We start from the raw sequence: 253,607 nt of genomic DNA, 5'->3' as shown, positions 1-253,607 counted from the left end.
AGAGTCTCTGATGCCCATTTCAGAACATGATAAGAAACAATATGACCTAGGAGAGAGAGAACTAGACTTGTCATTAGGAAAGGCTTGAGTTTGAACACTTGCCTGGGCAACTGCTGGGTAACAGTAATAGGTACATTTAAAACAGCATTTCAAGACTTGCAAAACAATTTATAAATATCTCATTTGATTCTCATAAAAATTCTACCTCACTAAGTAGGTGTAATTATTAACCCCATTTTACAGATGGGATTAAGTGACTTGCCCAATGTCATGAGGCCAGATTTGAATTTGGATCATCCTCATTCTAGACCCACTCTTTCTACTCTGCCATCTCTTATGACACCTTCCTCTCTGAATCATCTCTTCATCTGGGAAATGGAGTTTCTGATCAATATCCTCCTTAACAGGTTTTTTTAATGCTTTTATAAGCCTTAAAATACAACAGAAATGTGAAATATTGTCTTTTTTTTTTTTTTTTTTTTGGCGATTAGGCCATATGCTACTTTTGTCCTAGGTTCTATCCTTCTTTGAGTAAACCTAATAGTAGGTGAAAGTTCAGAAGGAAAAAAATATAAGAAAGATACTTTAATAGTAAAAAAAAAAAAAAAAAAAAAAAAAAAAAAAAAAAAAAGTAACAAGACCCCTGTAGTCCCTTAGAGCATTAGTTTGTAAAATATAGTCTGAGTCCAGGTGCTGTAGCTCAAATTTACATTTTGCACACCAGCTAGCCAGGAAGGCAGGGATAACCTGAAGCTGCAACTTGAGACTTTTGCCAATCCCTGTCTCTTTTTCTCAAGACTTCCCCTGGGTTCATTTTTGGGTTGCCTCATTGAGACATTTACAAATAGCATCTTTGAGAAGAACTGTTCACTGGTTATTTCACATCTCACCTCCACAGAATATGGCCCTATCAAGACAAGTGGGCTCAATCTCTCTATTCTGCTTGTTCTTCTTTGCTCTGTGAGCAGCTCTCTTCTCTAACTGCCTCTTTCCAAGTTTCCACCACAACTGTCCCTGAAGCCAGCTGGTACAGGATGCTCAAATGCCTAGGAGGAAGATTTCAGCTTCTTTTTCAGATTTCGCAAAAAAAAAAAAAAAAAAAAATTACCAAAGGCAAGGAAACACAAGCATCCTGAAAATTCTGATACTAGGAAGTTTTTGAGAGATGACATCAATGGAGCAGAACGTTATTATTAACCAGGGAGCAGCTTCCTGTGAAAACAAGGACAGGAAGCATCATGGCCAATACCAAGAGCAGAGACTGGGAGTAGTTAACAGGTTGGTCTAAGAGTTTTCTTTTCTCAGATGTCACAACAATCAGGACCTTTTCGAGAATGGTAAGAGAGCTAGCTGTATAGCACCTAGCTTCCATCAAGAGTGTCAAGGTACCATAGATAGCATAATAATAGCCAGCTTATATAGTACTTTAAGCTTTGCTAACTGCTTTACAATTTTATCTTATTTTATCTCATAATCCTGGGAAGAAAATACTCCTATTTTCATTTTACAGATAAGGAAACTGAGGCAGACAGCTATGTTAAGTGAATTGCCCATGTTCTCATAACTAACTGTCTGGAAGCTCTATTGGATGGGTCCCTATTTTCCTTGTCACATGTATGGAAAGAAATCTAACATTAACCCTTTTCTCAGATGTCCAAGATACAGGCTCTAAAAACACTGAAAGTTGGGGGAAAGAGAAAAAAGAAAGGAGATTTGGAAGATAAAGATATTGATTTCCTCAATTATCTCTCCAGGAATCAAGACACCTAGACTCAATCTCCTACACCATTACCAGTCTCATTAGCCATCCTTGCAATAAATGAACAGCATAATTATTCCAACACTCTCTACTATATCTCTAGTCTATCCATCCAACTAACCACTAGTTTTCTCTAAAAGTAAGGTCACGGGACTTTTTGCCAGATTCCTAAACAGTAGGATACTATCTTCTTTTCCTTTTCACTTTGAAGTCTTAAAAATTGAGTGATACCTCATTTAATCTTGTAAATAATTTCACACTAACTAACTCTGGTGTTCAAGCTAATATTTGCCTAATGTACTTACAGTACCACATAATCCTTTGTTTAAAGAGGACTATTGGGAAGTCATGGCAGTCCGGGGGGAGGGAGTACATTTTTCTCCTGTCTCACAATAGCCCTACACCTTAAACTCAGAAGTATTCACTTCCCCATTGGCCCTAGGCCAACATGGTTCTTTTTGAAGTGGATCCTCGAATCATCCCTGCTACATTTACTTTTATCCTACATTTCTGAAAACTGATTTGCAGAGAGGGTCAATGATTTTTATGTGCTCCCAAAGACTTTGGAGGCAGATTAAAGAGAAGTCATCAGACTTCTGGTTACTATAATGACTTTGGACTTTGCTCCATTTCCATTGGAAGTAGAATAAAGTAATTGAAATCCTAAGATATGGGATGAAGTTGGTTCATTTAATGTTATGGACACTGAATTCTAATACTTTATGTTTACAGAAAAAAAGAGAGAGAGAGAGAGAGAGAGAGACTTATTCTTCAGCTTTAGGAAGACAAAGGAATAACTGTAGAGTCCACTAATTCTTGCCAAAATCAAAAGTAAAAGTGCTTATTATACAAGAAAAAGTCTGGGTTTGGTGTCTATCGCTGAAATATGTTTAATCACCTGTGTTTATGATTTCAATAAATGAATACTCCTATTCTGCATAGAATTCATTATGAGCCCTAAGGAAAATCATAAATAAGTGTTTTTATCATTGGTTCCCTCCTATCTCCTTTCTTTCTCATTGTGGTATATATCTATCTTATATGTCTATCTCCCTTTCCCCCCCCTTCTCCACCTCCCTCACTGCCCTTCTCTCTCTTTCCCTCCCCTTCTCTCTCTTTCCCCCTCCTTCCTTCCCCCCCTCTGTCTTTCCCTCCCTTCCCCTTCTCACTTTTCGTCCCTCCCTTCCCCCTTCTCTCTCTACCTCCACCCCTCCCCCCTTCTCTCTCTACCGTCACTTCTTCCCTCCCCCCTTCTCAATACCCACTCTTTTTCTCATTCTTGTTCTATCTGATGAGAACAAGATCTCTTCTGACAAAGTGGTATTCTCCAAAAGCATGTGCAATTTAATAAGGGATTTTGAAAGCAAATCTGGCAATTATAACACATATTTATATGTCAAAATTACTATAGATATATCATCTCATTCAAAAATAACACAAATACAAATATCAAAAACAAACACAAAATAACATGTTCAGGAACCACTAAAACGACCCAAGTCAAATAGAAGCTTAACAATAAAATTCTATATATTGAGGATCAAAGACCAAATCATAGAAACAACAAATAATTATGAGTAAAAATGAGAAAACAACAAAATTTCTAAGATGCCGATAAATCAGTCCTCGGGAGTGGGGGTGGGGAAACATATCCCTACCAACATATATTAACAAAATAGAGAGAGTGAATGAATGAATTGAATATTCGTTTTTATTTTTAAGCCAAAAAATAAACTTAAAGTAACAACAAGATAGAAGATATTAAAACTAAGAGGAGAAATAGATCAACTAGAAACCAAAAAAAAAAAAAAAAAAACCCATAGAAATGACAACTAAAACTAAAAATGGTTCTCTGAAAGGATTAATAAAATTGTTAAACCTTTAGTCAAACTGTTTAAAAAAGAAAAGATTAGAAAATCAGAGCAATAAAAAAGCAAATAAGCAAGGTAAATCACAATAAAATTAAAAGTAACAAAGAATAATCAATATGTATTATGCACAGGTAAAGAAGTGGATGAATACTTTGAAAAATACAAAATACCTAGACTGTTCAAATACCAGAATGAGATTTTAAATAACCTAATCTCAGAAAAGGAAATGCAGCTAATTGTAAAGGAACTACCAAAGAGGGATAGGGGAGAAGACTCCTGATCCAGATGAAATCTTAGGAAAATTCTATAAAACTTTAAAAGAACATTTAATACTGGTATTTCACAAATTATTCTCAAAACTGAGAAAGAAAGCAACCTATAATAATCAGTTTATGAGACAAATGTAGTCCAAAATGCCTAAACCAAGAAGAATAAAACATAAGAAAAAACTACAAATTAATATCATAAGTAAAATATTGATTCATAACCCATTCATGATATGAAAAAAATGCTTGACATCATATATGACTATAGGAATTGAGCGTGGACCACAACATAACATTCTCATTCTTTTTGTTGTTGTTCATTTGCATTTTGTTTTCTTACTCATTTACATTCTTTTTTTGATCTGATTTTTCTTGTGCAGCAAATTATATATTATTATATATCACATATATTATTATATCACACATATATATTATATAAATATGTTTATATATATTGGATTTAACATATTTTTGAATATGTTTAACATAGATTACTTGCCATCTAGGGGAGGGGTTAGGAGGGAAGGAGGAGAAAATCTGAAATACAACACTATGCAAGGGTCAATGTTGCCAAATTACCTGTGCATATTTTTTGAAAATAAAAAGCTTTATAAAAAATAAAAAAAATTACTTTTGAAAAAATAGTTTTCTGCTTTTAAGTTCCATTGTTTCTGATTTTAACTTGTATAGTCCTTTCATTGACCTTTCATTTTTAATTTTTAATCAATCAAATCAAAATGAGATGATTTTGATGACTTCTGTTATATGATATAGTTTGAGGTCTAGAAGTGCTTTCCCCTCTTTATTCACACTTCATTGTATTGATATTATATATCTTCTGTTTTTCCAAATGAATTTTGTTATAATTTTATCAAATTCTCTAAAGTATCTTTGGTAATTTTATATTATAGTAAAAGTATAAATTGCCTTTGGTAGTACTGTCATTTTTTCATATTGGCACGATGACATTATTATATTCTTATGATTATATTGGTTGGACCGACCCATGAGAAAGCACTATTACTCCAGCCATTTAAATTGTTTTTTATTTCTTTAAAGAACACTTTGTAATTGAATCTATAATATGTGCTTTGGTAGATTGATCTCCACATACATAATAAATTTTATTATTTGGATTGGAATTCCCTTTTTATTATTGCCTGTTGAATTTTGTTATTGTAACATAGAAATGCAGTTAATTTTTTGAGGAGTTATTTTGTAACCGTGCAACTTTGCTGAAGTTATTTATTATCTTGATTATCATCCTTACTGATTAAATAGGATACACCATTATAACAATGGCAAATGGAAATAGCTTTATCTCCTACCTTTATGCCTTTAATTGATTATTCTTGTTTTACTGCTGTTGCAAATATTTCTAGAAGTATATAAGTAAAATTGGAGAGAGTATCACTGCTTTACTTCCATATTTTTTGGAAAAAGTTCTACTGTATTCCCATTTTATATGATGCTTGCTCTCAATTTTAGACAGGTGCTTCTAATGAGATTAATAAAGATAATGCTATTTCTATACTTTGTAGATGTTTTTACTTTTAATATACACAAATGTTATATTTAGTATAGATGAATGTTGTATTTTATCAAAAGCTTTTCTGCATCTCTTGAGATAATCTTGTGATTTTGCATGTTTGGGTTGTTTAAATTGATTTTTTTCCTAATGTTGAACCATGCTTGTATTCTTGGCATAGATTCAACTTGGTCATAATCAGTGATTTCTTGGCTAAATATTTGTAGTGGATTTTTTTCTTATTTTATCAGTGGGTAAGGAAGGAGAGTAAGAGAAAATTTGGAATTAAAAAAAATTATAATACTTGGAGAAATGTATTTGGAAAAGTACATTTTGATGTATATTCCAAAAGTGTATCTCGATTTTTTTGCGTGTGTTTATTCTTTCCATTTACACTATTTAAAAATTATAAAGAATGACTCAAAGAAGAGATAAGAGGATATTCCCAACAAATCTTGCAGATTACGTTTGTTTTGCATGTTTTCAGACTTTATTTACTGAGCTGATGTGCTCATTTTCTCTTTTTTTTTTTTTTTTTGTCTTTTAAAAAATGCTATTTGTTATATAGGATGACTCTCGGAGAGAGAGGAAGAAGTATGCTGGGGAAAACTATGATGATTTAATTTTAAAAATCAATAAAATATATTTTTAAAAATCAAAGAACGGGGGAAAGAACAGACATGTAGAAAATTGGGTTTACAACTTGAACTAGAGGATTCCATTGAGTATATCTAAATGAAATTGGTTGGGAATTAAAAATGATTCCCCAGTCTCCAATAACTAGCTCTTGTCACTCTCCTGAACTATAGTCCTGTACCACCAATTGCTTTTGGGAGCATCTAGAACTAAATGATTCATAACCATCTCAAACCCAATGTACCCACACAGATCTCATTACATTTTCTCTGGAATATAGAGTTCACCTATATGAAGTTTTTTTTTTTTTCTTTTTCAATTCTAAAACTGATTTTATACCCTTAAAGTCTTCTTGGTATTTAAATTGAAAATGATTCAAAAGGCAATACACAGACATGCTTCTCTCTAATGAACTCTCAAACTCTCCACAACTATTTCGATCTTTTCTTTCTGTTATTAAACCACCACTTCTACTTCTCACCATTCCCAACTCCAGCTTTCAGCAAATGTCCTTGCCTATTTTTCAGCAATATCAAGGCTGTTCATCATGCAGTTTCTCAGCTTTTTTCATCCATAGGCCACATGATTCTTTCTTCAGGCCAAAACAAACTTCGCCAATTTCACCTGATTGTCATTTTCTTTAGGAACTGACCCCTTTGATGATTCCATTTTTTTCAGTCCTTAATTTCTCTTTATCGACTACCTCCATCTGTCTTTCTCTTTAACCCAGATTTTATGTGAATAGGGTTTTCTCTAAAAATCCTTTCCTTACCCTCTTCTCCCCTCTCTATGACCTTATCCTCCTTTCTTTTCCTTCTGGATTTAAAAGAGAAACAGATAGAGAGAGAGGGCAACAGACGACGGCAGGGAGAGGAAGAGACAGAGAGGGGAGGAGGGAGGGAGGAGAGAGAGGGAGAGAGGGAGAAAGGGAGAGAGGCAGAGAGGGAGAGAGGGATAGAGGGAAAGAGGGAGAAAGGGTGAAAGGGAGAGGGACAGGGAGAAGGAGACGGAGAGGGAGAGGGGGAGAGGGAAACGGAAAGGGAGAGGGGGAGAAGGAGAGGGAGAGGGGGACAGAGAGAGGGGGAGAAGGAGAGGGGGAGGGAGAGAGAATGAGAATCTCAGACACACACACACGCACACAAACACACACAGAAACACGGACTCAGAGACACGGAGAGACACAGAGATATACACCCTGATCTCCTGATGAGAATAGGATTCTAGAACTACCAGTCCTCTTCCCCATCTAAATCCTCTATATCAGTTCTTCCTTTTGTACCTCATTTATATGAGATAATTACTCTTTTTACTTTTTACTATGTGGGTTTTGTTTTCTTAGAATCACATCATACTGAGCTCTGCCCAATCTTTCTTTTGAACTACCTCATTACTAATGGCAATCTTACTATGTGGTTTATATTTCCATGTATAAAAAGTAAACAATTTGTACTTGTAGTATATAAGTATATTATTTATTATAATTAGCCTTTGAGGTTTACCTTAAATTTGTCTTGGTTCTTGTATGTCAAATTTTCTATTAAGTTGCGGTGTTTTTGCAACAAAATCCTGAAAATCTGGCAATTCACTGAAATGTCCTTTATTTTTCTTTTGGTGCAGGATTGTGCTCAATTTTACTGGGTATAATATTTTTGGCCACAAAACCCAGTTCTTTTGTTTTTTGATATATGATGTTCCAAGCAAGATCTGTGGTCTTTTAGTAGTGGCTACTGCTAAGTCTTATTTAATTCTAATTGTGACTCAACAATATTTGAATTATTTTCTTTTTCCTTGTTGGACATAATATTTTCTCCTAGAACTGGGGTTTTCAGAATTTGGCTATGATATCCCTGTAGGATTTTCTTCTGGGATCTTTTTCAAATGCTGATCAGTGGATTTTTTCTATTTCTACTTTCCTCTCTCTCGTTCTAACATTTCACGACAATTTTCTTTACTTATTTCCTCCATTACTGTGTCAAAATTCTTTTTCTGATCATAGCTTTCAGATAGTTCATCTTGTTTTCTATTCCCGATCTCTTTTCCAGATCAATTATTTTTCTTGTGAAATGTTTTACATTCTTTATTTTTTCATTCTTTCTATTTGTCTTGTTATGTCTTAGTCTTATAATTTTGCAGGCTTGTCCTTGCCCAGGTCTAATTTTCAAGCAGTCATTTTCTTCATTAAGATTCTTAATTTCCTATTCTATTTAGTTGACTTTCTTTTCATAATCTTCTAGCTTTTGTTCTTATTCTTAAAAATTTTCTTTTCTTCAGTCTATTATTTGATTTTCAAAGTTTTTTTGTGAGTTCTTATATGAATTCTTTTCAGGCACATGACCATTGGATGATACTCTGAAGCAGAGAAGGCTTTTTTTTCCCCATCAGTATCCTCTTTGAAAATAAATGCATAATTTGATTTTTCTTGTTCAGCATGATATTTGTAGAAATATGCATAGGGGAATTGCACATGTTTAACATTTATTGAATCACTTGCCAACTGAGGAAAGGAGAGAGAATGGAGGGGAAAAATTTAGAACATGGGGTTTTTTAGGTGTGAAAATCAAAAATTATCCATATATATCTTGAAAATAAAAAGCTATAATTAAAAAAATTAAAAGAAGGGTTGTATAGGTGGGCAATATACAAAAATGATTGCGATATAAAAACAAAGAAAATAAACCCATAGTAACATCCTATTATTGACTTCTTTCCTCAAAAGGTTTTCCTCCCCCCAGCCTCTTTTTTTTTTAATATTTATAGACTTTTGTTATTATAATCACTTCTAGTCCTGGGATTCGGGAGATGGAGTTTCTGGCCTTCGGTCCTTCATATTGTTTTTAAAGTTTTTTTTTTTCCTGGGCCCAATCTCTGCATATCTTTCCCCTTCTAAGCCACAGATAGCCGGCACCCCGACCTATTCAGTACACTATGCTGGAAATGCTCTTGCTCCCTGAAAACTCTTCAGTAGCTATAACCTTCAGTTCTCCCCTCTGCCTGGAACTGAAACCAAGAACTTGGCTCTCTTGTAAGTGTTTGCAGCCAATAGCATCCCTGTTCCACTGCTTTTGCACTCACTGGGAGAGTGCTGATTATGTCTAAGTACCACAGGTGGGCCTGGCATCCCTTGTCAGCAGAGGTTTCCTCATTTTTCCCCTGCTCAGATGCTGAACTCCTCACACTGTCCAAGAAGTGAATATTCCTGCTATTGAGGCTTGAGACTCCCCACCCACCCACCCAACTATGCTCCAGGGATTGGTACTTACTGTCCCCAGGGGAGCTCACCTGGAGATATTTACACTTCACAATTTCTCCTATCATCCCAGGAAGACTACAATTCTGCTCCAAATTTTGTTTATTTTTTGACATTCTATGTTCATCCTGAAGTAATATTTTGTCTTGTCTGTAGAGAAAATCTGGAGAACTTGGAATTTTCTGACTCAGCTATCTTCCCAGAATCCTCTCCCACAAAGTGATCTTATCTGTTTATCTCCACATAAATCACTAAAAATATTTATATACTTGTTCCTTTCTCTAACTTCAATTCTAGTTTTCCAATTCTAATTGAAAAATCTCTGCCTATTAGAAACCACTTGGATTTCCTAATAATACCTGAAACTCAGATTTTCTATTTAATCCTTCTCCTCCTATACCTTTAGTTTGGGTATTCTCCAAGATGTTGTCCTAGAAGTTTTTCTTCTTTTTATTTCATGCAGTAATCTTATCTGCTCAGATCTATGAAAATCACTAAAAAAAAATCTATATACTTGTTCCATACCTATACCTTGCCACTGGGCTCTAGAGGAGAAAGTGACTTGGCACAATTCCCTGTCACTTAAATCCAATTCACTTATATGCCATAGAGACATCTGCCAGATAGCTTGGTTTTCTTTGGAAACAAAGGACAAAGAACATTTCTCTCTTCAAATTTAATTCTGCAATTCTAACTTTCTGTAAGACATTACCTGGATTTTCTAATAACATTTGAAACTCTGATTACTTAAAATTGAACTCATTCTCTTGTCTTCCTCAACCCTCCCCCCAAAAAACCTACTTCTATTCCCAAATTGACTATTCTTATTGATGACACCAGTGCCTTCTCCCTTAGCTAAGCTTGGAACCCCCAAGACATATATAACTCTTCCCTCTCATTTCTATGTTTCAGAAAATCCTTCTTTTCCTTTTAAGCTTACTTGAAGTGTCACTTCCATTGTGAAACTTTTCCCATTTTTCCTACTGAAGATTTTCCTTCTCAGATATTTTTAGAGCATTTTGTATCAATCTCTCCTTTGTCCCTGAACTATACTTATTAGTATGTACTTCTTATCCTTGGTAGAAATATAAGCTCCTTGAGAGCAAGGCCCACCATTTGCATTTTATGTTTATATTCCCCAGGCTTGACACAGTACACAATATGTGCTTAAATAATGTTTAGAAGAACTGAACGTGTTTAAATTATATTGGATTGCTTTTTGTATTGGGGAGCAGGCAGGGTGAAGAAAGGCAGAAAAATTTGGAACACAAACTTTTGTAAAGGTGAATGTAGTTGGAAAAATGCTATTAAAATCTAAAAAAGAGAAAAATAACAATGAGAGAGAGAGAGCCATGGAGGGAGAGAGACATGGAGGGAGAGAGACATGGAGGGAGAGATGGAGAGAGAAAAAGAAAAAAAGCAAGAAAGAAAAGAAATGTTTAATTAAAAGGTACATGTGAGTCAACCACAATAGACTGTCAAGAATGATGTGTGTGAAAGTTTTGGCATTCACAATAACTTTTAACCAGAAAGGAAAAGTGAACCTTTTATGTTTTGTGAACAAGGAGTAACACTGAAAGATATGATATCTCTACCAGTACTTTGCAAAATAGTAAAAAAGCTGGAGAAAACTCTACATCAAAATGGGTAAATATTCTATGGAAAACTTATGAAAGGCTAGGAGAAATTGGTATTTGTGCCAACATCAGATTATCCACATTGATAAAACATTAGTTCCATTAGTCTTGTCTTGAAAGATATTTCTCAGGTTTTAGTTTAACATTGAGCATGAGAGGAAGTTATGATAATGATGGGAATTCTAAATCCAGCTCTAATGCAACTTATTTTTCTGGAATTGCTAAAACGAGCCCATCCTGTTCCTATTATTAATCATACTCAGGTCAGTTCTCCCAGATTGTCCAGTTAGCATAGAATGATGTGAAACTGGAGCTCATCTGGCTTTCCACAGTTAGTACTTCAGTCTCTGAAACTATCTTGATTAGCATATTTTTAGATAAACTAACTCCTTCCTGGTTCCTCCCTTTACTTCCTAGGTCTTGCCCCCCAGATTTTAAAAGTCATTTCTCCCCCCAAAGCAAGTTGCTTAATCACCTGACTTTCCCTTGCTTAGTAATGGTTAAGTCTGAACTATTTCTTATAAAAAATGGCAAACCTTTGTAACGTGTGATGGATGTCTATGTCATGGTTGTTCCATGTTGCTAACCACTATGCTCTCCCAAATCTATTTCATATTATTGATGAGTTCTTGAGTAGCTGGATGTGGTTGACAGAGAAAGACTGTTCCCTGAGACAGGCAGGGAAGGGCACTGATGGAAATCAATTTAGGTTCATAGTCTCACCCTCTGTGGAAGTCATGGGTAGCCCTATCTTGCTATGTCTGTACAGAAATCCAAATGATGTCAAACCCCGGGGTTAAATTTCCACTCTGCCATGTGGTGCCTTTCCCCTGACCTCTCTCCCATGCCCTGTGAGATCTCTCCTCTCATCCCCCACCATGCCTCCATTCTCTCTCCTTATAATTAACTCTTTTAGGGTGCTAAATCTCTTTTGCTATTTAGTCTGCCAGTTAAGAGCATAGTCTAACCTCATGGAATATCCCCTTTCTCCTGGTTAATTGTGAGTTCCACTTAGGAACTTGTCTTTTTCATCATTAATTGTTAAAACCCCTTTCCTTGCTAACTATATGCTCTCCTATTTCATATTTGCCACTCCTGATGTCTATTGTATCCCATCATTTTGTCTATAACCTCTTCTTCTAAACAAACCTACCTTTTGCCAAAGAGAATGGCCATTGTGAATTCTTCACGTGACTGAACCCCAACTTTTGATACCTATATCAATCACATTATCACATGGTGCCTTAATTTTCACTTCATAATAATGAATAGAAAACTGCTCTCAGAGTTAGGAAGACCTGGAGTCAGATCCTGTTTTTGACTTAGAGGGTCATGCAGCCCGTGTGAGTCAGCTAATGAGCATTTATTCATCACTTGTTACCTAGGACTGTGTTAAGGGATCAGAATATAAAGAAATATGAAAATACAGTCCCTGCTCTCAAAGAACTCATAGTCTAATGGGAGAAACACTTGCAAAATACATATCTTATGTTTTACCAGATAAGTAGAAGGGTAATGTCCGAGAGGAAATACTAGGAGTTGGGGATAGAGGTGGGGAAGAGATTTAGGAAAGTACTCTCAGGCAGCTTTAACACTATATGGAATGAAGCAAAGAATAGAGAGAAATGGATGGTGTTGGGGGAAAGGAGCTTAACAAAAAGATGCAGTGACCAACTCCAACAAATGACAATAAGATGAGCCAAGGGTTGGGCAGTTCCTAAGATGCTATCATGTGGTGTCTGTGGAAGGAATCACTGGATTCCCAGCCCCTCAATTCTCTCAATTAAATTACCAAGATAAGTAAAAGGATTTCATTAGCATGAGATCTCATATCTATCAGGTGCATTGAACCTGTAACAAGCTCTTCCAGACAGTAAGTTAGCAAGGCCCCAGGTGTACTCACTAGCAATAATAAAAAGGTGAAAACGAGTGCACTTGTTTATTTTGCTGCAATCTTTCCAGTAATCTTTTGTGCAGTCGTGATAACAACAAACTACCAAAGAAACCCTTGTACAATTCCATTTTCTCAATGTTTTTGTACCAATAGAATAGACAATCCCATCTGCTGCTAAAGAGCACAGGAAAAGAAAATGAACTAGAAAACAGCAATTTGTTTGCATGCCCAAGGGTAAACTGGAGGTGAACATGTAAAGAACCTGTTTGTTTACGTAGCATTAGACTTCAAAGAAGTCTAGCTTTTCCAGCTAATTGGTTTGGATTGGGCAGTACCCAACCTAACTAGTATTATTGAATTGACATTGCAGTCATCAAGACCTTGAGATTACAGATTATTAAAGTAAAAAGGGACCTTGGAGATCATCTACCCTATCTCCTCCTTTCACTATTAAGGAAACTAAATTCTAAAGGATGAGGGACCCGGCCAAGGTCACACAGCTAGTTAGCAATTAAAGGCAAAATAATAAGATAGTTGAATATTGTTACAGGAACTTCCTGCAATTTGGGGTCATTGTATTATCTGTATGTCTGCCCAGTCCTCTTTAGTTACTTGCCAAGAAAGCATAGAAAGTAATTAGCTCTTGGACCTTTCCTGGCACTGCCCCACTGGCAAGTGATTTCAAAGGTTGTTTGGAAAAGGCATTGGGAAGGACTGCCAGATCCTGGTGCTAGGGACTCCACAGAACAAAGTGTGATCATTTACAGAAAATGAAAAGCTGAATAGTCTGAGTGTTCAAGCCTACTCAGCAAGAGACTTAGAGTTCCATATTATTCCATCTTTCCCTGTGATTCACCCTTCCAAACCTTACCTTCCTCAATACCTCCAATTTCCCCTCTTTTCCATGTTGTCTCAGGCCATTAGCCTCCTCTAATTTACTTTGCTCATTTTCCAGTTTCAGTCCTAAAGTGAATTAGTTCAACAAAGCAGTATCATCTCCTCTCAAAAACTTTGCCTTCCTCTTTTATCTCTGTTCAGACTTTCCTAACCTTAATTCTGGATTACTCCCACCAGCTGTCACCTCCACTGCTATTCACATGCTACTGAATGGAGCATGAAGTCTTGGAATGAAGCTCAGTGGGTCTGCCACAAATTTAATCTCAACCAGGTACTCTTCAGTGAAGCCCTAATTCTCCTCTTCTCTAATTGGTTTTCTAGAGCACTCCCCACTGAAGCTGTTCCAAATTTGCATTTCTCACCTCAAACCACCCCCATCATCTTCTATACTGAAAACATTTATGTCATGATTTCAGGAGAAATAGAGGCTATTGACTGAATTCCCTTTTCTCCTGTAGGCAGAATTCTAAACCTATTCACTTTTCTCCATTCTTTTTTTTCTTTTATTACAGTTTCAGAAAATGAGATAGTCTACCTTCTGACCAAGGATAACCTCCTTACATATGCCCTTGACCTCATTCACACTGATCTTCTTCAGCAAAGAGCCCCTCAATTATTTCTCTTGATTGTCAATCTCTCCTTGAATAATGGTTATTATAATAACAATAATATAGTATAATAATTATATTATAATAATTATATAATATATTATAATATAATAATGAATAATTCCCTGCTGCCTAAAAATACTCCAAGTCCCTCTGTCCTTAAAAAAATTCGTTAAGTCCTACTATCCCCTACCATTCTCTTCTCTCTTCTCCTCTTCTTAGCCAAATTCCTAAAGTTAAAAAAAAAAAAAACAAAAAAAAAAACACCCTACATTCATTGTCTCTACTTCCTTTTCATCCACTCACTTCTCAGTCCTTGCCCTGTGGTGCTGATCTCATCACTCAGTTGTTGCCACTTTCCCTAGAGTTACTAATGATCTCTTTTTTCTCAGTTCTCATTCTTCTTAGCCTCTACAACATTTGACATTATTGACTACCCTCCTCTCTTGTCATTCTTTTATCTGACTTCTCCTAAGGTCATCACCCATTTCATGTTGTCTAATTGTGGGTGTACCCCAAACCTCTGCCCTGAACACTGTTCCCTTCTTTCTCTACATTTTCATATTAACTCTCAAGTATTTAATTACCATTTCTACGCAAATGAATCTTAGACTCAACATGTCCAAATTCTCTTTTAAATTTCTCTATGTCCAAGGTGCACCAACCAGCTGGTTTCCACTCATTCATTCTACATATTCAGTCAGTAAGTCAACAAACATTAAGTGCCCCTTTTATGATAGACATTTTGCTAAACACTAGAAATCCATCATTAAATCTTTTTTTTCAACTTTAATGACTTTTTTAAAAAAAAATTATTAAAGCTTTTTATTTACAAAACATGCATGGGTAATTTTTCAACACTGACCCTTGCAAAGCTTGTTCCAAATTATCTCCTCCTTCCCTCCACCCTCTCCCCTACATGCCACGTAGTCCAATACATGTTAAATATGTTAAAATATATGTTAAATCCAATATATGTATACATATTTATACAGTTATCTTGCTGCACGAGAAAAATCGGATCAAGAAGGAAAGAAAAACTGGGAAAGAAAACAAAATGCAAGCAAACAACAACAGAAAGAGTGAGAATGCTATGTTGTAGTCCACACTCAGCTCCCAGAGGATCCTCTTTGGGTGTAGATGGTACTCTTCATCACTGAATAATTGGAATTGGTTTAGAGCCATTTTCATCAGAATTGATCATCATATGGTATTGTTGTAGTGTATAATGATCTCCTGGTTCTGGCCACTTTACTTAGCTTCATGTAAGTCTCTCCAGCCCTCTCTGAAATCATCCTGCTGGTCATTTCTTACAGAACGATAATTTAATGACTTTTTAAAATCTTCCCCCTTTTCACCTCTTTTTTTGGACCTCATTCAGGCCCTCGTGGCTCCTGGCTATCCTGCTATACTTTTTAATTGATCTTCCTCATTCAAATCTCTCCATTCCAATCTGTCTGCCATATAGCTATCAAAATTATTTTCCTTAAGGACTAACCATATCACTCCCCAAATCAATAAATTTCAGTGTCTTTGAGATAAAATATGAACTCTTTCTTCTATTTGGCTTTGAAAGCACTTCAAACTTGTTAGCAACCTATCTTTCTACCTTCATTACACATATTTGTTCCTTTTCCCAACAGTGTATGGTTCCTTCTTGCTGTTCCTCATGTGGGACATTGCCATAGTATATAAACTCTTTGAAGTCTAGGACTTTATCATTTTGATGAAATTTCCAGAACTGAATACAATGACTAGCAAACAATCAATATTTAATAAATGCCTGCTGATTGATGGGTTAAAGATTGCCACATTGGTAAAATGGAAAGAACCCTATAACTGGAATTCCAACTCTGCTACTTTACACCTATGTAATTTGGGGTAAATGAAATGACAACATCTCTGAGCCTATTTCCTCACTGTAAAATGAGAGGATTGAATTAAGTGGCCTGGAAATTCCCTTCAAACTGCAATTCTGTGATGCTATAGTCTGATTAGGTGAAGTGAATTTGAAGAAGACACTCTTTTTCTCTCTTCATGTAGGGTAAAATTTAAAGACAGTAAGAAACTACCAAAATTTTAAAGAAGTTTTCAAATGCAATTTGGAAGAGATCTTAGAATTTTCCTCCCAGACCCAAGAGGAACAACCCTGGAAAAATTCCATTAATACTCCCTAGGAGGCTCAAGTTCAAAGATATGAACCATTAACATCTACATTTTCTATTTGACATTGTTACTTGTTCACATCTTTTTTTTTTTTTTTTTTTTTTTTTTTTAGTGGCGACAGCCCAGCTTGCCTGGGAGGGGAAATACATCTTCCTAATCCTAAAGGTAAATATTATCACCAAAAAGGGATTGTTAAACTAAGTCCACTTGTCTTTTATTGACCTTGACTGGTTTTTTTGTTTTTGTTTTTTTATAGAAGGTAATCTCTATTCTGAAGGCTGGGTGAATCTGAAATAGCATCTTAAAAGCAAAAGCAGGTTTACAAGAGTATTTACTGATCAGAAGGAAGAGTCTACTTATGGATCTCTGCTCTTAAAGATATTATTACAATTCTACTTGGGAGTGACATAGTATACTATTAGAGAAAAGGAAGATCACTTAACCCAAAGGACATTAAATTTTCCTGTAAATCAGATTGATAAGTGATAAGTAGATAAGTAAACACCTAATAAATGCTTATTAATTAACTGACTAAAGGAATGAGAGTAGCCAGATGAAATAAATCAAACAAAATTTTAAGGAGAGAATATACTGAACAGAGTTATGAAGGAAAGTGTAATGCCAGAGAAACTGAGGCAAAAAGAGGTTAGAGAGTTTTAATATTTTATTTGAGAGGGAGAGATTGTGCTAGGGGCAAAACAGTTTCTATGTTGCCCCCAGGGCTGAATAAGTTTCAAAGTATCCAGCAATAAATGAAGAATTCCAGGGATAGTTATAGGGCTCCAGCAATCAGGAGAGACAAAGGTGGGAGTGGGGGAAGGAGGGGAGATAGAGCATTGGTGAGCAGGAACTTTTCAGCAATGGACCATAAATTGTTTCTGACAGGTTGGGGTCATGAGGACCATAAATTCTGATAAGTTGGGAGTGAAGAAGGTAGTCAAGCTAGAGACAGGAAGTCTGGAAGAAGAGAGATAGAAGGTGCCAGCTAGGTATCTGAGATGAGCCATCTGCTCTATGAAATGCTAATGGTCAGGGCTCTCTGCCCTAATTTATATCAGTTCTAATGGTTAGGAAATGGGGTTGCCATTGAGGCAGAACAATTCAAGGAAACTGAAGTAGAACAATTTAGGGAAACTGAGACAGCACAATTAAAGAAAACTGTGGCATAACAAAAGAAAAGAAAGTAGTTTAGTTTATCAATGATTTAGAAATAATTATGATATTCCCTGGAATAGGCTAGGCACATCATCCTGGTAACTTTGGGGTCCAAAGAAGGCCACCCTGAAGCCCTTCATTAGAATATAAATTTGTAATTCACTTTTGTATTTATATGCTCAGCTGCTTAGTACAAAGTGAAGCTTAATGAATGCCTTTTTTTATTAAAACTTTTTATTTTTCAAAACATATGCATGGACAACCTTCCAATTTTCCCTCCTTTGCCCCATGCCCTCCTCTATATGGCAAGTAATCCAATATTTGTTAAACATGGTAGAAATATATATTAAATCCAATATATGCAAATATATTTATGTAATTATTGTGCTGCACAAGAAAAATCAAATCATACCAATTAAAAAAGAAGAAGAAGAAGAAGAAGAAAATACAAGCAAGCAACAAAAAAGAGTGAGAATGCTATGTTGTGAACCACATTCAGTTTCCACGGGTCCCTCTCTGGGTATATTTGGCTCTCTTCATCACTGAACAATTGGAACTGGTTTGAATCATCTTAATTGTTGAAAAGAGCCATGTCCATCAGAAATGATCATCATATAATCTTGTTGTAGTCATGTACAATGATCTCCTAGTTCTGCTTATTTCACTCAGCATCAGTGCATGTAAATCTCTCCAGTCCTATCCTGCCATCTAGGGGAGGGGGTGGGGGGGTAAGAGGTGAAAAATTGGAACAAGAGGTTTGGCAATTGTTAATGCTGTAAAGTTACCCATGCATATATCCTGTAAATAAAAGGCTATTAAATAAAAAATAAAAATAATTAAAAATAATAAAAAAATCATTCTGCTGGTTGTTTGAATGCTTTCCCCCACCATTCATTCATTTTTTAAAAAAGGACCTATATGTTCAAATGTCTTTATAGTGGATCTCTTTGCGGAGTCAAAGAACTAGAAACCAAGAGGATGCCAATCAATTATGGAATAGCTGAACAAATTATGGCATATGGGTATAACAAAATACTGTCATGCCATAAAAATGCTAAAAGGGATAGTTTCAGAGAAGTTTGGAAAAACTTGTATGAACTGATATAGAGTGAATAAGCAGACCCAGGAGAAAACCACCACTATTGTTAGTATAACAAACTGAACAACTTAAGAACCCCTGACCCATGAAGAAATATAGGAACTACCTTCTAACAAAGATGGCAAACAGATTCAGTGCTGAATAAGTCTCTTTTTTGGCTGTGGACAATATGGGAATTTATTTTTGCTATGTTTATTTGTTTATTTTTTTAATGGGGCTGGGGGTGGGAGAAAGAAAATAGATACTTGTTTATAGAAAAAAAATTGTTATAACTAACTAAAAAAATTCCAATTGATTCTCATTGCCCCAGTTCCCATGGGGTATAAGATGTCTTTAGATATTGTCACCCCAATCTCTGAATGAAGTACCCCTGAGTTCCACTCAAGTCTAACTGTTAAACCATTGTTCTCTTGAAGATCATTTGCCTTATCATTTTGTTCTAAGCTCCTTACAATCTATCCAGCTTCTTCTCCTGCCTAAGCATTACTTGATTTTTCTCCCTACCATCAGCTGAAGATTAACAAAACCTTTATGTGACCCATTCTCCCTCCCCAAATTAGAATGTGAGCTCCTTGAAAGTAAGAACTGTCCCCTTTTTCTATTTGTATCCCTGGAGCTGAGCAGAGTGTTTGAAAGCCACACAGTTAAGTGTCTACTAAATGATTTTCAATTCTATTCCAATCATATTAACTTCTGGGCCTAGGAGCTGGGTATGGGTTTCTCAGCCTTAAAGATTTAAGAAAACTACCTTCTTTTTGTACCATTCTGAAGTCTTGGAAAATTCATTTTAAAATTGCTTGTGAATCACATAATGAAGCTACCAATTGCTGTGGAATTCTCCATCCCAAAAGCAGCCACAGAACTCCAATGGCAGGTTATTTTTACAGTAGAATCTAGGCTGCCCTAAATAAACACAATAAATCTTCCATCCCAGAAAGCAGCTTGCCTGCTTGATTCCTACAGTGCAGAGGGAGCAAAATTACAATAACTGAAATTATATTCTTTGTTTGCTTATCCAGCTTCTCCAGCATTTTTAAATCTAGGCACCCAAAGGACATAATGATGCTTCCTTTTACCTCACCAACCACTAGAAACAACTTCCCCAACCATGAACAATAAAGGTCAACTCCCCAAATGTTCTGGGATTGCTTGGGTCATTATTTATGTCAATACCGTAAACACTGACTGACTCAAGTAGACAACTATTTTTTTAAGGTTTACATTCTCTCCATTTTGGATTTGCTTTCTTCTTTTTTGAAAATGACCTAAAAAGATTCCTATCTGGTTAGATTCTGTTATTCAGAACTGAGAGATATTTTTATTCAATAAAATTCAATGGTATTCATCAAATATTTCCTGCACACCTACTGTTCACAAAACACTCTGCTAAATGCTGAGGGGGTTACAAGATGAATAGAGATAGTACAGTACAATAAATTGAATATTAGAATATTAGACATGCTATGAGGAAGAGCCAGGTGAGAATCTCATTATACACAATTGTAACACTGGGTAAGGCATGTAACTTTTCTGGGACTCTGTCCTTAACTGTAAAATGAAAGGCTTGGACTCAGTTATCTAGCTCTAAATATAAGGTGTAAAAAGCTTATAGTCTACTAAGTGATGTGGGTAGATAGGAATCTCTCCCTTTGGAGAAAAGCAAGGCTACAAATAAATATATTGCCCAATAGAATATAAAAGCACTATATATGTATGTATTCAGAACACAGAGATATTTTTGTATCACTCTCTATATGTAGTGCTTTAGGAGTTCAAAAGAATTAGGGACCGGCTAAGAGAATCAGGAAGAGGCTACATATAGAAGGAGAAAGTTGTATTTGATCAAGGGTTCTAGAATATTAAGTAGCAGAGATGGAAGAAAGACATTTTAGGTTTCGAACACAGTATATACAAAGAAGGCAAAAGAAATGACAATGTACAGAAAACATTCCTGAAAACTCAAGGAATATACTTTACATGAAATACAAGGTAGGGTATACAAATGGAATTAATGAGATAAAGACTAGACAAATAAATAGGTTAGATCTAGATTTGATGCAGGTTAGAAAAGGTCTTGGCCATCAAGGTAAGTATTATAGGATTTAGAAGTAGAAATAAACTAAATAATTATCTAATTCAATGCCTTAATTTTCCAATAAGGAAACTAAAATCCAGAGAAGTAAAGTATTTTACTTAGTCATATAGCCAATAAATAGATGAATGAGAAGTCAAACTCAGGTTCTTTCACTCCATATCCAGAACACTTTTCATGATATCATGAAATGTTATTTGAACTCCTTTTAATAGACAAATCAGAATCCCTGAAGGTTTTGCATAGGGGGATATATGATCTGAGTTGTGCTTTTGAAAACTTAATCTGGTAGTGATGTAGAGAATGAATTGGATGATGGAGAAGTAGAAGCAAGAGAAATTGGCTATGAAGGTCTGAATCAGAATGGTTCAAAGAAAAGGTCTTGAGTGGTAGAGATATTGCTGTCATACAAATTTTATGAATAAAAGATAGAGAGAATTAGGGAAAATGACTCAGATTTCTGGCCTGGATGACTACTATAATAGGAATACTCCTGAACCAGCAGAAAGAGGGAAAGCAAGAAAAGAAACAGGTTTTAGAGAAAATGTGAAGTTTATTTTTATACTTGTTGAGTTTGAGGTATGAATGCAGGTTAGAAAAGCTGGATCGGTCAGGTCCATAGAACACTGGACCTGAAGTCAGAAGGACCTGGATTCAAAGCCAGCCTCAGACAGTTAATATTTACTAGCTATGTGACCCTGGGTAAGTCATTTAATCCCAATTGCCTTGGGGAAAAAAAACAACCAAACCCAACACACACACTACAGTGTGTAAATCATGTTCTTTCAATCTTTTAAGATGAAAATCTATACATGACTTCTAGGTCCCCTTTTGTAACCTTATTTCCTATTATTGTTATTTTATACTGGCTACTTATAAATTTACCTACTGTATCGACTAAAGGGGGGATGAGATGAAGAACCAGGAAGAGCGGAACAAGATACAATTTGGACACAAGATACCAGTGTAGCAGATGGGGATGTCCAAGAGATAGCTGTAAATGTGAGTTTGAAGTTCAAGAGAAAGGTTGGGTTGGAAAATAAATTTAGATATTATCCACATAGAGATGATAATTGTTGCTATGAGAACAAATGAATGATTTCAAGGAATGATAGAAGATTCAAAAAAGAGGACCAATGGACAAAGACTTAGAAGGTTACGGATTATATTAGACGAGCTAGTCATTGAGAATCAAAAAACAAAAAAGCTATCAAAGAGAAGTAGTTGAATGTAGTGTCATCTCAAGGAAGCTAGAAGAAAGATTATAAGGGAGGTTGGAGGTTGGGGAAATGATCCAAGTTTTTGCCCTCTAATTTGGTCTATCATGAAACAGATATACTTAAAAGTATATATATATATATATATATATATATATATATATATATATATACTCACTTGAACCATATTCCATTTTGTTTTAAACTAACAATTAGGAAAGAATATTTTAAGAATGTTTAAGAGAACTCACAATATATTTAGGGGAAAAAGGCAGTTGATCCTTAGAAAAGAGCATAGAGTAGGAACAGTAAGAAAAAATTCCTCCATTGAACAAAATATTAGGAATCTCAAGAAAAATAATCAAGTAAAACAGGAATAAAAGTGATCTACTACTAAGAGACAATGTGATAGTAGGTAAAAATGTGCCCTCAATTCTAGGAAAACTGGGATTCAAATCCCTCATCTAACACTTAACCTCTCAGCTATATAGGAAATTCTCTAAGAAAATAAGTTGCATTAGTAAATTAGAAAGTACCTGCATTAGTAAAGGAAATGTCTTCAGTTATAAGTTCCTTATGAAATAAAATCACAAGTTCAGTCCCTATCCCTTAATATTAGCAAATTTCAATCTATTTTGGAGCAGTCATCCTCAAAACTATTTGCTACTAGTTAATAAAGGGAAAAGTGGATCAATGAAATGAAGTAGATAAAATGACCTATAAGGAAGTAAATATGGCAATTAAATGTTTCATTAATCCAAGGACATAAATTAATAGGGGCAATAATTCTATAAGAATTGCTAGGAAAACTGGAAGACAACTTTGCAGAAAGTAGATTTAGACCAGAATCTTTCACAATAAGATACAATCAAAATAAAAAAAAAGTTACATTATTTAAAAAAGGAGAAAATATAAGTTAGAATCTTTCACAGTTTTGTGGGAGAGAATTTTTAAGAAAGGGATTGAGGTACTCATAAAAGATAAAATATTTATTTTCAATTATATAAAATTAAAAAGTCTTTATACACATAATATAAATGAGCTAGAATAAAAAGAACCTATTAAGTGGCAAAAATCTTTTTCTGTTAATTTTTTTGGTAAAAGTCCAATATCCAAGATACATAATGAATAGTCACAAATATGTAATACTGGAAACCCTTCTCTAATAACTTTTTTGAACAGCTTTTCATAAAAGAAATTCAAATGATAAATAAGCCATATGAAAGATGTGACAAATCATTAATAATAAAAGAATGCAAATTTAAATAACCCTGAGATTTTGCTTCAGACTCATCAAATTGGCAAAGCTGATTTCAAAAATGAAAAGTCAGTGTTGGAGGAGTTATGGAAAGATAAGCCAGTTCCTAGGAGAACTGTGAATTGTGAATTTATTAAAAAAAAACTCTCTTGCTCTTTGATCCATCACTCCTGCTCTTGGCACTGTATCCCCAACAAGGTCAATAACAGAAAGATTCTACATAGAATAATAAAATATTCTGAGCGGTATTTAAGTGGAAGTCAAAAAGGGTATTCAGTGATGGCTGAACAAGTTGTGATATAATGAAATGTTAATTGCCATGAAAAATAATGGATTTTAGAAATTCGGAAGAACATAGAAAACATAAGTAATATAGAATATAGAAGAATCAAAAGAACAACATCCACAGTGTCTACAAGAATCTAAATGAAAAATACTAAAAAATAATCATATTTTCATGATTTATAATAATTTGGAAAACTGAGAAGGAAACAGATTCACCTTCCTTCTCTCAGTAGAGAAGTGGGAACTATGGATGTAGAATGTAATATACACTGCCAGATATGATTACTGTGTTAGTTGGCTTTACTTTAATGTTTTTCTTTATTACAAAGAAAGGTTGAGGGGAAGATTAAGGATTAAGGGGAAATGAGTATAATGTTAAAACAACTCTACTGTTAAAACAAAAGTCAACAATAAAACTTTTTTTTTTTTAGAGTCTCTTCATCTTATGTGCAAGTAGATACTTTCAGGAAAATGGTAGTTAATAGGCAATTCAAGTCTTGTCTCACCTGGAACAGTTGACCTGATCATTAATCAGAAAAATTCTTGTGATAGATGATATATGATTAGAACAGTGAATTCTTAGAGTAAGAAGAGGAGAAGGATATGACTACAATTTGGCTTTATTTTAACATGCCACATAAGAAAACCAAGACAAAAAAAGTAGATAAGCTAAAACTGTGTAATAAACCAAAAGACAGCTCAAGGAAAAGAGAAGATTATATAAGAAATCAAAAATATCTATAAATACAGTATAATAACAGTTTTAGTTTATTAAAAAGTTGTTTATATTGTACTTAGGTGCTATTTATATTTTGATCTATTTTGTGGATTTTTTAAAAATTGGAATGGATTAACATATGTTTAATATGGTTTTCTAAATTAAGTAAATAATAAAATATTAAGTAAAATAAATAAAATATTTTAATAGAACCCCATCTCACCCCATAATATATTTTATCTCCTGCCTAATTGATATAAGCCTAATCATTGGCCTATATCAGCCAGCCAATCAATAAACATTTATTAAGCACCTATTATGTGCCTAGATTAGAGTTAGAGTTTAAGGTTAAGGTTTAGGGTTAGGGTTAGGATTATGTTTAAGCTCTGAGTATACAAAAAAAAAAAAAAGTAAAAGAGTACTCTTGCTCTTGAAGAACTTACAAGATGGTGAAGATAACATAAGAACAATTATATACAAATAGAATATAGAAGAAGAAGAGAAGGATTTGGACAGAGCCTATAGAATCAATCTCTATTTCAGTACCTTAGATGTACAGCAATTGAAGCTCATGGTTTTAGACAAATTTATCAGATAGATCCCTTTTCAGAAAAAAATCTGTGAAAGTTCTCCCCAGCCTATGTGGTAAATTTCCATTTCTAGGAATGATTAACCCCATGTATTAGATCAGGGAAACTCAGAACAAGTCTTAATTAACCCCAGCCTTACTTACATTGGTTTTGGTACCTCCTCATATGGTAGCTATTATAGCATCTTTCCAGGGCTTGTCTCAGACCTTGGTCATAGGCTCATATGATCATATAGCTGGAAGAGACTTTCCCAGCTCATCTAGTACAATCCCCTCATTATATAGCTGAGAAAAACTGAGTGCCAGAGAGTTAATATGACTCGATAGTAAGGGGTAATGCTGGGATTTAACCAAGTTCTTTTCACTTCAATTGATAAACATTTCTTAAGCATCTGTTATGTCCAGGCATCATGCTAAGTTTTACAACAATTGGATGAGGGTTTAGAGTTGTGAGACAGGTTGGAAAAATGCAGAGAGATGGAGCTTGAATCAGAGAGATGAGGCTGAAACCTAGGAAGTGAAAGCTAGGAGTTAGGTTGACATGGAACATGTCATAAATTAGAATAAGAAACACATTTGGAGATGTAGTCAGGAGTGGGGACTGAGACTTACCTGGGGGAATTAGGCACTCAGGATAGGCTGTAACCTCTGTAGTACTCAGCCAATGAGGAAGCAGGGGAGGGACTAAACAATGTCCAAATGCTGATGGAAGATGTAAATAGGTTAAGGATTCTCACTCAAATGGAGGAATTAGGCACTCCACAAAGGCTGTATCCTCTGTAGTAGAGGTTAGTTAGCCCATAGGAAGCCAATGAGTTTTGGAGACAGAATATAAAAAGGCAAGTTTTAGTAATATTAAGTGTGCCAGTTTCCGGACATCTCATCATGAACAAAAAATTTTTCTGATTTTATCAAAAGCTCCATAGAGTTCTTGGTAAGATGCTTGTCTTTTATAGCCTGTTGTTCACTCAGAAGATTCTTCATAATCACATTTGGGATTTTCTTGGTGAATATACTAGAACAGTTTGTCATTTCCTTCTCTAGCTTATTTTACAGATGGTAAAACTGAGGCAGGGTTAAGTGACTTGTACAGGGTCATAAAACTAGTGAGTATCTAAGGTTATATATAAACTCAGATTTTCCTGACTCAAGGCCCAGGGCTCTATCCACTGTGTCACTTAAGTGCCAAACTACCCACTAAGTGCTAAAATACAAAAAAGAAACAAAAAGTTCTCAGGATTGTAAGCATTCAAGGAGTTTACAATTCAGGGGGTCAACAAGCAAACAAATATGTAAAATAAGCTATATACAGGAGAAGTAGGAGGAAAATCACTGGAATTAAAAGAAATTGGGAAAGGCTTTGTATAGAAAAGATGGATTTTATTTGGGTCTTGAAATTGTGCCCTGAAGACAAGCACAGGGACAGCTGAAAGCTAGGGAAAATGCCAAGAGTAGACAGATGGAGTACCTTGCTCATGGAACAGTAAAGAAGCCAGGGTTACTGGGTCATATCCAAGGATTTTTTTTTAATTATGCTGTTGGCTTGATAAAGATAGTAAAATCACTGAATCTTAGCTTTAGAATGGCCCTGACAAGTCACTCACAGAGAGTCCAATTTCCCTTTCAATAAAGGACATTTTATGAAGTCCTTGAAAAGTAGTCTTCCAGTAAAGTGTAAGTCCTTGAAGGAAGAACTTCTTTCCTGTTTATTTTTGCCCATTTGTTGAACTGAATTCTTTAGTCAAATCCAATTTTTTATCCTTGTAATCTCAAAAAAGTTTCCCATTCCTAGAAACATTTTATTTACCCTTCCCATATTCTACCCCATTCCTTGCTCTCCCCCACACAGTGTGACTTCTTAGAAGGTTAGAGCCAGTGTTTCTATAAAGATAAATTTCTTCAACTCTTTAGGATGCTAAAATGTTTCTTTTTTTATGTTTTTTTACTTTTGTTTTCAAAATACCTCCTTTTAAAAATGCCATTAAATAGCCTCATTACACAGCCAGTCCCTGCCCTCAAAATGGTTGCAGTCCAAAGGATTCTTTTTTCAAATCTTAAGACCACCACTTGATTACAAAAGCTAGTTCCTGACCCTAAGGAGCTTACATTCTTATATTCTTTGGAGAAAAATAACTTGAGGAAGGGAAGGCAAATGATTCTTTTTCAAATCTAAAACCCCACCCCTGATTCCATTCTTTGTTGTCTTGTGGGTCCCAGCTTCCTGTTTCTTAGGTTTCAATTTTCTAATCTAAGTTTCATTTCTCCAATTCAATTTTCATAACTCTTTGGGAACTAAATACCCATTCAATTCTCACACAACCCATCATCCCTATCAAGGGGTCACCTAGCCTTTTGTTAAAACAATGTGAAGTCAGTAGGACCTAAGGAAAGGATTTATAAGCTCCTTAAAACAGACTGCTTCATTAAGATGCAGCATGGATAGATCTTCAAAGTCTCAGAAGACTAGAGGATTGAAGGAAGCTCCTAGTATTTGGCAAGGCAATTAAAAGGAAGGACAGTCATCCTGTAGGATAGCATTGACCTAAAATAGTATTTTAGTAATCTGGAAACCAAAGGAACAACAAGACAAGGTCAGAACTGAGCCATAAAAGTTCTTGAGAACAAAGGTGTGGCAGCAGCAGGTTTGGGCTGTTTCTTTAAATGTTTACTGAATAGGGGAAATTATCTTATAAGACAATCTCTTAGGGGAAGATGTGACTAATTTATCATGTGATCTTTCTTGCCCTATCTTATTTTGACTCTAAAAATAGAGGTTAAAATTTAGTCATTGATTTCTATATATCTTGCTTTCAATCACTTAAGCAATTCACAAGTTTCTATTAGGAAATAATAAATTTGTTGTTCAGTCATTTTTTCCCCCAGTCATGTCTGATTCTCCATGATCTCATTTGGGGTTTTCTTGGCAGAGATACTAGAATGGTTTGACACTTCTTTCTCCAGCCCATTTTACAAATGAAGAAAACTGAGACAAATGGGATTAAGTGACTTTTCCAGGGTCACACAGCTAAGTATCTGAACTCAAGTCTTCCTGACTCCAGGCCTGGTGCTCTATTGACTGCATCACATAGCTGCCCTCTGAAAATGTAGGTACATTAAGGTTTGACTCTCCTTCAATCCTTTAGGCATTCTTATGATATTAACACATAGCTAGTAAGTGAAAGAGCCAGTATTGAACCCAGGTCCTACTGACTTCACATTGCTTTAACAAAAGATTAGGGATGATAGGATGTATGAGAATTGGATGGGGATTTAGTTTCCACAGGGTTATGAAAATTGGAGAATTAGAGAAATGAAACTTAAACTAGAAAACCGAAACTTGAGAAATGGGAAGCTGAGACTCATAAGAAAATCAAAGAATGTAATAAGGGGCAGAAGTTTTAGATTTGAATAGGAGTCCTCTGGATTTTGCCTCCTTCCCGTCCTCTGGTTAGCTTCCCCCAAAGAACATACTCCTTGATAACAGGGACTGGCTTTTTTAATCAGAGGTGATGGTCTTAGATTTGAAAAAGAATCCTTTGGAATTTTTTCTCTTCCCCCATAAGAAAGTAAACTTCTTGGGGGCAAGGACTGACTATATAATGATGGGTGGAAATTCACATTCTGTAACTTCTGCTACATTCAATGAATGGAAATCAGGGAAGGAACTTGTGCTTCAGAATAAGAAAAATGCTTTTGGGATTTCAAAAGTGCTCCTACTAGTGTAGGTACCCATCTGTACAAAACTATAAAATAAAATCTTTCCTGCATTCATCAGTGAGTCAGTGAAGTTCTTGGTAAGATATTTTACTTCTTAAAACTGTTTGTGCTCTTTGGGGTAGGAGAAGAAATTATTTGACACATTAGATTTGACGAGATGATCTCTATGATCCCTTCCAATGGGAAATTCCATGATTCTATGATCAGCCTGGGTATTCCATCACCAAGCCAGATCCATCAGTTTGCCCATATTTTATGATCATAATTTCATGATTCCATTTGGGGTTTTCCTAACAAAGATCCTGGAATATGCCATTTCTTTCTTCAACTCATATCACAGATGGGGAAACTTAGACAAAATTAAGTGACTTGCCCAGAGTCACACAGTTCATAAGCATTTAAGGTCAGATTTGAACTCAGGAAGAGGAGTCTTCTTAACTCAAGGCCCAGCACCCTATCCCCACCTCTATATCAACCTCCTTACTATGATATGCCTGCATAATAGCATTCATAGTAAAAATACCACTATATGGCCTCCACCATTGACTGCCTAAAGCACATGTGAAGGCCCCCATCGTGGGCTCTATAGTTTTAGCCGCCATTCTACTAAAGCTAGATGGTTATGGTATTATACGCATCACAGCCTTCACAGAACCAACCACATCAACTTTATGTTACCCATTTATAATCTTATCTCTCTGAGGCACGATTATAACAAGTTCTATTTGCCTACGACAAACAGATCTTAAATCACTCATCACATACTCCTCTGTCAGCCACATAGGATTAGTAATCATTGCAGCCCTTATACAATCTCCTATAGGCTTCATAGGTGCCACTGTGTTAATAATTGCCCATGGTCTCACCTCCTCAATACTTTTCTGTCTAGTCAACACAAACTACAAACGCATCCACAGCTGAACCCTTATCCTAACTCGAGGTCTCCAAATAATTATCCCACTAATATGAGCCTGATGACTATTAGCAAGTCTAACTAACCTAGCCCAACCTCCTTCCATCAACCTTCTAGAACTCAGGGTAATTATAACTTCATTCTGCTGATCTAATTTTTCACTCGTCCTATTAGGTATTAATACAGTCATAACAGCCCTTTACTCATTACATATACTAATTACCTCCCAATGAGGCAAATTTACACATCACATATACCCTATCAAACCAACTTTCACCCGAGAACACATATTAATAGCCCTGCACCTTCTCCCCCTACTTATCATTTCCATCTGTCCCAAATTCATTCTCGGTATTACATATTGCAAATATAGTTTAATAAAAACATTAGATTGTGAATCTAAAATTAGGAGTTTAAACCTCCTTATATGCCCGAGAAAGTTACAAGAACTCCTAACTCTTGATCCCATGATTAAACCCCATGCCTTTCTCACTTTTAAAGGATAATAGTCATCCATTGGTCTTAGGAACCAAAAATTTTGGTGCAATTCCAAATAAAAGTAATTAACTATTTATTAAATTCTTCCCTACTCCTGGCCATCATTATACTTACTTTCCCCCTAACCTATAACATGCTTCTACCACACAAAACCAGCAACTTCCCACTTTTATGTAAAAACACAGTTAAACTAGCCTTTTTTACTAGCCTCATCCCCTTAGCCCTCTTTATCCATTTTGGACAAGAAGCCACTATTACAAATTGACAGTGATTCTCAATAAATACATTCAACCTAACAATAAGCTTTAAGTTAGACTACTTCTCCATCATCTTTATCCCCATTGCATTATACGTCACATGATCCATTCTAGAATTCTCAATTTGATATATGCACACCGACCCAAACATTCACCACTTTTTCAAATACTTAATTATCTTCTTATTTACCATAATTATCCTTGTATTCACAAACAACCTATTTCAACTGTTCATTGGATGGGAAGGTGTGGGTATCATATCATTTATGCTCATCGGATGATGATTCGGGCGGACCGATGCAAACACCGCCGCCCTCCAAGCCATCCTATACAACCGAATTGGAGACATTGGATTCATGCTAACCATAGCATGCCTAATAATTAATAACAATTCCTGGGACATCCAACACATCTTCATAACAAACATCAATACACTGGCCCTTCTTGGACTAATCCTTTTTTACTTTTGCTGTTTACTTTTACTGTTATGCAGGCATATCATAGTAAGGAGGTTGATATAGAGGTGGGGATAGGGTGCTGGGCCTTGAGTTAAGAAGACTCCTCTTCCCGAGTTCAAATCTGACCTTAAATGCTTATGAGCTGTGTGACTCTGGGCAAGTCACTTAACTTTGTCTAAGTTTCCCCATCTGTGATATGAGTTGAAGAAAGGAATGGCATATTCCAGGATCTTTGTTAGGAAAACCCCAAATAGAATCATGAAATTATGATCATAAAATATGGACAAACTGATGGATCTGGCTTGGTGATGGAATACCCAGGCTGATCACAGAATCATGGAATTTCCCATTGGAAGGGATCATAGAGATCATCTCATCAAATCTAATGTGTCAAATAATTTCTTCTCCTACCCCAAAGAGCACAAACAGTTTTAAGAAGTAAAAAGTATTTTTTTACTTTGACAACAGATTTAGGTTTGACTTTATGCTATAACCTGCACTACAAAAAGGTACCACTCAATTGCCCAGTGATTTACTGTGACTAATCACCACCACCATCACCACCACCATCACCACCGTCATCATTATCCTTTAGAAATGAACCTCTTTTTAAAACTTAGCTAGATTGGTCTGGAAATAATAGACTCCATCTATCACTAAACCAATGCCTAAAGCTTTTTCTGATTTTGAGAAACCTGTCTGAGCTCATGTTGCACCACCAGAGCCTTTAAGAACCCTGGATTACCTTCATTCCATAAGGAGGCACTCACTGGAAAAGGATTTAAGTTGAGGAATGTATGTAAACACAGTAACTTTACTCAAGACTGAAGGAGGTAGCATGACATATGGGACAGAGAACCAGTCTCAAAGCTAGGAATATTTGGGTTTACTTATTGTCTCTGATAAATGCTGGTAGTGTTATCCTGAGCAAGTCAGTTCACCTCTTAGGACTTTAGGCAATTTTCTGAGACTTTAAGTTGCAGACAATTGCAAACGATTTCCTAAACCAATGAAATCCCAGATCTAGGGCCTATCCCTTTCCCTTATTCAACATTCATGTACAAAAACAACTAATATGGAAATGTTTCACATGATTGTACATGTAAAACCTCTACCAGATTGTTTACCATCTCAAAGAATGGATAGAGGAAGCAAGGAGAGAGAGATTTTGAAATTCAAAGCTCAAAAGATCCAACAACAATGAATGTTAAAAATTGCTTTTACATACAATTGGGGAAAAAATAAAAGATTATTTTAAAAAGACTCATACACAGCACTTAGACATGTCATTGCTTACCCTCATAGGATAGAAAGATAATGACAAACCTAATAAAATTTTCAAAATTGTCTGGAAGGAAAATGTAAGATTCATTTTCTACCGCTATGTCCCAACATGCCCTTGGATGCCTTTTCTTTCCTAGGTGATAAAAATTGTGCTTTCGAGTTCATATATGAAAAAAGCACTTTCCATAAATGATTTTACAGATGAGAAAGTTGAGGCACAGACAAAGGAATTGATTCAGCCAAAATGAAACAGTAGTGAAGAACAGTGTCAGACTTTGACAACAGATTTAGGTTTGACTTTATGCACTAACCTGCACTAAAAAAAGATCTTTGATTCCTGTTAGGTTAAAGTGGAAGAGAATATTTACTTTACCCTGATGCTGTTGTTAAAGGCTACAGAGAAAATGCATAAAATTAGAGAGGCAATATGATATATTTGATAAAATACCAGCTTCAAAACCAGAAAGATTCTGACACATAATGGCTTAATCCAATTAACTTTTCAGGATTGGAAGAGAGCCCATCATCCTCCATCAAATGATCAGCTAGTCTTTTGTTGAAGCAATGTGAAATTCAGTAGGACCTGGGTTCAGTATGGGCTTTGTCACTTACTACTTGTGTCTTTATGCACAGGACTGTTTAAAGGATTGAAGGAGATTCAAATCTTAAATGTACCTACATTTTTAGAGGGCAGCTATGTGAATAGAGCATTGGGTCTGGAGTCAGGAAGACCTGAGTTCAAATCTTGCCTCTGATATTTACTAGTGTGTGATCCTAGGCAACTCACTTAACCCTGTTTGCCTCTATTTTCTCATCTATAAAAATGATGTAAAATTTATAGTGATAAATAGTAGAGAAAGTGTCAATCTGCAAAGTAGAAAGGAGTTCTTTGTATCCATGGTGTAACAGGTCTAAATGCCATCTCTAAATTAGGCTTATGAGATTATTAGACTGTGAGTTCCTTGAGAGCAATGATCTTTTCCTTTTCTTCATAATCCCAACATTTAACATGGGGCCTAACACATAATAGGTGCTTAATAAATTTTTATCATCTTACTACATATCAGTCTATAAGTTTCTTGCACTTGTATTAATTATACTAAAATGTTTCTTATACAATAATCTGGGGAAAGTGGGGAACTCATTGATGAAATTAATATTGATTTCATAGACTTTGGCTGACTTTCTTGGCCATTGACCCAGTTAATTACAGTAAAATTCTCATGAGGGATTCAAGTTCAAATTCGATAAACATCTTTTATGTGCTTACTATATACAGTAGATTCTAGGGAAAATACAAATGCAGTCTCTACTTCTTTAGAATTTATAGTCTAATAGATGGATATAGCACTTGTAAGTTTAATACAAAATGTATAAGTCATCAACCCCAATTAAAGGCAGGTAAGGAAGGTTCAGGAGAAGATACCATTTCAGATTAGAAAAGAATGGGTTAGGGTTCAGGCTAGCAGTTCATTATCAGGGAAAACATTCCAAGTATAGAATGGGATATTACATGAAATGGCACAGAATTGGGAATGTGTGGAGGAATATCAGACCACAAAGAAGACTAGAAAGGGAGAGTAACCTAAGGGAGGGTAGTGTTGTATACACAGGCTTCAGTAAACATCCCTGTGGTATAGTGGGGAAAACACTGGATTTGGAGTCAAAGGAATTGACTCCAACTCTGCTCCTTACTAGTTTTGTGACTTGGGGGAGGAAGGGGGAAATCACCTAGTTTATCTAAGTCTTGGTTTCTTTATCTGTAAAATTAAGATTGATCATTACCCTAGTCAATCTCTTTGCTCTAGACATTGAATTGGATTAGATCATGTTTGTCAAGTGGGATAGTGAGCCATGATCTCAGAGAAAAACTGGATTAGCCACAACAAACATTAAGCCAGATCTTCCCTAGAGTAGAGAAACTGACCCATTGAAGTCACCTGCAATTTTTGGAATTTGTGAGTATTCAATTTTTTTCTGAATTATAATTTAAAAATTCAGAAAAGCCTTTGCTACAAAAAAATGGGAAATTTTTTCTAAGAGTCTTATGTTCCAAAAAGTGGAACTGGTGGAATAATCAAAGCTCATTCAACCTTAGACTTTAAGGAGCAAAGCATAACAAGGGAAATTCAGTGTTGTCTCATATATTTTTCAGGTTGTCATGCAGAATCACTTTAAGCAATAGAGAAAGAAACCAGAAAGTAATCAACCATATGTTAAATCCAGTGAAATGTATTATATCAGGCAAAGAATGACATGAGATATAAGGATTCCTAAAAAATTAACAGAGAATGTTAAATGACTATAGATATAATTGTAATTAGGAAGTAAGCTAAATTGTCTTAAGGATCAATGAAAGAGTAAGGAACTGAAGCCCACTCCTGAACGTTGGTCTCTCATGAGGGAAGGCTGTGCTTTATTGATGGAACCAGAGATCTTCCCCACTGGAATGTAATCTTGCAAGTAAGGACGGTCTCATTCTTTTTATTTGTATCCCTAATGCCTAGCACAATGCCTAGCAACTTGTAGGTGATTAATAAGTATTAGTTAATTGACTGATGTATTTTGGATAACTGAGCCCATAAATGAACAATCTGCCAATGAGGAAAGAAAATGACAACACAACAAGTTGCCCAACTTGCCCAAGGAAAGCAAGGGTGGAGAATCTTTGGTCCCAATTTAGATTTGGACAGACTCCTGGAATTTTCCATTTGTCTTTCACTACATAGTATTAGGCATTCAGGTTAATTAGTCAAGGTGAGGAAATAGTAAAAATTCCATAAGCCACATGAAACTGGAAAAAAAGGAGTAGCTACAAAGTACTGCCATCTGAAATACCACTGAGGGCAGGCCCAAAGAATACCAAGCATCATCCAGACAGACTTTTTCAAGTACATATATAGTGAAAGCCTCCTGTTCAAAGATGCAATGACCAACTTCAGCATAGTCAGTGGGGAGTCAAGATTCACATCACAAAAATAAATCTTTAAAATAACATTATGTATTTTTGTTGTTGTTTTTGCTGAGGTAATTGGGGTTAAGTGACTTGCCCAGAGTCACACAGCTAGGAATCTTAAGTATCTGAGGCTAGATTTGAACTGAGGTCCTCTTGACTTCAGGGTTGGTGCTTTATCTACTGTGCCATCTTGCTGCCCCGATTATGGATGTTTTCAAGGCAAAAATGGATAAATATCTCCCTGGAAGATTTACCTAAAAGCAGGAATCCTAGAATAAGATACCTTCTCACAATCCTTGTTCATTTTAGGAGCCTGTGAATTTGTGGAAAATTTTCATAAAGTGATAGATTCCCTTATCAATTGATGAATGGCTGAACAAGTTATAATATATGATTATGATGGAATATTACTGTGCTATGAGAAATAATGATCTCAACGATTTTAGAAAAACATGGAAATATTTGTGTAATGTCTCTCTAGCTCTCTGGAGGACCTCAGGATCAGTCCGGGTCCTTGGTCTTAGTGAAAGAGTGAAGGAGGCAGGAGAGCCAGGTAGCTGGTCAAAGATGAAGTCTGGAATCTGGCATTTTTTCTTGTGTCTGTGGCTGAGAGCTGTGACTAAGAAAGCATTCCCAGTTGTCTCAGCCCTTAAATACTTCAGTAAGATTACCTCACTACAGCACACTGAGCAAAACATTACATCACCATACTAAGTACTAAGTATATGCTTAACTATAAGTATCTTGCTAACCTAGATTTAAAAATACCTTTTCAGAGTTTCAGCCCTCTACATATCCCGCTTTCTTTTGTTTTAGAACACAGGTGGTCATGCCCTCCCTGACTTCTCAGGAAGGGAGATAGAAACACCAAAGGGAAATGGAGAGTCAAATCAGATATTGTTAGCAGGTTTCCTCTGGGCTGAAATTGAAACAGGCATACATAAATCCATCAGCATGGGAGGTATTACACAAGCACATGGTAATATAACTCAGTCTAGTAGTGATGTAACAAACTGTTATGGGGCAGAACTCTGAAACAAGGACTCTTACAAGATGTTAAGTCGGGCGGGGCGGAGCCAAGATGATGGAGAAGACACACTCACTTTCTAAGCTCTTTCTTCCCCTCTTTATCAATATTATATCACCTCAAAAAATAGTCTTGATCACACAAGAAAGATAAGAAGTGGAAAATAAATTTCCGGCTGAAGAAAATCTGCAGTCTCGGCCAAAAAAATGTTGGGTTCCGGGGCCAGGGGGGGGAGATCGGGGCGCAGGACGGGGAGAGGAAAAGGTTCCGAGGAGAGTCTCAAACCGAAAGGAAAGCACAGATCTCAGCATAAGAGCCCCCAACCCCAACCCGGACGGGGCTTTTCCCTTGGGGCAGTTGCTATCCTGCATGGCAGGGAGGACACAGCCCGGGGTTAGCCTCCAACCCTACAAGTGCGGGCTCCGGCTTTGGGGCCATAGGGTTTTCCAGGGCCGGGATTTGGCATCAGGCAGAACACTGGGGAAGAGTTCGGGCAGTCTGGGTCCGCTGTCAGCTGCTAAACTCACAGTCCCACAAGAGGCTCCCCTGGGCCTGGGGCAGTGACACTTTCAATTTTCCCCAGCCGAGGGCAAATACTAACCCACACAGCCCAACTAACTTTCCCGATACCAGCCAGGGCTGAATCCCCTTCCTGTTGGGGGAAGGGAAAACCCCCACCAGAGCACCCCATTCCTCGGAGCCAGAAATCGGGTTTTACATCTCCCCTGCCTGCAGAGGAAGCTGGTAACCCCCTTTGCCTAGGAGACATACCCCAAAGGCTTTAAAAACATTGAAATAAAAAAAGATGAAAAGAACGACAGCTTCTATAAAGAAAAGAGCAGGTCACAAACCTTGAAGAGACCTCAAACAGCAAACATGCATCAGACTGTCCTCCCTTTTACATGATGCTCCAAGAAGAGACCATTAAAAAGTCTCAAAAGAGAGTTAGAAGATAAATGGGAAAGGAAAGAGAAGCCTTACAAGAGAGCAAAACCCTGAAATACGAATTGGAAAAGAAAAAAAAAATTTTGGAAATGCAGGGAAACAAAAATTTGAGAATTGGAAAAAAATAAAAAACTTCAGGAAAGTAAGAATTGTGAATTGAAAAAAAAAAAGAATTTACTAGGAAAGTAGGATTTGTGGAATTGAAAAAGACAAAGAACTTTCAAGAAATAGGATCTGTGAATTGGAAAAAGACAAAGAACACTCCAAGAAAGTAGGATCTTGGAATTGAAAAAAGAAAAAATAAAAAAAAAAATTAGTGAAATGGAAAAAAATTCCACAGACCAAAAACAATACATTTAAAAACCCAATTGACATATAAAAAAGAAGTAAAAAAAGCTAATGAAGAAAAAAATTTTTAAAAATTGAACTGGAAAAATTAAAACTAATGATTCATTGAGACAGCAAGAATCAGTCAAAACAAAAAAAAATGACAAACTGGAAAAAAACCATGAATTATCTACTTGCAAAAAACACAGACTTGGAAAATAGATCTAAGGAGAGATAATCTGAGGATTATTGGACTCTTTCCGAAAACTATGATGAAAAAAGAGCCTAGGATACTTATTTTACAAGAAAATCATCAAAGAGAACCGCCCAGATGTAATAGAATCAGAAGGTAAAATAGGCATTAAAAGAATTTTACCGAACACCTTCTTTGAAAGAAAACCCCTAAAAATAAAACCCCAAGGAATACTGTGACAAAATTTCAGAACTATCAGATTGGGGAAAAATTTTAAGGGGCAGCCAAAAAAACCATTTAAAAATACCGAGGTGCCACAATAAGGATCACCCAAGATCCGGCTGCCTCTAAAAAAGGAAAGAAGGGCCTGGAAATGATATTCAAAAGGCACAAGAACGTGGATGCAGCCAAGAATAAACCACCCAGCCAAGCTGAGCATTTTCTTCCAAGGGAAGAAGATGGAATTTAATGAAACAAATTCCATTTGTTTCTTGGAAGAAAAAACCAGAACCAAACAAAAAAATTTCATCTCCAACCATAGAACTCAAGAGATGCAGAAAAGGTAAAAAATAACCTTTGAGAATTGTAATTTCGTTGTGGAAACAAAAAGAATACTTTATAATTTGATTTAAAATTGATATAACATAAAAAAAGGGAATAGATAAAAAAGGGATGATGGGAATTAAGGTGGGAAGGAGGGATAAAAAAGAAGGAAACCACATCCCACAAAGAGGCAAAGGAAACATCATATCTGAGGGAAATTTAGAGAGGGGGAGGAACATTGTGGAATCTTACTCCATCAGAGTTGGCTCAAAGAAAAATAATTTACATTTGTTTTGGGAAAAACCTCTTGCCCCATTAAAAAACGGGGGAGAGGAAAAGGGAAAAAGAAAAGAGAATAAGGGAAGGAAGGGGAAAAGACCTCAAAGGGGAGGGAGGGATTATAAAGAGGGTAAGCATCGTTTATACAAGAGGGGGCCACAAGTTTAAAAAGGGGAAGGGGTTGGGGAGGCAAGAATAAGAAAACATAATCTGGGGGGTTTTAGGGATGGCAAGGAAATACAGATTTAGTAATTCCAACCGTAAATGTGAATGGGATGAACTCCCAAAAGAGGAGGCAGATAGCAGACTGGATCAAAAGTCAGAAACCCCTACAATATGTTGTTTACAAGAAAACACATTTGCCAGGGAAACATATAGAGTAAAGGTAAAAAAGGCTGGGAAAAATCTTTATGCTTCAGGGTGAAAGTCAAAAAGAGGGTAGCCATCCCTTATCTCCAGATCAAGCAAAAAGAAAAATTGGATCTAATTAAAAGGAGATAAGGAAGGAAACCACATCCTGCTAAAGGGAGCATTAAAACAAATTCTAGAAAAATATTAAAATATATTAAAACCAAGTGGTATGGAAATCCAACTTCCTAAAGGAGAAGTTAAGAGGTTGCAAGAAGAAATAGGAAAAAAAACTTGTAATAGTAGGAGATCTCAACCTTGCACCTCCCAGAATTAGACAAACCAAAACCACAAAAACAAATAAGAAAGAAAAATTAAAGAAGTAAATAAAAATTATTAGAAAAAATTAGGTTATATTGGACTTTGGAGAAAAATTGAATGGAGATAGAAAGGAAAATTTCCTTTCTTCTCAGCAGTTCATGGAACCTATTCAAAATTAACCTATTAGGACATTAAAGACCTTAAAATTAAAATGCAAGAAAGCAGAAATAGTAAATGTTTTTTTTTCAGATCATGATGGCAATAAAAACCACATTCAACAAAAAGTTAGGGGAAATAGACCAAAAAAGTAATTGGAAACAAACAATCTCATCCTAAAGAAATGATTGGGTGGGAAGGCAAATTATAGATACAATTAATAATTTCACTCAAGATAATGACAATGATGAGCATCCAATAACCAAAATTTGTGGGATGCAAGCCAAAGTGGTAATAAGAGGGAATTTTTTATATCCTTTTAGAGGCTTACTTGAATAAAACAGAGAAAGAAAAGATTAAATGAATTGGGCCTTGCAACCAAAAAAACTAAAAAAGACCAAAATTAAAACCCCCAATCAAATACTAAATTGGAAATTTAAAATTAAAAGGAGAAATTAAAAAAATATTGAAAGTAAAAAAAACTATTGAACTAATTTTAAAATTAAGAGTTGGTTCTATGAAAAAGCCAATAAAATAGATTGGCCTTTTGGTAAATCTGATTAGAAAAAAGGGAGGGAGGAAAATGAAAAGGTAGTCTTAAAATGAAAAGGGAGAACTTTCCAACCCAATGAAGAGGAAATTAGAGAAAAATAAGGAGTTATTTTGCCCAACTTTTGGCCAATAAATTTGATAAACCCCAAGTGGAAAATGGATGACTACCTCCAAAAATATAGACTTCCCAGACTAAAGGAGGAGGAAGTAAATTGCTTGAATAGTCCCATTTCAGAAAAGAAATAGAACAGGCAATTAAACAATTTCCCAAGAAAAATCCCCAGGACCAGATATTTATTGTGAATTTTACCAAACATTTAAAGAAAATTGGCCCCTAACTATATAAAATTATTTGATAAAAATAGGGAATGAAGGAGTCCTACCAAATTCCTTCTAATTGACACAGACATGGATTTGATACCTAAACCAGGTAGGCTGGAAAACAGAGAAAGAAAATTATAGACCAATCTCCCTAATAATTTTATTGATGCTAAAAAATCTTAAATAAGATATTAGCAAAAGACTACAGAAAATCAATTTTCAAGATAATACACTATGATCAAGTAGGATTTTATACCAGGAAATGCAGGGTTGGTTCAATATTAGGAAAACTATCAAAATAATTGGCCATGGGAATAACCAAATTAACAAAACCATTGATCATCTCAATAGATGGAGAAAAAGCATTTGATAAAATCCAACATCCATTCCTTAATTAAAAAACACTTTGAGAGTATAGGAATAAATGGACTTTTCCTTATAATAATCAGCAGCATCTATTTAAAACCATCAGTAACATCATATGTTAATGGAGACAAAACCGCAACCATTCCCAAAAGATCTGGAGGAAACAAGGTTGCCCACTATCAATTACTTATTTAATATTGTATTAGAAACGCTAGCTTTGAAATAAGAGCTGAGAAAAGAGATTAAAGGAATAAGAATAGGCAAGGAGGAAAACCAAAAATTATCACCTTTGCCGATGACATGATGGTATACTTAGAGAAACCCCAGGAGGATTCCTAAAAAAGTTGTTAGAAAATAATCCAAAACTTTAGAAAGTTTTGGTTATAAAATAAAAACCCACATAAGTCATCAAAGATTCTTATATATCACTAAAAAATCCAAAACAGTCAGAGTTAAAAAAGAGAAATTCCCCATTTAAAGTAACTAATGATAATATAAAATATTTAGGAATCTATCTTCCGCCAAGGGAAAATCCAGAAACTTTATGAGCAAAAATTACAGACCACTTTTCACACAAATTAAGTCTGATTCAACCAATTGGAAAAATATTAAATGCTCCTTGATAGGGCGAGAAAATATAATAAAAGACAATATTTACCTTAAAACTAACCCATTTATTTAGCCATACCAATCAGAGTCCCAAAAAACTATTTTTAATGACCTAGAAAAAATAAAAAACAAAAGTTCATGGAAAAAAAAGGTCAAGAATTTCCAAGGGAATTAATGAAAAAAAAATCAAATGAAGGTGGGCCCTAGCTGTACCAGATCTAAAATTTATTATTATAGAGCAGCAGTTACCAAAACTATTTGGTATTGGCTAAGGAAAGATTATTGATCAGTGGAATAGATTAGGTTCAAGGGATAAAAAACAGTCAACAAAATAGCAACCTAGTTCCTTTGGTTAAAACCCAAAAGATCCCAGCTTTTTGGGATAAGAACTTACCGTTTGATAAAAATTGCTGGGAAAATTGGAAAACCAATATGGCAGAAAGTAGGCATTTTGATCCATACTTAACCCGACACCAAGATAAGGTCAAAATGGGTTCCATGACCAGGATAAAGAATGAAATTATTAAAATTAGAGGAACAACAGGATAGTTTTACCCTCCGGACCTGTGGAAGGGGAAGGTCTTATGACCAAAAGAACTAGAGATCATTACTTTCCACAAAATAGAAAAATTTTGATTATACCAAACTGAAAAGTTTTTGGTAAAAACAAAACTAATGCAGACAAGATTAGAAGGGGAAGCAAAATAAAGCTGGGAAAATATTTTTACAGTCAAAGGTTCTGATGGGGCCCTCATTTCCAAAATATATGAGAATTAACTCTTAATTTATAAAATCAAGCCATTCCCCAATTGAAAATGGTCAAAGGATAAGGAACAGACAATTTGATGAAGAAAATTGAAAGATTTCTAGTCATAAGGAAAAGATGCTCCAAGTCATTATTAATCAGAGAAATGCAAATTAAGACAATCCTAAGATACCTCCACACACACCTGTCAGATTGGCTAAGTGAAGGAAAAATAATTGATGATTGTTAAAAGGGATGCGGGAAAAATGGGAACATTGATGCATTGTTGGTGGAGTTGTGAACCAATCCCACCATTTTGGGAGAAGTTTGGAACTATGCTCAAAAAAGTTATCAAACCGCATACCCTTTTGATCCAGCAGTGTTACTACTGGGATTATATCCCAAAGAGATTATAAAGAAGGGAAAGGGACCTATATGTGCAAGAATGTTTGTGGCAGCCCCTTTTGTAGTGGCTAAAAACTGGAAACTGAATTGGATGTCCATTCAGTTGGAGAATGGGCTGAATAAATTGTGGTATAAAGGAATATTATGGAATATTACTTTTGTAAGAAATGACCAACAGTATGATTTCAGAAAGGCCGGGAGACTTAAGAACTGGATGCTGAGTGAAATGAGCAGGACCAGGGAGATCATTATATACTTCCAACAATACTATAAGGATGACCAGTTCCATGGACCCGGGGCCATCCCTCAGCAACGAGATCAACCAAATCATTTCTAATGGAGCAGTAATGAACTGAACCAGCTTTGCCCAGAAAAGAACCTGGGAGATGACTAAAAGCCATTACATTGAATTCCCAATCCCTATATTTATAACACATGCATTTTTGATTTCCTTCACAAGCTAATTGGTCAAAATATTTCAGAGTCTGATTTCTTTTTGTACAGCAAAATAACGTTTTTGGTTCATGTATACTTATTGTGTATCTTAATTTATATTTTAATATATTTAAATCTATTTCATCTCCTTGCCATCTAGGGAGGGGGGTGGGGGTAAGAGGGAAAAAATTGGAAAAGAGGTTTGGCAATTGTTAATGCTGTAAAGTTACCCATGCATATATCCTGTAAATAAAAGGCTATTAAATTTAAAAAAAAAAAAAAAAAAGATGTTAAGTCAGTAGAATTGATGATACAATGGTTACCTAGTTTAGCATGGTGCTTAATAGTTCTCTAAATTCAGCATGATTGATTTAATCTTACAAAACAATAATGGTTTCCTAATGATATAATGATTGGTTTACACTCAGTGTGGAGCATATAAACTGGGAGCCTTAGCCAGATTCAGTGAGAGCTAGAGAAGACAAAGTACTGGAGGTGGGAGCTCAACCTCTCAGAGCTTCTTCCATCTTCGGTCAGGCTTCTGGTGGCTCTCTTGGGGGACTGAGAGACAGATTCATTCATCTCATCTCACAACCTGTGGTGGCTGGCCTGTCCTCCTGCATTTTTTCCACTGAAACTAAGTCCCCTCTTAAGGCCATGAGAAAGCTAGCCAAGCCCCAAGTGAAGGAGACTTTGAAGGAGATAATAAAGACTTTTGGACTTTAACACCAGGCTATTCTTGTGGTGATTACTGAACTGCAATGAAAGCCGCTCCAAGACCTCCAGGAATACCAACCTGAGAACATTACAACAAACAATATGAATTAACATGATATTATAAAGGATTTCCGTGAGTCCTAGAAGGAAGGTATATAAATAACAATCACATGTACACCACCTTCAGCAATCAAAAGATAGTCCAAAGCCAATCTATTGTCCATTACTTCATGTCTCAATGTCTCAGAGAATCCAATGATTCCTGAGGGTTTTGAAGTCCTGCAACAGTATTTATGAACAATTTTGATGTTCAAGAGTTAATTGCCGTAACTGCCATGCTCTTTCAGTGGTGGGCACAATCAGCGATCCATCCAATGTTTCTTGAGTTTCTTCCTTCATTTCAAGAGTCTGCTCCATCTCTCTCCGATAGACAAGGCAAATACGGCTCATTGTCACCCATCTGATTCCTTCCCCATCCCCAAACCTCTTCCCCAAGTAGTTAACCTATCTGGTCCCTTCCATTCATTGCTTTCTGGGTCTCTCCACATCACCAGGCGATTATCTAAAGATAGTGGAGCTGCTCGCACTGAACACTGCCCTTCTGGCAAGTTATAAAATCTGTCTGCTGGAGCCAGTGCCTCTTTGTCAAAAATCAAAAAATTAATGGTATAAAGAGCTAAATTTAAAAGTTCTCTAAGTTTAGCTGTGGTTCCCTCTCTTTTTTGTTTTTGGAGAAGTGTCTTGATGTCTCTTTTTCTCCTCTCTACTATTGCCTGTCCTTTAGGATTGAAGGGTATGCCAGTGGTATGTAAAATCTGATACTGTGCACAAAAGTGTGCAAAATGTTTAGAAGTATATATAGGTCCATTTTCTGTTTTTATTGTTTATGGCACACCTATGATTGCAAATGCTTGTGTAAGGAATTCAGTGACCACTCAGGCTGTCTCTTGCTGTTGGTATTCCAAAAGTGAATTCTGAAAAGGTATACTACTACAACATGGATAAAAGAAAAGATGGCCAAAAGATCTATAATGGGTCACATCCACTTGCCAAATTTCATTGGGTCTCAAACCACAAGGATTTTTCCCTGGAGGGAGCATAGGAGTGTGGAAAGGAAGGCAAACTATACAGGCTTTTACTATGCTCCTAGCTTCCTCTTTTATTATCCCAATCTGCAAGCATAAAGCTTTCTGGCTGATCCAGACCATGGACAACATGGTCCTCCAGAGAGCTAGTCCAGACATTACATACTTGCATGAAATATGAAGAACAAAAGGAACAGAACTAAAAGAACATAGTATACATTAACAGCAATGTTGTTTTAAGAACTACTTTGAGTAAATAAGTTATTTGGACTATTATACCCAAATTAACTACAAAGAACATATGAAGAAAGTTACTATCTTCGTGCAGAGAAAGAATTGATAAATGGAAGTATATAGCAAATAATTTTACACACACACACACCGTAATTGTGTGTGTGTGTGTGTGTGTGTGTGTGTGTGTGAGTATACCTATTTAGTTCTAATGGTAGCCAACTCTAAGATGGAGTGAGGGAGGGTAAGAAATAAAGGAGAAAAAATAAATATATAAGACAATTTTGTTGTATATTTGAAAGGAATAGCAAATTGTGCATAGCAGATAGCAGTTTCATGTATATTCATCTCTTTTATTCTACTCTGTCATGGAAATGCTTGTTTTATTCCATAAATATGTATTAATTTTTTAAAACTCAAAGTGATAGAGAATGGCTTTTCTCATCTGGGTTTCTCAGCTCTCTCTTTCCTTAAAAACAGCATGATTCCCTCAAAGGGAGCTGGAATAACTGAACATTGAATCCAAATGACCAGGGGAACACTAAGGAAAGCATAAGGATAGCTAAAGATAACCTAGATTTTAATGAAGCATTTGAAAGGTCCCTCTTGACATTTGTATGGACAAGATACAACTCCTCTAATTCAACCATTCATTTTGCAGATGAGGGTCAGAAATGTAATGTGTTGGGCAACATCATGAAAAACTAAAATCAAAATCTCCTGACTCTTGCTCTATTTATTCTTTCTAGCCTTCCACCACTAACTTTTCTGAAGGTTCTCTGCTCAGGATTATGCGAGCAGTCAGCAGAAGATTAGTTCAAAATAATTAGAAATATAAGAAACTCCATCTTTTATAGTGGTCACAGGATACTAGAGTTAAAATCAGAAGAGACCTTAGAATCATCTTATCCAACTCCATCACTTTGCTAATGAGCAAACCAAGCATCAAAGTTGTTCTGACATATCCAAGTTCGCATTGGCACCAAACTAGAGAGAGGATTTGAATGAATCTTTGGATCCCAAACTCTGCTCTTTCCACTGTCCTAAAGCACCTCTGGATAATCTTGGATTGAGAAAATGCAAATTCTGCTCTGGTGGTTCTACCAAATTAGATGCTGAGGGGCTTGACTTGGAATGAGAAAGTATAGATTTCCAATTTATCTCTGGTACTTACTGTTTACTTAATTATATTTGCTCTCTATATGATCTTGGAAAGATCACTCTTCTCTCATTGGAGACCAAAAATGAAAAGACTGGACTGGATGTATGCTCACTAAAGCCCCTTCCAAATCTCAACAGCAGAAGCCCATAGGTATCACGGTATTCAAGGATCATTATTAGAGACACATCTCTAAATTAACCACAAGTAATGAATATTTTTAACCACAGTTACTCTAGAAGATTGTTTTCCACATCAAAGAAGGATCCAAATAAGCTTTAGTATACAAACACTACACTATTGAAGTAAGAATAGGGACATTCCATGCTACTTCTAAGCATATAGTAGTTCACTTGCCATTCATTCATTTATTCATTCAGGTTTATCTCAAGAAGGACATCTCAAAATTAATTTGAGCATGTATCTAAAAAGTTCTCATTTTGGTCTATGTTTGAGTATATATTTTCCCAGAAATCTACTTCCATTGTGTTAGAACTCAACCATCCTGATTCAGGAGTGATTCATTAGAAGGAATTTTGCATTTGTAATCAGGTAAGCTCTTTGGTCATGAATTATTTTGGCATCATCATAGTTTCATGACCAGAGATCTTTGAGACTTAAAGTGAAATTAGAAATCATGGGACCCCAGATTTAGGCTAGTGACACTCTTTTCCAATGAGAATAGAAGATGAGAAAATGGAGGGCTAAGAAGATAGAATAACTGTCTGCAAAGGCAGAATTTGAACATGGACAAGTCTTCTGTGTCCTCTTTGTTCTATATCACAATGAGCATCTGATACAACTCTCTAAACTAACAGATGAGGAAATTGAACCCGGAATTGTTAAGTGATTTTCTCAAGAAACATTGGTAGTAAGTGGTAGGATTGGGATGTAAATTGGGCACTCTGCTTCTATAACAAGCTTCTTTCTAATACACCACAAACCCTTTAATTAGGATTATATTAACTTTTTTTTTAATAAAAACTGTTCATTTATTTCCATGATTATTTACAGAAATGACTTTCTCTGTCTCTTTCCTAAGTCTTTTTCTTTTCTTTTCTTTTCTTTTTTTTATTTAATAGCCTTTTATTTACAGGTTATATGCATGGGTAACTTTACAGCATTAACAATTGCCAAACCTCTTGTTCCAATTTTTCCCCTCTTCCCCCCACCCCCTCCCCCAGATGGCAGGATGACCAGTAGATGTTAAATATATTAAAATATAAATTAGATACACAATAAGTATACATGACCAAACCGTTATTTTGCTGTACAAAAAGAATCAAACTCTGAAATATTATACAATTAGGTTGTGAAGGAAATCAAAAATGCAGGTGGGCATAAATATAGGGATTGGGAATTCAATGTAATGGCTTTTAGTCATCTCCCAGAGTTCTTTCTCTGGGCGTAGCTGGTTCAGTACTGCTCCATTGGAAATGATTTGGTTCATCTCATTGCTGAGGATGGCCAGGTCCATCAGAACTGGTCATCATATAGTATTGTTGTTGAAGTATATAATGATCTCCTGGTCCTGCTCATTTCACTCAGCATCAGTTCGTGTAAGTCTCTCCAGGCCTTTCTGAAATCATCCTGTTGGTCATTTCTTACAGAGCAATAATATTCCATAATATTCATATACCACAATTTATTTAGCCATTCTCCAACTGATGGGCATCCATTCAATTTCCAGTTTCTAGCCACTACAAAAAGGGCTGCCACAAACATTCATGCACATACAGGTCCCTTTCCCTTCTTTAGTATCTCTTTGGGATATAATCCCAGTAGTAACACTGCTGGATCAAAGGGTATGCACAGTTTGATAACTTTTTGAGCATAGTTCCAAACAACTCTCCAAAATGGTTGGATTCGTTCACAACTTCACCAACAATGCATTAATGTCCCAGTTTTCCCATATCCCCTCCAACAATCATCATTACTTTTTCCTGTCATCTTAGCCAATCTGACAGGTGTGTAGTGGTATCTTAGAGTTGTCTTAATTTGCATTTCTCTGATTAATAATGACTTGGAGCATCTTTTCATATGACTAGAAGTAGTTTCAATTTCTTCATCTGTGAATTGTCTATTCATATCCTTTGACCATTTTTCAATTGGAGAATGGCTTGATTTTTTATAAATTAGAGTTAATTCTCTATATATTTTGGAAATGAGGCCTTTATCAGAACCTTTAACTGTAAAAATATTTTCCCAGTTTATTGCTTCCCTTCTAATCTTGTCTGCATTAGTTTTGTTTGTACAAAAACTTTTCAGTTTGGTATAATCGAAATTTTCTATTTTGTGATCAGTAATGATCTCTAGTTCTTCTTTGGTCATAAAGTCCTTCCCCTTCCACAGGTCTGAGAGGTAAACTATCCTGTGTTCCTCTAATTTATTAATAATTTCATTCTTTATGCCTAGGTCATGAACCCATTGTGACCTTATCTTGGTGTACGGTGTTAAGTGTGGATCAATGCCTAGTTTCTAGGATTATATTAACTTTTGGCTTAAGTAGCCTCCATGGCTTTCTCAAAATTATTTCATTTGTACTTATATGAATGTAGGAGAGGAAAATATAAGTCCAAGAATAAACATTTTAGAAATAATAATGGTATTACTAGCTAGCACTTATGTAACCCTTTAGAGTTTACAAAGTGTTTTATACCTATTATCTAATTTAAATTTTTTTTCAATGATCACTTTGGGTTTGTTGTTTAATTGTTCTGTCATGTCTAACTCTTTTAACTCCCTTTTGAGGTTTTCTTGGCAAAGATACTGGCATGGTTTGCCATTTTCTTCTCCAACTCATTTTGTGGATGAGAAAACTGAGGTAAACCAGCTTAAATGACTTTCCAAGGATCACAGGGTTAGTGTCTGAGGCTAAATTTGAACTCAGGTCCTTTTGATTTCAGGCTTGACACTCCATCCACTGTGCAACCTATCTGCCCTATACAACTCTAGGAGGTGGGTACTGTTATTATCCCAATTCTACAGACAAGGAAACTGAAGTAGACAACCTTATCCAAGGTCACACAATCAATAAATATTTGAGATTGGATCTGACATTTCCCTGACTCCAAATCTAGCGCTTTACCCCTCATATACCTCTAGAAAAACTGAGCTATTGGGAACAAAGTCTAGCTCAGTCCAAGATGACTTTCCCTTAGGTCTGTTACTCCAAATAGAACTCAATAAACTCTGTGTTAAAGGAAGTGAAAAGAATTGTAATGCTGTGTATACAGAATGCTAGCCCTTGAGGGATCTTAAAGATCACCCAATCCAGGGTTTCCTAAGGTTCCAGAGTCATGATCTTTGTAGGAGAAAACAAATATGTCTTTTTTTTTACTAACCACTAACTCAAATTCAAAATTTTATCTAGTGATTTAAAAGAAATTATTCTAAAGAATTCATCGGTTTCAACAAACTGAAAAAGTTAATAATCCCTCTCTTAGATCTTCATGTCATAGATGAAAAAAGTGAAGATCACAGAGAGTGGCAGAATCAGTGCATTTACCACATCACTACTCCTGTCCATCATTCTGTAAAATGTTTTGAGATTCCTGGAGATCAACACTTTTAGTAACATATGAAAAAACAGTCCAGACTCCAGTGAGTGAGTTTTGCTTTGATTCTAAATTGGATCCATAAATAACTTTCCTTTCAAACATCTCAGTGACAAAGGCATGTCCTTGTACTGGTCAAGACCAAAGGTGTAAACTCAAAGTGGGGGTTTGGGGGAAGGGTCCTCTTCACTCTACCATACATAAGGATCCTTGCAGACCACATAGGGACTTAGAAAAACCACAAACTAGCATTTTTGGTTGCTGTTCAGTCATTTTCAGTTATTCTTGACTCTTTATTGACCCCATTTAGGGTTTTCTTAACAAAGATATTGGAGTGGTCTGCCATTTCCTTCTCTAGCTCATTTTACAGATAAGAAATCAGAGGTAAACAGGATCAAGTGCTTTGCCCAGAGTCACACAGCTGTTTGAACTCAAGAAGATGAGCCTTTCTGACTATAGGCCTGGTACTCTATCCACTAGTTAACCCAACTGACCCAGATAAATTAACATTACCTGTGTTTTATTATATTTTAATTTGTTTTATTAAATATTTCCCAATTACAATTTTATTAGGTTTGAGATTCACTCAGAAGTATTCTGAGCTAAACTAGTAGTATATTTGACACCTCAAGTTTAGAATCTAGGCATTGCTGTTTCTGCTCCTTGGGCTCTTCTAGCTTAAGGTTGTGTAGGAAAATAGGCTTGAGAAGGAGGAGATGATTCACAGATATGGGGAAGGGGACATTAGTGGGACAATGGACCAGGTCCTCTTCCAGATAACTGCATCTGAGGTCTGACTGTTCTTTGTCCCATTGCCATCCCAAACCATCCATTTTACAAGGCTGCAATTCCATCTCTAAACACTTTTGCTGACAGATTTAAATAAAAATCCTGTTATGGAACTGCTCTAGGTTCACTTATACTATTTTTACTGAATTGAAATTATGGAAAAGTTCAAATTATTGCATCAATACATTTAAAATAAACATGAAAATAAAAAATAGTTAAATTAAATGCTAATATAAGTAGTATAAATAAGAGCAACTGCAGGAGGCAAAGTGCATTTTAATTAGATAATTAAGATACTATCCTGGTTCTTTACTAAAAGGCTAATGATTATAGAGCAGAAATCAATAAAGACAACAGCAATAATAAATGATATGCAGTATTTTGTGATTTACAAAATGATTTATGTAAATCAGGCACTTATTGGACCAAATCCTAAGGAGTTTAGTTACTAGAGTAGCCAAAAAGGATTTCTTTACCAGGTTCTAATATAAGGCCCCCCGAAACAGTAAGGATTATGGTTTTTGCTACATGAAATGATGAGAATACTGTAATCCATTTATTTGAAACAGTCTTGGAATGACCTCCCTTCTGTGATAGATGATTAATTAGATCACTATTTATTATTTTATTTCCATTCATATTAATCAGTTTCATATGATTTCATAGATGCGGTGATAAATTTTATAATATAAATTCACTTGCTTAATCATAGGAAGCTAACTAAAGGACATGAAACTTTGTTTTTCTTTGTTATGGTAACCAAATCTCACAAGGTGGAGATTATATGGAAACTCCTCCAGCTATTTTGTTGTCCCTCCAATTCTTGTCATCCCTCTATTGAACAACAGGGATATACGACCAATAAGTGGCTCTGTTTCTCAGCCTGTGGCCTACCTGTCTACTGGCCCATTAACCCAGGTAGATGTTTTGACATCTGTTTATCAGCTCAGTCCATGGGTCTCCTCGCTGCTCACTTTCTTAGTAGGACCTCCTGAAAGGTCAAGATAGGTCTTTCAAAGTCTGCTCCTTAGGTGTTTTCTCAACCAATGGGATTGTATAAATGCTCCTAGATAGTTGGAGGTCAATGGCGAGGTTTATCAATGAGATTCTGTATTTTTAGTTTGCTTCACCTATATTGTATGGATGGTAAAACTAAGACCCTAAAGAAAAGGGGCACTTCAGATCATGATGAAGTTTAGTCCACTTCATTAGAGAGGACTATGGACCTTTAATAAAGTGCATTAACTCAGAGCCCTGTTTCATATTCTTTCATTATAGGTTGGACAGTTTTAGGATTCCCCCTTCTATTATCTCGCCATGCTAGGTCCATCAGATCTATCAAAATGTATATTTTCAACACACAACTTGATCCCTCTAATCTCAGCAATAGATTCTTTGATTGTGATTGATCCCAGATTATTGACATATGAATGTGGAATAGAGACTAGATCTATGATTGTATTGATATAGAGAACTTCTGGTTGAGGAAACTCCCTCATTGCCCATGTAGGTAGTCTCAGCAAATTACTGTTTTAAAGAGTTACTTTGAGAGATGAGCGATTAAGTGACTATACTAGAGTCTTGCAGCCAGCATGTGTCAAAAAATGGAACTTGAATGCAGGTCTTTCTGAATGAAGGCCAGCTCTCTAGCCTTTACGCTGAATTTCATTGGTATAAAAAGAAAAGTTAGCATTCCTCTTGATTAAGATGGAAGAGGAAGATATAGTTCAGGATAATCTGATTTAATTCGTTACCTTTTTGCTCAAGCTTCTTCAGTGTCATATTAATATGTTCTGATTTCAGTGTACACTAATTTTATATTTCCAATCTGTTGAATCTAATCTTGTGTTTATTTTCATGGGGAAGGTGGGCAACATTAGAAATTGAATGTTTGTGTCAGGACAGTGATTATGTTGGTATCAGAAATTTCAGGTCAAATTGAATGAATGCCCTTAGTTGGAGAATGGCTGAATGAGTTATGGTATATGAATGGAATGGAATATTATTGTTCTATAAGAAATGTTCAGCATGATGATTTCAAAAGGCCTGGAGAGACTTACATGAACTGATGTTAAGTGAGCAGAACCAAGAGAACATTATATATAGTAACAACAAAATTATGTGATGAACAACTATGATGAACTTGGCTCTTTTCAACAATGGGGTAATTCAAGGCAATTCCAATAGACTTGTGATGGAAACTGCCATCCACATTCAGGGAGAGAACTAAGAAGACTGAATGTGGATCAAAGCATAGTATTTTCACCTGTTTTGTTGTTGTTGCTGTTTTTTCTTAAGTTTTTTTTTCTCCTTTTGATCTGATTTTTTTTTTGTATAGCACGATGAGTATGGGAATATGTTTAGAAGAATTACACAAATTTATCCTATATTGGATTGTTTGCTGTCTTGGGGAAGGAGGAGGAATGCTGAAAACTATCTTTGAACATATTTGGGAAAAAATAAAATAGAATTGAAAGGGGAAAAAAGGAAATTCCAGATCCATAGCAATGCAGATGGATAACTTCACACCAATGAAAAAGGGCTAGTCATTTTCCACGGAAGAGTCTTTTAAGAGTTCAAAGGTGGAAAAACTTGTTCACGCTCATCCAGATGATATATGTTAGAACTTGGGCTTCCAAGCCAGTTTAGTTCCTATGCACTACTATCCATCACAACTTGTTGCTTCTATTTTTCAAAATATGTAACAGATAAATTGGGAAAATTGTCCTCTCAAGAGGGGAAGGCCATTAGGAAGAAGCTTGAATGCCACTTGGAAACTGGACTGATTATATTTTTTAAAATCTATTGATTTGGAGTTCTCATGCCTTAATATATTTGTCTTGCCTTTATAGGTTTTTACCTTTATCTTTTAATAGGGAAGTAGGATAGCCTATACCTGTTTTTACAGGTTAAACAGGTTTAGATATTGAGCTCTTTAAACAGAACTCTAAATTGTGTTTTAAATAGTATTTGAGATTCTTACTTTGGCCTACTCCTACAGTATTTACTTTGGGGGTTTTATTAGCTTTTTTCTGATGAATTGCCATTTCCCAACCCTGGGAGGTAGCAAATTACTGGCAGCTATTGTTTTGTTTTGTGTTTTCTCTCATCCTAATAAGAAAAAAAAAGTTAAAGGACTAGGGAAGAGGAAGTGAAGAAAAATTAAGTCAATTAAGGATGTGAACAACTAGGATGGGAGGAGAATGATTAATAAAAAAGTCAGACCACAAAGGCAAGAAAGGCAGAACAGAAAATTGGTTAGGGAAAATTTGAAAAGTGATGACAGAAATGTAAATCCCAAGAGGCAGGTATATATAAAGGAAGAACCAAGTCTATAGGTGGCATTAGATCTCTAAGGTTTCTCCAATTCTAAGAAATGAGTCAATGTGAGAAAAGAAAAGCAGAAAAAAGATGATAAGTTCAAGACAGAGACAAAGATAAATCTTGAACTTTAAAAAATTATCTCAGGTTTTACTGTTATAAAAATGTTCTTCCACAGCCTTTAAAATGCACAAAGAAAATTATCATACTCCCCATCAATCCAGGTTTGATATTACTTCTCTTAGTCTCTTGACAAATCTTTTCATAGCATCATTTTACAGCTCCTCACCTTCAATTCAGCTTCCTACGGATATTGTCCAACTAAATAATTTGATGATCCATAATTAAATATGGGGTTCCAGGTGTAATCTGATAAAAAACAGCGGAGAATGACTGTTGCCTCTTGTATAATGAATAATTATATAAAAAGGTGGGGGGGGAAGGAATGGTTTTGCAGAGTTTGAATTTTCATTGTCCCATTCACTCTGTTCTTGGTACATGTAACCTTTATAAAAAAAATTCACCTCCATTTTTTTTAAATGGAAGGAAACAGAGATAATATAGTCCTAGGTAGCTCTTCGAGGAACATGTGTAAGGATACTTACATATAAAATAGTCAACAAAACCATTTATTTCCCATGAAGTTATGGCAAGGACAGGACTATAGATTAATCAGTTGTTATATATTCACATGGAGCTGGTCCTTGAAAGAACTATGCATTTATTCTAAAAGAGAAACTGCTTTTTCTGTCAAAAATTGTAACAAACTCCATAAAATCAATAAAGACACATATTGTCAGTCAACAAATGTCTGGTAAACAGCTACTATGTGCCAATCTCTATGTAAGTGCTGGGGAAACAAGGAAAAGCACAAGGAAATCTCTTTTCTCTAGGAGCTTACAATCAAATGGAGGAGATAAATGCAAACAATTATGTACAAATAAGCTGTATACAGAATAAATAGGGAATAGTTAGAAGAAAAGCATCAGAAGTAAGAGGGATGAGGAAAGGCTTTCTGTATAAGGTGGGATTTTAGATGGACTTGAAAGAGAGCAGGGAAACCAGGAAGCAGAAATGTGCCTGGGTTTAATAATTTGGGTTTAATATAGCTGCTTCCAAGAAGACTAATAATATAATTTGAAAGAGCTTTTAAAGTTAAATTCCACAAACCTGTTCCACAAATATTGACAAAACATAGAAATAGCTTGTAAAGTGACCATGGTCCACATAGGAGTTCCATAGAGAATTTGTTGAACAGGAGGATTCAATTCATTCTTCATTCACACAAATGTGCTAGATAAGGAAGGGATCGAAGGCATATAAAGGCTCAAAGAGGATTTAATTAGTGATTCATTCTCAGGGTTGAGGTCCCATTCATCTGTAAGAAACCCAGCACTCAAGAACAGTGAAAAATAAACAAATACATCTGAAAGGCAGTTGATTTATACCCAAATATATGAATTTTATTGACACACATGATATATTCTTTCTTGACAATAAATAAAATGCAATCTTCAAGGCCTTCTTGAATTTCAGAAAGTAGTGTAGAAGTATTCAAACTTTTTAATAGTCTTCTGTGGGACTATATGAAAGGTAGTTGGTTGAGGTGATCCTTTCAAATAAAACAGAAATGTGCAACATCTACATAATCATGATCCTTTTTTATACATCTAAAAAAGGTAGTTAATGCCCCTTTGTTATACCTCCCCTATGGTCTGGCAAATTTTTTCCAGTTTTAATAAAGTGTAGAATAAAAATAACCAGTGTCACAAAGTATATATTTCTGATATAAAATTTTTTATACAAATATATTTCTATTTGTGCAGAATAATCATTCTCAAAATACATAATTTTCTTTATATGAAGTTGACATAGTAGTAAAATAAATAATATTTTCTAGAGAAAAATTCATTTACATCCTAAAATTACAAGCAGAAAAATATAAAAACTGATTCATTAATAACTCTACCTCTATGTGTCTTCTGTCCTATCTCTCACTTTATGTATACACTGTGAAGTGTTAGACATTGCCACATGACACCTCCAGATTTCATGTTTTCTTACAGTGTCTCTTCTTCCATTCATCAGGCTTTCATCCAAATCATTGGTTTATCTATACTGCAGTACCAGGCAAGTTTAAACAAGGGCAGTTCTCCACACCTTCCAACTGGGTGGAGAGCTTAGCACCTTTACAGTACCAGCATATTGAAAAAGTCTTGGTGTATCAATTTACACAGTATATTTCTCCAACACACAGGACTTCTCCAACCCTTATCTCCATAATAAAGAGAAGGGTCCAGACTATATAGATAAGTGAACATGGATTTTCGTATATTTGAAAAATTCTTGACCCTGACATCTGAACAATCAGATCTCACTTCCTTCATTAATTCCTATGTGCTGTGATTTATGCATTATGGTGAGGGGCCTTCTTTGGGCAACTCTATCATAGTGAATTCTTGAAAAGTCAGAATGATCAGTAAGTACTCTGTTTCTTATAAAACTAGAGGAGAAGGGAAATGGAGGTTCACAACCTCCCTACAGTGACCCCTACAGTGAGATTTAACAGCTTTCATTCTTCCCACCAAATTTTAAAAGGCAAGTAAACTGCTCTTGGAAAACTCCAGTTCAAGGTCACCACACATATAATCAGGAAATCAGGGCAATTTAAGTTGCTAAAAAAAAAATTGGTAACTCTTCAAGAGTCTTCAGGCCTTTTACATTGCTTCACTTTGCTAAGAAGGCACATCCCCAAGAGGGTTCACACCCATGCTCACACACACACATACACACACATACAGTGTTTCATGAAGAGCATTCTTCCATCTTTCTCAATTTAGAACATTATTAATGTCAGTTTTCCCAAGCAGAAGGAAAAAGGCTCTCTTTCCTCACAAAATTCAAATGAGCCTGGCAAGAATTTGCAGCCATGAATATCTAAAGTCTGGTTTCCTGCACTTCTTCTTCTGTTTCTTCCTTCAGAGCAGTAATTTGGGGTCGGGACTTGTGCCTACTTGAGTTCCTGTGGGGGAAGAGCTTCATCCTGTCTGAATGACTGATGGCTTGCCTGTAGAGACTCTTCTCAGTTAACAGCTTCTGGATGGATTCATATTGTCGCACTTTGTTCTCTTCAATGACCTAGTGAGACATGGAACCATTAGCTCCTCACAGAGAAATATAAGTTAAGGGACCCTACAAGCAGACAAAGTGGCAGATAGAGGGAGGACTTCCCATGAGTTCTTAGGAGGAGATAAAGCTCCCAAAGCTCCATTCCAAGAGATCATCATTATTGTTAGCTCATTTACTCAGTCAGAAAGCTTAACCTTGGAGGAAATCCTAAAGTAGCCTGTGGTATACAAAAATCTTTACATATCAGCCTGACCATTTTTCAATATCAGCCCAGCAGAGGATTACCACAACTAAATTAAACAAATAATTAGTCCTAACATGATACATCAATAAGAAGCAAGTATTAACCATAACAGGTAAAATACTGACTCCCTAACACTCTTCTTCTAGCCCCTTCTAAAAAAAAAAGAAAAAAAAAGCCAAAATCCTTTACCAGCTTCCATGACAGAAATTAAGTTCATCTATGTCCAAAGGGCTATCAAATTGTGCATACCCTTTGATCCAGTAATGTCACTCCTGGGTCTATATCCCAAAGAGATCACACAAAAAGGAAAAGGTCCCACATGTGCAAAAATGTTTGTAAGTCTTTTTTGTAGTGGCAAGGAACTGGAAACTGAGTGGATGTCCATCAGTTGGGGAATGGCTGGATAAGTTATGGTTTATGAATGCTATAGAATAGCATTGTTCTAAAAGAAATGATCAAAAGGATGATTTCAAAAAGGCCTGGACAGACAATATCAACTAATACATGAATGTAATGGAATATATTGTTCTAAAAGAAATGATCAGTAGGATGATTTCAGAAAGATCTAGGGAGACTTGCATGAACTGATACTGAGCAGAACCAAGAGAACATTGTACACATCAACAACAAAATTATGTGATGATCAATTCTGATGGATATGGTTCTTTTCAACAATGAGGTGATTCAAGGGAATTACAATAATGGAGAGAGCCATCTGCATCAAGAGGGAGGACTATAGGAACTGAATGTGGATCACAGCATAATATTTTCACTCTTTTATTATTGTTTGTTTTTGTTTTTTTTCTTTCTCAATTTTTCCCTTTTGATCCGATTTTTCTTTTCTTTCCTTTCTTTTTTTCCAGAAACAATTGGGATTAAGTGACTTGCCTAGGATATTAAATGTCTGAGGCCAAATTTGAACTCAGGTCCTCCTGATTTCAGAGCCAGTGCTCTATCCGCTGTGCCATCTCCTGACCTGATTTTTCTTGTACAGCATGATAAAAGTGGATATATATTTGGAAGAATTTCACATGTTTAACCTATATTGTATTACTTGCTGTCCAGGGGACAGGAGGAGGGGGAGGGAGAAAAATATGGAACACAAGGTTTTGCAAGAATGAATGTTGAGAACTATCTTCACATGTATTTTGAAAAATAAAAGATATTATTATTAAAAAATAAAATAAAATATAAGATAAAAATTTTGAATTCATTTCATAGTGCCCTAGAAAGATTGCTGGATTTGAAATCAAAGAAATTGGGTTCAAATTCTGCGTTTGTCCTTTATAGCCTTTGTGACTTTGGGCAAGTTACTTAATGTAATTTCTCAATTTCCACATTTAATCTTTTTGAAGAGATTAGATGAAATGAACTCCAAGATTCCTTCCAGCTTTAAATCAACAGTCTCAAAATCTGTCACCTTAGAATTCAGTGTGTGTTTAGTATATGGCAAAATCATCAGCCTAGTCAGTACTGTATATGAAGTTGACATGACATTCTTACTGTCTGGAGGGCATATTTTAAAGAAAAAAAATTATTTCATTATTAAATAACCACAAATAACTATTAATCAGTTTTATGTATCTGTTGGATATCATGCAACTTCCTTTTAAACTTTCTATTTATTTATAGCATTCACTTTTAAAAATTTTGAGTTCCAAATTTTATCCCTCCTTCAGTCCTCCCTCACCCAAGAATGGCATATTACACATGAACAAACTGTTGTTGTTTCTTCTTCATTTTCAAAGAGGACCAGAGGCATCACAGAGTCATGTTTTGATTCATGAATAAATTGGATTTAAGTGAGTCAAAGTTGCATAAAAGTTATCAGCATCACTCTTTCTCCCAGAGTCATCAAGGTCCAATGGCAAGACCAAAAAAAAAAAAAAGTCTTCAGCAACTTTCAAGGCCATTGAAAAAAATTATTCTTGTAGATACCCTCCTAACTCACTGATGAGTTTGAGATCCATTGGTTTCCCTCAACTTGGCTTAGCCTGTCTACCAAAACAGTTTACCAGGGTATGGTCACTATGAATGCCATAGCTTCTTAGAGCTACAGGTGTGAATTTAGTATCAAGTAGACATCAAAGGTGGAAAGCAGCACTAAAAAGAGCTCAGCAAGCCCTCATACTGGAACTGCCTGACTTCCTTGAACACCCTATATATACCAATGGCGAACTAGGGCCCAATACCATTCATACACTTAATCCAGCAGAAAGACCAGAAGCCCATCTCCAGATTCATCACTCATTGAATAATTTTTAAAAAGAAGGAGAAGCTCCTTAAATAGGGAAATGTTTATCCTTGCTCATGGATGTTCAAAGGCTTGACAGAAATAATATGATACATACTTGGAATTTCCCTGTGACTAAGTCTAGGGAAGCTTCCAATCATTTTTTAAAAATCACTGGAGACTTTGCCACTAAAAGAAAGGTGGGGAGCACCAAATGGAGCTTTCCAAAAAGAATAGAAGCTGTTGAACTTTTTCAACAGGATCAAAGATAACAACGAAATGAATCAGATGTGAAAAGAGACTACCTGATACTAATGAGTGTTCTATATTCAAGTGTATAAACAAGAAAACTAGAGGCTGACTAAAATATGATCAAATACAATACAGAATTTAAACCAACCTAATTCTGCTTTGGATGTCATCCAAGAGGATTTAATTAGAATAAATACCAGAAGGACCTCTTTATAGAATAGTTTCACCTGAAACATGGTCCCACAGCAGGGACCTCAAGCAGAGTCTCATAAATACTTCAACATTAATAAGCAATCTGCTCTCATTTCAGATTCACTTAATTCCAATATGATCTCACTGCTTGGATTAAACCCAGAAAGCTGAGCAGCTATCTTGAGTAATATAGTGAATGGCCTCACATGACACAATTGTATGTGAAAAAACTTCTACACTAGGAATACTTACAAAGACTTTCTAAATATAGCCTCCTTGAAACACCTGAGAACCTTAACTTAAAATTCTTCAATCAAAAATTAAATAAGGAAATCAGATTATAAGCAAATGACAAAATACTTACCAAAAATCGCTGACACTCCATCATTGCCTCTATCCTGTGTTCAGAGAGGATTACAGTGCAGTTGGCAAATGCATTCTTTAGCACTCTTCGAATGATTTGATATGTTCTTTTTTTAAAAAAAAGAAAGAAAAACAAGCCCATGTAACCATAGAACTTTAATCATCTAGTTCCAAGAAGAATTTTACTAAATTAATATTCACCTATGCCTTTTAAGACTCTTAGATGATTTACTACTCTTTATCAAAAAATATTTTAAAAAGACAAAAATTTAGATACAGAATTAATTATAATCAGTTTTTGTTTTGTTTTGTTTTTTTGTCAAGAGGTCAGATTCCTAGCACATGGAAACCCATGAAGTTAGCATGGTATTCTTGCTGGCTGAATGGCACATATCAAAAAATATTTTTATTTCATTCTTATACAACCACGAATAGTTTTTAAACAGTTTTATGTGTCTATGGAGCATCATACAGCTTCTTTTTTATTTATTCATAACATTCAATTTTTAAAATGTTAAACCTTTTAAGGTATCAAAGCAAACAAAATATCCTATATAAAAATTCCTAACAATTCCATCCCATGGGCATATGAACATTTGTATTCTTATTGCAAACTACTGATATCACTTCTGAATTTGTGTTTGAAGTGGAAAATAGGAAATTAGGCCGCTAGGTTTGCTTATGTAAGTATACAGCTCCATTCTCTGTTACACTACAAATTTATATAATATTTTGTAGCCATCTCCAAGAGCAAGAAGTATAACTCACATTCAGATAAATAAACATACACCACTGGACACTTAGTATCATGGTCTTTGCAGTATCAAATCTTAATATATCTATGTAAGAGATGATGGGTTACAAATGAGATGGCATCATGAAAATGTGGGTTAAATATTAATGATTCAGTTGTCTGTTCTGTCAAAAAATAGAAACACTACAACTTACATAGGATCCAAATGAGCACTCGGTTCATCCAACAGCAAGATTTTTGCCTTACTTAGAACAGACCGAGCCAAACATATCAACTGTTTGTGGCCATGGCTTAGAACACAACCAGCATCAACAAGGACAAAATCCAGCTTCCCAGGAAACTGCTCGATCACAGACTTCAATCCCACCTACAGAAAAAGAAATAGAGGAAAAACATTTTGCTTACATACCATTCACATATGTGGTCAAAATGTGATATGAGTAAACATGCATGAATTTTAACAAATAAAATGGAAAATTTGAGGTTCTAAGAAGTATCCAGTTTAACTACAATTTTACAAACTCTGTCTGAATTGGCTAAGAATTTAAGTTTCATACTTTGAGGTAAGAGAATATCTTAATATACAAAAGAGTGATAAGGTCCTATAAGAATAGTATTAGGAACACTAAGATCCAAACAATGTGAGTCATGTGACAAAGGATGCGTATCTGTTTAAGGTCTGATGAGAAATAAAGAAAGCATGAGGCTACTATTTGGAGTTAAAGGACATTAATAATTGTGGTTGGCATATGAAAAAATGTTCTAAATCCCTATTGATCAAAGAAATGCAAATTAAAACATCCCTAAGATACCTCCTCATACCTATCAGAATGATTGATATGAAAAAGGAGGAAATGTTGGATTTTGGAGAGGATGTGGGAAAACTGAATTAGTGTACTGTTGGTAGGATTGTAAACTAATCCAACCATGTGGAGAGTGATTTAGAACTATGCCCAAGGAACTATAAAACTGTGCACAGCCTTTTATTCAGCAGTATACTTGTTGGGTGTATGTCCCAAAGACATCAAAAAAAAAGCAGGGGGGAAAGCCATATTTGCACACAAATATTTATAGATCTTTTTGTGGTGGCTAAGATTTGAAAATCAAGGGGGGGTGGCCATCAATTAGAGAATGCCTAAACAAGTCGTGTTATATAATTTAATGAAATTTCTATAAGAAATGACAAGCAGGATGATTTCAGAAAAAAATGGAAAGACTTAACATGAATTGACACATAGTAAAGTGAACAGAACCAGGAAAATGTTGTACATAGTAACAACAACACTGATGATTTGTGAATGACAGCTATCTTCAGCAATACAATGATCCAAGACAATCCCAAAAGACTAATGATGAAGCACACTACTGTCTCCAGAGAGGGAACTGTTAATGACTGAATACAGACAGAAGCAGGCTATTTTTCACTTTCATTCTTGCATTTATGTTTCCTTGTAAAAAGTGACTAATATGGAAATGTTTTGTATAATTGCAATGTATAACCTATATCTGATTGCTTACCCACTCAGGGAAAGGGGAAGAGAAAAAGGAGGAATTAGGTACTCAAAGCTTTAGATTAAAATTTTTAAAATTTTGGCAAAAAATAGTGGATGATTGAGAAAAAATAATCTTTTTCCTATTTTGCTTCTGTATTCTCTACCAAATAGAATAATCTTCAGAGTAAATAAAATTAAGTAAAAACATTTTTTGGAAATATAAGTAAAGAGATAAGTGAGTTTCAGACCACCTTTAATAACTTTGAATCAACAGATCTCCAGTGGAAATAAATCACAAAGGTAATAAAAGACTCTCCAGATAATTTTAAAATTGATTTTCATGATTCCGACAGCCTTTCCTTTTACCAGATGAGGAAATGGAGTCAAATAGAGATTAAGTGACTTGCCACACAGTGTCTGAAGCTGCACTGGGTCTTTCTGACTCCAGAGCCAGCAGTCTATCCACTGTGCCATGAAGTTACCTAGTTAATTAGCCCAACCATACCTAAAAGATGACTTGCATACATAGCATACTTTACAAGTGTTCATCCAGATTATACAGGTCCTAAAACTGGAAAGGACATTGGAATCTTGAATATCAAGGGCAGCCTAATTGGTGAGTCACTTCATACATAAGGTCTCAGGGACCAGAATATATGTTGATGATCTGACACAAATTCATTGCCCTAAGACTTATCAGTAATTAAGTCAGCAGCAGCATCTGATATATGAAGAATAGCATATTATGATATAGGAAAAGTAAGCACTTTTATAAAGCACTTTAAGGTTTTTACTATGCATTGTTTCATTTGATTCTTACAACCCTATTGTATATTAGTTACTATTATTAATCCCATTTCATAAATGAAGAAATTATTTACTATGAGTCATATAACTAATTAGAATCATAGATGGACTTGAACCACTGACTCCAAGTTCAGGCTCTATATGCCAATAAAAATAATCATGAGCTTCACATATAGTGTACTATGTCTATACTTATCATAATATCTGTCATCATATTTATCTATATCATATCTATTTTCAATAATTTATCTCTACTATACTTAAAAGTAGTGTTGTAAATTGAAATGTGAGGTGAGGGTGGGATAGAATTTTTCTAGGCTTTTTGGCATTTTAAAAGTATGTGAGAGACTCACTAACATTTCTTTTGGTTTACCTTGAAATATTCTTATGGTTCTGATTCCATCCTCTCCTGCATAAACTGGCAAGGTATGAAATTGTCATGAGGTTCAGAGATTTTTTCCTATTCTAATTTTATCCCTCCCCAACATTGTAAATCTCAAAATTACATTCTTAAACCTAATCTCCTTTAAACTGAAGATCAAAGATCTCTAAGTGTATTATTTGCAAATTTAGTTAATGTTTTCTCTACAATTTCCATGAAAAGAATTTTTGTTGGGTAATAAGGAAACTTGAGTAATGAAAATGGATAATCTGAGTAGAATTTTATGGTCTATGTTAAGGTTGGGCACTCAACAAACAAGTGTTTAACACTCACTTAAAGTATAAAGCTCTTAATAGAGTCTAATGTGAATAAGAGAGGTAAGGGGAAAAAAGAATGATTTCAGATATAACAGTATTTGAAGAAGAATTAGTATATGTCCCCCCAAAAAAAGGATAAAAAAAAGTTTGGTTTTTAAAGAAGATAATTAAATTTAATAAACATTTTAAAATCTCATGATTTTGGATTTATAATGCCAGCAAAGTATTACAATAAATCTCACATTTACTCTGAATGTTTGGTGAATTACAATGAATTGCATTATCTTTTTCTGGTACGATGCCTGAAGCGATAGCACAAGTTAAGTACTATGCATAAGCCAAATAAGTAACCTATGTAGTGACATTTTAAGGCTGAAACATTCTCCACCCCAACCTCCCCCTCTCACAAAAAAGGGTCTCTCTTCAAGTAACTAAATGATCATTGGAATTTCTCCATCAATGGACCACAATCTCTATGGTTAAAAAGATTTGTAAGTGTATGTCACTTTGGAGACTAATATCAACTTCTTTGAAATTCCAGTGAAATTTTCTAGTAAAGAATTCTGGTAAAATTTTTTTTCTTTTCCATATGTTTTATTTCCTTTTGAAATCATAGTATCTTATTTTTAGAGAAAGAAGATATCTTAGATATCATATAATACAATTAAGGTTAGCTATATATAGTACCTGCTATGTGACAGGCACTATATATGCTAAGCACTTTACAATTATTATCTGATTTTATTCTCACAACAATACCAGGAGATAGGTGATATCCCCACTTTACAAATGAGGAAACTGATGCAAATGGAGAGCAAATGACTTGCCATGGATAATACAATTTATAAGTATTAAGAGGTCAAATTTGAACACTCACCATGCCACATAATTTTACACATGAGGCAGTTAAGGCTTCTACAGGCTAACTTTCCTAAAGTTATATAGGTAACAGTGACAGAACTGGCATTTGAAGGTCACAAAATCACAGGATCAAATTTTTGGTGTTGGAAGGGACCTTGAAATTTACTCAAAATTCAGTAATCTTTCCACTATACCACAATTCTTTTCTTGAATCACCTTGCCTATTTCAGGGCACCTTCAGAACTGACATAGTCTAAAGTAGAAAAGATAAAAATCATGGAGAAAAAGCCCAAGGGATCAGAATGAACATCTGAATCTGGCCAAGTCTACCTAGGCATGATACAGGCTAATTTAGACAGGCTAACTTGATATTAGTATTTGTCTAGAACATCTATTTAAATACCTTTAGTCAGGGTGAATTCAACAGCATTTTTTTTTTTGGAATAGGGACCCTATAGTTCAATCCCTTCATTAGAGAGATGAGAAAACTAAGGCCCAAATACATTAGATGATTTGGGTAAAATCACATAGCTAATGGCAGATTCAGTATTAGAATCCAGGTCCTCTTGACACCAAATTCTATATTTCCCCCCCTGTATTATATATTCACTTAATGAAATCTCATCTACAATAACTTTTGTATTTTGATAATAAAATATGTGGTTAATTCATCTCAAAAATATTTATTAAACACCAGTTATATATGAAGCCTTATCATGAACATATCATAAGTATGTTCATGAATGAAACAACAGGCCAAGCACTTCCAATATTAATAGTGACAACATTTTTAATGAGTATGGCTGGACTATCTCTTTCATTATAGAGAACAACTGCCTCACTTGCCATGTACACATCTTTGGTAGATACTCTTACCTCATCTGCAACTTTCCATAATTCATGATCACTCCATTGCCCATAAGGATCCAGGTTTTTTCTAAATGTTCCAGAAAATATAAATACTTTCTGTTTGGATAGAGCAAAAAAGAAAGGACATGATTAAAAGCTTGACTATTTGTTTTAGAACAAAAATAATAGGCAATACTTTTTTTTTTTAATAGCCTTTTATTTACAGGATATATACATGGGTAACTTTACAGCATTAACAATTGCCAAACCTCTTGTTCCAATTTTTCACCTCTTACCCCCCCATCCCCTCCCCTAGATGGCAGGATGACCAGTAGATGTTAAATATATTAAAATATAAATTAGATACACAATAAGTATACCTGACCAAAATGTTATTTTGCTGTACAAAAAGAATCAGACTCTGAAATATTGTACAATTAGCTTGTGAAGGAAATCAAAAATGCAGGTGTGCATAAATATAGGGATTGGGAATTCAATGTAATGGTTTTTAGTCATCTCCCAGAGTTCTTTTTCTGGCCATAGCTGGTTCAGTTCATTACTGCTCCATTAGAAATGATTTGGTTGATCTCGTTGCTGAGGATGGCCAGGTCCATCAGAACCAGGTCATCATATAGTATTGTTGTTGAAGTATATAATGATCTCCTGGTCCTGCTCATTTCACTCAGCATCAGTTCGTGTAAGTCTCTCCAGGCCTTTCTGAAATTATCCTGTTGGTCATTTCTTACAGAACAGTAATATTCCATAATATTCATATACCACAATTTATTCAGCGATTCTCCAACTGATGGACATCCATTCAGTTTCCAGTTTTTAGCCACTACAAAAAGGGCTAGGCAATACTTCTTGTTGCAAATCTAATTTCAAATCTAAGAAAAATTCTATGCACATTGATACAATTCCCATTGACTTGGAATGGACATCTATAACAATGGCAGTTCTTATTTCACACATTGAATTTTGACTCTAAACAAAGTTGCTTTAATGGATGGTTTTTTAAATATTCAAAATAATATAGAGCTATTCTTATATCTTTAGATTTATAAAAGAGCCAAGTAGTTGAAAATTATATAGAATATTTTTGGTTTCTATTTTCTCATTATTAGAAAATTCTGGATAAAAGCCTTATAGGGATAGAGATCAGAGCTGTGGTTTCATTGGTATATGAATTTCCAGATAAGATTTATCTTGAACAAGTTAGCACCTTGTCTCCAAGTTATAATCTCAGAGATTTGTCTAGAGTACTCAAAGGTCACATCCACTATTTCAGAGGTGGTGCTTAAATGTAGGCCTTCCTAGTTTCAAGAATAGCTTTCTATCCAACCTCTCAAAAACATTGTAAATGTTTACAAAAGTATTCTTTTTTCATTTTTTATTATTATATCTTTTTATTTACAAAAAAAATATGCATGGGTGATTTTTTTCAACATTGACCCTTGCAAAATCTTCTGTTCCAAAATTTCCCCTCCTTCCCCCCATCCCCTCCCCTAGATGGCAGGTAGTCCAATACATGTTAAATATGTTAAATTATATGTTAAATCCAATATATGTACACATAGCTATACAGTTATCTTGCTGCACAAGAAAAATCTGATCTAGAAAGAAAAAAATACCTGAGAAGGAAAACAAAAATGCAAGCAAACAATAACAGAAAGAGTGAAAATGCTATGTTGTGGTCCACACTCAGTTCCCATAGTCCTCTTTCTTGTTGGCTCCTTTTATTACTGGATAATTGGAACTGGTCTGAATCATCTCATTGTTGAAGAGAGTCCTGTCCATCAGAATTGATCATCGTATAGTCTTGTTGTTGCCATGTACAATGACCTTCTGTTTCTGTTCATTTCACTTAGCATCAGTTCATGTAAGACTTTCCAGGCCTCCTTGAAACCATCCTGTTGGTCATTTCTTACAGAACAATAATATTCCATAACATTTATATACCATAATTTATTCAGCCATTCTTTGATGGGCATCCATTTAGTTTCCAGTTTCTAGCCATTATGAAAAGGGCTGCCACAAACATTTTTGCACATGTGGGTTCGTTTCCCTCCTTTAAAATCGCTTTGAGATATAAGCCCAGTAGTAACACTGCTGCGTCAAACACTGCACAGTTTGATAACTTTTTGAGCATAGTTCCAAATAGCTCTCCAGAATGGTTGGATTCCTTCACAGTTCCATCAGCAATGTATCAGTGTCCCAGTTTTCCCACATCCCCTCCAACATTCGTTGTCATTATCTTTTCCTATCATCTTAGCCAATCTGACAGGTATGTAGTGGTACCTCAGAGTTGTCTTAATTTGCATTTCTCTGATCAATAGTGATTTGAAGTACTTTTTCATATGACTAGAAATAGTTTTAATTTCTTTGTCTGAAAATTGTCTGTTTGTATACTTTAACCATTTATCAGTTGATAATGGCCAATGGATGGCTTGATTTCTTATAAATTTGAGTCAATTCTCTATATATTTTGGAAATGAGGCCTTTATTAGAACCTTATGAAACTATTCTTGAAGCTCTCAAGTTAGAAGTATGAATGGGAACAGAACAGCCTATGATCCTCTCACAACTACCACAGTGAAGATCAAAAGAATAAGTACTAAGATGAATAATATCTTCCAAGATTCAGAAGAAATTTTTCTGGACCATTTCCCCCAAAGAAACAGGCAGAAGCCTACAGGTAGTAGGGAAAGAGTTATAAAATCTCTGCCTTTAAGGATAGCTCATGGAAACCTTCCCCTTGGAAAACCAGAAAAGAAACTACCAGTCACTTCATGAGAGTCAAAATCCAGATCTTCTAAATCAAAGAAAAAAAAACCTGTAAGCTATCAGAAAGAAAATATATCAAATACCAAGGAGCTAGAGTTAGGATTTCATGAAACATAGCAACTAACACTTTAAAAAGAGAAAAGCTTGGAATGTTAATCCAGCATGTAAAAGATAAAACTATAAATAAAAATAACAGCCATAAAACTAAATAAAATTGTATAGGTAAAAATAATTTAATCTTTAATGAAATAAAATATATTTTAAAACTCCTAATAGAGACCAAAGTTGAATAGCTATTTTAAATTGCAAACAGATTTCATGAGAAACAGAAAAGTTGAGTAATACATTTGAGCAGTTGGAACTATAGGATGAGGAAGTTTATATTCTAATAGGAGAGGATGAGTCATACAGGAATAAAGAAGTCAGAAAGCCTAGAATTTTTATGTTATTTTGATGCTCTTAAGAGAAAGAAAACAAAGGTAAAAGAGTAAGGAAGGGATGAAATTTAATATTTCACATAATCAGTGTTTGAGAATAACTCAATATAAACACAGCTGAAGGAATGAGGAAAGTATGTTATATGAACTTCCATTTCATCTGATCTGGTTGAAGGAGGATTGAGTATGAGCATGTGCACATACACATATACATACACACACACACACACACACACACACACACACACACAAACACACACATCCAAAGAATTTGGGGTAAAAAAAAAAACATTAAATTCACCAGAGTGTCAGGATAAAAAAGAGACAGGAGATGTGGGGATTAAGAGGAAGGATGGATTCAGGGGAGAATTAGTCATATGTAAAATAATTCTGTCTCAAGAAGCTTGCATAGCTATTAAATCTTTAGGTGATAATAAAGATTGGGCAAAGAGAAGAGAGGAAGTTTGAAGTATGATGAGCTTGATATCATTAAGGAAATGGTTTATAATTTTTGTTTTTAGTTCATTTGACTAACATTAAAATAACGGCATTCTCCCTTTCCAGGTAAAGAAAAGTTAATTGAACAAACTAGCTCTCCCATTACTAAAAGTTTTATATCATTAACTAAACATTTAGATTTCTCTTACAAATATTATTTAATACTACTTGATTGGTAATTCTTTCAAAATGATTTTAGTTTTCAGACCAAACTAAACAATTTTTTATCAGCATCTGTGAATCAGAATGAATTATTCTCTCTATAAAACAAATGCGTAATAGAATATGAGGTTTCAAGTATGTAAATATTTATTTAATGTTAGGGAATAGCATAAAGAGTAATTCTTGGGAATCAAGAAACTATAAGGAAATCATAATTATTCACCTACTGGACAAATTACTTAACTGAGAATGACCTTATCTAGTGTACCATGTATGATAAAAATAAAGTGACTTCCAAGGAATACTTTGAGAGCCTCAGAAAACTGGTACCATATGAATAGACATTGTTTAACATGAGATATCAAATGAAAAGAAAGCAATTCAGTTAATGACAGTATCAGACTGTATCTGCAAGTGAATGGACAGTAATTGAGAGTTTTGCCCAGAGACCAATTATCCTGTTTCAATCTAGGTTAATTTGGTAGTGAAAGATGTCCAAGTTTGAACACTTTTTACTAACTTAAAATGGTCTTTATCTATTTTTTACAAATATGTTTTTGCTACATCATGTTTGTAAGCACAAACATAGAGTTAACCCTTCCTCTTTCCAATGCTAATAATTCTTCTATTCCCTAGTTATCCTCATAATAGTCAATAATCATCATCATCATATCATATCTAAAACTACTTCAATATAGCAGATTTGCAGTTTTCTTATTGTAGAATATTATAGATGTGCTTGTTTTGTTCCATAAATTAAAAAAAAAACTTCTTCAATAGCTTCCTAGTTAATGTCCATGCCTCCAGGATCTCTTACTTCTACTTATTTACTGCATGCTGACAGAAAACTAATTTACAAAACTAAGTTAATGTTCATATTCCTATTCAAGAACTTAGGATACCTTCAATGTCATGGTATTAAGTACAAATACCTCACTTTTTGCTAGTTCTTCTTGCTCTATATTCTCTAAAATTTACTTTCCACTCTAGGCAGGCTAATGTTTTCATTGTGTTCTAACTAATATAATCATTTCTATCTCTGTGCTTTTGTTTTCACTGCTTTTCCTTTCAGGAATGATCTCCCATATATCTCAGAAAAAATCCTATCAATCTAAGAAAGAGAAAGGGTAATCATAAGTTAAAAACATATATATTCATAGTAGTTATTTTATAGCAAAGAATTGAAAACTAAGAGGTGCCCATCAATGGGGGGGGGCGTGTGAACCATTTATGATATATAAATATAATAAAATATTATCCTGTCATTGATATGACAGAAGGGATGATTTCAGAGAAGCCTGGAAGTTTTTATATAAACTGATGTGAAGAAAAGTGAATAATATCAGTGCAATTTGCATGATAACAATACTATTTCAAGACAAAAAACTTTGAATAACTTAAAAATTCCAATCATTGTAAAGACCAGTCACAATTCAATTAGACCAATGATGTTTCATGCTACCTATTTCCTGATTGACAAGTGATAGAGTCAAGGTACAGGATGAAACACATGTTTTTAGATATGGCCATTTGTTTGATGTAACTGCATATCTGTGTATTTGTAATAAGAATTTTGTCTCCCTCCACCCCCAACCAATGCTAGAGGACCAGAAAAAAAAATAAAGGAAGGAAAGAAAATAAATATCCATTAAAAGATAAAAAAGAAAAGACTATTTAATAAGAATTAGTGTTGGTTTTAGATGCTAGTCTCATGATTTCCTGATACCACTACCTTCCTTTACAAAGCTCATCCTAAGGTCAATGCAACATTGACATTCAGAGGCAGTTTCTGCTTTGAATTGCTTGCCTTGCCCTACCTCCTCAATTATTACATTCTCCATGGGTGCTGTCCAACTCCTTAGAAGAAAGGACAATAGCATAATGTAGCTAGTACTAGAAAAGGGAGGCGGATGAGGCACTGCAGTTTGCCAAAAATAATTGCGTACTGTGATTTTACCTGTTGTAATATGAAATCTAAGTTGATGCCTGAGGGAGAAGGAGAGTGCCACAGTTAAGTCTCCTAGATCTTTAATCAATAGATCACCTAACTTTGAGATCTCTGAAGTCTCTAATGATAGAAGTTTTAATAAATTTTGCCTTTCATGGGTTAGGAAGAGGAGAATTGGAAGAAAAATGATAAAACAGGTAGGAAATTTAAATTTTTTCTCCTAAAATTTTGAAATCTTCTTTTTATAAGTTGAATTCCAAGAAGCTTTTAAACAATGACAATCAGAAATTACAGAGAAAGGTTAGAAAAATAAAAACATCTTTGTGCAGTTAGCAAAGATGTGTGAAGATGTTCTGTTGTTTTCTCTTTGGGCTTCATTATGCTATATAATGAACATTTCTGAAGAATATCAGGGCTTTCTGGTCCCTTTGTAATCCTGGGGCTCAGGTCATCAGGGACCAAAGTTAGAGCCAAAGATGGGTGTGGGAAGAGTATCACGTAGTTCCCCATCTACAGAAATTGTAATGGGTGGAGGGGACACCTTTTGTCAGGTTGACTTTCTTCTAGGGTTTGTAGCTCTCTTCTAGGGTGAGAGTTCGAATAAATATAGCTTTTAAAAGATTTATTTTGGTGGAGAAGTAATAATTTATATATATGCAGATAATGTCAAGTCTGGGTCCTAAACATTAGCCTTTTGGAGAGAGTGAGGAAGGCCCAGACCTGTGATTTCCTGAGTTTTGAGAACTTTCACTGAAGAAAAACTCACATAATAAGATACATGAGTATTTTTTTTTGCAACTTCTATTTTTAGTGATCCAGGGTACCATATCCCATATAGCACTGTCAGAGTTAGCAAAGGAATCCAGAACTTCCTGACTCCAAGGTCAGCTCACTACCATGCCAAACTGCTTCCTAAAGAGAGTTATCTTGGAAAAGTAGAAATGTTATAGGCTAAGGACTTAAAAAAACAAGAATCTTTTCTCAGATTTGCTACTTAACTAGCTATACAATTTGAGGTAAGTCAGTTTGTGTTTCTGGTCCTCAGTTTTCTTATCTGTAAAATGAAGGAGCTGAACTAGAAGATCTTGCAATATAGATATTTAAGCCTTACAATATACATTCATTCCAGACCTATAATCCTATCATCTCTATGTAAGTGACACCACAGCAAAACAAGGCTTTCCCATGTTATTTAGAAGAGTTTGTTTTATAGCAGGGAAGTCAAGAAATGACAAAAACTTCACATTAAAGGTGCTCTGCTAACTAAAGTCTAATCTCTATCATTCTGTACTTTTTTTTTCCCTATTGCTATTACTCTTAAGCTTGTTCCTTTTATATTATTTTTTTAGAATTTTTTGCTATTAGAGAACTTGAAAATCTTTTCTTTTCCTACTAGAAAAAAAAATTGCATTTTCCATCTAAAACCAAGGACAAGTTTCTAGCAAATGATTAAGTCTGGGAAAAGAACTGAAAATATCAATCTAGAGAGTTTTATATCTAGATGGAGAATTGTTTTATAAAGTTATTTTGGCAAGTACCACAATTTTGTTCTCCATCTGGATTTGAAATCAAACTTACTTCGGCCTCTCCTGATTTACAAATTTCATTTTCTAAGTGGAATATGAAGGGCGGGACTGATAAGCACAGATAGCAATATGTCTTCAGTGAATTGTTAGTAAAAATAGATGATGATGATAAAAATATATTAAAACAGGATATCATGAGAGATGACATTTCATATCTGGTATATGTATTAAACATATAAAGCAAAGATGAGGAATGGGGGGGGGAGAAGAAACCAATTGCAAAAACTACTCAGATTTGAGGTCAGTGACATGTAATTTGCAAAAGTTACCTAGATTGAAGACAGTTATGTCTAGTTTGCAAACTATTGTTTTCAATTAACTTTTATTTTAAATGAGCGCTCTCTCTCTCTCCACTGAATCTGTCATATATTCATATGCATAAACACATACATTTTAAACTCTTGTTTTTGCACAGTAATGCACAAAGTAGTACCATATAAGTAATGTTTTATATCCCAAATCAAAGAAAGACATTTTAAAACCAGCCACAGATTAAGCTGATTTTGGTTCACTCTATTCTAGGGACTTAAAAAAAAAAAACAATCATTACACTTTTTATTTTCAATTCCACTGCTTCTCCCAAATGTTTGTTATTTCAGCAACATCTCATATGTGTTAGAAAGCATTTGTCATCTGCTGTGATTGTTAATGTGGTACTTAGAACATTGATTGGAGCAGGAAAAATATTGAAGAAAAAATTGATAAGTATACTTTAGCTGATGAATATGTCAGCTAGGAAATATAAGCAAAACAATTAATGACATGGTAATAACTATTTCTCATAGACTATTTCAAATATCTCAAATTTTTTTCTTAGGAAAAGTTTGCAATTTGTAAGAAAGGAAAAATTAACAAATATGTTCTGGATTAAATGTAAATTATAGTATAGACATTCAGCAAGCAACATTTATTGAATGCCTATTGTACGTCCCTACTATGAGGATAGAAAGGCATAAATAGAAAATCCCTGACTGAAGGTGATAACTTCTATTCAAAGATAAAAGTACACAAACATAGAACATCAAATACAAAATGTGTATTTTTGTAGAATGAAGCAAGTTCTCGGGGGAAAGACACTAATATCTAAGGGGGACAAAGCAGGCTTCCAATAGAAGGTGGTGCTATTCTAAGAAGAGAAGTGACATATACATGTATTCTAGGTGGAGATGAATTGTCACATACAAAAAATAGCATGGCAGGCCAATTGGATTGGAAGTTAGAATGTGGAAAGGAGTGTGTCTAGTGAGCATAGAAAGGTAGTCTAAGACCAGATGGCCTTTAAATGTCAGAGGAATTTGTATTTTATCATTGAAGCAAAAGGGAAACTTAGAAATTCTTTAGCCAAGAAGTAACATAATTAGACCTCTGCTTTGAAATGTCAATTGGGCAACTGGGTGAAGTAGAGTTTGGAGAAGGGAGAGATTGTGTAGAGAGATGTGTAGAGAGACCAGTGAAGAAGCCACTGTAATAAGTGTGAAGGGAGATGAGAAACTGAACTAGGATGATGGTGGCATTTGAGAATAGAAAGCAAAAGTTTGTCATAAACACAGCAGAGGTTGATTCAATGAGATTTGGTAACTGATTTTGAAGGGTGAAAAAAAGGGAGGAATTAAAGGTGATTCTAATGGTGACTGGCAAAATAATGGTCCCCCCAGCAGAAACAGGGATGTTAAGAACATGGGAGGGAGAAGAGATGATTTCTGGTCTGGAGAGGATGGTTTTGTGATGTCTACAGGATATCCCCTTGAAGACATCATATATACAGCTGATGGTAGCAGACTGGGTCTGGTACCAAAAATATTCCTTAAAATTCTGAATTTTTGCTAACTCTGCCATCCTTACCTGTGGTATTACTCCAAATGCTTTTCTCCACTGCTGCAAGGGTATTGAATCCCAAGATATACCATCAATCTGTATATCTCCTTTTGTGTTCAATAGTCTTAGAAAAGCTGCTAACAAGGTACTTTTTCCAGAACCAGTTCTTCCCAAGAGGCCCACCTGTAAAATAAAAGGGGTGAGAAGTCAAGAGCTAGTTTTAAAATAACTCCTGTTATTTATAAACAACAATAAACCAAATGTGAAATTTCATATAGAAAAATATTGCCACTATTACAAAATTCCATTTGTTGAGTTCTTTTTATAATCTAAAGGGCAGATTGGTATTGATTTTTCTATATTTTCTTACTCATTTCTCTATTATGAGCAATGCTTGCATAAAAAGCTGATTGGCACCCAATAGTCACGAGGCAGAGTGTCCAACTGCTCTAGATGGGGATGGAACCCAAAACTTTGCTTTTATTAGTATTGCTGAGTTAACTGTTGCTATACAACATCTTTTCCAAATAACGCAAAGTAATATAACCTTAAAATCACTGAACCAGGGAAAAAAAGAATTATCATTAAGGAGAAGCAAAAATAGTGTCATAGCTTACTTTATTGAATGAGCCTATGAAAGTATTCTTTAACAGTCTCTGGGACTTCTTAATCTGAGGTCTGACTAACAAGGATGATTCAGTTCAACCAATGTTTTAAAGTACTAACTATACATGTAAAGGACACAAGGACAAAATCAAAACTATACCTGTTCTCAAAAAGCTTACAATCTACTTGGGAAAGCAACACGATATCTTTCCTAAGGCTCTTCATTTGAAAGTGTCCTCCTTAAACTACCTGGCATTTAAAGATGTTGTTCAATCTTTTCAGTCATTTTCAACTTTTCATGATCACATTTGGGGTTTTCTTGACTGCGATACTGCATATACATACACATACATGCATGTAAACATGAATATTATGTAAACATATGTGTAATCTTATGCAAAGATGTGTGTTGCAAACCTATATGTAATATAAATTTATATACACACATGCTGTATATGTTACTCTATGTATATACTACTAGATGTGCTAGTATAAGAAAAATTGTCCCTTTCCTCAAAGAGTTTTCATTTTACTGAGGCAAATAACATGTATTCAAATAAGTAAAACACATACATACATGCATACATAACTATATATGCATACATATACATTCATAAAGAGTATATGTATACACACTCACATGTGTGTACATGTGCTATAGAAATTACTTTACATATGCTGTACATGTGTGCATGTACTATATACTACTGTATGTACCATATATATATATATATATATATATATATATATACACACTACTTTTTATACAACAGTATACTAAAGAGATAAAAGGAAAAAAAATTCTCCTGGCTTTCAAAATGTTTTCATTGTACTGAGGGAAGAAGCATCTATACTAACAAGTACAACAGATTACCAAAGTAATTTTAAAAGGCAGAGAGTGTTAATGTTACAGAGAGTGGGAATGGCCTTGGATAGAAGGTGGTATCTAGGCTAGGTTCTGAAGGAAAGTAAGAATTCTGGGAAATTGGTAACATTAACTTTTGCAGCTCTCATAATGATTGAATAATGTTCTTTTCAGTGCATTGTCAGTCACTCCCTGGAATGACCAGACCAATTGATCTGTGACTGTTTTTTCAGCTATCCTAAGAACCCAAACAATCCCATCAATAACCAATATGAGCTACACAGTCAACTAAGCAGAGTAATGCTTCAATTGGAATAATAATACCTCAATTACTAGATCTTGACAGGTTTAATTTATGCCACTTTCTCTTAGTAATTAATCCGGATCTTCCCTTTATAGATGAAAAAGCCCCAAATTTCACAGAAATAAGTGCTCTCTCAAATCAAGGTCTAGTAGGTAAAGAGGAATTGGAGTCCATACTCCCTAAATCCAACCTCAGTGTTACTTAAGACAAAGGACAAAGACAAAGACAAAGGACAAAGACCTCTTCTTAGGGAGAGGTAAGGATTAAAGAATAGCATGAGTGTTCAAGCACTACCACATGATATCTTTCCTAAGCCTCTTCATTTGAAAGTGTCCTCCTTAAACTACCTGACATTTAAAGTTGTTGTTCAATCATTTTCAGTCATTTTCAACTTTTCATGGTCCCATTTGGGGTTTTCTTGACTGCGATACTGGAGTATTTGCCATTTTCTTCTTCAGTTAATTTTATAGATGAGGAAACTGAGACAAACAGAGTTAAATGACTTGCCCAGGATCACAGCTAGTAGTTGTCTAAGATCAGATTTGAATACAGGAAGATGAATCTTCTTGACTCCAAATCTGGCACACTATTCCCTGTGACACCTAGCTGCCCTACTTTAGCTACTTTGCATTTATTCTCTTTATATTTATTTTCCATCTTCTTAAGTCCTTGTTTCCCTTATTAGAATGTAAACTCTGCAAGAAGAGATTGTTTCATTCATTGTATTTGCATCCCCAGCATCTAGCACAGTGGCTGGCCCATAATAGGTGCTTAATGAAATGTCTCCTGATTCAAAGCATTTACAAAATGTGTTATTCTGTCTTCTCTATCCCACTCATCATCTGATAATGCATTGAGATGGACAGCTTTTCTGGGAATAAAGAACTGCATTTGATCATAGCTAACAAAGACTTCTTGTTATTTATATAATTGGCATGTAATAACTCTTTTCCAGGATTTCCTTTTACTTTTAGCAGCTCACTAATTGGTTACATAATGTCAAGCCATTTAGTTGCAAGTTATCTTCTGAGATATAACCCTATCCCAGGTGTTTTCTAATTCTCACTCTTTAATAATAGTTTTTTCACCATATTAACTTAACATTTACAAACTTTTTTATAGTTAGAAGATACAGCATGAGATAGAAGATAAATTGTTGGATTTGGTTTGAAGAAGTCCTGAGTTCAATATTTGCCTTTGAAATTCACTGCCTATGTGGCCAGAATTTGTTCATCTCTATTTATCTCTATTTACTCATCTGTAAAATGAGGATAAGAAGGCCATTAAAATACTTCATGAGAAGCAGGGTAGTATAATGAATAGAGAGCTAGCCTAAGAGCAAGGAGCATTTGGGTTCAAGTTTCCTTCTTGACAGTGACTAGCCATGTTATTATGGGAAAGTCTAGTAATGTCTCATTTCTTTAGGTAACCAAAACTATAAATTGCAGAGAAAGTACCTATCCTGAATATTAGACAGAACTTCCTAATTTTAGTTTATTATAACAGTCAAACCACAGGTCTTCTATTTAACATGGACCATCTCACAGGACTTTTATTGAGGATCAAATGAACTAATAAATACACACACACAAATATATATACATATATACATATAAATGTATATATAGTGTTTTGCAAAGCTTAAAGCACTGCATAAATGCCAATGCGCACATGTGACTTTAAAAAAGTATCACATAACCATTTTTATTTGACCTTTATAGCCCATATTTTTATAATGATTTACAAAGGCCTTTCCTCACAACAACTCTGTGCAAATATTAGTAGACCTATTTCACAAATTGGGGCAGCTAGGTATTACAGTAATAAAGAACTGAGCTAAGAACTCTTCCTAAATTAAAATCCAGGCTCAGACATTTACTAGCTATGTGATTCTGAACAAGTCACATAACCCTGCTTGCCTCCATTTTCTCATTTATAAAGTGAGTTGGACATGACTAACATGGAAATATATTTAAAATGCTTGTACACATATAACATATCAGGTTGCTTGCTATCTTGGGGTTGGGGGAGGGAAGGGAAAAAGCAAATAATCTATTACTCAAAAATCTTACAAAAATGAATCTTGAAAATTATCTTTATATGTAACTGGAAAATAAAATACTATTGAAATTAAAATAATAATACTAATGATAAGACAAAAAAATAAGTCAGAGAAGGAAATGTCAAAACACAGAGGAACTTTTGCCAAGAAAACCCCAAATGGAGTTTGCAACTGAAACTAAACAACAACAATTTCAGATAAAGAAATTATGACTCAAAGAGCTTAAGTCATACAGTTGTAATAGACCTGAGTACTTGAATCCAGTTCTTCTATTTTCAAGTCAATGGCTCTTTTAAATAAAATTTTTATCTATTCTCTAATAATTTTGACCCCCCCAAAAAAAAATAAAATAAAAGTTTTGGAGCTCTAAATTGACTTGGATTTGGTGCCATTTTGAAAGATACCATAAATAAATTAGTTTTAACACATTTCTTTCAGTTTGCCTTTTTAATTCCATTATAGCTGAGTGAATGATTTTTTAGTCTCTTATCTTTTCCAGGAAGTGCCACAATGAGAGAAAACAAGAAGCAAGAAAAAATAAATCTTTTGCATATCATGCTCATCTTTTTTTTTTAAATTTAGATAGAAAAATGTAGTAGTCTTGGGAATACTGCCCAAACATGTATAATACATTCATTTCAGCTACATCACCTTTTCTTTCACAAATATAGATTACCTAGGTATTCTTTACAAATCAAGAGGCATTCAAGTGTTCATACAGCTGTAATCTGAACACTTGAGCTAGAGATCTATTATTTTTGGCCTCATATTCTGTATTCTTCTGTACTCTGACTGGGTCAGTCTGCCCAGGAGGGAAAATATCCATATTTGTGAGCAATTTCCTTTTTGTACATGAAGAAATACAAAGGAAAAAGGTAGCCAAGTTCATGTAAAGGAACAAGACTTGGAGAACTATTAAGTGGACTAATTCACTTGCCTGTACACTTAGTTGTGATTTTTATCATGTATTATTTGGTCGCATTTCTAGAAGGTCAGGATTTGATTTTTTATTCAAAACCAGTCCCACAACTAAGGTTTAAATTTACAGCTTAAACTTTAATTTTTTTTTCTTCTTTTGAAGGAAAGAGAACAAAGTAAAAAAAAAATTGGTTCAGAGAGGGCAACTTGGATATTATAATTTGTCAACTCATTTGCTTTTCCTTTAATAAAAAAACTTGTTACCAAAAAGCAAATCATCTTCATCAGCTGAGATTTGGTAATATTTAGACTTTGCATGATTAATACAATGAAATCATCATGAATTAGTGGTCCAATGTACTACAGATACTATTCTTGGACAAAGTGATCTGGTGGTATGTCCACAGTCTTAATGGGGTAGTTTTTATTTAGTGTAAATATTATAAACCTATTCTAAGATGATCAAATAAACTAATTTTCATATACACCTATCACTTTAATTTCTATCAACACACTAAAATTCATTGACATCTATTAAAAATTACATAAGAATTCTCTCTAAAACGCTGTTTCCCCAGTCTGTATTTTATTGGTGTTAGAACACCTGATACAAAAACTCCTAGAAATGGAGAGAGACAACTCTGATGGAATTTATTTTTCTAGAGATTTGTCTGGGACACTGCAGAAGTAAATGCCTGGCCCATAACCATGTAATTATTGTATGTAAGAGGAAGGGCTTCATCCTAGGCTTACAGAGTCAGAGGCCAGCTCTGTTATTTACTATACTACTTTTCCTCTTTTTGTAAGATCTCCATTTAAAAATTTTGTTTCAAGAAGGATTAAACCATTTCTGTGTACCCTGTGATTTTATAGGTATAGGGAAGTCCTAGTGAAAGGATTCCCTCTACCAATGCAGATCAACTCTTGTTCCATAATTCAGAATCTTAGTTTTTTTGGTTAACCTTAAAATGTATGTGGATAGCTCCCTAAAAATTACTCACACACACACACAGATAAACTAATCTGATATTATGATTTAAAAATATGCAAAATCAATGGAAAAATCAGTAATCCTGCGATATGAATTCCTATTTTTAAATTGCCAAAACTGAGTAGGAAAATAAAGATTCTGTCCCTTCACTTGTTAGATCACAAAAGCTTGCTTCATGAGTGAAGGGGAAAGGAGATGAGCAATTTTGAAACAGAGATGGGAAGTGATAGAGGTTCGGAAAGTAAACAAAACAAAATGATGAGATTAATTAGTCAAGGCTTCCTAACTTCACTTATGTAAGTCCATTTGTTTTTATAATCCATAATGTGCTGACTGACATCTAAGATGTCAGGAAAGAAAAAGATACTTTCACATGTCTAAAAAATCCTATGTATAAAACAAGTCAAAACAATAGACTATCCATCCTTTCAACAGGAAGCTGCTGAATACCCAAATATCAAGAGTGAGGTATAAATACAATCATTCATCTTTTATCTTACTTCAATTAATGTATAACCTGCATCTTTCCCAAAATAATGGTCTTCACTGAGGCTTCCCCTGCCCTAGAATGGCAATCTGGTATTGTAGAAAGAGAACTATAATTGGAGTCAGAAGCCCAGGGCTTGAATTTTAGCTCTGTTGCTTACTATATATGCTGATTTTGAGCAAATCTTTTACCCTGTCTCTAAGTTTCCTTATCTATGAAAAGAGAGGAGAGAAAAGTAGATTGAATTATTTTTAAGATCCCTTTGAACTCTAAATTCTTTGTTGCCATGATATAAAACACAATTATTTTTTGAAGTAAATAATCATAATGGGACCTGAAGCCTATGAAGCAATGGTGATTCTATTAAACTTATATGTAAAAAAAAACCTATTAAAAACAAATTCTAAAACTTTCATATAGATGTTCCACTTAAAAAACAAATCTTACCATAGTATAATATTCTTAGTGAAAAGAGGAGTTGACAGTATCTAAGAAAAAAATAATTATATGATCTATATACCAATACCTCCTCCTTGAAATACTATTCTGTGGATTTTCAGAATATGACTCTCTTTTGGTTTTCTTCCTACGTTTCCAAGCACTACCTTCTCCAGTCTCTTTTTTAAGATTATAATTTATATTTTAACTATTAACTTTAGATGTACCTTAAGTTTCCATCCTTTGACTACATCTCTTTTCTCTTAGTTGTCATCAATTCCTATGGGCTCAAAGATCAACTCTTTGAAGATGACTGGGGCAGTGAGGTGACAAAGTGCTTAGAGTGATGGGCCTAAAGTCAGTAGTTCAAATTTGGCCTCAGATACTTACTAGCTATGTGATGCTGGGTAAAGCACTGAATCCTGTTTATCTCAATTTGCTCATGGTAAAATGAGCCAGAGCAGGAAATGGCAATCCACTCCAGTATCCTTGTCAAGAAAACCCCAAATGGGATCACAAAGAGTTGGACATGACTGAAACTGTTGAACAACAAAATGAAAATCAACATCCACCTCACAATCTACTAGCTCCAATGTTTCTTATAACCCCAAATATCATTACTCTTCCTTCAGACTACATACCCATTCAATCACCAGGTTTTATAGATTTCATCATACATCCAAGCACTTCTCTCCACACAAGACCATTATCCTAGTTCAGGATTTTAATATATGAGTATCCATTTCCTTTGGATTTCTATAGTCTCCTAGTTGATCTCCCTGCCTTGTCTTTCCCTTTTCTATTTCATTCTCCACACTCTGATAAAGTGATAATGCTAAAGCCTATGTATGATAATGTCACTGTCCTGTTCAATAAGTTCTAATGACTCATTTTTTTCTAAGATAAAATACAGACTTCGCGAAATAGCATTTAAAGTCCTTTGCAATCTAGCTCCAACCTACTTTTTCAGCCTTATTATAGGGTATTCCTTTTCAAGTTCTCTTCAGTTCAATCAAAGATTGAACCTCTTGTGCTTCCTCACACATGACATTCCACCTCTCATCTCCATGCCATTCATTACCCAGGCTATCCCTCATGTCTAAAATGTATTTTCTTCTTAACTTTCCCTGTTAAAGCCTAAGTTTCCCTTAAAAGCTCAGCTCAAATATTATCTTTGACATGAGGTCTTTCCTGATACTCCTGGCTATCAGTTTGTTTCCACCTCCAAAATTATTTTATATTGTCCTTGGTATGTATATATCTATTTTCCATATACATATAAGTGTTGTCTCTTCCCATAGAATATAATTTTGTCAAGGGCAAGAACATTTTTATCTTAGTATCTCCAGTGCCTAGCTTATGATAAGTACCTACCCTTGAAGGAAATAAAAAAATTCCTGAATCTTCCCTGAAAACCATTGTCAGCACAGATTCACTGAAGATTCTAGTTCAACATCTATCTTCTTTTATAGGAGAATATCTGGTTTAAATCATGTTTATCAAGTTTCCAATTTGTCTGGCAAAATTACCCCTTTGAGAACTAATTAGTTTATTAAGAAATATTTTGGGTATTAAGTGGGGCACAACAATGAACTACAGTTTTCTTTGTGATAGACAATTTCTGATTATAGTTTTAGTAGTTCTGCATCTGTTATATGACTTCAATAGCATTTTCCCTCCAAGAATTGGGGGAGGAATACCCAAAAGGGAGATAATATAGTGCTTAGATCACAGATTTAGAAGTCATTAACTTCAATTTCTCATTTTACAGTTAAGGAACCGGAGTCATAGCACAGTTAAGTGATTTTCCCAACACCATATACTAGTGAGTGTCTGATGAAGGATTTAAGACAAGGCATTCTTGTTTCCAAGTCCATAGTCTCTTTATTTTGTAACACATTCCCTCTCAGAAGGGTTGGGAAACAGAATGGATTAGAGGCCCTTAAAAGTCCTTTCCAGTTCTAAATCCATGACCCTATAAAGGCAACAAACATTTACTTTATCTCATCTGAGCTGGAAATCTTAGATGGTGTTAATCAGCTATGTACCATTATGATGGAGGTTTATTTAAAATTTTCATGATCAAAAACTAACAAAACAGTAATGAATTAGGAGATGACTTCTCCACTAAAACTTTGTTGTTATGCTTCAATGTAGTATTGGGACAACCCTGGACTCACTAAAGCTATATTAATAGAGTATGAATTATAGAAATAAATACCTAGTTATAAAAGATTTGGGTATAAATCTGGTGTTATTATTCAATCATTTCAGTCATGTCAAACTCTCCATGAGCCCATTTGGGGTTTTCTTGACAAAGATACTAGGGTGATTTGCCATTTTCTTCTTCAGCTCATTTTACAAATGAGGAAACTTGGCAGAATCAAATGACTTGCCAAAGATTGAAGCTAATAAATGTCTGAGCCCAGATTTGAACACAGATCTTCCTGACTTCAGATCTGAGTCTCTATCCACTAAAATACCTAACTGTTCATGGATGGGATAATGAATTGTACAGCTGTTATCAGAGGATTGGCCTAGCTGAGTATCGCTATGTTTACCATGAAAAGGATGTCCTTTAAAGGATGTATGTTTTCACAAAGAAAAGATGTTATTTACATTAATGGACCCAATGATGAAACTTTGAATCTTTTGATTATTGAATATAAAATCATTCATTTAATTTATAGCTTCAAATATATTTTATGCCCTATGTAACATTTATATATATATATGTATATATATATATATAATTTTATACATATATATGTATAAAATTAGATGTTTTTAAGAGGGGAGAAAGACTATTTGGGCCTCTATTTTCACTGACATATGTAGCTCCTCAGTGAGCAAACTTCATCTTCCCATATCATTTTGCCAATTGCTCTTCAGTGTATACTATAAAGTATATTTTTACTTTTACAGAGTAGCCTAAAGCATTGAAAAGTTGAGTGATACTACCAATAAGGGTTAGTAGAAGGACTTGCACCCAGATTTTCCTGACTCCAAATTCAGTTCTACATTCACTAAATTATATTTAATCTATTAATCTAGTATTAGTCCTCTGCTTCAAAAGTGATGTTTCAAAGTGGTTTGATTATATTTATATTGCCATCAGTCATTACAAATTAAAGTTGATGACAGAATAAATAAAATAAGAAATGTTTTAAGTCTCACCCTTTGCCCAGAACTTATTGAGAAGGAAATGTTCTCTAATACAGCATTCCCACCATCTACATATTTGGCTGTGAGATCTTTGACAGTCATTTGACCTCCAGAGGGCCAGTTGTTCTCTTTCTTTACATGTTCATTCTCAATGATCAGAACGTGTGAAAGCTGATTTTTCTTCGATGGTTTGGTTGATTTAGTTGGTTTGGTAGGTAAGGGTTCTTCACTTGGCATATCAATGAATTTAAATACTCGGCTTACAGACCGCATCTGGAAACCAAAATAAACAATATTTGAATTTGGAGGTGGGTAGGGTTAAGTTCCATAACAAGAGCAATAAATAGTATGTTTCCCAAAATAAAGTTCCTCCCATAAGAACTAGAGCCTGCTGATCACAGGCACCTAATCACAGGTATGGTCAATCAGGTTTTTGTCTGAGAGTTTTCAAAAATTTAACAGGAAATAGTTGGCTATATTTAAAAGATTAACGAAGAATAATTAGTCATGCCTTGTACAAATGGACATTGTATTAACTTGTTGACATTTTGTGATCGATAACATTTGCAGTTATGCAAGGGATTCAGAAGTGCTTCTTCATGCTTAAGGACAGAAGAAGATTTTTCTTTCCCACTTTAAGCAGTATATCACAATATTATACAACTGGTACAACAAACTAAAATGTACCATGCTATAAAACTAAAAAGATGCTTGACTTTCTCCTGTACTGTATTTATGACAAATTTTCATTCTGTGTATCAGATTATGTTAAGGGAAAACTTGGTTCACAATTAGTTTTAGCATATGCCACAAAAATCTTTAAGGAAGCATTTATGAATACTCTCATCCAAATAAAGAAGTATATATAACATTTTAATATTAAAATTAAATTGTATTACATTTCTGCAGGAAAGTAGAAAATTGTATTAAGTACTTTAATTTTGATCTTCCTTCTCCTCTGTCAGAGTTTTGTATTGTTCAATGATTGTTTTAAAGATTGTTCCTACTAACTATAAAGCAGAATAAATCATAAGTTTTAGAAGTAAAAAGGCAGCTCATTTTCTTATCTAATTCCCTCATTTATACAGTTTAGGAAACTGAAATCTAGAAATGTGTGGCTCTTACTTGCCAAAGATCCCACAGAGATTCTGCAGGCAAAGTAGGGTTCAAATGTAAGTTCTCTGATGCTAAATCCAGCATTCTTTCCACTAGACCAAGGCTTCTTAAACTTTTTTCCACTTGTGACCTCTTTTTGCTGGAGAAATTTTTACAAAACTCCAAATATATAGATATATAAAATAGGTATACAAATCAAATATTTACTGATAATAAATCATAATTTCACAGCTTTCACATTCAGTTACAAAATCCCATATGGGATTGCAACTCACAGTTTAAGAAGTGGGGCACTACTTAATCCAGCTTTTCATTGAGAGAATAATAAAAAATAACAATGTTTAAGAAGCAAACAAGTAAATGTAAACATAATGTAAAAACATTAGCACCATTTTCACTTTGTCTAAACAATAAGGAATCTATCCACATTTAAACCCCTTTCAAAACTAGTTCACCCAGTGCTGAGAACCTTTTCCTATTTTTTTGCTCACACATGATCACCTAATGAATATGTTGATAGGTTAAAATTAGTAGAGAAAATTGCTTACCATATCATATATTCAGTATTCTTAAACAAAAGACTTAAGGAATGGCCTACAACTTTGGGTAAGGTAGAAGATCATGTAGTAACTAGGAAACTCAATTTTTATTTAGCTATTCTGGTGTTTCTTAAATTAAAGAACATTTTGTAAAATGTTCCTTAGGAATACAAGCAACAAATTGTGCTAAATATATGTGCCATGCCCATTAAATATTGATTGCTTTCACAAGTAGAACTGAGTTCTTGAAATTTCTTTTACAAGACAAAACTTTACAATGCTCTTAGAATTGAACAAGCTAAAATAATACAGGGAATTTACATTTCTAGTAATAGTATGTTTGTATCTTTTTTCTCCTTGTCTGCTGAGAATTTAATTAAATTGGGAAATTTGTTGAGAAATTGTTGGGAAATTAATTTTTAAAATCACCTTATGGATGCATTTATAATTCCAATTGTAGAACTGTTCTTTGTCATTAATGATCATATAGTCATTCACATTTGAACTATACTGAGGATTTCTGATTAATCACTGAAAATATAGAGCATGTAAGATTCGACTTGGAGTATACCCATCTAACTAAAACTTAGATTGATTTATTGGTTTTAAAAACAACCAACCTTTCAGTTAAAAAAATACTGAAAAATGAATAAACAAATACAAGGAATGCTGGGGAATCCCAGGTATTAGAGTGATATGATTAGAACAATGGACACAGTCATATTTTTGCTGGTGTATCTCTTGTATTGTTCTACCAAAGCTGATTCAGGTGATTGTGACTGACATGTGTGGTTCAGAAATGGATGTGACATCAAGCTTTTGTTGAAAGCTATAGACCTATGCCTTCTACCTTTCAACCTAGTCAGAGGCAGCTGGATGATGCCTACAGTGTCAGATCCAGAGTCAGGGAGACCTGAGTTCAAATCTAGCCTCAGATAATTATTAGCTGTGTGACTCTGAGCAAATTATTTACTTTCTGTTTCCCTCAGTTTCCTCATCTGTAAAATGGGAATAATAATATAGCACCTGCTTTCCAGGATGGTTGGAAGGATCAAATGACATAATAAATATTAAATGCTTAGCACAGAGCTATATAAATGTTAACTGTTATGCGCTAGCTGTTATTATGGACCTAAATTTGAGCCAACTAAATTGAATATATTATACAATCTCAGAGCTCATCTTCATAATTTGACATGATGTCTACTAACCACAAATATGATGTTACATGGAATGCATCATTCAAATTTGCAAAAATGGAGAGTTTTGATTTTTCCTTATAAAGCAATTCACCATCTCTAGCCACACAGGATAATATGTGATCCTTAAGCAAAAGGTGCTGCATAGATTAAAAAACAAAATAAAACAAACACCTGACTGAACAACTCTGTCTAATGACATGTGATGTCACCTTTTGTTTATGGGTTACTTATTTATAGCTTGGGTGCTCATATTTGCTGCAAATACTTCAGAACATTTCTGGGTGTGGGAGGAAGGATGAGTTGCTGGTTCCAGACACCTGTATTATGTTTAGTTCCACATGCATTGAAGTGTAATCATAGACGACATTGTTCAAAAGCTGCATTGTTTTACTGACATCCAGGAATCTACATAACTGAATGGAGAATTACAGTAATGCAACTTCCAGGGCCAAAATTTTAGAGGTGAAAGAGAATTCATAACCCATGTAGTCCAAGACCAACATTTGCAAAAGGAGAAAGCCTAGCCCAGAGATAAGGGGACTTTTCTCAAGGTCACAAAAATAGTGGTTTGGCCAACAAGGATTTAAGCCCATGTACTTACTCCAAATTCAGCTTTTTCACCTCTAGTTAGAGTTTGTGGAATCATGGAAACATAGACATAGAGATAAAGATTGTGTCATCTATTTCCCTCATTTTCAGATCAGAATACTGTGAGGAGGGGAGGGCAAAGAACTTATTCAATGATATATCAACCTATAGGTGTCAAATCTGGCATTTAAACCTGGAGCTCTAAATCTAAAGTTATTGATCTTTCAACTGTACCCTGAAATTACATTTCTTCAATGTAAGTATATTCTGTCCTTTGAACTAAAGATGCTTAATCTCAGGGATTGGGGCAGAAGGAGAAGAAAAGAATTTGGAGCTAAAAAAAAATTTAATGTAAAAATTGTTTCAACATGTAATTGGGAGGAAAATAAAATATTATTTTTTAAAAAAGAAGCCACAACATATTCTTTTGTTTTGAGTCTTTCTCAATCATTTTCACTGAGATTTTTTACTTCATTTAATCATTTCTTTAAGACAAAGATTTAGCTAAATTTCTTCACAGTGATATATAAAAAGATGGTATACGTCAGCTGCAAATTATGTTTAAACTGTTGATTACCAACCAAAGTTAAATTAGTATATTAATTAATTTTAGGCTGGTTATTCCTGCCACTTTAATTAGGGAGACACACAGAGGAACCAATCCATTCTTCCATAGCTTCATTTCTATTAAGAGGTGAAGTTCACTTCTTATAATCATCAGGGAAGTAAGATATTTATCTATTTACATTGAACTATGATAAAAAGTCAAAAGCAATAGAGAGCATTGTGAAATCTAAAATGGATATTTTTGATTACATTGTATTAAAAGGGTTTTTGGATAAATAAAACCAGAATAGCCAAAATCAGAAGAAAAAAATTTTTTTTTAATTGGGAGAGAGATTTATGGACAGTTTCTCAGAGAAAGGTATCATATCTCAAATATATAGAGAATTTCATAAGACATATAAGAATATGAGTCATTCCCCATTTGACAAGTGGTCAAAAGATACAAAGATGTAGTTCTTTTTTTAAAAATAGGTTTTTATGGGTTCCCCCCCCAAAATGCTTGTGAATACAGTGTGCTCTGGCAACTCTGTAAGATCATATTTTGCAGATATAGGGACTGATCTGCATTTGTAAGGAAAGTTTTTTCACTGAATTAGTAAAAGGATAGAAATCACCTCAAAGTTGCAAGAGTGAAGTAAAGATTTCTTCCTTTCTATGTATCCATCTTAGTCTAATTTGTCTTTCTTATCTTGTCATGGAAAGCACAATACATACTGTGGAAACTCAAGAATTATCAGTTGAATTGAACTAGCGATTATCCTCTAAAAACTTTCAAACAGGAATCTCAAAATTAGCATTAATGTGGAAACCAGTGAGTCAGAGGTACAAAGGTGCACTCTAACAGAAAATACTCAAACTCTTAGAGAACATGGTACTTGGAGCAACTTGCACTAATCATCCTTTTATGAATTGCGGAATTGATAGAAAGGTTTTAAGATAAGTTTGTTTTTGTTTTTTTTAAAAATCTAGACAAAGTGATCTTATTTGTCATGCATAGGACCCAATAGCACTTACCTGTGCTTACTATGTTCTATTTCTTTTATTAAGATTATTTATCTTTCTTCCAATTAAATTATAAAATTGAAGACAAGAGCCTTGACTCATTTCTCCTTATTTTTCCTTCTTTGCCTTGTATCCAGTAGATGCTTATTGAATCAAATACCCTTCCAATGAAATTCTTTCCCTTACCAACTTCAATTTTAACAGAATCATCTAAATCTCTTTATTGCCCAAGTCAGGAAACTGAGACCCAAAGAGTTTCAGAGATTTGATTATTATAAAATCACTTAATGAGAGAAGCATTCTGACTCTGGTCTAGTGTTCTTTTCATCAAACATCAAACATCAAAAGCAGGAGAATAATTGGATGGCATGGGGAACTCAAATTAGGAGGATTCATTAAATAAAAAAGAACACAAGAAGGAAACATAAATGAAGCAGAAAGCCAAAGAAAAAAGACATGAAATTAAAGGAGAGGCAAGGGAGCTAAAGGCTCAAATAAGATTTCATTAGAAACAAAAAGAAACAAGGGGAATACGTTCCTTCTTACAATGACCTGTTGACAGAAGAAGCAATCAGCAAGTTCAGAAGGAATGAAGGCAAACCATGTTTTTCCCCAATCAATTTTCTTTTTGGTCATCTTGCAGTCCATCACTTGATCTATAGCAAGAACCAGAATAAACACTGGAAATTAAAAGACAAAGGAGAAAAGGAGTTTCTATTGACAGAAGTTGTTTTCAGATCACATCAATCTTTCCAAACATTTCTGGAGACTTTTAAACCAGAACACAATATGAAAAAGTTTTGCAAATTCAGTTTCCTTTTCTGAGTATCTTTGCTTATATTTCTCCTCTCACTATATTTTGAATTAAAGTTCTTGAAGGAATAATTAAAAAGATGATTTGAGTGCTGTTTCATAAGAAGAAATAAGGAAGTAGGATGGCCTTCATAAGTAGGAATGGTAAATCACAGGATACACGAATTCCTATCACTTCTTTACTAGAACTTTAAATAAAGTGCTTGAAATTTTTTCAAGCTCATGTTTTATCCTTTTTAAAAAGTGTTCTAGATCAGCAAAGATAGACAAGGCATGGAGAACTAATGAGATTTTCTGGCAGGTTTCTCTTACGTCTACAGCAAGAAAATAAAATACCTGACATCATGAGACTAAGACTGTTACTCAGGCTGTAATTTATTGACAAAGGGAACTCCAAGGTGAGCAGCCTCCCTCTACCAATACATATCTATATCTTCCCTGGCATTTATAGCCTTAGAGAGATGTCTAAAGCACTGAGAAACTAAGTCAGTCAGTCAATAACCATTTATTAAACACCTACTATGTGCCAGGCATTGTGCTAAGTGTTAGGGTTAGAAAAAGAGGTGAGAGTCCTTGTCTTGAAGAAGTTTACAGTTCACAGTTTAATGGCAGAGACAAAAGCAAATAATAGGAATAAACTAACTATTGATAGGAGAAATAGAAAATAATTATAAAATAGCATTTTGTTCAAGATTTATAGGAAGCCAAGGAAGGCAGTAAGCAGAGATAAGAAGGGATTGCATTAAAGAGATGAGGGGAAACCAGAGAAAATGTCCAGAGCTGAGAGAGGGAATATCTTGTTCATAAAACAGTAAGGAGATTTTTGTCACAGGTTCCAAAATGATAGGGAGTAAGGCATAAGAAGGAAGGAAAGGTAGAAAGGGATTCACTTATGAATAGCTTTAAAAGCCTAACAGAGAATTTTGCATTTTGTCCTGGAGGTATTTGCCATATGGATTTTATTGAGTAATAGGGTGACATAGGTTTGCACTTTGGAAAATCACTTTGTAACTGAATGGCAGGTGGATAGAATGAGGAGATTTTAAAAGAAAGGAGACCCACCAACAGGATATTTTAAGAGGCCAAGCATCAAGTGAAAAGAGTCTGGACTAAAGTGATGGCAATATCAGAGGGGAAAGAGGTATGTATTCAAGAGATATTACAAATGTGGAAATCATTCCGCTTCAGCAATGACTGGATATGTGGGATGAGAGTGAGCAATTGAAGATGACATATAAACTAAATATAGACATATTTATTTTAAATATTTTTAAAATTTTAAAATATTTAAAAATTTTAAATAGAGATTTTAAAATCTCTATTGGATATCCAGTTGAAGAAGTTTGAAAGTCAGTTGGAGAAGTAAGAATGGAGGTCATTAGAGAGGCTGGGGAAGGATCAATAGATTTGAAATTTGAAATATGAATTTGAAAATCATCAGCATGGCATTAAATCTACGGGAGCTCATGATACCATCCAGCAAAGTACTATAAAGAGAGAAGATAAGTCCCAGACTGGAACTTTTAAAGATATCTGCAGGTAGAAGGTGGGACCTGGATGAGAATTCATCAAAGAAGAATGTGATGTGGTCAGATAAATAAGAAGAGAATTAGGAGAGTATGGTGTCTGAAAACCTAAAGAGAAGAGACTATTAAGGAGGAAAGAGTGATCAACAGTATCAAAGGCTATAGAGAAGTTGAGAAGGGGAGGATAAAGAAAAAAACTATGGGACTTAGCAATTAAAAGATCATTGAAATTTTGGAGAGCTCAATGTCAATGGAATGATGAAGTTAGAAGCCAAATTGTAAGTATTTAAGAAAAGAGTGATAGGTTAAAAAAAGTTCCTGAGCTCTTTCCAGTGGACATATATTCTAGGTTATTGCATGAGAAAAGCATTTTCCTCCCTTCCCCACATCCCCTAAAAAAAGCTTTGAAATAAGGGAAGTTTCTAATTAAAACTTTCTATACTTTTTGGAAGTTCCCTTTTTCATTCACCAAATGCTGACCCTTCTTCTCCACTTTCCTAGGAGTTTATACTCTCATTTCAGCTAATCCCAAGGTAAGGTATAAATTGATCATTAATATCATAACCCAAATATGTTTCATAACTCCCCACCCACACCCCAGGGTTAGTTATGGGCCTTACTAATAGAACAAGTAGGAAACTAACTGCATATGTGTTCATGTTATAAGAGGCTTCACATAGGAATCCTTATATTAAAATGTTAAAAACTCTTTCTGGTATAGTTTTAAAAGTAATCACTCACACATCATTCATTTCAATGAGTTTAGCCACAAAGGGCTAGTGGACATGGAAGCATTAGATGAGGGTTTTTTGAAGTTAAATGAATTGTCCAGGGTAATACAGATAGTATATGCCAGAGGTAAAGCTATGTATGTATATAGCTTATTATATGATGCATAATTTGTGGGATATTAAAAATATTTAATGATTTGATAATATTTTATAGTTTTATATCATCTAAAGCAATTTCTAATTATGTCAAAGAATTTTTAAAAATAGCTTTATATCATATTGAGATAATTAATATCATAAATCCCTACCTACCACTCAGGATATCAATATTTTTAAAAATAGTCACTCATACATTACTCATTTAGGGATTACCTAAATTAATGAGACATACAATAAATACCTAGAAAGATGAAGAGAAGAAGGGGAGACATCTGATGAATAAAAAGGGGAACTTCTAGAGAAATATGTTTTCAAATAGAAACTTCCCAAATTTCAAATCTTTTCTTAGGGGATGTGGGAGAGAAAGGAGATTATTTCTCTCATAAAATAACCTAGAATATATATCCAAGGGAAAAATCCCAGGAACTTTTTTTCCTAAAACCTAGGTTGTCCAATTTCAGTAACAATGAATTATGGCACTAAAATTATGTCACAAATGAGTAACCCTGGCTTGCTCCAAATTTTAGCTTCAACCTTCTAAAATTATGAAATAATGTTAAACTATTTGCAAGGTTTTATTTTTTTAAAGGCTATTTTTCTGACTTCCTCAGTAATATTAAGGATGTGTGAACTTGATCCTGGGGGTATAGTAATGTCACCATACACTCAGTACATAAATGAAAGGGGAAATAAAAAACATACTAGGAAAAAAGAAATCCAGAGATATATTGCATCTAAATTTTTAGCAAGGATGTTGATGAGTGATGCTGGCACTTGAAGAGAAAGAAAAGGGGGTTGGAGGTAACGTGCACAGCAGGGGAGAAGTAAGTACAATCATGTAACAAATAAATGACAAAGGCATACAAAACACCTTATGGCAGTTGGTGGAGAAATGAAAAATAGCACATTTCATTTTGGCATCCAAACAATAGAAAGTGGCTTTTTAAAAAATGAGTTCAAATGCAAATATTGATGTTTTTCCTAAATTGTGTAACAACACAATAGACACATGCAAAGAACCTTTTATGTTAAAACCCAAGGCTATAACATATCTTCACACAGAAGAGGGGGAAATGAAAATGTCTTAAGTTAAGTCCAAAGGAGAAATACTGAATGATCTCAAATAGTACTGGACAAGTAAGAGAAAAGAAAAGAAAATCAAAAGACCAAAATGTCAACATGAACATTTAGATCTTATCTATGAATTATAATTTGGAACAGAGGCTGAAAAAAACAAGGGATTATGAAAGGTGGAGAAGAGACTTTCAGAAAATAAACAAAATACTGGGAAAAGATGGATTTCAAGAAATGAGAACACTGAATTAAATACAGAAAAAGTTTGTGCATGATATTTATATCCATCATTATTTTCTTATCATTCTTACTTTTAGGCTAACAGAAGTATTTACAAATGGTCCAGTTCTAAAATAGTCACAACTTTAATGGGAATGTAAGAAAAGTCAATATGCTGAAAAGATTTAATGATATTCAAAAGATATTGTAGGTGAAAGCATTTACTTACACCTAGATGTGAATTGATTTTACCTGAGGAATTGGATAAATGAAAATTTTAAGATAAAAGAAAGATAAATGGATTAAGTACTTCTTGTTCAGTCATCTTTCAGTTGTGTCTAATGCTTTATGATCTCATTTGAAGGTTTTCTTGGCAAAAATACTGGAGTTTCTCTAGCGCATTTTACACATGAGGAAACTGAGGCAAACAGGATTAAATGACTTGCCCAGGTCACACAACTAGAAAGTGTCTGAGATCAGATTTGAACATCCCTGACTCTAAGCCCACCATTCCAGCCACTGGGCTTACCTATCTGCCTTCATCTATACAATAAGAAGCATGCATTATGTTGCCTCCAACATTCTTCCCTCCCACTCTGAATTTATTTGATGCTGAAATGTATAATTGTAAATATTTTCAATGTATGCATGATTGGTAAAATGAGAGAATTAAACTCATTATACTAAGTAAATTTTACCTTCTACTAGAAGATGGTTTCCCTGGCAAAACAGATGAAAAAAATCACTAATAGAATTTATCACAATTCAAATGCTTAATCAAAGATTTAAAGTAAAATTTATTATTAATGAAACAGAAATCTTGAAGGACAGAAATGTAATGTAAATGTAAAATTTTACTTTAATAATTAATACATTAAAGAGATTTTCTAGTAAATTTCATTTCTATGGGTTAGTATTACAGTAGTCCAAGAATATGTCCACAGAATCCTGAGTCAGAATGGACTGATGAAATCAGAAGTCTGTATAAACTGCCCAATCATCTATTGAAATCAGAATTTTGTATTAACTGCAGTTGGAAAAAGGAAGTGAACTAAGGAGTTACTCAGTTACCGGTTTCACAACAAAGAGTCTACTTCAAGACATTTAAATAGCACTTTGAGGCTAAGTTTTACTTTTAATCATATACATGATTTTATTTGTTTCTAACAACAACTCCTATAAAGTGAGTTCTGTTGGCATTATTGTTCCCATTTTATGGAAGAAGAAAGTGAGTCTAAGGTTAAATGAATTTCTAATCATCATATAATTAATAAGCATCAGAGGTAAAAGTCAAACACTAGGCTATCCTGACTCCAAATCTAGTGCTATTTCTATTATACCATGTTGTTTCTCAAAGTTCAATCTCTGTAGAAAAGGAAGTCTCTATGACTGGTAGCAGGAAAACCATACCAGAAATAATCTTTATAAATGGGATACAAATAGAAGGTACAAAGACAGAACTCAGGAAAATTTTGGTTAGTTTCATGTCAGTATGAAGTAGGCATATTCTAAAGAAAATGTCAGTAGTAAAAGCTAAAACACAGAAGATGATGATCTTCAAGGAGATTTCTATTGTAGCACATATAGAGAGGAAGTAAAAAAAAATCATTAATGGGTCTCCTGAGATTTATGTATACCTATTATGGAATATGGAATGAAATTCAAACAGAAATAGCTTCTATTTTCTACTGAAGGGGGAAATCGATTATCAACTGACCAGTCTTAGGGTGAAACATTCTAAAAATAAAATTTACCAATTCAGGATATTGGTTAATATCCAATTTATTATATTTCAGTCTTTTGCTTCTTATGTATATTTCAGTCATCTTTTGCTTATGCCCTATCTCTACCTCAGCTTTATGAATTTCTTCCCATCCTTCAAAGCTCAACTAAAATCCTACCTCTTCTTTAAAATCTTCCTTGCTCTATTTAGCTAAAGATGAATTCTTCCTCTTCCATTTACTCCTAGTACTTTGCCTGTATTTCTCCCAGGTGTTAATTAATTCCTTCAAGAGAGTATAGTTGTTTATACTTTCTCTCCATCTCAAAATTATTTTGCACTTCCTTTGAAAATATTTTATTATCTGTATATATGTTGCTTCCCTCAGTAGAATATAACCTTCTTGAGGATGATAACTGTTTCATTCTCATATTTGTGTCCATAGCACCAAGCACAATACATGACACATAATAGGTATTTAAGGAATGCTTACTGAACTTTATTAAACTAAAATTGTCCTTTGACTTATAGTGATTTGGATTTGTGACTTTCTCCTCTATTAAATTGCAAATTCCTGATACAAGGATGGTGTCATAGTTATCTACTTATTTCCAGTGCTTAATGTGGTATTTCATACATAACTATACATGTAAGAAAACTAGAAGAGAAAATGATACAATGTTATAGAGTGGGATATGAAAGCTTCTTGAACACCCGTAAGGGACTTTGTGCTGTAACTCATTAACTTGTCCTTGACTAGACAACCAGAATTGGCAAGCCTGGTTTTAAAGTTGTGTAGGGGACTAAACATTTTCATTTTTACACAAAAAATCCTTTAAGCCTGTACTCTTGGGGGAAAGGACTATTCCAAGCTATAGACATTTATTGATGGTCTCTAAACCTCAGAATGATCAACATATATCCATCATAAATATCTGAGGCAGAATTTGAACTCAGATCTTCCTAATTACAGGTCTACAACTCTATCCATGGTGTCACTTGGCTGTTTCTAATAATAATAATAATAATAATAACTTACATTAAAGGTTTATAAGGACTTTAAATTATTTTATAAAGTGTTTTCCTCATAATAGCTCATGAGATAAAGTAGATTATACAAATGCCATCATTCCTGATGCTCAGAAAAGGTGACTGACTTGTTCAACACCACACAACCAGTAATTCTGGGAGGGGGATGAAGTCTGTTCTGACTCTAAGCTTTGAACTCTTTTATAAAAAATCTTTTTAGTCATCTCTATTGTTACAGGGATGTAGAGAGAAGCAATCACAATTAAAAGAAAGTATAATATTTAGAGATCTTCAGGTTTTATGCAAATAAAATATAGTGTAAAGCAAAGCATACCAACATTCCTTAATTCATATTAAAAAAAAATCTTCCTATTTGTGGGCACTAATTCTACATTAGAACTACGAGAATGGAGCTGTACTAAAACAATGGTTATATGAAGGAAAGTAATTAACATCCTGTCCACAGTATTACTGACCAAAATCTTGAAGAAAAAAAAAAAGAGGAGAAATTTACATCTGTACATCATTTTTTAAAAAGGGATGACTTCAAACTTGGGTGGTAGAAAGTAATTTGAATATAACTTCCCAATATTAAATCTAATTCTTCCAAATATGAGAAGATAAATGAAATCCATAAATGAAGGAAGAACAGGGAGCTTGGAATTTGTTTACTTTAGTGTAGTCTATCAACTATCTGTCTTCCCAGATCTAAAGAGAATTTTCTGTTCTAATTATTAATACTACTAAAAGATAGTTTTCTTTTTTAAAAAAATAAGAACAACACTGCTTTAATTCAATGTTTAACTTTGACTCTATTTCATGGAGCTGGGTTTTGAAGGAAACTGTGATGTATGGAATCCATGACTTATCTGCCTCAAATTCTAGGATGAGCATAAAATAACATTCATATAGAATTCTCATGGAATTGATGCCATGGGGAGAATTATGACAACAAGAATGAGTCAAGTATTTGTAATTAGAAATATGGAAAGAAATTCTGTTTTGTGATACAGTGCCTAAATATGTGATGTAAAAGCTACTAAGATAATCATCATTATTACCTTATTTTATGCCTCAGTTTAGATTAGATAATATTAGAGATTGAGGAACTACTAAAATCTGGAGAGAAAAAAGTCAAAGAACCAGAGATCACTGGAAATCTTCAATCAATATATATTTCAGAAATTATATCTAATAATGAAACCTTAATTTCCTACAGACAAGTCACAGAACTTTAAGGCATCAAGGAGAAAGCTATGGCAAAATATATTGAAATGTACTGCCATTCTATAATAAAAACTTAATAGGATATATAAAGCAACTAATATATAGGTAACACCAGACTTAATATATACTTTTAGAACTATAAAATATGTATAACAGATTTTAAAAGTATCCTGACAATCTTAGATTAATACTTCCTCACCAAAAGGAAGAAAAGAAGTGAGAGACATTTTCAGAGCACAAAATAAAGTCAAACCCCTACAAAAGTACTTTTGGAACAGGAAGCTATGACTCAAGTAATACTAAATGCTAATAACAGATATATTCATTTGCATTTATTGAATGCCATGAAAGTGGTTGACTCTGTAAAGAGTCTAAAAACTGGCCAAGAGTCAAGAGTAGCATTAAGTACTATCCATAAGAACCAAAACAACAACATGTGGACAAAGAAATAGCAAACAAATGGATAAAAGTTATGCAGATTTGTTTATGGAAACAGACTTATGATGGGGCATCATCAAAAAGTACAACTGGAGATCAATGCAGATTATGCAATGAAATAGAAGAAACTGTAATACATTCAGGCAGACTACAATAATTTATCAACTACTGAATAACTAGCAGACAGAATCTGCTGGTTGCAAATACATATTAGATCATTATGCTTTAGATGATCATTATGATAGATGATAAATCCTTATGCTGCAATTATAGATCTCAAAATATTTTGCAGAATTGTACTGAAATAAGAGCATTACCCAAAGCACTGTCTACAATCACCCACATATAACATCAATCCATAAAATAAACTCGAGAATGTCATTTAGTTTGACTGAGTTTCCTCATCTGTAAAATGAACTGGACAAAGAAATGGCAAATCACTCCAGAATCTTTGTCAAGAAAACTCCAAATGGGATCATGAAGAATCAGACATGACTGAAATGAATGAACACCACCACACTAATACCCTTCATCTCCAAACTGTTTGGGATGGAAAGTTTTCAAATTTTAGACATATAGTAGAAGAAATCAAAGTAATGTGGGAAATAGGATCAGGTACATATCATTCTAATCATTTTGTCTTCTACTAGTATTGCACTAAAAATACTTTCAATGAGTCCACAGAAGATGAGTTTGCAATCCAATACTTTTTGAAACAGGTATTTTATCCACCTGTACATGTATCTGCCAAAATATTAAATATAAAAAATAAGAGGAGAGAAACTTATCCCAGCACTATTTCTATCTGAACATCATCAAACAAGCTGAGTACGTTTTCTATAAGAATAGCTGTGCTTTCAGATTTACCAAGCACTTCATATATAACACTGCTTCCAAGCTCCACAATTATCCTAAAGAGGTATGTGCTACAGATATCAACTCATAAATGGAAAACTGGGGTTTGGGGCTAGAGTGGGTGTTAAGTGATTTCCTTACAGTCTAGCTCATAATTGCTAAGTGTTAGAAGCAGATTTTGAATTCAGGTTTTCCCAACTGCAAGTCCCAGAGTCTGCACTAACACACAATGCCTCATTTTATTCTTCCCCAATCTCCTGCCCCAGATCAACTCAGGATTCCACTGTCTACTTCCTATGAAATGTTGGAAATCCTAATCTTGAAAAGAGACTGCTGCATAAACATATTTAATATCTCCATTGAGAAAGCTTGACGCACAAGTGGTTTTGGGTCCTGTAGCTTTTTTAGAGATGTTTTCATAATAGTACAAATTACTACTTTCAAGAATGGTATTTAAGAGTACAAATTAATTTCATGTCCCAGGGCTTATTTCCTGAAGAGGGTTATTTATTTAAAATAATAGCTCTAACCCCAAATCTGCTCCTTTTCTAAACTGAATCAGAAGATTGTTTTTTTTTATATTATGACATATATGAATGAATTTTCTTTTGTATCATTTTGTACTTCCTTAATTCTGACAGTACATTTATAGAAAATTGGTCATTTTCACTTTAATTTCATGTCCCAGGGCTTATTTCCTGAAGAGGGTTATTTATTTAAAATAATAGCTCTAACCCCAAATCTGCTCCTTTTCTAAACTAAATCAGGAGATTGTTTTTTTTTATATTATGACATATATGAATGAATTTTCTTTTGTATCATTTTGTACTTCCTTAATTCTGACAGTACACTTAAAGAAAATTGGTCATTTTCACTCCTAAGAGCTGAAGACCAATTATGTATGCTTTTTAAGCTTTTTAAAAGATTTTTTTTAGCTTTTTGCTTATACTTATTTGAAATCAGGAATTTATCTGACTAAAATCAAATAAAAAAATTCTTCCTCATACTCCCATATGATTTAATTAAAGAGTAGAACAAAAATGTCAATTTATGGGTGAGAACTATTCACAAATCTCTAGCATCTCAAGTGATAGTGATTGGTAGCTATGTATTAGTAGCTTCTAGTATATTTTACTCATCTTCCCCACCCCCTCCACCCCACTCCCATTCAATTATGTAGGAACAATAAGACACTCTGGATTTCGTTTCTTACCAAACTGTCCACATCTATGCTGGAGTTTACAGCCCACTGTAAGGTACCCATGATATTCATGGCTAAAGTTAGAAGAATTCCAACTTGTCCTTGTCCATCACCTACAAGTTAAAGAGAAAAAAAAGCTATTTGGGGGCAATTCAACCATAAACAAGTATAGCACACATAATAAATATAATTATTTATTCTTCTTATAGAACAAATTATCTTGCATTGAGTTATATATTAATTTCTAGTCTATCTACATGACCCAGTATCATTCTATTATTTTACAGGTTTGATCAAAATAACCATATATGGATAAAATATTTTGGTTGACCTTGTTTTATGGATGGGACTGTGTTGTCAGTCACCTCTACTCAAAACCTGAGATTGATCTTGAATTCATTATTCTCTTTCATATATGGCCATTTGCCAGGAAATCCAGTTTATTTTTAAAAGCTTTTATATGAGAACATTCCTGACCCAAATCTTCTTGTTTCTGCCTCCACAATATTTCTCATATCCATCCCCTTCTCTTCATTTACACACTCGCTTAGTTTAGGCTGCCATCACCTTTAGTTTAGACATACTTCGATATCCAATTTATTGATTATCCTGCTTCATGTTCCACTTGAACCCACTTTCTACACAGCTACCAAAGTGACACTTTTCATAAAATATAGCTCTTGTTCTATTAATTTTCAACTCAATAAATTTCAGTGCTCCTTAGTATCCTTAGGCACAATCATAAGCTCCTCTATTTGGATTTTTTAAAAAAAATTCTCACCCTAGACCCAACCTAATTTTCTATCTAAAAATTAAAAATTATATCATTTAACTTACTCTGTGCTATCACAAAATTGACCTTAAACTTTTTCATATTTGGCACTCCAATTCTCATGTTAATGTATTTGAAATGGCTGTTGCTTGCACCTAGAATATATTCTGTCCTCATTTACATCTTTTAGAATTTCTAGTTTCTTTTAAGGCTAAGCATGTGTGCTACCTTCTACCTTAAGTATATCCCAATTCTCCAACTATGTTTCCTGGTACTTGGCAACGAACATAGCATGGAGGAAGGACTTTAATCAAAACTTGATTGAATAAATGGAAAAATTCTTGTTCAATATCTCTTGAATTCATCCTATTCTCTTCATTCTTGAGGTTATCACCCTAATCTAGATTCTGCCATAAACTGCTGGAATCTTTATCTCTTTCCTTCCCACTCATCCAAATCTGACCACATGCCACACACCTGTGTCTGTGTAGGTACATACACACACTTCCAATTCATCTCATCCATTCTAATCAGAACAATCTTCCTACAATAATAATTTTATCATGTCACACTTTTATTTATTAAGTTATTATGAATTTCCATAGTCTCTCAGATGAAATCCAAACTTCTCTGCCTAGCTTTAAAAAGCATTCTATAATTTTATCTAATTGTAGCTTGAGTCTTCTCTTTGTACCATTCATTCACCATAATAATTGATACATTCATACTTTTGCTCACATTTCTCCTTTTCCTCAAAAGGCTTTTCTTCCTTTTCTAGATCTCTAATCCTTCAAGATGCATGCCAAACCTCAACTACTCTCTGAGTTTTCCTTGACAATGTCAGCTCATTTTTATCTTTCCCCTTTCTTGTTTTCCTTTTGCTATTTGCACCATTTATTTTGGCTCTTGGTTATAATAATGAATTCAGTGGGGTTTTGTTCTACTATGATCATTCTCTAATTGTTTTTTGCTTATTTTTTTCCAAAAGGACTTTAAACTCCATGACAGTATATATCAAATCATATAAATGTTTTAAGTATTTCCCTAAAATGTCTAATGTTTGGTAAGTATCTAATAAATGTCTATTTTGCCGGGTTTTTGGTCTCTTTTTTTCCTCTGTAAATATTATTTGTTATATTTGATGACTAAAAGGGATGAAGGAGAAGCATACTGGAAACAATTTTAGTGATTAAATAAACAAAAGATATCAGTAAAAATTGTACTTAAAAATAACAACGCTCAATTCAATTGAAACTATGTGGCAGATTTTTTTTTTTAGAGTTTGCTATTACAACAGTATCTTTTGGTCTGTGTCTATATATTTTATACACATTTGTCTCTTCCATTAGAATGTAAGCTCGTTATGAGCATGGATTGTTACTGTTCTTGTATTTATTTCCCTAAAACTTAACACAATGTCTGACATACAGTAGAAACTTAATAAATAGTTGTTAATTCACTGATATCTGAATTTTCTTGAACACTAATCTCATATTACTTTTTTTTTTTTTTTTCTGAGGCAATTGGGGTCAAGTGAGTTGCTCAAGGTCACACAGCTGGGAAGCATTAAGGGTCTGAGGTCAGATACCTGCCTTCAGGGCTGGTGTCTATCCACTGCATCACCTAGCTGTCCCCATATTACTAACTTTTGCAGGGTATCTCTTCCTGCACATATCAGAGGCCTTGTAAACTCAAATTCAACATTTCTAAAACATTATTTGTATCTCTTAAATAAGCATTTTCTACCATCATGCCTTCATTCATTTATTTAGTTTCTTTGCCTAGAATACTGACAAATCTATCACTTTCTAAAATCCCAAAGCAAAGGTCCCTCTTTTTTAATCTCTACAACCAGATATAATCTCTCCTTAATGTGAACCCCCAAAGCACTCTGTACCACATTTAACAGTAAGCATGTTGTACCATGTATTATTATAATTTGGCTTTATGTCATTTCCTCTACTAAATTGTGAACTTCCTAGGGATAGAAATGGTAATATTTATTTTGGTAATTCTTAAAGTTCCTTTCATAATAAGATACGCTTATTGAATAAAAATATGCAACTGACTAAATTTTTCATTCTTAAATAATCAGCTGTAATAAGTATATAGCTTTAATTTCTTCATGTTTTCCTTCTATATTAGATGACCTGCATTTGTTCTATAAATCACTTATTTATCAACAAATGCTCACAAATTACAATTATATAAATATATAAGTAAGTTGCCAATTGTTTTTTAATTTGTTCATTATAAATAGTAGGGGTATTATGCTCAACCTTGGAAGTAAAAACAAACTTTATGGGGTTGCTTGGTGGTACAATGGATAGAATGTAGACCATGGAATCAGGAAGATGTGTGTTCAAATGTGACTTCAGACACTAGCTGTGTGACCTTGGGTAAGTCACTTAACTCATTTACTCAGTTTTTTTTATCTGTAAAAATGAGGATAATGATAGCACTTATTTCCCAGGTTGTTGTGAGGATTAAATGAGACAATAATTGTAAAACTTTTAGCTCAGTGCCTTCTATAGGATGATGAATAGGAAAGAGTTTGCTACAGTCCAACCCAATCATTTGGTATTTATATGCATTGTACTGAGGAAAGACTCACAGAGCACATTGTCTTCCAAGTCTCCAGTATGTTTATAATGGAATAGTGTTCACATTGGACAAGTTGTGTTTTATCCCCTCGCTAGACTATGCTATGTAAGAATCTTCCTAAAGCCCTGGTATTAATGTGGTGCCTGTTTTTAATTGAACTTTTTATTTGTCTTGTGATAAAACTTACTTAGGGTCCCCAAATCATATTTTTCAAACATGTTTGTTACTGGGAATATAACAAAATATGACTTGGAAAAATATATAACATATTTAATGTTTTTCCAAATATACTTTATAGAATAATTTTAAAACAAAACTTTCAAAAGCTGGACAAATATTTTGGCCCATAAGTATTCTAACGCTCTTAAAAAATAATTTTAAAAATGTTGAATAAAATTATTCCTTAGTTTAGTGGGATGTAAACTACAGAATAATTTAGTTTATTACATTTCCCAAGAAATTATTCCTTTCTTGAAATTGACTTCATTTGATATTTATACAATACTTTTATGATCAATCATTTATTTTGGTCTAGACCTGTGACTTAATCAATGTGGAATAATCTAAGTTTGGAAACTTCCTTTGCTGATATAGTCATTAAGAATTACTTTGGGCACTGAAAGAGTCATTTGTTCAGGGCCACTTAGATAATCTTATGTCAGAGGCAGAATTTGAACCCAGACTGGACTTCTCTCTACTACATCATGCTACCTCTCTTGATGTAGTTTGTCTCAGGTTATAATTTTCAACAATCTAATTTCTGACATTTTAATTTAATAACTTATTTATAGGGCAAAAAATAAAGCAACTTTTTTTTTTTTGCATTTTGAACCCTCTATCTTTCATCAACTTGAATTTCTTTAATGAAAAAAAACTTAACTGTTCTGAGCAGCAAAGAAACTGGCTAACTAGTAGCAAGGTGGCACAGCAAATAAAGAGCTAGACCTTGAGTCAGGAAGATCTGCCTTCAAATTCAGCCTTAGGCTCTTCCTAATTGTGTCCTAGGGTCCTAGGTAAATTATTTAATGTTGTCCTGCCTCAGTTTCCTCACCTGCAAAATGGGAATAATAATAGCACCTCACCCAAAGTTTGTTGTGAAGATCAAATTATATGATATTTGTAAAGCTCTTAACATAACCTGACACATAGTAGGTACCAAGTAAATGCTTATCCCATTTATTAACTAAAATATTGGATAAGTAGTCAAATAAGTTCTTTTCTAGACACTGATTTATTATGTGATTTTCAAGAAAACACTGAATTTCTCTCAGTTTTGTCATCTGCAAAATGAGATAATACCAAATGAACAATCCAGCTTCCAAGAAGTACTAACTACCACAATGGAAATTTGAAAAATAGATGCTAAATTATATGTGAACACAAGAATGAAACATTTCATAAAAATGCAATTCCTTAAGTATAAAGACTTCAATGACCATCTGGTTATTTTATAGTACCTGTAGTTAAAATGGAGATGAAGGTCACAACACAGAAGAAGATGACAAAAACAATTTCTATTCTCATTTGGAACCAGCGAAGTGTGGACATGTATAGGAACCAGTTTGCTGTGTGTAAATTCAGAGCTTTATGGAACAAAGTCTCAAAGTATGGTTGGCGTCCAAAAGCTCGTAGAGTCCACAGGCCCTTTAAGCTTGTAACAAGATGAGTAAAAATTGGAGTCCTGGCTGGAAATATTCAAATTAAAAGCAGAATGAAATTTTTAATAAATTACAAAGATTGATATTATGCCATATCAATAAAGGAAAAACTTAAAAGAACTTGAAAGTCGGTTAATATTCATGTTTAGATAAAAGTGTTTCTTCTTGAAAAAAGGTGTCATTATTTTTCTGTAATGCATCTCAATTTTTAAGAAACCTTTAAGTATAGTAAGATATTTCCCCATCTGTTTCTGTGATGTAGCATATCTCTATTACCTATATTATGTTCACTGTTCAAAATTTAAGTGATTCCAGATTCATAAGATTATTTTAAAACATTTGTTCATGTTTAAGAATAAAATGTGTCACTTATACTCAGATGTAATCCTTAAAAGAAATCATCTTCCTCAACCCGAAGAAAGATCTGTCTTTTCATTAGTAGGGGTATTATCTTTCTCAGGGCAAACAATGACTCATCTATGTGCCATTTTCTGTATCCAGTACAATCCTTATTCATCTGATAGTAATAGACCTCTGGCCACGGCACACAGCCCTGGACATTGCATTGAACTGTTGCTTACAAAATCATTAATTGGAGTAAATACTATTCAAGCAGTCCCCTGAATTGTGGAGCCCACAAATAATAAGTATTGGGAGATATATGAAAGCATTGTTTGTGGGCAATGAAGTTTAGGGGGGCCCTTTGCTATAATTCTTTGGGTGCCTATGAATACCATTTCCAATGTTTTGTTTTTCTTTGTTTTGTTTTCCTTTATGTTTTGTTTTTCTTTGTTTAGACCTACGATTTCACTGATATAGGGAACTTCAAGTAATGAACTCCTTCTGGTACAGGGCTTTACTCCCTGCAATTTACATTCTCACTGAATAGCCTCAATCACTAAGAATTAAGCTACTTGACAAGAGTCACACAGTCAGTAGGTGAAAGAGGCAAGGCTTCACCCAAGATTTTCTGGCTCTGGAGCTAATGATAATGTAATTTTTGTTGCTCTCACATTCTTAGTTTTATGAATATCCCACACTGATAAAGAAAAAAGATGTATTTATAGCCCCAAGATAATGAGAAATAGTATTTATCATAATCAAAAGCATTCCTTTTATTAAAAAAAAAAACAACTTTTTTTTAAGAAACCTGGGAAGATTTGTATGAAATGATCAAAAGCATCCCAAATGTGGTGGTTTTTCTTATGGGTTTTGCTTTTAAAAGACTTTTTTCTATAAGGAAATAATAGGTCACATGGAGAAAAATATCAGATGAAAATATGTAAAACAAAAATAAGCCTGAATAAAAGCTTAAAATAACTTTTTTGAGATTCACTTACAATAAGAAAATAGTATTTATTGACCATACCTTCAGACTCCAGTTGTTTTAGTTGTTGGGAAGTTTGGAGGAAATACGCCCTTAGCATAATAAAAGCTATTATCACAGGCACAGTAGCCAAGAAGATATAAGGTTTTAAAGCTGATACTACAATGAGAGCTCCAACAACGATCAGTACTAACTGTGGGATTAAAAAAACATAAAGCATTGATGAGAATGTTTATTTTTCAGAACACGGACAAAGCAGAGATTGGTAATTTGTCTCCAAGTGGTTTCATTGTGCTAGTCAGCTTCCTTCTAATTTAGGAAGGTTTCTATTAGGAAGAAAGAAAAACAATTCTGACACAACTGTACTGTTTAAGAGCACCAATTCAAAGAACTTCTAAGTGATACTATTAATCTTTTTGGAGTTTTGTCATCTTAATGTTATTAGTAATGAGAATATTGGTTTGAAGGAAAGAACCCTGGCCCTGCCAGTCAGAAAATCTGAATTCAAAGCCCCAGTCTGTTTGTGCTAAGTTACTAGCCTTGTATTCATTGAAAGTAGTAACACTAAAAATGAAGCTTAAATACTTCAGCCACATAAGAAGACAGGATTCATTGGGAAAAAACCTTGATATTGGGAAAGACTGAAGGCAAAAGGAGGACATCAGAGGATAGGAAGGGTTGATAGTAATACGGAAGCAAAGAAAAATACTTGGACAGACTTTAGGAGACAGTGGAGAACAGAAGGGTCATGGTGCCCATGGATTCACAAAGAATTGGATGTCATTAAATGACTGAACAAGAATAAGCCATGTTAGCTATGAAGAAATCACTGAAATTCCCTGAGCCTTAATTTCCTCCATTTGTAAAGTCATTTTATGGTAATTTTTGAACTTCTTTCTTCAAGCAATTGTAAGAAAACTAGATTTCACATTTCCAAAATATGAGATTTTGTGTATGTGTGTGTGCATGCATGCCCCATATATTTGTATATAAATGTGTATTTTGAAATTTTGCTTTGAATAATTTTAAGAAAGTTAGGCCATCCCTTGAAAAAACTAAAAAAACTCTCAACCTCGTCACTGAAAAGATAGTGGATAGAGAGAGTCAGACTCAGCCAGGAAGATGTGGGTCTGAGTCCTGTCTCTGGCAGATACTGGCTTTGTGGTGAGATACTTAACTACCCATTGTTCTATAGCATTAGTGTCAAACTCACTGCCCACTAGGCTGCCCAGAATCAAATTAAAATGTAACTGGGAAATGTTTAACAAAATAAATAAAAATACATTGCAGAATAGATAATGATTTGTGGTTTTCTAAGTCAATATTCAGCTACAGGATCTGTTTCTTTTTAACACCACTGGCCAGTGGTATTAAATTTAAATAGAAATACACCACTAAACTATACATAAACACTCCAGCTATCAGTATATTGACTTAGATAACCATAGATGTTTATAAAGGAAATAGGTCTCAGAGGTGTTACAGGCTGGAGGTAGCCAGAAAACTATGTCTGACACCTCTTATCTACACAAGTTTCTAAAACTATAAAGTCTGAGAAGGTCCTGCCCTGAGGAGTTCTCTACAGCAATGAATTACAAGTTCAATTTCTGTGTCTGTCTCTCTCTTTCTCTCTCTGTCTGTCTCTCTCTTTCTCTCTCTGTCTCTCTCTCTCTGTGTGTGGTTTCATTTGTACCTTTTTTGAAAAGCATAAGATACCCTGAGAAAACTGGAGAAATTTGCATAGAGTACTAAGAATGAATGGTTTGCAGGAGTCCTCAAACTTTTTAAATAGGGGACCAGTTCACTGTCCCTCAGACTGTTGGAGGGCCGGATTATAGTAAAAACAAAAACTTTGTTTTGTGGGCCTTTAAATAAAGAAACTTCATAGCCCTGGATGACGGGGATAATCATCCTCAGCTGCCACATCTGGCTCGCGGGCCATAGTTTGAGGACCCCTGCCAGGTGAGTGAAAACTAATTTAAATTTAGCCCAGATTATTATTTGATAGTTCGATATGGTTCTTCCAGCATTATCCAGGGAAAAACAATTCATCTCAAGTATGAAGTAACTTTTGACAAGAATTATAAATTATTCCCATTGTTGCATTTCAACATTAAACACTGATCCAGATTAATATCTTCACTATTAGTTTCCATTGGCAACAAAGGTTTTATGCCAGTTATTAGAGGTAGAACACAACATTTTGAAAATTGTGTCACTCAGATCCAGACCAACCTATTTCAATACCATCATCTAAGAATAGTTTTGTGATTCCATAGATACACCTCCAAAAATTCAATAATTATTTCTTAGTTTCAATAGCTTTCAGATGCTACTTAATCAGAGTTCCATAAACAACTGCCTATTATTTTGTCACCATGGGAAATTCCTCCACTAACACAGGTCACATGCCATTTATTACTTATAGTTTTACAGAACTACTAAGACTCAGTAGGGTTGGTGACTTGCCCACAGTCAGTAAACGCCAGAGGAGTATTTCTGACTCCAAGTCCAGTATTCTATCCACTATATCACCAGTTTGGGTCTGCTACTTAATGGAATGACCTTGGGGAAGCCACCTTGAGATCCCTTCTAACTAGAAATCTATGATCCTATGGAAATTGTTTGGTTAGTAGAAACAGGATTGAACTCAAAGATCTGGGTTGGAATAAGTTTCTGATCATATTTGCACAAACCAGAAAAATTCATCAATCAATAATTCTATTCCATCCAATATAATAAATATTTATTAAACATTCAATATGTGACAAAAAACTTTATTAGACCCTATAGAACACAAAGGTATAAAAAGATGCCATTCCTGCCCTTAAGGAGCTTTGTAATATAATAAAGTGATATGACATAGACAAACATAAGTATAGGGCACTGGATAGGCAAAGAAGTATGATAATAGAGTTCACTATTAGAGGTCTTTATAAAAACTTTTATATGAAAATTTTGTGAGGGGAACCATTTGGGGATGAGAAGATCATGGGAGGATTAATGGAAGAGACTTGATCTGAACTGTACTTTAAAAGAAGAGGATTTCAGCAGTTTGATATGAGAATAGAATACATGTAGGAAAGAGGATAAACCTGTACAAATGCATCCACAGAGGCAAGAGAATTAGTTTGAGATGAAAAAAATATTTAATAGACTCTCCATTTGTCTGGAATGCAGAATATATAAAGGAGAGCTGTGCAAAATAGGCTGGAAAAGTAGTCTTAAAATTAGACTATTGAGGGCCTTAAAAACCAGACTAAGGTATTTGTATATTATCCTGTAGTGAACAGGATTGAGATCTTGTGAGCAAAAGAGGAGAAAAGGTAGAGGAGGTGGACACTTGTGACAAGTGTCAAAGGCTATCAGAAGTTTAAGGAAAATGATAACTAAGAAAAGGAAAATGGGTTTGACAAATAGGTCTTTGGCAAATTTGCAAAGAATAATTTAGAAAAATTAGAATACTACTAAGATGAATAAAATTAAGAAAGAATATTGTCCTTTTTATATGTACTCAAGACGTAGTGATTTTTTCGATGCCAATTTCTCATAATTAACTAATTAAGATAAGAAACTTCTTTTCATATGTATTCTAGGTATTAAAACAATAAAGTTATCATCGCCTTATTCTATATCTAGTTATATTTTTTGAGTGTTTCATAGTTATATAAGAGTAGAAAGCATTTGCATGATTAATTTTCAAAGATGCTTCTTCAACAATTCCCAGAATTATCTCACATGCCGATGTCTACTCGCATCAGCCAAGTAGCCTCTACAAATAAAGTTGATATAATCAAAAGATTTGGGCCTAGAAGTCCAGAAATCTGGATTATATTCTAAAATCTGCCATTATCCTTCTAGATAAGTTTGGAAAAAGGACAGTGTCACTCAGGGTTCCAATTTTCTAATTTATACATTAAAGTAGCCTATTGCCCTTCCCATACTCTGTGGTCAAAACAAACTTCCATCTCTATGTTCCTCCAGTATAGCACACTATCTCTCAATGCCCTCTTTCCACACTTATAATGCATCCTCTCTTCAATCCACTTCAAAAAAAACTGTTTCCTTCCTTTAAAACCCTATTCAAGTGCCTCCCTCTAAATCAAGCTTTTTCTGATTTTTCTCCTCCTCCTGCCAACTGTTCATGCCCTTTCTAGTACTAATTTTGCATAAATTTATGCCACTTAAAATATATCCATGCATTATCTGTCTCAATTGAATGGAAACTCCTTGAAAAAAGAAATTGTTTTCTTTCTTATCTTTACATGTCTAGGGCATAAAACAGCATATGTTGTTGTTGTTCAATCATTTCAATCGTGTCTGACTTTTGTTTTGTTTTTTTGAGGTAATGTGGTCGAGTTACTTGCTCAGGGTACCTTGATAGTAAGTATCTAGTCAGAGGTCCTCAAACTTTTAAAATAGGGGGCCAGTTCACTGTCCCTCAGACTGTTGGAGGGCCGGACTATAGTAAAAACAAAAACTTTTGTTTTGGGCCTTTAAATAAAGAAACTTCATAGTCCTGGGTGAGGGGGATAATTGTCCTCTGTTGCCACATCTGGCCCACAGGCCGGTAGTTTGAAGGCCCCTGGCTAGTAAGATTCTGAAATCAGGTTCTCCTAACTCCATGGCCAGTACTCTATCAACGGTACATTAGCTGCCCCAATATTTGACTCTTTGTGACCTCATTTGGGATTTTTTTTTTTGGCAAAGATGCAGGAGTAGTTTGCCATTTCCTTGCCCAGCTCTTTTTACAGAAAAGGAAACTGAGGTAAGCAGGGTTAAGTGACTTGTTCAGGGTCACAGAACTAGTAAATGTCTGAGGCTAGATTTGACTTCATGTACTGGCACTCCATCTACTGCACCAATATATTATATAGTAAGCTCTTACTGGTCCTTCATTTTCAAAGGAGACCAATGGCATCATGGATGATACACAGACTTGTGCGTGAATTGGATTTAAGTGAGGCAGAATTGCACAAAATCATCAGCCTTACTCTTTGTTTCTGAGCCATCAATATCCTCTGGCAAAACAAAAGTCAGAACAACTGGCCCAGGACGCAGTAGATGACTCCTAACATCTTTAAGGTCTGACCAAGCTCTAAGCACTTCATATTGCCGAAATTTAGTCACCTTTGTGCCCTTTGGAACTAATTGTTCTCATTCACTTATTCACCAGGGAAAGTCTTCACGTATTTGGGGTAGACATCCCTCTAACTGGCCAACAGATCTGAGATCTATCACATGCCCTCAACTTGGGGTACCCCATCTGCCAAGATGGTTTATTAGGGTGTGGCCATTGCACATGCTCCAGCCTTTTGGACCCATAGGTGAGATTTGGATAAAGTAGACACCAAAGGTGGTTGAGCAGCCCTGAAAAAGCCTCTGCAATCCCTCACACCAGAAGTGTCAGTCCTCCTAAGCACCTCAAAAAATCATATAAACCAGTTGATTAGTAAGAGACTGACTACACAGTCTCGAAAGTCCCTTCTATTTCCAATCTTTGTACATACAGACTAGATAGAGATAGTTATAGATATGTGTTTTAGAAAAATACATCAAGAAAGTAGAGAAGATAATAGCTTTTAAATTCTATTAAAACATACTTTTAAAGAAGTTAATTTTCCAGTAGCCTCTATCATCTAGAAGTATCAAACACTCCTAAATATAACCTAAACTAGATTAAAATATAGTTCTATGTAGTTTTCCAACTCAACATAAAGCCTGCAGGTATTGTATCATTACTAGACAGTTTAATGGCCCTCATTTCTATTTGAACTAGTCCCCACAAATATAACCACATAAGCCAAAAAACTGTCTCTGAACAGGAAGGAAAATAACTCTCAAGTGTTTTTTTCTACTTTATTATGGGCCTGGGCGGAACCCTCTCAAGAGAAATGACCAACTCTTGATTTTGTTAGTATCCCTAGTTCCTTAGCACAGTGCTTGACAAATAGTAAGTATTTAATATATACTTATTAACAGACTAATTAGTCTAATGCCCAAATATCTGGAAGATCTGTGTTTAAGAAACAAACTCAACAACCCTAAAACAACTTGAGAAGATCTCAGAAAAGACATGTCCTCCAGGGACTAAGTTTTGGCCTGAGTAAAGAGCAAACATCTCCAGGCAGCTCCACAGAATCAAACAGCAGGCTCTGGAGCAGCTCCATCAGGAAGCAGATTAAGCATCAAGAAATTTCACCTCAATCTTACAAAAATGAATGTTGAACATATTTGGAAACACATAATTGGAAAAAATACTGTTAAGTGCAAAAAAAAAAAAAAAAAAAAACCCAAGCAATTCCACATATCTGGAAGAAAAATGATGGGAAAGAAGAATTATCAACCTACTAATAATGAAAGAAATATATATCATTGTTATTTATTAATTACAGTATTAATTACTTAAAAACAATCCTAGAATAAACATCATTTATACTCAAGTATCATACATACACAAGTATTCACCATGATATGCACATATTTTCAACAATCAACAAACTCAGCTTTCTGTAATTCCTCAATTATCATAGGTTGTATCTGTACCATATTTCCCCTACCAGTTATTCAACAGTTCAAATCAAGCAAACATGAACCAAGTATCAACTATGATACAAGCAAAGCATTTTGTCAAGTCCCTGAACTCTATAGGGACTGTGGTCTGTAATGGGTAAGAAATATAAGATTTTAACCTTTTAGAATTTTTTAAAAATAAGAGGTTTTCCAGAGACATATCTATTTCCTAAAAGTGACAAAGCAATACCCATAAATCTCCTGAGTTTATCTTTTATAAAGTAACTGTCCAAAGTCTAGTCCTATTTTAGAGAAAATTAATGGAAGGAAGTAATAAAGAGCCTTATCATCAAAAAGAAACTATCCAGGATACATCTGATTTATCTACTTTGGGAAAAAAATAAGTAAAATTGGCAACTACTAAAACTATTTTAAAAGTATATTTGCTGCCAGTTCCTGACAGTAAGAAGCATTTTTAGAATAAATCACAAGGAATATAACTTCATGAAATATCTGATAGTCTAGTCTTGAACTTCTGATAATTATTTGTAAAAAGAGCACCATGAAAGCAATTTTTGCATGTGTATTGCTGAGGGTAGAGAGAGATGTGACTTTTTCCTCAAAAGAAACATCCTTTGTATGAGTTTATTAGAAGTCAATTTGGTATGAATCTATTGCTAAAACCAATAAAAATGTACTCATAGAAATTTTTACATATTGGCTCCAGTGGTTATCATTTCAGTTATCTCCTTAGAGGGTATCTAGAATAAGGGAATAATATTAATAATATAATAGTATTGCTGTTGTGGGAGAAGGGTACTGGGGGGAGAATTTTTTAAATTTAAAATTCAATTTTTTTTAATGTTTGCATGAAAAAAAAAGTCTTCAAAAGCTTATACTAGATTTGTGACATAAAATTTCTAAAACAAAACAGAAAAGAAATTTTATCTCACAGCCTCAGGAAGGTTCATCTGAACAACTTTTTTACCTCACAAATTTTCATCTAAGTAATAATAAAGATTGGGTGAGGAAGATTAAAGACTGCCGTTTCCAGAAGTCAGTTCTACCAGTGTAGATCATACATAATCCCTGGCTGTGATTGTAAGCAAGGAGGAGTGAATGCAGTAAGGCAGGAAGCAAGAATATTTTAGGAATAGCATGGCTGGGATTTAGGGGAGAAATAGAGAAGTTCCTGAGGTCAAACTTCTGGATGGAATTCAAAAAACAACAGTAAGCAGGAGCTGAGGTATTGGGCAAAATTACCGATAATTTGGGAACAAAACCATATAATAATAATAATACTAAGCTGCTAAAAAATAAAATATGACAAATTAAAAATAAAAAATGAGTAAGAAAAAAAGAACTTGACCACTAATAACTACTTTGCTGTAAAAGAAGATCTGGGTAGATATTCAGAGGAAAATTTTGAGGTTAAAAAAATAGCCAATATCCCCAAAGAATAACATCAAATGGTCACATACCCAAAAAAAGTTCTTGGAAGAACTTAAAAAAGAAATTCCAAAATCAAACATGAGAGATCAAGGAAAAATTAGGGAAGGAAATAAAAGCAACCAAAGACAATAATGAAAAGAAAGTTAACTAATTGGAAAAAGAGGCACAAAATCTTAAGGAAGAAAATAACTTCTTGAAAACTAGAATTGTAACATCATTAGATTTCTCTTGCACAAGACACAAAGAAATAATAAAACTAGAAAAAACTAGAAGAAAATCTGAAACATCTCATTAGAAAAACAACTGATCTGGAGGACAAAGCCAGGAAATACAATATAAAAATTATAATTAGTTATATTGAGAAAGTTATATTAAAAAAACTGGATCTTGATAAAATCTTACAAGAAATTATTAAGGAAAACTGCCCTGAAATTCTAGAACAACAGGGCAAAGTAGAAGTAGAAAAAAAAATCTACCATAAAAGAGATCCCAGGAGGAAAACTTACAGGAATATCATAGTCAAGTTTCAAAATTCCCACATTAAGGAAAAAATAATTCAAGCAACAACAAAAGAAACAATTTCAAAACTACAAAAATTTCACAAGATCTAGCAGTTTCTACTCTAAAGGACTACAAGGCTGTCAATCTTAGAAATATTTTGGGGAGCAAAAGGACAAGAATAATTTACCCAGCAAGATTGAGTATAATTCTGAATGAAAAAAATGGACATTTGACAAACTGACTTTCAGGTAATTGTAACAAAAAGACCAGGCCTCAGTGCAAAATATAATATAAAAGATCCAGAAGAAATATAAGGAAAACATTAAAGACTAATTATAATCATCAAGGTCAAACTGTTTATATATGAAAATGTTATCACTATTCTTAAAACTGTCATCATTACTAAAATAGTTTGAAAGAAAGGTTGGAGCTGAATTACATATGATAGGATGATTCAAAAAATAACATTGGATAGAAAAAAGATAAAAAGGAGAAGTTTTATCATAAAAATGGTGTATGAAAGGAAGAACTAACAGAAGAAGAAAGTCGGGGTAGAGGGCTAGTAATCTAGAACTTTACTCTCATTTGGCTTGAAGAGGAAACAATATGTACATTTGGAAGGGTGAAGAAGTTTTCTGAATATGTAGAAAGGTGAGAAAACTGGGAGTGGAGGTGGGGGAAGGAGTTTAGAGTGGGTATGGCCCTTCATCCACTATTTCAAATTGTCTATATTGACCCAATGTTGTGTATAAAATTAAGATGCCTGATTTAGACTGCTACAGGCTTCCCCTTGTAGCCTTCAGTTTTGCCTCATTTATAGCAAACACATGTACAGAATAAGAAAGGATTCTAATGCATTAATAAGATCAAAAAGTGAAATCTTACATCCCATGAAGAAAAAAAAGAGTTCTCTAAGATTTTTTTAGAATAATCAAGCATAGATACCTCAATATTAACCACGACCTCTTCCTATCTTCAAGGGCATCAGTATAAAATAACCTTTGTTTATAATGATGTTTCAGCAATAAAGGGTAAATTATGTTCAGTATGTTCTGTTTGTTAATGAAGGGAAGTATATAATACATTTTAGATTGACTTTCATTTTTTATTCGAATATGATTTATGAAAGGCAGCATGGTGGTAGATAGCATGTTGAACTTGGAATCACGAACAATTCTAGCGCTTCCTAGTTTTGTGAAGGTCACTTCAACTCTCTGGCTCTCAGGCAATTCTGTAAGGTGTACTTACTAAACTGTTGATTAGTTATAATCTCTTGGAGCAAAAGCCTATATTATGGGAAATTTTCTGCCCTAAGCATCAAAAAACAAAAACAAACAAACAAAAATTCTTCCAGAGACTGACATAGCTCTAGTATAATAATATAATAGCTCATATAATTCATGCTTAACAAATATTTATTGATAGAATGAATGAATGGATGAGAGTAGATAAAATGTAACTCATATCAGTTATAAACCAAAGATAAGAATAAGAATTACTGGAAAGAATATGTCACACACACACACACACACACACACACACAGAGAGAGAGAGAGAGAGAGAGAGACAATAGGTATATTTATTTATATAGGTATAGGAGCCATTATATGTGTTTAAAAGTGTTATTTAATCTATAAAATACTTATCTAACAGTAACTTCCCCCATAGAAATTTTAAATTTAGTTTAAATTTAAAACAGCCTTACAGTATTTCAAAAAAATGATGAAAAAAAAAAAAAAAAACACAATTGGGGGAAAAAAAGGCCAAAGAAAGTTGAACTGAATTAATACTATTGCAACTATGCCTCAGGCTTTCATGTGCCATATTCACTCAGAATTGGCCATGTGTAACTCTGGAATAAGGAACAAATTGCCAGAGCTCAGAGACCAAAAAAAAAAAAAAATTCACTGAATTGCTTTCTGGTCTCAAGAAATCCTTTAGAAGACTCCAATAGCTATTGTTATGAGTTATAACTTTAAATAGAGGAATCTGTGTCAAACCCAAAACAGTGTCACTCATTTGGAACAGGAAATTCATTAGATTGTTTGCTTTTTTCAGTGTGAGGCAAACTGACCTTTTGATTATTTTGCCTCTAACAATGTGCTTTCTGTATACATATGCATGCTTTATTTCTCATTTTGATTTGCTGTCTCCTTTCTAATACATCAATATGAGTTTCTTCTTTTTTTTTTTTTCCTGATATGCTTAAGGGAGGCAGCAGTTAAGAGGGAATAGGAATGCATCAACCGAGAGAATGATCACATCCTTTTCTATTTGTTTTCACTGCAGATGATTATAGTTGTGGCATTTATGATCTTAGATAATGATGGTGAAATCCAGATAGGAAGCGTTAGTCATATGTGTGTCCAAAGCCAAGGTTATCAAATGATGTCACAGCTGACGTTCTGTAGCTTATAAGGATCTAATGTGGTTTCCCCAAAGCAGCATAAGCTTTACACAAAATTGTGAGGTAGGAAAACCTAATCTTGGACAATTGCCCACCTCATCTTACCATGCTCCCACCTTTCTCTTCATATATCTTTCATTCACTTCTACCCCCATTTCTAAATCCCTCAAAAGCAGTCTTCAGGGCAATGTTCTAAACTCTTGAATTTTCCAGCATCCATCTAAAACAGTGTGATTTTCCAAAATCTAAATGTAATTTTAAGATTTTATAACTTAAAATTGCATTAAGACTTTTGGATATGCTCTATGTTAAAGTGCTACCTTTTCCAAGAAAAATATTTACATTTTAAAAGGTTATTTTTCAAGGCATGATTCTTTAATTCCCTAAGAAGAACTCTCATTCTTTGAATTTCATCACTATGGCAAGGCTGTGCCAGAGATATCTTGGGTCAGAGAAGTCTTGTAATGTTTTTCAAAAATTATATCATAGAAGTAGCTAGCTATATTACCCAAGTATATTGTTGGCCCTCATCTCTTGGCGTAAAGAGTTAGTTGCTCTGACACAGAATTGATTTTTCAACTGTACTGTTTCTTTTGATTTTCCATTATCATTTTAAGAGTAGTCTTCCTTACTGAATTCCACGCAACAGAGGATACCTGAAACTCTAAATTAAATGTGAGTGAAATGTAATTAAACACTCAAACTTAAGCTTTTTTTTTAAAGACTAAGGCAAATTCTACTAGAATAAGGTTATTTTACAAACCTGGATAAAGTCAAATATTGTAAGTGGCAGAAGGTCATCTAGAATTGCTATATCTTTCGAAAAACGGTTCAGAATTCCACCTAAAGATCAAAAAAAAAAAAGGAAATAAATGGATTCAATGACTCAATTTTTGATTATCTTCAAAGTATAGAGATAGAAGCAATATGATTTTAGTTGAACTAGAACTTCAAAATTGTTGAGTGTTTTAAATAATGTTTACAGTATGATCTTGTGTCTTTAGGTATCTAAAGATAATCAATTTCTGTTAAGTTTCAGGGGAAAAATCTCTGACTACCATAGAACTTTATCTTTGGCCACAAATACAGTCTAACCATGTTCATACTCTAATTTGCATACATAGCTTAGTGTAACTGCAATGTACATAGTTTAATGAATTTAATGAATTAATTAATTAATTAGTGCATGCACCAGTGGCAAGCCTCTGAGAATTCCCAGGGCAGAAATTAATGAAATAAAAGGCCAAATATTTACTAATGGAGATTCTCCACAAATTTTGCTAAGTAATTATAAAAACACAAAGAAAAAAAATATCCACTGGCTATAGAACCAAGAAGACCTGGTTGGAATCTTTCCACTGACTTACTTACATTACCTGTTTAGCCCAAAGTGAATCATAAGATCTAAGTCATTTTCCTCATCTACAAAATGAGGATGACGCCTGTAGCACCTACCTGACTGGATTGTTTTGAGTATCAAATTAGATCATTTAGCACCTACCTGACTGGATTGTTTTGAGTATCAAATTAGATCATTTATATATATATATATATATATATATATATATATATATATATATACATACATATATATATAAAGTGCTTAGCATAAATGTCAATCTATTTTTATTCATAATATCAAAAATCAAAAAACATTATTCAAATTTTAATATACTGCCCTTTATCAGCAAAAAAAAGAAAATAGGACTAAATTAAAAGAGAGATTTCATTCTTCAAAATCCCCAGAAAAATTTCAAAATAGGTCAATTTAGGAAGTTATAATTTAATTTGATATAAGTCCAGGAGCATGCTAGATTTGCCTCAATCCAGCTTGTGAGAGCTGACTGCTAAACAGTATTTATACAACAGAAATCAACAACAATACAAATGAAGACTTTTTTTGTTGTTTTATTAATTGTCTAGATTCAATAAAGTGATGAAGGAATGGTAATAATGCAGATTAAAATTAAACGTGTCTAAGTCTTTTTTTTTCAGAGAGCTGGTTAAATATTAACCAATATTAATTTGCACCTGTCTAATTAGGTTCCGATACCAATATAAATAAGTACAAATGGATATTCACTTGTTTATAAGTAGACTTCAAATTTATAAGGAATTCAGGCAGGTGGTAAGATATAGTGAAAAGTTAATGTACAGTAAAAGCCAGAAGATTTTGAGTTCTGGTACCACTCCTGCCATAGAGACTAATGATAGCTATGTTTGAATAACTCTGAATAAATTACATACTCTTACAGCTTTGAGTGTGTTAATTTGTTAAATAAGGGAGTTGTAACTATGTAATCTTTAAAATTCCTTCAGTCTCTGATATTTTCTGGTTCATAAATAGAGAATGCTGAAGTGCTTGTCTCTCTAAGGTGTAGTTTCCAAATCATTCAGATATGGATGATGATTTTTTTCTTACATATTTCACTGGATTGTCAGAAAGATCAGACAAGCTAATGGGAAGATATCAAAGTCCCTTAGATATGTGTCTTTATGTGGGCCCTAAAAACATGAAAGTAAACAAGATCTGAATGCAAATTTGAGAGAGAAAGACTGTTTTCTGGTTTTTGTTCTTGGATTTAAAATGGCTGTTTAATATTAAACAAGGCTTTTCCCTCTTTTTTAGGTTTCTTTATAAAAATGAAAGTCATTATTAAACCCATTTTATAGTTAAGAAAACTGAAGCAAAGAGAAATTAAGTAATTGGCTAACAGTGGCACAGCTAGTGAGTACCTAAACCCAAGTGACCCTGTCTTTCTGAATTCAGTCCTACTACTTTCCACTGAGCGATCTAAATATGACCAAAAAAAAAAAAAAACCCAACAATAACAACAACAGATTTTTGCTCTCATGACTTCAGTGATGTGATGTTTTAGCAAACTGTGATAACCTAATTGTCAGATGAGACACAATCCAACCTAAACTTTGAATGTGGTAAAATCTTAGACAAACAAATATAGATATTTCCTTTTTAAATGTATGCTATTGGGCACTAGAGAGACTGGATCAAAAAATGTGTGTTTCAGTACAAATGCATCATAACTTATAAAAAGCAAACAAAGGACACGGGTCCCTGGGAATCAATAGTTTCATTTCATACAAAAGACAGTGCATTCTTTCATCAAAGTACCTGCTTTCAAAGTGCTGAGGGTTGACATAGGTGCTTTCAAAATGGAGCATAACATTTTGTGATGCAGAATTTCGGAGACTGATATTAGTGCATGCACCAGTGGCAAGCCTCTGAGAATTCCCAGGGCAAAAAATGTGTCAGCTACTCCCACATAAATATAAAACAAATAGTAATTGCTGGTGTTGGTGATAATGACTGCAAAAGCATTATTGGACTCATTTGTACCATTTCCTTTAAGAGAGGTCCTGTAAAACAAAGATGAAGTAATTATTCAGCAAATGGAGATTCCTCTTTGTTTTATTCTTCCAAAAACATAACAATATGATTGAGTTTAATAGATCCCAAAAATCTTACTTACTAGAGAAGGTGAAATTCTAAGATTTTCAGAGCATGTGTATACCACATAGTCAAAGCAAGTCAACTTTAATTTTTGAGAAAAAAAATTAAAGCAGGTATAAAAGATTACATGTTTGAAAATCTTTTTTAAAAAGCACAGGCAAAATTTTGCATTTGAATTGATTCCCAGAGTTGTTACTGAATCTTAGAGAAAACTAGGTACAAATCTATTTTTTATGGATGATAGGAGATGGACGTGATAAAGTCTTTTCTTTCTCATTAGAACTAATTGAGACCCAGACAGAGAGAAAATATAAGATAAATCAGCATAACTTTGAAACAAATTTTATTATTCCTCTACTGCTTCACAAAAAAGAGTAAGTGTAATGCATAGTAAAATGATTTGAAAGATACAAAGATACATGAGAAATAAGACAAAATTTACAATATAGGATACTCACTCATTAAGAAGCCAAATTCCAATCAAAGAAATGCCTGCCTGCAACAGGACAACAAACAGTTAAAATTTCCCCTGCCAAAGAGTGTTCTTTTCAATATCCTCCATTCCCAAAAAACACATGCATTTTTGTTTTGATATGTTCAGCAGCTGTAATATCTATCCCAGCACCAGAATACCCAGTGAAAATACATTAAGGGAATGGAATTCAAATTACACCACGGTAAAATACCTTGTCATGTATTCCCTTCAATCAAAAGAAAATTCACTGAATCTAGTTTATGAATGGGAAAAATCACTTTTTACTCTTTTTTTCATTAATGAGTCTGCAAAAGCTCACTCATGGTCATCAATGACATTTTCCATATGAAGCATCTGAATATAAAGTTTTGCAAAATTTTGTCAACATATTTTTCTTATTTTTTTGCCTTTTCACTTTTTATTGGGAATGTGATAGATGCTAACAAATATGATCATTTCCAATACTTAATGGAGAACAGAAACAAAAGAATATTATAAAAGAGACTTCCTTGATTTTCTTCATCCTACTCATAAATTAAGCCTAATAATGCCAATATTGCCCTGCTTGTCTGTCTCTGATCTTCTTTATGTTATATTCTATGCACTTTATAAATGGTTTATTCATATTTCTATTTTTCTTCCTTTGTAGGTGAGTGGGGGGCAGGGAGCACCACAGAATTTTTAAAAGAGAATTCTGTAAACCACTAAAGAACAATTGCTGAGAGCACTTGCAACTGAATATTACTAAGTCCTGATCAGTCTAATAGAGTGACAGAATACTCCTCACCATGACTATAGAGACTTATATAAGAATCCTGCTTAGTTGCTGTTAAGTACTGTATATTTTACACAAATTGATGCTTGATTTTATTACCTAAAAAGTCATCATTTATAATAAGATTAATATTCATAAAGAGAAATAAAAATTCTAATTGGAGAGAAAGAATCCACAGTTCTTTAGAAATCTATCTAGGAAGATAAAATAGTGATCCTGATACAATGGGCATTGGTATGGAAGTCTTGGGAGATTGCTAAATACAAAAAAAAATCTATTCAAGTACAAATATCCCTTTTTTGGCAGGCATGGAAAATACGAGAATAATATTTGCATTGCCAGCTTTACAAAATTGCTGTAACGAAAGCTCATTGTTAATGTTAATGTAGCACATAACTATGATTTGTTATCATTTCTATTTTATAGACAAGAGGACTAAACTAGATAAGAAATGTTGAGTAATAGAGTAAAATGAGAACTATTACACAACTAAAACCAAGTATTGATTTACTTATACATACTTTTATTTATACCTTCTGTCTGGACTTTCTCTCCCAATCTTCAGTCTTAATTTCTCATATTTTTATCCGGATTTCTTACTATCACTTCAAACTCAATATGTCTAAAAAGTGAACTTCTCATTTTCCCTGTCCCTTGTCAAACTAGTTCATCATCCTGATTTCTATAAGGATACTGCCATTTTCCTAGTAACCTAAGTGCAAAGCCTATGTCTCCCACATCCTGCCAGTTAATAAGTCAGATCAAATCTTACTTCAAAAATTGTATATATATATATATATATATATATATATATATATATATGTATATATATATGAATACACAGATACATATATCTGTATATGTAAGTATGTGTGTATATGTATACACAGAGATCTGAAAACCTCCACCTACTGAAATCCCACCTATTTTTATAAATTGGTTTCTTTGCATTAAATAAAAACAAAACAGTGCAAATTATCACACCAAGTAGAAATGATCTCTCTATCTGGACTATTCCAGAGTTTTCTCTCTGCATCAACATTCATTCTTTCCTTATAACCTGATATTAAGTACTGTAGTTACCTGTATACAAGCCATATCCCCAAATAGTCTATGAAATGACTAAGGGGAGTAACCAGGTGTTTGTACATTTTTATATACCTACCTCATAGGCTCCACTACAGATGTTTGACATAGAATATCACTTAATAGCTATTTGTTGGATGAATGGTTGTATTTTATGTATTACATGAAAATTTTAAGAGGCTTAATTGCTTTCTTTGAAAAGCTCTAACTGTAGCAAGAAAAACAGGTATAAACAAAGCAAGATTGAGGAAAAGGGAGGAGAAAAGAGAAGCAAAAATGTAAAGGGAAAATATTAAGTTCAGATTTGTGATATCATCAGTATATGGAACTTCTGAAGTGGAAATTTCCTCTGTTTATACAAATTGAGCATCATTTGTATGTAACTTATGGTCTTCCAGAGCTATCTGAGAGTTCTTAAGGGTTCAATGATTTGCTCAAATTCACAGTTCGTAAATGTAAAAGGTAGCACTTGAATCCAGGTCTTTCTGACTCCAATACCACTACTCTATTTATTCACTGTACTACACTGTTGCTCAACTGGAAATACTAGAACGAAAAATTAATTGGACAAATGTTAAAATAACCAACTTACTTTTATAGAAATTTCAAGCAATTAAAATCAAATGCTAAAAATGAATCCCATTAGAACCAAATTCACTAACTGAAGTTACTGAAGTTATTGGATATTATTTCAATTAAAAGATTTCTACTAAAGAAGGATTTCCTAACCATTTTATTGATAATTAAGATGGAAGTACAAGTTACACATCAAGAAGGAAGCTATTAGAAAGTCTCTTGACAATATTGGAATAAGGAGAGACTTTAAGATTTATGTAGTCTAATCCCCTCATTTCACAGATGAGGGAAGTGACCACTCATCTTGTAAGTTGTATATTATCTCTACATAAAAGATTCTGCTTCTGTACTAGTGTAGAAGTACTAACAAAAATTTAGTGGCTCTCCAAAGATTTTAAAAACCTTTTATAATTTAAAATTGGATGTCTAAATAAGAAGGATTGAATGATAAGAGCCAAAGTCATAGAGGAGCCACTTTTTAAATGCTTGTTAATTTACTGATTAGAACACACTGCATCTTTACTAATTTTAGCATATTAAAAATGTGTTGTCATTTTATTGAAAAGAGAAGTAAATAAAGACTATATTTAAAGTAATGTAAAATCTAAAATGAGGTAGTAAAAAATGGCATTGATGTAGACTCAGGAGAAAAAAGGAGGTAAGAAACCAGAGGATCCATTTCATAAGGAAAGAAAAGTACTGTTTTTTGGGCACTATGAAAATAAATATGAGCACCTTAGGGCATACAACATGATGCTGTGGCAATGATTCAAATATGAATATGTTAATATTCAATTTCATCAATTGTCATATTGTCTAGGTATTAATATAGAGATATTTTTTAAATCATTCTAAGTTTGCATTAGAGAAAAATACAAAATTTTCATCAATGATCATAAATGGCCACAAATGTTTTCCATATAAGTCTGATGATCTTCTAGTAAACTAAAGTTATCTTAAGTAAATAGTAGTTTTAAAGTAGAACAAGTGTATGTCACTACCTAGAATATATTGAAAAAAGGCACAAAACCTTTGACCCATAGTGTCTACTAATAGGGATAAACCAAAAGGAAATCATCAATTAAAAAAAAAGGCTCTATATACACTAAAATATGTATAGTAGTATTTTTTTACAGCACCAAAGAACCTGAAACAAAATAGATGCCTATCTATTGGGGGAATGCTAAGCAAATTGTAGGACATAACTGCAATAGAATATTACTGTAATATAGGATAGGACAAAAATCAGAAAAGCTTAGAAGGACTTGTAGGAACTGATGCAATATGAAATAAGCAGTCAATAAAACTATACACACATTGACTCCAAATATGTAAATGAATAGAACAACCATAAAACAATTAAAATTAATATTGTGAAATTATAAAGAATAATTTTTTCCCCAAAGAAGACATATGAGAAGATACTGCCACTTATTTTTTTGCAGAGACAAGAAAGGAAGGGGAGGAATATGTGAACATTGCAAATGTTATCGGGTTTTTTGATTGATGTGTTGACCAATTTAGTTGAATTCATTTGTCTTTATATTTAAAAGAATTCTTTGTAATAAAGGATAGCTATTTGGAGAGGGAAGAGAGAAAGAGAAAAGAGAAAAACCTAAAGGGTATAAGCAAAAAAGATCTCAGCAAAAATTACTTTTTTAAAAATGAATATACTAAAAGTTATACCACGATTAGAAGCAGAATTTAAACTAAATACAATACAACTGTGAATTTCTCCCTTGGTGAGTTTCATAATATTTTAATTATATGAATTTATGGTAATATACCCAATAGAGAAGCAGCATGGCACTGTACACATGAGACCTGTCACCCAGTAGTCCCTGAAACATGCCAGCAATTTAATTGTAGGCAATTCATTTAACCTTCTGATACTTCAGGTGGTATACTGAGATGAAGTAATAGCTAATAATAAATAGCTAACAATTATATACTCTTGCTATGAGTTTGGCACTGTGGTAAGTCAAACCTGCATTGATAGAATTCCCTTATCAAAAGTTTGTTACACTAATAAAATCATAGGTTTGGTTAAAAAAATAATCTGCTAGTTTGGGAAACTGAAAAGAGGGTAATGCTAAAGATATTTATGGTTTCTATATGTCAATCTTATATTATCCTTAATCTCCCTTAAAATAATTATATCTTATGTATTAAAAAGGCAATATTCTTGAACAGATTACAACAGCCCTGTGTTATTGAGGCATTTGTGCATGATTTACAATTTCTTTTATGAAAGAACTCTATCATACTATTATACATATATATATATATATATGTAAAAAGATATAAATTACCCAATAAAAGAAGAAAGGAAATAAGTATTTAAATATCTACTGTGTGCCAGGCACTATCTTAACGTTTTTTATTAGATTCTCACAGCAACACACACTGCAAAGGTAAGTGATATTATTTTCCTTTTAGAGTTTAAGAAATGGAAGCAGATAAATATTCGATAATTTGTCTGAAGTCACAGATACTAAGTGGTTGAGGTCACATTTGAACTCAGGTTTTCCTGATTTCAGATCCAACACTCTATCCATTGCTAACAAAACTAAAATTATTTCTTCAAAATGCCTTTTAAGTAATAGAAATTTTAAAATTATAACAATAACTGAAATGTAAATGTCTCTTTTATTTGACTGGCTGTGTTTGACTTTCTTGGTAATAACTTTCAATAATTTAAGCTCATAAAACTTCTTAAAATAGTTTTAGGCAACTATAGTATATACATAAACATTTCTACATAATAACACAAAGCAACATTTCTATCTCAGTTCACCAAAATATCTTGATTTTTTTAGTTCTAAATAAAATTCATTTAAAAAATCAAATCCTCAGAATGCATTTTCAAAAGTAAAAAAAAAAAAAAAAAGAAAAGTTATTACTACCATATCTAAACCCACTATCTAGATTGAACTCGAGACACAATTTTTTTTTTTTTTTTTTTTTTTTTTTTTTTTGGTAACCACATTTTATAGATGAGGAAATTAAAGGCCAGGAACTTTACCAAGTTCAAACAGGTGATAAGTACCAGAAACAAGATTTTGAACTCAAGTTCTCTGGTGTCAGAATCAAAACTCTTTCTCCTATGCCATAATGTTTTTCTACCAGAAATAGATTAGCTTATACTTAGAAATCCAGCCTTGGAAATATGTAGATAGGAGCTTAAATCCTTCTGATATATCCTGGCTATGCACTGCAAGCAAATCCTTTATTTTTAATGTCCAAGAAAACAGTATTTCAGAGAAGGTGCAAACTTGCACTGGTAGGGAGAGTTAACTCACTTCCTAGTCCTTTTTAGCAATAAAATCATAGATCTGATTCCTACCCCAAGTAAATCCACAGTACAGATAATAACCTTAAAAATGCAAGTACTTGAGAATCCAGACCTAAGTCACAAGCAAAATTTCAGACATCATTGTATTGTCTTGAACAATATGGAGTGCTCTTTTAAAAGATGCTTAAGTTCAAACCAATGGGACAAAGTTGTGATGAATATATACATATATGTGTATATAAAGATATATATATATGTGTGTCTATATATATATACCCACATGTAAATAATCAACACATTCTTTTCTGACAGCTTTGCTTTACATCATTCAATGAATCGCAACTTACATAAGTTTCTTAAAAAACTTAAGAACAAACATGACCTTTCAAACAAGGAGTTTGGGCCATTAATAACTTTGAAGTATTGGTTTGGAATTTACTATGTCAGAGGGCTGGGTTCAATTCATATTAATGATGATCATTTGGCAAGACTGTCCAAGATTAATTACATGACTTAAGTACCATTTTTTTTTTCTCTTGGGCAACTTCTAATTAATCATTTCTTGAAAGAGAAAAACCTGCCACAAATACCTGGCTAGGGAGCATTTGGTGGCACAATGTATTACAAGGTTAGGCCTAGAGGCAGAAAGATGTGATTTTAAATCTGAGCTTAGATGTTTACTAGTTATGTGACCCTAATCAAGTCACTTAATCTCTATTTGTCTCAGTTTCCTCATCAGTTAAGTAAGCTGAAGAAGGAAATAGCAAATCACTTCAGTATCATTGCTAAGAAAACCTTTCAAGGTTCCTGACAGTAGTAGTAAACAAACAAGAAAAATTAACTTTTTCCCTAGACAGAGGCTCTCTTTTCATCTAAATCTAAGTGATAAGGTATAGACTTTATGACCAAAGGGCAACTTTTCAACCAGAATATTCCTAGGAGGGCTTTGCCCTGGGTAATGCCTGAAGAAATCTCCAGAAACTAGTAATTCCAGTTTAAATTACAGATTTAGGTAGCCTTTTAGTAACAAAAGTCTAGTGACTTAAAGAACAGCCCTAGAGAATGAATGAAAAAATCATTTTTAAGCACTTATCTCCAGATAAAAGTTATGCTAAGTCCTTGGGACAGAAATATAAAAAGAAGGAAAGTCTGTGCTCTCAAGAAAAGTACATTCTTATGAGAAAGACAAGTAAGTAGTAGCCTAGGAACGGTACTTGTATCTGAAAAGTTTCATAAGTGAGGGGTCATAAATGAGTCAACTGAATAAAGTGATTCCCTTGCACTGACTTCAGAACTACTCTGGGCTAAGAATGGTACTACAGTAAAGGTCAACCTACGTTTATGATGCAGAACTGTCCATTTCATCCAAAAAGGTCTGTACTAAAATTAATCCTATTAATTGTATGGTCCAACATTTTTTTCCCTCAGAAATTGCAGTTGGGAGGCACTATCTCTGTAGAACTTAAAAATCTGTTTTTTTAGTTCATCATTGTTTCACCTTTAGAAGAGAGACATCTCTCCCTCTTCAAACTTACTCCTGTGCTTACAACGATTATTTATATGTTATACATACCCACACAAATAACTCCCTACATGTAGATCAGTCTTGAATGATATCCTTTTTCTTTTCTTCACTAGTATGTTTGTTCTTTATGTATTGTTCTCTTTTCTCTTTTTCTGTTGCCTTTTCTTCTTTTTCTCTCTCCTACTTCCGAAATCATAAAATCTATTTTATTTCAGTTTCACTCAACTAAGGAATTTGATAAGTAGTTGTTTATACTTCTTTTAATAGAAGCAGTTGGTAGGGCAATGGATAGAGCATCAGGTCTGGAGTCAGGAGCATCTCAGATACTTATTAGTTCTGTAATACTGAGTATTCACTTACCTCGATTTCTCTGTTTCCTCAATTGTACAATGGAAATAATGATAGCACCTACCTTACACAGTTGTTGTGAGGATTAAATGAAAAAAAAATTTGTAAAAGCACTTAGCACCATGGCTAGCACACAGTGCTATGTAAATGCTTATTCCCTATTCAAAATTGTCCTTTTCTCTTGGATAAAATTCATCTCTTCTCTAATTTCATTTATCTTTCAAGTCTGGTCTCTAATCCTTTTATAAGTATTGCCCTTTTATCTCCTAGATTACCAAATATAGTTACATAAAAATTGTATGACACTTTTTTTAGAGAGTAATTTTCACAAAAAATTTGAAAACTATACTCTTAATTTGAAATGATAATAATTCATTATAAGTAGAACATTCTTACCTCAATAAGAAAAATAACGAGGCACCAAATTAGCACAAAAACTAAATTCTTATGAACAGTAATATATCTGAGGTAGGTGTTCCACGTGGTAACAGCTGGGATGGTTTCTGTATCATCATCAAACCAATCCTAAGGAAAAATGACCATGATTATTTGTAATGGTCCAAAACTGGACCACATTACATTCATATTTTTAATTAGTTAGAAACAATGTAATTTTCTGATACTTAAAAAATTTTTAGACTACTTATGTACTAATCCAAATTTCTTCTTCCTACTCCAATGTGGTACAAAGCCAAAGTTCACACACATACAAACACACCCAACTCAAATGCTAATTAGTTTACCTATATAAAATGTGCTGAATATGAAAAGGTTATCACTGAAAATTCACATGGATACCTTTAAATCTTCTGCATTAATTTCATCACTTATTTCCATGCCACTATCTCGAGATAAACGTCGGGAGTAGATATCTATTTCAGATAACTTAGACTGAGGGGCCATGGACATCTTTCTGGCAGCAGCATTCCCCGTGCTGTACATGCTCTGACTTTGGTGAACTGAGGGGCGGGTCATCAGGTTCAGTACTGACTGCCTCCTGTTTCGTCCCTGGAACATTGGACCAGTGTTTATCATGTTACTCCTAGGAAGAATGGCCTCTCCCTGCTCAGAATCAGGAACCAAAGACAATCTCCTCTCTAACGGCTCATCGTCATTTTCATCAATGCCATTCATTTGCTGTTGACCCTTTTGTACTATTGAAAATTTTCTAATGGAATTCAATGGGTTGAGAATAGAATTCTTTCTTCTTTCCCCAAAGTCTCCAGTTTGTTTGAAAGATTGTTTTTTCCCTTCATTCCAGGAGACGGCATTATCACCGTCTACTGAGAAACGTCTCAGAGTTTCTGTCAGGATCGAGCTTCTTCTTTCAGCACTGAACTGGTCAAAAGAATCATATCCCATGAGTTTTGAGCTAAAGTCAGGCCTCAGATTTTGAAGGTCAGAAAAGGCCCCATAGAAATAGCAGCTACCTTCATGTAAAATTAATATCTTGTCAGCTTTCTTTAAATGTTCCATTTTAGAGGTGATCAATATCCTGGTCTTGTTTGCCATCAGCTTGCAGACACAGCTTTGGAAACAGAAAAGACATTTATGTTAACAAGATGTCCAGCTCAAAGGCTAATTATAATGGTCATATAGAAGCCCCCTCTACATTTGAAGGCGAGCCATACACTTTGGTGGGGAAAAATTACATCTTTATTCTCACAAATCTTTGCTATAATTTATCGTTTTCTTCAATTATGAATATAGACTCCCTCCCCCCAAAAAAAATTTCTCAGAAATTGTTGTGCCACAGTTCCCTTTTATTGTTCAGCCTCAGTTTCCGCAATGGTTCTGCCTCAGTTTCCCTGAATTGTTCTGCCTTAATCCCCCTGGTTTACAACACCCCCTTCTGATTATTAGGACTGATATAATTTATGGCTAGTTACTCTAAGGTTATAAATTGTAAATGTGTAAACTGAAGATGAGGGGGAATTCAGACTTCATGGCTCTTAACTCCTTCTAAGTCATCGAAAATTTATGGTCCTACCCCCCCCCACCCTGTGAGAACCAGATTGATAGTCCATTCATCTCTCAGTGCTCTTACTTTGCCCCTGCCTTATTTTACCCCCTGGTAGCTTGGAGCCACTTGTAGACAGATAGATAGATAGATAGATAGATAGATAGATAGATAGAAATAGATATATGTCATTGAGAACTCATATTGGCTGCTACATTCTTGGAGACGATAGTCTCATTCAGCCCTGGGACCAAACCATGAATCTATTTGGTCCCAGTAAATCTCTTCCTTTCAAATAAAATATTAAAAACTCTTATTCCCTATCTTACCTCAGTTTCTCTGGCATTACAAAAGTTCCAAAGATTGCCAAGAGAACTGATTAACTTTCAAAGAAAGTTAATAACCTCTGCTTTAAAGATTATTAATTCATTATATAACTATTATGTAGCATATGTTAAAAACCTTTTTCATTTTTTTTAATTAATGAAAGAAAAGCTCTTTACTAAATACTTACTATTGGCTAAACATTGTACTGACCCTTCAGAATACAAATACCAAAGCAAAATCAGTCCCTAAGGACTATCTTTGGAGCATCTATGTGGAGCTATGGATACTATTCTGAATATGGATTCAGGAAGATATGAGTTCAAATTCAGCCTCAGATACTTACTAGCTATGTATTTCCTCACAAGTCACTTAATCTCTATGTCTCAATTTCCTTAACCCTAAAATGGAAATAGTAATTAGTACCTATTTTCTGGGGTTGTTCTGAAGAGCAAATGAGAAAATTATTACAACGTCTTTAATACAGTACCTTTATAGGCATTATATAAATGCTAGCTATTATTATTAATCCTACCTTCAAGGAGCTTAGATTTGAATGGGGGAGACAAATTACATAGAAGAATAGAGCCAGAGAGTAGCCATTTTGGTTCAGAAAGTTCTGGGCAGGAAAAATGGGGGAATTGATTTGAATATGGTTCATGGTTCCAGAACTGGCAGTAGAGAAGGAAGGAGAAAGGATTCTCTGACTACAAATGAGTTATAATTCTTATTCTATATTGAAATAAATTTTTTAGTTTAATTGTGCCATAAGTAAATTTTTCTAACGAAAGTGTGGCTTTACAGTTTATTTCCTTTTGAGATTGCTTTCTTTATAAATTATAAAATTGTAAAAGATGAAGAATAGACCCATGTTGTTTCTATAACTCTGTTACTCTCAATTATATTTATATCTCTTTAAATGTTAGGACTTATCAATTTTTAAGCAATTCTACAATTTTCTTTTCATTGACCTTAGTGAAAATGGTGGTGGTATTCAGTCATGTCTGACTCTTTCAGACTTCATTTGAGGTTTTCTTGGCAAAGATACTGCAATGGTTTGCCATTTCCTTCTCCAGCTCATTTTAAAGATGAGGAAACTGAGGCAAACAGAGTTAAGTGACTTGCCCAGGATAGCTCAGGTAGGAAGTATCTGAGGTTGGTTTTGCACTCAGGTCTTCCTGACTCCAGGCCTCTCCACTGAGTCTAGCTCGAAGCACCCAGCTGCACACTTGACATTTGAGTATTAGTTAAACCCTCTATCCCTCTAAGCTACTCTCTAAGAATATGAACTGCAAAGATGTTGATCTGCTTCAGTAGAGGGAGTTTTCTCATCTAAGGAACTCTTTATGCCAATGAAATGCCGGGCTCTCCCTTCAAGAAACAAAACTGAATTAGGTAAATTATTCAAAGAACTTACCTTTCAAATATTTCCTTTTCTGTTAACACATCTAAATAGCCAAATGGAGAATCTAAAAGGTACAAATCAGCATCTTTGTATATTGCTCTAAAAAGGAAATGGAAATAAATTCATTTTTATTCCTTATTTACTTCCAAATTTCTAAATTTTAGTTTTTGTAAGTGATTTTAAATGAATAGCTAGGGTGGGGATTGTGCAAGATTTTATGATTTTTAATAGCTACTTAAATGAAGGCAAGAGTTTTGTTAGATTTTAAATAATATTAATCCATTGAAATTGACAGGTAAATAGTATCATTTTATTCATCCCCTTTCAATATATTAACCTTGAGAAAATATATTACAAAAAAAAGCTTTAAAAAGTTTAATAGTATTTAAACTAGAAGAAATCAGGGAAGTAAAAGAAACCTTAAAATCAGCTAGGTTAATATTTGTCAAACTATTCTGTGGAATTCTGGGTCTCCAACTAATAAAAAGAGAATAAAAATATGCATAACAAAGCTTTTCTATCTATGTTGGCTATTTAGTCAATGCACAGTATGATTGAAGATTAGACAAAAATCAGTCACTGAATGTGCCCAAATAATGTGTGCTGTGCAGTCAATTTGTGCTAGTAGAGAGGGTATGACATAACAATTACCTTTCTATATTTTTTTAATAATATTTTTACACCATTATGAATGTAACATTCTGTCAGGAAGAATCATACCAGGCACTTAATAAATGCTTTTAATTGGCTGAAAGTAAAAGTATTGACAATCAAAACTAATGGCAAAATTAAACATTCATAGATTTACTATAAGTATTCATTTCTCAACACAAAAGAAACATAAAGATAGCAACAAACTATGTCGAATATGTTTTTGTGATTTTGATACAGTTTTTCTGATGTAGTATATTACTATAATAGAATATTTACAAACCAAACACAGTATGAAAATAAAAAAATAAAACTACCTAATTGTTTTTTGGGGAAAATACAATGAACTAAATGATTTCCCTATATTTCAAGTTTTGAAAGTAAAAAGGGAAATAAAAATTGCAATGAAGCATATAACAAGGAGCTCTCTCACATGCATTTATATAATACTTCTGAAAACTGTCGCAACTTTCTCACTAATTGGTTTTCAGTGTTTCTAAGTTTTTAAGTAATCTGAGGCTATTTGTTACCATGCAGTACCAATTTGCATGTTAAAAAATATTTTTAAAGTTTATTACTAGAAGGGTTAGAGCAAAGTTTTGATTACACTGAAAGGTTTTACAATAGAAAAACATTTAAGAACCACTATTTACTGATATAGTTCAATTTCTTCATTTTGAAAAATGAAAAGATGAGCTAAGGGGTACTAAATGAGCTGTCTGCAGTCATGTAGTATGCCAGTGACAGGTTTCTGGTTCCCTATCCAGTACTCCTTACACTAAACATTAAACTTTCCTCTATGGAATATAGTAGAGAACACCCATTTAACTGTTAACATAACAAATAATGTTGATGGTTGCTAAATATTGATTGCTGATGAATCACTTAACATTTAATGCCAAATGTTAATGAATAAGTAATTTATCCAAAGGATGAATTATTAGCTCAGTCTATTAGAGTTCATCCATGTCATTTTACTGTACTTTCCTAACTATATAAAGAAAAATATCTTTACCCATATAAAATTCCCTTTGATCAGATTTTAAATAAAAACAAATGAGATTATGGTTCTATGAATTAATATGGATTCAGTTAATTTATTCATTACTAAGAAACTTATCAATGAGCAAATTTAACAAACTTTTATTAAGGGCCTACTATGTACAAAATATTGCACAAGTGCTAGGGATGCAAAAGGTATATCTTGCCCTTAAGATTTCAAATAGAGTTAGGAAAATATTCTAATTTCATTGTAATTCACATAATTTTTTCAAGATGATAATTAATTGATAGCAAAAATTTGTTGTTGCTTTTTAAAATATAGATGTACTTATTTAATAGACAATGAGCACACAGATTAGACCCTCTGTAGAAAATATATATTAGAACAAAGTTATACATTGTGCAGAATGAGTGATGACTAGAATATGACCTGTACTGATGGATGAAATCCATGAGATCACAACTCCATTGAACCACGGAGATAGAAGTTCAAAGGTAATAAAAGAAATATCTGAATGCTTCTTAAAATTGATTCTTACTTCTGATTAAATAGCTATTATCATAGATAAAATAGATGTTATTACTAATAACTGTATGAGAAAGGGACTATAATTTTGGGGCCTGACCATTAGCAGTCATTTTTAGGAGAGCCCATATGAAACATTGAGTGACAACTTCTGTCTTGAAGAGAGGTGAATTGCTAACTTTCATGGAGAGAAAGACTACAGTTAAATCTATGAGAGAATGATTATACTAAGGGACTAGCAAAATTTACTGTCATTTGTAAGTCTGAAGAGTATTTGGAGAGATCTAAGTTTAACTATCATTCTGGAGGTGAACTGGATGAGTTAAATTAGATTTTACCCTGAAAGAACAGAACTGTTGAATTGTGGTTTCAGAGTTCTGGAGGATTCAATAGAAATAATTAATGGGGAGACATTTCTAGTCAATAATTTCTTTTATTACTGTTGAAGAGCACAGAGCAGACTCTTGTAATGATTTTTCTCATAGTCAATGCATTCTCTAAATATTTATCTATACCATGTATTATGTGTTTCTGTTAATAAATTGTTCAGCTAATATCACTGTGTTTGTCTAAGTCTATGAGTTTGAAGTATGAGACAGAAAAGAGAAAAAGTTTAGGGAATGAGGGGGAGAAAAAAGTTTACTTCATTTTCCTGATGGAAAGGCTCAGAGCCAATGATGAATCAATCAATTAATGACTTATTTTGCATTCTAAAGTACTTTCTGATGAAATTCCATTTATATCTATTAAACTGCCTTTGGAACTGGAATAATTAATTAGGTGACATATTAGTAGTAAGATGGGGGTAGGAATTTGTATCTGTGTCCCAGAAAAAAATCTAAAAGGTATTGTTTTATATCTTGCATAAAAATAATAATAAACTATGTATGGATTTAGATCTGAAAGTTATATTAGAGATCGTCTAATCCACTACTCTCACTTTTTAAATGAGGAAACAAGGCAGAAAGGTAAAAATAACTTCCTCAAAGTTACACAGGTATTCAATAGCAGAACAGATTTTAGTCCAAAACATCAGCTTTTAGGTCTTGAGATACTTCTGGGATTCTACAGACTTGCAGAGCCAGGCTAAGGAGCCTGGTGTACTTTTGGCTCAACCTTATTCAGGGTACACTAGAAAGGCTAAATCCATTCAAGGACCACTTTTAGATGTTGAAGATAACTGTGGAATGAATCTGGGGGCTTTACCCCAAGTAAAAAAAATCACATTCCTCTAAAAACAGACCCTGAGAGACCCAAACTTTTAAGATTGTAAAAAAGGATAGAAGGGTAGTATTTTAAAAAATGGACCTTGAAGTTCTTGGTCTGATCCATGAGATTCATTGAGCTTCAGAACAACATAACACAATTGAACTACAACTTATTCATTAACTATCAAGGAACCTCCTAGTCTTGCAAACAATACTATATTATACTTGTTTTTTGTTGCTAATAACTGCTTTACTAATAAAAGATCTAAACTCCCACTAAAGAGAGACAGATAAAATCCAAAGCAATCATATAAAAGGAACAAATGCTTTTCTCTTTTTAATTTTGTTTTTGTGGCTATCTCTCAGTTCTTCTAATAGGTGGAAGCTTATTTTTATCTTATTGTTCTGAACAGTAATAGAAGGAAAAATGCTCATAAGGTGGGAGTGACCTGGTAAGTATAAAAGGAACGAACATAGTTTCTAAAATAAATATAATAAATATAATATATTTTTAAAAACTATTTGCAGAAAGGACAAAAACAGAAATGTAAGTTTTGTGAATTTTCTCACATTCGTTCATTGATATGTAATAATAATTATTCAATACTCATTTATTAAACGTTTACCATACAACAGGCACTGTAGTGACTTTGGGGATACAAAAAAAAAATCCCTTTTCAGTCCCTACCCTACATATATATTCTACTGGAAGAATTTACAACATGCAAATAATTTCTTGTTGAATGACATCCCAGGCATATAGGAAAGAACATTGGACCTGGAATAAGAAGTCCTGAATTCTAAGATAAATATAGAAGGCAATTTGGGAGGTAAGATATTAGTAGCTTAGAAAATCAAAAAAGGCTCTTTTAGAAGGAAGCTTTGGAGCTAAATTTCAAAGGCAACTTTAAACTCATTTGTGAATTACCAAGGCCTTTGTTCTCATTATCCAGGTGAAATCTTAATGAGTCCATTTTTTTTCTTAACAATTCTAATGAGACATGAATGTTTGGAGAATAGCTATGGATTTATTTTATTATCAGAGATAACTGGTTAAATTGGATTATGATTCAACACACTTTATATTTTTGTTCTCAAAAAGCAAATTAATCAATTATAAAGGGGGATTGTGCTTCATGTGCAGTTAGGCTAGATAACTCTGAATTTCCATTCAACTCCAGGAATTTATGATTTATTATATCAATGCAAAATACAATGAGCATCAGTATAATTCTCCACACTAGTAAGAACAACCCATTGTGTTCATTCTTCTTTAACAATTATAAATTCTAGCCATTGTCAAGTAACATAATTAAGCTTCCTCACTTTAAAAAAAAATTAACCTTTAAGCGTATTGAAATGAAATGGGATAGAGAACTGGCCTCAAACTAGGGAAAAATCTAGATCTATGTCCTTTCTCTGACATATACTAGGTTACAATGAGTTATATAGTCATAGATAGATAATAAGGAATTTAGAGAGCAAATTTAACTTCTTCAATTTATAACTGAGAAAACTTGATTCTATGATTTGGCCAAGGTCATACAGAAAAGACGAAGCAGAACCAGAATTTGATCCCAATTTCTGACATCAAAGTTAACACCCTTTCCACTATAAGACATTCCCTCTTCTCTGGAACCCTATCAGTTTTTAAGACCAGAGGCTGTAGAGCATATGGTGACCTGTAAACTTCAAAAGAATTTCCTCATAGGTAGAGAGTTCATTATGCCAGTGAAATAACAGCTCTGAAACAAAATGGAAAACTGAAAATCTTACTCATTTTCTATGAATTTCCTCTGTAAATTTAAACTTAATAATTTAGTTGCAATCTATAACCACAAATACAAAGGCATACATAATGTTAGAGGGTGAGAGGCAGTGAAGTTTAACAAAAGGGAAGGGGAATCACTGAAATTTTGAGTCAGAAAAGTTGGATTTTATAATTGAGGAACTGAGACAAAAAGGGTTAAGTGAATTGCCCAGGATCACAATGTACGAGATGTAAAACAATGAAAATGCCCCTCTTGCTCTGAAGCCTAAGGTATTTTAAATCCAATAATATAAAAGAATACTAAAAGGATTTTGTGCCTTTTCATAAATATAGTTACGGCAAATTTTAGCTGAACAAATATCAAAATATTAACCTTGCTAAGGAAATTCTTGCTCGTTGACCTCCACTCAGAGTGATTCCACCTTCTCCAAGAACTGTGTTGTCTTTTTCTGCAAACTTTGATATATCCTATCAAAAGAATAAAACATGCAAATAATTATAAGATTATAAAAATAAACATGTTTACTTTGATCAGATGAAAACTTTCTGTCATCTTTCTTTCCTGAGGAAGTATGATTTTTAAAATAAAGTAATAATTCCAAAAGGGGAAAAAATTAATAAAACATTGAAATATTTTCATATGAAATTAGTATATGAAAAATAGATTTAAGACAGTCATTTCACAATTAAATGGATTCCAGTAAAATAACACAACAGTACAATGGAACAAATAGCAGCTTAGCATTTTCTATATGATAGGAAACTCATATTTTAGCATGACTAAATGAAACAAAACTGATGAACACAGGAATAAAAATCTGGATTATAAAAATAATTAGTTACAAGTTTTAAATGTGGCCCATAATATCAGTATTCTGCTTCTTCAGGATTAATACATCACTGCTATGTTATTAGTAAGTATAGGAAGAAATAATTTTAAAATTTATGGTAGTAAGATAAATTAATTTTTAAAAATTCATTCAACAAACTTAATACTCTGTTTAGTAATCTATACTAGGCACTGAATGCCACAAAGAAAAAGAGATTCTCATATAAATTAGAATAGGATTAATCTATTTGCAAAGCACCTCAAATAGTTGTTAGGTTATTTGTTCTATAAAAAGGAAGGAGAGATCCTTTCTTTTAGGAGACACAATTACATAATTATAGTACATTATATAACATTATGTATATTATATATGTATATATACTATATAGAATGTATATGTATTTATGTATGTATATAGATTTAAGGCAGTGGGGAGAATAGCATATGACAAGGTTGAAGATAGATTAGTTTTCACTAAATTGTAAAAAAAATCTTTGAATACTAGGCAAAAGAATTTCAACTTCATCCTATAGGCAGAGAATCATTAAATGATTCTGAGTGGAGGCATGATGTAACTAGATCATATATAAGGGAATTTTTTCTGGCAACAAACAGCATTAAGGATGATTTGTAAGGTAGGAGGCAAGATTAAAGGTGGGAAGCTTTTCAGGAAGTTTAGATGGATTGTAATGAGGACCTATACTAAGGTGATTACAGTGGGAATAGGGAAGCTGGGAAAACTAAGAAGAGATATTGCTGAGGTAGAATAAAAAGGGTTTGTTATGTGGCTATAAGAATGAGATAACTGGAAGATAACAGCATGTTTTAAGTGGGAAAGATTTGGCTGAATGCTAGTTACAGTGGTAGAAATAGTGAAGTCAGATAAAAGCAAATTTCTAGAGAAAGGAAAAGTTTTGTAATAGGTAGATTAAGCTTAAGATATCATTATAAATATAAAATATATGAGATATAGATTAAAATAAATGCATCCTATAGGCCACCTAAGATGGGATCCTGAAACTCAGGCGAGGTCAAAACTAGATATAAAAATTTAGGTTACTTAAATAAAGCAACTCTTGAAGCCATGAGAATGAATTAAATTGACAAAGTAATCAGCATAGGGAGAACTGAACTGAAAATGAAAAAATACTTTAAGATAAGGTACTAGTGAAAGAGATAGGAGAGACCAGTTATAGAAGGAAGAGATAAGAAGAATATGTTATCAATGAAGTCAATAAAGAGGAAAAAATCAGAAAGACATAGTAGTAGTTAATAAACAGTGCCAAATACTTGAGGAATTAATGACCTAGAAGAAACATTGAACAATCCTATCGGTCAATGAGGAAATGATAGATAATCTTTGAAATAATACAATTTGGGTTTGGGGAGCAGGGGATTTGTTGTTATTTGGTTGTTTGCTTTTTTAGAGAGAACAGAAAGAAAATACCAGATGTTAGGGAAAAGTCATTAGGTATGAGCTACTTTTTAAAGAAGCTTACTGCTACAGGGGTGAAGACAGATGAAATTATTAGTTGGATGAGTAGAAAGGATTAAGGAAAGGCTTTATTAGAATTCAAAGACTTCAAAAAGTTCATAAACAGATGGGAAGGAGCAAGTGGAAAGATGAAAATGAGGGCTTGGATAAGGCAAAATCTTAGCAGAGAGAATTAAAGAACCCACAGAGAAAAATTAATCTCAGCATGGAGATGAGGTACCTATTTTGCTGAGACAAGAAGAGAATAGAGAATTGATGATAATGAGAAGCAAACTCCCAGTTTCTAGTCAGCACATCTAAATCTTTCAGTCAGGTAAAAGTTTAGAAATTCTTATTCATTCTAACGAAGTACTATAATTCCCCAGTAGGGTCATTCATTGGGATATACTGGTAAATGTTTAAAAACTGTCTATCCAGAAGAAAAGGGGGAAAAAACTACATACATAGCATATTTTTACACTTAGTCCGCATTATTAACATTTTCTTCATTACTTTCTTAAGTCTAGGCAATCAATAAAGAAGTAAATCAAATCTCAATTTATAGCATTTGCCAACAAATTTAACAAGTGAATTTACTGAGCCAATATGAATTGGCTCCTTCACAATCCTAGTTATATATAACAAACATGCTTCCAAAGTTTACTCTCAAAGTAACCAAATGTTTGAGTTTGTGTCAAAATCAGTATTTTTTTTCCCAAAGGCAATTGAGATTGGGGAAATCAAAGTGACTATGTATGAGGATTTCTCAGGCCTGTCCCAGTTCAATCACTATATCTTTAAGTTGGACCAGACTTGCTTTTTGTAATGAAAGAATAGAAAGAATTTCTCCCCTTTCCCTCCTTTATCCTGGTAGCTTTGTAAATACATTAATGTTTTGAATTAAGTTATGGAAACACAGGATAAAAATCAATGAACAATTATTGGCCCATATAGAATTTTTATGTTTTCAGTTGTCACTTAATTTAAATAATATTTTGTTTTGGTTTTTAGACTTGGGCCTTTACAGAATATTAATCAGTGAAAATTACTATACCACACATAACAGAAAAGTGTTCATATAATGATTCAGAATGTTCTACAATAAAGTAAAGCTATAGACATATATAATAGCACACACCAGATGTATCACTGTTATTTCACTGGTACAGAGAATTACCAGGTAAGGAAACTCCTATGAATCAGGTGAACATCTACTCTGAAATTTACAATCTTAGAAAGTTACCTGGAACACTGAGAGGATCATACAACTATTATATACTTTGGGCAAGATATTGTGCATACATAGATATATATACATTACTTAATACATACAACTATTGCATGTTTTCATGTATAAATTAATATTGTTTTCTCACTGGTAAAGAACCAGCTACCCCTACAACTATTATTTTTATTCCAACTACTGCCTAATCAAATGTGTATCTGAGGACTTTTGCTTAAAGAAAAATCTCAAATGCAAAAAAAAAAAATTCTCCAACATACATCTTCACTACAAGAATAATATAAATTTCATTTTTTATTGTCTGAGAACTAGTCACCAAGCATTTGTAATGGCTGAGTATGAATGTGGAAGGCAGGTTTATTGATAAATAGATCTTTTTTTCCTGTGAAATGTAGGTGACTTCACTCCTATTCAGTTTCTCTTCCTCCACCTTTCAAAGAATTCTTTTCTTCTCTCCTACTCACAATAACCCCATGCCATATCCTTTCCCAAACTTTTTCCCATTTATATCCTACTCTTTCTTCTGTCTCCTCTATGACTAGTACTCTCCAACTTCTCAATTGATCAAGAGATAAATATTTATTCAGCATTATCATTTATTTGGGCTATTATAATTTCTTAGGGCTTTCATTCCTGGTCCCTAAGGGAAGCCACTGAGGAATCACGCTCTAACCATCATTTATCTTGCCTGGATCCTTAGCCCCTTTCCATCTATACACTGCTGCACTCCAGGAAAACTCTATGCCCAGGCTGAAACTCTATGGAAAATGACAACTTTCTCTAAACTTATTCCTCAATGATTAATATATTTCCACCCCATCATTACTCCCCAACCCAGTGATTCTAAACCTCTAACTATATTCAAACTCCACTCTTGATCCTCCATGGGATGTTCTTTCATTCTCATCTCCTTCAATCCAACACTGCCATCACTCCATTTTAAAGCTCCTTATCCCTTCCACTATGCTTTCTAGAATGCCTGCTGTGGGGTATCAAACAAGTTTGCATCTTAAGTCTTTTCTTTTCTTATTTTTTTCTGTTTTCTAAAACTCATTGAGACTTGTTTTCTTTCCTGATGACACAGCTGCCTTGACCAACTCTGGCAATAGCTGATCTCTTTACTTGATCAACTAATTGAAGTAGAGGAATTGGAATATTCCTTGCACACCCTTAGCATTTTCAGGCTCTCCCTTTACCACCATCACTGAGGAACCTGTCTTCCTTTAAGGATTATTCAATCCATGTTTATTAATCTTTCAAGATTCTGGTGGCTGTTTCCAATCAATCTCCAGTATACTTTACTGTCTTTCTCAATCAGTCCAAATGAACTGTGCACACAAATTATAAGACTTCAGATGAGAGAGAATGTCTTAGGCTAAAGTAATTGGGGATAATGTTTTATGGAGTACATAAAAAATAAAGAATTTGGTTAGATGGAAAAGAATATGTTGGGTAATTATTCTCTTTCATTCCCTTCCTTTCCTTCACCTAGAGCACTACTTGTTTTCTCTTCACCAGATATAGAACAGTACATATAACAGATGAGTTATAATGATGCACTTATCTCCAGTCATGCTGCCAGTGAGAAAATAAAAATTATTTTGGGGATTCAGTAGATACAGAATGAAAGAGCCACCATACTGATACTAAGTTCTGCCAAAATTATCTTGAAATCTGAGGTCAGAAACTTTGACTCAATTCTTCCACCTGTCACCATGGTTAAAGTACTTCTTGTCTCATACTGATTGCTTATTTATAAAGATTAGCAACTTTACATCACAAAGCATTTTGAGATGTTCTTAACAAAAAGAAAATGTGTCATTATCCATTTTTACTATAATTAAAAAAACAGCCCACACTAAAATGGAATATGTGAATTGTATTCAAGCGTAAATGTAAAGGGACCAAATTGATGGCCCAAAGAGAATCCTACTTTAGGGGCACTGACTCTAGGAATGCTTAGTTAATTCTCCCTCTCTGCTTTGACTAAAACCTGGCAAGAAAATATGAGCCACCTTTCCATGTCCAGAGAAGGAAAGGAAATAAAATGGGACTGAATGTTATTTGATACATACTAGAGAGGACAGGAAAACTTTATAAAGAAAATTCAAAACAGAAGTGGGTGCAAGGGATAATGTTGTAAAAAATTATCCTGGCATGGATTCTGTCAATAAAAAGTTATTATAATTAGAAAAGAAAGGAAGGAAGGAAGGAAGGAAGGAAGGAAGGAAGGAAGGAAGGAAGGAAGGAAGGAAGGAAGGAAGGAAGGAAGGAAGGAAAAAAAGGAAGGAAGAAAGAAAGGAAGGAAGGAAGAAAGAAAGACAAGGAAAGAAAGGAAAGAAAGGAGGAAAGAAAGGAAGGAAGGAAGGAAGAAAGAAAGAAAAGGAAAGAAAGAAAGAAAAGAAAAAAGAGAGAAAGAAAGAAAATTCAAAATCCCCTGATGTACATTTTTAATATATTATTATATACCTTTTGTAAACTTAAAATTCCTCTAAATAATTATATATGTTTTTTTTTTCCTAAAGCTAGGAGCACCAAGTTTATTAGTGTTTATGGCCTTAGTAAATTTATATTGCCATCCTGGTCAATATCATAAATATTTGACATAGTTTCAGATTTTACAATATTTAACTGTTTAATATTTTCCATTCACTTTCTATCCTTCTTAATGGCAATTTTTTAATTACAAAAAATATGTCCTCTGGACCTTATATCCTGGTTTCTGGGAATCTGCACCCTCCTTTTAGAAATAGAAACACACTGTGTACTATTGTGTTTGATTTTTTTTTTTTTTTGGCAGTGAGTATGAATACCAACACTGTTGTCATTTTCCCACACTTTATGATAACTGACTGAAGCAATACTTACAACATAAGGAAACACCAGTTAGATAAATGTTTTAGTGGGCAACAATGTGGCAATCTTCTTGGTAAATGAACATTAAACTATCAGAGTAGTAATAAATTTACACTGAAGAATTCTCTTCTAATCTTGCTGGGCAAAATCTATTTGATCAAGTGGTTATTCTTATCACTGTCATCCTTTCTAACAAGACACTCATAATTCCAGTGCTGAATTCTACTCAATCAACCAAGATATTTTTGGAAACAACTTCATTAATTCTCTACATTGTGTGTACTCATCTTTACTTTTAAAAAAATTTTAAGTGCTTTAAAAAATGAATTTAAAATTATATTTACTCCTCTGCTACTATAACCAGAGTTTGAAGCAATTATCACTGCACTGCAATGTTTCTGTCCCAGAATTAGTCTATATAGCTGGAGACTATTTTCAAGATATACAGATTAAAGGAAAGTTAAATATGAAAATTTTGTAGATTTGGATTTGAAAAATGTCCCAGTACACCTAAAGAACATCAAACATTTCCAAAAACTCAACAATTGAACGATCTGTTTTCATGCAATTCAATTAACTTTCTTAGCTCTCAATTTCTTCATTTGTAAACTGAGGAGCTTTGGATTTAGAGGATGTCCAAAGGCCCTTTTAGATTTATAATTGTAATTAATGATTATAACAATAATTAATAACTATAATTACCAAATCAGAGTGACTATTATTTCTGATACCACTGGTTACTGTGATAGCCAAGATGCAGATGTAATCTCTAGCTAAACAGAAGACTATAAATTACCTTGATTAAGTGTAAACAGTAAAAGAAGCTCCAAAGTCTCATGGTAATACTTGCAAGTGACCCTGGGCTATCCCTGATACTATGCCTTCTTTGTTCTGTTTCTATATAATATCTGACCTGACCTGGGGTTGATGTGGGCATTTTTTATACATTCTGTGTTCCTGCCACCTCGGATTGGGTTTTATGAGTAATACCCCAATTAACCCTAATAAATCTAGACTCTTTCCTCAGTAGCTCAGGCTTGCTTCAGAGGTTCTGGATCCCTACAACTGGCATATCAGGGCAGAACAGATCAGCCCCCTTATATTTAATATAACTGGCAAGATAGTCTCTGCCCCTAAAATCCTATGTCCTTACATTTGCACATATAATAAAAATATTATAAAAAAAGATATAGATACAGTTATATACTTTGTTCCCTGCTTTCAAACTTGCTTATGAAACCTGAAAATTTCAATCATGTAAATAGGGGCTACCTTTATACAATGTTAAAAAAAAAAAAACAATTAAACCTCATTTATTTTTTACTGAACAGTTTCAGGACTCATCTTTCCCACTAGTTCTAGACAAAGAAGAAATGTTTTCTGTCCCTTTTGTTAGTTGCCCTTAAGTGTTTGTACTTTGAGCAGAAATGCAGATTTCTAGATGGAATCAGATTCTTTTTTCTTAAGCAAAATAAAAACTTTACTATTTTTTTTTCTCCAAATGGCATTTTCAACACAACAAGCTTAGTTAAATACTATTAAGGAGCTGCATTTTATCAGCATCAGACACTTCCATTGGAGTTCCACTGATACAGAGACAACTCATTTATGTCTTCATAGATAAGTCCTAGGAAGTTATTCCAAGAAATTTTCCCAAGGTCAACTGCTTTGAACTCTAGTAGTCAATTACTTTGATTCCACGCCTAGTATTCTATTTTGCCACAAAATCTCCACAAAGCTGAATTAAATTTACTTTTTGTTAATTTCTACAATTAATAAAGGAATAAGTTTTAAATCTAAGTTACTCTAAGATATTGGTTTTGAAATATAGTAAAGAACTAAAAAAAATGATTGAGATTCTTTGTGTGGGTCATTGGTGATCCATATTAAATTTCTTAGCAAGCTAATATAGTCTTAACAAATCAATTTTCTTTTTTAAAAAATTTGTATTAATTGTTTTACTTTTCTGGTTTTACATGCATATTAACTTTTAAAAATATACATTTAATTTTCTTCTGATAACTGAAAATACATTTATTGGTTAAAAAAGTATAGGATACTGAGTCAAATTTACAAAAATAAGAGCCATTCTCCAAATGATAAATGATCAAAGGATATGAACAGGCAGTTTTCAGAAGAAGACATCAAAGCTACCAGTAGTTTGATAAAAATGTTTTAAATCTCCATTGATTAGAAAAATGAAAATTAAAACAATTCTAACATATACTTCATACCTAATCAGATTGGCTAACATGATAGAAAATGAAAATAACATGCTGAAGGAGCAATAGAAAAAGTGGGATAGAAATGTACTGTTAGTGGAATTATACATTGGTCTAACCACTCTGGAGGATAATTTGGAACTATGTCCATACTTTTGACCTAACAATATCATTACAGAGGTCAGTATCCCAAAGAGATTTTAAAAAAAAAAAAAAAAGAAAAGGACCTGTTTGTACAAAAATATTTACAGCATCCTTTTTTGTGATGGTAAAGAACTGGAAATTGAGGAATGGCTGAACAAGCTGTAATATCTGATTGTGATGGTTTATGATTGTGCTCTAAAAATTGATCAGAATGACTTCTGAAAAATCTAGAAAGTCTTATATGAACTGATACAAAGTGAAGTTAGCTGAATCAGAACACTACCCATGGTAACAGCACTATGAAAGACTTTGGTGTTTCAAACAGGACAATGGTTCAAGACAATTCTAAAGGACTTAGGATGAAAAATATTGATCATCTCCAGGGAGAGAACTGATAAACTCTGAATATAGATTAAAGCACACTTTTTTCATTTTCTTTATTTTTTTGGGGTTTCTTTCTGTTATTTTGCAATATGACTGATATAGAAATATGTTTTCATGAGTTGATATTATAATTAAAATCACATTGCTTATCTTCTCAATGGGTATGGGAGGGGAAAGAAGAAAGGAGAGCATTTAGAATTCAAAAATTTTAAATATAAATATTAAAATGTTTTAAATATAATTGGGAGATATTTAATAAAATATATTCATTGAATTAATATTTAGCATCAAATAAATTTTTCAGATTTTCTGAAGAACTAAAAAAGCTGATACTGTATATATCATTATGGTCCCATTTTTAGCGTGAAGGAAACTAACTGAAAGTCAAATGAATTAAGAGACTTGCTCAAACAATCAGAAGCACTGAAACTGAGATATAAACACAAGTTCGATAGCCTTCTTTGTTTCACATATTAAGCAGTTTTTGCATTTGGAATTTAACTATATAATCAGCACTCTTCTATCCTCAAAACAGCCAGAACCCACAGCTTAGACTTGGCCTCTAGATTTAGAGAGGAGAGGAGTTTTGGGCCTAGAATATACAAAATACTGCTCTAAAAAATCATCAGTCTACAATGGTGAGAGAGTGTGAGAAAAAGTAACTTCTAGGTTTATTGAGCTAGGGAATCTAGGAATAAATTGTTATTTGAATTTTTATCACTGACCTCTCCAATTACTTTTGGTTTTGTAATGTAAGAACATTTCTAATCATACCTCATTTTTCAAATGGAATTCATTTCTCAATTTTAACGCTTATTGCTTTGGTCCTATATGATGTTTGGAGAAAATGATTTGTTTTTCTCTCTAGGTTTATTCTCTTTGACTTAAAAAGAACTTTACATTTATTAACGAGGTCTCCTTCAAAGTACATTAACACTTTGAATTGATCGATCTGGCTAATAAATACAAGATATAATAAAAGTTCTGCACTTTTAAAGATACACAATTGATAGATTAATAGTAAAATTTTACATATACGCAAGAGATTTCTTTTGCAAGTCCATATATATTAAGCAGAAAAGTTGGCAAACTTAAACTATCTAAATGAGCTAATCAATTTACCTTATAATCAAAAAACTTATCATTAAAAAACTTCATTCTCCATTCAATAAGATAATAAATATTACTATAATGATCATCTACCCTAAATCTTTTGTAATATTAAGTAGAATAGATGGGTGGCTCCTGACATTACCATTTCCTCCTGAAACAGGGTTAATATCTTCTCAGAAATGTGGTGATCCTAGATAATTCCAAAAGACTTGGAATGAAAAATGTCATCCACATCCAGAGGAGGAACTACTAGAGACTGAATGTGGATTATTATACTATTTCTTTCCCATAGTTTCTCTTTTGTTCTGATTTTTCTTTTGCAACATGTATAAATATGGAAATATGTTTAAAATAAGTATACATGTATAATCTATATCAGTTTCTTGTTTCTTGGAGGGGGGAAATAAAGGAGGGAAAGAAAAAGTTTCAAATTCAAAATCTTATAAAAATGAATGTTGAAAATTATCTTTACATGTAATTAAAAAAATAAAATACTACTGAGGGGAAAAAAAAAGAAACAGGGCTTATAATTTGTCTCCCTTTTGCCATATTCAACTAGCTTCCTGAGGCTTACCCCCTACAGTCCTTATCTCTCAGGTATTCTTGGGGTCAGTCCAGGGGGGGAACATTAGTGACAAGAGAAAAAGAATGATAAGATTATAGCTATATTTCACCACTTGTTATTAATTATGTTCATATCCACACTAGATCCATTGGCTTTTTCCCAAGTACTCTTTTCCCCTCACAGGTTAAGACTCCTAATAGAATGGACATATAGAATATAGGCTAACAGGACTTTAGAAGTCATCTGATTCAACTAGATGAAAAACCTGAATGTCATATGGATTGGCTTGTTAAGGTCACAGAGATGATAAGTTGCAGAATAATTTAAACACAATTCTCTTCTCTTGATTTCAAATCCCGCATTCCTTCCATGATACTCCTCCAGTTAGCTATTTACTTTTTCTAGAGTTGAGAAATCACACTTCCCAAAACATGAGAATTGGCAAAGGAATCAGGGCCCATAACCTGTGCAAACAGCCACCCAAGGATGGTTTGCTCCTGCGAGACCCTACTTCCTTCTCCTGACATACAACACAAAGAATAGCTTTAAAATATGGTTTCAAATGCCCTTCTTCTTATTCTCGCTAAACAAGAAATCTCATGGTTGATTTTTTGATGACCTTCTTTCTTCATGTTCAGACCCCAAAATGGACAGAAATAGAAGCAGCCCAGGGATTTACAGAATCCCCCTGTCTTCCAAATTGAAAACATAGGCAAAGTCATAAATTTTATTTTGTGTGTGTGTGTGTGTGTGTGTGTGATTTAGTTTTAGGGATTTTTTCTTTTGTTTTGTTTGTACTCCTCTCTATTGAGAGCAAATTGAAACGTTAAGTGTACTCTTAACAGAAATATTTTTATATGTGATGATTATTAGATTCTATGGTATCACATTAAATCTCAGGTATGTAATAACTTAAGAGACTTTGGGTGACTGATCTCAGAAAAATATCTTTCCATAATTATATAAACTCTTTGAGAACAGGAACTGTCTTGTGCCCTTAGGATGTATACTTGGCACACACTAGGTACTTAACAAACCTTAATGATTGATTGTTTATGGAAAAATGTTACCATGGAAATGATGGATACCCAATTTTCTACACCATAATATATGACATATTTTTTAATTGTAGCTTGAGCATCACAACAATCTCGGGAGGTGAGTTGCTATTATTTACCTCTATTTTACACATGATGAATGAGCTTCAAAGAGGTTGCTGAATCCCAAATTCTCAGTTTGAAAGGACCTCAAGGTCATCTTGTCTCTTCTAAGCATATCCATTCTACTTTGGAATGAATTCAATTGTTCAGAAGTTTTTCTTTATATCAAGCCTAAATTTTCTTTCTTGAATATAAAGTTAAATGACTTGCCAAGATAAGCAAAGTGCTAGTATTTGAATCCATATACTTTCTGGGTCCTGTGGAGTCTGAATCCACTAATCTTCCATGATCCCTATCAAAATGCATATTGTTCAGCTGAGTGCTTTATATAGGTAAATTTTTAAAATGAGAATCAAAACTTAAAACAGACATTAAATACATGGATTTGCTTAAAAATTGAGAATCAGCAAAGTATAGGGATTGGACCCAAATCTAGAAAACTTGGGTTTCAGTCCTACTTCTGAAGGCTGTGGGACTCTGGTCAAATCATCTAACTTTTCAGTATCCAGCCAAATCTCCAAAACTATTCATTGGAGAATGGCTATCAATCAGCAACAGTATAGGGAGTTTCTCACTTAGAAGTCCCTTATCTCAATAAAATCACAGACTGCACCCTCTCAGCAAAAAAAAACAAAAACCAAAACAAAAAAAAAAAACTTAAAAGTTATACAATTAAAATATTCTGACACCTGAAAAGATGCTATTCAATTCATTTATGAAAAGGAATTAAGTGTACTTTGCTTATTTTGTCATTGTAAATACTACTGAGATTATAAACAAATACCTTCTTGCTTGGTATGAATGAAATGAAATAATAAAATTTGGAGGAAGGGAACATGGAATAAGCCCATTTTTTAAAAAAAAAAGCAGGCACTTATAATAGTAATAGTGAGTTACTAATATGATTATCTGTTTTGCCTACTGTTCATTCTTAGATTAATTTATGTTTGTCTTTTATCTTTATTCAATTTTTAATAAAACACTTTATTTTACATTCGTTATCAAACATTTATCCTTGTTGACTGCTAAGAAATCCTAAATTTATCTTAAGGGTGTTTTTGGTCTATAGCCTTTAAGAAAGATTTTTATTTCCTTAAAGGTAGAAACTTAGTTGCCTTTAATATTCCACTAAATAATGTAACATAGCAACAGAAAAGCATTTATTCTTTAGAAAAACACTATAAAAACATGGAAACAAATTTAGTTTTATATATATACACTATAACTTTCCTTGTAGCAAAAAGAAATTGTCTCAAATAATTTATTGGAGAAATTGACCATAAGAATTAACATATTAGAAAGTTCAACTTGAGCCCAAGAATAAAAAGTAAACTATGTGGGGAGGAGATGAGAAGAACTGTTATCAGATTTTAATTGAAATTATATTCTACTCTAATACTGGATGTTAAAATTAGAATTTATATAGAGTCCATTTTTTAAGGTAAACCATTCCCTAGAGGAACATTTCAACATTTAATAATGTTTTCTGATAGCTTACAAAATATTTATATAAGTAGCCCTCAAGTAGATAAAACATAGGGGCCAGATCTTTAGGCATCTAAAGAAATAGTCTAGTCATTAAATTAAATACTAGATTCCAATAAAGTCAAAATGAAATAATTATTTAGGAAGTAGTTTGACTACCTATTATGATAATGAGTCAAAGTCTATAAGAAATGCTTACCTCAAAGGATTCTGAGTAAGAAAATTAATTTCAGGAAGTCATTGTATGATAAAAAATTAACTAATTTTATTACTTAAAAGAATATGGTAATTCAAAATTTGCATATAGACTATTTGCATAAATACCCTTTTCATTTAAAAATAACAAAACATTTGTAATCATTTTAACAATATTCAAAAAAAACATAAAAGCAATCATTTTTAAAGAACTGATAAAATAAAGCTCACTCAAGTTATATTCAACTTATTAGAGAACAAAGAATATAGTACTGTTAACCAGGAAAAAAAAAATTTTTTTCCCAACTCACCTTGTCTAATTTTGCAATATTTACTAAGCACATGTTAGCTTCCTGTGCCTTTACAGATAAGAAAATGGCCATAAATCTCATTTTACAATTGTCTTATCAACTTTTGATTAAACTTTGACAAGAGTTACTTGCAATAAGAAGAGAAAAAAAGTCTAGGATGGCTGAACATGAACTTTGGAAATGAATACTTAAGATGATTGAATAAAGATGATTGAGATGTTGTAAACCACTTGAGAAAGAGTAATTGTTATTAATATTGACTATTTGCTAACTTCTGTGCTATGTATTATGAAAGACAACTTTTCCACTCTGAAAGGCTCACCTACTTATTACCTATTAGCCACCAACTTATATCCTCTTACCTAGTTTCCACTTTTATCTTTTAAAAATGAATGTTTATGTATATAGTTATATATATATATATATATATATATCTTTTAGTGTAATATGTGTTTATGAATAATATAAATGATTTTTACTTATAAAAGTATAATATTTTTAACAAATAAGAGTGATTCATATGTATTCATAATTGTCTCTGATAAATATTGTACTGGCTGTGTTATTCTGGTCAAGTCATTGAATTTCTCTAGGTCACTAGGAATTTTGAGTCTATAACTTGCAGATAAACTGGGGATCTGCTTTGGTAGTGGGAGTTTCCTCACTAGAAGTTCTCAATGGCATCAAACCCAAATGGAAATGGGGTAGGAAAGGGAAGGGAAGAACAAACTATATATATAAGATTACCTGGGAGATTACATGTTGTAATTTATTTTATTTTATTAAATTTTTCTTAATTACATTTTAATCTGCTTCTAGCTGCACTTGGGAGACTTGCAGACTATTTGACAATTCTTCCCTATACAGTGAAATCAAAGACAAAAAAATTTAGATTTTCGTTCTATAGCTTAGAATAACCCAAAATCTCAATACGTTTCAATGTAGAAAAAATATTGATTGAAAATCAGTTCTTGCTGAGAATCACCAAAAATATATAAAACTCCATCTTATAGAAAATATAGACACATTTATTGAACACTATGTCAAATATATTATGTTATATATAGGAGAGAAAAAAGAATAAATAAGACCAGATTCCTTCCCTCAGAAATTTTTAATCCTTGACTGAGAGGAATTAATATCTTAAATTAACAGAAGAAAAAATTGAATAAACTAATTATTTGAGCTAACAAAAAAGGTTTAATTTAAAAGATTTTTTGTCTTCCCTGTAACTTACTTTATGTGAATTTATGTATTTGAAAGTGTATATTAACCTACAATATCCATTTATTCTTGTCTATGTTTATAGTTCATGTGTATTTCAGGTTTTAAAGATCAAAAGAATATTAGCGTTCTCCTAGTATAGTTCCTTCACTTTACAGATGAGGAAACAAAAATAAAGATTTTACAAATGCTAAATATCCAAGCTGAGATTCTCAACCAAATTGTTTCCAAACCCTGTTCTCTTTTCACTTGGGGAGGTAAAAGAATGCTTACTCATTTGTGTATGCATTTCTATATATATCCTTACACTTGGAAGTTTATATTTAAAGAGAGATCAGTCAAAAGAACATCGGATCTGAAGTCAATAAAGTACTCTGAAAAATGTGATTGATAGGGCAAGCAGGTAGTGTGGTAGCTCCACCAGCACTAGAGTCAAGAGGACCCAAGTTCAAAGGCAGTCTCCTATACTCATTAGCTATGTGACCCTAGGCAAGTCACTAACCCCACATACCTCAAAAAAAAAAATTGCTCCCTACAGAATGATATTCAAGTCACTTAATTTATCTAAGCTTTAATTTCTATATCTGTAAAATAATTATAATATCCAGTCAGCCAGTCAATAATTAAACATTTACTATATGTCAGGTACTGTTTTAAGTAAAACATAAAGAACTGGACAACTCATAGGATTCCATGAAACCTTAAAGCTTTCTAGAGAAAAATATGTAATATAATTTGAAGTTAGTAGGTTCAGGTATTTTATAATAGTGACAAGACTGTGGTATATACATAGCAACTTGAGGTACATTACATTACAAGAACATGAGTATTGAGAAAATAACATTGCTTGATGATGAATAAGCATTATAAAGACATATTGTAAGGATGTAGAGTTCCTGGGTTTCATTTATTAGTTGTATTATCCCAATTTCAGTCAAGTAATTAAGTTCTCAGCCTTAGTTTCTACATCTATAAAATGAGGTTATTTGTATTAGATACTTCATTAGGTAGGATTTTGTTTTGTTTAGTTTTGTTTTTGAGGAAAGCACTTTGTAAACTGTAATGCATGATATAAATACAAGCTGTATTATTTCAACAGCTTCAGGGACCTGTGAGTTCATTAGAATCAATACTTTGAATAGCACAGATCACAAATTACTCATATTTTCTTATTCTGTGAAATTCTTATACATGTCTTCCCACCCAAGGTACTTGTCTTCCTCTTGAAGACAACAATCATTGCATGTGTTGTTTTAAGATTGACTTTTTCCCCAAGATGCTATGACTTTTAAGGATTCTGCTATGTCAAAAATATGATTTGCTATTCTTGCCTTTGATATTTTTTGCATTTCAAGTATATTTCACAGAGGAATTTTATGCCAATAAATTTTCATTCCCTCATGACATTATTCTAAGGTACAAATCTGTACTATCACAAACTTCTCCTTTCATAAACAGATTTTAATTCTGTCATAATGGTACATTTCCAGAAATAGCAAACAACATGGCAAGCAAATGTGACCAATGCTATTATGATATTGTAGATAATACACTAAGAGAATAATGGCTTATTTTTAATTCAAATTGCAATACTTTTATTCAGGCCTACATCATTTCTTGTCTGGTCTTTCCTCCCTCCAATGTACTACCTATCAGGTATGATTCAGAGATATTCTTGTCAGGTATGATTTAGAATAGTCTCCGAGATTCTGCAGTTTGGCATCTTTCCTTTGAGGTCACCTATAATTTACCTACCTTCTTCAAGAAGTCTATCTTAGGCCTCCTTAATTAAGAGTAGACACTAAGGTGCCTTCCCTGTGAGGTTATCTCCAATTTATCTATTTGTATAGAGTAGTTTACATTAGAAAGTGAGCTCCTTAAGAATAGGGACTGTTTTCTGGCACATAATAAGCAGTAACTGATTACACATTAGTGATAGATACTGCTTCAATCATATAACTACCACCTTAAAAATCCTCCATTTATAGCTATATATGTCATAACATTCTTTTAATCAGTAGACTTTAGGAAAGTAGGGACTGCATCTTATCTAAATTCTGTATCTCAGTCACATATACTCTGAACATAGCAAACACTTTAAAATACTAACTTACTCTAACTTATTAATATTAATTTGATTCTTGAGCTAGGAGTAAAAAATTGGTTCCAACTTTTGGGGACAACTAGGTGGCACAGTAGATATAGTACTGGACCTGCAGAAAGGCAGACTTGATTTCAAATGTGATCTTATATAGTAGCTGTGTGACTCTGTGCGAGTTATTTAACCTCTGATGTAAAATGGAAGAAATGAGAACATCTATCTCTGAGGGTTATGATGATGATAAATGAGAAATTATATGTAAAACATTTTATAAATCTAATAGCTCTGCATAAATATCTATCATTATGATGATGATGATGATGATATGTTCATAATCTATAGAGAGTTAGAATTTCTTTAAATTTCAGGTTTAAAAATGAAAATAACTTTAAAGTCTTAAACTCATCTAGCTATGTAGTATTAAAATGAAGTTTAAAATTTCCTACCCATAACTAGCTTCAGATCTAGACTAACTTCCTTCAGATCCTTCTAGGAATTGTATTGTATGGGTGCATGTATACACATTTAATGTTTTTTCTATATTTGTCACTGCGTTCAAGTCTTTGCAATATAGTATGTTTTTGTTTTGATTGATAAATTACTGGAAAGTGATTTCCTCTCAATTAATCAACAATGTGTTCAATGTTACCTACTCTATGATGGATCTCCATTCCCTCCAATTCTTGCAATAATAGAAATTTCTAAACTGATTTAACCTGTTTCTAAAAGGTTTATGGCTTCTGGTTTTTTGTTTTTGTTTTTGTAGGCAATAAATGGTTCACTTTAGCTATACAGTAAATAAAATCATTTCTACAAGGATCCTGAAATTGCAGACCTAAACAAAAACTGAATTTAGCAACCCCAACTGAAAGAGATCAAAATTTAACTTAGAAAATGTTTTGGGGGTCCAGGTTAACTCTAATTCAGTAGTCTTAGAAAATAAATTGATATGGCTCCTGTTCAAACTGATTAACCAAGATAAGCTTTTTTAAACACTGATTTGGTTTGCACATTAGAAAATTTAAGATTGGGTCTGGTTCCAAGTTCTCATTAAAACTTTTTTTAATCATGGCTTACTTTTCATTTTGCTTCAATATCTGTTTTAGATGTCACTCATTTTCTAGCTAAGATATATTGTATAATAATAATAGAGATTTATTTAGTGCTTTAAGGTTTAAAGAGTGCAGTTCTTTACATGTTATCTCACTTGATTCAGTAATAAATGTCATTTCCCATGACACTATTTAGTTACCTTTTCTAACTAACCACACATTCATTCTTTTCATCTTAGTAACTGCCTATTGCTTAAGCCTCAACCACAATGTAAGTTAGTGGTTATCAGAACTTCTAACCCAGATGTCAAAGTCAAAATTCATTAGCGTGTTATCTGAATAATGGAATTTATTTTTCAGGACAGGTGTTTTATTTGATAACCATACAACTCTCCTTACTGAAAGAATTCATTTTTCTTGCCAATTTTCCTCCCAACCAAGAGTTTAAAAATGAAACTCTCTAAGCAGTACATAGGCATATTGAACACAAGCAGATTTTATCATCTTCATATTACTCAGTAAATTTTTTGATTATAATAGCTAAACTATGAGTGTCATGACTAATATTTAGTGACAGTAATCTTACAATTTATATCTAAAGTACCATATTAATTTTGTTGACAAGAAAATAATACCTAAAAGTGTTTGGCACTCCCAATTTGAAAAACCTTTTTTCCTTTCCTCAATTTCTTTCAAGTTTGCACATTATGAAAAATAGAACAGTAAATTGTCCCTATTTAACATTAACCTAAGCAATAATACTTTTCCTGACAGATGACAGGTGCTATAGTGTTAGGATCGTGATCCTAGTAGCATCAAAGAATGTTAATATCATGTCAGGAAAAAGTCTATACTGATTATTAATTCTAATACTAAGTCCCCTGCTTACAGAATTGAGGTCTAAAACTTCTTTAACAAGAAAGAATAATGAATAAAACTTAATATGATGAAAATTAGTAAATGAGTCCTATATTAGGGGTCAAATATCAATTGCTTAAGTACAGGATGGAAAAAAAAAGGATTAGTTTTGCTTACTTGATCCTAGATAACAGAAAGTGGATCAAAGAGTAACTTTTCTAACAAAAAATACTATCCAAAAATGGAAGAGCCTGATATCAATATTGGATGGGAGAAATAATGAATTCTCATATTGAAAGTCTTTAATTGGAATATGCTTGACCATTTGTTGAGAATAGTAGAGAAGGATGGATCCGATGAGAAGTGAACGTGTGTTTGTGAGAGAGAGACACAGACAGGCACACACAGAAAGAGAGGGGAGGGAGGGACAGAGAGAGAGAAAGAGAGAAAGAGAGAAAGAGAGAGAGAGAGAAAGAGAGAGAGAGAGAGAGAGTGCCTAATTAGATGCATTTTTTCTTACTTGCTTCCAATACTAACTGTAATTTCAGAAGTCTTCAGGCAATACCTTTTCAAGTATGTTGTAGTGGAAATTCATAAACTAGATAGCTACTGAGATTCCTTCTAACTGAAAATACTGTTATTTTTTAAAGATGATTGTTAAGAATAGGGATGTATTCAAAAGGAGGGGCAGTTTATGTAAAAACTTCTATTACTATGCTCTTAAAAGCTTATATTTTCAGAGATTCATGATGAGTAGAGAGATGAGATAAAATGAACAGGGATCTAGAATGTAAAGGCTATTGACGTAGGGTTCATGTTTATTCATTGAAGGTCATTTTCTCAGCATCTAACAATATAAATATACTAACTTCTAATAAAACCTAATTTATCCTACTCAATGACAAATCTGAAAACTATGTGAAATGTTTCTATCCAGCAAAATTTATTTCTCTGTCCACTTCTATAATCATTAAGTATGTAAGTGATATGAAAAGATAATAGATTGGAACCAAAAAAATAAGGAAGAGAAAATTCTTTCCTCAACTCTTGTTCCAAGTCTAGATAGTACTTTAGAAATCAGGGTCAACTTTGGAAGTCAAAATTAAAATAAACTTTTTTGCAAAGGTTTGAACTTGGTGACAAGTGTCAAAAATGCATACATTAAGAAATTACATTTCTGACCTGTTTGTTTAACTACCAGGAGAACTTTAGTTGTTTCCTGTGTCCCTATGATCAAAACAATGTTATGTTCTTTATAGAAAAAATATTTATTTTAGCACAGGGACATGAACTACATTAGACTTTTTTTTTGTATCTTGATTCACTGTATACACTTCTTGGCACCAAAAAGTCCTTATCAAACAGAAGCATTTTAGCCCATGCAGATGAAGAGAATATCTATTTTAAACTGGTAAGTTCCCCAAGCATCAAAAAGATTATATTCATTATGTCTAGTATCAAAAGGCTGTCTGAACCAGTAGGAAATTATGACTTTTTTTGTTAGAAAATTCTGTAACTGCAGTTGACATTCCTTCTTGTAAACATTTATACTTTACTAGAATAATCAATCAAGTAAATAATGACCCTACTGTGTCACCGACAATGCTACTATGTTACCCACTATATTATTACAATATAGAGACATACTATAACATGAAATATTTTTTAAATGTTATTATCCCAACTTTTAAGGATCAGGCCAAAGCCTATAAATTCATTAGTATACAGGACTTCCAGGTGAGAGCAGAAAGGAAAAGTACTAGAGCATCAGAAGTGGCCAAAAAAGTTAGATATTTTGAGGAAAAAAAATAGAAATTTATATAAAAAAGAAGAGATATAAAGATAATGGCATTTTTAAACTAGATGGTGATTTCATTCATATGTGCAACTCCCAGTGAGGATATATCCTCTAAAAAGGAGAGAAGCAACAGTTGTGAAGCTAGGTAGCACTCCACTGGTTTCAGACTACTCCTTAAGAGTTGACACCTTCTCCAGCACAGGCTTATGAGAAGCCTTCTTTGCCTGAATCTTTATAGATTTAGTTTAGATTTCTTTTGATATTGTGATTCTATTTAAAAGATTCTATTTACCTGTCATCTTTTCACCACAAATACTTGGTAATCTTCTATTCCATAAAAAGTCTCCCTTTTCTCCCTGTAGAACTATATTCAGCTTTGCAGGGTAAGTTATTCTCGATTGCAAATCTCTCTCTTTTGCCTTTGAAGTATTATATTCCAATATCTCTTTTCATTTAGGGTAGTTGTCAGGTGTAATCCTCACTGTGGTTCCTTGGCATCTGGTCATATTCAGAAGATGCCATTTCATTTTCCTTTATTGAAACTAAGTTTGTTGTCAGTTCATCTTCTCATCATCTGTGGCTCTCTGGATGACTTATTGCATGGTACTGGAGCAAAAAAAAAAGTCACTTTTTGTACTTTTCCACTGCATTTCCAGATCATTACTAAGTCTGGTGAGGATTTCAGACTTTTACTGAAGTAGAAATGCAGAAGCCAGGCAGTCAGCCTCCAGTTAGGTAGTTCCCTGCACTAACATTCTTGGCAACTTAAAAATTCATATTCATAACTTTTCCTACATCTTTGGCCCCACCACCTATGACTTTGGCAGCTTCCAGTTACTCTCAACATCATATTCTCAAGTTCCTGGACCCCTTCTCATAAGGCATTATACTACTTTCTTTTCTCAGACCACATTCTCCTTATTTTCAATATTTCTACTTTCTTCAAATATGCTCTCTGCCCACTTCTCCTAAAGTACTTCCAAAACCTTGAGATCATATTACCTTTTATTTTTATTATGATTATCACTACAAACTCAAAGTGCTTAACTCTGCCAATGTTACCCAACTCTTTTATCCAACTTGTCAAATGCTTCCATAATTGGTCACATCATCACATGTCTCCCTAACCCAAACTTTCTCTTTAACCATGGATTACTCTCATTTGTTTTCTCCACTCTTCTTTTAGTGAGGGACTTCCCGGAACTGAGAAAAAGGAAGGGAATAAACCTTTAAAAGTGATTGCTCTATGCCAGATATTGTTTGTCTTTGAATTTTCAAGTCTTGCAGAATCTAGAGCTAATGTTGAAACCATTGGAGTGCTACCTAGTTACACAACTGTTGCTTCTCTCCTTTTTAGAGGATATATCCTCACTGGGAGTTTGCACATATGAATGAAATCACCATCCAGTTTTAAAATGCCATTATTTTTATATCTCTTCTTTTTTATATAAATTTCTACTTTTTCCTCAAAATATCTGACTTTTTTTGCCACTTCTGATACTCTAGTACTTTTCCTTTCTGCTCTGCTTAAATTTAGTTCCTGATTCATTTCTTCCAGGTTACCATGTGAATAGTAGATTAGTTCCCAGTGTCTGTCAATTTAAATCACTAGTGGGGAAATCAGTGTCTCACTGCCTGATTCTTTTCTTATGGCATAGTGGGCAGAGAAGTGACTGTGGAGTGAGAGTGCCACCGATTCCAGTCTTGTCTCTAAAACACACTATCTGTTGGGTTCTAGGCAAGTCACTTAAACTCTCCATGTTTAAACAGTGATGTAAAATTATAAATTGAGGAAAAGGGATGACCTGCATTAGTAGAGGAAAATTCCTCACCTGGAAATCCTATATACTAACGAATTTATAGGTTTCGGCCTGATCCTTAAAAGTAGACATAATGATAACATTTAAAAAAATATTTCATGTTACAGTATGTCTCTATTTTGTAAATACCACTTCTCACAAATAGCCAGCCAAATTAACAAGTGAACAACTCATTATTTCTCTTTTTAAAAATCAGACTAGCTATTCTATTCTATTTATTTTGTTTTTAATGACTTCAAATTTTATTTTTTAATTTTTAAATTTTAAATGTTTTAATTTTTAATTGTATTAGAAATATTATTATATTAGAGATATTTCTAATATTAGAAATATTAGAAAAAATTTTATTTTATTTTTAAATTTTTATTTTGGTGAGGGTTTTTTTTTTTTAGATACTTTTGGTTTTTAGCTGCATGCTCCATTCATTGATTTCTTCTCTCTTTGTTGATGAAATTATATGGAAATGTTTTCATTTCCAAGACTTTTTTGCTTATTTCCCAAATTAAATTGTTTCTGTGAAATTTATTTGATGAAATTTTCTATTGATTCTATGTTTTGCTCTTTGACCCATTCGATTTTTAGGACTGTGTTAAAATCTAAATAATTTTTTCATCCTTTCTTCAAAGACTCTTTTCTGGATTTTTTGGCCTTATGATTAATAAAACATGTTTGATATTCATGTTTTTCTTCATTTGTTTATATTTATACTTCCATATATGATCAATTTCTTTTTTTTTCCTTTGAAACAAATCTCATTATTCTTCCTTATTACAGGCAGGTTCAAAATATGGACACATGATCTAGTTCTTTAGGGATGTTATATACAACTGGGGGAAAAAAAAAAAAATATATATATATATATTTTTTTTTACCCAGGGTCACACAGCTTTTTTCAAATTTCCATTCATGTCCTTAACTTCTTTATTGTTTATCTTTTAATTAGATATACATAGATATACATTGATATCCCCTGTTATTATAAGTTTATTCTTTCTTCCTATAAATTAACTGTTCCTTTCAGCATTTTGGCATTATGCCATTCAGTAGATATATACATATTAAAATTAATTCCTTGTCTATGCTGATTTTTAAGCATAAGGTAATTTCCCAATTTTTCTCTTCTAATCAACTTATCGCTTTTAGTCTTCTAAGTGCTATTTTTATTGTTGTCTTACCTGAGATCATAAATAGTAGCTTTTTTTTAATTCAAGTGAAATATAATGAACTTTACTCTAGCCCTTTATTATGTGAATTTTTCCAAATCTATTTCAAATTTATTTCTTGTATACAAAATATTGTTAGATTTTATTTTCCAATGCATTAGGATAATCTTGATTCTAGAGGTGACCCATCATCCCATTCTCACTCATATTTATGATTATTAATTGTGCACTTCATTCTGTCCTCAAAAAAGAGGACTTTTCCCTTCTCTTTGCCTTTTGTCCTTTTTTATGCAAATAAGAAGATATCAAAAAAGAATGTTTTCAATACTAGTGATCTATATTTGATGCTATCTGCTTCCATTCTTTTAATACTCTTCTTTTCCCTTATCCAGTCACAGATTCTTATCCTTTTTTTCCTTTTCCTTCTATTCTCACTTTCTAAAGAAGAAGGTTATAAAAAGCTATCAAGGGAAATCTTGACCTATTTTAAAATGTTGCTTATAATTGTCTCTGAACTAAGTAAAATGTGAAAATAGTTTTTCCCTCCTCACCTTACTCCAACTTGTACTACAGGGCCTACACTCTTAGGATATTATATTTTCTAGTACAGTGCCTTGAAAGGATTATAAACTGAGGTGTAAAGCAGACCAGAGAAAACTCCTAACTCAATATGGATTCAATATGGTAGGCTTGCTAGAGTTCCCAGCTCTTCTGGAATCTAATTCCAATTTTATTTATCTCGGGCTAAGGTATTTCCTGGTTCACACAAAGCACTCTTTTAATGATCCCTGCTTCCTTTTCATACTGCATTATAAAGACTTAAGGGCAGCTAAGTAACAGTGAACAGAGCATTGGACCCGAGTTCAAACCTGGCCTCAGACACTAACTAGCTGTGTGACCCTGGGCAAATCAATTAATTTTATCTGCTTTAATCCCCTGGAGAAGGAAATGGCAAAACACTCCCCTATTTTCTAAGAAAATCCCATGGACAGCATTGACATGCTGTGAAGAGTCAAATACATACATAATTAAATAACATAAAGACCTTGAATTCATCTTGATTTTCCTGGGAATGTGTCAGTCTTTCCAGGTACTAAAACTACACCTCCTAACTCCCTAGACAAGAAAAGTCATTCTCTACTTCCCTGGGCAACAAGAAATTTTATACTGCCTCTCCATGGTTTCCTTCACTCTGCTGGCAACTTCATTAACCTAGGTTCTGTCAGTTTTAACTAATTCTTCCCAGATCTATTTTGTTCATGTTGGTTTCCCTGATGCAGTTATTTTATGTTTACTAAACCTGACTCACCATTCTTTTCACATCTCTACTTATTGTAAGATTTTGCATCTCTACTTATTGCCCTGTAATAGAATCTTAGCCTATTTTCATTCATCATTTGTCATGAGACCTAAGTCAATATTATCCTTGATACCTCCTTCTCCACCTTGTTCTCTGCCAGAATTCCCAATAATGTGAATTCTTCCTACATTAAAGAATATACCTCTACCCCCACTGACAGTGTTCCTCCTTGGCCTTCATCTTATTGGCAAAGCAGAGTGGGCAGGAAGGTAATGAATAATGAATGATCAATGTCTACTGGTCAGAGATATCCACATCCTTCAAATATTTGGTAGTGAGCTATCCAGAAGATACCTTGCTCTTCTTCACAATCAAATTGGTCTTTTAAAGAATTCAAGTAGAAAAAAGAAAAATACATATTTAACAAATATAGTAATAATAAAACTAATTCCCACTACCAATGAGAGAATTATTTGTCACATAATGATATGCTATTTAAAAAATTCAGATAAAGACATACCTCTTCCAGTTGGCAGGCTTTGATGACACTTCTATATCGGTATTCATCATAAGAAACACCAAAAATGATGTTTTCTTTAATAGTACCAGGCATGATCCAAGAAAACTGAGAGCAAAAGGAAATCCTTCCACTGTGCTTAATTTTACCCTCTGAAGGTTCCAATTCTCCCATGATCATCATTAAAAGTGAAGTCTGAAAATGAAAACGAGTGGCACTAAACTGAGACATATAACTACAAAAATTATTGACACATCCTCCTAGAGAAGTTATAGAATTCATTCTTCATCTCCAGATCAGCGCTATATCTAAGTGATACCAAACAAGAATATCAAATGAATGAAAAGGCATATTTAAGCACTTTTGGGACAAAACTCCAGATTTGAGATTCCAAACAGCAAAATGGACCTTGAAGTAAAGAAACTTAAGTTTGAATCTCCTCTTAGACATTTACTAACCGTGAAATAATATATAAATCACTAAATCTTTCAGAACCTCTGTGTCTTCATTTCATGAATGGAAGTTATTATAGTTATTGTGAGAAAAGTGCTATATAAAAATGAGCTATTATTTTATTTAAAGTTGTTCCAATGCCAAAAATGTAGCTGAAGAGAGGAAAAAGGACAGGGAGAAGGATAGGGAAAGGGAAAGAGATAGGAAGAAGAGGAGGAAAGTATAGCATAGAAGATAGTGAGCTAGTCTTGGAACCAGGCCAACTTGAGTTCAAGACTCACTTCTGACACATATTAGCTTCTCAGGAAGTGCTTTAACTTTTCAATGTTCTAAGGAACTCTGACTAGAAATTTCAGAGAAGGTACCAAACTGCATTGGTAGAAGGAATTTCTTCACCCAGGAGTTTCCTAAAATAGCTGTTTTGGAGCATTTTTCATCTCTTATTTTGTTACTCAATAAAATACTAAAATATCCTTTTGAATACTTTATGACTCTAACAAAACTGCATTTTCTCATACATAATTTTGACAGGGTTTTTTTCTAAAAACTAGTTGGATTATTTGCAGGTACAGCCTGCCAGCTTGGGCACTAGACTTTCCCATTGTCATTATTTCAAAGAATCAGTTCATTATGTTTGAAATAATTACCTATATTTAAATGATAGTTATTATAGTTCATAGATAATCAATAATTAGTAGCAAATTCTTTTGTACACAGTGTCTGAAAATAAAATTCAGAATTAACAAATAAGAAAAATTAGATGAAATACACTAACAATTTAGCAAACTTACTTTGGGGTGTTATCTTTGGTTTGAAGCAATCTCTAATTTTCCTCCATCCAAATTTTCTCTTAACAATGACTACAGCTAGTAATTTAAAAAATAATAATAATCAAGAAAACATGTGGCAGAGAGAGAGACAGATAGACAGACAGACAGGCAAAGAGGAAAGAAAGGAGGAAAAACAGTCTTCAGGGAAATTTTATAGGTGGAAGTCTCACGGGTTCTTTACAGAATATGCATCATGTGTAGAAAAACACAATTAGCAAGAACACTATAAAAATTATATGGAATAGTTATGGCACCCAATGAACTAAATGATGACTACAACCAAATTCAATCTCTGAGAACATTTTGTGACATTTATTTCCCATGTATTAGATAATAAATTCTTCAAAATACTAATTACAAGATTACATATATAGAATTATCCTTTTTTAAAAGAAAAAACCCATGGGGCCTTTTAACTTCCTATTTAATTTTAATTTTTAACTAGCAGCTCTATTGTTCCTAGTTCAACAACTCATAAACATTTGATCCTATAAAAATGCCTGTTACATGTAAAAAAAAAAAAAAAAAAAAAAAAAAAAAAACAGCTTGAAAGCAATTGTGAAGTTATTCAGCCTTTCCATACATACTTTTACAAAGTATGAAATCTGAACAATTATGGTCAGACAAGAATTTACCTTCTAAGCAAAACCCTTTATGAAAGATAGAGTAGTTATGCTTAGTAACCCACACTAATGTTCAATATTTTTCATTATCAGGAAATTCTTAGGTCTATTGGAAATTTCTCATGAATTTTAAATATATTTTTTACTTATTTCTCACCTAAATTTCAATAACTTGGATGTTTTCTCCATTGAATGCTTTTCCTTGGATTTCCCTGTGAAAATTCTACATCTTTTATCATCTTCTCCAGTGGAGCCTGTTCTCCACCAATTTATCTTCCTTTTCTCCCCTTAAGTTTCAGTATCACTAACAGTGTCTCCTCAACCTTATTTTCTCTTTGCACTCTCTCCCTTCCCTTTTTATCTGTTTTTATTGAAACTCTAATCTTTCTTCAAGATCCAGCTCAGATGCCAACTATTTCATAAATTCTTTATTGATTTCTTTTTTATTCTCGAAGCTGAAAGCAATTGTACCTTCAAATATACTCAAAGTGCTTGGACGGGGTTTTGCCTTTGCCTTATCACATTCCATCTTTTATCATATTTATTTGTACATGTGGCATATCAATCACCCTAATGAGACTGTAAATTCCAGGAAGGCAGGTAATATGCAATTTTTCATCTTTATATCTCCAACAATTAGTACTCTGTGCCTTGTCTTGGACATGGTATACATATAATAAGTATTTGTTGAGTCAAACTGTATTAAAATCTGATCAGTATTAAATGACACTGTGATCTTTCCTCTAAACTAATAAATATGGATCCATTAACTTATCTTACTTTCTAACATCCTAAATAACTTTTTTAAAAAGTTATCTATAAAATTTTTAATTTCTAACAATTTCTGAATACTAAATATAATATTCTAGCAAGAGTCTTACTGTGAAAATCAACTTCTCTATCCTTTTCCTTTTTATCCCATAGTTCATTATAGGGCAAAAAAGGGCAAAAAACTTTGTAAGGATACTTAATTTAATGTAACAAAATGAGAAATTGTTGCTTATATAATAGAAGCAGTGTCATTTTTAGTATATTTCATATATTAGCAATTGAATTAATGTATGTAACATGATTGAAAAACCTTAAAAATATCTGTATACAGTGGCATATATATGCTGATGTACAGTGTGTGTGTGTGTGTATATATATATATATATATATACACACACACACACATATATACACACATACATACATACATGTATAAAAAGTGCTGCAAAGAATCTTAGCACAATGTTAAGATAGTAAAACAAGCTTCACTAAGGCTTTTGGGATACCCACTATGTGTGTGTGTATAAATATATGTATAAACATAAGACATACACATACATATTTGTGTATGTATACACCTGTATGTGTATTTATACATTGATACACACACCCTCATGTGTATATACATGTATATGTATGTACATAAATATATACATACATGCAGGTATATCAACTTTAAAAAAACTAGAACTGTGATTTCATTCATGTGGGGAACTACCAGTCTGGAAACTTCCTTCACTTCATGGTAAGTGTTTAAGTGATTCACCCAAGGTCACACATGTAGTAAGTATCAGAGGCGATATCTGAACCAAAGACTTCCAGCCCCCAAGACTGGCCACATTTTCACTTCATCACACCTGCACCAGCAATATCAGATGATCAATACTGTTATTAAGCCTAAAAAATTTGGGTAATGCAGGTAGTTCCACAAATCATTCCTTCAATAGATATTTCCTGAGGGTCTACTATGTAATTCACAAACACCAAGGGGCACCTAGGTGGCACAAATGAATAGAATGCCAGGCTTGGAGACAGAAAAACCAAAATTTAAATCTGACCTCAGACAATTATTAGCTGTGTCGATCTTGGGAAAGTTACTTAACACTATTTGCCCTAGTTCCTCATCTGTAATATTAGCTAGAGAAGGAAATGACAAACTATTCCAGTATCTGATGCTAATGGGGTCAAAAAAGGCAGGCAAGAGAAAAATTACTCAACAAAAACAATAAACATTATGGTAGGAATTGTACCGAAAGGAAAGTGGTACAAGATAGCATCACATTTTTTATGGATTCCAAATAATGCTCTACTTCCTAATAATGTTTTGAATCTGGATAAAAAAATAATCCTATTGTTCTTTATATTTGTGACTACAGGAGAACTTAAATTATCTCACTAGTCAGCACAACAGGAGAGAAATTATATCTGAATTTTATCTAAAAGTTCCATTAAAATTATGTTAAACTACTCCATATACTAGAACCACATAAGAAAGAGAAGAGGGAAATGTTAAGGAAATCCTTGAGTTGCAAAGGTAAATAAATATAGCACAAATTTGTAAGTAATGTTCATAGTTAACATAAAATGGAATACCTTTCCTGCCCCAGTAGATCCTGCAACTGCCAATAATTCTCCTTTTTCAATCTTGAAATTGATATTTTTAAGGACAGGAGTACCAAGAAGTGAAAAATTGCTGAAGAAAAGGCCATTGTCACCATTGGAAATTTTCCCATCACTGTTGGTCTGTTTTGCCTTTACAAACAATTCTCCAAATCCCTAGAAAAGAATATACAGAAAATAAAAGACAAGTATATCAGTTAATTATCTAGTCTATCTTTTATCTTAAGTGCTTCATAAGAGTATAATTTTGTTGGTGAGAATACTTGCTACTTTAAAGTAGATGAGATCCTTTTCACAGACATGGTCTATGTCTCACAGTATCACCCCCTTCCCAAAATCACTTCAGAACCAGCCATCTAGCAATGATTTCCACCTTAAGAAGTTCAGATGATGATACACATGAGTCTCTTCCAAATCTAGACATTTTCACGTTGATAGAACCTCTTATAACTTGTGATTTCCCAGAACTTAGGACCTTTGGTGAACTATCATAGTCACACATTAGGGAAGAATCTTATGTTTTATTTTTACTAATTTAAAATAATTCTTAATTAGATTACAAAACACTTGAAAATTATAAGATATGTTTCATTAAATTCTAAAATATCATATACATAATATAATGGACTGAGAAACTCAAAACATAAGGAAAGGAAGGGAGGAAGGAAGGGAGGGAGGGAGGAAGGGAGAGAGGGAAAAACAAAGTCCAGATATCTTAGCCTCTCCACAATATCCTGTTGAAGAGCAATAACACTATACCCAGTCTAATCTGAAACAAATCATGACAGAAAATGAGTGAAGATTGACCACATCTGGTAATTCCCTGGCAGACATCTGGCTCCCTTGAATTTCTAGAAGAAGCTTCAGATATACACAGCTGAAGTAGAATTGTTGACCTTCCCTCAGGCACCTTATTAACTACATGGCTTTAGATAAGAGATACCAAGGAACTGAGAAGCTAAGGAAAAGGAACTATCTCTTCTCCATGTTAGGGTGGTGTTTGGAATGAGATGCAAGCTGAGCTTATTTTTAAACCAATCTGTACATATTCAATAGATAAATAAAGATGAGCAGTGGAGGGGGAAAAAGAAGCATAAATGATCCAAGGGATAAATTCCAGCCTAATCCTAGAGTTAGTGAAAAAACTGAAATTTAAAAAAAAAAAGAAGTTTTCTTGCTTCTTTTTCTGCTCTCTTTTTGGCTCATACTCCCCAGGCCCAGCAGGCCTAGATGACAAGAAACTATGTTTCATAAGTAAATGAATCTGTGAAAGGTAAAGTATCTGCTGCTATTTACTGAGATAAAAAAACATGCTCTAGCAAAAAGAAATACAAAATAATATCTGAGGGAACAAGAAATACAAATAGTTGTTAGGGAAGTTTTTTCTGCTTTTAATCTGAATTTTTTTTTGCACAACATGACAAATATGGAAATGTTTAAAAGAAGAGTAGTAAAAGAATATTTAACTTATATCAGATAGTTTGTTGTCTTGGGGAAGGGGGAGGTGAGGAAGGGAGAAAATTTTGAAATACAAAGTCTTACAAAAATTAATGTTAAAACTATCTTTACATCTATTTGGAAAAATAAAATACTATTAAAAAAAGAAGAACATCTCAGATTTGCAATGCACTCTGATTAAAAATAAATGTAATATGTGTTTGATCTTTTTGAATTGTAGGGTTTTTAATCCAAAAAAAATAGGAGGATTGGTTAAAGTCAACACTAAAATTCCTTTGTGATTATAACTGTCTTCCTATAGAACAAAATATTTAGAACAAATAAAATAAAATAGGATTATTTGGTGTTTTTTTTAAAAAATCTGACCTCATCCCAGAATGCTGTTATGTTTTCCATCACAACATCTGTAGTTGTTAAGTTATATTCCAATACTTTGTATTCTTCTTTTTGTAAGAAATCCTGTTCATAAAAAGAGCAGAAATAGATACTGTGTGACCAAAAATGCAATAGCACACTGATATACTTATTTCCAATACATCATTATCTAAGTTCCAGATGCAGATTGGAGTTTCAAACTTCTTAAATAAAAATATCATTTAGAGACTCAAGAGTTAAATATCCATATTGTACAATTCTAAGATGAATTTTTACATTATGGCAAAAACCAAACTTAAATATACAAAATTTCAGTAAAATACATTTTTGTTGTTACCAAGGAATTATCTCTTCCTTGGTATGTCCAAATCCCAGGATGATTGACTGTTAAGAAGCAAACTCTAGCCAGAAGTTTTTAATCTTTCTTGTATCATGAACCCCATTGGCAGTCTAGTGAAACTTACACATCTTTCTCAGAATGTTTTAAAATGCATAAAATAAATACAGAGATAACAAAAGAAACCAACTATATTAAAATAGTTATGAAAAATGTTAATGATCATAGACTCCAGGTTAAGACACTGCTCTGCCTGCTTCACCAGTTTTTCAGAGATGAAGAGGCAGAGGATGGAACAATAAGAGGCAGGGAACCTGATGCCAGGGTTGGTCAAACACAAGAGACCATCCTGAGTCAGAAGCCTGCTGTCTAACAGTACATGTAATTTTCCATCACTGAGGATGCTTGTATTATCCCCATCTTGCAAAGAAAACAGAATTCATAACTGAGGATTTAGCAGAAATCTCTTCGTCCATGGTATTCACACATTGGAAATAGTATCTGTGGCTTTTCCTCTTGAATGGATAGTTCCTTTCAGAACATCCATTTAAGAAGGGCTCCCCAGACCAGCTGTGCCTCATTCTTCCTCAGGCTGCATTCTAGACTCCCTAAGACCACCCTTCAACTACCCATCTGTACGCTGTACCCATGTGGTACAGTTGTACCACAGTACAACTACTATGTACTACAGGAACCCTCACTTTCTAAATTACCACCCCACTCCCATTTTCAGCTTCCTTTTATGTATTGCAAGATTTTTGTAAAATTACTTGTAAGATTGTAAGATCCTTAAAGGTAGGCACTGATTTTCATTTTTTATATATGTATTTTCCATTGTTTAAAACAATACCTGGTATACAATAGACATTTAATAAATGTTTCTTAACTAACTCTATCCCAGGGCTTCTTAAACTTTTCCCCTTTGTGACCCCGTTTTGGCTTGAGAAATTTTTATATGATCCTGGTTATATAGGTGTACCGATTAAATATTTACTGAGAATTCATAATTTCATGATCTCCACATTCATTTATGCAACCCCATATGTGATCATGACCCATAGTTTAAGAAGTTTTTTTTTTATACTGCCTAGAAATATGGCTCAATATAGCTGTAATATCAAGGAAACCTACCCGATTTAAAAAAAATATATTCTCCTTATAACATTAACAATATAATTTTATCTTTAATAATACTGCTATTATGAGTTAATATTATAATTTCATCTTTAGCATTATTACTACACTAATTACTATGCTAATAAACTTACTAAACTAGAAAAACTGATACAACTCTTCCAAAAAGAATCAATCTGCAGTCCTAAAGAAAAATATTTAAAAAGTTACTTAGGTCAAAGATTTTTATTGCCCTTGTTAAGCAACATAAGTGAGGGAAAGGGATTCAAAATGGAGTGCATCTATCCTAAAGACCTTCCCATTTGTTTTTCTGACATGCCTATATTAGTTCTCTTGGAAAGTATGACATGACTTCCAATATGTTAAAAAAAATTGCTAATGAATGAATAAATGACCTCTTAGACCCCCTGTGATCTGATTTGTATTAAAAAAAAAAAAAAAAAACTATAGATCCTGAACTGGAATGGACCTCAGAGACCATCTAGTCCAACTTTCTAATTTAAGAGATGATGAAACTGATGCTCAATTAAGTGACACATCCAAGGTCACTGAGATAGTATTTATGAGCATCAGAATCCCTCCATTCAAGAATTCCAGTTCAAGGTCTGAGACCTTCTTTATTTAAATATCATTTATATAATCACATGGGATGGTATACAGTATGCTAGACAGGAACAGAGCTTGAAGGAAAACTCAGGCTTAAATCCTGCCTGTGTGACTACTGGGCAATCTCTTCGTCTTTCTGTGTTCTGGATACTTTTTTTGGAGGCAATGAAAATTAAATCATTTACCCAGGGTCACACAGCTAATAAGTGTCTGAGGTTGAATTTGAATTCAGATCCTCTTGACTCCAGGGCCAGTGCTCTATCCACAGCATCACTTAGCTGCCCCGTTAGATATTTCTTTAGGGCTTTATATTGCAGGGAAGGCATAGTTTAGTAATGCATTATCATAAAGAAATCCTTATTTGGGAATTCCTTGTAGCAGTGAAATCATAGGTCCAGACTCTATTCCTATTATCCCTAACTTTATATTATCATCTAGAAATTTAAGTTCTGCTTCAATAACCAATATAAGGAAAATTGGAGAAATATTCTGAAGATTAATATCAAAAGTAAAATAATCTATAAATTAAATATTCAAAAGAAGATCAAAAATGCCCTACTAAAAATCACAGAAGTTGCCATCTCTTTATCCATTTATAAATAATTTAAGGCAATGTGGTTTAATTGAAGAACACTGGATTTGGAGTCAAAGGATGGAGATTTGAATTTCAGCTTTGCTACTTACTACACAAGTGACTTTGGAGCCACTTAACTTCTCTGGGACTGAGTAAGATTCCTTGTATGGAAGATGAAGAGATTAAATGAGATGAATTCTACCACCCACTCAGCACTGTTTTTACTTAGCCCAACTTTCTGCTACTTAGGTGTTGTTGTTATTCATCTTTCAATTTTGAAGAGGATTAATGATGTCACAGATGATATCTTGACTTTCTAGTGACTTGGATTTCAGTGAGGTAGAGTTGTACAAAGTCATCAGCCTTTCATCAGACTTTTTCAGAGTCATCAAATCCCAATGTTAAAGACAAAAGTCAGGAGAATTAGTGATGGCCTGGGATACAGTGGATAACCTTGGCAGCTTTGATGTCTGATCAAGTTATAATTCCATAGCATCTGTATCAACCTACTTCATGGCCATTGAAATAAATTGTTCTCATATGCCTATTCCTTTGGAGGAAGTCTTCACATGCTTGGGATAGACATCTCCCTAACTCACCAACAGATTGGAGACATGTCAGTTATTCTCAACCTGGTTTAATTCATCTGCCAAGATAGCTTTATTGATGTGTGGCCACTGACCACAATATAGCTTCTTGGAGCCATAGGTGAAAGTTAGATGAAGTATGCACAACAAAGGTAGATAAATGGCCCTGAAAGAGCTCAGCAAACCATCATACCAGAAGTGCTAATCCTCCCTGAACACCCCATAAACCCTCTGGTAAATAGTAGGTGCATAATAAACATTTATTGATTGACTAAGTATGTGATCCAATGAAACTAAAAAGTCAGTTCTGCATTTTAAAACTTATTACATGTGTATCTTAAAACTTCTCTCAAAAGATTTCAATGTTATTATGCTGGGCTTTGTGAGGAATTTGACTTGGCAGATAAGGCTCAAATGTTTTTGGCTCAAACTTAATCATTTCCAGCCATATAATTTAGAAACATTTTTCCTATCAGAGGCATTAGGTGGTAATTTGTATCTTTCTAGTTATTCTGCCATCAATCTATGTAAAAGTCAATAATTCAGGGTAAATAGTAACAATCGGCAAAAAAAAAAAAAAAAGTCTCTGGCCCAAAGAAACAGCAAATCCTAAACTACTCTGCATCAATTATGACTTTCTTTCAATCCAATAGCCCTTTTGTAGGAAAAGGAAATTCATCAGACTGAGTACAACTGTTGTGTTGTAATAGTCTATATTTTAAGAAGGTTCCTGGTCAAAGATACCCACTAAGCAAGTTTAGAAATGCCCAGAAAATACTGCATATTATATGTAGTTAATATATAGTACCTGTATTTTGTTTATTGCTCCAAGAGAATCATACCAAGTTTGCACAGCCCAGGGAAATTGCCGAGTGACTGCCATACGAAGAACTATGCAGAATGAGATGGTTGTAAATATTTTTCGCAGTATAATTCCTTTGATCAAGGCATAAGGAAGCACAGCTAGAAATACAACAAAGAAACCTGAGAAGAAGAAGGCTGAGCTATTGAAGTATCTCACATATGCGGTTTTTCGGGTCAGTTTCAGTTCAGTTCTGTAAAAACAAAACAAAATGAATTTTGGGTAGAATTTCAGAATTGCTAATTTGATGTATCTTGGAATTTAATCTCTGGATGTTATCTTTTTTCAAATTGCCATAGTGTCTAGTACACTCTAGGGGCTTACTGATAATCTCATTCAACTAAATTATCACATAATTAACTGGAAAAAAGAAGTAACCAAATCTCAAATATTTCTGGAAATCAGAAAGGAGGCATAATCTAAACAAAGAAGACTATTCTTCATCTAAAATTCAATTCAACAAAATTTCACCACACACCTACAGTGCAGTGCAATAGGGTTAGCAGTTTCACATAGATGATAGTCTGATTAGATGCTGATATTTCTATTTTAAGTGTTTTTTTAACATATTCTTTTTTAGAAGCAATGACACTTAGCTAATCATGTCCTAGATTCCTATCATTATGTATATCTCATCAAAATTCTCATTCACTTCAAAGAAGCTTTGAATATGGAAATGATATACAGGATGTAAAAATATATCTGGCCTAAAATTGCTTACTGGGTAACCATTCTTCTTACAAAAGAGTCTCTATATTAAGAAAACCTCTTTCAGAAACTGTTCACTTTTAGTATTATTTTGTATTATGTATTTCATTTGAAATATATTCCAGCTACTACTCAAAATATTTATTTGAATTATAAATGAAAATAAGCACAGTGCTACTATACACAATAGGTAGCAATTTTTTCTTTGAAAAATTTTTACAGATGTTACAGAGTTGTCACAGATGAAAATTTAAATAAATGTAGAGTTAATTAAAAGAGTCATAATGGCATAGTAAACTTTTAAAACTTAATTTGAGATGTTTAACATATATTTCTATTTTTAAATGATAATTCAGAGAATAATTATTATGTATTCTCATTATATATCATTTCCATTCACTGGCAGAGATATAATTCTAGACAGGATGATTTATTGGTCCAACTTTTTGAAACAATTTTAACTATACATAATTTCTTTATTTTAATGAAATTAAATATGGAATTGACAAAAAAGTCAAGTATATAACTTTTCCCATGAAGTTTACAAAAGAAACTCTCTGATGCCAAGATATATAGATATCTACAATTACTTATACCTCCATGTTTTCCATATACAAAAAGGGACATTTAAAATTCTCTTAACAATTTTTGACAAAATATGTGGCTTTTTTATTTTTTAAGATCACTCCTAAGCTATATGTTAGTAAGACAATTTTGTTACCTAAGCTATATGTCAGTAAGAATTTCAGTATTCATTCAAAATGCAATTTAGATGTTTAAACTGTGGAGATGTTCCAGTAGATACTTGGACAAATATCGTAGAAATCTGAGTTAAGATATATCAAGGACAAAGAAAGGGACCAATGAAAGCGTATGTTAATACCAAGGCCAACTTCAGACTCCATTTCTTTAAGTGTTATGTTGTTTGGTGACCACAAGAACCCACCCCATCCTGCCCTACTGTAAAGAAAGAATAATGGGATTAAGAGGTCAAGCAGACAATAGCACCACAGATTATTTTTAGGGAATGTTTTTAGAGTATGAATTAATCCCCACTTTACACACATAATTCAGATATGGAATACTAAGTACTAAAAAAAAATTTTTCCCAAAAAATTACATTCCAAAGAAAAAAGGAGACCAAAAACATAATAAGATAAAAATGATTGAATTTGCTTAAGCTACACAATGACTCAATCCATGAATCATTTACTTAGTTTGGTAAGCCAAGATTAAAATGCTGACATTACAAAACTTAAAATTGTCCTGAAAGTTAAATAATATTTAAAATAATAATATAAAAAGAAAAAACAGTTTAAAAAAAAGAACAATGGAAGAAGAAAGAAACACAAAGTAATACTAGGAAGAGAAAACAGAAGAAAATAATGAAGTAGAAACAGGGAGAAAACGTTTTTAAAGACAACTCCAATGAGTAGTATTTTTCATTAGAAATACACTTACGTTATTCAAGTCATAAAATACCTTATCAGTATCTTTTAAAAACTAGAAAGTGATTTTATGATAGGAGTGCAATAAAACAATAGCTGTGGGTTGAGCTTTGGAGCATACTTTTGCCCTGGTTCAATACTGTCACAGGCTGAGTTTAATTATTCTATATTGCCCTTCAACAGAGCAATCTTTCTCTGAATATTTAATTTGATTTCTATGGTAGATGCCAACTATTTTCCATATTTACGTCAGTTCAAAGCATGCTTTTCGTCAGCAATTTCAAAAATTTCACACCAAATTAAGGAACTAGACTCTATAAGCCACAGCTAAGTATTTATTTATTTTGCCATGAAAACCCCAAATGGATCATTGAAAGTCAGGTACAACTGAAACTACTGAATTACAAGCATTTACTATTAGAACTGTGCAAACATCAATTTATAGTAGAAAGAATGGGTTTTCCAAAATTATAGATGTAAAACTAGAAGAGACCTTCTAGATAGATCTATAGATCAGTACAAACCTATCATTTTATGATGAAGAAATTGAAGACTGAAAAATGATTTCTCCAATTTCACATGGCTAGTAAGAATCAGAGATGAGATTTGAATTCTGATCTAGACCTCGCTTCATCTTTTGTATAGAGAGAGAAATAACCAATCGGGGCCACATAATTGAAATTTATCACTGAGGGCTGAGAAAAAGGATAGCTGGTAACCAGTTATTTAGCTTGCAATTCCAGGACTAAAATGGGCAACAATGTTGAAGATTGTGATTCGCTAATCATTGTTATTTCCAAAAACAATTCCTAAGGCCTATGCAAACTGCCATGGTCTGGCAACCTTTTCTAGATAGTGGTGAGAAAAATTCTGTGGTTTTTTGGATTTTATTTTTCTTATATGGCATAACAAAAATAAATGACCAATAACTATGTTTGGGAAATAGTACTCTTTTACTCCTTCTGTTTACATGGCAGGGGACTTACCATCTCACCTTTTCTTTCTTGTTGTTCCAATCACACACCTGGAGCTTAGTTCTCATTCCTGTCTACATGAATCAGCCCCTAGAATTCCAGGTAACCCATATATAATCTACCCATGAGAGTATTTTTCTTTTGGTCTACTTATCTTTTTGAAACTATGATGCAATATATAACCCTATTACCACTTATCTTTTTTTCACCAAGTTTTTTCAAGCCAAAGTATCGCCTATCATTCCATTTCATAGTTTTTCAAATGTCCATATTTCTAATGTTTAAGGAACAAGGACTTTAAGGGAAATTGACCTGCTATGTTTTGGAAAATGCATTGTAATTGTTTGCAAAAGGTTAGTTCAGCAATTGTACCACAGTCTGTACAGTATGTCATTCCTGGATATAGTCTTGAATGATCAAAGTAAGAAAGATATTTGGGGTAAAGCCAGAGAGGAGCCCAAGTGCTAAGTACTAATGGGTTTCTATGAAGTATTATACGTAGAAATACACTGCGATTTCTGGCCTTAGAAACAGGTTCAGGGCCTTATGACCCTGGACAAATCATACAATCTCAGTGCCCTAGGCAATTCTCTATGATTCAAAGTTTCAGAAAAGTTTCTACTCTGTTATGGGAACTGATTATGGATCATAACAGTATTTTCACCTTTTTGTTGTTGTTTGTTTGCTTGTTTTTTTTCTTCATTTTTTTTCTTTTTGATCTTTTTTTTTATATATATAGCATGATAAATGTGGAAATATGTTTAGACAAATTGCACATGTTTATATTAGATTGCTTGCTGTCTGGTGAGGGGGGAGGTGAGAAAAATTTGGAACACAAAATTTTTCAAGAGTGAATGTTGAAATTCTCAGATGAAGAAATTGAAACGATTTCTAGTCATATGAAAAGATGCTCCAAGTCATTATTAATCAGAGAAATGTAAATTAAGACAACTCTAAGATACCACTACACACCTGTTAGATTGGCTAAAGTGACAGGAAAAAATAATGATGATTGTTGGAGGGGATGCGGGAAAACTGGGACACTGATACATTGTTGGTGGAGTTGTGAACGAATCCAACCATTCTGGAGAGTAGTTTGGAACTATGCTCAAAAAGTTATCAAACTGTGCATACCCTTTGATCCAAAAGCAGTTACTATTGGGCTTATATCCCAAAGAGATCATAAAGAAGGGAAAGGGACCTGTATGTGCACGAATGTTTGTGGCAGCCCTCTTTGTAGTGGCTAGAAACTGGAAACTGAATGGATGCCCATCAGTTGGAGAATGGCTAAATAAATTGTGGTATATGAATATTATAGAATATTATTGTTCTGTAAGAAATGACCAACAGGATGATTTCAGAAAGGCCTGGAGAGACTTACACGAACTGATGCTGAGTGAAATGAGCAGGACCAGGAGATCATTATATACTTCAACAACAATACTATATGATGACCAGTTCTGATGGACCTGGCCATCCTCAGCAATGAGATCAACCAACTCATTTCCAATGGAGCGGTAATGAACTGAACCAGCTACGCCCAGAGAAAAAACTCTGGGTGATGACTGAAAACCATTACATTGAATTCCCAATCCCTATATTTATGCCCACCTGCATTTTTTATTTCCTTCGCAAGCTAATTGTACAATATTTCAGAGTCTGATTCTTTTTGTACAGCAAAATAACGTTTTGGTCATGTATACTTATTGTGTATCTAATTTATATTTTAATATATTTAACATCTACTGGTCATCCTGCCATCTGGGGAAGGGGGTGGGGGGTAAGAGGTAAAAAATTGGAACAAGAGGTTTGGCAATTGTTAATGCTGTAAAGTTACCCATACATATAACCTGTAAATAAAAGGCTATTAAATAAAAAAAAAGTAAAAGAACAGATTTTGTAACTTCTCTCATACCAAAAATGAAAATGGAGTATGAAGATTTAAAAATAAAATTGATATTAGCAAACTAAAAAAAAAGAGTGAATGTTGAAAACTTATCTTTGCATGTATTTTGAAAAATAAAAAGCTATTATTATAAAAAAAAAAAAAAAAAAGGTTTCAATCTGTTTCATACAAGGAATCTTCCATCCTAGAATTTCCATCCAGCAGTGAAAGGATAATCCCAAACCAAAACAAAGAATAAATTCTATTCAAGTAAAAATGTATTCCCCAAGTACTTATAATATACAATGCACTATTCTAAATTCTGAGGACACAAAGATACAAAACTTCCTCCTTTCAAGGGCTTCATAGTCGAACAGAGACAATATGAAAACTATGTATGAACAAAATTATATTCATTATATCGCTCTCTCTCTCTCACACACATACACACACACACACACACACACACACACGCACACACGATAAATAATAACCTCAGAGGAAAGACACTGTGATTAGGGATTGAAAAAAGATTTTTTGCAAAAACTTGGGTTTTAGCTGAGGCTTGAAGGAAGCTAGAGAAGCCAGCAATTACAGATAAAGAGGAAGAGAGTTCCATTGGGGAAAACCCAATAAAAAAATGCTTAGAACTGCAAGATAGAATGTTTTTTGTGAGGAATATCAAGGAAGCCAGTGTCACTGAATCATGAAATGAGTGAGGGTTCTAAAATATAAGAAGACTGGGAGGGGAAAAAAACAAATGATGCTTATTGGTGATTTTCATTAAATAAACTTCATTAACTTCAAAAGCTTAGATCCAGGGGTTCAAATGCTTGAATTCATAGGCTTGGGATTTTGCCTCTATAAGTTACTATTCTTGTTTTAAAGAACAAATATATTTTATCAAAGAGGTTTGTATTTGCCATTTATTATAAGCTATGCAATTATCCATGAAAACCATTTCCCAAAGATTCATGGCACTATGTAGGTGATCCATTGGTCTCAAAAGTTAAGACAGAGGAACATAAGGTCTAGTGAGACATGCCAACCTAGAACAACTTTGAGTAGTTGGGGCTTTTTTTTTTTTTTTTTTTTTGCTGAGGCAATTGGGGTTAAGTGACTTGCCCAGGGTCACACAGCTAGGAAGTGTTAAGTGTCTGACATCAAATTTGAACTCAGGTCCTCCTGACTTCAGGGCTAGTGCTCTATCCACTGCACCACTTAGCTGCCCCAGTAGTTGGGCTATTTTGAACCTAAAATCTCAAATGTATGTGTATGTATGTAGCTATGTATATGATGTATGTTTATACTGAAAAATTAATTAGACAGATTAACAATAGCATGGCATAGTCTAGATAGTGGACATTTTCAGCTCCTCCTGTTTTTCTCATTTGGATTATTAAGTACATATTTGAGTGATCGTGGATTTCATTAAAAAGGTCCTGGAACGATGAACATAGGTTAGAAACAAAAAGGGACAGAACAATGGTTCTCCTGGAACAATCAAAGAAGATATGAAGAAAGATGTTAGGACAGCAATGGCCCCTATGAAGTGTAAATAGCTACAGGCTAGTTTTAATGAAACAATATGGGGGAAGCCCTAGGGTTAGTTGGATTGGGAAGTAGTGTTGGACTCAGCCACAGGAACTTTCACTTCCCAGACAGTATGGAAAGGCTGGTATCTGACTTGGGGAAAATTAAGGGAACTTCTTCTGAGAAGGAATGCCAGCCTCAATTGCTGAAACTATACTCTAGGCAAGAAGGAACCAGCACAGGATGGATAAGTGCAGAAGAAGGAACTCTTGTCAGGTTACAGGCACTTAATTAGAGGGTGGTGTTTTTAGTTTCAGATTTCAGGCCAAAGGGGAAGAAATGAAGGAAGATCTAAGACCAGATGCATCATTCTCACCTCCACCTCTACCCTACCCAGCAATACAAAACAAAAAGTGAATACACTAACAAGCTCTTATTTTAAAAACAAAAACAAAAAAGGATCAGGAGAAATAACCTAATCATAGAAAGTTACTTTGGGAAGACTGGAATTCATCTTCAGAGAAAGATATTGAAGAAAAAAAAAAAAAAAAAGCTTCTCCTACCCTAAAGGGTAACATCAAATAGTCCTCTTCCCAAAAAGAATTCATTAAAAAAAACTCAAAAAATATATTGAAAATTAAATGAAAGAGACTGAGGAAACATTTTAAAAATAAGAACAATCCCAGAAAAGCAAGAAGATTATAAAAAAAATTAACTAGAAAAGGAGAATCAGATTCTTAAGGAAGAAATGACTCTGAAAATTAGAACTGCGCAAGGGGAAGTCATAAGAGACCAAGAAATAATAAAACAAAAAGAAAATAGAGGAATGTGAGACATATCATAAGAAAAACTACAGATGTGGAGAACAAATCAAGAAGAGAAAAGATAAAAACAATTGGACTACCTGAACATTATGACCACAAAAAGAATCTGAATACAATCATACAAGAAATAATTAAAGAAAATTGTCCTGAAGTGTCAGAACAAGAAGGAAAAATGAAATAATTTATTTTAAAAATACACTGGTCCCTACCTAAAAGAGACCCTACAAGGAAAACCTACGGAAACATCATTACTAAATTTCCAAAACTTCAGATAAAAGGGGAAATTTAACCAGTAACAAACAAACAAAAATTTGAATATGCTGGAGCCACAATTAGAATCACATAAGACCATCAGCTGCTACAATAAAAGACCACAGTTCTTGCAATATTATAGTTCAAAGATCAAAAGAACTAGTATCATAGCCAAAAATATTATATACAGCAAAATTAAGTATAAAACATATATAAATCACATGTCCAAGATTGTTATAAGTAATTGGGTAGTTCAAAAGAAAGATTGGGGCAGAGCTGAGTATGATGTGATTCTCAAAAGCATGGAAAAAGTGTGGGAAAAGGTAAAAATGGTAATAATGTTATACAAATGAAGTGCAAAAGCAAAAACTGACCAAGGAATTAGATGGGGGAGAAGAGCTGATAGTTCTGAAATTCTACTCATACCAGGAATGGATTAAAGAGAGAACAATACATCTATATCTAGGAAAGTATAAAACTCCAAAATTTTTAAAGAAATAAGAGGAAGAGGGAATTGAATAAGACAGGGTCTAGAAGGATATGTTAAAGTTTTTTTTTATTTTGTTTATATATTTGAGATATAAGGAATTTAACCAAGAAACTGTCTACAAAAAGGTTTGTAGGGTTTTTTAAGTCAATTTTCTCTTTTCCTTCTAACCTTGGCTACATTGGTTTCATTTGTATAAAACCTTTTTAACTTAATGTAATCAAAGTCATCCATTTTATATGTTCTGTATTTCTTGTTTATTCATAAAATCTGCTTCTATCCATGAATCTAATAGGTAATATGTTCCAAGTTCTCCTCATTTACTTATGATAACTCCCTTTATGTTTAGGTCATGTATCCATTTCGACCTTATTTTGGTAAATGGTGTAAGATATTGGTCTATACCTACCTTCTATCAGACTGTTTTCCAGTTTTACCAACAATTTTTATTAGCCAGTGAATTCTTATCCTGAAAACTTAAATTTTCACATTTATCAAAGAAAAGATTACTGTGTACCATATGTTTACTTTATTCTACTTATCCAACATTCAATTTCTTAGCCAGTAATATATAGTTTTGATAATTATCATCTTATAATGTAGTTGAAGATTTGGCACTACTACACCTTCTCCCTTTACATTTTTTTTTCATTAATTCCTTCGATACTGCTGAGCTTTTGTTTTTCCAAATGAACTTATTATTTTTTTCTAGCTCAATAAAAAATATTTTTTGGTAATTTAATTGTGATGGCACTAGGAATAGGCAGAATTGTCATTTTTATTAATTTGGTTCAACCCATCAATTAACAATTAACACTTCTCTAATTATTAAAATCTGATTGTATTTGTATAAAAAGTGTTTTATGATTATGTTCATGTAGTTCCTAGGTTTACCTTAGCAGTTATACTTCCAGTATTTTATGTTATCTACAACTATTTTAAATGGGGTATCTTTTACTATCTCTTCTTGCAGAATTTTGTTGGTGTCATATAGAAATGTTGATTCATGGAGGTTAATTTTATATCCAGCTCTTTTGCTAAAATTATTAATTGTTTCAACTAACTTTTTAGTTGAATCTCTATGATTTTGCAGTTATACCATCATACTTTCTGCAAAAAGAGAAAGTTCTATTATCTCATTGCCAATTCTGATTCTGTACATTTTCTCTTTCTTCTCTTATTGCTATTGCTGGGATTTTAATATGATATTGAATACTATTTAATAGATATTTAATACTATTTAAAAGATAATGGGCATCCTTGTTTCAATCCTGATCTTATCAGGGAGGATTTTAGCTTATCCTCATTACAAATAATGCTTGCTGATGTTTTTAGGTAGATGCTACTTATTCCTTTAATGAAAAATTCATTTATATTTATACTTTCAAATATTTTGAATAGAAAAGGGTTATATTTTGTCAAAAGTTTTTTCTACATCTATTGATACAATTATGTGATTTTTTTTTTGTTATTTTGTCATCAATATAGTTTTCCTATGTTAAAATGTCTCTGTACAACCTCTGGTAATCTTTTTTGTCAGAAGATATTATCTTTGTGACATATTGTTATAGTCTCCTAGCTAGTACCTTATTTAGAATTTCTACATCAATATTCATTAGAAAATTGGTCTATACTTCTCTTTCTCTATTTTTGCTCTTCCTAGCTTATATAGCAACATAATATTTGTTTCACAAAAGGAGTTTTGGTATTTTTCTAAATAATTTATTTAATCTTGGAATTAGTTTTTAAATGTTTGGTAGAATTCACTTGTAAATCCATCTGGTTCTGGAGCCTTTTCTTAAGAAGCTCAGTTAAGTGGGGTAGCTAGGTGGTACAGTAGATAGAGCACCAGCTCGGAAGTCAGGAAGACCCGAATCCAAATCTGACCTCGGACACTTAACATTTTCTAGTGTGACCTTGGGCATGTCATTTAACCCCAATTGCCTCGGAGAAGAGAAAGCTCATTTAAGGCCTGTTCCAATTTCTTTTTGTAAAATAAGCTTGTTTTCATTTTCCTCTTTGACTCAAAGGGTTTGGTTTTCTTCTATACTTAATCATATTAACCAATTGTTTGTCTATTTTGTTATCTTTTTTAAAAAGTCACTTGATAGGTTTCTGAGTTTAATGGTTTTCTTACATTTAAATTTATCAGTCTCACCTTTAATTTTCAGAATTGCCAATTTAAAGTTTAATTTGGGATTTTTAATTTGTTCCTTTTCTATTTTTAAAAACTGCAAATTCATTTCATTGATCTGCCTTTTCTCTGTTTTACTGAAGTAAGCATTTAGACATATAATTTAGAAGCTATATTATTACTGGGGGCAGCTTAATGCTCCAGTACATAAAGTGCCAGGCTTGGAGTTGGGTAGATTCATTTCCCTGAGTCCAAATCTGGTCTCAGATATTTAATAGCTATATGACCCTGACCAAATCATTTTACTCTGATTGCCTCAATTTCTTCATCTGCGAAATAAGCTAGAGAAGGAAATAAACAAATATGTCAGAATCTTGCCAAGAAGCTCCCAAATAGAGTCACAAAGAGTTGAACATAACTGAAACCGCTGAAAAACAATAACACAATTATTAGGAAATAATTAATATTGCTTGGCAAGACATCTTCTAGGATATCTTTCACCTGCTTAAAGGAGTAACCAGACATATTAATTAGTAAGATCCAGAAAAATGGAGAGAACTATAGAAAGATGGTGGAATAAAGCAGGAAACTACCTGGGTTTCCTACATTTCCACATGAATAACTTAAAATAATTCCTTAAAGTGAATTTTAGAGAAGCAGAAATAATTAAAAGTCAATTAGTCATTCAGCCTAAGACAAATTGGGAGGATACTAGGAAAGATCTGACCTCCTAAAGTGGTGGTCTGGCCTGATTTAAGCAAAGATACCAGGTGAAAGATACCACTGATTCAACAAATAATAAGCCATGGGGCAGGTGTACCTGCAGAAGTCTTAGTTTGGGGAAGTTCCACCCCACAAAGAGTGGGGGGGGATTGTTAAGTAGCTGATCAGGGGAAGATTGTAGGACCTTCTGTTGTTGTTGGACACAAGAGTGCTGACCTGAGAAGGTCTAAGGCTAAGGCTATGAGCAAGGTGAAAATGGTTACAAAGGGGCAGGGTCTTGCCAATTGTAGTCACTCACAGAAGAATGAGTCCCTCATTTCAATTCTAGAGCAAAGGGTAAAGCTGAAGTTTGCAGGGAGCAAGAGAATTTGCACTGGTGGTGCTGGGGATCCAGATTACAGCTTAAGGGGAGAAATAAGTGTCACTTACAAATCAAGGCATGAGCCAGAAAAGTAATAACCACTTCTGGTATTAGATTACAGAACTTTGAGAAAAATCAAAAAGTCAAAGACTTTCCAGATAGAACTCAGGAAAAAAAAAGCACAATAAAAACTAGAAACCAGAGACATTATCTGCCATGCATGGAAACAGAACCCAACTCTAACATAAAGCTAATAAATAAGAAACAGGGCTAAAAAAAAAATGCGTACGCAACAGAGAAAGAGCCCAACCATAAATAGTTCCTATAGTAATACAGAAGATCCGCATTAAAACTCAGAAAAGACAAGGCAGTTTCTTGTACAGTTCAAAGAAAAGTATAAACTCCAAAAGGAGTTCTTTAAAGAGCTTAAAATGGATTTTTAAAATCAAATAAGGGAACTGAGGAAAATTGGGAAAAGAAATAATAGTAATGTAAAAAAGCAAGAAAATTATAAAAGTCAACCAAGTGAAAAAGACCCAAAAACTTAAAGAAAATAACTTCTTAAAATTAGAATTGGGCAAGGGGAAAGTCAAGGATTCCTAAGACATCAAGAAAAAATAAAATCATAAGAATGAAAAAAAAAGGAACTGACTTGGAAAACAGATAGAGAAACGAAAATATAAAACTTGTTGGACTACCTGAAAGTTATTATTTTTTTAAAGTATAGATACTATTTTTGAAAAAATTATCATTGCCCTGAAGTTCTAGAATTAGGGAGTAAAACAAATTGAAAAAAAAAAACTCCATCAATGAAAAAGATCCCAAAATGAAAACTTACAAGATATTATAGCTATGGGTCAAAGAGAAATATTATAAACAACAAGAAAGAAACAATTTAAATAATGCAGTACTACCATCAGCATAACACAAGAAATAGAAGCTTCTAAATTTCTAAATTGCCACAAATCTTAGTCATAAAAAGAAAATTACTTACTGTCTTAGATTTTCAATCATCTTTTCCATTGCTTCCTCCCAACAGTATGCCTTAACTGACTGTATATTGTCAATCATTTCTGAAGTTATCACAAGTCTTTCATTTATCTTTCCTGCTCTCCTTTCTCTGAAAAAAAAAAAGATAATAAAATTAAATCAGTTCAAATTAAGCATATTCTTAATGGTATAGTCTAATATCTATTAGGCAAAATGATTCAAAAGAACTCTCTTAACAGTGTTATGCTATGGTTCTCTGGTCAAAAAGATTCAAATTATTTAATCAGCATTGTTCATACCAGTTAAAAGAAGCAAAGATTTTAAAAATTAAAAGGACAGACTTCATTAGCAAATCTTTTGAGGAAAAAACACTCTAGGTGATTTCTAATTTATTCAACTGACATGATTATCATTATCAATAATAACAATTCTATATTGCACTTCAGCTATTTGTGAAATAATTGGTATAGACATTCATACATCTTTCTCCTATACTTCAAACAGATTTTCACCTTGGTATGCCTCTGTAGATAATCTTTATTAGTTGCTGAGACAGTTTGGCTACATATGCAAAAATGTCAAATCAATGCTGCATTGTTATTGAGTCACAAATGCAAAACAAGGCTGAATTTAGTTATTGCTAGTAGTAATCCCACATAATATATCAATGATAATATCATTTGAATATTATAATAATTCTCATTTGAAGAAACAAAGGGAAAAATTAGAGAGACTGGGAAAAGTCACTGGAGTGCAATTTGAAGAGTCAGATTTTCTACATTACATGAATGTAATTGATATCTCTCATGTATTTTCTAATCTTTAAAAAATGTTAATTTTTACTAATTTTTCTAGAGATATTCAATAGATTTGCAAATATGAAATGCTACATTATCATTAAAAATGATATTGATATCCTTAAAATAATTTCTACTTAATGAGACTGTAGGGCAGATAGCAACATAAAACAGATCTAACAGTGGCAGTGTACTTTTTGCAAACATTATAAAGAAGAAAATTTGGGGACAAAAAAAAAAGCTTTATCACCTGTACTTCATCATCATTTGTCCTAACCAGGCTTGGAACAGAGCAAGTACTATTAGGAAAGCAAGTCCAGAAAATGCTGAGGCCTGTAGCAAATCCCAAAGAAGTCCCATCAGGAGCACCACTTGTAAAGGTACAATCCAGACAAAATGTGCCAGGGCCAGTCCCTGAAAAATTCACAGTTTAAAAAAGAAAAGAAAAGCCAAGAAAAGACTTGGAAGTTATGTGCCACAATAGCATATTAGAAAGAGAACACAGTAATATAATATTATCTAAAACTTTGAGGATCCGAGTAGATTGCAGTCTAAGTGCTAATTACATTGAGAACATAACAATATACACACACATTCTACACCTACACTTCAATTAATTTCATGCCTGATACCTTAGAGAGTACTTCCCTAAGAAAATGCTGCACTCAGTTAAGCTTAGGACTTGATACTTTGAATACCTAGTATATCAAAATTTTATTTTAAATAGCATAATGACAATTGGATTAAAAAAAAAAAAAAACAGCAGCTTGAGCACATGATAGATCTCTACATCCTGGAAATCATTTGTCTGTTTATGGCCATAGTAGAAACTTAAATTGTTATAAAGACTGATATGCATCTCTTAATAGAGTAGCCTGAATCAAAAATATTTAGTGCATATGATAGGTAGCAAAGAGGGAAATTAGGAAGGGCACTTATTTTATTTTGCACTGAAACTTATTTTATTTTATTTTTTTAAAAGACAACAATGATTTATGTCATTATACAAATCAGAAAGCTTAACAAACTTTTTCCCAAATCTCAAAGCTGAGCTCAGGTATTAGCTGAAGAGATGGTCCATGGCTCCAAACCACTCCCATCACCTGACTTAGGGGATGTTACAGGCCCCATCATTCAGTGAGGCTGGTTAGAAGTCTCTGCCTGAGGAGCGAGTTGCCAGAAGCAGTAAAAAGGAGCAGGGAGCCACCTCTTTTCCAATCTCCCTTCTGGTCTAATCTCCAAAAATATAGACCTGATAACTCAGTAAATTTTGCTTATTAGGAAGTCATGTAACTGTGCTGAAGTTTCTTCTGAGTGGTGTAATATCACAGAATTCAGGCTAAACCTATTCTGAATCATTAATTAATTCAACCAGAGGAAATAGGGCTGAATGGGGAAGAGATCAGAATTTCATAGTAAGCAGGGTTTAACCATACATTGTTGCAAGCTATGAGTTTTGTGAAGTTGTATAATATGTTTACATTAATTCTGTGATATGACAAATACAAAAGATTAAATGAACTGCTACATACTTCATCAAACTTGTTCAGATTGTTAGAAAGAAGACTGATAAGCTGTCCAGTGCTTATTTTATCTAGAACACGGCTTGACAGTTTTAAAGTCTGAAGAGAAAAAAAAGAAAAAAAATTGGTCTTAAAGTGGCATCCAACAAAGTATCATAGCATTACTAGGAATATCTAGTAACATTATAAAACAAGTATTATACTGAACATGCTGTCTTTGCTTTTTAAAAACACAGAAAATTATTTTAATTATTTAATATCTCTTTTAGATTTATGTGGTTATATATTGTTAGGCTTTTATCTTCTAAAAGTTACATAGTGAGTTCTTTTCAACAGCAAGGTGATTTAGAGTTCCAATGGTCTTGTGATGGGGAGAGCCAGCTGCACTCAGAGAGAGGTCTATGGAGACTGAGTATGGATCACAACATAGTATTTTCACTTTTTAGGTACTGTTTGCTTATATTTTGTTTTCTTTCTCATTTTTTTTCCTTTTTGATCTGATTTTTTTCTTGTGCAGCATGATAATTGTGGATATATATATATATATATATATATATATATATATATATGTTGCACAAGTTTAACATATATTGGACTGCTTGCCAATTAGGAGAGAGAATGGGGGGGGGGGGGGGGGAGAAGGAGAGAGAAAAAAATTAGAGCAAGGTGTTTCAAGAGTGAATGTTGAAAACTATCTATGCATATATTTTGAAAATAAAGTCTTTAAAAGTTTTAATAATAAATAAAAAATAAAATAAATAAAAAAATAAAATAAAATAAAAAAATAAAAACTATACAATGAATCCTTCTTCCCACATATGTAAAGATTTCCAAAGAACATGGCATGAATGAATGAACATATGTATGTGTGTGTATATGTAGACACACATATACATATATATTCATAATATATACACGTTTATAATAATGTAATAATTATATATAACACATATTATATATTATTATCTCATCTGATCCTTAAAAATATCCCATGTGGTAAAAGAACAATATTCTTAATAAGACTGAAAGCTTTTTGAGGGCAAGGACCATATTTTATACTTCCTTGCATGAAATATTTCAGCACTAAGCCTTACATACAGAAAACATAGTGTGTGAGTGTGTGTGTGTTGATTTGATGTATTCTTCTGCTTAGAAAAATCTTTTCATGAGGACCTAATTAAAGGCACTAGCACTTGTTTTTGTTTTGTTATTTATTAGTATCTATGATTAGTATTAAATTATAATTTAAAATGTTACCAAGTTGTGGAACAACTTGCCTATCCTAGAAATTGGAAAGAATTGAGAAACTAGACTAGAGATGGGAGTGGTGAGTGGCTGCTTGCCATATGGGTAAAAACTTGCTGTCCATGGGAAAGGGAGAGATAAGGGTCAATCTAACTCAGGGGTCAAGTGTAGTACCTAAACTAGTGCCATGCAGGCTCGTTATATTATTTTAGTGGTGATAACTATGGATGCTGTGAGGGTGAGGCTGAAGAGATAAAATAATTTGGCAAGGACCCATGGGAAAAGAATGATAAAATATAAATACCACTTATGGATATGTTCACAAATCAGTATCTTCTTTATAATATTTTCCTCTCTGATGTCCATATTATGTAGACTCTAAACTCCAGAAAAAATATTACAAATTCTTCTCAGAAGACAGTGTTTTGTTCAGTTTTTAAACTGAGGATTACAATATTGGTATTTTCTAATGCTTATTAACTTAGGAGAACTACATCTGCAATGATTAGATTTAGAGAATGTGTTCTCTTTCTCTTCAAACTACAAAATTTTGTTTAATAATAAAGAACAAACATTATAATTTTAGAAGAGAAAAGACCTAGCTTTTCTATTATGAAATTATTATTATGATGATCTTCTCTGATGATGAATTACATATTATTTGTCTTTATTAGCTCAACAAAGTTGCCATTTTTGAAAATGAATGATAAAGAAATCACCAAACATCTCTACTACAATATTTTTTTATTTCTACTTGAGAGAATTAGGAAGCCATATTTTGTATTGTTAAGACTAGCCCTAGCATATGTCATTATAATAGTTCTAAATCCTGTTTGGACAATAACATGTCTTGAGCTAAATCCACTTACAGTGCTTTTGGCAAATTCAGGCCCTTTTTTGAATGCTTGCCATTACAAACAGAGGTAGGGTAGATTGAATGAGCACGTACTTACTGCTAGCATGTAATGCATATTCTAGTACAAATAATGAGATTTGCAGGGTTCATCGGAATGTAAAATCAAGCCCCATATGAGACTGCACTTTTCTATTACAACATGCTAAGGCTGTGGGTGTTCTTGTTATAGCTTATAATAATTCTTTTTTTTTTCTTTTTTAGAATTTAAAACATAATATTCCATCTTTTCTTTAACCCTACTTCCATCAATTAATTCTAAAGGTCCAATTTTGTGCTAATTTTTATGCAGATGGTGATAGTCAAATTTTAAACAGGAAATAAAAAATGCTGAAAAAAAATAAGCCAGCCTTCATTCACTTGGCAAAGTTTATAATCTTAAGAAGAAGAAGATTATATAGTTTAGTAGTATGAATGGTGCATCTGCTGTCAGAAGATTTGGGTTCTAGTTCTGTGTTGCTAACTCTGTGACACTGGGGAAACCACTTCTCTCTTTAGGCATCAGTAAAATAAGGAGATGGGAGTGGATATTCTCTAAGGTAACTTCTAGCTTGAAAGACTACAATGTACTATAATAATGTTAATTATGTTAGAAAACTTTTAAATATGACTTATTTTGAAACTGATGCTTCAAGACATCAGTAACCTGACATTTGCATTTCTGGGAGAAATTCAATTCAATAAGCACTGATTAAGCATCTACTATATACCAAGCTCTTGGCTAGCCACTGAGAATAGAAACAAAAAAATGAAATGGTTTCTACCCTCCAGGTATTTTCATTCTCCTGGATAATAATCTGTTTAAAAGAAGAGAAAAAATATAAGAAAGAAGAAAGGGGAGGGAGAAAGAGGGGAATAGGTAGATTTTTAATACTTTTCTAAAGCTTATTTTAAAATCCAAACATTTGTGATTTCTATCTGACTATGAATTCATGGCATCTAAAAAAGGCTTCATACTATCAGAATTCATTCACAGCATACACCAAGGTGACCTTGCTACTATGCCATCACATATTTTAAAAAGACATCTGAATTAATTACCTTTTTGTAAATCAGACTAAACAGGGCTATTCTCATCTGCATTCCCATGTGATGAAGGCCAAAGATAGCAGGGTGTAGAAGCAGTGTCCTCACTATAAAGAGAAGGCATAGACCTATGCCTAGATAAAGTGCAATGGATCTTTCTGCTTTGTTGTCAGGATCATAGGATGCTATGATTCTTCCCAGTAAAAGAGGCTGCACTGCTTTGGTTACTTCCTGTGAAACAGAAAAACAAAAACACAAAAAGTAAGTTGCAGTTGTCTTCTTTAAATAGTACAGAGTCTTATAGTATCAATTTAAAAAGATTTGCTTTGTAGGAAGGATTTAGATGGGATAGAGCAGAGATCCACATCTGGTATGTGCTTTTACTGCATATTCTTTGACTTACCCTCAGTGATAACACATATTTATCTTTTGGAATAGATCTGGTTTTTAGAAACCTCTCTTCCAAAATCTTTGAGAGACAAGATGAATGAAAAGGATAAACAAACCAAGTGATAAAATTGTGTTTTGTTGTTATTGTTTCAAAGCATGACAACAAAAAGATGATGGAGGTTTTCTTGGGTGGCTGCTAAACTAGCCCTGAAGAAAAAGCTAAAAAATAAGTTCCCAAAAATGTTTTGAGCAATGGCAATATCACTAGAGAGAACCTAGAGTAGGAGATTTTAACCTTATTTTATGTGACAGATTGGTTTGGCAGTCTATTAAAAGCAATTCTTTTAGAATAATGTTGATGATTTTTTTTAATTGAAGGAAAGATTCAATTTTAGTTAGTGGCTAGTGAAAACAAAATGTAATTCGATTCCCATTCAAGTTCATAGATCCTCTAAAATCTATCTATGAACTCTTTAGGGACATGTGAACCCTAATATAAGAAGATGATTTAGAGATTCTCTGGAGGACTGACTGCTTTAAAGGATATGCCTTCATTTTCTTTTTAATCTTTTGTAAAAAATTTGTTGTTCAGTTGTTTCAATATTGTGTATTTGTGACTCCACTTCAGATTTTCTTGGCAAGCATGCTGAAGTGGTTTGCCATTTCCTTCTCCTGAGCTCATTTTACAGATGAGGAAACTGAGGCAAATCAGGTTTAAATGATTTGTTCAGAGTCACATAGCTAGTAACTGAGATAAAATTTGAGCTCAGAAAGTTGAGTCTTCCTGACACTAGACCTGGCACTCAATGTATTGCACCATCAATATTGAAAAAATCTTGAGGATTTTTAAAAATTTTATCTCATGGGTCTGCCTTCTTATCTAATATAGCTAGTTATTTGGCAATGGATGGATGAAAAAGAAAAGTAGTCTAGATTTTTTCCATATTAAATACAAAAATGATTCCAAAAAGCTCCATGTATAATTGCATCACTTGAACCTGTGATCAAATACTTTGTTGTTTTTCCTCCCTAAATATCACTGTAATATCTGGATAATTTTACTTCCCTTGTAGCTTATTGAACTAAGGATGGTTCTAACATGGGACTAAAGAAAAGAGCTTCCTCTGCCAAATGAGAAAGGAAACTGGATTAAAAAATAAAACATTAACATTAATTTAAAATATGAATCTCCCAAAGCAGATTTTAATTCTCAATCATGAGCATTGTAACTCCCGCCTCTATTATTCATTTTATTTCTTTTTATCTATGTGAGTGTGACCAAGCCAGCCATTCTGCACATCAGGTTCCTCATCTGGAACATGTAGCAGTCATATGAGTTGTAGTGGATGATCTATGAATCCCTTTTAATCTTGTTTTCTTTTTGTTTGTCTGTTTTGTGAAGCACAGAGCTAGTAAGTGTTAGTGTTTGAGGACATATTTGAATTCATATTCTCTTTACTCTAGCACCAGTCCTCTATTCACTGTGCCACCTAATTGCTCCATTCCTTTCAATTTTAAACTTATGTTCTAATAATCTTCACCTACCATGAATTGTCTCTTTTGTATATTTCTTTATTTTTCTACCCAATATATACCTTTCTCACAAAATTCTAACATAGACCAGCTCTCAGTTTATCCCTACTCTATTAAACCAAAGCATACAAGAGCTTAGAAACATTTTAAGATTACTCAGTGAAGAAGCAACTTCTCTTCTGTGTTTTAAACTTTTTAAACAAAAGAACCCAATCTACTACATGTTTTATAGTAAGAATAGCACTAAAGAAATATAAGAAAAATAACAATATCACATCATTTAGATTTGGAAAAGACTAATGATTACTTGGTCCAACACAAAGATTGAACAGATGAGAAAACTGAGTCTATTTGCTCTACCTCAAATAGTAAGAAGCATAGTAAGCATTCAGGTCTTATGACTTCAAATCCACTGCTTTGTATACTACAAGAAAGCCTCCCACTTTCATTTTTACAAGTGATAGCTATCATTGTTTATGTTTATCCAGTGTTTTAGAGTTCACAAAGCCTTTTCTCCTATTTGATAAATGATGAAAAGGAGGCTCAACTTATATAGCTAAGGAAGCAAGTTAGTAGTAGAGTCAGTATTCAAATCCACAGATTTCTGATTCTATAAGTAATTTTTTTATACCGTGAAACTTTTTAAGAAAAAATTAGACAAACTTAAATCTGAAGTTAACATTTTTTTCCTCTGCTGCCAGAAACCAGAAATCTAATAAATATAGAAAGCTTATATATGTTTAGAGGAGATTGCTCAAAGGACCATTGATGAATTGAGTTCTCTCAACCCCCTTCACAAAATTATAGATAATATTCTTTGTCAGAAAAGGAAATTTCCTAAAGAACCAGATGTTTTCATTCTGGTTCAGCACTGAAGGGTCAGTGGTATGTATGACATCTCTGACTGGTATCTCCATGATGTAATCATTTCTGCCTTTCCTACAGACCACCAAAGAGGAAAGTTTCTCTTGATACAGCTCCCACGATTGGGAACACATAGAGACCAATGGAGATTTGCTATACATTTCAAAGCACGTACTTATCAGTCAATGCTGAACCAATGTGAAAATACATCTTCATGAGAACTTCCTCTTCCTCACAGAAGTCCACGCCCCATAATTTCACTGAGTGGATTGAAGGACAGTTTATGAATTCTCAGATCAATTCCATTACTGCATACGATATAAGCTAATAATTCATAAATGATTACACACACAAAAAAATCATTTATGTGTGTCACTATTCTAACTATTGTTTTCAATAATTAAATAGCTCATGGAGACAGAGACTATAATGCCAGAGTAGATACTGAGATAACCTGAGTTCAAATCCCACTTTTAATAGATATTGGCTGTGTGATCCTGGACAAACTTAGATTTTTAGTACCTGAGACAATTCTCTATGGCAATAATTTTCAGAGAGGGAAAGAGGAAGGGAGGAAGCAAGGGAGGAGGAGGCACAGAGAGGGGAAGGAAGGAAGGAAGGAAGGAAGGAAGGAAGGAAGGAAGGAAGGAAGGAAGGAAGGAAGGAAGGAAGGAAGGAAGGAAGGAAGGAAGGAAGGAAGGAAGGAAGGAAGGAAGGAAGGAAAGGGAGGGAGGGAGGGAGAGAGGGAGGGAGGAAAGGGAGGGAGGGAAGGGAGGGACTTATTAAGTACACCTGTCAGCCACTGTGCTAAGCACTTCACAAATATATATTTTGGCAGAAAGACTTTCATCACCTGAGAGTTGCATATACTATTGAAATCATAGATCTAATCCCTATTTACTTATTGAATTTGTGAACCAGAAGCTATTTAACTCTTTCCTGTTTCTTATATTTATTTTTAATCAGTCTATTTCTGTTATAAAGATCTTTCATTGAAAGGAAAGTTGATTTTTTTTCCCCAGAATAATTGGTCTGCACTGTTATTTGTACAATCTCCTCTATTCATAACAAATCAGATATCTCTTTCATTCTCATTTAATAACAATCAACAAAAGCTCATGAATTTTGAATGTTATTGGAAGAATAAATCATTTATTTCATTGTAAGTACCAGAAAATAAATATGCACTCCTTTCAAGTCCTCACTTCTCTTCCAATAATGATATGACAGATTACTTGGGAAAGACAAGGTCAAAAAATATAGAACATTAATAATGCCAATATCAAAACTATACTTCGCTAAAAATATGTAAATATTTCTATGGGTTAGATGTTGCCTATATATTCAATGTCAAAATGAATATTATGAGGGAGAGAATTATATTATGACAGCTAAGACTTTTACTATTGGGACTTAGGCTTAACTATTTATTTTCCTTCCTAAAAAAGCAATAATGAAACTCCTATTCCTTCTCTTATTTTTTCAACCTTTGACCTCTACTCCAATAAACCTTTGGATGAATTAGTTTGTTTGTAGTTTCATACAAGGAAAGAAAATTTCTATCAGCCTCTAAATGGAACACCTGTTTTATGTACCAGCATTACTAAATTAGTTCAAATTTTGAATCAACACTTACTATAAAATTCATGGTTTTTAAAACTGTTTTGACAAAGACAATGGTAGTATCAGTAGAGAAGAGGATATGTTTGTAGGAGAAAAACCTGGGTTATTTGTGGTAATGACAGCTCTGATAAGGTGACTATTGTAAACAGTAAATAGACTCCCATAAACTTCTCAAAAACTGTAAAACTGTTGACAGTTCAAGGACAAAAGCAGTACTGTTCAGTGTGTGGGGTTCTTTTTTTCCTGAATCTTTTAAGTTGTATATTCTTTCATGTTTATTAAATAAATCATATATGGGACTTACTTAGATTTCCCATTCATTTAAATAGAGAAATCATAGTCTGGTTAGAAGAAATAAATTTTGATATTTGGTTATTTGAGAAATTTTTTTCTCAAATTCATCATTTTTTTATATGAAGACAGTAAGTAGAGATTTTTCATATCTTTGTGTGCATGTCTCTCTATCGAATTTGTTTCCTAAGCCACAGGAAGATTCCTATGATTCCACCATATAAAACAGTATAATCAACTGCACATTTACAATAAATGAGAATCAAATCACATTTTTAGAAATTCTTTTTAGATGTGGTATGAATTTTTACCAATACTGAACACCAACCAAAATAAGGTAGAATTCAGTGTAATTGAATGACTTCCAATTTATTTTGGGATTACATTTCTATGACTCTCTTGCTCATTTAGAGGACGTCTAATGCTAATAACTCACATTTATGCATTATATAAGATTTATAATACACTTTCTTCACACTATTCTGAGGGAGGTAGTATGAGTTTTTTTAAACACCATTTTACCGGAAGGAAGGAAGGAAGGAAGGAAGGAAGGAAGGAAGGAAGGAAGGAAGGAAGGAAAGGAGGGAGGGAGAGAGGGAGAGAGGGAGAGAGGGAGAGAAGGAGGAAGGGATGCGGGGGGCTGGGGGGGTGGAAGAAAAAGGAGATTCATAAATATAAAATCAGAAAATATTAAAATTAGAAGTTATTATGTTGGTAAACTTGTGTAACTTTTCACTGGATACAAATTCCCCCCATATCAGAGAAGTGGTGAGTCAACTTCTACCTCCACACTTTTAGTAACAAGGAACTCAGTAACTCATAAGGCAACTTCTTAAAGGCAACTCATAAAGCAATTTCTTAAAGAAACAAAAAACAAGAACAAAATCCTCTAATTATTAGAAAGTTCTAATACTGAGCTGAAATCTACCTATTATTTTCAACCACTGGTTTTATTTGTCTTCCAAAATGACCAAGACTATCTAATATCTTTTGTAGATAATACCAATTCAAATATTTCAAAATAGATATAATGCCTTTAAATCTTCTTTTTTGATCTAAATGTCAACAGTTCCTTCAAATTTTCTTTAGATGAGTAATAGAATCTATAGCTTCTTCTAGGATTATGGAACTGAAGTAAAGGAAATAGTCACAGCAACAGCTGACCCTGAGGCAAGATCATCATTCCATTTTCTTTTGACGCTAAAACTGACTCACCAGGAGCAATTAATCACCATTACGGACACCCAGTGTGTCACCAGGTACATGTCCACATGCACAGGATCACAGATTTAAAGCTGGATGCAATTTTAGAGTCCAATGTAATCCAACAAATAAGGAAATAGAAATTTGCTGATGTGAAATGATTTCCCAAGTTTTCAAAGGTAGAAAGTAAACATCAGAGGTGAAATATGAATACAAGTCCTCTGCAGAATGCAGACACATATGTACAGACTCCAGATCATAACACTCATGTTATATCAAGCAGCTAGGTAGCCCGGGAGACAGAATAATATTAAGTCTGGAATAAAATTCTACTTCAGACACTACATGTGTTATATTGGGCAATCACCTAACGTCTGTCTGCCTCAGTTTCTTGGGGATAATAACAGCAGGAGTTAGGAGGATCAATGAGAAAATATTTGTACAAAGGGCTTAGCATTGGGCCTGGTGTAGATTAAGCAATTAATAAATGCTTGTTTTTTCCTCCCTTCCATATTACAATGAAATTCCTGTCATTATCATATTCTATTTTCCTTCATACTTCCTACCAAGATCTGTTTAAGGGAAAACCTCAAGATTCAATTGTCCCTCACTACTCAAACTGAAGTGAATATAAGCTGCCTAAGGTGGTAACTTTCATTTTTGGCTTCATATCCTACTACCTAACACAGTGCCCACAGAACAAATATTCAACAGATGCTTGTTAAATTGACTTTCATCCTCTTAAGTAAAAGGTTCCTTGTGGGTTGCATCTACTACCTTTTTACGCCACAAGTTGGCCATGCTGTGATCCCTATTCTGCTAATTATGGCATGATTCTGAGTTCCCTACTTTCCTATTTTCACTGCTATCAAGATGTTCCTGGATTCCAATTGCATCATCCAGAAGCTCACTTGTACTTCAGTGTCATCTGTAAATGTGATAAACATGCTTTCTATATCTTTATACAAATCACTGGATAAAATGTTGAACAGAATAGAAGTATAGAGATACCTTCCAAATGCAATCTAATAATTGCTACAGTTTTATCTTGGTCAACAGCTCTTTGTGATAATATAACAGACTTTACAAAATGTTTTGCTAAAAACACAATATGTTATACCTACAATATTTCACTGTTGTACTAATCTTAGAACTTTATCAGCAAAAATCAATACAGCTAATTTGACCTTACTGGATCTTAGTAAATTTTACTCGTGTGGTCACTGAATAGCTGTCAGCAATTTTTATAGAATCAGAAAAGGTGCCATAAGATTGCTAGGACCCATTACCTCTGACTGATGGAGGACCATCAGTTACATGGGCATGTCTGAAAGAATAAAGAGTGGCTCAGAAAGAGTTGTCAAGGATCGCATCTAATTTTGTAACATAGATTAATCTGGAATCCAAGTAACAGACTGAAGCCCTCAACAATGTCAAGATTTAGAGGCTAATATTATTTCTGATGTATCTTAGACACAGCCTCATATGGTGAGGCCCTAAGCCATAACTTACTTAGCATGCGTGTAAATCTTACACTGAATTTATTGATTTCAGACCATTCTAGGGATCCACACAAAACAGAAAAGAATAATGACACAGGAATAAAAGTTGTAGTGCAGTGCCAAAAAAAAAGATCTCGCTTGGATCAATTCCATTGTTTTCTTCTAAGAGCTCTGTAAACATCAATTGAATGAACTAGCCTTACAAACACCAACCAATAAAAGTTCTCCAAACTTTCCTGGAAGGCCATAGCCAGCATTATCATGGAGAAAAGACCAGCAATGTCTTTGGAGTATTTGAACACAGAGCTGACATTCCAGCCCCACAGTTCAGATGCCGTGTTGTTTGTTGGCAGTGTTTTTTTTTTTTTGTTTTGTTTTTGTTCTTTGTCTTTTTACAGCGGAAAACAAGAGTTATCTTCATTTTTAAAAAGAAAAAGGTCGATTTTGAAAATTGCTGACTGAAGTAAGCTTTGTATAATCCTAGCAAAATTAAGGGCTGTCAGGAAATCAAAACTCTAAAAACATAAATTGAACAGTTTCTAGCAACAGAAAACGTTAAAGCATCTTCTCAGAACAACAACAACAAAAAAAATCAATCCTATGAACTAAGGAAGGTTATGAAACACATAAGATACACTTAAAAGAAAAGCTTTTCAATTTTCCACTCCAAAGATCATCTTTATTTTCTAAGTACTAACACATAAACCAATCAATAACCTGTTTGAGTTTGAAGCTTCTCATGACTACAATAGTTTTCTTCTTGTCAGCTCTGTGATGTGCTTCAACACCTCAAAACTCCATGTTTTCATCTTTGTGAGTACTCCTTCCAATAAGGTGCCATAAGATTGCTAGGACCCATGACCTCTGACTGTTAGAGGACTATCAATTCTTACAAGGGCATGTCTGAAAGAATAAAGAGTGGCTCAGAGGGAGTTGCCAAGGATGCATCTGATCTTGTGAAATAGATTAATCCAACTAACAGAATGAAGCCCTCAGAGATGTCAAGATTTAGAGGCTAATACCATTATTTCTGATGTATCTTAGACACAAGATATATATATATATATATATATATATATATATATATATATATATATATATATATATATATATATATATTCTTCCAAACCTTAGTAGAAAATCTTAAATAAATTTCAGGGAAAATAAAAAGGCAGATTGTTCAAACTAGAAGTTGGTAAGGTTAACTTTGATTCCAGATGGAATTATAAAACATATTATTAAAAGGGTGTTATATAATAATTTAGAAGGAAGTGCTGATTACCAAAGGCTAACATTAATTAATTCATCAAGAACAGGTAATGCCAGATTAACCTCATTTCCTTTTTTTGACAAGGTTACTAGACTGGTAAATCAGGAGAATGCTATAGATATAGTAGTTCTGGATTTAAGTGAGGATTGTGACAAGTCTCTCATACTATCATTTTCGACAAGATAGAGAGATGTGGTATAAATGTCAGTACACTTAGGCTCATTTGAAATGTAAAGAATGATGAATTGTTAGTAAAACTTATTTGAGCTATGAAAAAGTGAAATATATTACCTTGGGAGGTAGTGGTTTGTCCCTCTTTAGACTGTTCAAGAAACTTTAAGTGACCACTGACAAGTGCATTAGTGTAAAGGAAATTCATTTTCTGGTATAAGTTGGATTAGATGGCCATTGCAGCCCTTTCCACCCTAAAATTCTATAAATGTCAATCAATATTAAGCAAGATTCTTTGATCTCCAATAGGCAAAAATCATTCCTATTCATTCTCTGGGCAGTTCTCTAGAATTATGACATCTGTTTCTCTTTCCTTTAACTAATTGAAAATGCTCTCCTGGTATATTTCTAGAATCTAGTTTCCATATAGATAAATAGCTCCTTTACTCTTTCATCTCTTCTTTCAGATATGTTTCTTCTAAAAGTAGTATATCTTGGAACTAATTATCATATATCTTAGAAATTATTGTCATATTATACTAATTAACATGCTACCAAATATTGGTCATAGTAATGAGATTATAGCTTTCTTGTATTAAAAATGCCAAATTCACTTTAATTTGATGTATGTTATATATATATATATATATATACATATATGTATATATATAAACACACACACATATATATCCAAAAATACTTAGGAACAGCATCTGTAAAAATTACAAATGGCTTGAGAGGCATATATATACATATATATGTATACACATATGACTTGAATATCTCAAGTCATGTGTAATTTTTACTGATGCTCTAATTATTTTTTTTTCATATGAATTGCTGAACATCTTTTTTTTTTACTATTAGTCCATTTTTTCTATCAAATCTGTTGTACTCCATGATGTCTGGCCACTTTCCCCTCTTCTTTCATTTTTGTTTGAAAATCTTCTCAATGCCAGTTCCTAGTCAAATATGCTTTTATCTATTCACAAAATGTATTATATTTCTTGAAAGGGACATTATTCTCACATCTCAAACCCTTGTCCCAAATTCTATTTTTCAACACCCAAGTTTGTGCTATATATTCATTTCTGATATCTTCTTTTCTATTCCAGAGTCCTTATCTTCAATACTAGGTGTGATGGAATCCTTCTGAAACTTGTGTTTTCATTACCTATCCTCCCAAACTAAAAGCATTATTGTGTCTAATACAATAAAGTGAAGTAAATATACTTATATATAACCTGAAAGATGTATTACTTGTAGTATGAACATTAAATACTCTCCTATAAAAATGTTTGCATGCTCTTCATTTATATTGAAAATTTAACTGAAAATTAACTGAGATTCAAAATGAACGTTTTAACTCTATTTTAATTCAATAGAGGCATGTGGTTTTGTTGTTTTGTGTAACATTTTTAAAGCTATGAACCAGGCTTTTTAATATTTCTGCTAGAAAAGGTTGCCTCTATTAATTTGCAAATAGTCTGGTCTATTTGGATTTTACATATGTGTATTTTGGAACAGATCATATGGGGTGATGTGATGGAGATGAATAGTTATAACTGCCCTTTCTATGCAGAGGGAGAAAAACTTCATTGTAAAGAGTATCATCATAAGACAGATTTGTTTGAATTATTTGTTCCATGTACAAAGTCATTTATAGCACACTCATTCTCACTATTTCTCACCAAGAAAAGTCTGGAAGTGATATGTAGCCCTGTGACCTTTTCCCAATTTATAATATCTGTGACTCAGCTAGTATGTATGTATGTGTGTGTGTGTATGATAGCTTCCCTCAAACTCCCAGAATCTGTCTAGAATAGGGTTGAATACTAAGTTAGGATCAATGAAAAATTAACCTGATGGTCAAGAACTTCCAATATTTGCTAGCAATGTGCTAGGTACCCTCCCCCATTTCCCCCAAACACACATATCCCCCATATATAAGAAGGCAGCAGGATATAGAGCAGGGGACACAGAACTTAGACTCAGCAGGGCCAACATTCAAACGCTTACCAGTTGTGTGATCCTGAGCAGGTCACATAACCATTCTGGGACTCAATTTCTTCATCTAAAAATTATTTGCTTCAATAGTCACTAAGGTTCTTTTCTGCTCAAAATCTATAATCTTACCTTAAATAAGATAGAGAAGAGGAGACTCTCTTGTCAGAAAAGAAAACATGAAGAATTGGGAGCCAACAAAGAGGCCTCTTTCTCACTCCTCCATCTTGCTAAACAAAGAATCAAGGGCTCTATATGTAAAGTCCCAAAGTCCAGAGGACAATGGAAAGAAATACTGTGTTCTGATCCACATTATGAGCATGGACTCATAGGGGGTAGAGAAGGCCTCAAAGTTACAAAGAAACAACATGAGGTTGGTTTTCTCATTGTTGGATGAAGGAAACTCTGTTCTAAACCACTTTAGAGTAGATAGCAGCTGCCTGAAGACTCAGATTTCTAAAGTATAAATTCCAGAGAGCCAAGAAAAGGTGTTGAACTAATTAGAGATTTTAGCAAGTCACCCTAGACGCAGAAAATAGTTGGAAGAAATCCTGTGATCAGGCCCCATTAGACTATGAAAGCCAACTCACCCATTCTTCATCTCTCCCAATATGTTATGGGGTTGAAGAGGGCCACAGCACGGGGAAGGAATAAATGTAATTCCTACATTTGGAGCACTAGGGACAAGAGCATAAGGTATTTCAAGTGCCTTGTTTGATGAGAACATTTAAATGAATTCCAAAGTTCCAACAGGAAGCCTCACTTAGATAAGGTAACATACAGTTTTCTCCAGAGAAACCCCACATTAGACTATCGCTTCAATTGCTTTAAACAATGGTGCTCTAGCTATTGAAGCCTCAAAATGACCGGCAAGCTTTTACATCCTATAAGTCAATACAGGATCTCTGGGTCTGCATTATCATCAATTATTATCAGTGCTTTGAGAAGACCTGCAGTAGTCTATGAAGTGACATGTGACAAGAGAATGAAAGAGAAGGCTTACCAAAGTGGGAAGGAAAAATATAACAATAGGCATGATGAAAAACAAAACAACAACAACAACAAAAAAAAAAAAAAACAGGCAAGTCCTTGAGGAATGGAAAGGAGCAGCAAAAAAAATCAAGGGAGTGATGGAAAATTTGCATATATAAATTAGCCATTTCCTCATATAGACACCTATAATAGCAAGTCAACCACTACAGTCCCTAGCTGTTCCATTGTATATTAAATTAAGAATAGAGCAAAATCAGGATCCAAACTAGGATTGGTGATAATCATTATTAGAATGACTGATTTCAATCTAGAACTCAGAACAAAAAAATAACATGTTCAAACCGAGTTATGGGGACAGTTATGAATTCAAGTGACCTTTCTCACCCAAAATGGTATTGGGGTTCCATCCCCACATGTGAATGGTCATGACTCTTTAGGTTTTCCTTCCTTGGTATTTCGAACTATGAGTATATATGCATCTGTTTAGGGAGGAAAAGGGATGATAGTAATAAGAATCTATATTGGTTCATCTACCCCATTGGTCAAAGAAACAAACCAGGATATACTCTGGCCTTTTCAGATCATAAAGGTAATCAGTTTATAATGCAAAATCATCCTAAACTCTGCTAACCTACAAAGAATCAAAAGGATCTAGATGAAGCTTCCTATTACCATAAAAGGCAGTGCTGATCCAGGAAGGTAAGCAGCGACAAGAGTAGGCAACTGAAATAAATACTAAGCTATCTATATTGCTGGCATAGAAGCAAAGTAAAAGAGAAAGGGCAGAAGTAAAAACTGAGGCAAAGAGAGATTAAGAGTATAAATCTGGATTATCCTCATAAATATTCTCGTTATTGTTTTAATGAATCAACTAGATAGAACAATGAACCTGGAGACCTTCAAATCCAGACTTAATCTGTCTGCCTCAGTTCCCACCTCTGAAAAATGGGAGTAATAATAACACTGATCTTTCAGAGTTCTTGAGTATCAAATGAGATAATATTTTTAGGGCTTTGCAAACCTCAATACTCTAGATAAATACTAGCTATTATAATTTATTATAATCATATTCTTTGGTCAGTCAACTAGCAAGATAACCACTAATTTGCCTTTGCTAAGAAAAGTTTATCCTAATCCAATCCTTGTTTGCAGTTTCTTAATTATTGAGATATTGGCACATCCCTAATGGAACCTAATTATTTGAGATAACATGTTGGGAATATTATTTCTTTGCTAACAAGGTTTAAGGAAATTAAGTGTGCATTTCATGGTGACATATCACAAATATGACATGAAATGATAAAAATATGTCATTTAAGCAAACTCTCTCATAATGCTAATTTCCTTTTTTGTCAACCTTCCCAGGGGTAATCATAAATAATACAATTCTATTTATTAGTGATGAAACTGAAAGTGAACTGCGCTCATAGCTATGAGGTTCAGAGGGAATCAGAAAATAAATAAATGTATTCATAGTAGTTTCTTTTTCTTTTTAAAAACTTTTAAAATTGTTATTTATTTATTTAAACTTTTTTTTTATTTTGAGTTCCAAACTTTCTCCCTCCTTTCCACATCCACAAGAACCAACTGAGAAGGCAAGCAATATTATATCAATTGTTGTTCAATCATGTCCAAATTTTTGTGACTTCATGATTCAAACTGTCAGTGGCAAATATACTGAAATGATTTGCCATTTCCATCTAAAATACAGTTAAGTGCTTTGCTCAGTATCACACAACTAGTAAGTGTCTGAAGCTGAATTTTAACTCAGATCTTCTTGACTCCAGATTCTGTTTTCTATCCACTGAGCCACCTAATTATCTCCATGATATCAATTAAAAATAATCATATAAAATCATACAAAACATATTTCAATGTTAGCTTTTTTAATTACAAGAAAAACAAAGTGAGAAAATAATACTTCAGTTTGTACTCAGAGTTCATCATTTCTCTCTAGGGGGTGGATAGCATCAGATCAGATCAGAGTAGACAAGTCTTACACAACTGATCATCACTGCAATATTACTATTACTGTGCACAATGATCTTCAGTTTTATTCCCTTCAATCTGCATCAGTCCAAACAGAAAGGGAGTAGTGTCCGGGCTCACCTGCCATTTTGGGGAAGCAGTAATTATACAAAGGTAGATAATGCATATGGATAAGATGAGGACGTTATTCAACACAAAGTATGTAATAGATCAACATCTAAGGAACAGATTGGAGCTATTATTTGGATCTTGATCATTATAATCATAGACTAGTATATAGTAGAAGAAAATATTTGGAAATATTAGGCCAGAATTCTTGGATTGAAAGAGACTTTGAGAACCATATATCCTGATACCATCAGGTTACTGACCAACTAGGGTTTAAAGAGGCCTGGCATAGTCCAGGATATCCAAGGATTTGTCTGTCTGTCTATCTGTCTATCATTCTGTCTCTGTCATTCAGAATAACTATAAAATAGCTCCATACAATATGATCAAGGAATAAATTCTAGTATGATTCCTCTAAAGCCAAAGATCATGAAACAATAGAATATAAAGATATTTTAAAATATCCATATATAAGAATTGGATTATGTGATCACCATACCAATGATTCTGAACTTAGCACAGAGAATCACAAAGTATGTTGTGAAATGTACAAAGTTCTCAAAATAAACTTATTTCTATTTTTTAAAAAAATTAAATAGCAATGAGGAATGTGGACTTTGTCTTCTTCCACCTTGCCACCTATGCCAGGTCATAGTACACACCACTACTCAACAAAAATTAAAATTCCCAACATCCTCTCCAAAAAGGAAAAAAAAGAACTGCTGCTTTTTCAATCATACAGTGGAGTTATTTTTTAGAAATCATAATTTAAGTTTTATAGTTGAAGAAACTGAGATAAACAGATTAAATTATTTATCCAAGGTCACACAACAAGGTGTCTGAAACAGAATTTGAACTTGGATCTTCTGGATTTCCAGTTCAGCACTTTATCCACTATACAACCAGCTACCTCTCAGATAATTATCTAATCATGTAACAATGGTGCAATAGAAAGCACACTTGTTCTAGAGCCAGAGTACCTGAAATCAAATATTATTTCTGCTGATCACTATCCATATAACTTTGGGTAGGTCACAAACTTGCTAGAGCATAATTTTCTCATTTGCATGGATAGACAGGACTATATGACCTCTGAAAGATGGATCATAAAACCCAACATAGGATACTTGAAACCCAAAACAATATATTTTATGCAGCTCTAATGTGAAGACTAAATATGTTTACAATCTCTGTCGCCAACTTTTCCAGGTTACAGATGAACAGTTTAAGAGAATCTTACTCTGACGACATATAGAATCAAAGTTACTATTGGAAAGCAAGTTAAGTAACACTCCAGGCTGTCTTGTTTCAATACTGTCTCTGAGTTTAGCATCTCAGTCTAGTCACATTTACCCTGATGAAATACATGATAAATCTTATGAATACACTACAAGGTGGTCACTTGCCTACAATTCCACAATGCATAATTCAAAAAATCTTGCTTTTATATCACAGAAAACAGATTTAGGCCCCTCAGAGCGGGTCCTAAAGGAAACGGAGGCCTAAAAGTACAAGGTGATCACTTGCCCACAACTCCACAATGCATAATTCAAAAAATCTTGCTTGTATATCACAGAAAACAGATTTATGCCCTTCAGAGGGGGGCTTAAAGGATACAGAGGCCGAAAAGACTTGAAGTCACCCCAAATTCATATAGAAGGATCAATAACAGAGTCATGGTAAGATGACAATTTTCTTCTAGTATTATTTCTGCCAATCACAACTCTGGAAAGCAAAGGCAACATTTCATCTAAGGCACAGAATAAACAATGAACTGGTAATGAAAAAGTAATTTTTTTAAAGAATTCATATTAGTGCATTAATTGTTATATTTAATTTGCCTTTACAATCCAAGTTAGAATGGAAAGCATACTTGCTTTGGAATGTGCTTCAGAGCTAGATAACATGCTTAGTTTTGAGTTCCAAGAACTCTGTGTGCTGCTATCTTGTACTAGTACTGGTCTTCCTAACCCCTTTTTCTTCCCTAGGCAATTGGAGTTAAGTGACTTGCCCAGGGTCACACAGTTAGGAAATGTTAAGTGTTTGAGACCAGATTTGAACTCAGCTCCTCCTGACTTCAGGCCTGGTGCTCTATCCATTGCATACCTAGCTGCCCCAATGACCCCCTTTCAATATAGATTTAGAGCTAGAAGTTATCTAGGAGGTCATATAGTCCAATCTACCCAGATTGCAGATGAGGAAATTGTGGCCTAGCCACAAAATTTTAATTTTAATTTTTACATTTCTATACCAAAACTTTGAAGTTCCTTCCTGGCCACAAAGATCTAGCTTGTAAGTTTTTCCTCACACATTAATGAAAAGAACCCAAAACAAAATGCCAGCTCATAGTATCAGTCCCATTGAAATAAAGCAGATAAAATATTGGAGTCAGACAGGCTGAGTTGAAATCCAGCCTCATACATATACTTACTAGCTGTGTGACCCCAGCTAAATGATTTAACCTTTTTCAGCCTTTGGTCACACATCTGCACACATCTGCCCACACATTCACAAGGATGATGAGAGAATAACATAACACATGCAAAGTGTCTGACAAACCTTAAGAAATGCTACAATTATAGAGATCAGGAGCACTTTATATACCTATGATGAAGTTATTTCCAGCATTCTTACCCCTAAGTATAACATGATTCCATAAAAAACAAATCTCCAGAAAAAACATCGTCGAAGGGCATTAATGAGTTTGGGTTTTTTCTTTGATGCCAGCTCTCTGTCCCATTCCCTGCAACATAAAAACAAGACCGTTAGTTGGAAGTACAAATGTTTGAGTTGTTATGCGCTCTTAACATACTTTGATTCCCTCAAGTATATCCAAGGAGATGTAGTCAAATTGACTTAAGAAACAAAAAAGTTTGTAGAGACCCCAAAGACCCAATGTTCACTGACTTAATAAATCAATAAAAGTTCAAATCTAGTTCAGTCACATATTTGGCAGATTTAAATGTCTCACCATATATCACCCTGCAGGGAATTGATTCATGAAAAGGTCACTGTGTATTTCTTAAAGGAAGGTTCAGCCTAACATTAGAAATAATGGGCCAAACATTTTAGGAGTTTCGATAACCTTCAGAAAGAAGAAAATCAGGAAAGAGAGAGAGAAGAGAGGAGAGAGAGAGAGAAAGAGAGAAAGAAAGAAAGAGAGAAAGAAAGAAAGAAAGAGAAAGAAAGAGAGAGAGAAAGAAAGAAAGAAAGAAAAAAGATTCTTTAAAGTATGGACTTCAAAATTATGCAGATTAAGCAAAAAAAAAATTTCCCTTGATCTTCACCACTTAAGTAGCACATATAATTTAAACTCAAAGAAAGACCTGAAAAGTTAGAAGGCTGATTTTTTTTAATATCTTAATTTTCCCTCTCTGGTCTGAATTTATAATTCCATCTAAGTAGGAAACTCCATCAGTTAACAGATTAAAATTATGAAATCTACCAAATATTCTCCCTCATTGGAATTTCCCCATACCAATAGATTAGCAACTGTTCTGCAAACTATAATTTTGGGTTTTTTTTTATTTTGTTTTTATTTTAAGCTTTATTGATGACTTTTCCTCCACCCTCTTTCCTTCTTCTACTGAATCCTATCTTGTATAAGAAACAAATTCACATCATATAAAAAATGCAGAGCAAATGCGATCCCATCTGACAAGCTATATCACATTCCATACTCAAAGTCCTCCTCCTCTCTAATGAACAGAGAAATGATTCAACGTCACTTCATAAAGCACTTAAAAACATCTATTTACTAATATATTATTTTGCTAGCCCACACATAGCAGCAGAATCCCTCAACTTGAAAGTTTATTGTTCTATGATCTGAACAAGAATGGCTTTCACTATTAACTGTCTATTTGGAATATCATGGAACCCAATACTGTAAGTTCAGCATAATTAAGGGCAATCTAACAGTTCTTTTGTACCACTTCAATGATCACAGTTTCCATATATTCTATGGCCTGCCCTAACAGATGAAGGAGGGGTTGGCTCATCCAGCTCATGAAAACAATGACGTTTAAATCTTTTTATTCAGCTGGGGTTTCTTCTTGAAAGATTTGAGCTTGAGGACAGCTAGTTGGTGTAGTGGATAGAGCACTGAAGTTAGGAGGACTTGAGTTCAAATTTAACCTCAGACACTTAACACTTACTAGCTGTATGACCCTGGGCAAGTCACTTAGCCCCAACTGTCTCAGGAAAAAAAAAAAGGAAGATTTGAGCTTGATGACTTGGAAGTCAATATTTTTTAAAATACTAAATTTTTAAAAGGTCTTTAAAAAAAATTAATTAATTACTCTAGGGTCTCAAAGGCATGCAGTTTATGTCTTAAAGAATTGCTTAAGAGGTTAAGTAATTAACCTAATGCCTTACAGCTTGTATGTATTAGAGGTAAATTATTTTTCCTGACTTCTAAAACCAACTTCCTCTTTGTTGACTCTTTCTTAGTTTAGTATTTTTATGTATATATAGATATAGATAAAGATAGATAAATAGATAGATAGATACACACACACACACACACACACAAACGCACATATATATATAATATATAATTTTCTTTTTTTTTTTTTTTTTTGCTGAGATAATTGGGGTTAACTGACTTGCCCAGGGTCACACAGCTAAAAAGTGTTAAGTATCTGAGGACAGATTTGAACTCAGGTCCTCCTGACTTCAGGACTGGTGCTCTATCCACTGCACCAACTAACTATCCCATATATATAGTTTTAAAAGTGAAAGACTTAAAATAGTAAACAAGCTCAATTTAGGGGATTCGCCATTCTATTATATGTAGTGTTAGGAATAGAAAGTATGTGATTAAGAAAATGAGAAATTCTGTGTGATATTTGTACTAAATCATTTGTTATTTTTTTTTTTGTTATATAGTTTAAGTTTCATTGGATAGTATTATCTTGTAAAATGTTGTCCTTGTTATTTTTCCATAATTTTTCCATTATATCCAATTCTTCATGACTCCTTCTGAGGTTTTCTTTGCAAAAAATACTGAAGTGTTTTTTTATATTCCTTTTCCAATTACTCTCATAGTCCCCAGTTAAGCTTAAAGTTTCTTGCATCCCTATCTTTTTTTAAAGTAGTAATATATTTCTAAAGAATATCAATATATACAATTGTCTCACATTGTCAAGCATGCATTAAAATCTGTAAATAGTTACAAAGTAGAGGACATTCTGCATTTTGTAATTTGACATACCTATTCATGTCACTCTGTGCATAATAAAGACATAACACTCATAAGAAGATTCAAAGTCGAGCAAGATATCTATGGGCAACTCAGAGTTCTCCAGTCCAAGAAATGGCTCTACAATTGGAGCCTGGAGTGAACTCTGGGCCCAACCTGGGTCCATATTTCTTACACCTTGTGGGCAAGTTCAAATTATTAATCAGTGGAAACCCTAGAAATGCAAGAGGAAGTCAAAAGGCCAGGATTTCTCTGAGGATCCAGGACAGAATTTGAGAATTCTGTGACCATCTAGTTCATTTAATCCTTGCATTGAGAATCATCTGTTGCTCTACATAAACAGATTGAGGTAGGGGTGGGACTTGAATAGATATAAAGTTAAGTTTATAAAGAGCTCTGCAAACATCCTTCCTCCTGATCAAGCAAAAATAAGAATAAAAAGAAATTAGGTCATGAACTAAGAATAGCAGACAAAAGATACATATTAAAACGGCATGCTAGTAAATTTAAGATGCTAAATACAATGGAGACACATAGTATATTAGGTTGTTGTTTGCACTTCCTTTCAAAGAGAACCAATGACATCATACAGTTCTGACTTGACTGGCAAGTGAATTAGATTTAAATGAGGCACAAAGTCAACAGCTTTACTGTCTGTTTCAGTCATCAAAGTCCAATAGCAGGAGACAAATCAGGAAGACTGGGATGCAGTGGATGAATGCAGTAGGTAGATGGTCTTTGGAAGATTTATGGCGGAAAGAGGTTATAAATTATATCAAATGAGGTTTGGAAAGATTGTGATCTGCTTTAATAAACAGCAGAGGTGGGATGGTCAAAATAGATCAGTATTGTCAAACTCAAATAGAAACATCCCTGCAGGCAACTACTGACTTAGAAAACCACAAAATAACATCATATGTATTTTATTTTTATCTATTTTGTTAAGCATTTTCCATTACATTCTGGTGACACATCTCTGGTCTAGTATATAATCAGAATCAGAAAAAGCTGCTGGAATCAACAATTCTATCATGTATTGTTGCTGAATCACCAGATACCTCAGGGATCTCAATGGTATCTTTAGTCTCATCTGTTAATGAAATGAGTTTCATATAAGTAGGAAGTCATGGCTCTTTTGAGTATTTATAAGTTTAAAGGGTCCCAGTAGCATTTTTTTAATTTTAGAAACTATAAAAATTTATTATTTTGTTTCATTCTTTCTAATAGATAGTACTTGTATCAATTGAAGTGAGATATTACTATTCAAATGAACATTTCCCACAAAATCATCTAATCAATTTTATGCTTTTAAAAATAGCAGGACAAGTGGCACTCTTAAACCATAAAATAGATACATATAACCATACCTTTCTAATTTTTCAGAGAGATAGTCTGCAGAATTACAGGAGGGAATTTGATATATATCTGACAATTCCAAGCGATGTCTGAAACCTTTCCTCAAAATTGGTCTAGTCCAACTGAAAAATAAAATAAGATAGAAATAAATATTAATTTCAGTGTGATTCTAGAATGCAACTTGATTATTTTTATGGGTTATATAATCAAACAAATTCATCTGAATTTATAAATAGAATGACAAGTTTATTTAATATTCTTCAAGTGTACTATCAATTTAACTCCTCAGAAAGAAAAACAGTTCTGTATTACAATTTTACTTGACACTCTAAAAGACCTTTAAAAACAAGATCTCATTAAGCATTACAAGATCCCTTATCATATAGTTAATTATTTTTGGCTCTGTGTTCTAAATGAATTTTGAAAACATGGATGATTCATAGCTTGAGACTTTGTGAATAGTATGCATTATTTAATTTCAATTAAATCATCTTATCTGACCAAGCTTTTAATTCTAAGAAGCCAGAGAGCATGGCTTTTATATGGATTTTTGAGAGAGGGTTTTTTTTTGGTGGGGCTTGATTTGGGTTTTTTGTTTTGTTTTGTTTTTAATCTATGCCCTATAGCACTGAAAATAGTATCTTGTACCAACAGGCATTCAGTAACCATGCATTCATGATAGCAATTAAATAAATAAATTGAGCCTTAAACTGGGCCCTCATATGGCTTCTGATCGAAAACTTTTAACCTTTAAAGTCTCAGCTAAACAATGAGCTAGACCTCAAAAAGTGGAGAAGAAACAGAATTGTTTTCAGGAAATTACAAAGCTCTTTTTCTCTTGTAGTGAGATCTAAGCTTCTCATAAAAATAAAGGCCTAAGAAACTAGGCATTGACCCACACTTAACACTGTACACCAAAATAAGGTCAAAATGGGTTCATGACCTAGGCATAAAGAATGAGATTATAAATAAATTAGAGGAACACAGGATAGAAGGTAAACTATCCTTCCTCTGACCTGTGGAAGAGGAAGGAATTTATGACCAAAGAAGAACTAGAGATCACTATTGATCACAAAATAGAAAATTTTGATTATATCAAATTGAAAAGTTTTTTTACAAACAAAACTAATGCAGACAAGATTAGAAGGGAAGCAATAAACTGGGAAAACATTTTTGCAGTCAAAGGTTTTGATAAAGGTCTCATTTCCCCAAAATGTATACAGAATTGACTCTAATTTATAAGAAATCAAGCCATTCTCCAATTGATAAATGGTCAAAGGATATGAACAGACAATTCTCAGACGAAGAAATTGAAACTATTTCTAGTCATATGAAAAGATGCTCCAAATCATTATTAATCAGGGAAATGCAAATTAAGACAACTCTGAGATACCACTACACACCTGTCAGACTGACTAGAATGACAGGAAAAGATAATGCAGAATGTTGGAGGGGATGTGGGAAAACAGGGACACTAATACATTGTTGGTGGAATTGTGAACACATCCAGCCATTCTGGAGAGCAATTTGGAACTATGCTCAAAAAACTTTCAAACTGTGCATACCCTTTGATCCAGCAGTGTTACTACTGGGCTTATATCCCAAAGAAATCATAAAGAAAGGAAAGGGACCTGTATGTGCAAAAATGTTTGTGGCAGCCCTCTTTGTAGTGGCTAGAAACTGGAAACTGAGTGGATGCCCATCAATTGGAGAATGGCTGAATAAATTGTGGTATATGAATATTATGGAATATTATTGTTCAGTAAAAAATGACCAACAGGATGATGTCAGAAAGGCCTGGAGAGACTTACATGAACTGATGCTGAGTGAAATGAGCAGGGCCAGGAGATCATTATATACTTCAACAACAATACTATATGATGACCAATTCTGATGGACATGGCCATCTTCAGCAATGAGATTAACCAAATCAGTTCCATTTGAGCAGTAATGAACTGAACCAACTACACCCAGCAAAAGAACTCTGGGAGATGACTATGAATCATTACATAGAATTCCCAATCCCTATATTTTTGTCTGCCTGCATTTTTGATTTCCTTCACAGGCTAATTGTACACTATTTCAGAGTCCAATTCTTTTTGTTCAGCAAAATAACAGTTTGGACATGTATGCTTATTTTGTATTTAATTTATACTTTAACATATTTAACATGTATTGATCATCCTGTGGAGGGGGTGGGAGGAAGGAGGGGAAAAATTGGAACAAAAGGTTTGGCAATTGTCAATGCTGTAAAATTATCCATGCATATAACTTGTAAATAAAAAGCCATTAAAAATTTTTTTTAAAAAAGGCCTACTTTTCAATACTAATGTTTCTATATGGTAGTAGCAAGATATAGAACCCCACTGCTTAGAGAGCAATTGAGAGGCTCATGGTGCATGGTAGGATGCAACCTGAAACTCCAAAGAAGAATAGGAATAGAAAAATGTCGTGAAGGAATTGTGTAATAAAGAAAGAAGATGGGTTAGTCATGTGGCAGGTGGGCAGCCAGAGTGTTCCACTGGTACACTTGTGATGCTGAGAAAATGAAGAAACTATTTGGCATGTTGGGCAGACTCCTGGATAGATAGAGGAGACTATCTCTCCTGATAGAGAATGTATGGGGCAATAGGGACAAGAGAGACACAAGATGGACAGGTGTGGGTGAGGTGCAATTAATACTGTTGGAAGGAATCTCAAAACTGAAGAAATCAAGGATCTATTTTAGTGTTTGAATATTAAAGCTTATATTGGGTTCAAGTGATATGATTCTCATTTTATAAACTGAAAAACAAATAAAATGGAGATTTCACAAGATGAGAAGAAAAATGAATACCTATTAATTGCATGGGCATAATGGCTAAAGCAGCATTCAAAAAATTAAAAAAAAAAACAGAATTGCAGTAATAACCTGGGTTTTTATTCAATAAAGAAGCATGAGGAGAAGATTTTGGAATGATGACAGAAAATTTCAAGCTCTCCAGATCTCAACCACAAGCAAGAGATTAGCTCCTCAAGGTGAAGAGCAAACAAAAGCAAACAAGAGTTGGAGCAGGACAATCAGAGACGATCTGAAAAAAAGAAGCAGGATTCAGGGTTGGCCTATGAAGTATAAACACCTCCAGCAAGAAACAGCAAGCTACAAGCCCTGGGGCTAGCTGGGTTGGGAGGTAGTCTCAGGCCCAGCCACAGGAATGTTCACCTCTGGGACAGGTGGGGAATCGGAAGCCTGAAGAGAGGAAGATTGAGGGAAACTTTACTGCCAAGGGGCATTGGGCCCAGCTGTGCTGCCAAAGGTTGGTCCTGGCTGAGAAGGAACAAGCACATGCCCTGTGACTGCAGAAGCAGTAGGGCAGGGACAATGTTGGCAGAGGGGAGAAGTGAAAAGGATCTGAGACACCATTCCCCATACCCCAGGACTAGAGGTGGTTACAATGACAAGCTGCTATAAGTCAAATTGAACAGGCAAAGAATAAAGAATCCAACTGTAGAAAGTTACTTTGGGAATAAAGATCAGGGTTCATCTGCCCAAAGAGAATTCATAGAAGAACTCAAAAAAGATATGTAATATATATAATATACATATATGTATTATATATGTATATTACATATATATGTGTACATATATATTGTGTATATATACATTGTAATATGTGCATATATATTGTGTATGTATGTATGCAAAAGTCTTCTAAATCCAGAAAGAAATGAGGGTAAGGGGAATAAGGATGAAGAAGAAGATAAGGGAAGAATTTTTAGAGGAAATCCTATTCACATCAAATCTGGTTTAAAAAGAAACAACATGTGCATTTAGAGGGGAATAAAGTCTTTTAAATTTATAAAGAAATAAGAGAGTAAGAGAATAGGATAAGGGGAGTTTAGAACAGTGTATAGATTAACAGTAATGGGACAAAAATGTAGATTAATGGGAATGCGATAAAGAGGGAGCAACATATATACTTGGAAAGTTGTTAAGTCTTATAAATTCAAATAGAAATAAGAGATCAAGGAGAAATGGTAGTGGGGTGAGAATAAGGGAGGGATCCATAGGTTAAGTAATAGGAGGGCAAGGTAGTACAGGGAAGTAAAGCAGAGTAATCAAAAGGGATAGAAAATAAGGGATACACACAAACATACCATAAAGAGCAGGAGTAGAATTTATTATGTAAAAAAAAAAAAAAAAAGCTGGGGTAGTAATCATGATCTCAGAAAAATTTTAAGCTAAAATAGATTTAATCAAAAGAAAAATAGGGAAACTATACTATATTCAGCCACATTAACCAATATTGTTTTAGAATATTTAAAATAACTGGACAATATAAGGCTGTAATACTGCTGTGGTGTAGAAAATGATGAATTGCTAGAGTTAGAAAAATATGGAAAGACTTGGATTTGTGACAGATTATATCCACTTTCAGAGAAACAGAGGACAGACAAGCAAAGTGCAATATTACATATATGCATGTAAATATTTATGTGTATATGATTATAGACATCTATAGGTATATGTATGTATGTATATGTATGTACATGTATGCATATGTGTTTATATAGATACAGATAGCTGCACTTAATTATAGCCTTCTGGGCTGAGGAGTAAGAAGAAAGAAAATGGGGGGAGAAGAATAAAGTAAAAAGTACATAGCAGAGAACAAATGAAAACCTACAAGAAAGCAAAGATGGACAACTGAATACAATGTGCATTATTTACTATATAGGCTTTCTTGAAATGAAAATATTATTGCTTTATATTCTGAATCTCTCATGTTCTTCTGAGCTCATGAAAATGTTTTCTTGTCTTTCCCTATTTTGTATTTGTTTAAAATAAATAGATTTTAAAAGAAGAAGTAATAATTATCCTGGTACTCACCCACTAAACATAAAGCTTAATAGTCTCCACATTCTTACTTTATTTATTAGCCCCTTGAAATAATAATTTCTATGAGTATAAACTTTTTGCATTTTTCTTTTTCTTCCCAGGTTATTTTTACCTACTGAATCCAATTCTTCCTATGCAACAAGAGAACTGTTCGGTTCTGCACACATATATTGTATCTAGGTTATCCTATAACATTTAACATGTATAAGACTGCCTGCCATCCAGAGGAGGTGGTGGAGGGAGGGAAGGGAAAAATCGGAACAGAAGTGAGTACAAGAGATAATGTTGTAAAAAATTACCCATGCATATGTGCTGTCAATAAAAAGTTATAATAAAAATGTATTTGGAAAAATAAAATACTATTGAAAGTAGAAAAAAAAAGAAATAAGTTCTAACTATCCTCCACATTCAATTCAATGGAAACTGCTTTCTCCAAAGTCATTTCTCAGATGCTAAATACAATGGTCTTTTCTCGGTGTTTAAAAATGGATTAGAGAAGGTGGAGATTAGAATCAGAGAGACTAACTAGGAGATTTGCAATGATCTAAATGAGAGATAATGAAGTCCTGAACTAGTGGTATGGTAACCAAGTGGTTGGATAACAATAGACACATATGGGAGATGCAGATAAAGTGATCTCTGTGCAGCATTTGACTAAGAGTGACCACAACTGTTGTTTACAAATTCTTGTCTAGATTTTATGGAACATGACTCTCTCTTGGTTCTTTTCCAACCTACACAGTTCTTTCTTCTCAGTCTCTTTTGATGGATCAACATCTATGTTCCACCTTTAACTTTTGCTCTACTCCCAAGAGATATTGGTTATTTTATTATTATTATTATCAGCTTCTATAGGTTCAATTATCAACTCTCTTAAATAACTCTCAAATTTTAATATTTAGTTCTCATCTCTCTCTTGATCTCTAATTTATTGTTTGTGGTGGTTCTTTTGTTTTATCACCACTGCCTGTGGGACATTCTTTTTTGGATTTATCATAGGCACTTCAATATTGTGTCCAAAAGAGAAATTATTTCACTTCAAAACTAACTCATTTTCTAGCTTCTCCATTTCTATTGAAGGTACTCTATTCTTTCATTCACCAAGATTCTCAACATTAGATTATTCTGAATCTTCATTGTCCTTTACTCACAATATCCATTCCATCTTATAGACATCTCTCAAATATGTCTCTGTTATCCCATCATATAGCTACTACCCTACTAGTTCAAGTCTTCATTACGGATCACTTGGATCATTGCAAGTCTCCTGATTGTTCTCCCCAACTCTAATCTCCACTTTCCACAATATATTTTACATACAGTTCCCAAACTGAGATTTCTAAAGTACAGGCCTTGAAGGCCATTCCCTTTTATGTGGTCAAATATAAACTTTTCTGGTATATGAATTCCTTCACAATTTGTCTCCATTTCAGTGCTTCCAAACAGATTCCACATAACTCTTTTACACACTCTATATTCCTGCCAGACTGGCCTGGTGACCATTCCCCATACATAATCGTTTCTCTCTCATCACTGTGCCTTGCATAAGCTGTAACACATATCTGGCATGTTCTCCCTTCTCCCTTTTCCCTCTTGGAATCACTAGCTTCCTTCGAGATTTAGAATAAATGTCACTTTCTAAATACAACCATTCCTGATACCTAGTTTTCATATTTCATCCTCCTCCCTCAAAACTGTATATGCATGTATACATACATATATGCACACACATATTAACAGAGTTATCTTGCTACAGTATGTTTTCAGTAGAACCTCAGTTCCTTGAGAGAAGAAATTTTTATGTTTTATCTTTGCATTCTTAGCACTAACATGGTGCCAAGAACATCAAAGACATAACTTCTTTCTAAATTGAATGGAAAGAGAAATTTTGCATGATTTCACTTTTAAAATAAAGAGCAAGTTAATAAATCTCTCAGAAATTTATCTTGTTGAAATCAATAAATATAGATTCTTTACTCAATTTAATACGCATTTATTGAACTCTTACTTTATAGAAAGCACAGACTTAGGGAATGAGTAAGAAATACCTAAAAAGTTCAAGAGACTGCAATTCTCAAAACATATTTATAACTTTCCCCCTTTTCCTTTTAGGTCTATATCTAAAGTTTTTATGTCCTTTTTTCCCCATTAGAAAATAGATTTTGAATTTTTTTGTATGTATTATATATTCAGATGAAACTTATTAGACCCCTTCTTAGAATTCTAAAATGTTTTTAAGTGCATAAAATAAAATATATAGAATTAAGAAGAAAACCAATGATATTGAAATGCAATTATTAATTTTTTTAAGTTCATGGTTCCGAGATTGAAAACCCCTGATTTAGAACTATCTCTAAAGGCAGTAAATGTCATTCTATGCATGTGACTATGGCGAATTTTTCATTTATTTCAAAAGAGCTTGGCTTTAGAGGAAATTAATAAGACCTTCCTGCAACTTCTGAATCCTCATTATGTACCATGTTGTATCACATACTGCGATTATGTACAAAAGGAGTTCCTAAATAACAAATGATGCTGAAAATGTTCCATTATGAAGGATAGAGAATAAATCTACTATATAAGGGGCTTGAAATCATCAAGTGATACTACTGGACATTTTTATCACAGATAACTGAACACACTTTAGTCTATATTCATAACCTATAAGTCCTAGTAAAGTACTGGAGCAAATTAAATTATTCAGAAGTTGGCACCAAATCAATTAATGGCTTGACTATAGGAAAATTTATAAAAAGTTCCAGGAATCCCTAAAATTGCAGCATCTTCATGACAATAGGAATAATTCTTGCTGACTTTAATGAGGATTGAGCTCAAGGGGGATTTCTGCACCTTCAATAGTTTAGTAAATACCAGAAATGGACATTTATGCACAATGTTTATTCTATAAAATCATAACTGTTAAGATAACCTAGGATCTGAACAATTCTGACAAAGTTTAACCAGGGTTTTGGATTATAATCATGGTACTTTTCCTTTGGCACAGCAGTACAGATATAATTCAAATGCATCTATTCCTAGATGATTTAATTTCCAACTGCTTTGTGATATCAGGGTAAACACACCATTTACATGGCAGATCCCTGCCATCTTTCTCCAATTTTTTTCTTCTCCTCCTTCTGGACCCAAAGTACAACCCATATGTTTGTTCTTTCACAATTAACTATTATAATTAGATTAGTTATATACATTGATATTAATACTACATAATAATATTATACATTAACACAGGTGTGAGAATCTGCTGAGGACATAGATTATTTTGTAAAGTTCTGACTATGTACACTAGAAATTATAGTTAACCACTAACTACTAGATAGTAGAATTGTAAAGCAAAATTACATATATTTCTGAAATTTATAAGTTAGGTTTTCTTTAGGTTTTAATTTTTGGTGGGGGAAAGATTTTATAAATTCTTTGGCTAAAATGCAATCTCTTAATTTATTAAAAAATTGCTTCTAAAATCTAAATTAAGAGAAAAGAAATGTTTTTATTCATATAGCTTAACTCTTTAAAAATTTAAAATTTTCCAGTTATGACCACTCAAATTCTGAACTCCCCAAACATAGATCCATTTAAAATATATAACTGAATTTTATAATTATTTGACATTTGAAATTTGGTTACTCTAATCCACTTGAAAAATCTAACATTTTCACTTATTAAAACCTAAGATAAAGGTCAATTACCAGATTTGTCTTTCTTCAGTCTGACTTAGTTTATGTGAAACTACTGTGCTTCTATGGCCTTTACATTTTTCTTAGAATGTTAACTACCTATAAAGAATGGATAATAAATTCAAAATAACAGCATGGAAGCATTCCCAACCATGGCCAGATTAACACACCTAAAGGTTAATGTCTTTTATTTATGCATGGCTACTCAATACTGAAACAAGTGAATAGAAATTCCCAGGTCACTTTGTGTAGACAGAGTTAAAGCACATGGGGAATTACTTGTCTAGTAAATTTGTGACAAATTTGAAAAAGTTCTCAGTCAATCCTGATAAATCAGACAAGATAGAGTTTTCTGGATGGGTGACAGAGAAGTATAGTGTCTTTTGAATTCACTGAATGACACTGGAAAACCTCCATTTTGGTTTGTCTATATTTTGTGGAGGAGATTTGAAGGAAGTTAAAACCTAGTCTTCATTTTTCTTAGTTACAAAACAGTATAAATTTACTAAATCATTTTTCAAATGTAAACTTGTGGCTTTTCTATATGAATTTGTAGGTGTCTTCATAGAATTTTAGATTCATTAATACTTGAATATTATAAGTGTAGATATCAACTCAAATATTATGGACTAAGAGACTGACAAGAATTTAAGAGACCAAATGCAAAGTCCCAGAATTAAGACTAGAGGAGTAGTTTCCTACCTAATAATTTAATTATTTATATTTACAAAGCAATATTAGAGACCCCATAATATATCACAATTATCTTCGAGAGGAAAATCCAGCTGTCTTTCAACATGTTGACTTCCATCTTCATATCAAATTTATTCAAAATCCAATATAAGATTTAACAAAAAGTTATCTTGTTTAATTATCCTGTGATCATTAATACCAAATACATAAAACAGAGACTGGGTTTATTAAATCAGTTAACCACTATTATGAAGGAGATCTTGTACAGGGTCTAAATTGAAAATTTACCTTAGATGGTAAAATTTTTCAAACATCCCTGGTCTCTGAATAACATAATGTTGGCTACACCAATCTATAGATCATTAATGCACTGTTTATTCAAGATATGGATATACAAATGTAGAAATATGTGTGTATATATAGCCATATTCATTTAGATATGTATATATAATTATAAATATATATAATCTGTATTATATTTCTCTAGAAACATTTCTCTAATCTATTTCTCTAGCGATGGATTAACCTATAACTCTCTACATAGATTTCTATATCTCTACCTATACTGAAGGATGAACTCTATAAATTGTCTATCTAACTAACTTCATATCATAACCTAGACAAGAGCCATTTTTTATCCATGTGTTTTTTCTTGTGTGGGTAGTTAAGCCAAACTCATGAATGATTCCAATACCACTTCCAAGACATTCTGTAGCCCAATTTATCCTGGTATTTTTATGGTTGCAAATTATGGAATACTATAGATTCCAAATTATTAAAATGATTATTGCTCTGTAGGCTACAGAGAAGAGTATGGTGGGTAGAACAAGAACCAGCATAAAACAACTAAAGAACTATAATGAAAAACTGACGTAAAGGTGGTTATCAAAGAAATGTGTGACCAAAAGAATTAGCTGGTTATGGAGTAAAGATAAGAATATAGACAGCTTGAGTGCTTCATTAGTTAACCACTGATGTTACAGAAAAGGAGGGAGTATCCAAGCACATTGGGTGTTCTCCTGGGTAAATTTATGGAAATATATGATTAACAGTTGAACAACATATGCAGGTTGTCATTAATGGGTTGCAACCTTTTTGCTAGAAGGAATATTGACATTGATTAGCTTAGAGAAATATTTGAAAGTTAAATAGTTTAACACCTTTTATTGTGATAGTTCAGTTACCCATGACCTCATTTGGGATTTTCTTGGCAAAGATACTGGAGTAGTTTGCCATTTCCTTCTCCAGATCATTTGACTGGGAAACTGAGGCAACTGAGTTAAGTGACTTGTCCAGGGTCACACGACTAACTAAATAAGTGTATGAGGCCATATCCAAACTCAGAAAGTTTAGATTTCCTGATTTCAAGTCCAGTGCATTATCTACCGAATCATCTAGCAACCACATGATTATTCTATTAAAAAAAGAGTTAACTGTGGTACTATAATATAAAACAAAAATTGGGACTGTGTTTCCTTCAGATTGATTGAATTCAGGGAGCCACCCAGTAATAGGAAAGTAGATTAACATTACAATGATAATATCTGAGATTTGTATTATGATGCTTATTGGAAAAGAGGTTAAAAAACAAATAAGTACTTCCCATAAAATTCCTCTTCCACCTGAAAAACTTCTATGGGCAGAAATCAATAAAATACATAATTACCAGAATTCAAAAGTTTCAAAACATTGATATAAACTCATAATTTTCAATACAGAACTCCAAGAATCTTAGAGGTAGAAAAGCCATTTAGTCTAAGCTACACCTAAAAAAGAATCTCCATTAACCATATGGGATCAGAGAGCAATATACATACATATATACACGCATACATACATACAAAAATATCTTACTGTTTTCATAGTACTATCACATAGATTATTTCATTTGTTATCCATAACTGCCTGGTGAGGCAAGTATTATTATCTACATTTATATATAAGGAAACTAAGCTCAGAGAATTTAAGTTACTTGCTCATGGTCATATAATCAATAAAGGATGTAGCTAAAACTACAGTAGAAATAGAAGCTGACTCACAGTCTAATAGTTTTTGCTATTAGGGTTCAGAAGACTCATTCAGAGTTCTAGTCTTGACTATCAATTAATTGTATGAGTATGAGCAATTTACTCAATTTTTCTGTATTTTTCTCATTTCTAAAAACTAAAAATAAAAGTCCTTATACTGTCTTCCTCTCATTTTTTGAAAGAATAAAAAACAATAAAATATATTGAAATTCTTTGTAGACTATAAAGCATTACACAAATGTAAGGAGCTACTTTCTCATTATTACACTTCCTTCACTAGATAGGAGTAATTTCTTTTATGTGTAGTCTAAATCAATCTATCAATAAATATTCATTAAGCTGCTACTATGTGCCAGGTACTGTGCTAAGTGCTAGAAATATAAAAAAGAAGCAAAAGATAATGAGGGAAACAACAAACAAACAATATTTAGATACAAAGCAAGCTATGTACAGGTTAAATTTTTGTTCAGTTGTTTTTCAGTTGCGTCCAATTCTTATAGACTCTACAATAACAGGGAAGGTAGTAGGGAAAGAAGAGGATTTAGAGGGAAAACTAATGAGTCCCCACTTTAAATTTGTGGAGATTAAGAAGTCTACTAAGAAGGTTGCTATTTATAAGATAATGTACGTAACAGTGAAAAATCCAGACAATAGAATCATTTTCTTGTGCCAAGTTTGCAGTTTTCTGAAATTATGATTTGTCACAGGTATATCCAATGATTAGCAAGTTTAGAAATTTTATTGTGGTTTCTTAAATGCATTGAGTCCTTAACTGTAAGGTCTAGATGATACTAAAAATAATTCTTGTTTATTATAAATGAACTAAGCATTACTGACAAGGAACATGGGTTGTATAAATAATGCTAATCCTCTGATTTACACAAAACCAAAATGATCACCATCTGAAACTATAAATCCAGAAAACCTAATAACTGTGATATTAAAGTGAATAAATAAAATCACGGATAGAGTCATGGACAACAATTAGAAAAAAGGTTTCTAACAGTCACTACAGATTTGCATAGTAAGGAGGTAAAGTAAAACTTCACTTGCATAATTTGGATCTCACAAATTATAAAAGTAAATATCATTTAGCCTCTCAGAAAAGAAGAAAATCCTGGTAATCTTGAGACTTAGAAAAGAAAGTGATTTACAACCCCAGTACCTATTTATTTGGGGAAAGCAACCCCAGTACCTATTTATTTGGGGAAAGCAATGTCAGTGCTTCTTGCCATTCTTTTTTGTTTGATTTTTATTCTTGATGTTATCTGGGCATTTAGCCACAGACAAAAGACACGAAATGTATTGTTACTGGAACAAGGAGAATGGCTCAACTGGAGAGGAAGGTAAGGTGATTAACCATCCTGTAAATTGGCTACATCCTGTACTATTTCATCTTTCAGAACTGTTTTTTAACTGGAGATGACAGCTCTAAAAATATATTTGAAACTCAAGAAAATAAGGAAGAAGGGAAATAGACAATATCTTAAAGATTAAGCTACAAAAAGTACTTCGAGTTTATTGGCTGGCATTTTTTAAAAACTGCTACATAGAACAGTATGTTGGTCGGTCTGAATTGCACTACTGGGTGTTATTATAAGCTCTTTCAATAGAGAATTTGGCAGAGAACTAGGTTTAAATATCTGTTGTAATGGTTAAGTTAGAAAGAAGGGAAATGAGTTCTATCTCTTTTACTGGCTAGGGAGTAGTAAAATCACCTCCACTGAGTGATAAAAGGATGTAACCCATCAGACATACTGGTTTAACTTTACCGATGTTTATTTTATAATTATCTATTTTCTTTGTTATTCCCTCCCTTTTCTAGAACCCTATGTTCTTTTTTGTTCCTCTTTCTTTGTTGGTCTAGTTTATTCATCACTGAGTCCCAAAGTAAACACTAACCAATAAGCTCTTCTATCCTTCTGAAGATAAACATCCTTGCCATTTGGGGACTATGGTTATAATCCTGGCAACCGACTCACAGCCAGAACTACAGGCAATTGACTGTTTTTCTCCTTGGAAGTGTTTTTCTAAGTGTGGGAACACAACTTGCCTGAGAACTTTAATGTAATATACCAAAAAATAATACCTTATGCATGGGTATTATCACATTCAAATAAAAATGAGATCATTAAGTTGTATATAAGGATCCTCGCAGGTCCTATATTGACTTAATTCTGAAATGTAATATTACTTATGTTTTATTGTATTTAACCTATTCTTTGTTTTATCTATTTCCCAATGACATTTTAATCTGGTTCAGGCTGAACCTGGGAAGTGCCATGGATCACATGAAGTCTATAGGTCCCATGTTTGATACTTTTACCTTGCAGTTTACAGAGTATGTTCATACATGTTATCTTCAATTCAACTGAAAAATAACAACTGCATGCCTTTAAAATAGAATTAAAGTCATATCTCTCATAATCAACACAATAAACTCTACTAGACAGATCAAGAGCTGGCAGGGATCTCAGAAACTGTTAAGTCCAACCCCCTCGTTTTACAGATAAGGAAACTGAACCCCTTGGAAGTTAAGTGGCTTGACCAAGGTCCCGTGAAATACAAGAAACAGAAATGAAATTTAAATTCATAATATTCTGACTCTAGAGCCAGCACTCTTTTCGTGATATCATGTTGTCCCAAAACTCAATGAGATTTGGTTGTTTGTGTGTGTGTGTGTGTGTGTGTGTATATATATATATATATATAATATGAAACCTGAAGAAAATGTCTACATGGGTAAGAAATAGCCAATTCATCTCCTCTGGCCCCACTCCCAGGAACTTGATATTTTATAATGATACTTTATAATGTTGAAAAATACTTTATAATGATAACGAGGCTGAATTTTTAGCCTATCAGAATGCCTACAATACTTTAGAAAAAACAGAAAAAGTGCTGATCAAAGGGCTGACCATATTCAGATATATCCCTAATTATTAAACTGGGGATAGACAAAGGTTCTTCTCAATGACTATAGCAGATTGGAACATCCCTAAGGCTGGGCAGATAACCCTAAGTCTCAGAATGCAGGCCTCCGCATCTACTTTCCAATCCCAGCCCAATATATGCACAAAAAGCCCCAAGGCCTGGCTATTCCTGGTTATAAACAGTGGCAGAAATCTAACCTTAATGTTAGGCATTGTTGATACAGAATGAATCCTCTCCAAACTGCTTGTTTAACTGAAATCAAACATTTTTTGCCTCTTCTTGGTGAACCTGAATTGTCATAAATGTCTGTTCTCTGCATTTTCTCATCAAGAGAGTTTTAAGCCAATAAACATGTTTGGATTTTTGTTGTTGTGATTCAGTCATATCCTACTCTTTGTGATCCCATTTCGAGTTTTCTTGGAAAAAATACTGGAGTCATTTCTTTATTCATTTCTTTATTAAAATAATTTTACAGACGAGGAAACTGAAGCAAAGAGAGTTAAGTGACTTTCCCAGAATCACATAGATAATAACTGTCTGAAGCTATATTTGAAGTCAGGTCTTTGTGATTTCAGCCTTGGCACTTTATCCATTCTGCCACTAAGCTGCCCCAAGTGTGGGTTACTGAAATACAAACTTAATCATCCCCAAGCCATATATTTCATGTTTCTTATAAATGTTGAAATGCAAAAAATATAGCCAGATATCCTCCAGTGTAACTTACCTGACATATATATGTGTGTATGTGTGCGTGTGTGTTTTTATATATATACACATACATATGATCTTTCTTTATTCAAAGAAAAGCCCTTGATTTGTTTTTTATATCTACCCTTTGGGTTCTTTCATTTTGGCAGAACAATGCCACAGAAGTTTTATTTACATGCTTTACAAGAGGAGACCAGAGATTTCTGAACATCACCCCTGTAGAAAGGAAAGGTAAGAGGAGAGGAAAATGAATGCTTGTTAATTGAAAAAAAATTTTTTTCAACTAAATTGTTTTAAATTCTAAATTTGAGATGACTTTCAATTTGTAATTCAGTAACCTCTGCGCTTTATCCTCTAAAGACATATATTCTGCCATGTAATTTACACCTGATACTTAAAACATATATGAGATGGTAGTCAAAAGTGTAACACATTGTAATATAATATGTATTTGTAACTGTGAGGATTCAAGTCTCCATACAAATTATTCAATTTTATTCAGAAAGTATTTATTAGGTGTCTACTATGTAAAAGGTACTATGATCTGTTTTCTTAAATACTCTGGAAGAAAAAAAATATTATATTTGTTTCAAGTATAAAGAAAAGGAATTTTTATATATATGAAAGAAATTGTTGGAGAAAAAATAATGGACTTCCATTATAAAATGATAAAAAGATTTTGTCCAAGAAAAAAATTATTTCAGAAATAAAAACAAGTTTGGTTGAAATAAATGCTAGTAAAAAATCTAATGTCTATAATTTATAAGGAATTCATATAAATTATAAGGAATTTATAATTTATAAGGAATTATAAAATATTACCCAGTCAAACGGCCAAATGATATCAACAAATAAATTATGAAGGAAAACTATAAATGCTTAACAAACAATATGAATATGGACAAATTTCCTACAAAAAAGAAATTTAAATCAAATCAATCTTAATATAATATTTTATAACTGTTAAATTGATTAAAAATATATCCCCTCAAAAAAAGTTGTAATACTCAATGCTGGTAAGATTAGATGGAGATAAAATACTCTATTATTTTTTGTTAAGATACCAGAGACTGATCAGGCTCTAATTTGTTGTTGGGAGGAAGTGGAACAAAGATCACTAACCTATTCAATCTCCTCAAACAAGCTCAGGCTAAATAAAAAATTTGCATAAAACAAAGGAGCATGGTAAAGGAAGTTGAAAACAATTTCCTCACCACAGTTTCACTTACTTCCTTTTCCATTTAAGGAAGCAAAGACCTGGGAAATATTTGCTACCTCTAAGAAGGTATGATAAGCAAATTTTTTAAAAAATCAAATTAAAAGGAATTTTTAACCATAAATAAAATGAGAAGTAGACTGAAAGAGTCAGAGTAGTCAGTGGAGAAGAACATTAGCTTAGAGATGGTTTCAGGACACTATTACTCTAATTTCTCAGGCAGACCCTATTCTAGTTGCAATCTGACTGAGGAAAAGTGATGTCCAATCAGAGACTTCAAGCAGGCATAATCCATTATGTTGCCAAAAGGATTGGGATTTCTGAGAGTTAGGAAGACTTGAGTTCAAACCTACTCTCAGATGCTTTCTAGTGACCTTGTGTGGTTCACTTGAGCTTTTTATGAGACAAAAAGAGCTCTTATTCCTTTTTCATTTCGATTACTATAAATAAATGTAACTGTTCCTTTTTAAGGAGCCTTAACCCTTATCCTTCATGGATGGTGAATAGAGCAACATGTGGCCCAAAGATGATTCCTGGCTGAAGATGAGAGCCAAAATACAATTTAAAAAATGAAAAAGTTGACTAAAATGAGTTACAACCCTGTCCTACTAAGGAAAGGTTTACTAATAACAGCTCCCCCAGTACATAATAATAGCTTACAATTTATATGGTGCTTTAAGGTTTACAAAGAGCTTTTGTAAATATTAATTTATCCTCACAACAACTATAGGAATTTGCTGATGTTTTTGATGAGGGGAGCCCTGAAACACACACACTTACTCACTCATTCACTCTCAACTCACTCACTCTCTCTCTCTCTCTCTCTCTCTGATGGGGGAGGAGGAAAGGGGGTGTGTGAGGTAGAAACTCTTTGAGACTCTCCTTGAGTCTCTAGACTCTGCTAGAAACTTTATCTCTCTCTCTCTCTGCCAGGACTTCTCTGCTAGACCTTTACTTCTCTGTCAGGACCTTGCCACTAAGAAAGCCTTCAAAAGCTGACTTCCTGGTGCCAATAAACTTCTTTTGCCAGTCTAACTGTTTGGGTTCACAAATCCACTTATGAAGGACCTGCACTGACCAGAAGGGGGTTTTCACAACTCTCTGCCCTGCACAGAGCCTCATCATTTTTAGTCCTATTTATAGATGAAGAAATTAAGGGCTGACATCAGGTAAATGACACACACTCCTACAAATAGCTTTCTTATAGTTTAAATAGGATAGTTAAGTAAATGATGTGGTGGAAAACAAGTCCCTAAAGGATAAATGGTAGTAGATGATAAAAATCAAATCTGAAGTCACTTCAAATTTAGCTTTTATTAACTTTAACTTTTTGTTCAATTAACAGTTTGTTCAATTTGTTCATATATATATATATATATGTATGTATCTAACTATGTGTATATATATAGTTATATTTATATATATAATACATATATATGTGTGTGTATACATACATACATATATATATATATACACACACACACACACACACACACATACACACAACTCTGTTAGATTTGTTGAAGTCCAGTCTGTCACAAGACAAAAATCAATGGTCCAGGATAGAGGGGTTGACTTAGGCCTTTCTAAATTAAGATCTTCCCTAGGTTTTAGTTTGTTTGAGGCTATACCTATTCAGTGACTAAGTTCTCCATAACAATTGAGACAAAAGATGGCCTATTACTATCACAAATGCATCAATATGAAAGAGTCAAGGTTAGACCCTCAGAATTTCTGACCAGAACAAAAAACAATTGCTATTTACATCCACTCTAAGTCATGAAAACCTAAACAATAAAGCCACAAAGGCTTGGGCAGGGAGAGGGGGGTGCTATTATTGGCCATTCAAAGAAAGGCTGTGATTTATGTTTAAAGATATAGTCAAGTAGTTCCCTTTGAAACCAATGGGCTATTTTAAAGACTATTTCTTCAGAGTTATATTTCAAGAAATCATAAATGAAAACTTCTCAGGACAAAAAGTAAATTGTCCCAGCTTTATAAAGTTTTAAAAAATTAAAACCACAAAATATAAGTGACCAAAAATTATATTTAGAGAAGAAAAAGGAGGAGAAGGAAGAGGAAGAAGAAAAAAGGAGAAAGAAGAAGAGTACTTCTCTTTAATTATAGGTAGAAAATATATGTAATCTCTTTACTTATAGGTAGAAAATATACGTAGGAACTGGTCCTTAATCTTATTGGAGATGAAAACACCAAAGCCTTATGCCTCATTTTTTTTTCCCCATTTGAATAACTGAGATAATATTAAGCAGCTGAAGGGATGATTAATTTATTATCTCATTTCCCATTATGAAATGCCTGAGCAATCCAAAATGTTATGCAAATAAAAATTGTAACCTCTTTAATCAAATACACAATATCTCAGGAAATCAAAAACATTAAACTGTGATAGAAATATCTGAGTTGAGTAGAAATAGATTTATGGTAATTGAGTGGAACCAAAAGCAAAAACCTCTTTTAGCTTACATATACCTCAAAAAAATCATCCTAAATTGTTTTTTTTCTATATTTTACTCTTTGTAATCCTGAACTTTAAAGGAATCATCCAGCCAGATTCTCTCCCTTTTGAACTCTGTAGGAGCTCCCACTGCATGAGCTCATCCATAATATGATAGTCATTTAGCAGAAGAATAAGATAAGCAAGAATTACCTAAAAAAAAAAAATCTTCCAGCTACTGACAATGTCCCATGAGACTATTATCCTCCTATAGTGTTGCTCTCATAAAGTACTTAGAGAACCAAAATTGAAGTCTGAAAAGGTATTCTCTTATTCTCATTAAAACTTTGTTTCTGTACCAATACTCACCAAAGGTGGTGGCACTTGAGTGAATTACAACCTTTAAAATATCTAGAAATAAAACTCTTTCTCACTTTGTCCCCCCACTCCCCAAATATCTTCAGCAACTCAAAAGTCATTTTAAAATAGCCTGAAAGAAACTATTTGTTCATTTATATACTCAAATAACATTGAGATTATATAGTCTATGTGTGAAAAATCAACCCATTTGTAGCTATGCAAAGTTATGCTTTCCACCATTACTTTATTAAAGCTTAACTGAAATGTCAACACACTATGTAATAAGCTTAGTGGTAATATATAATTACCTGCACTTGTGATAATCATAATTTTGAAAATATATATAAATGGTACAACGTACCAGGGTTTAAGAATTCATCTTTGATGAATTATAAAGTTAAAGAAAAACCAAAGAACTAGTCTTGGGCAAAGGTTTTTTTATATCCTTATCTAAAGTCTAAGCCAACCATTTCAATGTTTTTTTATTAGAACTAAATATTTCCCCTGATTTGGTCATGGTTGACTTATCCAAAAACAATGCGGGTACCCTATATGCTCAACAATTAACTAAAGTGTACAAACTTTTTTTTTTTAATTTACAAAAAATGGGCAACTTAAATAATCACTCTTCATAGATCTCATTTCCTATACTGGTTACATTAATAATATATGTTCAGTACATTTCATTGTAACTCTATGTTTTAAACCCTTACTAGATTGTGAGCTTCATGACAACAAGGACCATACCAGTCCTGTGCCCGACCCACTATTGAGGGTAGCAACCTCCAATGGAAAATGAAACTATTATCCTTATCACCCCCCCACACCAAATATTGATCAGTTGACACCAATAGACAAGCCCAAGGGCCCCAGGAAGAGAAGCGCTCTCCTCCCAACCAGGCCAGTAGTTCTTCCAGTGAAGTATTATCCAAGAAGATGACATCTGTGGAAAAGGAACCAGCCATTCCAACTAATTGCTGATCAACTGCCACCCATGGGACTGCCAAGTCAGCAGAGCTGATACTGTAGCAAAAGCGTGCTGAGAAACAGTAGCATCATGCTTTAGGAAAATCTAAGGATTGCTCCCACTTCAACTATCACCTCTCCCCAGACACCAGTAGAGACAATCATATTCTGAGTCCCAGAGCTCTAAAAATAGTAGGAATCTAAATCTCTTTAGACCATCAAACCTGATTCCATCCCTGCCCCTATTATTATAACATAGGGGAGCAACCCCTGTAAAATTTTCACCTGGTAAATGCAGCCATAGCTAATGAAGTAAAATGTTTTCACCACCATCTAGCATTGTCAAATGGTTCAACATCATCAATAGATAAAATTTAGTAGTGGAAATCGCACTGGTGAAAATGCATCACCATTTGCTTTGCTACTGCACCATAATGATCATGGAACCTTATAATCTACTTTACCTTTCCATCAGATTTATCGTTGAAGCCTCCTATATACCTTGAATCTCCTATTACAATGTGAACCCCTAGAGAGCAGACACTATCTCCACTTTTCTATGAAAAGCTCTTAATTTAGTACAATACTTTACACATAATAAGTCATAATAAATATTTTCCTTAATTTATGCATCTTATCTCAATTCTATATCTTCTCCAGCACTTCAATCAATTAATTAACATTTATTAGGCACCTACTATGTGCCAGGTACAATGAAGTACAACTTAAATGCTAAAAAAAAAAAAAAAAAGTTGAATAAATGATGGATGAATGAATATTGTGGTTAATTGTGTACCCGTCTTATCTTTCCTATTAGACAACTGATATTGGCCTCCTTGATATTCTTGGCAGGACATTCTGTCTCCAATTGCTGTGAATTTTGACTGGCTATACCCCATTTCTGAAACTATTTCCCTCCTCATCTCTGCTTCTTGGCTTCTGAGTTTCTTCAGGTTTCATCCTACCTTCTGCAATAAGTCTGTCTGAGTCACCCTTAATCCTAGTGTTTTCTCTCTGAGATTATCTCCAATTTATCTCACATATAACTCATTTGTATGTAGTTGTTTGCACATTGTCTCCTCCCATTAGAATATGAGCTCCTTGACAACAGGGACTCTCTTAAACACTTCCCTAGCAGATTATAGTCTCAATAGAAATGAACGACAGCTAGAAGTCCTTTTATTACGTGAAAGTTCATTCATCTCACCCCAAAATTACCTTTCATATAGTTCTCGTGTCATTTTGATAATTGTCCTCCAAATCACCTCCAAGTCGTTCTGTATACTTTAAATATTCAGGCATCCCAGTTTGTGTAAACAATTAAAGTTTTCATTTTCACCCATGTTTGGATCAGACCACCATTTCACTAATGTAGGGGCTTTACAGTGAGGAAATGCCCTCTACCAATAAAGATCAATCAATCCATGCTCTGCAATTTATAGTCTTGTAAATTTTCCTGGATATTGAGAAATTATGTGACTCAACCATGTCATACAGTTACTATATAGTAGAAGTAGGGCTTAAACACAATTTTTTATGTTGAATATAGCTATTTGATGCACCATGTTTCCTCTCTAGGGTTTTTTTTAATGGGCATAATTTCTGTTCTCACAGAGTCTAAACAGGGGATGCCAGGGCAGAAGTGGTTTTCTAAATTAGTACATTATAGATTGATAGCTAAAAAGTGGTATTAAAAACTTAAGATGAAAAATTCGCATCTATATTTGGTCTGGATGGAAAGTAGAAATCAGCAAACATTGGACAATTGAGGATATTAAGGTAGAATGAGAGGTAAAATAACAAAGTCACTTGATTGAGCAATAGATGATATCTGGTAGATTGAAAGAGTTCAAAGGACTATATAGAAAAAGAATATTGAAAAAAAGGCTATCTTGTTTTTGTCTTTCTATATCTAGTGCCTAGCAATATGCCTTATATATAGAAGGTATTTATTAAATGCCTGCTGAATTGGTCAAAGAATCATCGATCTGAGCTGGAAGAGACTTCAAAAGTCATCTAGTTAAAACCCCTCACTTTATAGGTGAGAGAATATGAGAACTGAATTGAAACTAACTGAGAAAGGCCTCTTCCTCTGAGAAAAGAGATTTAGGTGAAGATAAGGATAGAATAAATGATAGCTCTTAAACCAGATAACCTTGATTATTTCTAATAAATACGAAGAAATAATAACAACTAGCATTCATATAGTGCTTCAAAGTTTGTAAGTGCTTTACCAAAATGATCTTATTTTATTTTCACAACAATCATCAAAGGTGCTATTATGGACTTTTTTATTAGTCTATTTTTTAGTTAGTGCTATTATATTCCTCATTTTATCAATTTATGTTAATAAAATGTTCCATATTTTAATATGTTCCTCATTGTGGAAATTGAGGCAGACAAAGAGATTAAATGACTTATCCAAAGTCACATAGCTAGTGTGTACCTAAGGTAACATTTAAACTCAGTATTTTATCTACAATATCATCTTCTGCTTCGATGAGAAGTTAATTCATATGCTGAGGAGAGAAAATTAATTTTGGAACAACACCCTTGGGAATGTCATAAAGAACTGTCATGAGTTGAGGTTTTTGTTCTTTTTTTGTACAGTTTTCTTTTTGTTTTAATATTAAGAAAAGGTTTTCCAAGAGGAAATGAATAATTGAAGACTAACCAGCTGGATTTTCATGGAGCTGCTTCTTCCTTCAGCACCACAGGGGATCCTACGAGCAGAAGTATGGAAAACAGAAGTTGGGTACATCTAGTAGTGGGGATTGACAGGCATCATAGAAAGTCATGGGCTTTTAGCAGATTAATATTAATAGCAATATTAATGCCACTGACTGTGAAACTCAGCTTAGATAATGTATCTACTGTAATAAATTGGGAACAATTAGAAGTCTGGTTAAATTAAAGGAAATGGGTGAATGAAAGGCTCCTGGGACAGGAAAAAAAAGTAGGATCAATTTAGTATAAGAAATTTCAAGCTAGATGTCTGGAGATGGAGCACCCTGAAGGAATCAAGATCGAGAAGGCTAAGATAAGAATAACAGTTAGTTATTGTAAACCTTTGTGCAGCAGGGAGAAAGTCACTGTGTCTACATAATAAATATTTGATTATGTGATCTTGTATAGATAAAACACCCAGATTATTGACTGAATCTTTTCCTATTCACCTGTATGTTTTAGCATTCTATAAACAATCTCTTCAATATCACAAGACACAATGAGACTACATAGCAGCACATCACCTAAATATAATATTGAAAACAGACCCCTAAAGGTCATGTTGCTGGCCCTCCTGAGGAGATCTGAATTCCATATTTTATTCAAGTGATGTATCACACTTGGAAATTTAAAAATCAGAGGTACTTCAAGGAAGACAGTAGTGAGATGTCCTAAGGTGATCTGCTTTCTGATGCTCTCCCTTAAAAGTAGCAATAAAATGGCAGAACAATAAAAAAGAGGAAAAACAAATGGAAAGCTCAAATGCAATGAAAAATAAAAAATATTGCGAAATAATAGGATGTGGACAGAGGATCAATAAAACCTGAGTTGTCTTTCCAATGACTCCTACTGCCTATGGAAGCACGGTCATCTGTCAGTGACCAAGACATCTAAAGGGAATTCCATGTTGGGAATTCCCCACTGGAAATCAGAATGGGAGATGAGGAAAAGAGTGGCAGAGACAAAGAGAAAGAGACAGACAGGGAGAGACTGAGATGAAGAGATACTGAGTACAAAAAACAACTTGATATATTAAAACACCATCAACACTTACATGAAGAAAAACCACAAGAAATTGCTAATAACATAATAATGTAAATGACAGAAATACTTTAAAAATCAAAAAAAGAAACTGAACTGGAAAAAAATATATCAAGAAGAATTAAGGAAGATACTCGAGATGAAATCTTGGTATATTAAGAAAAGATTATGAAATTCAGTGGCTTGGAAAAGATTAAAAACAATAATAAAAACAACAGAAAAAACAAACTCCAATTTCAAAACAATTATATATGAGATAAAAATATAAAAGATTGCATATAAAGCAAAATCATAAAATTTACCTATTTCTTTCTGACCCTTTTAGTACTCCTTAGTTAGAAAGAAAGTCATCTTCACAGAATGATGTTAATCCCAATCTCCAGTGTTTAGTTAAGTGCCAGATATACAATAGGTATTTAATAAATATTGACTGACTGACTTCATTTAATAGACTCTATCAGGATTCTTTGTCATTTTGTTATTCAATTTTCCTCTTTTGTTGTCACAATTAGTACTCTTTTCTTATGAATATACTTTTTTATAGTTTGAAGTCTTTTATAATGGTCTTGCCAGAATTCTTTTCATTCATTGATGCATTTCATTACACCTCAACCCATCACATTAATATGCTTTTATATACTTAATTGGTTCCTAGCGAGCAACATTTAGGTTGCTTATAATTGTTCGGTTTTTTTAAGTTACAAATAAATTTGCAATCAATCACATGCTATGAAAATCTCTAGAAAAATAGCTCTTTGGAGAGTTTGTTTTTACAGGGTATATTGTCTAGAATAATAGAATTGTAGGCTAAAGAATATTCTTACTTTTGAGATATGCTTATTTACTGTGTAATGCCAAATTGTGCTCAAAAAAATTAAACAAGGTTTCATTTCCAATAGCAAGGAATGATCATTTATCCCCAAGTTTTTCTCCATTCTTTCTCCACAATCTCACCAACTTTACATTTCATTGCTTTTCATTGTTTTTGCCATTTTGACGTATGAATATGAAATTCTCCTTAGAGGAAAAAAAACCTCCAATAAATCTTCTAAGAAATTCAGTGATATACGTATATATATCACTGAATTTCTTAGAAGATTATATATATATATATCACCCAAAACTTATCTTTCATAATATTCTTTTGGTTAACACTATCCATTTTCAATTGCTTTCTTGTTGTAAATTTTTTATTGTAAATAATTCAGTATTTGAAAATAAATTCATCATAGTGGACCAAAAAACAGGCATTTAGTAAGAACTTATCATGTTACCACTACACACTTCTCAGATTGGCTAAGATGACAGGAAAAGACAATGACAAATGTTAAAGGGGATATGAGAAAATTGGGACACTAATGCATTATTGGTGGAATTATGAACTGATCAATCATTCTGGAGAGCAGTTTAGAACTATGGCCAAAGGGGTATCAAACTGTGCACATCCCTTGAACCAGCAACGTCTCTACTGGGCTATATCCCAAATAGAGCTTAAAGGACAGAAAAGGACCCATATGTGCAAAAAATGTGTGTGGCAGCCCTTTCTGTAGTGGCAAGAAACTGGAAACTGAGTGGATGCCCATCAGTTGGAGAATGACTGAATAAGTTATGGTATATGAATGTGATGGAAAAATATTGTTCTGTAAGAAATGACCAGCAGGATGATTTCAGAAAGGCCTGGAGAGACTTACATGAACTGATGCTACATGAAGTGAGAAAGACCAGGAAATCAACAACAAGATTATACAATGATCAATTCTGATGGACATGGCTCTTATAAGCAATGAGATGATTCAGACCAGTTCCAATGATCTTGTGATGAAGAAAGCCAGCTACACCCAGAGAGCAGGCTGTGGGAACTGATGGATCACAACATAGATTTTTTTTTTACTCTTTTTCTTGTTGTTTGCTTGAATTTTATTTTCTTTCTCATTTTTTTTTTGACTTGATTTTTTTGTGCAGCAAGATAATTGTATAAATGTGTATGCATACTGGATTTAACATATTTTTACCATGTTTAACATATATTGGATTACTTGCTGTCTAGAGGAAGGGGTGGGGAGAGGGGGAAATTGGAACACAAGGTTTTGCAAGGGTTGATGTTGAAAAATTATCCATGTATATCTTTTGAAAATTAAAAAGCTTTAATTTTTTTAAAAAATTAAAAAAATAAAAATACTTACCATGTACTATACTAAATGTTGTAAATACTACTATAAAAATCAAACATTTCCTGTCTTCAAAAGGCTTACACTCTTTCTGGGCTGACAACATTTATGTATATAAGTATAGAGATACATGTATGTGTAAGGATGTACATGCATATTATATTACATGTATTTGTGAATGTATATTTATCAGTTTGTACAAGTGTAGATATATGCCTATATACATAGAGCTATAAACAAAAAAAAAAAAAAAAAAAATATATATATATATATATATATATATGTTCAGCACTATCCACAACTATTCAGGAAGAAGTTAACTGTTGTTTGTCCTTTGTTTGGGGGGGGGGGGGAAATGGGGGTTGGAAGAGGATCAATCCCTTCGAATTAGTGATTTCCAAGGATCTTTCCCATGAACTGGGTCTAAAAGAGGCAGAGTTGCACAAAGTCATCAGCCAGGCATACTACAGCTTCTTGGAGTTATAGGAGTATATGGAGTATTCAGGAAGGACTAGAATTTCTGCTGAGACCTTTTTTTTAAGTGTTGTCCATCTCCCTTTGGTGTCTACCTGTCATCCAACTCTCACCTGTGGAAGAAATCAGTAACTCTTGTAGGTAGAAACTGGATTTAACAGAACAGCATGGAGAGGATAGGCCTTGACAAATATAAAATGATCCATTCCTCAAGAGAGTTATTCTCTTCTTCAGTGGAAACTGTGAGTTTTGGCAGAATATATATTTTGTATATATCTCTATATATACATACCTATATATGTACATACCCATAAATGCATTCATACATATATGTGTATATGTATTTATTCCTTTTTATCTTTTTTAATTGATTTTATTAATTTTTTAAAATTCATATGAAAAAGTTGATGGGAAAATGATTATATGCTCTTGGAGTTTTCTAAAAAAATAGTTCATTATAAATAAGTATATTGCTGTCATCTTTGAGGTAAATAATAACAAAGTTCTAAGAAGAATTAGTTTCATGAGAAGCCAATTGAGGTTAACTTTTCTTTGGATTTAGTCTTTTATGGACAATGTGGTCACAAAATAATCATGATATTTTTTCAATGTCATGAAACAACTTGTTTATTCAGAATACATAATAAGATCATATCAAGTTATATCAAGACTATATCATAACATTTTCCGAATGAAATTATATCTAGGTTTTTAATCAATTAGATTTTAAAATAAAGTATATTGAAAATAAAAACTTGTAGCACTCAAGAGAATTATTATTCTTTTTAAACTTATAATAGCTTTTTATTTTTCAGAATACATACAAAGATAGTTCTCAACATTCACCCTTGAAAAACCTTGTGATCCAAATTTTTCTTCCTCCCTCATCACCTCTTTGCTCCCCTATACAAAAAGTAATACAATATAGGTTAAACTTTTACAGAGAATTATTATTCTCTTTTAAATCATTTTAACCATATCTTTCATAAATATATGCCAAGAAACATACATAGCTCCTTTAAAAATAAAAGTTCACTTAATATGCCTGAGAAGTATTTCTTCCTGCTACTGTCTTTGACATATTAGTATCATATGTACATTTTTTTACAATAAAGCAAAGAACAATCTTATATGTCAAATGTTAATTAGAAAAAGGAAATACCACTAACACATAAAACTTCTAGAATAAAAGATAGGCCTGACTTCTAAAAACTCAAATTACCCTTTTTCACGCCCTTATTCTTTCTCTTGTGCTATAAAAGGCAATGTGTAACCAGTATATCCCACTGGGCATTCATTAAATTCACATATAAGTAAATACATTAAGTGGATTAGTCCATAAATATGGTCATGTGATAACACAAATTAACTTTGTCCAACCATCCTAAAAATTAAGGGTAGTTTATAGACAATTAATGAAACCAAGATAGAATAAATATCTATAGTGACACCAAATGATGTAAACATACTTAGGAAGTTGTATAAAATTGGCAAAAATCAAGGCACAGAGCAAGCACCTATGAAATGAAATGTATATAAAAATGTTATTGTATTTAGAAATTCAGTCATAAAACAACCCTAAACCAAAGATAATTTAAAGGCCCTTGAAAGTTTACTATAGTCTTCCACCATCCTGCTTTGATTAGAATGTTTTAACTTTTATAATCCATTTTTATTTGAACATAAAGCTTTATCACAAGACAAAATCAGTAGAAAACACACACACACATACCCTGCAAAGTAAGAAACCAATTATTTTTGTTAACATATACCGTTGACTGCATAGAAAGCAATTGATTCAAAAGACAAAAAAAAATTTACTATGATCTTTACTGCAATTATTTGATTATTTAAATACTTCAAAGATCTTGATTCATAGGTACAACCACTCTTTCTCTCTCCCAAAAATTCAAATCAACATTTATTAGGCACATACCAAAGGTAGGACAAGGCAACTGGGATTTTTACCAGAGCACAAACATATAACATATATTAAATATGTTCTACAGTATAGAAGGCACCATAATAACTAATCCCATTTCCTATCTCTAAATTAGTCCTTTTTAAAAAAAAATTTATCATAGATTTCAAAGCTGATTCTGATATTATTCATACCACTTGCCTTTTTTGCGTGTCCAGAAGCTATAACTAAGCTCTATGGAATTGGATGTAGGTGATTAAAAAAAAATCCCTGTCCTCTGGGAGTTTACAGTGTACTGCAATGATATAATATGTATACAGAGAAGTAAACTGCAGGTAACCATAGGAAGAAGAGAACACTAACAATGGGGGAACCAGAAAAGACTAGGTGATGATCAATAAGATAAGTTCACAGAAAACTAGTGATTTTAAAAGTGGGGCTAATAAAGAAATATGGTCTTTACTGGGGACAGCCTCTAACTGCAAGAAAATAGTAGATAGAATGCCAACAGGGAAGCAGCTAGTAATACAATTTGGCAATAAAATGTAATAGTAATAATAATAATAATAATAAAGCATTTGTATGGTGATTTGAGGTTTGCAAACCACTTTACAAATATTACCTCATTTTATCCTCAAAATAATACTGGAAGGTAGGTGATATTATCATCTCCATTTTACAGAGGAGGAAACTGAGGCAGGCAGAAGTTCAGGGACTTTTTGCCTATGGTCATGTAGCTAGTTATTTTCTGAAGCAGGATTTGAATTCAGATCTTTTTGATTCCAGGTCGACCATTCTGTCCAGTAGACCATAGAATATGGGAATATCTGATGGAGAATAACATGAAGGAAACATGGAAGAAATTTCAAATTTGAACTTAGTGGAGATTTCTAAGAATTGTTCTGGTAAAAAAAAAAAAAAAAAAAAAAAAAAACCCTCATTAGCATTCAGCCAACCTGCTGATGAATCTATGAGCTTAAGATAAGCAAGTCCTTAGTTAACAGGCACACAGTCCATTATTTAGGCCATACCCAAAGACTTGACAATCTACAATTCATTGACTTAACCTTTTGAGAATCTAATGTCACCCTTATGCCATGATGAGGCTTCAGATTTGGGTTTTAGTGGCTTGATCTGAAATGTCCAGAACTCATTCAGAACATCTTCACATTTGCAAACTGCCTCTTATTGGATAGAAACACAGAAGCGAGAAGTCACTTAACTTTTTCCTGCCTCAGTTTCCTCCTCTGTGAAAGGGAGATGATAATATCTCCTACCTTCAAGAAATATTTTGAGGATAAAATGTGGTAATATTTATAAAGTGGTTTGCAAACCTCAAAGGTATCATCACAGAAAAGGAAAGTTACTAATAAACACTTGTTCTGAATTTTGTCTTCATCCAATTTGTTGACAACCCTCCTAGTCACTATGAGGAATAATTTTTTGTGCCTTCCTAAACTACTATTTTTTTGGCTGCTTCTGCTCTAGGCAAGACCATGAATAAATGTTTTCCCTCTTATAATGTATGGCTATGCTGTTAGACAGTATGATCATATTCTGGGATCTGGGATAGAAAGGGTCAGATTTATTGCTGAAATGAATCTTTTTTAAGACAAAAATATACGAGAAAATTCTGTCCTGGGAACCAACTTAATTATTGTATTGGAAGGGAAATGTGACCATTGGTAACAGAAAAAAAAAACTTTCCTGAAATTCTTACATTTTAAAAATGAGAAATTGAAATTTAATGAAGACTAGTTCTCTATATTTGCAAAGCATTAAAAGACAAGGGAATGGATTTAAATTTAAGCGGTAGAAATTATGTTTATATATAAAGAATCTGACTTCTAGAGTGTGAAATACTGCAATGAGCTACTGTGAGAAGATTTGGAGTAGAAAACCATCTGTCTGAAGAGGATTTTAGATATCCAACTCCCCAAGGACAAGAGACAACATCAGATGATCCCTTGGAGATTCTATCATCCTGAATATTCTATAATCCTGTCACTTTCCCAATAAGAACAAGTCACGTTCACAGGAAAATGTTTTCTTCTTTCCAATTAGCGGTACACAGTGCAGTTTAGGGAAAGTAATTTAAGGAAGGGAGTTGAAGAGATTGAACCATAGTGAAATTAAGGGCATTTTTTTATGTTGCATTGCAACCTCCTTGATCTGTACCATTTTCTTGCTTTTATGACCACTTCTTTTCTTTATTCCCTAGACACCAATGTCCTCCTAGTCTTTCTTTCTTCTTTCTAGTAAAGAAGTGTTCTTTATAAAGAATCCTAAATTCCTGCACAATAAAATCTAAAAGACTCCTAATGGCTCTTCAGGAAAATTTCAGTTGAATTCATAAAATACTTGTTTAATCCTTATTTCCAAAACATTGTGCTAAACCTAAACAAGCTATAAGAAGTAAATAAATTAGGATACATATCCTTAAGTGGTGAAAAGTGTCCTAAGAGATGATATCTGCATAAAAAGCTATATAATACAAGTGTATAAAAAAAGTGTAAAAGTTGTGCTAATTCCAAGGGAAGATTGTCTACTCACCAGGAAAAACTCCATAGGGATAATGTTAGAGCAGGATTTTAAAGCATGAATGGGATTTCAACAAGGGAAAAGAAGTAAGTGAGTTTAGGGCAGGTATTCTAAGCATAAGGAACATGATGAACACAAGCACAGAGGCAATGCATTGCAAGATGTCTTCAAAAAACATAGGCTTTTTCTGTAAGGTAGGTCCTATTGTCTTCCTCATATTACAGAGAAGGAAACTCAAGCTTAGAGTAATTAAAGTGATCTTCTAACAAATGATAAATGTCTGAATTAGGATTCAAATTCAGGTCTTCTGAACTCCAATTCCAAAATTCCTATGTTAGGAAAAGTAATTTGAACTTTATTTAAGAAGCAACGTGGAGCAAAAAAGTCAGAGTTTTCAGCAAAGTTGATAAAGACCAAAATCTTAATCTAAAGAAATGAAGCTTTGATGATAGAAGTGTAAGCATCAAAAGGAGGGAAAAGGACCCACATGGGCAAAAATGTTTGTAGCAGCTCTTTTGTGGTAACAAAGAATTGGAAAATGAGTAGATGCCCATCAATTGGGGAATGATTGAACAAGTTGTGGTATATGAAAGTAATGGAATATTATTATTCTATAAAAAATGATGAACAAGATGATTTTAGAAAGGCCTGGAAATATTTATATGAACTGATGCTAAGTGAAACAGAGCCAGGAATATATTGTGCACAATAACAAGAAGAATGTGCAATGATCCACCATAAAAGGTTTGCTTTTTCTGAATAATCCAAAGCAATCCCAATAGATTTTAGACAGAAAATGCTACCTATAGGCACACAGTCCATTATTTAGCCCATACCCAAAGACTTGACAATCTACAATCCATTGGCTTAACCTTTTGAGAATCTAACCTCACCTTTATGCTAGGATGAGACTTCAGATTTGGGTTTTAGTGGATTGATGTGAAATGACCAAAACTCCAAACGGTTTTTCTCTTTGGCTCTGATTTTTCTCTCCCAACATGATTCACAAAACAATAAGTATTAATATATATATATATTTTAAGTGTAAGCATCAGCAACACAACCAGAAGCCACAAGCCAAATCAAGTGAACAAATTAGACATTTCTATCAATCACTCTAGATCTTAGCTGGTCTGAGTTAAGGAAAACTATAGCCTCAGAAGGCCTAGTTTTTAGCCAGCTATTAAATCTTACAAAAGGACAATCTTTGCTTTGAGTCACTGGTATCTTCTTCAAAGGTTCCATTCAGGCCAACATGAAGAGTTTGTGCTCTCTCAGCTCCTCAGAGGAGCAGACTCACTGAATTCCTGAAACTCTCCCTTCCCCAAGGGTACAGTTGAATATCAGGTTCAGAACTGAACCCCACAATCCTAGAAATATTTCCAAAGCATTTCATCTCTGTTTCTGCTCATTACCAAGGGAATGGACAAAGAAGCACAATATTAAGTGAAATGGTTCAAGCCATAGGCTCTTCAGAAGTAGTCTTAGCTTCCTTTAAATCACATTTCTTTAGAATAACATAGCACTGCAGTCATTCTTGAAGAGATGTAGAATAGTAAAGAGAGAATTAAACCTGGATCTGGGTTTAAATCTAAACTCTTACATGTGGTTAATTGCATAATTGTGGACAAATCACTTAACTACTCTTACTCTTATGTATTCATCTGCAAAATGGAGGGTAATAATAACACCTATCTAGTAGTTGTTATGAGGATCCATAATTTTCCCCAACATGGGAGTCCACCCAATTTGTCAGAGAAGGAGGTAAGACATCTTCCTTGATTTTTATAATGGTAAATAAATAGCATACCAGTATAGTACATAAACCATAAACCATCTCCACATTGTTCCTCAGCTTCAACACGGCTTTAGTTTCAATCATACATTTTTCTGATGACAAACCTTAAAAAACAAACATTTCAAAGGTCCTTGTTTATAATTCTTTGAATTATCCAGAAGATACTTCTTCACTACTCCCTCCTTTTCTTTTCTTTTTTTTTTTAATTCTTGCCTGACTCACATATAACAAAGGCAAAGATAAATTAATGAATGTGAACAATGTATAACACAGTCCTAACAAGTACATTGACTGATTGATGGGTAGATTGATTGAGATTTGCCTAGGATACAGCTATGAAAATCAGGCCCTTGCAGAACAACTATTTAGGTGTGTAAACATCCTAATTTTTGTTCACGCCTCTTGACAATGAAAACTTAACCCTTTTCCAGACACATTCCACAACAACCACAAAATTCCTTTGTCATGCCAACTTCTTACTAAAGTGTGTGTGACAAGATAAATTGAGTCTCCATGAAAGGAAGAAAACAATTGAAACTGGTTGAGCATCTTTTGTCAGATAATGGTAGTTGCCTATAAGGCAAAATTTAAAGATTCAGTCCTATAAAAATCATACTATATATACAATAGTATATTGTGGCTTCCAGAGAATCCTAAGAAATAATCTTCAGCCTTCCTCAAATAGCAGCCTGCTTCCTTCTTCTGACCTACATTGAGTTGTATGGATTTTACTCAAGGGAAATACCCAGAGCGGATGTGTCAGGAAGCAAAGGCATCAAAGTTGCTCAAATTGCTGCTGAGTCAAAAGGCATTTTAAAAGAATGTTTTTACAAATAAACTATAGGCTGAGTCTGGTGTTTAAATCCTGTACTACAGGAATCTTTTTTTTTTCCTTTTGTGGTTCATGTGTGTGATATCATTAGGGTGGGAAACTCCTGTGTATTAAATAAAAGTCTTAATTGCCTGAGGCATAGGGAGATTAAACAGTTTGAGTTCACACAGGAAGTAACAAGGAAAACAGAACTTGAATCCAGGTCTTTCTGACTCCAAGGCCACTTGGAGTATTAACCACACTTAGCTGGTTCTCATGATTCATCATTATAACTCCATAAACAATCTTGCTCTGCTTTATTTACAGAGTAGTATTTGTTTAAGAGGAGATTTAACAATGGACTCTGATGAAGATGTTTTCATATTAGAAGTCTTTGCAACAATGAAATCACGGGTCCAGAATGTATTCTTCCCACCTCCCAGAAAAATAATACAAGAAACTAAAGTTTTATACCCATCTAAAACACATTTATGGGATCCTAGTTTTAAAATATCATAGGGCTCTTGGAATCCTGGTCCAACTTCCTTCAAAAAACTTAAGTATAGTGGTAAGAGTCTTTGTTTAAGGAGGCAGCTAAGTGGCATGGTAGAGTGAAATCAGAAAAACCTTAATTCAAATCTGGGCTCAGATACTAGCTCTGTGACCCTGGACAATCATTAAATCCTGTTTGCCTCAGTTTCCTCACCTGTAAAAATGATTTAGAGAAGGAAATGGCAAACCACCCCAGTATTTCAGCCAAGAAAAACCCAAAAGGAGTCACAAAGAATCAAAAATAATTGAAATAACTGAACAACAAGAAGTCTTGCCTGAGGTCCCATAAGTAGTATATGGGAAGAACCATGTAAGATTCAAATATATACATATAGATAGATAGATAGATATAGATATATCTTAAACTTTGGAGGCAAAATAAGACCTTCCAAATCTTAATTTTCCAATGAGATGTATCATTTGCCCTCAAGGTAAAAACTCAGTAGATCTATTGATCATATATATGTGTGTAATTAAAATACATATATACATATGTGCATCACATATAAATTCTAATACAACATTATGTGTGCATATATGTATGTGTATATACATGATTATGCCACATTCACATTTATAAAACACTTTCTTCACAATAATTCAAAGTAAATATTTTCATTTTTATGAGGTAGCTAAGATTAAGAGAGTTATTATGTTATTTATGCAGGTCACACAACTAATTAAAATGCTGTTTTAAATTCTGTCTTCTCTTAACTCCAAGGTTCAACAATTTTTCCACCATATCATATTGTCTCTCTTAAAAACAAAAATAAAAACTGAACATTAAACTTATATTGTTCTATGCAGATAGGAATTATCCCCCAGAATATTATGTGAGATGACAATTTGACTTACTATATGAAACATTTTGGGGATATATCTCAAGATCAAAAAAAAATGTTAACGTTTGGGGCCAAAATAATCCCAACTAAATCATTATTCAATTGAGCATCAACATACTAATAACTTGTTATGATTTTAGAAAATTCTACAGTGACTTACTGAATTAGAAATAAGATTTCTCTCCTCTGACTCTCTGTCTTTCTCTCTCTCTCTCCCCCCTTTCTCTCTGTCTCTCCTTCTCTATCTCTCTGTTCCTCTGTGTCTGTCTTCCTGTCTTGCTCTTGCTCCTTTCACTGTCTGCCTCTGTGTCTATCCCTGTCAGTCTCACACACATACAGACACGATTAGGTGTCTGCTTCTTTTTTTAAGAAATAGAAAATCTTGCCTAATAAACAGCGACCCCTCCAAAGTGGTTACTTTGGGAGGCTCTTACTCAAAACACTTTCAGAATTTCCTATTGTGGAAAATCTTTATTCTTTGGAGGTAGATTTTATTTTTGGAAACATCCTCAAATCATTTAGAATCAAGCCTCTAGAGTGATGATCAAGTTGACTGGTCATCTTTTACCCTCCCCAAAACAAGATGAGAATGAGTTGTGTTTCTCAAAGACAATTTCAGAAGTAGAATTATAAATTTGTTGTGAACAATGCAGTCATCATTAAAACCTTTGCCTCCCAACATAGCTATTTGGAAGAATAAGATTCAGACAGATATATATATCTGCTGTATTTGTTGTTTTAAAAAAAATCCATTTGGTGCAAATTTATTAATTTATAAAATTTATAAATTTTAATTTATAAAATGTAATTTAGCTTAGATATCTTAACTGTTACTCCAGAACACATCAACTATTATAGTGCCTTACTGGGTTTCTCCCTAAATTTCTAAAGTTATTTTTTTGTGAAAATATTACTTTTTTTATATTGGTTTCCAGAAGCTGTGGTATAGAGTTAAGAGTTCTTGATCCTGAATTCAAATTCCAGCTCTGTTTCTTACTTAAATGATCTTGTACAACTTATTTAACCTTATGACATTCTCTGGGCCAAGTTTCTTTGTCCATTAAAAAAAAAAAAAATGAAAGTGACTTCTGAAGTCCCTTCCATCTTCAGATTCCAACATTGCTTCAGTGTCTACAGGTAGCCCTTGTCTTCCAGATTCTGTGAACACTTAAAACACTTAAAATCATGTTAGAGTTCTATAATCTGAAGTAGACTAGGATCTTTCTCAGAGGTATTGTCCTGCTATAAGGTGTTTAGATGAATGATAGCATGTGATTCAGATGGAAAAGGTAAATTAACAGGCTTTAAGGACTATAACCAACGTTAAATTTGGAAAATTTCCCAAGAATCAAAAATACAGTCAGTGCAGGTAAGCCAAACACAAACCACTCCTACTTGGATCAGAAAGAAACTCTACACAAATACTCTGATTTCAAACATTATAGAAGTCACAATGACATATTAGACAGAGAACCCTGGATTTGAAGTCAAATACCTAGAATTCCTGTCCCACCTTTACCATTTACAAGGTATATGACCTCTGACACATCACCTAACTTCTCAGATACTGTTTCCTTATCTGCATTATAGGGATCATAATACCCAGGACCTATCTTGCAGGGTGGTTATAAGGATTAAAATGAGTTGTGTAAAGTGCTTTATAAACTTTTAAGTATTATATAAATTTCAACTATTAATTCTTCTTATCATTTTATAGGTGGATCTCAAAAATACAGCTGAAAACCAGATAGATCAAACTATCTACTTTTCCTTTACAATTTGGAAATAACTGTACCTTCAGAGTGTGTGTGTGTGTGTGTGTGTATGTGTATTTATTTTTATGAGAAAAAAATTAAACAAGTTGTAGGTAGATAAAAAATAAATATTTTTGCTTCTATACTATAAATATGGTGCATAATTAATGAAATGCTTAGTCTTTCCAAAAGAATTATTTTCAGAATAACAACCTATTAAAGAATTTTTTTTCCATGAGTAACAAATATTTCTCTTTTATAGCTCTTGGGCATTAAGGTTCATGTTTTATGTGTTAGCTGCTAAGACATTCAATATATATGATAAAGACAACAAGAATCCTTTACTATATGTTTGGCAGAACTCTATTTGATAAATAATATATTTTTTTTAAATTATCATGAGTTTATTCTTTTCATTCATTCCAAAAATATTTATATAGTACCTATTATGTGTTACAATTCATGAATCTTGATACTCTATGAAATACAGATGTCACTTGTTACCCAGGACTTTACAATGTAATAGCACATGTAAAATCACAGCAACTTTACAGCTTAAGCTGTAAAGATTCAATTCTTACTGTCATCAGAAAGTACACAAGATTGTTTATTCAATGACTTTAAAACACTTTGTCATTATGAAATAGTTTGGAGAAAAGTAGTGGGTATAGTGTTAAGAACACACTAATAATTTTAAGGATTCGCTTCCCACTGAAGGCTAGAAGGGTTGGTTTAAGAAAAACTACATTCAATTTTAGAACTAATAATATGTTGTACTGCTTGACTATGGCCCCTCTTGGGGTCTTCTTGGCAAAGACACTAGAGTGATTTTGTTACTTCCTCTCTCAGTCACTTTAGAGAGGAGAAAACTGAGGCAAACAGGGTTAAGTGACTTGTCCAGAATCACTTGTTTGAGGCTGGATTTGAACTGAGAAAGATGTGGTTCTCTGATTTTGGCCCACTGCTTTAATCCATTGTGCCACCTAGCTACCCTGTAATATGATTACTGTTTTATTATTACACTGATAGATAATATACTTTTCCAAATCTCCTAGGGAAATTTAAAGTAAATTAAAATCATATCTTTAAAGTGCCTGGAATTTAGATATTTTAAAATGATCCTAAATACTCAGTCATCACCCCAGTGGGATATTTTATGTGAAGAGATACAAACAGAACCTCTGTGAAAAATGAAGAAAGACAGTAACTAAATAATCTCTCAGGTCTTTACAATTTTAAACTCATGATCCTAATGCTCTATTATATTAGATTATCAACAGTTATCAACAAACAAATATTAAGAACCAGTTACAACTATTCACTAAAGAGATGGAAGACACAAAATTCCAGAGCTGTGAGTTGTCACAGGGAAATTGGTTTCCTTACTCATGCGCTTTCTTGGTGTGTTAACTATGTTTGTGCCTATTCTCCTAAACAGATACCACATGTATTGATAGAAGATATGGCTCTGGTTTATAAATAGATTTGTATACTATGTTTTGATTATTATTCATTAATTTTCTGTTAGCAAGTGTTTCACTATTAGGAAATTTTTTTAAAGAACCTGTTATGTACAAGATCAGGAAATAAAGAAATTTGATATGACACCACCATCTCCCCTATCAGAAGTTTTGAGTACAGAATGATTTAGTGAAAAATATGAGACTTGGGGTCAAAGGACCTAGGTTCAAATGTCACCTCTATCACTGATCATTTCCTGTGTGATTTGGGGCAAATAATGAACACTCTCTGGCCTTCAGTTTCTTTGTAAAATGAGGATATTAGCTTAGGTAGATATCTTGATAAAGTAAATGTACCAGATCCTGTCCTAGATGGCTTCTATGTTACTTTAGAGATTTAGAGCTAGAGTGGTTACATATGGAAAGGAGGAAGGAAGAATAATGGAAATACACAAATAAATCTAATACAAGCTAAAGCAATAAAACTTAGATAAGAAATCAGTGATGAGACTGTAATAAAAAAAGACTGCTAAGCTGCTGTTCGGATAGTTTGGTGATAACTTTCTTCATAATATTTACCTTCACCTAAATACAAGGTGATGCCACAAAGTAAAAACCTGCTCTCACATCCACGGGGGGGAGCTCTCCTTCAGTGTTTTGCCCTCATTTAAAATTCGCCTGACATATAAAGAAAATTAAATATTAGGAATGGTGATACAAGTTGGATATGAAAATAAACATTCTCTCCTCCAAAAATGATATGCATTCATATTGGACTTGCTTTTTTGTTACCAAATTTTATCAATGCTTGACTAAAGGTACTGGAAAAACTAAGTAAGATAATTCCCCTTAAAGCAGATGTATTTATTATTATTATTTGAGGATAAAGTGAAAATGAAAGAGAGCAATTGAGGGTCCATCCCAGGAGAACTTTTCATCTGAAAAAGAGCTATTTAATTAAATAGACTATAAAACTAAAACTTGGCATTAGAAAGCCTTACAAGGTGATATTTTCCTGCACTTTCATAACTTATCTCAAAAACAGGAATGAAAGAAAAGTTATTAAAATCAATTAGATAAACCTACAATACAGTATACGGTTCTGCCCATTTCTGTCTCCATGGAAACAATGATTTCTTCTCCAATTCAAGAGTAGTGGAATTGAGCTTTTTACAAGTTAAAAACTGAAATCATTTTCTTTCATTATTCAAAAGACAAATTTGCTTTTTAGGCACACAGAATTTACTCTGTCAAATAATATATAAAAGTTTTCTTCCTCCTCATCATCATCAAAAAAGAATTTGTTTAATAAAATATTTTTCTTCAAGTGGCAATAAAATGATGATTATATTTGCAACAAAATTAGATGTATGAGTTTTTGAAATCTCTAAATGTGAAAAAGGGGAATTTCATTAATATTTTAATCATGAGTTATTAACCACTTGGTAATAATGTTGATAAATATGCAACGCTTACTAATTATTTTCTTTGGAAAAAACCAAAGACACCAAAGACATAGTTAGTCACACACAGTGTTTGACTTAGAATTTTCGCTTCTAACTGATTCTAGTATAATTAATTACAATAAGAATTCTTAACTTGAGGTCCATGGATAGATTTCAGGAGATCCATCATCAACTTGGTTGGAGAAAAAAAAATTACATCTTTAATTTCATTAACCTACATCTATGTACAGCACTTCCTTAAATTATTTAAAAAAAAAAAGAAAAACAACAACAACAACTTATCCAGAGAAGCTGTCCATAAGCTTCACCAGACAGCTTCACCTGAGACAGACAAGTCACATCCGCACTCCCGCGTGCACACACACGTAAAAATCCCAGGTTTACAGGGTCTCGAATATGGAGTATGGGGGGAGATTAGGAAAGCTCACCTAACTGTTCGCATTTCATGCACATTTCTCCTAGCCTGCTTTCCTTTTTTTGTTGTTGTTGTTTCTTTGCTTTGTTTTGTTTTCAATCTCTTCATTTCAGCTATCTCTGGCTAGAAAAATGCACCTTTCCTAGAGTAACACTCAAAGATTATACTTCAAAAACAACAACAAAATGCCTTTAGACCCAAACCCTCTGTACACACCTGCACACTCCCTCTTCCTTCAGGCATATGTCATTACTAAGAATGGCTAGCAAAACATTTACCTGAAGAAAAGTTTCGAGAGGACATTTGCCTTTTCCAGGGGTGATCTTTGCATGGTGCCTCGGGGTCTGCCGGAGCCGACTGCAATGGTGCTTCTTAATTGCCAAACTCTCAGACCCAGTCCACTCTGTTCCTCTGCCTGCTCTCTCTCCCCACCTTATTCTCTAGGGCTGAGTGATGTCATTTATCACCTCCTACAAACTCCCCCCACCCATCTCTATCTTTCCGAGTCCCTTTACACCTCTCTTTCCCCTTTCCCTTCCTTCTCCAAGCCGACTGCCCAGGTTAAAAGGCGAGTCACTGGCAGCCCAGCCTCACAGTTGCTCCAGCTGCTTTTCCCCACCCCACTCCGCACTTCCCCTTTCTCGGGTGACTTCTGAGCCTCTTGCCTTTCCCGCCCCTTAATTCTCCACTCCGCCTCCCTCGCCCCCAGCGGGCTCTTTCCCAGACCAAGTGTTCCCTCTTTCCTACCTTGCACCTCCAGGCTAGTCCGCAAACTTGGGACATCCTCCACCTCTCCCTTCCTGTCTCCGAAGCTCCTAAGAACAGTAGGAAGAAAAGTTAGGGCAAATAATCAATCACTTGGGAAAACATGCAGAGCACTCTTACTTGTCCTATTTCCTTGGTACTAAAGGCAGGTAACTTACCAGTTTCCCAAGGCTTCCTCCCGTTTCTCCTCCTCCTTCTCGTCTTCCTCTTCTCTGAATCCTTTTAATTAGTATTAGTCGTTTCAGGTGCGTTTTTGGGGGGGAAGGAGGGGAAGAAGCAAAAATAGGTCTCTACCTGTTCTAACATGCAGGCATAAGCTTTATAAAAAGCTGAAAGGTTCCTGTGGGGGTGTTTGGTATGTCGATATTAATGAGTTTCTTAAAAAAAAAAAAGAGAGAGAGAGAGAGAGAGAGAGAGAGAGAGAGAGAGAGAGACAGAAACAGAGAGAGACACGAGCGAATGCTTCGCTACAGATTTTCAAGGGAGGTAAGATTCAAAAGTCTTTGGCCATCCAGTTTGAAAAACTGCTTCTTAAAAAAAAAAAAAGAAAGAAAA

General features: G+C 33.5%; 1 protein-coding gene across 1 annotated transcript; it reads right to left on the bottom strand.

Annotated features, from left to right (window-relative positions):
* Positions 1-54,752: 54,752 nt before the first annotated feature.
* CFTR (CF transmembrane conductance regulator) lies at positions 54,753-252,896 on the bottom strand. Its single transcript, XM_031938868.1, has 27 exons — positions 252,566-252,896; positions 212,396-212,506; positions 208,460-208,568; positions 191,900-192,115; positions 188,710-188,799; positions 187,428-187,591; positions 186,385-186,510; positions 174,008-174,254; positions 169,953-170,045; positions 168,102-168,284; positions 163,835-164,026; positions 138,391-138,485; positions 132,872-132,958; positions 129,969-130,698; positions 129,567-129,695; positions 121,549-121,586; positions 120,752-120,996; positions 118,382-118,461; positions 106,788-106,938; positions 105,218-105,445; positions 100,397-100,497; positions 84,391-84,651; positions 74,570-74,725; positions 65,340-65,429; positions 60,798-60,970; positions 59,851-59,956; positions 54,753-56,574 (listed from the first exon to the last, which is right to left on the bottom strand). The coding sequence occupies exons 1-27, from the start codon at positions 252,616-252,618 to the stop codon at positions 56,374-56,376; spliced, it is 4,455 nt and encodes a 1,484-aa protein (XP_031794728.1). The 5' UTR covers positions 252,619-252,896; the 3' UTR covers positions 54,753-56,373.
* Positions 252,897-253,607: the final 711 nt, after the last annotated feature.

Source organism: Sarcophilus harrisii, chromosome 5 (genome assembly GCF_902635505.1).
Source record: "Sarcophilus harrisii chromosome 5, mSarHar1.11, whole genome shotgun sequence".
Taxonomy (NCBI): Eukaryota; Metazoa; Chordata; class Mammalia; order Dasyuromorphia; family Dasyuridae; genus Sarcophilus; species Sarcophilus harrisii.
The sequence above is the reverse complement of the archived record's forward strand: the minus strand, read 5'-3'. Positions and strand labels throughout refer to the sequence as shown.

Bases quoted from the DNA above. Each gene is read 5' to 3' on its own strand.
- CFTR (XM_031938868.1), bottom strand. From the start codon at position 252,618: ATGCAAAGATCACCCCTGGAAAAGGCAAATGTCCTCTCGAAACTTTTC. The intron at 130,699-132,871 runs GTAAGTTCTTTG...CTGTTTCCAAAG, and splicing joins GAAAAGGAAATATTTGAAAG to CTGTGTCTGCAAGCTGATGG. The intron at 59,957-60,797 runs GTAAGTTGTAGT...TTTTAAAAAAAG, and splicing joins AGTGCTCATTTGGATCCTAT to AACATATCAAATCATTCGAA.